This window comes from Crinia signifera, chromosome 19 (assembly GCF_055691185.1).
Source record: "Crinia signifera chromosome 19, ASM5569118v1, whole genome shotgun sequence".
Taxonomy (NCBI): Eukaryota; Metazoa; Chordata; class Amphibia; order Anura; family Myobatrachidae; genus Crinia; species Crinia signifera.
Window position 1 is genome coordinate 132818668 of NC_139226.1, and position 288358 is coordinate 133107025.

A 288358-nucleotide genomic window follows, 5' to 3' on the forward strand; every position below is an offset into this window, starting at 1 on the left:
GGTGCGTATTCCGGAATAAAAAGTGCGATTAAGTGCGATTTTTAGACATATTTTCCCGAATTTGCATCTCATTAAATATGCGAATTGTATACTTTTCAATTGGAAAAACATCTGGATGCGAGTTCCGGTGGGACTAAAAATCGCACTTTCAGAAGCTGCGATTTCGCGTCAAAATCTGCCGTTTTACCATTTTCCGCATCTCATTAAATATGCGAATTCGGGAAAAAGTGCAATTTCGGACGTTTTTGGCGAAGATATGGCAAAAGTCACATTTTCGTATTTTCGTATCTCATTAAATGTCACCCAAGGCCTCCGGTCAGGTTTATGGATACCTACCATACCAGTTAAACCATGGACATCAATAAGGGAGCTCATGTATGCTAATGCCGGCCACACATCAGACCAACTTTCCTCCAACCAGCCAACTAGTTGCTTGAATTTAATAAAAATCTGGTACTGGATGGGGGCAAAGGACAATGAGAAATGTGCTCACAAACCCAGGAAAATGGACAAAAACAATTAGTCAAATGATTTAAATCAAACAGGTTCAACTACAGTAATGTGTCTGAGCCACAGTTTTTGTCCTTTCCAGATTTTGGAAGCAAATTTCTGAAGTAAATATTACATTTGCTCCCATCCAGCACCAGATTTTTATTCCATCCAAGCAACTAGTTGGATGGTTGGAGGAAAGTTGGTCTGATGTGACAGTGTGGCCGGCATAAGTAAAGAAGAGTAACACCAGGAACAAGCGGGACATACTATAAGTATACATTTCCATAGTCCTCTAACATTATTACAGTTGATTGCATATTTTATTGTATTTTTTATTTTTATGTTTATTGTTTTTTTATTATTTTATATGTATACTTGATAGATTAAAGTCAACTATTTTATGTGATACCCAATTGATCATGTTATTATTATTTGTATACTATTAAAGCAGTAAAACTCAGCGCTCCACCACCATTTTTCTCTTTCGCCAGCTGGCCACATGTATGCCCACAAATCATAATGATTGAGTTTGTATTCCTTTTTTGGGTGTGGATTATTAGGTCGACAGTATATAGGTCGAAACATGAAAGAGATTAACATGATCTAGGTCGATATTGACAAAGGGTTGACACAAGAAAAAGGTGGACATCCATTTTAATTTTTTGGGGGTGGCTTTGTCGAAATTTGCAGACATGGGCGCTGTATAAGTGTATGGCTTCACCTCGCATGGTGAGCGCACTTCAGGCACGGTGCCTCGCACACTAATATAATCTAACTCTATGCCCACTTGGATCCTGAAGTAAGAACAAATGCCTGATTACTGTTGACCCATTGACACTGGGGTTTAAAGTGTATGAGGGTCTATGGGGAGACACTGGGGATTAAAGTATATGGGATCTACATGCCTACAGGTCAGGCAGCACCATCATGTGTGGATCGGAGGCAGGATGGTGTCATTGAATGATATTGGACAGTTTGTATGCACAATATAATTTGTCCAGGACACTGGGAAGTTCCAAGGAAACCGTTCAATATCGCTAACGGAGCATATTGTCTAGTGCAGGGGTAGCGAACTCCGGTCCTCCAGAGCTACCAACAGTTCACATATTCCAGACAACCTAGCTGCTGCACAGGCGCACTCATTACTCACTGACACATTTTAAAAGATCCACAGGTGGAGCTAATTACTTCACTTGTGAAAACATTAAGGCCGGTTTCACACGCTCCAGCTGACGCCGGGCGGCGAAACACTGCACGGGCGAAAGCCATGCCGTACACAGTAGTTGATAATGGACAGGATTGTGTCCATTCACACAGGACGGTCACGGCCCGGCTGTGGCCATCCCGACCATTGTAAAGTGTGGCCGTGCGGGGTTTCGCCGCCCGGCGTTAGCCGAAGCATGTGAAACCGCCCTAACTGTTGGTAGTGCTTGAGGACTGGAGTTGGCTACCCCAGGTCTAGTGTGTACTCCTCTTTAAGGGGCATACACAATGGCACTTATTCTGGTGCAAAGGCAAATTCCTTCTCAAATGGACAAAACCATGTGCAATGCAGGTGGGGCAGATGTAACTTGTGCGGAGAGAATTAGATTTGGGTGAGTTATTTTGTTTCAATGCAGGGTTAATACTGGCTGCTTTATTTTTACACTGCAATATAGATCTCATTTGAAGTTAAACCCCACCCAAATCTAATTCTCTCTGCACATGTTACATCTGCCCCACCTGCAGGTTTTGTCCATTTGAGTTTGCCTTTGCAAGTGAACCAGAATAAGGGCCACTATATGATAAGCATTGTATGCACTATATTGTTTGTCCAAGAGTACCGGCAGTTCAAAAGAGAAATCATTAAGAATATTGGGGGTTATTCAGACTTGATTGGTTTTCTGCCAATGTGCAGAGCGATCAGATGAGACACGAGTGAATCCCACCCAGTGCAAGGCTGAAAAAGGCGAAAATATCACAGATCGGCAAATTCATGTGCAACTCAATCACCATCGAATTATTTTCCAGTGTATGCACTCTGGGCGGGATGTACTAAGGGAAAAAACGCCGGCCAGGGTATCGCCACCTTTGGGAGGCCATACCCTATAGAAGCCTATGGTCTTCTTATCACCGCCCCCTGCAGACGCCGACCCCACTCCTCCTCCCCAGCATACACCATCGTCAAACTAGTCTCCTCCTCCCCCTAACAACACAGCCAGAGGTCCTTCCGTCTGCAGGGGGGCGGAGGAGGCGCAGGGGACAGCCGCTTCCCATACAGGGAGCTGAGGGAGAGCCCAGGGGCGTGACTGAGACCCCCTGCACACCACATCACATGTATCACGGGGGCCTCCATCACTGCATTTGCGATGCTAGTTGCATGTTAGTACATATGCGATAGCATCACTGCGGTGTCGCGGCGCGGCAATGTTTTTCAATACATCCCGCCCTTTGTATGTATCCCAGGACAGGGTCTATGTAAAAACTGGACCCGGACTAGACCCTGGACCACCGGACTGGACATCAAAATCTGCAGTCCGGAGCTTGTAGTGTCCAGTCCGGGAGGTGTCCCGTCCGGGGGGTGTCTTGTCCGGGGGGGCTGCCTTTGACACTACAAAATGCAGAGTTTGATGTCCGGTCTGGCGGTCCAGAGCTTTTGCCCTGGTCCTGTTTTTACCTATAACCCCCCCCCCAAGGACCTAGTTGTATGGTGCGACAGAAACATCACAAACTGATGCTGCTTTGAATCGTGCAGCAAAATCAACCCAAATTTTTTTTTACAAAATCAGAAGCAATTCCATCTGGCCCAATGCACAAAATCAGAAGCAATTCCATCTGGCCCAATGCACAAAATCAGAAGCAATTCCATCTAGCCCAATGCACAAAATCAGAAGCAATTCCATCTGGCCCAATGCACAAAATCAGAAGCAATTCCATCTGGCCCAATGCTCGCATGACTTCTACACATCGTCTATTTGTTAACAATCTATTGTGAATATCCAGCTATTGGAAGATGAATGTCTGATTAGCAGCATGAGTCTATGTTCCAGCTCACCCTGCTGCAGGAACAGAGCCTCTGTATACAGCTAGCACAGTGCTTCCATATAACCTGTGTGAGCCTAGTCCCACTGTATCCAGCTGTTTCAGCATGACATCACAATGCAATGCCTTGCACACAAGCAGACTGGCAGTAGGACCCCGCAGGAACCCTGCTCTCCCCAGTGTCTGAGTCCTCAGAGGGTGTGTAGAGATTGAGAATTAAACTTTTTTCTTCCCCTACTCAGCAGTGTAACACGTCCGGGCAGCAGCAGCATAAGCCACAACGTTGGATGAGTTCACAGCCTGTTACTGCAGTAAGACTCCCCTGCCACAGATGCTGTAACCTGCTCCCCAATTATTATTATTATCACCTTTTATACAAGTCTGATCCTCTCCGCACATGTTATGCTGCAGCCAGCACTGAAGAAACTTGATTACAAGCAGCAATACATATTGTACTGGCAGCCGCAGCTCCTGGGCAGGAGGTGGTGTCACTGGCACTGAGGAATCAGCCTGTAAGACCTCCAGGGATGAGAAGACCAGCAGCTGGAGACTCTGATGCCCCCTACTAATGACTATGCATGGTCAGAAGAAGTTTTGGTAGTAGAGATAAGTTCCCCACACTGCACTCTGATATGTTTGTCTTCCTAGTACTCTATCTGCACTCTCTTCCATTGCCTGCACCAGGACAGACTATACCCAAAGCAGGTAAGTGTCCTTATTCACTGGCAGCATGCTTACCCTCTGACCCATTATACAGGGTGCAATGTCTTATGACTTGTGTGATTGTCCGGGGGGATACAAGTGAATTATTTTACAAAAATGATTATTTAAGCGATACAACATATTTAAAGTTATTTGTGACAGTATACTTTAATACATGTAGTAGGAACAAGACTGCCTGTGCATTGGCAGGCATGCTGATACTAGTAGTTCCATTACTATTATAGAGCTACAGATTGCTTTTCTGTACAAGAACTTTCCAGGGATTCATAGAAAAAAGGGGTTAATAGTTTATTACTACTAATACAAAATGATGTCAAACAATACAAAGGTTATAAGTGAGGACCACAAAAACTCCCAGAGAGCTACAGATGGCCCCTGAGCGGCCGGTAGGAAAGCTTTCCTCTATACATGTTCATATTATGTTGTGGGTGGCAAGTTCAGAATCTACCTTTACTGTAGGAATGATTTGACTTTTTTAGAGAGTCATGGAAGTGGGTGCAACCACTGAGACCTAGGGGGAGATGCATACCCTCCAACTGTACCGAATTTGCCGGTACAGTACCGTTTTTAAACAGTCTGTACCGGCAAATTTAAATTGTACCGAATGTACCGCATTTCAGCGGTCAGTCACTCACAGTGCGCCTCATGTTCCTCCTGGCTCCCGGGCGCTCCATGGGGCAGATGTATTAATCCTGGCGAAGAGATAAACTGGAGATAAAGTGGAGAAAAAGTGGAAGGAGATATCGCACCAGCCAATCAGCTGTGTTTGAAATATGACAGTTGGAAGTTGATTGGCTGGTGCGTTATCTCCATCCACTATTTCTCCACTTTATCTCCAGTTTATCTCTTCGCCAGGCTTAATACATCTGCCACTAAGTGTGATGTCTGGACTGCACCGCCGGCTCCCCCCCTCACCCGTTCCCATGTGTGCAATGCGCGGGCCGGTGCCGTGCCGTGCTTCATGATGTCACGCGCCGACGCCGGCACCGCGCACCCAGTGCAGTGTGCAATCATGGGAGAAGAAATAGGACTCTTCAGACTCTGCCCTCAGTTTCCCTCTTGGCTGCGAATCTGCCTGAGTGCTCAGGGCTGCGGTGGCCAGCCAGGAGCCCCGGGGTGCGTGACACACTGACTGAACCTGGATTCGGAGGAGCCTGCCGCAGCACACAATGTAAGTGCAGCAATGTAAGGTGGCTCAGCTTGTATACTTTATATACTCTTCTTTATAAATCCATCGTGTGACGCACCTGCTGCAGCTCATGTCACATGGTGGCTTGGTGGCTGCTGTTATATTAAATAATATACTTATTTATTTTAATATTCCAGCAGCCACCAAGCCACTATGTGACATTAGCTGCATCAGGCTGAGGGGAGGGGAGGGGGGGGGGGCATATTGCCATTTGTCCCACAGGGCCACTCAGTACACATTCGGAAAGGGGAGTGACCACGCCCACTTTACCCATGACCACGCCCACTTTACCCGTGGCCACACCCCCTTCCTAAATGTGTACCGATTTTGGCCCCTCAAATGTTGGAGGGTATGGAGATGTGCACTGAGTTCCCGATGTCTTACGGACAGTGTTCTGTCAGTCGATAGGTGGACACCAAAAGTTAGACATGCATTAGTCCGACAGTGACTAAAGTTAGACATTCATTAGTTAGTTAGACATTGACCAAAAAGTTAGACATGCATTAATTAGACATTAACAAAAGGTAGACATTCGTTAGTTAGACATTGACAAGAAAGTTATACATGCATTAATTAGACATTAACAAAAGTTAGACATTCATTAGTTAGACATTGACAAAAAAGTCCGACATGCATTAGTCCGACGGTGACTAAAGTTAGACATGCATTAGTTAGTTAGACATTGACAAGAAAGTTAGACATGCATTAATTAAACATTAACAAAAGTTAGACGTTCATTAGTTAGACATGCATTAGTCCGACAGTGACTAAAGTTAGACATGCATTACTTAGACATGACAACCGACTTTTTTTTTAAAACCTACTTGATCATGTTTTACCATGCCAGTGGGCATAGAGGGAGAAGAGAATAGTGTGCCAAGCTCAGGGAGGCATCGTGATGCAGTACTGTCGGTACTGACATGGCTGTGTCTTTACTTTTGTCAATGTCTAATGCATGTCTAACTTTTGTCAATGTCTGACTAATGCATGTCTATCTTTTGTCAATGTCTGACTAATGCATGTCTAACTTTTGTCAATGTCTGACTAATGCATGTCTAACTTTTGTCAATGTCTAACTAATGCATGTCTAACTTTTGTCAATGTCTGACTAATGCATATCTAACTTGTCAATGTCTGACTAATGCATGTCTAACTTTTGTCAATGTCTGACTGATGCTGTGTACACACGGGGGCGATAGGGGCTATAATCGCTGGTAATATGGTCGCAGGCGACCATATTGCCAGTGATTGGAGTGCGCACCAGCGATAAATCGCCGGGTGCGCGCTCCCGTTTTCTGCCCCATTGTAATCGCTGCTCCTGCGACCAGCTAATTACCTCTGCGGCTCCCCCAGCAGAGGTTCCTTTTCATCAGCGACCATCTCTGGTCGCTGATGCAAAGGAGACACTGGGCAATATATTGCTCAGGAATATATTGCTAGCAATATATTCCTGAGCAATATATCTCCCCCCGTGTGTACGGGGCTTAATGCATGTCTAACTTTTGGTGTCGATCTGTTGACTGTCTGACTAAACATTGTCTGTGAGCTATACCACATCCATGTGCACCTGCCCCCTATAAAGGACATTGGGAAAAATGCACATAAAAATTTCTACACGTATGTGTAAACTCAAGATGTGTAAAACAAACCGCAGCATTTGCACCAGATGTACAAGTGTATACGATAGTGTAGAGAACTGTTTTCAATTACAAATCACACAAAAAAAATCATGTTTTCAGGATTTCTTTAATCATGTACAGGTGAGTTCACTGGTTTTGCTTAAGTCAGATATTATCCATCTCTGTTTTCACATCAGTCAACCCGTTTAATCCCCTGAACACGTTTCAAGGCAGAATGCAGGGGACAGCCTATCACAGGTCTGTAATCTGTTGTTTTTACTAAATACCGTTTCAGAGCCATTCACACTATATAAAAACGTCTTTGAATCGTGTAGGACTCTGCTTTTTAAACGTTTTGAAATACCGGTTATCTGTAACTGGTAAATGAACTCTGGCGCTTTCCCACTGCAGCCTTAAACGTTTTGAAATGGGAAAAAAACGGCAATATACCGTCTAACAAGTGCAGTGTGAAAGGGGTATTAGTGAATGCTAAAGTCTGACTATGCTACTTTTCCGCAGTATAAAAATAGTATGGGACGTGTCATGTGTAAAAGAAAGCATATTGTCGCTACTCACTGATAAATGCAAAAGGTTCCTTTCAATAAATACAATTTTCTAGCCTCAAAAATACAAATGTCTGTTATTTTCCCTTTTAATAGTCAAATGGGAAATGTCTTTCCTGCAGCAGTCCAAGTGAGAAAGTCAGATCAGCAATGCGAATACACAGTCACAACACTGATGATTTAAGTACTATCAGCTGTAGAGGTCAATAGGCATTGAGCCAATCAGACGCAGCAGTGTAGTGATGCTGGCAGTCATCATCTGTATCATTGCCCCAGCCTTATTATCAGGACCTTCTAAAAGGTGCAACTGCGCATGTATCTAAATAAGCCCCAAACCACATGGTCCTCCTACATGTCAGAACAACCCTCTCTGTTCTCAGCAAAGTGTCATAAAGACCTAACAAACCTCATATATTTTCATACACAGGGTCACAACAATTGTTATTATTTGCAGTTGTAAAGGGACGGAGTTTATCCCCTTTGCTGCTTAAAGTGAAACAACCTACATGAATTTACACAGGAAGTGGAATGTTGCATTACACTGTTGAGTAATCGGGTAACATTATAATAAATGATTTGCCAAAAACTTGTAGGACAGTAAAACTGTTTACAAAGCCAAGTGTGAAAAAACAGCTGCATGTATCTGACCTTGCAGATGGGTTTTGTGCAGACATGTGGCTGCAGTTATCGCTTGTAAAACTGGAGTGAATGCGCTCCACCGTGAGGTACAGAAAGTAGTATGTGATTATGGTGTGGCTATAGGTAGACATTGTGACAGGCAAAGTGTATAGGAAATTATCCAGAACAAGATATTTGAATCCATTGAAGAATAAAATGAGCTCTTTTTCTTAAATATTGGAGCAGCTGTATGTATTGAGCTGACCTCTGTCATTTGTCTATGGTGCCAGTGGGTATTCTACATCGCGTCTCTTCAGGGCCCGATTAAGTTCTGTGGGGGCCCTGAACAGCAAAAGCGACCGCCCCTGTAGCCCTGTGGATAATCCGCCACTGCGTCTCTTGGTAGTAGTGATTATTTACCTCATACAGTGCACTTCAGAACTTGCACCTGTCTGTATGCATACGCAGAAAGTGGACGATTTTGGACAAATTTTGCAGGTGATGAATTCTGGGGTTTTTATATGGTAGATAATCTGTGGTTGGTGTTACCATATAGAAGCCTATGGCCTTCTCATGGCATTTTCCCCTGAGAAGGACGGTGGAGGGACTCTTAATCCTAAACCAGGAAGTCTTGTGTTCGGAAAGACAGCATTTATCGGGAGAGGTGTCCTTTGCGACTGCAAATTATTTCCAGAACCACAACCTTTCTTTGCTCTCAAAAGGGGAAAATGTCCTAAAACTTCCTACAGAGTGGAGAAGTTGTGGCCTACACTTTTTCCATTCAAATTCAGTGCCACAACTATGGCCTGGTCATAAGTGAGCATTGGGGCAAGGGGGTTTACGGTATCATACCTACCTGTTGAAAGAAGAGGGCACTACTGCACAAAATCCAGTCTACGTGTTCTCCAGAGAGGCTTCATGCTGTGTTCCAAGATGGCCAACGAGATCTCAAATAAACGTGTACAAGCATACACATCTCAAAGTGTGTATGCTCCTTACGTTATGGAAACCCATCAGGTGTAGCTGTAACTGTAAAGTAAACCAGCTGATAAAATACCACACCTTGGGAATAGTTCTAGGTATTGGATGGAGCAGCTTTTCTGACCGTGAAATCCACATTTTTATGTTTATAAGCTTTCATTACATACCTAAGGTCTTATGGTTCTCTTAATCGTTCTCTATCAAAACAAAGACATAAATCATTTCCTGTTTGTGATGTGATGGGGCTGCCGGGGTTGCTGCTTATATTAGAGTGTTCTCAGCTGATCAGTTGATGGAACTTATTCGGCTTGAAGTAAACAAGCTTCAAGTGATGACAAGTCGGTTTGTGTAACATCCACAGCCTGATCTTCAGGAATGTTACTTTTATTTACCGTGACATTTATATCATGTAACAAAAAAGAACATAGAACGTATACAGTATTTCCTTGAAAAATATGGGTCATAGGGTTCATAAGAAGAAGGTCAACATGTCTGAAGGTTATCTCTAAACCCAAATTTTTCCCATTCCGCAGAAGATCTGCGTCTCTCATCCACACTCATTACTTGCTCCCACTTACACTTGCAGGATTTTTGTCGGGCAGCACCCACCTTATGGAATGCCCTTCCACACACACTAACACTCTCCTCTAACCTCCAAACTTTCAAGCGTTCCCTGAAAACTCACCTCTTCAGGCAGCTTATCATATTCCGGACCCCCACACAACCTCCAGTAGCATTTATATCTATTTGCATCCCATCAGGACTGTCCTGTAATCTGGTGGGACTGCTATGCTATGGAATCCTATCCTTATGTATCCCTCCTATTTATCCCTATAGAGTGTAAGCCTGTGAGCAGGGCCCTCCTACCTCTATAGGAGATGGTTTCTGCATCCCATCAGGACTGTCCTGTAATCTGGTGGGACTGCCATGCTATGGAATCCTATCCTTATGTATCCCTCCTATTATCCCTATAGACTGTAAACCTGTGAGCAGGGCCCTCCTACCTCTATATGAGATGGTTTCTGCATCCCATCAGGACTGTGCTGTAATCTGGTGGGACTGCCATGCTATGGAATCCTATCCTTATGTATCCCTCCTATTATCCCTATAGACTGTAAGCCTGCGAGCAGGGCCCTCCTACCTCTATATGAGATGGATTCTGTAGCCCATCAGGACTGTCCTGTAATCTGGTGAGACTGCCATGCTATGGAATTATATCCTTATGTATCCCTCCTATTATCCCTATAGATTGTAAGCCTGTGAGCAGGGCCCTCCTACCTCTATATGAGATGGTTTCTGCATCCCATCAGGACTGTCCTGTAATCTGGTGGGACTGCCATGCTATGGAATCCTATCCTTATGTATCCCTCCTATTATACCTATAGACTGTAAGCCTGTGAGCAGGGCCCTCCTACCTCTATATGAGATAGTTTCTACATCCCATCAGGACTGTCCTGTAATCTGGTGGGACTGCCATGCTATGGAATCCTATCCTTATGTATCCCTCCTATTATCCCTATAGACTGTAAGCCTGTGAGCAGGGCCCTCCTACCTCTATATGAGATAGTTTCTGCATCCCATCAGGACTGTGCTGTAATCTGGTGGGACTGCCATGCTATGGAATCCTATCCTTATGTATCCCTCCTATTATCCCTATAGACTGTAAGCCTGTGAGCAGGACCCTCCTACCTCTATATGAGATGGTTTCTGCATCCCATCAGGACTGTCCTGTAATCTGGTGGGACTGCCATGCTATGGAATTATATCCTTATGTATCCCTCCTATTATCCCTATAGACTGTAAGCCTGTGAGCAGGGCCCTCCTACGTCTATATGAGATAGTTTCTACATCCCATCAGGACTGTCCTGTAATCTGGTGGGACTGCCATGCTATGGAATCCTATCCTTATGTATCCCTCCTATTATCCCTATAGACTGTAAGCCTGTGAGCAGGGCCCTCCTGCCTCTATATGAGATGGTTTCTGCATCCCATCAGGACTGTCCTGTAATCTGGTGGGACTGCCATGCTATGGAATCCTATCCTTATGTATCCCTCCTATTATCCCTATAGACTGTAAGCCTGCGAGCAGGGCCCTCCTACCTCTATATGAGATGGTTTCTGCATCCCATCAGGACTGTCCTGTAATCTGGTGGGACTGCCATGCTATGGAATCCTATCCTTATGTATCCCTCCTATTATCCCTATAGACTGTAAACCTGTGAGCAGGGCCCTCCTACCTCTATATGAGATGGTTTCTGCATCCCATCAGGACTGTCCTGTAATCTGGTGGGACTGCCATGCTATGGAATCCTATCCTTATGTATCCCTCCTATTATCCCTATAGACTGTAAGCCTGTGAGCAGGGCCCTCCTACCTCTATATGAGATGGTTTCTGCATCCCATCAGGACTGTCCTGTAATCTGGTGGGACTGCCATGCTATGGAATCCTATCCTTATGTATCCCTCCTATTATCCCTATAGACTGTAAGCCTGCGAGCAGGGCCCTCCTACCTCTATATGAGATGGTTTCTGCATCCCATCAGGACTGTCCTGTAATCTGGTGGGACTGCCATGCTATGGAATCCTATCCTTATGTATCCCTCCTATTATCCCTATAGACTGTAAGCCTGCGAGCAGGGCCCTCCTACCTCTATATGAGATGGTTTCTGTATCCCATCAGGACTGTCCTGTAATCTGGTAGGACTGACATGCTATGGAATCCTATCCTTATGTATCCCTCCTATTATCCCTATAGACTGTAAGCCTGTACGCAGGGCCCTCCTACCTCTATATGAGATGGTTTCTGCATCCCATCAGGACTATCCTGTAATCTGGTGGGACTGCCATGCTATGGAATCCTATCCTTATGTATCCCTCCTATTATCCCTATAGACTGTAAGCCTGCGAGCAGGGCCCTCCTACCTCTATATGAGATGGTTTCTGTATCCCATCAGGACTGTGCTGTAATCTGGTGGGACTGCCATGCTATGGAATCCTATCCTTATGTATCCCTCCTATTATCCCTATAGACTGTAAGCCTGCGAGCAGGGCCCTCCTACCTCTATATGAGATGGTTTCTGTATCCCATCAGGACTGTCCTGTAATCTGGTAGGACTGACATGCTATGGAATCCTATCCTTATGTATCCCTCCTATTATCCCTATAGACTGTAAGCCTGTACGCAGGGCCCTCCTACCTCTATATGAGATGGTTTCTGCATCCCATCAGGACTATCCTGTAATCTGGTGGGACTGCCATGCTATGGAATCCTATCCTTATGTATCCCTCCTATTATCCCTATAGACTGTAAGCCTGCGAGCAGGGCCCTCCTACCTCTATATGAGATGGTTTCTGTATCCCATCAGGACTGTGCTGTAATCTGGTGGGACTGCCATGCTATGGAATCCTATCCTTATGTATCCCTCCTATTATCCCTATAGACTGTAAGCCTGTGAGCAGGGCCCTCCTACCTCTATGTCGGTTTGTATGTACCCAGTTTGTTTAATCACTGTTGTTTCCAATTGTAAAGCGCAACAGAATATGCTGCGCTATATAAGACACTGTAACTGAATCTGCTGCGCTATATAAGACGCTGTAACGGAATCTGCTGCGCTATATAAGATGCTGTAACGGAATCTGCTGCGCTATATAAGACGCTGTAACGGAATATGCTGCGCTATATAAGACACTGTAACGGAATCTGCTGCGTTATATAAGACACTGTAACGGAATCTGCTGCGCTATATAAGACGCTGTAACGGAATCTGCTGCGCTATATAAGACTCTGTAACGGAATCTGCTGCGCTATATAAGACACTGTAACGGAATCTGCTGCGCTATATAAGACACTGTAACGGAATCTGCTGCGTTATATAAGACACTGTGACGGAATCTGCTGCGTTATATAAGACGCTGTAACGGAATCTGCTGCGCTATATAAGACACTGTAACGGAATCTGCTGCGTTATATAAGACACTGTGACGGAATCTGCTGCGTTATATAAGACACTGTAACGGAATATGCTGCGCTATATAGGAAACTGTAAATAAATAAATAAGGTTGACATAGGGTTAGGTTGACAGTATCATTAGTGGGCCAGGGCTTAGCAGGATCTGAATGGGGAGGTAGGGGTGTGATCACAGGCTGTTGGGTGAATGCAGCCACTTTCATGCAGTTCACTTCTCCCCTGCCCTCCCAAAGCCCACTCAGTTCTGAGAGGGAAGCACCTCCCCCACAGAAAATGGCATAATATTTACGCAACAATTTCGGACTGCCAAATGTTTAGAGATGAAAATGTAAGAGTTTACTTAATTAGGCAAATAGCACTAACATACCTCCCACTCGTCCGAAATTTTGAGGAAGTGGCCTCAGGGTGAGGGGCGTGGTCTTCAAATCACATCACTCGTGCAAGGCCACGCCCCCATTTTGCCGCTGCTGCCCCTCTGCCTGCGGAGAATAGACATGGGACAGTTGGAAGGGTGCCACAAAGTGGGCAGTGACACGGGGCAAATTCACCCTCCTCCTTTATATGCCGATTGGCTGATTCAGAATTGCACACAAAGGCCATTTTGGGGACAATCTTGTGGCGTTTTAAGCATCTTATACAAATCTTCATTTGCAGAGGAGAGGATGGCAATAGGACTTAACCAATTAACCCTTATAGTGCCAACATTTCTGTGAACGATTTTCAAAATATCCGCTAAAAATGCCACCTCGCTCACAGCGACCTTTCTTATAGTATAAATAAATACAAATACAGCCAAGTCAATTAATTGAAGTTTAACATGCGCTCTGCCACCCTAATAATTGCTTCAGTGTCCTGTCCCCTGATGGAACTGTCTTTATTTCCCATGTACTGGTCCTAAATGGCCTTTTACTTTAACTCCTTATTTAATGATTTAATTTTTATTAACTTTTTTGCTCATTTATGTGTTGTTAGGAGCTGCAGAACCCTTGTGGCGCCATATAAATAAACCATAATAATAATGATCCTTTTTCACTGGACAGACAAGTGTCCAATGAGAAAGACAACGTGTGTCAGGTGATGTGAATAGATGTCACATCACTGACCCACTGACTTTTTGACTGTCCACCTTCCCTATGTAGACCTAATTATTGTTTCGACCTAATGACCCTGTCAACCTAACCCATGTTGATTTTCAGTCATGTCGACATTCAAGCATGTCGACCTAGTGTTGTCGACTTAATACTTGCAGACCTAGCGTCCGTATCCTATTATCTCTACCTGTTCCAGTATTGTCTGTTTGGAAGCCTGGGTATTATTACAGAAAACCGCACTTACCAGGGGCTTAATAAAATCAAGTCACAACAAAGAATCTTTGAACCCAGTACAGCACAGTGCAGTTATTAGTTCATATATTTTTGTGTTTTTTTTAATCACCCACAAGATGCAATTAGCCGTAACAATTAAGCACTCTCCATTCCATGTTTGGAGGCAGAACAGTAGTATCCTTCACTGGCTGATCCGTAGCCCAGATCAGAATGCAGACAGGCAGCGAGGAGAATGTTTCCCCTTGTCTCTTGTTGGCTAAAACACAAACGATGATTAGCTAATCTGTCGTTTGCTTGCAAGTTCATTATGAATGATATTATCACACATTAATATATTCAGTATTGTTTGATTCATGGTAATAGATCTAAGCTATAAAGTAAGTAAATATATCATCGGAACATCTTAGTATCTTGGACTCTATTAAAAATAAATATACAGTACATGTATTAATAATTCCTGCTTACAATTGTATGAAACCTAGCCTAATACAACAGCTTATATTTCTCCTGCTCGTCTTTCTCTGAATTATCAGTCACTGCTGCCAGGCATGAGATATACCTCCCATGTATGGGTTCTTGAGGTCATGCGTACATTATTAGTACAAGACTACAAAGGGGTTTTCCTGGTGGGCTGCTGGCTCAGAGACATTTTAATGTGTGTTGTTAAATGCAGATTATTTGCAGTAACTATTTGTACTTGAGTCAGGTCTGGATCGCACCATAATCATAGGCACCATCAGCAATCCCTTGTTCCTAACATAAGCATGCTTCCTGACCAGTGGCAGCTCTGGGCTCCTCACCTTTCCCAGCAGTTCATGGTGGTGTCCTGCACTGTACCTTTACTCATCTGTGTCTGTTTTGGCTGTCACAATGCACCACACATTGCTAATTTCAAAAGCTCTGCCTCTCCCCCAGGGCTGACCCTACAAATACACTACAGTGCCTGGCGCTGGGAGGCTCGGTAGGAGTGCAGTTTTCCAGTATTTTAAAACCCCTGGCCCATTTATTTTAAAGCGGCAATCAGTTACACTGAAAATCCAGGTTGATTTTGCCACGTAATTGATTGCTGCTTTAGAAAATGTAAGCTACATGCTAAACACATTACAATAAGTACTACCACTTTGTATCAATAACATTTACCGCCACATACAATTCAGAAACACATTAAGGGGGGACATGCTCAACATGTACAAATATATAAGGGGCCAATATAAGGAACTCTCAAGCACCCTTTTTACTGCAAGAAAGGAATCTAGGATGCGAGGGCACGAATTTAGATTAGAAGAAAGAAAATTTTGTTCCCTCAAAAGAAAAAAATTCTTTACGGTCAGAGCAGTCAAACTTTGGAACTCACTTCCTGGAGAGGTGGTGTCGGCAGATACAATAAATACGTTCAAAATAAGGTTGGACAAGCAGTTATTGGATAAAAACATCCACGGGTACGAATAAGAATCATATTCTGTCTTTTACAAGGGATAAGCTATTAAAACGTAGGTTGAACTCGATGGACGCAAGTCTTTATTCAGCCTTATCTACTATGTAACTATGTAACATTAAGATATACATAACACGGGCAGGAGGCATGTGATTTGGGATAGCCAATAAGATCCTGCTTTGAAATCAGAGTAAATCAGAGTAAATCAGAACCTGCACATCTCTAATAAAAAGCCTTATTTCATATAAGTTATAGATTTACGTCCAGCTGAAATATAGGATTTTTCTATACGTGTGTTGTAATAATACAAGAAATCTTACAGTACATGTTTTATTTTTGGATTTTTGGATTTTATATGGTCATTGCCTCTTAGCAACACCTGCTTCTGTTTATATGTGTTGAATTTTGTAATGTCTGAGCTGGGTTTGGCAGAATCCACGTTCCATATGGTAAATAAGTACAAAATGTGATGTAAGTGATAGGTCAGCCTAGGTTGCCAATACCTATGGGATCAGCCTGTACTGTAACTGTGTGCATGCGAGATGATGCTATTATAGAAGAATGTGCTGTACAGTATGTCTATTGAGGTTTCAATGGCATTATGCACAAACAAATGACAACCCATGTACACTACAGTATATAGCATGACTAATACATTTAGTGCCACTATAATACACTTGGGAATATTATCTGCTATAGCCTTCAATGTATAGGGTGGAAAGTGGGCGTCACACCTCTGGTTTTCATAAATAAATCAAGTCCACCAACTGTGGCACATGAATTACTCCCAACATTTCAGATCAGTCCCTCACATAAGATGTTGTACTAAACACATGTGAAATGTTGGGAGTGTGCCAAGTGCCACAGTTGGTTGACTAGATTTATTTATGAAAACCAGAAGAGTTATGCCACCCCAATACACAGCACCCCCCCCCCCTTTCCTTCCCAGTAAACATCCTGAGGTGCAGGTTACGATTATAGGATTGCGCCAGTGCATGTAGAAAAGCCTACACCACCATAGGTAATCACTTAGTGCATAGGGAAAAAATACTTGTGTTTTCTGGAAAAAGAGGTTTATTTTCAGCTAAGAAAGACTTGGTGGATACTGGTTTATCCAAATGTTGCCCAGATGCAACCAAACTCTACTCACAGATGGCCCTGCTAAATGTGCGCATACAGTACACCAAACTAATATACACACATGAGCATATACCTGACATCAGGTAAAAGGTGCCCACTATGCATCTCAGTGAGGTATGTGTGTTATACACAGGACATTCTGCAAATAACATACATGATAATGCATTTGATTCATGCAATATACGCCATAGTGTATTGGGTAAAGCCAGTGATATTGTTGGTCTATGTATTGGAAGGAGGCTTTGTAGTGGAGAGAGTGAGCGAAGTAAGGAGGCGGGGTATTGGGGACAGTGAGTGAAGTAAGGAGGCGGGGTATTGGGGACAGTGAGTGAAGTAAGGAGGCGGGGTATTGGGGACAGTGAGTGAAGTAAGGAGGCGGGGTATTGGGACAGTGAGCGAAGTAAGGAGGCGGGGTATTGGGGACAGTGAGTGAAGTAAGGAGGCGGGGTATTGGGGACAGTGAGTGAAGTAAGGAGGCGGGGTATTGGGACAGTGAGTGAAGTGAGGAGGCGGGGTATTGGGGACAGTGAGTGAACTGAGGAGATGGGGTATTGGGGAAATTGAGGGAAGTGAGTAGGCTGTGGATTGGAGAGAGCAAGGGAAGTAAGGAGGCTATGTTTTGGGGAGATTAAGTAAAGTGAGGACGCTGTGTATTGGGAGAGTGTGTGAAGTGAAGGGGCAGTGTATTGGGAGAGTGCGCGAAGTGAAGGGGCAGTGCATTGGGAAGAGTGGGTGAAGTGAAGGGACAGTGTATTGGGAAGAGTGGGTGAAGTGAAGGGGCAGTGTATTAGGAAGAGTGGGTGAAGTGAAGGGGCAGTGTATTGGAAGAGTGCGTGAAGTGAAGGGGCAGTGTATTGGGAAGAGTGGGTGAAGGGAAGGGCTAGTGTATTGGGAAGAGTGGGTGAAGTGAAGGGCTAGTGTATTGGGAAGAGTGGGTGAAGTGAAGGGGTAGTGTATTGGGAAGAGTGGATGAATTGAAGGGACAGTGTATTGGGAAGAATGGGTAAAGTGAAGGGGTAGTGTATTGGGAAGAGTGGGTGAAGTGAAGGGGTAGTGTATTGGGAAGAGTGGGTGAAGTGAAGTAGCAGTGTATTGGAAAGAATGCGTGAAGTGAAGAGGCATGGTATTGGGAAGAGTGGGTGAAGTGAAGGGACAGTGTATTGGGAAGAGTGGGTGAAGTGAAGGGGCAGTGTATTGGGAAGAGTGGGTGAAGTGAAGGGGCAGTGTATTGGGAAGAGTGGGTGAAGTGAAGGGACAGTGTATTGGTAAGAGTGCGTGAAGTGAAGGGGTAGTATATTGGGAAGAGTGGGTGAAGTGAAGGGACAGTGTATTGGGAAGAGTGGGTGAAGTGAAGGGGCAGTGTATTGGGAAGAGTGGGTGAAGTGAAGGGGCAGTGTATTGGGAAGAGTGGGTGAAGTGAAAGGGCAGTGTATTGGGAAGAGTGGGTGAAGTGAAGGGCTAGTGTATTGGGAAGAGTGGGTGAAGTGAAGGGGTAGTGTATTGGGAAGAGTGGATGAAGTGAAGGGACAGTGTATTGGGAAGAGTGGGTGAAGTGAAGGGGCAGTGTATTGGGAAGAGTGGGTGAAGTGAAGGGGCAGTGTATTGGGATGAGTGGGTGAAGTGAAGGGACAGTGTATTGGTAAGAGTGCATGAAGTGAAGGGGTAGTATATTGGGAAGAGTGGATGAAGTGAATGGACAGTGTATTGGGAAGAGTGGGTGAAGTGAGTGTATTGGGGTGAAAGGGCAGTGTATTGGGAAGAGGGGGTGAAGTGAAGGGGCAGTGTAGTGGGAAGAGTGGATGAAGTGAAAGGGCAGTGTAGCGGGAAGAGTGGGTGAAGTGAAGGGACAGTGTATTGGGAAGAGTGGGTGAAGTGAAGGGGCAGTGTATTGGGAACAGTGGGTGAAGTGAAGGGGCAGTGTATTAGTAAGAGTGGGTGAAGTGAAGGGACAGTGTATTGGTAAGAATGCATGAAGTGAAGGGGTAGTATATTGGGAAGAGTGGATGAAGTGAATGGACAGTGTATTGGGAAGAGTGGGTGAAGTGAAGGGGCAGTGTAGTGGGAAGAGTGGATGAAGTGAAAGGGCAGTGTATTGGGAAGAGGGGGTGAAGTGAAGTGGCAGTGTAGTGGGAAGAGTGGATGAAGTGAAAGGGCAGTGTAGTGGTAGTATATTGGGAAGAGTGGATGAAGTGAATGGACAGTGTATTGGGAAGAGTGGGTGAAGTGAAGGGGCAGTGTAGTGGGAAGAGTGGATGAAGTGAAGGGGCAGTGTAGTGGGAAGAGTGGGTGAAGTGAAGGGACAGTGTATTGGGAAGAGTGGGTGAAGTGAAGGGACAGTGTATTGGGAAGAGTGGGTGAAGTGAAGGGGCAGTGTATTGGGAAGAGTGGGTGAAGTGAAGGGGCAGTGTATTGGGAAGACAGGGTGAAGTGAAGGGGCAGTGTATTGGGAAGAGTGGGTGAAGTGAAGGGGCAGTGTAGTGGGAAGAGTGGATGAAGTGAAGGGGCAGTGTAGTGGGAAGAGTGGGTGAAGTGAAGGGACAGTGTATTGGGAAGAGTGGGTGAAGTGAAGGGGCAGTGTATTGGGAAGAGTGGGTGAAGTGAAGGGGCAGTGTATTGGGAAGAGTGGGTGAAGTGAAGGGGCAGTGTATTGGGAAGAGTGGGTGAAGTGAAGGGGCAGTGTATTGGTTGTGCGTGATGAGAGGAGCTGTGTACTGAAGAGAATAAGATAAGAGAGCGACTTTAGGATTGTGATAGCAACAAACAATAATACATGGAAATGCTTTATTTAAAGCATTATTTCTAAAATAAATTGTATTTTTATCCTCAAGTTTTTCTAAACGTCTTTTATAATTTTTACTTTTAACCAGAAAGACAATTTCAAACAGTCACATGTGTATCCAGACATTCCTCCCAATGATTACACATCAGACAATTGGGACAAACCGGCACCCGAATCCTTTCCATATCTACCCAGAAACTCTCCCCTAACTGCCTAAACTGTGTGTGTTGAGGGAAACTCTGCCTCTTCCAAGGAAGGGAATCAGGACAGTTAGGAGGCAATTATTACCTTGTAGTATTGTTGGGGCTGAATACTGCTTAGTACTACATTCTCTATCACTGCCATGGTCGCTAATTATACTCATTAGTGGGGTAATGGTACAATTAGCGAGGAATTATTATTTGACGTGCTGTTAAGGTTCTGTGTTTAGTAATGCAAGTATCCCTTGAATATCAGACGAGTCCCATTTTCCATAGAGAATACTTCACACCCATAACATCCACCAAATTATTATTATTTTTTTCAATCTGCAAGTTGAAAATTAATCTTGCTCATTAGTAGAACATCCTCATACTTGCTGCTCGGGAATGTCAGGGTTCCTGGCAGAAGAGGAGAGTTCTCTGCCAGTCATTGTGCCACTGGTGGGACAACGGTGCTTTGTATTCTGGGCCTGCCAGCACAAGCAATGACTGTTGGGTACTTTTCACTTGTAAAGGAAAAATGCTGCTGGCATTTGCCAGAATGCAGTGCATGTCATATAATTTCAGAGAGAAAGTCTTTAAATCCCAGATTAGGTCTTTCCGCTCTGTCGCTGAACACTCCCCGGACACACTGACTGTTCCATCATTTTTGTTATTCATCATATATTTCAACAGAGACATTTTTCAGCAAAGGTTCCATTGATATTCAGTCACTCGTAGTTTACGGTGATTATTACAGAGCCGTGTTCCTGTGGCCTTGGCTTCTTCCACAATTGAAGTGCAATCTCTTTTAACCCCAACATAATTTTATCTTTCAGCAGTTTTGAGACTCCTGTATCATTTGGAAAGTAATGGGGATAATGAGCAGAAATAATCTACTCTGTGCGGGGTTTATTGTATGAAAATCCGCAAATCATTTTGTACTCTCTAGACAGAAATGATACCTTTTATCCTCGAAAAAGCATAATCGGGTGGACTAAAGAAAAAAAATCGTATTTGTCCATATAAAGTGCATTTATACATTTGAAATGGATGTATTTTTTATTTTTTTTTGTGACTTCTGCCTTTAAAGAGTTATGGCTGCATGTTATTCTTTGGCAAATTGGAAAGTAGTCAGTAATCCAGTAATAAAGCTTGTGCCAAAAGTAATAGGGTGGAGGAATCTGACAGTTCAGAGATTTCGTCAAGATTTCAGATAAATATGGTGTCAATGGGGCAGATGTATTAACAAGAGATAAATGCAAGGATGATAAAGAGAGATAACGGTCCAGCCAATCAGCTTCTTACTGACTTTTTTCAAACACAGCCTGTAACATGGCAGCTAGGAGGTGATTGTCTGGACGTTTATCTCTCTATATCACCCTTGCATTTATCTCTTGTTAGGGCTTAATACATCTGCCCCAATATTTGGTAATACAAAACTAAATTTTCCTTACACGTGCCACTGTATATCCTGCTTATTTTAATCTCTTCTCAAAACTTTCCTATTGAAATACTAAAGGATATTCAATTACATGCCAGTCGAAAAATCTGCACTTTTCGCCATTTTTTAGGTCGACTTTGCATTAAACTTATTCAGTTAAAGTGTCAATTTTTTGCCTGTGCAAAAATCTGGCAGGGACAAAAAAAAAAAAACAGTTGAATCAGCAAATTACTGATCCAAGTCTTTTTGTCAAAACTGCATTGGTTTCAACTATTTCTTTAGTCATGTTTCGCCAATGCAGTCCAGTGAACCACTCACACCGTTACTAAATGGATGTGGGTTTAGAGAAAATTTTTAGGGGGTCCGCACTAATAATCAGGAAATAATATTATTCTCTTATGAAAATTAATCTTGAGGTCATAACTAGGGATGCCAATCCCGGGGGCATTTTTTCAATCCCGGAATTTGGGATTGAAAAATGCCCAATCCAGGGATTCCCGGGATCCCGGGATTGGCTTCCCTAATCCAAAAACATACAAATACAAAACCCCCCTGGCCACCCGCAAATTTACTTACAGGTGCGGTGCGGCTGGGTGAATGCAGCCTGGCGAGAGGATGGAGCCTGTGTGGGTGGCGTTGGGCGATGGTACGGGGGTCCGGGAAGAGGGAAATGCAGGCAGCCTGGGTGGGTGGGCGGTCTCATGGAGGCGGCAGGAGGTCAGTGCGGTGCGCACAGTAAGAGACGGCTGTTGTGTGGCCTGTGCAGAGTGACCTCTGACGTCGGCACGCTGCGCAGAGCCACACTGCCTGGGACGGGTGTAGCCGGGCAGCGTCTGAGCATTAGACTGCCTGGCGTTTTAGGTGCCAAATCCCGGGATCCCGCCGATCCTGATCCTGGGATTGGCTACCCTAGTCATAACTGACTATTATTAAAGAGGAATCCTCTATTTAACATCACCTCGCAATATTGGCCCTTAGGCCTTTAATTGTTTTTGTGATGTCTGTGGTGCACCCCCGAGTTGACACGTTTATATATCGAAAAGGACAAAGAAAAAAACTTAGATGAGGTGCGCGCTTTATCCCCAATAGAAATGATATTACATACTAAAAAATCTTTTATTATTTTCGGTACTTGTGTAGTATCACGGCTCCCACGATGGGCATCGTATAGGAAATCGCATCGCATGCCATCGCTTCGGGTTGGCTTTGATAGTGGGGGTGGTACAGTGTGAAAAAAGACATTTGGGGTGCATTTAACATGTTTGCTACTAATTTAAATGCATTTGGATGCATTTGTGATCAAAATCGCATGCCATCGCATCGCATGGCATGCGATGCGATGGCATGCGATTTTTATAACAAATGCATAAAAACCCCGGAAAAATCGCATCGCACCGCATGCCACTACATATGGCATGTGATGGCATGCGATGGCATGCGATGGGAGCCGTGAAGGTATACAAGTACCTTATTTTCTATTAAATCTGTATAAATGAAAGTAGCCAATCACGTGAGCGCACACGTGACCGGCAGAAGCCATCTCCGGTCAGCAATTGGATTTTCAGAGCGGCACCAGGAGACTCCCGGCATTGTGTACCACAGGACCGGTAAACGATCACTTCCCGGTGTAGCGGCTAGCACTACTGAAGTGCCGGCTGCAGGCGAGCGGCCCCCTCTCTTCTCTTTTATATCGCCCTGTGTCCCTCCATGTGCAGCTCTAGTGGTAGAATTTAAGGCCAATGAACTGATACAGGAGCTTATCATATATATATATATATATGGTGGTGTTAATGCTGATAATACATACTGAATGCTTTATTAATTACACTAAGAGCAAGTCATATAAATAACTTTATATTTATATATAAGATGTGTATCGCTTTGATCCCAGAACAGGAGTTGATCCCAGAACCTCACTCCTGTTTTGGGATCAAAGCGATACACATCTTATATATATACTGTAGTGGCTTGGTATAAGGCCATAGATTCTAAGCTCATTTGAGCAGATCCATTCCTTAGAAGATCTCACCTACGGTTGAATACCCCTGATAATAATCGGATTTCGGATTGTTCATGTATGATATACACCCCATTCAGCAAGTAGGGCCATATCCAAATTTTGTGGACAGGAGAAAATTTTTTTTTATCCGCCAACTGTCACTTATCTGTCATTGCGTTTATCTGTCCGAAGTTTCTGTCGGTCATTTGTTAAATAGGTGGTCCAAACCAGTGGCGTAGCTACGTTTTGCCCCCCCCCCCCCCCCGCCGTTAGGGGGGGCGCCCCCCCTCGCCGCCGCCCCACCAAGCACCCCTACCCCCCTGCCCTGCCGCCTCGCCGCCTATGCAAACCCCCCCCCCAATCCCCCACAGCCTTACCTATCGCGATGGTCCCGGCGGCTCCGTTCTTCTGCTGAGGACCACGACAAAATGGCCGCCCCCATACAGCAGACAGTTTCAGAGAACTGTGTGCTATATGGGGGCGGCCATTTTGTGGTGGTCCTCAGCAGAAGAACGGAGCCGCCGGGACCAGCGCGATAGGTAAGTCTGCAGGGGATTGGGGGGGGGGGGGTTAACTATAGCACCGCAGCCCCCGGCGCCCCCACATGCACAGCGCCCCCCCCCCCCCCGCGGTGGCGGGGTCTGCGGTGCTATAGTTACGCCGCTGGTCCAAACAAACTACCATCATTGCTCTTCCAATTACCTCCAGCATATAGGGCCTTATTCTGGTTGGTGCGGCCGGGCCGTACGCGTACGTTCCGGGTTTTTTCATGATCTGCTCATGCGTACAATCGCCAATGCGCAGGCGCGAACACTCCACAACGCTTACGGACGGGTCTCTACGTGCGAAAAAACCTGTACGCGAGAGTACGGGCATTGGGGGCGGCATAGGGGCGTGATGAGGGGAGCGGCCGAAATAATGAGGGAAAATGGGCGTAAATATGGGCGTACACGGGGGTGTGCACCAAAAATGAACGGTGCTACTACCGCACGATCGCCTAAAGCACCGTTCATTTCGGACACAAAACAGGCGTCCGCCAACCGCCAGCTCAGACCACCCCTACAGATACCGCATGCCTTCGTGCGCCTGGGTTTGCTAATTTACGCTGATTACTACTCAAACACATACACCTGAATGTAATAAGCAATGCTGCAGTCTATTAAGTCAAAACCATGATTTCACTACCTGCAAGCCACACACAGCACTCAAACACATTGGAAGCTTATCTTTCTATACTTCTCTACATTTAAAGGTTTGTTTAATTTAAGGTAAGAATCTTTTTAAGACCTGCTTATATATGCTAAGGTAGGTATTTGTTAAACAGTTATACACATTCACTACGTGCTTTCATAGACTTTACACAGTAGCACACTCAATCTACACAAGTCGACATGTGTCAACGTGTTCACTCTAATACAAACATAGGTTTTGTATTTATGATACAATAACATAAACCACATCTAACACCTACAAAGTATGTTTCAGCAATGTTTTAAGCCCATGCCCACTATTTTGCACACAATCTTCAATTGAGTTAATGGAAAACAATAATTGAATAACAATTAGAATAATTAATTAATTGTCAGAATTGTAGTTGAAAGGCAAGATTTGCAGGTCCATATATGTGAAGGGTATGCCAGCGTGCACGGACGTACGCTCACTCTCACGAGCGGTGACATAAGCTAAGTTTTCTATTGAAAACAATAGGGACCCGTCCGTGCAAGCTGGCGTACGCTCAGATAGCCGCAAGAAGTCGGTGGGAAGACGGACGAGAGACGTCCGTAAACGGTGGCGTACACTCTGTTGTACGCCAGTTGTCGGAGTGTAAGGGCTGGTCCGTCCGTGTACGTTGGCGTACGCACAATTGTACGCCACTCCCCTTCGACGTTGTTTCTGGCCGTACGTATGCGGCTGAGTTGTGGGTGGACTTAACCCCAACGGCCGCGTACGGAGAGCGTACGTTAATAGTGAACGTACGCACGTTTGGCCGCTCCGATCAGAATAACCTCCATTATTGTATTCAGTCATACCTTCATTCATGCAGAGGATTCATTACCTCTGGATTGATTCTTTGCCCCTGATGAAGTCCTGAATGGCCGAAATGCGTTGGTGCGGAGTTATACTATTAGTGGCGTTCATAAAGGACATGAAATAATATTGATGAAATTTTATCTTCTGGAAAAACTTCTAATAAATGTCAATTTGTTTTTAACTTTATATTTGATTCATTGGGCGGGATTCACTAATAACCCCCGTTGTACATCGCCGGCATTTGCATTGTTAATAATCGCATATGCATTAACATATGCGATTATTAACGCCAAGGCGAAGGCCGGCGATGTGCAGCGGGTCCCCCCTCCCTCCCTGCACCCTTACCCGCTGTGTGGGTGCTCCGTTTCTTCCTCCCTGCACCCGGAAGCTGTGCAGGGAGTAGGAGGTCACTGGTCCGGGCAGCACAGCAGGAGGCTGCCAGACACAGGTGAGGGGGTGCGGCGCTGATCGGCATGGGGCAGCGGGGGACGCGAACGGAAGCCCATAGGCTTCCATGGGGTTACGCCATCTAGAACTGGCGTAATCCCCCGCAGTGAAGCCCCGGTGATGGGGCTTTGCTGCATATGGAAATGCGGTAAAAACCCTGAAAACTGGGTTTTTACAGCATTTTGAGTTTGGTGAATCTCGTCCATTGTATGTACATAGCCACTAAGTGGTGATTCTTTTTAGCGCACCTCTATTTTGTTTCTATTTTCTTCTTCCATTTGTGCCTTTATTGACAGTGAGGTACTATAGGGGTGCTGCTCTCTCAAAGCGCATTATTAGGGCCACAATACCTTCTTCATATATATATATATATATAAACTAGATGATTCATCGCGCTCTACGGGCGCTCTTCACACCGTCGTAAGGGGCTGCGCCCCCTTAATTTGTGAATGTTTGTATTGTGAGAAATATGGTTAGAATTGTATGCTAAATTGATGCCCTGTATTGCAACTTGAGTTATAGGTGAAATGTGTTAAATAGAGAGCGTATGATTTGGAAGGGGGTGTGTATTGTTTTGTTTAATTAAAAAGCGGTTGTTTAGGTGTGTGTGTGTGTGTGTGTGTGTGCAATAGTATAGTAGGTTGTTTTTGGGTCAGCGGCTCCCCACTGGCGGAGGTCACGACACAGGAAAACAGGAGGCTGGGTAGTGATAGGGGAGTGTGGGCATAAGGGGGACTAAAGAGGAGGGTGGGGGACACTGTGCAGCTTCTGCCAGTGGGTGAGGGTCCAGCGTGGCAGCACAGGAGTACAGGACAGTGACCCTGAATCAGTGTCTCCTCCTACTGGGTGGGAGTTAGGGTGCATGAGAGCAGGAGGCTGGGCTATGAGGCATGATAGGGGTATGTGGGCAACACAGTGTCAGTGACTCCCCAGTGGGGGAAGTTACGGTTCAGGAGAGCAGGAAGCTGGGTAGTGATAGGGGTGTGTGGGCATATGAGGGACTAAAGAGGAGGGTGGGGGACACTGTGCAGCTTCTGCCAGTGGGTGAGGGTCCAGCGTGGCAGCACAGGAGTACAGGACGGTGGCCCTGAGTCAGTTTCGTGGGAGTTAGTGTGCATGAGAGCAGGAGGCTGGGCTATGAGGCATGATAGGGGTATGTAGGCAACACAGCGTCAGCGACTCCCCAGTGGTGGAAGTTACGGTTCAGGAGAGCAGGAGGCTGGGTAGTGATAGGGGTGTTTGGGCATACGGGGGACTAAAGAGGAGGGTGGGGGACACTGTGCAGCTTCTGCCAGTGGGTGAGGGTCCAGCGTGGCAGCACAGGAGTACAGGACGGTGGCCCTGAGTCAGTGTCTCCTCCTACTGGGTGGGAGTTAGGGTGCATGAGAGCAGGAGGCTGGGTGGTAAAGCTTGATAGGGGAATGTGGGCAACACAGGGTGAGCGGGTCCCTACTGGCGGAAGTTATGGGGCAGGAGAACAGGAGGCAGGGCAGTGATAGAGGTGTGTGGGCATGAGGGGTAATAAAGGTTTTTGGCTGTTGCAGAGTAGGGATGGGCATTGGTGCAGATGCCATCGATGGTTGGTATTGATGGCGATTTTGCACCCTGCTATCGATAGTAGTAACATATTACTTGGATAACCATCGATTGTTGTAGCTATCGATGGTCATCCATTATATCTGACTGAATAGGCCGTGGGTCAATCAGAACTCGGTGGCGGGACTTCCGGGTGTGGGGGGGCGGAGCTATGCTCCGTGTCCCGGCACCTTAAAAAATGTGAAACTTGATTGGTTCTCCTTTGCCATTGATGTAGGGAAACCATCTGGTCCTCCCACATCGATAGCAAAAGTATTCAACATTGGCCATAAACCATCGATGATTTGAAATCATTGATGGTCGATGGGCATCCCTAGAACTGGAGGAGGGTGGGGGACAGTATGCAGCTCCCGGCAGTGGGTGAGCGTCTCCTCCCACTGGGAGGGAGTGAGGGTGCATGAGAGCAGGAGGCTGTATAATAGTGGTATGTTGGCAAGACATTGATAAAAGTTGTGGTGCTGGTGCAGAGGACCGTGGGGACACTTCTGGCAGTGGGGGAACCTGCAGCGCGGCAGCTAGGACCGGTTTTCCCACCTTGGGGCGGCACCTGCATGTGGCGGTACAGGATCCCCCATTCTCATGGGGGTATGTGAAATGTGGGAGCGGGGTCGCGGGGGTCCGCTGGGGGGGATTGTTGGAAGGGGGTCAGGGGGGTCTGAAAATTGCGGGAGGGGGGGTGGGGTTCTGCGATTAGCGGGAGGGGGCGGGGGTCCACAAATCGCGGGAGGGGGTGCGGGGGGTCTTGAATCGCGGGAAGGGGGGTCCGCAAATTGTGGGAGGGGGGTTGTGGGGGTCAGTGAATTTCGGGAGGGGCGTGCTGTGTGTGAAGTTATCAGACTCACTGTAAATCTGTAATTATTATATTTTATTAGGTGTAGTGATTAATGTACTTTTTAGTCCGTCGGTACCCTCTTGTTCTCCATATATGTCTATATTCCCCATAGCTGCATGTATTTCCAGATCAGATCGCTCTTGCCCAAATATGGTCTGACAGGAAATAGCCAGGAAAGAACATTGCATGGATTCACCCATATATTATGTCCACAGGGGGTGATCCAATTCCCTTGCTATCAACAGGAAGGTTGTCCACAGGGGGTGACCACCACACAACGTAATCAGCTGGGTATTGTATCTTGTGTTGACACTTCTCTGCATATCTCTGGCCACTTCCAGACTTTCTGGAACCAGACCCGGCAGGGGGGCAGCAGCAGATGGCCAGCTGGATATTACCTGGGGGGATGTGTCTGACTCTTGGGTCCACCAATCCGAACCAAGTACCGGCCCCCTGGCAGTTTAAGCCCCGTGGGAAATTGGAAGTTTTTAAAATGACTTGTACACCTGCCAGCTCAGAATGTTAGTCGCAATCCTGGCTAAGAGGTCATACTCTGCCACTGGACCTTGTGAGCGCATCGTTTGCCTGGGGGGGGCATCCTACGTAAGCTCTGGTGTGGAGCATCCGGTGCTGTGTGGATTCGCACAGGTTTCTGCTGTCACTGCTGTGTGGAATAAGTGATAGTTTCGTTATTTGGACTGTGATGCTACAAGGACTTTGCTACCCGGATGTTTTTATGCTACCATTTGAATCTTTTTCCTGTCTTCATCTACTTTCGTGTGCTGTGATAAAAATAAACCATATTTTGGTTTCATCTGCTCGGTGTCTGAGTGATTGAGGAACCCCGTATCCTCACATTTGGCGGCAGCGACAGTGGGATCATTCAGACACCAACCATCGAGCACAGAAAGCACAGAGAACAGAGGATCAGACCATATGTAAGGAAACGGAAAATGCAATAAGGTGATGTTCAGCAAGTGAGCAGGTGTCAGTCCTGTGAAAGGGAAAATGTTTCCAAGGAAAAAAAATCGATGCCTCAAGACCCCTGGAGCAGAGGAGCTCAGGGATGGAGGTTCTTCAGTGTATCGGCAGGCTGGGAAGTCAGATCTGTTATTTATTGTCAGAAAAATGCAGTACAGATGGGTCTTCTCCCATCTTGGCAGGGGATGGCGCTGGCGTCGCCAGCCGCCATCCCCCGCCAGCGACATGGCGATGGTGAGATGGGGACACGCGCGCACGAGAGGCGCGCGCGTCCCCTTCCGACGGCGCTTCCATCCGTTTCCCCGGGTCCCCGCCGGCTTGCCAGCGGTAATCCGGGGTCCCCGCCGCCTGCCCGCACCCCCCCCTAACCCCCCCTAACCCTGTCCGTCTCCCTGAGGCGGAGACGGACAGGGTTTCCGTCGCGCTAGCGACAGAGACTGAGACGCGCGTGCGCGTGAGACGCACGCGCGTCTCAGTCTCCTCGCTGGCGTGGCTGCTGGCGGGTCGCCAGCGCGTACGTTCTGGCGACCCGCCAGCAAGGATGGCAGTAGTAACATACTGTATATCTGGGAGTACTGGGAAGAAGCTCAGCAGATGATCAGCGGGTGGAGAGTATCCAGCATACAGGACAAGTTGTGTTACCTGGGGGATGCATTCCTGCACTGTAAAGGTGAGGCCACCTCGTGGAATCTGCTGGGGGAGCCAGAGTTTGTAGAATTTACAGAGGAAGTGATTGCTACAGTTACCCAGATTGTCAGGAACCAGTCTGTTTTTCTGTCAGTTTCTGTTTGGCATTTTGACTCACTGGTGGCCTCCAGTGGCAGGTCTGTTGCCATTACAGCCTTGTGTTCTGGGAGCTTAATTTATCCACTAGGCTGTGAGATAATTAAGCTTATCAAGCACTAGTCTGGGAGCTCCCTGAATCTTCAGGTGCAATTAATCACCTGAGCCCTTTATAGGGCAGGCTCACCTGCAGTACTCTGCCAGTGATAGCTTTCTGTTAACCTTTGTTTAGTTCCTGCTTCCTGTGGAGAGAACTCTCTGTCAGCTCTCAGCTTCGCTACCTGGTTCCCTGTTCCGTCTGCTGTTTGGATCTCAGGATTTATCCTCTGCAGCTCATTGCTCACTGTAGCATCAGCCTGTATACCCGGACCTCGGAGCTTTTTGGTTCCTGCTGTTCACCTTTGGAAATTCCAGTGCTCTCCTGGTTTCCTGCTTCCAAGTCTGCTTGGTGTGTCATCCAGTCCTGGGCCAGAGCCTGCACCTGATCCACTTCCCTCTTCTCCCTGTGGGTCACGTAAGTGCTCCTTTGGAGCCCAGTGGCTCTATCTTTTATTATTCATTTGCCCGCCGTGGCTGTTCCCCGCTGTGGGTCCGTCGTTATTCCTTTGTGTCATTTTTCCAGCTGTTCCTCCTGTTTTGTTATTGTCTGTCACCCTAGCTTCCATCAGGCAGGGGTGTTTCCCTTTCCATCTGCAACCGGTTTTGGGGAATCACTCGCCTTGGTGTGTCCCTGTTCCGAGATTCCCTATTGTATCTCTTGTGTCTGTGACTGGGTCGCAACTCCCGTCCTTGGCCTGGTGCCGGTAGTCAGGGGTCTTTTTCCAGCTAGGTCCTTTAGCCAGATCATCCTTTTGAGCTACCCCCTGACGATTGCTCACCCCTTGTCATTACCTAACACCTGGCTGCATCGGGGTCAGAGCCGGCCTAACTGGCTCTGTCGAACGCGGCGGCTACAGGCGAAGCCTAGCACTTGCAGGGGTATTCCATCTGCCCGGGGGACTCAACAGAGTCAGTGTAGGTTTCGCTGTGGCCGTTCTAAACAGCGGTCCCAGCTGCGGGCTCACGCCTGACCTTTTTCCTCCTGCCAGCTGTCGTATCACCCAGAGCCCAGGCGAGAACCGTAACATTATCACTGGCCATACCGATATATGCATGTGTTCACAGTAGTCATAGGTATACATGCATATATAAAATTTTGCTTCAAGGTGATTTGGGTGTTTTTGATTGGTTGCGGGACTTATAGATTTGTCCATATTAAGATTTTTTTTTTCTTCCTGCATTTTGCCCGTTACAGGGTTTTGCTTTATTCAGTTTGCCCAGGTGGTCTGGTGTTTGTTTCATTGCTGTACTTAATTATGCAGGCCTTGCAAGCTTCCTTGATAGCCTTAAATACTGCCTTTACAGCTTTAAAACCTGAGCGGGTTAAGGGTCTGCAGCAGTCATTTCTGCGATTGCAAGATCTGTTAACCCAAATTTTCCTGGACCTGTCTGAGGTTGTTGGGGCTCAACCAGCTCCTAAGGAGACCCTGGCTAAGGGGGTAGTCAGTCAAACTTCAGATCAGGAGATTCAGAAGGGACATAGAAGTTTTTTACGGCCAAGGCTCACACCAGAAGAGCGGCGATGGCGTAAAGACTTTAACCTATGTCTGTATTGTGGGGAATCAGGCCACTTTCTCCAGTATTGCGAATTGCGCAGACCTGGTGGTGGTACTGGGAAGGGTTTTCCTCAATCCAAGTGGTATCAGGAGATTACATCTATGCCTGTCTCCTCTAAGCAGGAGGAGCCTGACCACACACCCCACATACGTAACACTCCGACTTACAACTGGGGTCCTAAGACTAGAGCGCCCCATATTGAGGTACGGAATCAGACGGGAATGTGGAATTCTTCCACAAAGTTTCCTGACAGAAAGACGTTGGATACTAATCTTCCAGTCAGGGAGATCAACGTTCTTTCAACATTGGAACTGTTAAGTCCCGTAGAGGAGTATCAGGTTTTTCCCTCAAAAGGGGCTTCAAGCAGCATAATCCCAGAGGGGGTCCTTGAAGCCGTCACCCCTAAGAGGGTCTTGGGGAACTTAACCCCACATGGAGTTATGGAGGTCATTGCTCCTGATGAGGCCTTGGGAGGCATAACTCCGAAAAAAGAATCCCTGACATCAGTCTCAGCCGGGATTTCTAGTGACATCTTCCCCGATCTTGGGGTTATCGGAGTTGCCTCTGAGGTTGTGGATCCAGGAGTCCCGGTCTCCTTAGGCGAGTCCGATGCCGGGGGCTCATCTAGCGGCAAGGGCGCTTGGGGCTCATTGAACGTTTGTGGTGCTCGAGGTCAGTCGAGCCAATTTGATGCCCAAGGCCCGCCGGGCATGTCTGATGATACTCCTAACACTCCATACTTCGATGGAGATTTGGCCCAGCTCCGACCAATTGCTCAGCAATTCCTCGCTAAAATGGACTTCTCACATAATATGAAGATAACTCCTACTTCTGCTATCCGTTATCTCTTATCATGCTTTAGAGGAAGAGCTTTGGAGTGGGTTAAACCTCTCATAGAGGCTGACGATCCCATCCTAAGGGATCTTCCGGCTTTCCTAAAAACCGTGCGGAAAGTGTTCAGCCCAAAGGCCGTCACCCCGAGTGGGGGCCCAAAGGCCGTCACCCCGAGTGGGGGCCCAAAGGCCGTAGCCCCGAGTGGGGGCCCAAAGGCCGTAGCCCCGAGTGGGGGCCCAAAGGCCGTAGCCCCGAGTGGGGGCCCAAAGGCCGTAGCCCCGAGTGGGGGCCCAAAAGTTTGTTTCACCCCGAGTGGGGGCCCAAAAGTTTGTTTCACCCCGGAAGGGGGTCAAGTTTGTTTCGCCCCGGAAAGGGGTCAAGTCTGTGTCGCCCCAGAAGGTGGGCAAGTCTGTCCAGTCCCAGACGGGGACTCTGTCTGTTCAGTCCCAGAAGGGGACTCTGTCTGTTCAGTCCCAGAAGGGGACTCTGTCTGTTCAGTCCCAGAAGGGGACTCTGTCTGTTCAGTCCCAGAAGGGGACTCTGTCTGTTCAGTCCCAGAAGGGGACTCTGTCTGTTCAGTCCCAAAAGGGGACTCTGTCTGTTCAGTCCCAAAAGGGGACTCTGTCTGTTCAGTCCCAAAAGGGGACTCTGTCTGTTCAGTCCCAAAAGGGGACTCTGTCTGTTCAGTCCCAGAAGGGGACTCTGTCTGTTCAGTCCCAGAAGGGGACTCTGTCAGTCTGGTCCCTGATGGGGGCTCAGTCCATCTAGCCTCAAGTGATATTATTGAAGCTGTGTCCCCGGAAAGGGTGGCCATATCCTTGTCCGAGGTCCCAAAGACCACAGCCTCAGCAAAGGACTTGAGAGCCATAAACCAAGTTGGGGTCTCGGTCATGCCAGCTTCTAGGGAGACTTCTGGAGTTTTAACTTCTAGTGGGGTCGTTCCCATAGAGAATACCAGTTCTGAGGTCCCAGAGATGGATGTCCCTACGTCCATCGTATTTGATGGAGATCTTGCCCATTTTAGTGCCCTGGTTAAACACTATACTTCCCTTTTTGAATCAGGACCATCTTCAGGGGTCACTTGGGCTAACATTGTGGACCTCATCATTTCTGCCTTTAGGGGTAGACCTCAGACATGGGCCTACGAGCGGATCAATTCTGGTGACCCTTGTATCCGAGATCTATCTTCTTTCTGTGATGCAGTTATTAAGAAGTTTAGTCCCAAAAAGGATGGGGTTCCACCAGCTCCTGGGAATGTGGTGCCCAGCATAAGCCAGGGGCTTAAGGACCTGGCTTCTGGAGACTCACAGTCTCTGTTTGTTCATTCTTCTGCCTCATCGCTTGGTCCGGAATCCAGGAGTTTAGCTATTGGTTTTGTCTCACTGACTCCTGACAAAAAAATTTTGGACACATCTGGTACCTGTAATTCTGGGTCTGGGGAATCCAATAAGAGTTCTGCCTATGGCCAATTAAGACATTCTTCTCTTTCTGAGATTCCATCTGTTAAAAAGACTCTCATGATCTCCTCAGATCGAGACTTCAACTCTGTTTCTGATTTGGTAACCCATAGCTGTGATTTGATAGAAGGTACCATCAGATCTGATAATGTGTGGGGCCTTAAACTGCTGATTCCATAAAAATCTAGGAAAAAGAAAAAGAAGAAGCATTAATCTTTTTCCGCTTTCCTGGATCATCTTTGTCTTTTTGGTTGTGCCCTGTGGTCACCCTCTAGGGGGGGCACTGAGACAAGCCGTGGTTTTAGCTTGTGTTCACCTTTCTGTTGCCTTTGCCCCGTTATCCAGAATCCAGATACATTTAATTTTTGGAGGTCTGGATTTTGGGGTCTGTTGACCCCTCCTCAAGGGGGGGGGGTACTGTCAGGAACCAGTCTGTTTTTCTGTCAATTTCTGTTTGGCATTTTGACTCACTGGTGGCCTCCAGTGGCAGGTCTGTTGCCATTACAGCTTTGTGTTCTAGGAGCTTAATTTATCCACTAGGCTGTGAGATAATTAAGCTAATCAAGCACTATCCTGGGAGCTCCCTGAATCTTCAGGTGTAATTAATCACCTGCAGTACTCTGCCAGTGATAGCTTTCTGTTAACCTTTGTTTAGTTCCTGCTTCCTGTGGAGAGAACTCTCTGTCAGCTCTCAGCTTCGCTACCTGGTTCCCTGTTCCGTCTGCTGTTTGGATCTCAGGATTTATCCTCTGCAGCTCATTGCTCACTGTAGCATCAGCCTGTATACCCGGACCCCGGAGCTTTTTGGTTCCTGCTGTTCACCTTTGGAAATTCCAGTGCTCTCCTGGTTTCCTGCTTCCAAGTCTGCTTGGTGTGTCATCCAGTCCTGGGCCAGAGCCTGCACCTGATCCACTTCCCTCTTCTCCCTGTGGGTCACGTAAGTGCTCCTTTGGAGCCCGGTGGTTCTATCTTTTATTATTCATTTGCCCGCCGTGGCTGTTCCCCGCTGTGGGTCCGTCGTTATTCCTTTGTGTCATTTTTCCAGCTGTTCCTCCTGTTTTGTTATTGTCTGTCACCCTAGCTTCCATCAGGCAGGGGTGTTTCCCTTTCCATCTGCAACCGGTTTTGGGGAATCACTCGCCTTGGTGTGCCCCTGTTCCGAGATTCCCTATTGTATCTCTTGTGTCTGTGACTGGGTCGCAACTCCCGTCCTTGGCCTGGTGCCGGTAGTCAGGGGTCTTTTTCCAGCTAGGTCCTTTAGCCAGATCATCCTTTTGAGCTACCCCCTGACGATTGCTCACCCCTTGTCATTACCTAACACCTGGCTGCATCGGGGTCAGAGCCGGCCTAACTGGCTCTGTCGAACGCGGCGGCTGCAGGCGAAGCCTAGCACTTGCAGGGGTATTCCATCTGCCCGGGGGACTCAACAGAGTCAGTGTAGGTTTCGCTGTGGCCGTTCTAAACAGCGGTCCCAGCTGCGGGCTCACGCCTGACCTTTTTCCTCCTGCCAGCTGTCGTATCACCCAGAGCCCAGGCGAGAACCGTAACACAGATGCTACAAAGAGGACAATATTCTGAGGCTGAAGGACAAGTCCAGAATAAATTGATGCCCCAGATAGAACCAGAGGAAGGGTCCAGAAGGGGGCTACTGCAATCTGGGCAGACAACCGAGGCGTCTGCCACAGAATTAATTGTTACCGCAAGAGAAGGGTCGTTGTCAGGGGGGCCCCTAACTGCCCTTGAAGAAATGAGTATGGAGGAGCTGATAGCAGAATGTCAGCTGCGAGGTATACCCATCCGATCCTGCACTCGCGGGGAAATCCTTCAGCAGATCCTTCCCGATCAGGGAGATCCTACAAATGCATTTGCTGATTATCGGGCATGGATCCTCCATTTCGGTGCACAGTTGAGTGTGTGGGAACAATTGCAGTGTCTGGAGGAGTGCTTCGTGGTGGCAGAGGAAGAGGCGATTGATCGCGGGCTCTTGGATACCCCAGCATGGCAAGATCAGTGTCGCAGGGGGCGTGATGAAAGGCACCGTTTGCAACTGCTTCTCCCCCATCCTAGGGAGGAAGCTGCTCAGATTTCTCTGCAGGGGGAGGTTATCCCCAAAGTGAAGGAAGTGGGGCCCGTTAGCCAGGCACCCCGGGAGGAGCTGCACTACAGCTTCCCTTTTGCTGAGGTGGGAGATGCAGAATTATTAACCTGCTGCCAGGGGATCTATGAGGACTGCGTCCAAGAGGAGATCACCGTGGTTAGAGGAGTATCCAACAACATCCAGGCCACAAGCATACCAGTCGCAGAAGATGTCTTGCTTCGGGCTGCCCAGCATATTCAGCTGGGGAAGGTGGTTATCCTGGAGACTGAGGACTGCGCAGAGGAAGCGGCAGGTGAGACCCAGGCTTTTGAGGGGGTAGGACTGGCCTTGGACCAGCCTGCCCTGCAGCCACCAGCGGAATTGTTCCTGATGGAGGGTCCCTTCTCAGCCCTGGGCATTGAGACCAAATGCTGTACTGAAATTTGCCATGCCCCTAGTTTGGGTTTGAGGGAGGAATGACTTGACAGAGGGGCGGAAGTGCCAGGGCCAGAGCTCCGATATTGGGCTGCCGTTTGGCAGATGTTCCTTGGGCAAGAGGGGGAGGTGGAAACTGCTCCCTGCCCCATTGTGCCAGAGGCAAAAGTATAAGCACACCCTATAGGTGTGCCCGGTGTGAAAGTTTACGATGTTGCAGAGGGGGGGTACCCAACATTTGAAGACGGGGAATTGCTAACTCACTTGTTAGTTAACATGCATAACTTATATTGTAATATTGCCCTTGCTGATTCTGCAAACCAGCCGCCTCTTCCAAGATGGGTTTGGTATGATGTCACTCTGTGGGACTCAGGTGGTACATCCAAACCTCAGATTCTCTGCTCTGCATCCCACTACAGGTTGTTATTGGTTCCTGAACAACTTGGTACCGGGACTAAAATAGTAGGGGAAGGAATGTGAAGTTATCAGACTTATCAGACTCACTGTTAGACTGTAATTATTATATTTTATTAGGTGTAGTGCTTAATGTACTTTTTAGTCCGTCGGTACCCTCTTGTTCTCCATATATGTCCATATTCCCCATAGCTGCGTGTATTTCCAGATCAGATCGCTCTTGCCCAAATATGGTCTGACAGGAAATAGCCAGGAAAGAACATTGCATGGATGCACCCATATGTTATGTCCACAGGGGGTGATCCAATTCCCCTGCTATCAACAGGAAGGTTGTCCACAGGGGGTGACCACCACACAACGTAATCAGCTGGGTATTGTATCTTGTGTTGACACTTCTCTGCATATCTCTGGCCACTTCCAGACTTTCTGGAACCAGACCCGGCAGGGGGGCAGCAGCAGATGGCCAGCTGGATATTACCTGGGGGGATGTGTCTGACTCTTGGGTCCACCAATCCGAACCAAGTACCGGCCCCCTGGCAGTTTAAGCCCCGTGGGAAATTGGAAGTTTTTAAAATGACTTGTACACCTGCCAGCTCAGAATGTTAGTCGCAATCCTGGCTAAGAGGTCATACTCTGCCACTGGACCTTGTGAGCGCATCGTTTGCCTGGGGGGGCATCCTACGTAAGCTCTGGTGTGGAGCGTCCGGTGCTGTGTGGATTCGCACAGGTTTCTGCTGTCACTGCTGTGTGGAATAAGTGATAGTTTCGTTATTTGGACTGTGATGCTACAAGGACTTTGCTACCCGGATGTTTTTATGCTACCATTTGAATCTTTTTCCTGTCTTCATCTACTTTTGTGTGCTGTGATAAAAATAAACCATATTTTGGTTTCATCTGCTCGGTGTCTGAGTGATTGAGGAACCCCGTATCCTCACACTGTGAATCAAGGGAGGGGGGGCGCAGGGGGTGTGTGCGAATGGCGGGAGGAGGGCACGGAGGGGTCATGGATCGCAGGAGGGGGGGTTGTGGGGGGCCCGAATCATGGGAGGGGGGTGCGGGTGGTGCCTTGAATCGCAGGAGGGGGGACGTGAATCATGTGAGGGGGGGTCCGCGAATCGCGGGATGGGGTCTGCAAATCGCAGAAGTGGGCGCGGGGGGTGCTGCAGGGGTTGCCGCGAATCGCGGGGGGGGGCGCAAATCGTGGGAGGGGGTCCGCGGGGGGTGCCGTGAATCGCAGAAGGGGGCTTGGGTCCACAAATCGCAGGAGGGGGGCGCGGGGGGGACGCAAGTCGCGGGAGGGGGGGGTCGCTGGGTCTGGCGGGGGGTGCTGGCAGAGAGGGGGGTGCTGGAGTAATGGTGGATGGTGGCTGTGGAGAAATGGTGGATGGTGGGCGTGTACTGTAGCCCTGGCTGGGCGGGGGGGAGGTGATGTCAAGGGGGTGGGGTGAGTAGAACACTGGTCTTTTCCTTAGGGGGGGCGGGTTTGTGTATAATGCTGGGCGGGAACGTTATATACACAGGGGATGAGTGACAGATCTGGCTAAATATATAAGAGATACTTTATTTGTTTATGGTTTCATTTGACCAATGATTATATTCTTATCACTGATTTGAGTGAAATATTGGTAACATCGATAGTGTATCGATGTTATGGAGATATGATGGTCAACATTATCAGTTTTCAATCGCAGGCTTACAGGATTACAGGACCATTATGGGCTAGGGCAGTGCTTACCAAACTGTGCGCCGTGGCACCCTGGGGTGCCTCAGGGCACTTGCAGGGGTGCCTCGGACCGGGTTGGTGGTCTAAGACCAACTCATATTATTAATGGTCAATTATTTATGGACAAAGCCAGTTCTGGTGACTACCAATCATAACATTAGTGTACAAACAGAACCCTTTACCATATGACTGAACCTAAGGATCACATATAAACACAATTCACAAAAAAATTTTCTATATTTTTTTTGGCCTTGGGGTGCCGTGAAAAAACTATTGTACTCTAGGGTGCCGTGATTCAAAAAAAATTGGGAACCCCTGGGCTAGGGGACAGAGTACAAAGCAAAGGGGGAATCACTGAGAGTGTGCTTGACTAGTGTAAAAGGGTAATGATACAGTAAATGAAAACGCCAGACCTACATGTGCTGGGAATAACGTGTCACACAGACGTACTTGGTAATGTTCACACAGTATCTCCCTGGAGATGGAATGCAGGACCCTCACAGTCACTGAGGGAAGACAATGAATGAAGCCATAACTCACCAGGTTTCCCTAACAAGCCAGGCCGGACTTTAGACCAGACACTCCCAGACCTCTCCTTACATGTCCCAACATCCCCTCATATAGGGGGTTATTCTTGTTGGGTTGCAAAAGCAAATTCCTTCTCTAATGGACAAAACCATGTGCACTGCAGGTGGGGCAGATGTAACATGTGCAGAGAGAGTTAGATTTGGGTGAGTTATTTTGTTTCTTTGCAGGGAAATTACTGGCTACTTTATTGTTACACTGTAATTAAGATTTCAGTTTAACACACCCCACCCAAATGTAACTCTCTCTGCACATGTTACATCTGCCCCACCTGCAGTGCACATGGTTTTGTCCATTAAAGAAGGAATTTGTTTTTGCAAACCAACCAGAATAACCCCCATAGATCATTACAGTGCACGCTTGTTATAAACATCAGGAGATGTCTACAGATGACGTATTTGTGTGCAGAAGAGCCTAATATCGTACTAAAGGAGCCCATAGACGCTCTGTTTCCGCCGGCTCCGCTTTGTACTATGCGATGTGCGCTCCCGCGCATCACATAGTACGGTACAATGTGCTGCACATACTTTTTGTACTAGGTACACATCGGAACTGATCGCAGTGCATGCACAAGGCATGCGATCCGATACGATGTGTGCTTTAAAAGTACAAAACCGACCGGCAAAACGGACCGTGTATGGGGGGCTTAAGACTCAGAGAGAGATAAAGTTGAAGAAGATCAAGTACTGTACCAGCCACTCGGCTCCTAACTCATGTTAAAGGCTTTGTTTGAAAAATGACAGTGATGAGCTAGTTGACTGGTATTTTTTTCTCCAACCACTTTATCTCTTTCCAAGGCTTAGAACATGGGGATGTATATGAATCTTTGAGACGTTAGGATCTGATTGGCTGGAGCAGTATCACCTTGCACATGACGTTTTATTTATGGGGATAGATACCATTTCTCCAAGCTTCATACATTTACCCCATAGACCCAGGGCCGGCGCCACCACTAGGCAGCCTTAGGCATTTGCCTAGGGCGCCGGCCACTGGAGGGCGGCCACTTGGGAGCAGCCCCCGGATGAAGGAGAAGGTGAGAAACCACGGTCTCCCTCTCTGCTCTCCCTCCCATGGAGCGACGCATCTCCTGCCGCTACCACCCCATGGAGAGCCCCACCGCTTGTGGAGCGAGACATGTCACGCTGCTCCTTCTCCCCCCGTGGAGTTACTCCACGCCCGCCGGAACTGTACATCCGCCGCATCTCCCGCCGCCTGCACCCCCTCCATCTCTCGCCGCCTGCACACCCCCACCTCTCCGTGGATGGGAAGCGGTCATCTATTAGAATGAACTTAGGTCTACAGTCATTAGGTCGACCCCACTAGGTCGACTGGCAGAAAGGTCGACCTGACTTAAGGTCAACATGGGCCAAGGTCGACATGACTTAAGGTCGAATTTGCATAAAGGTCGCCATGAGGAAGGTCGACTGGTCATAAGGTCGACATGGGTTTTTCACTGTTTTTTGAGCCGACATGTGCCGACAGGCGGTATTTCATGCCCTACCATCCACTAGGGCGTGGTGGGAGAATAAAATAGTGTGCCGAGCGCAGCGAGGCACCGTGCCCGAAGCATTGCGAGCGAAGCGAGCGATGCGAGGGTCCGATTCTCATTGCCAACTGTGTCCATGTCGACTGTGTTGACATTCGGATCAAAAAACAGTGAAAAACCCATGTCGACCTTATGACCAGTCGACCTTCCTCATGTCGACCTTTATGCAAATTCGACCTTAAGTCATGTCGACCTTGACCCATGTCGACCTTAAGTCAGGTCGACCTTCCTGCCAGTCGACCTAGTGGGGTCGACCTAATGACTGTAGACCTAAATGCAGTCTGACGAATGATCCCATTCCCCGTGGAGCAGGAGGGCGCCGGCCCTGCATAGACCCCTAAGGTACTTATGTGTGTGGCCAAATTGGTCTGTCATACTGTACCTTGCAAGATTCGCTGTGACAATAGAATGACAAAATAAGCCCTGCACCTGATGTGCCCTGGCTATACCCAAACACGCCACTTTCCACCCAATTCATTTTGTAACTTCAGCGTAAGATCTTCCCCTTTTGAGGTCCCTTGTATACGGGTAATTCACAATTCCAATTGGGATCACTTCCCCTGGCTGTACACATCGGGAAGGATGCACAGTGCATTTTGGTCACACATGCAGTGGTGGCTTTCGATTATTTACCTGTGTAAATCACAGAATATACTCTTGGGGCAAATATAATAGGGTTAGAGCAGGGCTGGGCAACACCGGCCCTCCAGATGTTGATGAACTACACATCCCAGCATGCCTTGCATCAGTTTCAGCATGGCCGCATAGCAAAACTAATGCTAAGCATCCTGGGATGTGTAGTTCATTAACATCTGGAGGGCCAGTGTTGCCCAGCCCTGGGTTAGAGTGTTGCCGGACGACAACAAGGTTTTTCCTTGTAAATGATTTCCGCTTTAAAAAAAACTTCCGAGACGCCCGGCATCCCCCACCTCTGTCAAACTCAGACCCTATTACATAGCATATGCTCTGCTTATCTGTGAACCTATTTTGCGCTAAAGGTGGAGTGTTCAGAACCAGCGGCAGCGTTGCACAGTCCCTCACGTGCTAGTAGACAAGGAAAATTTGCATATCAGCATCGCTGCTACTCCGCAAAAAAGTAAAGCAGCCATTATTGAATCAGGCCCACTGTGTGTACTGACTGTTTTATAAATGTGGGTGCTGTAATGTAGAAGAGAGAGGCAATATTTTACTATTTAACGAGATACAGTGACAATGTAAATTTTTGAGATTGTAGGCTTCAATAAATGATACAATGTAGAGTGATAAACAACCAGCCAATCAGCTCCTAACTGCCATGTTACTGACTGGGTTTGAAAAAATGACAGGTATGAGCTGATTGGCTGGTTGTTTATCACCGTCCACCTTATCACTTTTTGAGGCTTCATAAATATGGCCCATAATAGCTGTAACTCTGTACTTACTCAATAGCACCTTCCAGTGATTGGTGTGTCTGGGAACATTACTGAACAGTACATGGCATAATTAGGCTACAGATCTCTGAAAATGTCATCTTTGTGTAGTGATTAATGCAGTGGGGTTTGCAGTACTCCTGCTGGAGACATTGCTTACATTTAATTTGTTAAGCAGTCTTCTACCCCGTTCTCACTGCCGCAAAAACCCAGGTATTTGCCAGGGAAAGCGGTAATTTCCTTGTCTCAGTGTGAATGGGTGTGAGTGAAATTCCCTGGTGTAACGCCCCGATAATTTCACACGGGTTTTTGATGGGTTATTCCTGGTAAATACACTGGTGTTTTTCACACAGGACATGAAAAAGCAAGCTGATTGGGGAATGAAATCAGGTGACATGTGACATCCATTTTATGCTGCAGAGAAAAGAGCAGAGATGGTGCACTGGAGGGATGAGGGCGTTTTTGGAGCTGCTTGTTGTGAGAGGGGAGGAGGAGATCAAAAAACAAGTGACTGGCACTGTGAAGGATTCCACAGTATACTATAACATCTCGAAAATCCTGTCTGCCCGTGGCATCATTAAAACCCAGCAAAAGGTAGTTAACAAACTGAAAGCACTTTGCAAGCAGTGCAATAAACCAGGAACTTCAAGCTACTCAGTAGTACCTCCTCCAGGGGCAAACGCAGGATATTCAGAAGGGGGTTTCCAGAGGGGCGGAGCAAAGCACGGAGATGGACACTTAGGTGACCCAGTATATGCCGGGTCAGTTAAAGTATTATAGATAGACCAAATGTATATAAATAATAATAATAATAAATATATATATATACACACACACATAAAAATAACAGCAGTGAAGACCCCTGGGCATAGCAATGTATTGGGGCCCCTACCGATCCTCCAGCGGTAGGGGTGGGGTAAGCATTGATGTCCCGCGGGTGGTAGGAGGTATTATATCAACCGCTCAGCATGTAGTGCCTGGATCAATAATTTCCACTAATTACCCCTTTACTGCACAGATGGTGGGAGATGGGGTGGGAGAAGGGGGCATTGGGCTGAATGAAGGGGCCCTGATACATAACTTCCGGGGTGGTAGAGGATGTTTAATACGCAGAGGAGGGGTGTATAGTGGAGTGGGCTTATTATTTATAATTTTCTGGTGGGAGGACAGCTTGCTTGACTGCAGATATCTCCAGTTCCCAGAAATAGATTTCTTAGATTTTAATGAAATTAAAGAATCCCACCTACCAAATGGTATTGGGGACTAGGGGATCAGAGTTCAGGAGGCAGAGCAATCTGCCAATGAGTATATAAAACTACATACCAGGTGTGTGGAGCTGGAGCAGTAACCAGCTGCTGGAAGGCTGATATCTCTGGTTCTGGGAACAGTAGAGACATGCTACTAGTGTTCATCAAAGGTGGAGAATCCCAGCTTTTGGAATATACCCTCAGAAAAACTCTAAGTCAAAAAGAACCTGAAATATCTGACAGGGAAGAGCAATTAACAGGCTTGGATGGGGACCACTACTTTGAAGTCAGATATCTCCGGTTCCCAAGGGCTGATTTTTTTAAATTCTTGTACCCATGGAAAGAGGGGACCCTCAGCTTTAAGCCTAGCATCCTTAGACTCCTGTGGGGGGGGGGGGGGTTCTGGGTACTCAGAAACCCCCCTGCGTGCGCTACTGCTCCTCGGCCATGATTAAAGCAATGTGCTTTAAAGTCCCCTTTAAATTACATGATCTTAGCCGGACAATAAAAGCTGCTCTTTAGACAGCAAATCAAACCTGCTTTAAGATCCCTCACACTTGTTGGCAGGGCAGACCAGGGGAAGCAGTGTGAACAGGGAAGACACGGGAATGCTCGGGTCTAAGGTGCAGTATGAACGCAGTCTGGAGATTCCCATATGACTGTTTGGACTTCCAAGTACATGCTTGTGGTTGATGACCTGTGGTTTCCACGATTTTGGTGACCAAACACCCGATTTATTGATACCTGTGATGAATTTGTGATATTTGGTGTTTCTGACAATCATGTGGCAATGTGTTTGTCCTGCCTGGCATCGGGATGTATGAGAGATTGTTGCTGACAAACAGAGAGCGATGCAGCCAGGCTGTTCTGTAACACCGTCATGCCACATTTGAAAGTCTAGCTCAATTTACAGAAATTGGGTCATGGACTTGTAACGTTACAGCAGCTAAGAAGGCTGAAATGAAAATAACAAAAAATATGTTTATTTGGGTCAGTTTGACATTGTGGATTCCTGCTACTGACTTGTGTTACTGATTTACAAAATGTTCCTGGGTTCTGCTTGATCGGAACAAGTGGTCTTCTAAGAAGTGCATCAATACAACCCAACAGTTCATGTTTTCTGGATTCCTTTCATTGGTAACAGGTTGGATCCAAGACCATTGATATATGGGATACTTACCAAATGTTTAGCTACCATATGTGGGAGGGAGCAGCCCTGTTGGTCCATTGGTGTGTGGGTACGTGGGGACAAGATTCTATACGATATCTTCAGAAGGGCCCTTCTGAGCGATAGCTTTTAAAACAAAGTCTATTGTCTATGCTTAATTGTTAACATCCCCCTTCCCCGGCATTGGTGCATGCAGCCTAATCTGACTACATCATCAGCGACTGCATGCACAGCCGCAGTCCCACTGACGTCCTTGTACAATATCGGTAGCCGATATCGTTCAGTGTGTACAAGATATAATGATCACCCACGGCCACCGCCGTTATCTTCAACAATATTGTGGTGTCGCGGGTCATCTAGTGTATATGGGGCTTAAGAGTTATGGAGGCTGCAGGTACCTACCAGGGTGCTGGCCCCTCTATCCTTCAAGTGTTATGGGAGTTGGTGGGTAATCAGCGGGTTCGTGGCAGCTGTCAGGCTGGGGGTCCTCTTAAGTTACTAGGGAACTATATCGCTCATTTTAGCCCTTCTGAGCAATATCATTCATAATAACGGCAAATGTGCATGCTATGTCCGTCCATTAATGTGGGCTCCCTTGGTGCGTCCTCCTGCCCCATGTCGTCTGTACAGGAACAGATAACACATCGTTAACAAGGGCAACGACCTGGGGGAAGTCTCCAATTAGTTGGACTGTTGAGCTGTAATGGAGACCGTTGGAAGGTATGGCTAAATCTTTAGGAGGAGAATCCACCTTTAATTGTACTGGAGCCATAAAATAGTCCTTGCTTTTAGTATGTCGCTATCCTACATGACAGATAGAAGCCCCATTTCCTTGGAGACCAAGATACTGTGGAAGACAATTGAAAAAAACTCATGCAAACCATAGCAACGAACCAGACATTGTAATTCAGCAGGGCGGCCTCTCTGGTGATCTTACAGAGCCAAACAGAATCAGGCCCAAAGTCCAGTAGGAGGCAGGGGGGTGATACAAATGGCATCTTCACCTACTACAAACCGAACAATCACATGACTGACAATTTCCTAATGAGTTGAGCATGATCTCTGTCATCAGAAGCATGCATGTATACATTGGTGAAACTCTAAAGTAAACACTGATACCCCTTTCAGACAGAAAATAAAACCCGGTAATTTCCTGGCTCTTGCCGTGTCGACCGGGTTTTTCTTCTGTCAGAAAGGGTCAACACGGGTCTAAAGTTCCGGGACTTCGACCCAGGTATTTACCTGGGTTTTTCCTGTGTCTGACACGTGCTTGCGACTGTGTGAAAGGGTCAGACCTGTGTTTCTCTCCCGGCTATTGAAAAATTATGCTAATTGGCTGTGCAGCATGGCGCTGCGCGATTGGCTGATCTTTTCAGCTTCCCTGATTGGCTGAGCGCAGCACTAAATGGCCATGGCGCATTGGAAAGATGAGGAGATCTGTGAGCTGCTCAATGTCAGAGGGGAGGAAGAAATCAGAAAGCAGATTACTGGCAGAGTGAAGGACGCTGTAGTCTACACTAACATTGCCAAGATCCTCACTTCAAGGGGCATTGTGCGTACCCAGCAGCAAAACACACAGAGCACTCATGACCTCCAGGTTCTGCAACTTGTCAGCCATGGTTAATGCAATGCAATGAGCAGACACCTCCCACTTTTCATGACCTCATCTCTGTGTGCCTTTGAAACTGTCCTTTTCTTATGACACACAGAGTTTTGCAGGAATAATCCGGCTTCTGTGTGAAAGGGGTCGACACGGGAAATACCCAGGGTTTTGCTCCTTTGTGAAAGGGGGTCAGCACCTTTCAGCCTTGTTCTACCCGGGTTTTTGTATCCGGAAAATACCTGGGTTTTTGGGAATTTTCTGTCTGAAAGGGGTATTAGATGTACTAGTAAAACAGCCCATCCCTTTTTCTATTACCATGGATTGACATCATTTTTTCCAAATGTAATGTATGACGGCCTGTAATTATATCAGTAAAAACAGGATCTCTCCGATTCAATCAACTTTTACTTGAACAAGTTTGCCATAAATTTACATTATTTCTGTAGCGAAACCTTCCTGATTTATCAGTCCGTGTGCGATGAAAGCAACATGTTCAATAATTTGTCTGCAGGGCCTCGAGTAGTCATTATTCTACTCTATTCACTGGAAAAGCTCTTGAATAGGATACAGATCGGAATTGGATATTTAACGGAATCTGCCAATGAGTTCAGACGGAACACAATGAAAGATGTTCCCATATGTTATACAATCGGAGAACAGCAGATGGATTGATGTTCCTCTCTCATGTACTGAGAAATGACTAGAATGACAAGCTGGTATATGTGTTTAGAGACTGAAAAATTGGGGATATTATAACAGAATTCTTCTTTTGTGATCTATTTGAGACAGCGTTTTATTCAGAGAATCAGGAAAATGATTTCATTATAGCAAATAGATGTCGTGCATCCCATACATGCAAGGCTGCATTTAGCCCTAGGGGGGAACCTTTGGCACTTAAAACAGGGGGTCCTGGAGAAGGGGCGGGGTTGTATATTAGATTGTACATACTTCCTAAAATGAGGGACACAATGCTCTCTATCTAGACTTCTAAAATGCTATCTATCTGGATTAAGAGGGGAGCTCAGGCAGAGAACAGTTTGTTCCTCCTGAAGTAGGTTTATGTTGGGAAGTATTGATTGTGTAGTTTACATATAAACTAATAGTACCATAGTATAATAGATTTAAACTATTAGTTTAGTAATGCCTGGGTAATGTTTATACCTCTACCCAATTGAGAGACAACTATATTATAAACTTTTCTAGTAGTGAAACAAAGACAACATACGGCGAATGTGTAAAAAAAATTTTTTAAATATATATTGATGTGCTGCAAGCACATGAAAAAAAAAATCACATTTTCAGTTAAAAAAAAATTCACCGCAAGGAGTGAAAACAGCCCGATTCGCTGAAAACAAACAAACAGTTAATCAGGAGCATTGAATACTGGCCTAAAAGTGAGCCTTAGGGGATAAATACGATGTGTAGGCATTTAGAATGTTGATATACAGTACAGTATGTTGACTGTCGACATAATGTCAACTTGCAAGATGTCAAATAGTAACAGGTATACAGTACCATAATATTATTTACATTGTGACATATCTAACGCCTAAACCTGAACACTAACTGTAATGTTGACATTTTTACAATGTCTACATTTAATTCATCCTGACCATCAGCAACATTGCTGGACATTTGGATGTGTATTTGGCCCGTGCCCATACGCTCAAACTATTTGGACATTTTTCACCTGATTCTGACAGATCGGGACGATGAATTGGGTTAAAAGTGCCCAAACCCTAAGAGCCTAACCTCAGATTCCAATCCGATGTGCGATCCTTTCGGAATTGAGTCAGAAATCGCAAGGGTTGCACGTAAGATTTGTCTGATCCAGCAGCCCTTGCTGGAAACGCATACGATACATTGTATGCATAAGGACCACATAAAATACATACGGAACGATCCTGCTGCCCATCTGGCGGCTCCTTGGCGTGTGGTAACCGAGTTATCGCATGTATGACTGCATGTGTATGGGCACCCTTAGTGCCTACAACCCGCATTAAAATATATTTACAAGCAATTACACTGTGATCACATATATTATACATCGGGGTAGCTCTTTAGCTGCGATTACCCATTTTAGCTGAAAATGCAGCTCGACCGAGAACATGCAGGCGGGATTCAATGTCCCACGTGCCTGGGAGCGTGAAGGGGGTGTGGCCGGGAAGAGACGAGCTGCAGCCGGCAGCTCGTCACTTCCCGGCCGTTCTCGGCAGAACGAGCCCGACAGCTAGTGATGTTGGGCTCGTTCAGCCGAGATACCCTGCTCAATGCTGTCGGGGAAGACAGCATTGAATAGAGCCCGGCAACCATCTTCCCCGTGGGGAGATGGTCGCCGGTGATTGAATACCCCCCTAAGCATGTGAAAAGTTGGGGAAAATGCCTTTTTTGGGGAAAAATAATGGGACTTTGTTTAGAACCCCATGGCCACCCCCTTAATTACTAATTAGGCAGGTAGGTTTTAATTAGCAAACAATGAGAAGTCAGTTTTGGTGTGAAAAAGGTGGGGGTTACAAGTTATGGGACAGTTATATTCGAGTGATTTATGAGTGGGACAAGTGTTTTTATGCTTGCAGATTGGAGTAATCAGTTGTTTTTGCAATTTTCATGTACCCCAAGATTTGAGCGCATTTATTTTACATGAAAAAGCTCTAATATTTAGGGAGATATTTAATCCCGGGTCACGTGACCAGGGGCCTTATTCTGATCGGTGCTGCCGGATCCGAATATGCGGCCAGGACCGTGCGTGCGAAACCCCGCCTTCCATACGGATCGCCAACTCCGTCCGTACGCGGTAAGAAGCTGGCCGAACGGACCGCACATGTATTTTTCATGGAATACGCCTCCTCCATCTCAGGGAACCTCCCCCATCATTCGATGGTCGCAGACCATCGAATGCAGGACCGAGTGCTCCACCAGCTCCCGCAACCTCAGACCACACGGACATTTTTCCGTGCAAAAGCAGGGATCTGGGCGGGCAGCTGACATCCGGCGATGTCATATGTCCGCCCCCTACACGTGCGCATTACCATACGTACGCCCAGCGTTTTCATGGGAACGCCCATGAAACGCGGGGCGTATGCATATGGTAATGAGCCCAAATAGCCCTTCACGCCCCTCTCCACCCCCTGTTCGGAGTGTTCACATTTCATGCGGGACTTTGCCGTACGCCATGCTCGCACATGCGCAGAGACGCCTCTGCACATGCGCAGACACAAAACATCGGCGGCACGAATGCACGCGGATATTACCGCACCAACCAGAATAAGGGCCCATGTCCCATTGTCGGCTGCCTTGACAAAGAATCGGCAGGCGGGATTCAATGTCCCGCCTGCTGAACGATGAAAAGAGGGTGTGGGCGCGAGATACAGCCCGGGGATCGTCAAGCTGCAACCAGGACCTCGAAAATCCACGTCTGTTCGCGACTGCTACTAAAGTCAGGTCCGTTCTGCAGAGATTCCTGTTCAATGCTGCCAGGAAAGACAGCATTAAATAGGCTCCCGCCGCTATTTCCCCCGTCGGGAATATTTGAATTGGATAACCCCCTTACTTTTTTAGCAGTGACATTTTAAGTCCTCAAAATCTTTAAATTATGCCCTAGCACTGTCTGTGGAAATTAGGGAATCATGGGCCTAATTCACATTGGCTCGATAAACAGCAAAGATCGCCGCTTACTGAGCGCTGAAACGCCACCCTGCCGAACTACTGCCCCCTACCCCCCGCCACCGGATCCCTTCGCTACCTCTACGAGGACGGGGCAGGTGACTGAAGTCCTGTGATCTCAACCACCTGCCGGTGTGCCCATGGGAATTTTCATGGGGACCCCTGTAAAATGCTGGGTGTTCCCATGGTCGAGCTCTGTAACCGCCCCCGGCCCTCCCTCCCCTCAAGGAACGGCCCATTTCAGGGTCTGCACCATAGTTGCCTACCCTCCTGCATTCCGCAGGAGACTCCCCGACATAGTAGCAATATCCCTCTCTCCCTCATTAGTCTAGCAATCTCCCTCATGTCACCTAGCCCACATTACACTGTTACATCATAGTTATCTCCCCTCCTGCATTCCGCAGGAGACTCCCCGACATAGTAGCAATATCCCTCTCTCCCTCATTAGTCTAGCAATCTCCCTCATGTCACCTAGCCCACATTACACTGTTACATCATAGTTACCTCCCCTCCTGCATTCTGCAGGAGACTCCCTGACATAGTAGCAATCTCCCTCTCTCCCTCATTAGTCTAGCAATCTCCCTCATGTCACCTAGCCCACATTACACTGTTACATCATAGTTACCTCTCCTCCTGCATTCCGCAGGAGACTCCCCGACATAACAGCAATCTCCCTCTCTCCCTCATTAGTCTAGCAATCTCCCTCATGTCACCTAGCCCACATTACACTGTTACATCATAGTTACCTCCCCTCCTGCATTCTGCAGGAGACTCCCTGACATAGCAGCAATCTCCCCCTGTCCCTCATTAGTCTAGCAATCTCCCTCATGTCACCTAGCCCACATTACACTGTTACATCATAGTTACCTCCCCTCCTGCATTCCGCAGGAGACTCCCTGACATAACAGCAATCTCCCTCTCTCCCTCATTAGTCTAGCAATCTCCCTCATGTCACCTAGCCCACATTACACTGTTACATCATAGTTACCTCCCCTCCTGCATTCTGCAGGAGACTCCCTGACATAGCAGCAATCTACCTCTCTCCCTCATTAGTCTAGCAATCTCCCTCATGTCACCTAGCCCACATTACACTGTTACATCATAGTTACCTCCCCTCCTGCATTCCGCAGGAGACTCCCTGACATAGCAGCAATCTCCCTCTCTCCCTCATTAGTCTAGCAATCTCCCTCATGTCACCTAGCCCACATTACACTGTTACATCATAGTTACCTCCCCTCCTGCATTCTGCAGGAGACTCCCTGACATAGCAGAAATCTCCCTCTCTCCATCATTAGTCTAGCAATCTCCCTCATGTCACCTAGCCCACATTACACTGTTACATCATAGTTACCTCCCCTCCTGCATTCTGCAGGAGACTCCCTGACATAGCAGCAATCTCCCTCTCTCCCTCATTAGTCTAGCAATCTCCCTCACGTCACCTAGCCCACATTACACTGTTACATCATAGTTACCTCCCCTCCTGCATTCTGCAGGAGACTCCCTGACATAGCAGCAATCTCCCTCTCTTCCTCATTAGTCTAGCAATCTCCCTCACGTCACCTAGCCCACATTACACTGTTACATCATAGTTACCTACCCTCCTGCATTCTGCAGGAGACTCCCTGACATGTCAGCAATGTCCCTCTCTCCCTCATTAGTCTAGCAATCTCCCTCATGTCACCTAGCCCACATTACACTGTTACATCATAGTTACCTCCCCTCCTGCATTCTGCAGGAGACTCCCTGACATAGCAGCAATCTCCCTCTCTCCCTCATTAGTCTAGCAATCTCCCTCACGTCACCTAGCCCACATTACACTGTTACATCATAGTTACCTCCCCTCCTGCATTCTGCAGGAGACTCCCTGACATAGCAGCAATCTCCCTCTCTCCCTCATTAGTCTAGCAATCTCCCTCACGTCACCTAGCCCACATTACACTGTTACATCATAGTTACCTACCCTCCTGCATTCTGCAGGAGACTCCCTGACATGGCAGCAATGTCCCTCTCTCCCTCATTAGTCTAGCAATCTCCCTCATGTCACCTAGCCCACATTACACAGTTACATCATAGTTACCTCCCCTCCTGCATTCTGCAGGAGACTCCCTGACATAGCAGCAATCTCCCTCTCTCCCTCATTAGTCTAGCAATCTCCCTCATGTCACCTAGCCCACATTACACTGTTACATCATAGTTACCTCCCCTCCTGCATTCCGCAGGAGACTCCCTGACATAGCAGCAATCTCCCTCTCTCCCTCATTAGTCTAGCAATCTCCCTCATGTCACCTAGCCCACATTACACTGTTACATCATAGTTACCTCACCTCCTGCATTCTGCAGGAGACTCCCTGACATAGCAGCAATCTCCCTCATTAGTCTAGCAATCTCCCTCATGTCACCTAGCCCACATTACACTGTTACATTTTTTTTGGGGAAAAAGGAATGAGAGACAGATACATTTACATTGAATCATCAGCACCATTTCCCAGCACATTACCAAGTATAGTATCTCTTACTAACGGCTTTGGGGCTCATCTACATTTGGATATAAGTCATTTTAAAATATTCCCCTCAGATGTAGCAGTGCACACCCACGCTGCTAGGTGCCACGTTCACAATCTCTTTTCACAATCTCTCCATATATGGAACTAGACACGCCCTTTGGGTGGAGCATGACACACCCCCTCAATGGGGCGTTGTGCAAAATTCTACTACCAACTATAATCTCCCTGAAACTAGTTTTCAAAAGTAGGCAAGTATGGTCTGCACATGCACAAATATGTACTTGTACATGCACAGACCCCCAAATATTGGAACGGGGTCAAATTTGCCACGTTCCCAGTGAATTGGAATCATCTGCACAAAAATAAAATGTGACCTTTATACAAGGCAATATTGTGCATAAACCCCATTTCAGCAGACCAGGAAGGATGTTTGCTGGGGCCTATTCTCGCACCTGTTACATCTGCCCCCCTGCAGTGCAGCATGGTTTTGTCCATCTGAGAAGGAATTTGCCTCTAAGAGTGAACTAGAATAAGGCCCATTGTCGGGGAAAGGGACTTTCAGGTTCCTATTTCTCTAAAAGTCCCTGTAGAAAAGGTTAAATGTTTCTTCATTATTTTACATAAGTAATGACCATGAATTCGAACATGAATACACGAAAGGAAAGGGGGGAATACAGACAACTAATCTGCAAACTTCTATTATCGTGACCTTTTCTAGTGGACAAGATGAAATAAACAATGTGATATTTACAAAATGGAAAAACATTGAGAATGATAAATGTTTGTCTATTTCTCACAGAAAGACACATTGTTTTGCCTGGAAATGATGACATCACTGCTGAACCTCGCATAGGGCCTTATTCTGGTTCACTCTTTCTGGCAAATTCCTTCTCAGCTGGACAAAACCATGTGCACTGCAGGGGGGGGGGCAGATGTAACTCGTGCAGAGAGGATTAGATTTGGGTGGGGTTTTTCTTCAAAGTGAGATCTATATTGCAGTGTAAAAATAAAGCAGTCAGTATTTACCCTGCACAGAAACTAAATAACTCGCCCAAATCTAATTCTCTCTACACATGTTACATCTGCCCCCCTGCAGTGCAGCATGGTTTTGTCCATTTGAGACGAATTTCCCTTTGCGAGTGAACCAGAATAAGGGCCGTAGTGTGTATACTCAATATCGTTAACGAATGTAGCTCAATCTGACTATATCATTACTGGTTGCATTCCGATATCATTTACTGGGGGTTAATTTGGGGGCTATGTGCATGCGCTGGGTGCTAATGCAGACGGGGGGGGCAGCAGTGAGGGGACACGTCCATGGGAACGCCCATTTGGCGTTAACTGTACAATCGTTCTACATCAGGAACACCTGGGGTCACAGTGTACACCAGGACCTTCCCAGCCTTGCTCCTCAAGGCACACTGCAGTCGAGGTTGTAGTGATATCCATGCTTGAGAACAGGCGATTTAAACCTTTGAGTGCCAGCATCGATCACATTTGTTATATAAATTCAAAGAAAAAATCTTGTGTAAAAAATATTAGATTTCCCATATAAGGTAAATATTACAGTTCTTTATGAGGAATAAAAATGTTTGCTTGACAATTTTCACACCAATTTTGACAAATTAATTTGGCACTAAAATGGTTAGTAAGGACCTCAGTTATTCAGATTTTACCTGTGTAATAATATTTATGCTCATGATAAAAATCCTGGAAGTAGGTTGAAACGTTGACTTGGGGATATGACCTGATTTCGTTTCCTTTTGAAATTGTGAATCCCCGGTCTATTGTCTACTTGATATTAGAGACAGCCTGCGTGTACAGTTGTGGCGCACACAAAAGAAAAAGGTTTGGTACCGTGTTAGCCAGTTGATAAGAAAAGTTTTATTGTTCCTCAGTGAGAAAAACAAAATAGCAATCTAGCAAATATGATACCTTTTAATGGCTAACAAAAATAAATGTTGTTAAAATGCAAGCTTTCGAGACTGCTTAGGTCTCTTCCTCAGGCATGGTATAACAAGGTGTGTGAAGAAACACATATATATACACAGCAGAGTAGGAACAAGATGTGATAGATGGACATTCTTAAGATCAAAACAAAACAAAATAACAGAATGAGCTTGTAAATTGAGTCCTTAATTAGTTTGTAGATAAGTAGTGTGAAAGTTTTATTGTCTCTAAGTTGATGACAGACCAGAGTTAGAGCTCCGATGCCCTCACTCTCTCTGGGCCAGATTCCTCAGATGTTGTAGTGGGCCATAAATCCCTCGGATAGATTCAGTCCTGTGTTAAGGGTGTCAAACGTTGTCATTAATTTGTATTCCCAGACCCTCCTGTCCCTTTGTGATTTGAAATTTCCTTTTAGTATAATCACTTTCATATGATCCTGATTGTGTCCTGGGCTGCAGAAATGTTTGGCCACAGGAAAGTGTGTCTTTTTTTCCTTTATTGTGCGCCATGGGCAGTAAAATGGCACCGCAATACGCCAATCTGTTCATGGCAAAACTCGAGAGTGACTTCCTGGCATCCTGCCCAATCAAACCCTTGGCTTACTTCCGTTACATCGATGATATCCTGATCATCTGGACTGATTCTGAACAAGAACTCATACATTTCCATGAAAAATTTAACAGATTTCATCCAACAATAAACCTGACAATGAATTACTCATATACCGAGATAAACTTCCTTGACACCACTATGACAATTCAAAACAACGCAATACAGACAACCCTATACCGAAAACCCGTGGATCGGCCTTCATACCTCAGATGGGACAGCTTCCACCCGAAACACATCAAAAAATCCATTGTCTACAGCCAGGCCATCAGATATCATCGCATCTGCTCCAGCCCAGCAGATAGAGATGTCCACTTAAAACAACTTAAAGGGACTTTTTTAAATCAGGGATATCATCCCACATCAATCAACGATCAGATTATCAGAGCCATCAGGATACCCAGAAATCAACTTCTCCAATATAAAGAAAGAGAAAGAAACAACCGTGTACCTCTGGTAGTCACCTACAACCCACAGCTTGAGGTGCTAAGAAAAACTGCAAAAAAACTACATCACATCATACACAAAGATGACCGCCTGAAAACAATATTCCCAGACCCTCCACTACTATGTTACCGACAACCTGCAAACCTGAAAAATATTATAATCCGAAGTTCACTGCAATCCATTACACAAAGAGGAACCTATCCCTGCAATGTAAGGAGCTGCAAAACCTGTGCCCATATCCTCACTACAGACAGTGTACGGATCCCCAACACACAACAGGACTATAAGATCCCAGGGACATTCACATGTTCTACTACCAATGTAGTGTACCTGATTCTGTGCACCAAATGTCCTATTGGGGGTCTGTATGTTGGAGAAACAGGACAAAAACTTAAGGCAAGGATGAGGTCCCATCGCCACACAATAAAGGAAAAAAAGACACACTTTCCTGTGGCCAAACATTTCTGCAGCCCAGGACACAATCAGGATCATATGAAAGTGATTATACTAAAAGGAAATTTCAAATCACAAAGGGACAGGAGGGTCTGGGAATACAAATTAATGACAACGTTTGACACCCTTAACACAGGACTGAATCTATCCGAGGGATTTATGGCCCACTACAACATCTGAGGAATCTGGCCCAGAGAGAGTGAGGGCATCGGAGCTCTAACTCTGGTCTGTCATCAACTTAGAGACAATAAAACTTTCACACTACTTATCTACAAACTAATTAAGGACTCAATTTACAAGCTCATTCTGTTATTTTGTTTTGTTTTGATCTTAAGAATGTCCATCTATCACATCTTGTTCCTACTCTGCTGTGTATATATATATGTGTTTCTTCACACACCTTGTTATACCATGCCTGAGGAAGAGACCTAAGGAGTCTCGAAAGCTTGCATTTTAACAACATTTATTTTTGTTAGCCATTAAAAGGTATCATATTTGCTAGATTGCTATTTTGTTTTTCTCACTGAGGAACAATAAAACTTTTCTTGGCGCACACAAGAAATGATCTGAACTGCAGATGTGAGTATTAATGTCCATTCAGCCTAATATTAATTCCTGATTAAGGTTCTTCCAAACCGATGAATTGCTTGTTTCTTTTTATTCCTGAAACGATAATAAAGGTGTGTACACACACATCGATTTACATTCGACTCAATTTGCATTCGATTTGTTTTCGATTTCACATTGCACTTTTGCATTTGATATCGATTTCGATTTATATTCAAGGCGCAGTGCACACTTTCCATTTACTGGATCGACTTAGATATTTCCTTGCCTGCACGGTCTATCTTTCTTTTCGATACAGAGAAAACGGGAGCCCGTATCGAATTGAATGTGGATCAAAAGCGTCTTAAAGCCGTTCGCTTTTGAGTCGATTTTGCTTTTATAAGCAAAATCGAATCGAAAACCTGTCAAAACCGAAGCGTCTGTACACCCCTGAAGTCAGACCTATTCTTTCATGGTGGCTTGTTTTAAAGAAGTGTGTTAATTGCCTTTGGAGCAGATATACTATGGGGGAAATTTACCAAAATGGATTCGTAGAAAAAAGGTGTATTCGTAGGGAGAAATACACCTTTTTTTTACGAATTTGTATTTTCGGGATTTACAATCCCAAAAATACAACAATTCGTAGTCCTAAAGATGGAACATTCGTATTTGTAGTTACAAATACGAATGCCCTACACCATCGATAGGATACGACAGAAATCACCATTCAAAAGAATGGTGGTTTCTGATTAACTAAGCAGCCGTACTGACAATACGGCTGCTTAGTGGTGTGAAACACCCACGCAAATACGACAGGAAAATAGAACACCATTTTCCTGTTCTATTTGCGTTTTAGCCTGCACGGATCAGTCAGATCCGTGCAGGCTACAGTGTAAAAAAATAGAAAAATAAATAAATAAATAAAAAAACGGCGTGGGGTCCCCCCCACAGCCATAACCAGCACCAGGCTGAAGGAGCCGGGGCCGGTAATTAAAAATCAGGGAGCCCGACAAATAGGGGCTCCCCGATTTTTAACAACCAGCCCCAGGCTATAGGTCCGGGGCTGGTTCCCAAAATACGGGGGACAAAATGACTAGGGGTCCCCCGTATTTCAAGAACCAGCCCCAGGCACAACCAGCCGGCAGGCTAATGCCACAGCCGGGGGGAGACTTTTTATGCAAGTCCCCCCGGCCAAAGCATTAACCCTACCGACCAGTCAGCCTGGCCAGGGGCCCTGGGGGAGTGGGGACCCCCCCAATAAAGGGGTCCCCCCCCTCCAGGACTTACCTGACCAGGCTGAAGCCTGGTGCTGTCCTCGATGCCCCTGGGCGGTGGGCATCGAGCTGATAAATGGTGTAAAAAAAAAGATGAACCTATTGTTTTTTACTGTGGCACTACAAGTGCCAGCAAGCCTCCCCAGCAAGCTGGGACTTGGAGAACCACAAGTCCCAGCCTGCTGGGCATTAAAGGGCCCGCTGGCACTTGTAGTTCTACAGTTAAAAAAATAGTGCACAAAACACACTGATACACTTTTAAAATAAAACTTTATTACATACAAAGCCCACACATACTAATACTTACCTATCTTCTCTCCGTAGGTAGCCCTGATGTCCTGTGTCGGCGTCTTCTGGTCCTGTGTCGTCTTCTTCCTCCATGTCGACCGTCGCTGTCGCCGTCCGGATCCGACGAAATCCATTTGGGAAGCTGTGGAAGGAAACCATACTCACCTGTCCCAGCGCGACGTAGTCCAGGTAAGGGTCTTGGCAAAAAAACAAACCGACACCCCGAAACCAGACCGGACTGACGGAGACGCACGGTGTTTACATCGTGCGGCTCCGCCTCCCGAATGCCGCTATTGGCCGCCTTGCGGCCTAGCGGCCAATCAGGAGCCACTAGGCAGCAAGGCGGCCAATAGCGGCATTCGGGAGGCGGAGCCGCACAATGTAAACAAACACACGTGCGTCTCCGTCAGTCCGGTCTGGTTTCGGGGAATCGGTTTGTTTTTTTGCAAAGACCCTTACCTGGACTACGTCGCGCTGGGACAGGTGAGTATGGTTTCCTTCCACAGCTTCCCAAATGGATTTCGTCGGATCCGGACGGCGACAGCGACGGTCGACATGGAGGAAGAAGACGACACAGGACCAGAAGACGCCGACACAGGACATCAGGGCTACCTACGGAGAGAAGATAGGTAAGTATTAGTATGTGTGGGCTTTGTGTGTAATAAAGTTTTATTTTAAAAGTGTATCAGTGTGTTTTGTGCACTATTTTTTTAACTGTAGAACTACAAGTGCCAGCGGGCCCTTTAATGCCCAGCAGGCTGGGACTTGTGGTTCTCCAAGTCCCAGCTTGCTGGGGAGGCTTGCTGGCACTTGTAGTGCCACAGTAAAAAACAATAGGTTCATCTTTTTTTTACACCATTTATCAGCTCGATGCCCACCGCCCAGGGGCATCGAGGACAGCACCAGGCTTCAGCCTGGTCAGGTAAGTCCTGGAGGGGGGGGACCCCTTCATTGGGGGGGTCCCCACTCCCCCAGGGCCCCTGGCCAGGCTGACTGGTCGGTAGGGAGAATGTTTTGGCCGCGGGACCTTATGTTATAAGTGTCCCCCGGCTGTGACATTACCCTGCTGGCTGGTTGTGCCTGGGGCTGGTTCTTAAAATACGGTGGACCCCTACTCATTTTGTCCCCCGTATTTTGGGAACCAGCCCCGGACCTGGAGCCTGGGGCTGGTTGTTAAAAATCGGGGAACCCCTATTTGTTGGGTTCCCTGATTTTTAATTACCGGCCCCGGCTCCTTCAGCCTGGTGCTGGTTTCGGCTGTGGGGGGGACCCCACGCCGTTTTTTTATTTATTTATTTATTTTTTCTATTTTTTTTTACACCTTGCAGCCTGCACGGATCTGACTGATCCGTGCAGACTGCTAGAAATAATTCGTATTAGCGGCCGTATATACGGCCGCTAATACGAATCATTACACCATCGGAGGGTTACAAAGCAGTCGTATCTGACTGCTTTGTAACTGATCCTCCGGAACACGACTTTGCATACGACTTAAACAGTCGTATGCAGTCGTAGGGAAAATACCAATACGAAAAACTAGGTTTTTCATATTGGTAAATTTCCCCCTATGTGTTGCATAGTAAAATCCAATCAGATCCTATCTATTGCAAGCATAAGGTGAATATACACAATTTGGGCCATGGTAATACCATACTTGCCTACCCTCCCAGAATGGCAGGGAGGGTCCCGCTAATCTGGCCCCCCGGGAAGGGGGGTAAGTCTCCCGCATTTTCCTCACAACCCCTGCTCCCCCTTCCCTGCGGTATAAAACGACAAATTTTGCGGGTCCGCGGGGAGGGGGCGGGGCTAAAATGACGCTATTTGAGTCATTTTGCGTCATCTTAGCCCCTCCCCCCCATCCAAGGACCCGAAAAATAGATGAGGATGTCTGTCATGGGGGCGGGGCTTGGTGACGTCACCCTCGCCCCGCCCTCAAAACGAAGCCTCTTCCTGCCCCCCTTTCACTCCTCTCCAGGCTTCTCCCGGAGAGGATTTTGCAAGTCTGGTGAATATACACAATTTGGGCCATGGTAATACTTGAACCCAGACCTCAGTGTTTGAGGCAATATCTATACTTCCCCAACACTGGTGCTGCACAGATGCATTAATGTTGTTTATAATGGCACACATAAAACACATGAGCTATTTACTTGCAGCAGGCGTAATGTCTTTGTACAGATACATGAGGTTGACCTGTAAGTACTATAGGCACAGTGACACAGTGACGTGAGCAGCAGACAGCGGACTGTTTGAAGTCAGGGCCGCCGAGAGGCAGGGGGGGCGGGTACATTTTACCTGGGCCCGGGCCTGCCAGGGGGGCCCGACACAAAAAAGGGGGCGTGGCCACGGGTCCGCGATTAGGCCACGCCCCCGATTTTGCCTAAGCCCGGTCAGCGATGGCTCTCCTGCTCCTGCTCCAAGTTCCTGGTTCAAAAGGTAATGCCGCCCGCAATGCATGGCTATGGACAGGGGGAACAGACAAAAAGTGTGTGTGTGTGTGTAACAGGCTGTGTATGTATGTATATATGTGTGTGTAACAGGCTGTGTGTGTGTGTGTGTGTGTGTGTGTGTGTGTGTAACAGGCTATGTATGTATGTCTATATGTGTGTGTGTAAAAGGCTGTGTGTGTGTGTGTGTGTGTGTGTGTGTAACAGGCTATGTATGTATTTTATATGTGTGTGTGTGTGTGTGTAAAAGGCTATGTGTGTGTGTGTGTGTGTGTGTGTGTGTGTGTGTGTGACAGGCTTTGTATGTATGTATATGTGTGTGTGTGTGTGTGTGTGTGTGTGTGTGTAACAGGCTGTGTATGTATGTATATATATATGTGTGTGTAACAGGCTGTGTGTGTGTGTGTGTGTGTGTGTGTGTGTGTGTAACAGGCTATGTATGTATGTCTATATGTGTGTGTGTGTGTGTGTGTGTGTGTGTGTGTAACAGGCTTTGTATATATATGTGTGTGTAACAGGCTGTGTGTGTGTGTGTGTGTGTGTATGTGTGTGTGTGTGTGTGTGTAAAAGGCTATGTATGTATGTATGTATGTATGTCTATATGTGTGTGTGTGTGTGTGTGTGTGTGTGTGTAACAGGCTATGTGTGTGTGTGTGTGTAACAGGCTTTGTATATATGTGTGTGTAACAGGCTATGTGTGTGTGTGTGTGTGTGTGTGTGTAACAGGCTTTGTATGTATGTATATATGTGTGTAACAGGCTATGTATGTATATGTGTGTGTAACAGGCTATGTATGTATATGTGTGTGTGTGTGTGTAACAGGCTATGTATGTATATGTGTGTGTGACAGGCTATGTACTGTATGTGTGAAGGAACAGGCTATGTGTGTGTGTAACAGGCTATGGCCCTCATTCAGGTTGGTTCGCTCCCCCGCACGTTCACACAGGGGAGCGATGTTGTGCATGTGCAGCCACTTTGTGTGAGCGGGTGTGGCAAACCGATTATTTGCCGCCCCGATCGCATGCAGCAGTGTGGACGGAAGCGTGGGGTGGTGGATATGGGTTGCGCCGATGGGAACTCCCATGACGAGGGTGCCGGGGGAGGGCAGCTGATGTCACCGGATGTCAGCTGCCCGCCCTCTTCTCGTACAGGAGCGCCACAGATCTAAGACAGCAGAGACTGACTTAGATCTGCGAGCGCTTGAGAAATGATTTGATGGTCGGCAACCGCACTGCCCTGCACACAAGCTGCAAATCGATGATTACTGTATGTAAAACATCCGTTCGCATGCGTGAAATCTGAGGTATTTAGATAACCCGCAAAGCTGCAAATTTTGCAGCTTTGTGGTCAATCAGAATGACCTCCAATGTGTGTGAAGGGAACAGGCTACATGGGGCCCATTTATGACGGATCATATATGGAATGCGATCTGGGTGGGACCATACTGCCCAGGATTACATGAGATTAAAGAGGTTTAATGGACACAATCCCCCCTCTCCCTCCAGGTGCACATACCGCTGGCCATCACAATGTAGCTGCTCTTGGCGCCGGATCTGTAGCTTTGGGGGACACAGCAGATACCGGCAGCTCAGCTCGGCGATACTGCAAGTAGTGGCATCTGCTGCTTCTTGCCAGCAGGTTGAAAGAACTGTTGCCGCTTTCCCTGCTGCATGTGTGAGCTTGGGATCCTTATACTCCAGAGGCGGCGCTTCAAATGGGGATGATCGTGCCAGCCACAGATCTTGGAGAGAGGAGCCGTGGGCTGGCCACCCCTGCTGTATGGCATAGGGGTCTGGGCAGCGCAGGGGGGCAGAGGGTCCTTGCGGAGGATGGGAGCTATTACCTAGTTCCCATCCTCCGCAGGGACCCTGCCGCTATCTGCCCATCTGTGGCCACGACCCCTTACTCCCATGGGCGCAACCCATATCCACCACCCCACGCTTCTGTCCACACTGCTGCATACGAACGGGGCGGCAAGTAATCGATTTGAATTTTGGCTCATTCTGTGTAGCATAATGTGTAAGGGGCAAGTATAACGGGTCTACTATTGTGTTGCATAAAGTGTATATGGTGTGGTACACACCCCTATATCCTTTAATGGCCACACCTCTTTTCTGTTGCTCGCCACTCCAGGGGGGCCCCGTGACGCTGTTGTACCGGGGCCCAGGATTTCTCTTGGCAGCCCTGTTTGAAGTGATATAATGTGTCTGCCAGACTGACACTTCCACAGGTCTCTTCAGGCCATAGTGTTTGAATCTCTTGACAGGATGTGTCTGTGTTTCAGAGTTCCTGGGTGTGTCTGCTTTATAGGCACACTTTTGGCATGGAATTTGCTCTTGTTCCATTAACTCTATCAATAGGCCAAGGTGTGGTTTCATGTTTGTTTCTGAAACTCTGTCATTGTTCCCCAGTCAGGGCTCTGTAGTAGCATACTTCCAACATTTATACAGTATTTGAGAAATTGGGACGCTCTTGTGGCGTCCATGTGTGCACCTGTTTTTCACAGCACCTTTGTTCCTTTGAATAGAGGCTGTGCACATGCGCACAGCGTCTATCTCCCCCCACACACTCACAAAAATGGGACGGTCCTGCACCTGTGGTTCTTTCAGGGGCCGCCAGCCGCCATCCCTTTACAGAAAAAGTACCCGTGTACTTAATGAAATTACCGGGTGGAGCTGCTTCACCTGGGTATTTCATTTTCTGTGTGAAAGGGGTATTAGTCACCTCCTGTATGCTCAGTTATGGCTATGCTTAAAACCTGTACTGTGAGGAGTGTGGTTGGCAACCTCTCGAATAGAGATAGAAGAAGAGGACATGGGCCGGGCTACATTTCATACAATTTTGTGGATTGTACACTTTGATGCTATATATAGCTGTGGTTTAGATTCAGTTATACAGATGTAGCCATGCTTATCCAATTATTATTCCACCAGTATGTTCACAAACCTAAGCACCTGCGACCCATAGGGTGACATGGAATGTCCACTCCACAAACGATTCACAAACGGGCATTGCTAATCACAATACACATGCCAGGGCAACTTCCTGCCATTCAGCCACGTAACCAGGGCTCCAGCATGACAATATTCTCCTGTTTACCTCTGAATTAGCTAAGTTTTGCCCTTTTGCATGTACGCCAGGCGCTGGGTAATCTCATGTCAGTGCCTCAGTGGCATACCCTACAACATTACCCATTCCGTTAGGCCCTGAATTCTCTGTTTCTGGACTTCCCTTCTATGTGCTGAACTAGGTAATTGATAATAACGGTGTTGCAGCACAGGTGACTGCAATCATAAACTAAGAGGGAAGTCCAGGAGCAGAGCATTGTGTACCAGATGGAATGAGTAATGTTGGAGGGTCTGTGTTGGGCAGTGCGAGGTAGGCAAGCGTATGACACCAGGCGCTTAGGGGGGGTGACCCAGCAAATATATGTCAGGTCACTTTACTGATGGCAGCGGGGACAGGTAGTAATAGTAGTACGTTTATTTATAAGGCGCCGCAAAGTGTCCGCAGCGCCGTACATAGCAAACAAAAAAACAAATTACAAGGTAACATACAGGGTGTGTTGAAAAATACAGTATAAATAGGGGTATAGCTGGTAGAACTAAAATCAGCATCAGTTCAGAAGTAGGTGTCAAAATTGTCGAGGAGACTGAAGATGAAGTAGAGGAAGGGAAGAACAGGGCAGGAGCACAGGTGAGGTAAAGAGGTAGGGTGAGTACGTGAGGAAGGAGGGCCCTACTCATAAGACATAACATACTAAAAATAGGTGGGTGGACGAACGAAAAACAATAGGATAAGTAGGAACGGAGGCAGGATAGGAGGATCAAAAGAGGTTAGGAGGAGGGATAGGCTAGTCAAAAAAAGTGGGTTTTGAGGGAGCGCTTGAAGGAGGTAAGGGAATCAGAAAGCCTGATGGGTGGTGGGAGGTTGTTCCAGTGCAGGGGGGCAGCTCGAGAGAAGTCTTGGACACGGGAGTGGGAGGAGGTGATTAGGTGAGAGGTCAGTCAGCTGCCAGCGATGGAGCGAAGAGGACAGGAGGGAGTGTGGATAGAGAGCAGTGAAGAGAGGTATGGAGCGGGGGAGGAGGAGAGAGCCTTGTAGGTGGTGGTGAGGAGTTTAAAGAGAACTCGGAAAGGAATGGGGAGCCAGTGAAGAGATAGACAGAGGGGGGAGGCGGAGGTAGAGCAGCGGGAGAGGAAGATATGCCTAGCAGCAGCGTTAAGAATGGATTGGAGAGGTGCGAGGCACCACAGGTGACGAGGCCAGGAGGAGGAGATACAGCGTATGCATAGGTTGGGTCACTTTTCTTTAGCGTGGCAGTGAGGGGGCACTGGGGCAGTAGGAGATCCAGCATGTGCATATGCCATGGGCTACTCTGATTGGCTACTACCACAGAAAGGGAGGGGGATAACAGGGAGTAGTCAGGGAGACTGCTGTCTTCGCTGCCTTTTTACGCCATCCTGAGATGACAAATATTGTAGGAGAAGTGGAAAAGAAATCGGCGCTTTCAGTGCTTATATGACTCTTTCCTCACATACTACTGTACGGTGAAGCAATGTCTGCACCAATCAGGGGAACTGCTGCACGTTAGTAAGCTAGTCTGTCAGTAAGCTTTACTTACAAGTTTACATATAGGAAGAGTGTAAAAAGTAACTCACCTCCCGCATGTCATAGTAAAGGATTTTCTCCCCCGCCCCATGTTGCATGTGTGTAATAGTATATTGAGTTTTTGGGGTCAAAGGCCAGTTATATTGGATTAACATGTCATTTTATGATCGGTGGAATTCCTATAGGATGAGGTAAGGCATTTACCTTGAGATTTATGTCTGCAATGTCACCTGTCAGAGAAGCGCACATCACTAACCTGCGATGCTTGATATACTGACTTGATAGTATCTGTAGAACATTTGAGGAGCAGGTGTTCTCAGTTATATTCCCCAGTCTGTTTGTACTTTGCTTTCACTACAGATTCTCTTATCTGTGGTCTGACTCACTAGTGTCGGCCTTGTTTCAGAACATGAACTCAACTTTAATGCAGCGACTTGTGCACACTTCATTGACATAGTTTTTTTAGATACACTTCATATCTCTACTGATGGAAGCTTCCCTGACACCCAGTGCAGAAAGGACAGCACAACCGTGTCACATGATCCCAGCGTAACAGAAATAATAATAAAAAACAAAAATTGGCAATTTGCAGGGGATATGTGCAAGGCAGTAAACTAACATTTGGATGGTAACTAGTTATCTGCTTTGGTACTTATGTAGTATCTGGGCGCCCGATTTTAAAATTGGGTCGGAAAAATCGAATCGCATGCGATCCGATGCGATTTTATAAAGGAGTCATTGTTTACATGAATTTCCCCACTATCCAAGTGGGCATAGAGTTGATTTTATAAAGCGTGGCGAGCGGCCGCGGATTACTTAAAATGTTTTCTGCATCGCATGCGATTCGATGCGATTTTGCCGAAAATCGCGTCGAATCGCATCTGATTGTATGCCTTAAGGTAAGGCATACAATCACAAAATCGGGCGCCCAGATACTACATAAGTACGTCTGCTTTTTATCATTATACTAAAGCTGGGTACACATATATACAATTGTCGGGCCGTTCTTCCATTCTGGGTCGGACGGCCGTTCAATTGTATATGTGTGTACGCTGTCCCGTACGAGCGATAAATGGCAAAAAAACGGTCTTGTCCGTCCATACTCGGTCGGTCGAAGGTTCTTTGCTGTTTAATTTTCATCCGACAGGACGGCCCATATCGGAACAAAAGTGCAGTGTGTACGCTCGTTCAATCGATATGCTGCCGTCCTTGCGACTATACTGCCAAAGCTGGAACACCCATGTGGGCGTTCCATAGGTGCATGATCTCTCCTACAGCACATATAGACGGGTTTGCGTCTAAATTTTAAGAAGCCGGCAGGGTGACTAAACTTCTATATAGACGGGTTATGCGTCTACATTTTAGTCACCCTTTTACCCATTACGACGTTGGGTCCCCCTCCCACGGCTGTAACCAGCACCAGGCTGAAGAGCCGGGGCTGGTATTAAAAAATCAGGAAACCCGACAAATAGGGCTTCGCTGATTTTTTAAAACCAGCCCCAGGCTCCAGGTCCAGGGCTGGTTCCCAAAATACGGGGGACAAAATGACTAGGGGTCCCACGTATTTTATGAACCAGCCCCAGGCCAAACCAGCCAGCAGGGTAATGCCACAGCCGGGGGGGGGAGACTTTTTATACAAGCATTCAGCCCTCTGACCAGTCAGCCTGGCCAGGGGTCCTGGGGAAGTGGGGGCCCCCGAATAAAGGGGTCCCCCCCCAACAGGACTTACCTGGCCAGGCTGAAGCCTGGTGCTGTCCCCAGTGACCCTGTGCAGTGGTCACCGGGCTGATTGAAGTGTAAAAAAAAATAGCATAAAAACTATTTATTTATTTACAGTTTCTTATATAGCACAGCAGATTCCGTTACAGTTTCTTATATAGCGCAGCAGATTCCGTTGCGCTTTACAATAGTAAACAGTGATAAGACAAACTGTGCAACAACAGACAGACTTGGAGGTAGGAGGGCCTATTGTCTTTTACTGTGGAACTATGAGTCCCAGCAAGCCTCCCCCGCATGCTGGGACTTGGAGAACCACAAGTCCCAGCATGCGGGGCATTAAAGGGCCTGCTGGCACTTGTAGTTCCACAGTAATAAAAATAGTCAAATAAACACACTGGCACACACGAAAAATAAAACTTTAATACATCCAAAGCCCACATATACTGATACTTACCTATCTTGAGCCCGTCGGTAGGTCCCTGGGTCCGGTCCGGTGCCTTGGTTCCGGTCCCTTGGTTCCGGGGCTGGTCTGGGATCCGGGGCTCCAGGGCTGAAGAGTCCGGGGTCCTGGAGCCGAAGAAATCCATGGGGGACCTGTGGAAGGAAATCCTACTCACCCAGGTCCTCTTGCGAAGATCCCCAGAAGGTCCCCAGAAGCCCTGTACATGCGCATAACTGATTATGCGCTTGCGCAGGCCAAAACCATCACAAACGTGCAGGGGGGGGGGCGAAGGTATCAAAAATCAGACACATAGATTGTTCTGAGTGTGTGTTTCTGTTGTATATATTTGTCCACATTTTTTTTGAAAATGTGAAAAATCATGTCAACCTATTCTCGAGTCAAACTTTTTCATAGTGACCTTTTGACCATGTTGATCATTTGACCATGTTGACCTTTTTGTGTCTGCCTAGAGTAGACTCTGTAGATCTATTAACTGGAACCAGAATACAACACAGAGACAAAGAATACAATTTACAAAGGAATATAAATTTTCATATTACTGGTATTAAAAAACATTTGTCAGGTTGACAGAGAGCTGCTATAAAATAAACACTAAACGTTAGCAACGAGTTTTCTTAAGAGTTTGACATAATATTATATTGTCATGTTTTCTGAAAAACAATTGTAAAAAAATATTTTTTTTTCTTCATTTCATCAGATCATTCCAGCGTTGTCCCAGATTCTGAAGGAGACCTTCTCTTTCTACTGGACAGTTCGGGAAGTATCACGTATGATGAGTTTTCCAAAGTCAAAGAGTTTATTGGTGACCTCCTTCAACCATTCAAAATTGGTCCACACGACGTTCAAGCTAGTGTTGTGCAGATCAGCACCAACCCTACTTTGGAATTTCCCCTCAACCAATATAGTTCCGGTAAAGATGTTCAAAAGGCCATCCAGAACGTAAGGCAGCACATGGGGGATACAAACACAGGCAAAGCACTTGAGTATGTGCGAAAGAATCTCAATACAGAAAAGTTTGGTTCTAGGGCTGATGTCCCAAAAGTCTTGGTGTGGATGACCGATGGATTATCGACTGATGACATAGCTGGGCCGATGCAGCTTCTCAAGGACATGGGTGTTACAGTTTTTATTGTTTGTACCACTGGACGAGGAAACTACCAGGTTCTTTCGTCAGCTGCCAGTCAACCAGAAGAGAAATACCTAAAGTTTGTAGACAAGGATGACCTTGGCCTCATTACGAAGGATCTACAAGACTCTATAATTGGTATGTGTATTCATCATCTTATATATATTATCAAACACAATAACCGTATTTCAAAGAAATTGTGGTCTGCGGTCCAATCTGGACCCTGACCCTACATTAGGATCTACCACATTATTGTCATGCTACCATAGGGGACATAATCTCCGGGATCTGTTGGTCAAGACCAATATTGTGGTGGACCCATCTATTAAAAACTTAGGTCGCCTTGGATGCAGTTGCTGTACCTGTGTCACCTGTAGGTATTTGATAGACAGGAGACACATTTTACCACCCACACTCCTGCAAACCAATATACATCAGACATGACCTCACGTGCAATTCTAAGTACCCTGTCTATGAGATCATCTGCCCATGTGGTTTAGTCTACATGGGCAAAACCAAACACCCCTTTAAAGAAAGGCTGACTGCCTATCGTTCTGCCATAAAGTGTGCCCTGGCCACAGGTAAGAGTGAACACCCCATTGCAAGGCACTTTTTCCAGACATCAAACGGTGTTGCTATTTTAAAATTTTGAATGATTGACCACATTCCACCCTCGATTCAAGGTGGCAATCATGGGATTAGACTTCTACAGTGTGAGGCGCGGTGGATTGCCCGTTTGGGTACGTTGGCCTTAATGAATACTCTGGTATTGTATCATTAATTTAGTGCAGTGGTTCTCAAACTGTGGGTCCTGACCCCAAAGTGGATCCCCACCTTCTCATCATGGGGTCGCGACTCCATGTTGCTGACCATCAGGCTGATGACTTTTCTAATCTCAGTCAGTGATACAAGGAGTCTGAAAAAATCTGTTTAATTGTCTGTTATTTTGGACTCCTCCCATCACTCTGTGCCTCCACAATGCTGCCATTTATGTGTTGTCTGCTGCCTACACGTGTGATGTGATGGGTTATGGTATATTAGACTCCTCCCATCACTCTGTGCCCCCACAATGCTGCCGTGTATGTGCTGTCTGCTGACTACACGTGATGGGTTATGGTATATAAGACTCCTCCCATCACTCTGTGCCTCCACAATGCTGCCATGTATGTGCTGTCTGCTGACTACACGTGTGATGTGATGGGTTATGGTATATTAGACTCCTCCCATCACTCTGTGCCTCCACAATGCTGCCATGTATGTGCTGTCTGCTGACTACACCTGTGATGTGATGGGTTATGGTATATTAGACTCCTCCCATCACTCTGTGCCCCCACAATGCTGCCATGTATGTGCTATCTGCTGACCACACAGAATCACAAGTGAGCTAATTATCTCCACCTGTGGATCTTTTAAAATGTGTCAGTGATTAATGAGTGCAGCTGTGCAGCAGCTAGGTTGTCTGGAAAATGTGAACTGTTGGTAGCTCTCGAGGGCTAGGGTTGGCTACCACTGGGTTATGGTATATCAGACTCCACCCATCATTTTGTGCCTCCACAATGCTCCCATGTATGTGCTGTCTGCTGATCACACAAGATGACCATCTGCAGTAACTTGCTGGGGTCCTGTCATTATTTTTATTGTTTGAGGGGTCCCAGAGCCAAATAGTTTGAGGACGTCTGATTTAGTGTATAATTTTCTCTATTGCTCTATTGACTTGCATCAATCTGCCCCTATACTTTTTGATAGTATTTTATATTCAGTTGTTTGGGATATTGCTATGCGGTTTGCTATTAGGTCTTTGCATATATGTTACTAATTTAGATAAATAATTCTAATATATTGCTAACATTTGTACATATCTTATGTATATATTATATATTATTTTTTTCTTGTTGTTTTGATTTTGGCTTTGTTTTTTGTTTTTTGTTTTTTTTTGTTCCTATGGTAACACAACGCTGTGTTGTGCCATTTTGGGGGGCAGGGATGGGTTTGCTGAGCTACAGCGTGCATTGATGTCGTGGGTATGCTCGCGCAGGAAGTGCGGCATGGCTGCCATGTATCCCAGGCGGCCGACCCCTCTCCTAACAGGGACTTACTGTGGCCAGGTGATATCACAACAAATAAAAAGTGTCTTACCCACTCCTGCCTCCTCCCTCAGCATGGTGGTGGCAACGCTGTAAAAAAAAAAACAGTGTAACTATGGCAACCAATCGACATAAAAAGTAAAACCTGAATACACAACATTTTCAATGGATATACAATGCAATATTTATAATCAATGGACTAAATTCTCCATCCCTTTTATTAGTTTGGTTGCCCTTCTCTGGAATTTTTCCATTTCTATGATTTTTATATTGTGGAGCCCAGAATTGCACTCCAAATTCTAGATGAGGTCGAACAAGTGCCCTGTACACTGGTAAGATTACATTGACGTCCCTAGATTTCATGCCCCTTTTTATACAGGCTAGCATCTTATTTGCTTTATTTGCTGCTACCTGACAGTGAGCACTGCTCCCCAGTTTATTGTCAATTTGGACTCCTAGGTCGATTTCCTAATCTGATTTACCCAATTTTACACCATTTATGTTATACGTAGCACATTGGTTATATCTCCCTAGATGCATAACCTTACATTTGTCGACATTGGATCCGCATTTTTCATTATTTTGCCCACTCATCTAGTTTATTTACAGATGGGGCTGGGCTCTTCTTTGCTGGCGAATCGCCAGAACGTCACCGCTGGCGATCCGCCTGCAGCCCGGCTCGCCATCTGAATGAGACGCGCGTAAGTCTCACGCGCACGCGCGTCTCAGTCGCCGGGGCGACGGGAACCCTGTCCGTCTCCGCTTCAGGGATACGGACAGGGTTGGGGGTGGGGGGTGCAGGCAGGCGGCGGGGACGCCGGGTGACCGCCGACAAGCCGACGGTGACCCGGGGGAAGCACTGGAAGCGGGACGCGCATGCCTTTCGTGCGCACGCGTCCCCTTCTCGCTATACAGATGGCGGCTGGTGGGGGATGGCGGCTGGCATCGCCATCGCCATCCCCTGCAAAGATGAACCATGCCCCATCTGTAGATCCCTTTGTAACGTGGAGACATCCTTATCCGTACGAATCACCTGACACATCTGCAAAGATTGATAACTTGCTGAGTATTCCCTCTATATCATTAATGAATAATCTAAATAGAAGAGACCCAAGCACCGATTCCTGTGTTACCCCACTTAGTACTGGTATCCAACTGGAAAAAAATTATCCATTACCCACCACTCTCTGATCCCTATCCTGCAGCCAGCTGCTCACCCAGCTGCAGATTTGTACCCCTAGTTCCACCTCCTCCATTTTATTAATCAAGCTCTTGTTGTCACGAAATGGGTGTGTGGAATCAGTCGTGACTGGAGTGGTCAGATGGTGGATTGATGGAGTGGTGCGGATCTCAGGAAGAGAGGCGTGACCAGCCGGAGATGGGTTAACACAAACAGGTTTATTGAAGGAACTCATATAACAGATAATGTAACCAGGATCAATACTTCTTGATTGGACAAATAATAACTAGATGCAAGTCTCTGATAAATAACAAGTAACAAAAGATAGCAGTCCTTGGCAAAAATAAACAAGATGGCAGTCCGTTCAAAATAAACAAGATATGTGCCGGTAGTTCTGGGAGGATAAGGCAATGTACAGGATTTGAGTTTAGAGAAAAGGATACCTGAAGATTGGACAATTGGCTGACTGAAGATTGGATGACTGAAGATGGGACGATTGGATGACTGAAGATTGGACGACTGAAGATTGGACGATTGGATGACTGAAGATTGGACGATTGGATGGCTGAAGATTGGACGATTGGATGACTGAAGATTGGACGGCTGGATGACTGAAGATTGGATGGTTGAATGATTGAAGATTGGATGGCTGGGATCAGGATACAGCTGAATGACAGGATTACTGGAAGCTTACAGCAGAGACGTAGCACACAATAGCTGGATGCAGCTTGTAGCAGGCAGGTCAGGAAACGTATCAGGACAGGGTAGCGACTTGGCGTTGACACAGGAACAGGTGACGGAGATAACAGAACTGAAATGGCTGACTTGGCATATAACAAATAACTGAAGAAAAACGAGTATAAACACAGGAACTAGATGAGCAGGAACTGGAGCAGGAATTGGACCATTTGTGGACCAGACCGTGAGCGCTGGACCAGCCGGACAAGCAGAGCCTCTGGGAGCTGAACACTGAAGACTCACGCAGGAATTCCAGGAAGCAGGCTTGAACTGCACAGAACATCCAGCACATGCAGCAGGAAGACAAGTTGCTGAAGTCAGTTCTGCCTCTGTGAGCAAGATATTTATCCCCCCTGCCTTGTATTGATTGGAGGAAATAACAGAGGGCAATCTGCAATCTGAGGCAGGAATCCAGAATACTTCAGTCTGAACTAAACAGGTGAGCCACATGGAACAGGAGAGCAAAGGGTTACAGGTGATTCAAGCTTCTGCCTGGATTTCAATCAGGTGCAATCAATCAATGAACCAGCAATGCACAGACTGTCTGGCAGCATGAATGGAGACAGGACTGAGTCAGACTGAGACACAGAGCAGAATCACCAAACAGGTAAGCTTGACTAAGCAGATCTGTGACATTACCCCCTCCTTCAGGGTGGACTCCGGACACCTTTGCCAGAACCTTCTTTGGAAGGGAGCTCAAGGTTAACGACGATGCTTCTTCTTTTTCTTAGATGAATGCTTTGATTTTTTTGAGGAAGGTGAAGCTTTAGGTTCTGCAAAACAGGCACCAGAGAGCACAGGACATCCCAGGAAGGGAGTGGCATCATAATCAGAATCATACTCTGAATTTGAGTCTTGGTCTAAGGTCAGGATTGAAGACCTCTCAGTTGAATTGAAACTCCCTGAAGGACCACTGAGGTAGCATGAAGCGGAAGATCCAATACATATGGTGGGTATTGACGGGGCAGATTGCTTTTCAGAAGATGATCCTGGAAAATTGGACAGTCCAGAGGAACCAACACATTGGGTGGACATGGATGTGTACCCAATTCTAACGCCCATAGATTTGGGCATCAATAGACAATTTTTTGAAACCTTGGAGGTTCTAAGGCATTGTTGAGATGGCGCACAATCTTGGATGGATGGCAAAGAATGGTTGGTTTTGGCCACCGGATGACTTTTAACTGTAGTGGTGGAGGAATTCTTACAGGGAGTCTTTGAACCGAACCTTTCCACTACGGCCTTGGAGAAGGATGTCAGATCTCGAAGTCTGGAGTCGTTAGATTCATAAAGCGGACAAGCCCACTCCAAAGCTTCTCCTTTAAATGCCAAAAACAGGTAACTGACGATGTTGGCTAGCGTGAGACCAGATGAAGGTTTCCAATATAGACAAATATTGGTTCACCAGGGCTTCATAATGGACAAGATCCCCATCAAAATAGATGGGCGAATATTCTCTGCTTGAATCTTGAAATGGTTTTGATGGAATTGGGGCTTTGGAAGGCTTCAGCTGACCAAGAATCTTGGACTTTTTAGGAAAAACTGGAACCACGGAAGCCTCAGACACGGCGGGCACATTGAGTGTTTTGTGCATGGCAGACCCCTCGGATGCCTTGGGCAAGGCAGTCTGCACTGGAATAACTGGAACAACCTCAGGCCCAGAGGCCAGGGCAGGTGTGTCCTCAGGCCCGGAGGCCAGGGCAGGTGTGTCCTCAGGCCCGGAGGCCAGGGCAGGTGTGTCCTCAGGCCCGGAGGCCAGGGCAGAAGTGTCCTCAGGCCCGGAGGCCAGGGCAGAAGTGTCCTCAGGCCCGGAGGCCAGGGCAGAAGTGTCCTCAGGCCCGGAGGCCAGGGCAGAAGTGTCCTCAGGCCCGGAGGCCAGGGCAGAAGTGTCCGACTCTCCTCCAGGGTCTCTGGTATACAGGACCCCCTCCTGGGACTCGACACTTGGAATTTCCCCCTCTTGGAGCTTGACACCTGGAATATCCCCCTTCTGGGACTGGACACCTGGATTCACCCCTACTTGGGACTGGACACTTGAAATCCCATTTTGGGGCTGGACACAGAAAGCCCTCTTCTGGGACTGGAGACAGTGAACCCCCTCTTGGGGCAGGAGACTTTGAACCCCCTCTTGGGGCAGGAGACTTTGAACCCCCTCTTGGGGCAGGAGACTTTGAACCCCCTCTTGGGGCAGGAGACTTTGAACCCCCTCTTGGGGCAGGAGACTGTGAGCCCCCTCTTGGGACAGGAGACTGTGAGCCCCCTCTTGGGGCAGGAGACTGTGAGCCCCCTCTTGGGGCAGGAGACTGTGAGCCCCCTCTTGGGGCAGGAGACTGAGAGCCCCCTCTTGGGGCAGGAGACTGAGAGCCCCCTCTTGGGGCAGGAGACTGAGAGCCCCCTCTTGGGGCAGGAGACTGAGAGCCCCCTCCTGGGGCTGAAGATTCTGGACCCCCTTCTGGGGCTGGATACAGCAGACCCCTTCTTGAGACTGGAGAGGCTGAACTCCCCTCTGGGGCTGGAGACGGGATACTCGTTCTGAATCTTTAGCACAAGATACCTCTGCTGGGGCTGCGGTATTGGACAACCCTCCTGAGGTTGATGAGACGGACACATGCTTTTGGGCAGAAAATCCTGAGACTCCACCTCCAGTAATGGATACAGGAACCTTCCCAGGAGCTCTGTGGAAAGCAGTAAAACCGTGTTTGGCCAAGATGATCTTTGTTCTAGGGCCCCAAGTATTAACTCGGGTTTCTTTCTGAGCTGTAACGGGAGGAATCTCCCCATTTCTGGGCAGACGGAGAGAACAATCTTCTATGAAATGGTCTGAACCACCACAATAGAAGCACAGGTCTAGCTGCCTGCGCCGCTGACGTTCCTCCTCAGACAGCTGGGCTCGTGGTCTGCTTTGTGGTATGTCCTTACAAGGCTTATGAGAGGACTTCTCAGGAGTACTTGGAAGTGTAGTGGAAGTTCCTTTGCGCACAGTTCCACTGGAAAGGGGTACCAAAGAACTGTCCAATATGGCGGAGACTACAGAAAAAATTTTAGATGGTAATTCCTGTAGTTGATTCAGTAACTGGTGTAAAACCTTTAATGTCTCTGATTCTGGCTCTTTAAAGGTCCAAGCAGAACCAGATTCCAGATGGCAAAGTAACGGACTTATGACAGACCCACTGTCTGCAGAAGCCTCATCGTCCTCCTTTGGAGTAGCCAGGTAGTCAGGGGGTAGAGGTGAAGAGGCCAAATGACATGCGGCTGCAGATGTGACACGTGAGGATTCATTAGCCGGCAAGGATTGCTGCAGCTTGCAAGAACAACCAGATAAGTCTTGCCAGAACTTTGTGAGTAAGAACTGAAGATCAATCTGTCTCTCCATGCTGGTACTGTGATCTAGACAACCCACACTTCTCACACTCGGATCACTGACCAAGTCCATGGGACTTCAGCAAACTGTCACGAAATGGGTGTGTGGAATCAGTCGTGACTGGAGTGGTCAGATGGTGGATTGATGGAGTGGTGCGGATCTCAGGAAGAGAGGCGTGACCAGCCGGAGATGGGTTAACACAAACAGGTTTATTGAAGGAACTCATATAACAGATAATGTAACCAGGATCAATACTTCTTGATTGGACAAATAATAACTAGATGCAAGTCTCTGATAAATAACAAGTAACAAAAGATAGCAGTCCTTGGCAAAAATAAACAAGATGGCAGTCCGTTCAAAATAAACAAGATATGTGCCGGTAGTTCTGGGAGGATAAGGCAATGTACAGGATTTGAGTTTAGAGAAAAGGATACCTGAAGATTGGACAATTGGCTGACTGAAGATTGGACGATTGGATGACTGAAGATGGGACGATTGGATGACTGAAGATTGGACGACTGAAGATTGGACGATTGGATGACTGAAGATTGGAAGATTGGATGGCTGAAGATTGGACGATTGGATGACTGAAGATTGGACGGCTGGATGACTGAAGATTGGATGGTTGAATGATTGAAGATTGGATGGCTGGGATCAGGATACAGCTGAATGACAGGATTACTGGAAGCTTACAGCAGAGACGTAGCACACAATAGCTGGATGCAGCTTGTAGCAGGCAGGTCAGGAAACTGGTATCAGGACAGGGTAGCGACTTGGCGTTGACACAGGAACAGGTGACGGAGATAACAGAACTGAAATGGCTGACTTGGCATATAACAAATAACTGAAGAAAACCGAGTATAAACACAGGAACTAGATGAGCAGGAACTGGAGCAGGAATTGGACCATTTGTGGACCAGACCGTGAGCGCTGGACCAGCCGGACAAGCAGAGCCTCTGGGAGCTGAACACTGAAGACTCACGCAGGAATTCCAGGAAGCAGGCTTGAACTGCACAGAACATCCAGCACATGCAGCAGGAAGACAAGTTGCTGAAGTCAGTTCTGCCTCTGTGAGCAAGATATTTATCCCCCCTGCCTTGTATTGATTGGAGGAAATAACAGAGGGCAATCTGCAATCTGAGGCAGGAATCCAGAATACTTCAGTCTGAACTAAACAGGTGAGCCACATGGAACAGGAGAGCAAAGGGTTACAGGTGATTCAAGCTTCTGCCTGGATTTCAATCAGGTTCAATCAATCAATGAACCAGCAATGCACAGACTGTCTGGCAGCATGAATGGAGACAGGACTGAGTCAGACTGAGACACAGAGCAGAATCACCAAACAGGTAAGCTTGACTAAGCAGATCTGTGACACTTGTGTGGTACGGTATTAAAGGCATTTGCAAAATCCAGGTAGACTATGTCTAATGCATTCCCAATATCTAATTTCTTGCTGACCTCCTCATAAAAGCTTATTAGGTTGGTTTGGCACGATTGATTTTTAACAAACCCATGCTGGTTTCCACTTATTATGCTATGCCTCTCCAAAAAGTCCTGGATCTTATCTCTTAAAATTCCCTCAAATAATTTCCCCATGATTGATGTTAATCTTACTGGTCTAAAGTTTGCTGGGTAATCTTTTTTCCCTTTTTGAATATTGGTACTACTTCTGGGAATCTCCAGTCCCTTGGCACCATACTAGACAAAATTGATTTGGCATAAATGTAACGTAGTGGATTTACTATCTCCTTCCTTAGTTCCATTAAAACCCTAGGATGAATCCCATCTGAGCCTGGAGATTTATTATTTTTGATATAAGCTTCTTGTGTCTACAGTATTTCCTCTATAGTGAATTCTATGTTTGGTTCTATTGATCTCAACCCATATCTTGAGCCTGGAGATTCCACTCTCTACTTCTCCCTAGTAAATACACAGGAGAAGAATACATTTAACAGTTCAGCTTTATCTTCATCACTAGTAATGCTATTTCTGTTGCTGTTGTTTAGGAGGCCCATGTTTTCTTTAATTAGTCTTTTGTTATTTATGTATTTAAATAGTTTGTTTTCCTTTCCATGGCTACATGTTCCTCATTTCCAATTTAGCTACTTGTATTACTCTTTTACAAACCTTATTTAACTCCTTGTACTTAGTGAACTCCTACTTGTCCCCGCTTTCCTTATATATACTGAATGCTCACCGTTATTGGTTATTCCTTCTCTCAATTTTTAATTTAACCGTGAAGGGGCTTTCCTTGTGATATTACTCGTATTTCCCTTTGGAATAAATTTAGTTGTTTGTGTGTCCAGCAACTTTTTAAAAAGTTGCCCACATTTCCTCAGTGTTTTCCCCTCAAATAAACCATCCCAAACTACATTTTGACTAAATTCCCTAAACTGTTTAAGTTTACTTACCTAAAGTTTAGTATTGTAGATGGCCCCTTAAATTGTTAATTACCTAAGAGGATTACCTGTGAAACCGTGATTGCATCATTTTAGCCACGCCCCCGCAATGCAATGCCGGTATTTCAGGCATTGCACTGCGGGGGGCGGGGTTAAAATGACGCAATCTCGTCATTTCACCCTCGGACCCCCCTGCCGAGGGACGGATCACGGGGGTTTATGCGGGAGGGTTGCCCCCTGATATATTGTTTACCGGGCTGGCCCATTTTCATTATACAGTATTATCTGTGTTTATAGAGCACTATTTTATATATAAGGATAACATTGAGTGAATATATTTTTGTTTAATAGCACATTTATGAACGGAGGTGTTATAGCTATACTACACTTTTTATTCATATGCACTTGATTTTCTTTTATTAGACATAAGTTTTTATTATTATATTTATTTGACGATTTCCGCAACACTGCTGCCTTCGGGGAACAGTGTCCAGGAGAGGTGCTGTCCATTGTCTTTAACTTTAGAGTAAATGTGCACTAAGCCACTGTGTGTTGTGTATCAAAGAGTTGGAATGCTGCTGACTAGTAAAACCTGTATGTATGTATGTATGTATGTATGTATGTATGTATGTATGATAGCCAGGCCCAGAAAGAGGACCAGTGTTTCTAACAGACACAGCAAAAGATTGATGCTTTGCTATTATAAGTAGTATAAGGAGACACAGTTTGAGGTTTGTATCTTTCTCTAGTTCTGTCTTGTTGTTTTATAACATATGAATTAGATCAGGGTTGGGGAACCTCAGGCCTGGGGGCCGTATGCGGCCCCTGTAGCCGATCTGAGTGGCCCTCCCACCCGCCTGGTGGCTTTGCCGGGAGTCAAGTACAGGAGAATTCTCGTGAGAGGTCGGTAGTTCTTGGGAGAATTCCTCTTAATCAACACCAGCCGGAGACTGTCAGTCCTATTCATACTACTTTCAGACCGCAAATGCCGTGTCGCACACGGGATTAGGACACGGGTCCCATCCCCAGAGCAACACGGCAATGCGGTCTGAAAGTTCCGACACGGCATATTGCCGAGTCGGTGACGTCACATGGGGCGGTGCTGGGCGGCGGCGCGTCATCGGGGGCTCGGGAGGAGGCAGTACTTGGAGCTGACAGTGCTGCCTCCTCCATACTGTGAACGGGACACGGGTCGCTCGACCCAGGCACCCGTTTACACTGCACTTGACACGGGTCATAGCCGTGTTCAACCCTGGTCATTACCAGGGTTGAACACTCGTGTTGCTCGACCCGTGGTGGCCTTTTCAGACCGCACCGTGACCCGTGTTTAGGCCACGCGAACACGGCAATAAGCCGTGTTCGGAGTGCGGTCTGAAAGCGGTATCAGCAGCAGCCGCCAGAGCGTGGGACGGCTGCAGCAGGACAATTTGTAAGAGAAATTTTTACATATTGCCCCCCAAAGGATTTTTTTACATACATACATACATACATACATACATGCTTAGATACATACATACATACACACATACTACATGCATGCATACATACATACATACATACTACATACATACTTCATACATACATACATACAAACATGCATGCTTACATATATACATACTACATACATACATACATACATACATACTGCATACACACATATATACATACATACATGCATACATACATACATACATACATACATACATACATACATACTACATGCATACATACATACATGCATGCATACTACATACATACTACATGCATACATACTACACACATACATGCTTACATACATACATACATGCATACTGCATGCATACATACATACATACATACATACATACATACACACACACATACTACATACATACATACATACTACATGCATACATACTACACACATACATGCTTACATACATGCATACTGCATACATACATACATACATACTACATACATGCACACATACATACATACTTACATACTACATGCATGCATACATACATACATACATACTACATGCATGCATACATACATACATACATACATACAACATGCATACATACATACTACATACATACATACATACTGCATACATACTACATACATACATACATACGTACCTACATACATACTACATACATACATACATACATACATACATACATACATACATACATACATACATACATACATACTATATACATAAACAGAGTAACCTCTTTATCATTTATTGGCTTCTAATTGTTCTGTAGTAACATATATTAATTCTTATGGTCAGCATAATGATGGCAAATTGAAAGCTGACTGAACCTGAAAAGATTAGGTGCCAGCAAGAATTATTCCAGCAGCAAATATTCAGGGCCGTGGGAACCTGGGATTTGTCTAGATTTTATCACACTAGAAGTATCCAACACATTTCAGAGAGAGACCGCACACAGCAAGGTTTTAGTCTTTGTGTTTACTAGCTGGGACCCGCTTTGTAAGGAGATAGTGTACTCACATTTATTACTACGGACCATGGGAAAAAATGACTAAGAACGGCCATATACTGTACGGGTGATCCCCAGACGAACGGAGAATATGGCACATTTACAAAACTGCTGTATTCTCCTCATTTGTATTTTATTGTATTGTATTTTCTCAGTTTTTGTTTTTTCCCATGTCGTAGCCGTTATTATTTGGGTGTCGAAAATACAGCAGCCAAATACATTGTAATGATCTGTCAGACCCGTGCAATACTGTGCAGTGTAAAAAAACAAAAGAAGAGAATAAATTATTTAAAAAACTCCCCCGCCCAGCTATAACCAGCCCCGGGCTCACTAAACCGGTCCTTGTTTTAGAAATTCACGGGGACAAAAAAGTGGGGACCCCGTATTTCTGTAACCAGCACCAGGCTCATGAGCCAGGCATGACAACTAGCACCGGGCTCAAACAGTCAGCAGGCTAATGCTACAACCAAGGAAAACTTTTTATACAAGTTCCCCCGGCTAAAGCCTTAACCCCTGACTGGTCAGCCCGGTCCGGGAATCTGGGGAAGTGGGGAGCCTCCTCATGGCTACTACCTGCCCGGGCTGAAGCCCAGGGCTGTCCGCGGTGCCCCTGGGCTTGGGGGAGAGCCGGGGGGCCCGGAGGGTGAATAGCCAGTATCTGCCCCACTTCCCCTCCGACACCGGCCAGCTGAGGGACAGAGGCATCTGCCGCTCGGAGGTGGCCCTGCCCTGCTACTCCAGTCTGCCCGAAAGGAACAAGAGGTACTTGGGGGCGGGTAGGGAGATGCCCAGAAGTACCACTTTCACTGTATTGCTTTCACAACGCAAACCTGCTTTAGACCAGGTATTTACATGCGGTGTGAAAGGGGTTGAACTTGCTCTGACCCGTTTTAAAAAACGTTTTTAAATACCTGGTCTAAGCAGGTTTTGCGGTGTGAAAGCAGCATAATTGTCTATCTATTACTAAATTTACCTTCTTCAGGTAACATAGATGGATGGCACCTGCGAACCTTGATTAAGACAGAATTGCATCTTCTCCTATGTCATTTATTTATTAACAGTTTCTTATACAGCGCATATATATACATTATACAGTTCCTCTGTGTTTTACAATTGGAAATATGGATAAAACAAACTGGATAGTTACAAAAGTGCCATTTAATTGTGTCTAGGCCAGCCATGTCCAAGTTATGAAACTACATGTCCCAGCATGCCTTGCCACAGTTGTGCTATTAGGGAATGCTAAAACTGTGGCAAGGCATGCTGGGATGTGTAGTTTCACAACAGCTGAAGGGCCACAGTTTGGACATGCCTGATCTAGGCTATTCCAGTTTCCTACACACCATAATGTCTCCCTTTGTGAATAGAGGCAAAAAGAAAACATATTTAAAAGATCTATTTTCCTTTACTTGTTTTTTAAATATTTTTGATTTATTTTTACTTTCTGACATGTAGATCATTAAGATCACATGGAAAATGAATGTCCTCAGGGCAAAGTTCCATAACCAGTTAAGCTTTATTCACAGAAGTAAATGAAGACATCTAGAAAAACTGGACTGTGGGTTGTAGTGATAATGTTCTCTTTCCTTAGGGAAGAACAATCTAACTTGCAAATGATTCTCTTGACTAATACATAATCCACATACCGCACAAACAAGTGACAAACCATAATTTGCAAATGTGTTCTATTTAATGGTTTTAGGGCCCTTGCCAGAGGTGTAACTAGAACTTTGTGGGCCCCATAGCAAAATCTTGGAAAGGGCCCCCCCCACACACACACACACACACACAGAGAGCAAAGCAGAGATATTAGGTATCACGAGGGAGATTAAGGGGGGATTCATTGACATCCGCAGCCCCAGTCCGCCGCACATCGCCGATTACCGCATAGATCATTTTTGCATATGCACTAAAATATGCGATAATTATTGCAAAAGACAGCACTGTGCTGCCCGGACTCAGGTGAGGGGGGTGGCGTGCATCGTTGCGGTGCAGCGTTGGTCAGTGCAGGGCAGCGGGGGTTGCAATAAGAAGCCCATAGGCTTCTATGGGGTATCGCCTGGTTTTGTACCTCACTAAGTCCCCCCTCCCCCACTGTGTGCCTCACTAAGTCCCCTCTCCCCCACTATGTACCTCACTAAGCCCCCCTCCCCCACCGTGTACCTGGATAACCTCTCCACCACTGTGTACCTCAGTAAGCCTCAGGCTCAGCAGGCTCTCATCATTGGTGGCGCTGTGCCCTGGCAGGTGCTCGGGCAGCTCCTGGTCTGCGGCGCCGAGCTCTCCTCAGAGGATGCACTCGGTTTAGAAGGTTCTCCTTGTCTACGGCACTGTGCTCTCTGATGGACTCTGCCCTGGCAGTCTCTCCTCATCGGCGGCCGCTTAGCCCTGGCAGTCTCTCCTTGTAGACTGCGCTGTTAGGATGGGCTGTACCCCGGCAGACTCAGTCTCTTCATCAGCGCTGGTTCTCCTGGTCTTACATGCTGGCGACAGGTGATGTGGGAAGCATAGGGGAGGAATCGGGGGCCAGATCCGCTGATGGGGAGGGGGGGGGGGGCGTGTCGCAATTACTTGTGAAGCAGATCAATGTTTAAAAAAAAAAGTAATGGAAAAAACTTCTGGAGGCTGCAGGGGATAGCTGCTGAATCTTCGGGCCCCCCAAGCCGCCGGGCCCCATAGCAGCTACATCCCCTTCACCCTCTATAGTTATGCAACTGGCTCTTGTTGTGATTATGGCCTCAACTCCGAATCATGTCTATGAAATAAAAGTCAGTCTAAACGGAGCTGGCGCTGATTTCATGTGGTCAGCTGCCCACCCCTGGCAGTCATCAGGCCGCCTGCGTTTATGTCGGCACCCATAAACCGCTGGGCAGTCCCCTGCTCTGGCCCTTGCCCTCCCCTACCTGTGGGAATGCTTTGACGACTAGCTGAAGGTGTTCACACAGCCCTGCACATGCCCATAACCGCCCATCTGCATGCGCAGAGGTTCACTATCGGTCCTCACAGCGAATACGCCGGGAACCAATCCAATGTGAATTTGCCCTTTGCCTTCAAAACAGCATAAATTCTTCTAGGTACACTTGCACACAATCAGGGATTTTGTAGGATTATAATCATGTGTATGATTAACCAATTAAAGCGCGACGGAATCTGCTGCGCTATAAAAGAAACTGTAAATAAATAAAGTTATACCAGACAGATGACAATGATCAGCATTTTCATATGTTGATTAAAACACAGCCATAAACTGAAACAAAAACAGCTGTGTAGGCAGGGCCACCGAGACGTATGCCGGGCCCCGGTAAAGTCGAGGGGGGTGTTCAGCAGCAGCACACACCTACAGTTGTCCGTGAGACGCCCATGCGGAGCCTGCCGTCAGCACACACATGCTCTGAGGCAAAGATTTCAAAACAAACTGTGTTTTGTGCTGTTAAGCTTTTGAAGAACAGCAAAGAAACAGGCAATGTTAATGCAGTGGTCGGGCAAGTAAACTTGTGCATCGGATGAAGGACATGTAATGCTTACTTCCCTTCTAAATTGAAAGTTGCCCAGCAGTGCCATCCTCTTAGAACTGGCAGAAACCAGTGGGACCCAGGTACCCCCATCTACTGTTTGGCGACATCTGGTTATAAAACCATAGGATCTGGGGTGCAGAAAAAATGGTGACAGGTGCTCTAGTCAAAATTTTGAAATATGTGATTGTAACAGAAGGCAGCTTGGTAACTGAACCAGCGGTGGAACTACCATTGGTGCAGCAGGTGCGGTGCATCAGGGCCCCTGAGGACTAAAGGGCCCGCTACCGGTCATCCACTGTATTTCCCTAACAGTCTCTGCACCCCCCCCCCCCCGTGTCTCCCATTCACCCTCTGCCTTTACCTCTCACTCACTGCCATGTTGCATCCCTCTTACCAACTGCCACCTGGGTTTGGGTGGAGGAGGGGGCCTACAATCACAAGTTCTGCTATTGCACCGAAGGGTTGGGGATTGGTACAGTAATAAGCGTCTCCAGGCTCTACATTTGTTCGAATCAATGTGCAAATGGTTGTGTATGGCTAGAAATGTATTTCCAGCTGAGCAAATCTGTCCAAAACCCATTGTAACAGCCTCACCATCAACTTACTCAGAGGTGCAATGGAAAAAGGCAATGTCTGGCCTGGAGCTGACGTCACACACCCTCCCCTAAGATGCTCAGGCACACCTAGCATTTTCCCGGACACTCCCAGCATTTTCCCGGACACTCCCAGCGTTTTCCCAGACACATCTGTGTATTTCTTAGCATTCCCACTAAATGGCAGGTATTCAATGCCCTAATTTGTCCTGTGCAGCGAATGCTGTTTTGGATTCGCTGCACAATAGCCGGGTTCCGGAGGGCTGGTATATTCGGGGGACGGTGGCAGGCTGGGAGGTGGAAGCCTCCCTGCCTGCACCCGGACACTGTGGGGGTGAAGGAGGGCTGGCAGGGAACTGGGATAGTAGCCGCTGCACTCACTGGTCCCAATCCTGCATATGTAATGGGACCAGAGTGCAGTGAATATATGAATATTAATGAGCGGCTCCCGGCCCCCTGCTGGCGAATGTGTAAAAAAAATAGTTTAAATTTTTTTTATATATATATTCATGTGTAAAAAAATGAGAAAAAAAATCTGATTTTTTGACACCCTAAAAAAAACAAAACGTTATTTTAAAAGATCACATTCCAGTTCACCTAAAAAAAGATGGACGAATGCAAAACAGTGAAACATGGCGAAGATCACTGGAGAAATCAGTTCTCCATTTGAGCATTGAATACACTCTCATCGAATTTGACTAAAAACCCCATTGAAAACCACCGTCGAATTGCGGCGAATCGCACACGGCGAATCTACAGATATTCACTGTTCATTTTCAGCGAATTGTCTCCATTGAATAGGGCGAATTGTTTTTTAAGAGAGAAGCTTTGCCGTTACCCCGACGAATTGCCAGATTCGCTGTAAAATACGGCGAATCTGAGGCATTTAATACTGGCCAATGTCTGCTTTCCACCCCCAGATGCCAACTTCCTTTTAATCACCTTATAAAGGGCTTGGCAATAAAAAAAAGTAGCAGGATTTCATCACAGGACGGCCTCATGTATCAACAACTGCCCGTCCTGCGATTATACCAAAACTTTTTCACAGTAGTGTATATTACATTTATATAGTATGACATCATGAATAGATTAAACCTGAAGATGGAGTTGAAAATCATTTGTAGTTTTAGTGAACTGCTTTGTGGTATATAGACACATCATTTCAAATGTCAAACAATACAATTTTATAATATAAAAATAAACCTAATGAAAAGCTTGAGGCATTGCAATAATACCCTGACACAATGCAATTTCCCTTTGCAGATTCTGTTGGTTTTTTGGGTGCTTGTTTTGTTTGAGCTTTTTGTATTATATATATATTTTTAGACCAAATCTAATAGTACAAATCTAATTGACTCAATATCATGGAGAAAAGGTTTGTGCTTTATTTGTAAAGAGCTGATTTATCAGCCCCCAAGTAATTGGTAAATCTTAACAAAATATTTAGACGTTGATGTGAAACTAAAATCAATACTGCCATCTTGTGTCCAGTATAAGGTAATGCAGAGCTTTTCAACATAAAATAATTTCAAGGAGCACTACTGCTGAGCCAGTGCATGCTTACAAACATCACAGTCTCTGGGAACCTTGTAGTGCTACAGTCTCATCATTGTATGTTTACTGAATATGGTGATATTATTTTGGAGAACACCAGGTTTATGTGTGCCTTATTTGTGTGATTTGAGCACAGAAAAACTTGAGAAGAATGAATGGATTGCAGTAGGGCCCTTCCGTGCTTTTCTTTCCTTATTGTAGAGTCTTGAGAATTTGTCCTATAGTGATGTGATAAGCAAGGTGTAGTAGGAGTCCCGGCAAGTGGACGGTGTGGCTCTTTTTTGCTGAGTACTAAAGGACTTGTACTGCACCTTCTCTAGTGGAGACCGGAGCCCCAACTCCAACCACATTGCATGAGAGTGAGCCCCCGAATCATAAAACAGAAGGTAATCACACTTACCTCTTCTTCAAGGTCCTTTTACTCCAGTCCAAGGCAAAATTGGAATGGACATATTGGGGCATATTCCTGCATCGGGAATAGGCGGATCAAGTTCCTACAGTTCGTACTTTTCCGTCAGCTCGACATGCAGCTTGTCTTCTGCCAGGTTGTCTCTCTGCTTATTCAGCATAAATCCTGGGTGGAACACTAATGGCATGTTCATTCCGCCTCCCGCTTCGACAGTGACACTCCTCACGGTGCACTTACACCGTGGGGACCTGGCCTGCAGTGAATATTAATGAGCAGGTCACCAAGCCCTTGTACGCAATATACACTTTATTTAAATACAGGCTTTGAATTATTTATCAAGTCTCCGAGTGCCACTGTATCTATGCAATTATGTATGTATATATATATATATATATATATATATATATAAAACAGGTGAAGGTGCGGCACTCCGGAGCAATACTCCAATAAAGTCAGACGACAAAGGACTGTTAGGACAACGTTTCAGTTGTATTTAACCAACTTTTTTCAAGTCATACATATAAAACATACAGCGAGTACATACCTTAAATACTACTAGCAATCACCCGTGCAAAGTGAAGCTGCGGCAGAGAGGGCGGGACAATCCCCCGGCCTCGTCGCCGTGCAGTGACGTCATCACGTGGCAGACGCGATGCAATGACAAATGAACCATCACCATGACAACAGACAAGCATCTGGAGGAGGAAAACAGAAGTACTGATTACCAGCAAATACAAACATGAATGCGAACATGCGCTAACAGTACCACAATGCAAGTGTAATGTACAATGTATCGCATGTATCATAAGTATCATAAACACAATGAATTGCTTCGGAGTGCCGCACCTTCACCTGTTTTATTTCGCTTCTTCGTGAGGGCACCGGACCCAGTTACCCACTGGTTATTGGGAGTGCCGGACCTTGGACTATTATATATATATATATATATATATATATATATATACATATATATATATATATATATGTGGGGCGATTTGCTGGCACACTTCCAATCTGTTTCAGCTGCCTTGGTGCCGGCTCAGAGTGAGATAATATAGGAATGCTTTGAGTGGCCGCACCCATGGGACTCCGCTCACTGGACAAAATAACACGCAGGAGCCATGTCTTACAGCAACGTTTCCGGAAGATTTATTATCCCGTCCTCAGGCTTCAACAAAGTATAACATACCGTATGTTATACTTTGTTGAAGCCTGAGGATGGGATAATAAATCTTCCCGAAACGTTGCTGTAAGACACGGCTCCTGCGTGTTATTTTGTCCAGTGAGCGGAGTCCCATGGGTGCGGCCACTCAAAGCATTTATATATATATATATATATATATATATATATATATATATATATATAGAAATTTGATTGATGCGGCACTCCACTGACACAATAACCGTAGACAAACCGGTGCCCGCCGACAGGTGTATCCGAGGATACTTGTAGATAGCGTGTGGTGCGCAGCGGCACTCGAATAAATGAAACAGACTGCAGGGATTATCCCAAGATATATATATACAGTATAGAGAGAGAGAGAGAGAGAGAGAAATTCAAATAAAATTGTAATGCTTTGTACACTAGTCCCGACCGAAAAAAAAAACATGTCTACTTCACATTGTTTAGAACCTGACTTAAAACCGTAGAATCCATTTAGACAGTCTGACACTGAATAGGCTAAATCAGATTAACATTACAAAGTTTAGACAATTAGACAATTAGACAAAAAAGTCTAAATATTCGACTTTGACAGATGAGGCAAACGAAATGGGTTGACAGTCGGAATGCTTTAGACTGGCGAGAAAAAATGACCTTGAATAGGCTAAATCAATTTGACTTTTTTTTTAACCGCAAAATATGCTGTTTCCACCAAAACAGACCTAGCGACCAACAATGTATACCCCTCCATTGACTAATGGGTTAATACTTATTAAGCAAATTAATATTGAAATTGCACCTACTATTAGTATATTCTTAAGTCAATGCATGTATTATTTTTTTCTGTAATTTTAATAAAATTATGAAGTCAATCCAATCGATTTATTTTATATTATTTCTATTTGATCAGTGCTGCTTCTATTTCATCTGTTTTGGTTTCCCATGCAGCTGGTGTTGGTGCACCTCAATCTGAACCCTCTGTAGGGAACAGTATTCCTTACCTAGTTTTACATGTGCAAGTCTGCTCACAGTCAGGAATTTAATGCGGAATGATTGACAGGGGTGTGGCCCTGCAGAAAAAGACTATATCACACCCCAAAGGACAACATGGGGAGGGGGGTGGGGACATTTCTCACTACCGTCATTCAACCCAAATACTGTAATGCGTTTAAAAGATTTGCACAATGAACCATTGATTTAATAAGATTCTGAAATGAACAGACAGCCTGTGTTCTCTGACAAGCTGCTCATCACGCGAGTGGGCAGAAGCGATGGACACACACCACAACTTCTCCTTTCAGGGACAGGGTTCAGCACAGCATTGGCAACCTGCAGAGTCTGGGCATGGAAATCAGGGCAGACAACCTTGGGTGCGACCCCCAGCCCCTCAGGAGAAAGTGCGGTGAGACTGGAGTCAGCGCATGTCCACAATCCCATTGAAGATCTACAAATGTGACTACAGATGCCCCCAGCCCTGATATCTGGACAGTGTGCCATGCAGCACCACATGCCGCCACAGGGCACCACCCTGGTCAGGTGATCCTAGATGACGGTTACTATCGCAATCACACTCCACTTCATGATAATCCCAGACTAATAATGTGATGGCCAAACATGGAGCCATGGCCAGCGCGAATATGGGCAGGTGGCAAGGAGGTCGCGGGTCATGGACTCACTGGCAGCCAGGCGGCAATAAGCAGTGCCAGACCAGTCATCGGATGAGCCAAGCAGGCGTAGCATCCAGTGCTGTAGAAAAGCACTGGGGTCATGTATATGCTCTCAGCTGTAGTCATGTACACAGAGAAACATGGCACTAACATCGCTAATGCCACATTCAGTCTGCGTGACCATAGAGGTGTATATACACGTGCTGGAAACAATGGCCATAGACCTATGTACTCAAGCATTTGTTGTTCCTTATTTTTTGCATTAAGGATGCAAATATGTACACAATTGCGAATGAGTTGCGATAGCTCCAATTGGTGTTGAATTTCGGTGTCTGGTCTGGGTTGCAGCTTTATTTGCTAACATTAGCTCTGTATCTTTAAAATCCGCATTTGCATTAGCGTACAACTCTAAATCCGTCCCCATACCTGGAGGTGCAATTATGTAATGATACTGATAATTATTGTCTATCTGGATTATCAGCAACCAATCAGAGATTTGATTTCACTGCCTCACCTGCACAGTAGACAAAGAAAAATGTAGGTGCACTGCTGGATGCTAGGATTGTATTGAAGAATTGATGCTTACAGACTCTTTATTCTTTGTATTTTAAAAATACTTGTGAATTAGAAAATGAAGTCATTATTTGGGATGTACCGAGCATTTCCCCACACATTCCAATGATATTTATTGCATCTGTACTAAGATATGCAATTAGCAATGCAAGGACAGCTCTCCTGATAAGAGATGCCCTTTGCGATGGCCCCTGGACTTTTGGTTTTGTGACCCAGGAGTCCATGTGAGTCCCCCAAATCGTAAAGTATTTAGCGTATACTATAATTGCCATTTTTTTGTCTTTGCAGAGTTGATCAAAGCAAAACGACTGCAGGCACTGGATATAACACGTACAAGCGTTCGGCTGATCTGGCCAAGGTTGCTATCCAGAGATACGGGACATTACGTTTTGGAATACGCACCTCTATCCAATCCAAGGATGAAGATGCAGCACACCTTGCTGGGAGATGAAACCAGTATTGTCCTCAGGGACTTGACTTCAAATACCACCTATCAGGTTACACTAATTCCTGAATCTAATATTGACTATGTCCATCCTCAGACCATCAACGTCTCTACCCTTCAAGGTAAATACATCTTGTAACATATTTAATTGTATTCAAAATGGTTTATTGTGTTACCAGGATTTTCAGGGCAATGGTGTTTTTGATAGATTATAAGAAAGTTATGATAAGAGTTTTTTTTTTTTTTTTATTAATAGTCGTTTAGAGAAATGATCCAATGAGAGAGATGTAAATTGCCCAATGCAAATAATCCGCTTAAAACTGTCATTTCAAAGAACTGATTATTTCCTTTGGGCAAAAGGCAGCTGAACCACTTTGTCTCTCTCCAAGGTTGAGATGTACTAAGCTTTGATAAGTGATACAATGGAGAGTGATAAACCACGAACCAATCAGCTCCTTCCTGTCATTTTTCAAACACAGCCTGTAACATGACAGGTAGGAGCTGATTGGCTGGCTGTTTATCACTCTCCATTTTATCACTTTTAAAGCTTTGTACATCTGGCCCCAAGACTTGATACACTTCCCCTATAATCAGTGGCAGTTTTTACTTATGGGTTGCAGGACTGCAGCCCCCCCAGGTAATATCCGCCAATGTGTTAGGCCAAAGTGAAGCCAACTGCAGTATGTGAGACTTGTACTGGCTTCACTGTGACTGCGGTGACTTCCTATTGGACCTGCCAGTCACCTGCAGTAAGGCAAACTAATGGGGAGGTGTTCCCTCCCTCTGGGACTGCCATTCCGAGCTGCTATAGGCAGAGAGCTGGCTTCTTATAGGAAGCCATTCCCTGCCTTGCTGTGCAGCCCAATTTGGCTTCGATGGGCTGCAGCCGATGCAGCCCATCGAAGCCGTGGGTATGCGCATTCGCAGTACCGTTGTCCCTGATACTGCGTATTCGCGAGTCCAGGCACCTGTCATCTGCACTGTACAGGTGTCAGGATCATGACAGGGAGCAGTGGTGGGCGGCAGCGGGGTTGTCGGCAGCAAGGTCAGCGTCAGCCCCTTTCATTCAATGAGGTAGGAACCACCGCTGCCTATAAGGGTTAGATAGAAGCAATAATCTTATGGGGTGAAGATTAATTCACTTTAAAAATAAAGAAAAAGATTTTCTGCCATGTGCTCCAATGTAGTAGTACAGGATGGAGCTTGTAATAAGGGCCTGATTCAGTTTGGCTCTCTAAGCAGCAAAAAATCGCTGATTACCGAGCGCTGAAACACCACATCATGACCATCGAATGATTTCTCCTGCCATCAGAAAAAATAGTCACTCTGACATCAGCTGCCGGCCGCTGGCATCGGCACGCCTGCGTTCCCATGGGAATGCCCAGCCCCCACCATCTGTCAGAAGGGGCGCGCGCGCACCCAGTTCCGACGGAGCACCCTGCCTGTCCCCGCCTAGCGCCCCCCCTCCACCCACCCCCAACACTGCCCATGTCCCTGATGCGAAGACTGGCAGGGTCCCACCGCCCAGCCACCGACTGACTGGGACACACGTGCATCCCAGTCTAATAGGGTCCCTCTCCGCCAGCGCTCTCCAGCTGGGACGTTCCGGTGAGCGCAGGCAATGAAAGAGAGGGGCTCCGTCTCCATCCCCCGACATAGGTCGGTATGGACACCATCCATGTGTACCGCACCCCCTGGCATGGCTCGCTACACTCACCATACTTCTGGCACGGTGCCTCGCTGCGCTGGGCACACTATTATATTCTCCCACCACGGATAGTAGGGTATGGAATACCACCTGTCGAAATATGTTGGCTCAAAGTAAAATAAACAAAAACCTAATTTCGAGCTAATGACTGTCAACACACACACACAGACCTCTGTCACTTAACACACACACATACACACCTCTGTCACTTAACACACACACATACACACCTCTGTCACTTAACACACACACATACACACCTCTGTCACTTAACACACACATACACACCTCTGTCACTTAACACACACACATACACACCTCTGTCACTTACACACACACACACACACACCTCTGTCACTTACACACACACACATACACACCTCTGTCACTTAACACACACACATACACACCTCTGTCACTTAACACACACATACAGACCTCTGTCACTTACACACACACATACACACCTCTGTCACTTACACACACACACCTCTGTCACTTACACACACACATACACACCTCTGTCACTTACACACACACACCTCTGTCACTTACACACACACACCTCTGTCACTTAACACACACATACACACCTCTGTCACTTACACACACACCTCTGTCACTTACACACACACACACATACACACCTCTGTCACTTACACACACACACACACACACACACACACACACACACACACACACACACACTTCTGTCACTTAACACACACACACACACACACACATACAGACCTCTGTCACTTACACACACACACCTCTGTCACTTAACACACACATACACACCTCTGTCACTTACACACACACCTCTGTCACTTACACACACACGCATACAGACCTCTGTCACTTAACACACACATACACACCTCTGTCACTTAACACACACATACACACCTCTGTCACTTAACACACACATACACACCTCTGTCTCTTACACACACACACACACACACACCTCTGTCAACATAAAAAAACACACATTTCTGTCACTAAGCACACACACACACACGCACACACACATACATACTGTATACAGCTCTGTCACTTAAAAAATAAACACACACCTTTTGTTACTTAAAACATCCATTTACATAAACACAGGATGCTGTCAATATGTATTAAAATGCTTCTCGTCACCCCTCACCCTAGACCAGCACAGCACAGTTTAGCGCAGCCTCTCCCTAGACCAGCACAGCACAGTTTAGCGCAGCCTGACCCTAGCCCAGCACAGCACAGTTTAGCGCAGCCTCACCCTAGACCAGCACAGCACAGTATAGCACAGCCTGACCCTAGACCAGCACAGCACAGTTTAGCGCAGCCTCACCCTAGACCAGCACAGCACAGTTTAGCGCAGCCTCACCCTAGACCAGCACAGTTTAGCGCAGCCTCACCCTAGACCATCACAGCACAGTTTAGCGCAGCCTGACCCTAGACCAGCACAGCACAGTTTGGCGCAGCCTCACCCTAGACCAGCACAGCACAATTTAGCGCAGCCTCTCCCTAGACCAGCACAGTTTAGCGCAGCCTGATCCTAGACCAGCACAGCACAGTTTAGCGTAGGCACTGGTTACCGGTGGATATTGGCGAGGAGGGGAATGCTTCATCTGGCCGGCTTTTTTAAAAATCTTGGGAAATGCCTAGAACCTGCCGCCCAGGCCGGCTCTGTGAATTGACCCCTCTGTTAAGGTTGCGGATGGCGGACCAGTCACTAGAGCCCCGCAGTGTTGGAGCAATAGTGGATGCTGTTGAAGCTCTACTCACCCCTTCGGGACAGGAGCCCATCGGTGTTGACCTAATGACCCTGTTGACCTAAACCCATGTCAACCTTCAGTGGTCAACCCAATACATGACGACCGTCGGTTTGTTGACCTAACAATTGTACACCAATCAATAACTCCCCTCCCTGCACTCACTCCCCCCCTCCCGTCACTGAAGAGATGCTGTGTGCATCACCGTGCGCATCTGCAGAGCAGAGTAGCGATGATCAAAATTTTACATGAGTTTTCACTTTTTTTGTTGTCTATGTCGAAATAAGTCATCAGGGACATTGTCTTTGTGTACCACGTCCCCTCGCTAAGGTAAAGTATGAACAAAAAAATATGAAAAACTCATGTCAGCCTTCTGTCAACCATAAGTGGTGGACCCAGTGACTGTTGACCTAATGAGATTGGATACCAACTTTTCCCACCCATGGGACGCTGCAGGACACGGGTGGGGACAGCAGAAGGCAAGCTGTTCCAATGGGGCACCACTATAAAGAAGGATGTATTGTGTCCATTGTCCATCAGGCAGGAGGTGACCAGCCTCTTAGTCCAAATGGTTATGCAAGACTCACTTTCCATTTCCAGATCTAAAGGAAGAAAGAAGTCTGGAGGCTTTGGATATAACAACGACAGGTTTTCAGCTGACTTGGTCGAGGCTGTCTGGAGATACAGGGAATTATGTTTTGGAGTACGCACCGGTATCTGATCCAACAGGAAAGTTACTGAAGACGTTGTCTGGAGATAAAACAAGTGTGGTACTCGGTGCTTTAACTCCGAACACCACCTACCAGGTCATACTTCTCTCTGACTCCAATGATCCATATGTCACACCTCAAACCATTCAGGTTTCCACCCTCCCAGGTAAGATCCGTTGTTACATAGTTACACAGTAGTTAAGGCTGAATAAAGATGTGCGTCCATCAAGTTCAACCTTTTGGTTAGAGTGTATGATCTATTTGTTATATCCCTATATATAAATTGAGTATTCTGATTTCATTTTGGACAAAATATGATTTTTGTTTGTACCCCTGGATGTTTTGTACCCAATCGATGTGTGTCCAATCTTATTTTAAATTAATTTATTGTCTCAGCCGACACCACCTCTCCTGGAAGAGAGTTCCACAATTTAAATGCCCTGACAGTACAACATTAATTCTAAGGGTACAAAATCTTCTCACCTGTAGTCTGAACGCATGCCCACGTGTCCTAGCTTCCTTCCTCAAAACAAAAAGGTTGCTTGAAAGATCTTTAAATTGGCCCCTGATATATGTGCACACCTTAAACATGTTTCCCCAATAATGTTGTTTAATGTTTCATTACTGTGTGTTTTTTGTGTGTGAGTGGGGGTTGAAATTGTTTTTTTTTTTTTTGCAATAAGTGTTTATTAGAATTTTTCATAATAAAATATAATAATAATATAGCCAGGCATTAGAGAGGGACTCAAAAACAGTTATTAGACTTGTACAAATCAGACAAAATTGTTTTAGTTTTTATTTACTGTTTACAGTATCAAATTAAAGTTTGTATAAAAGAAGGTGTTTAAGTGGGATTGGAGCATAAATCATAACCCCAGATAACGGGGTTTTTACCGCATTTTTAGTTTAGAAAATCTCCCCCGTAGTGTGTAATCTAGTTCAATAATTTGTAAACACTTAATTTAGTGGTCCCAACTGCTGAGCCATAGTAACATATAAACATATTTTTTACCAAACTTTCCAGTTTAAGCTTAATATCCTCTATCACTATCTCACAGATCTATTCCAAGCAAGAAATCTGCAGGTTTTGAATATTACGGCAACAAGTTTTAATGTAACCTGGTTAAAGGTAACAGGAGATACCGGGCGCTACTTCCTGGATTACGCTCCAGTATCAGATCCAAGGAGAAAGCTAAGGAAGACTTTTTATGGCGATCAGAGTAATGGGATTAGCGGTTTGGCACCAAATACCGAATATCAGGTCACATTTACCCCGGAATCCAATTTGCAATCTATACAGTCACAGACCATACAGGTCTCCACTCTACCAGGTAAACTGCATATCCTTTACTTGTACTTGATACAATACTATCATGCCCCTTTCAGACCGCACTTTTTACCCATTATTTTGACGGTTTTTTTACCGTTTTAACACGGTAATTTGTGCAGTCTGAAAGGTGCAGAGTGAATTTACTGGTTCTATTGAACTGGTATTTCTAAACGGTAATAAAGCAGGGTCCTACCCGTTTCAGACCCGTTTTTTTTTCATCCACTGTTTTCTATGGGTTAAAACGGGTTCGGTGTTGTGAAGGAACAAAAACTGCACTGAAATACCGTTTAACGACATGCAGTGTGAAAGGGGTTTTAGCTGGCAGGCCCGTTTTTAGAAATATTTTAAAATACCTGGTCAAAGCCAGTTTTGCGGTCTGAAAGCAGCATCAGTAACTTATTTTTTCCATAGGGATTTAACCCTGCAGGACATAACAAAACTCCCAAATTAATATTTGTGAATAAAATTCAACACAGTTTGTTAAATTATGACCCACGTCCTATACAAGTCTGGTTTATACAGGGCGTCTGTAATTGCCAGAGTACACTGCTACTGTTGGCACATTGGAAGACCTCCATAACAGTCATGAAACTAGCAAATGGTGGACAAGGTGCAATATATATATCCTCCGACTTAGAGGCGTCACCAGGTGTTGTGACACCCAGTGTGCATTCAGTATTAAGACAACCGGTTGAAAAGGGCATGGTCTAATTGAAAGGGGGTGGCAGGGGCATGTGTAGTGTAATGCCCAGGTACTCAGTTGTGTTTGCTCCTTGTGGCCATCAAATTCTTCTTATGATTCAGGGACGGCACACCGTGACAGAGAGACAAGTGTAAGGGAATCTCCCCTTGCAGACAAAGAACCGCACCATAAACATCCAACTCAATTTATGAAATAAAATCTTTCTCTGCAGCCAACAATGGGGCCAATTAGGATCACTCATTTCTGTGCGTGTGCAAACCCCAACAGCGAGCAATGCCTCAGAGGCTATAAGCATGTTCGGCAGTCATTGGTAACTGCGTTTGTGGTAATCCTCCTTGAATAAATCATAACTGGACCGGAAAGAAGAAAGTCCCACAGACCACAGGAAGTCCATATATGGTGTTGTATGTTTATTTTTGTATATCGCTCAACATCGCAAAATCGCACCGGTGACAATGAGCTGAATGACCGCCTTCATTGCTACAGTAAAGAACATTGTCAGAAATTCATATTTTTTTTTGCTTTTCTTCAGATGTGATCCAAACAAGAAATCTTCAAGTTGTGAATATTACAGCCACAAGTTTTGATTTAACCTGGTTAAAGGTAACCGGAGATACCGGGCGCTACTTCCTGTCTTACGCTTCAGTATCTGATCCAAGGACAGAGTTCAGAAAGACGCTATATGGAGATCAGACCAATGTGGGGATTAGCAGTCTGAGACCAAATACCACCTATCTCGTCACATTTAACCCAGAAACCAGTTTGCAGACTACACAGTCACAGACTATCCGGGTGTCTACCCTACCAGGTAATCTGCATATTTTCTGCAGTTCTTATGTTTTGTATATTACCATAATCTACCACTTTAATGAGCGGCAGTGTTTTGTTTTTTTTTAGGGCCAAATGTAATAATATATGTGAATCAGAAAGTGAGAGATGTTAGGAGAGTTTCCCCATTTCTTTTAAAAGCGGCAATCATTTACACTGAAAAACGAGGTTGATTTTGACACGTAACTTAATAGTAATGTCCTGGCAGCTGTATGTTCCGGAAAATAAAATTGACCTGCTCCGCCGGCATGCAGAACACTTGAATCAACAAACCCCCCCCCCCCATCGAAAATTTAACTGGTCTTTATGTTTAACAGATTTGATCCAAGCAAGAAATCTGCAGGTTCTGAATGTTACGGCAACAAGTTTTAATGTAACCTGGTTAAAGGAAACAGGAGATACCGGGCGCTACTTCCTGGATTACGCTCCAGTATCAGATCCACGGAAAAAGCTAAGGAAGACTTTTTATGGAGATCAGAGTATTGGGATCAGCGGTTTGGCACCAAATACCGAATATCAGGTCACATTCACCCCGGAATCCAATTTGCAATCTATACAGTCACAGACCATACAGGTCTCCACTCTACCAGGTAAACCGTACAGTACTGTATATCAGTGTACTACCATCAGTCAGACACTGCTCTGTTCCACTTCGTCATTCCATTAGGTACTTACCTCTGACATACACAACACATTCTCAAGAAATTATATTGGTGAGTAAGTTACAGCACACAAGGCAAGACGGCAAATTATGGGCACCTCCACAATGGTGATAAAGCCAGGGAATAGGAGGGCAGGTGTAAAAAAAAAAAAAAAAACCCTAAAGCCACATTGCCATACATACATACATACATACATACATGATAATTCAAAAATAATGCTTGAGCTCCGTGTTGCTCTGTTGTGCTGGGCATCTGTTTTTGTGAAAATTGTCTTATTTGCAGAATGCACAAGCGGCTTCTGCTGATTAAAATGTTTCTGGTTAAAATATGGTACTTGTTTCTTATCACGGCCACAATCGCGGGCATCGTGTGCCTTAACTTTAAGGCACACGATGCCCGCGATTTACTTTGAAAAAAACAGTACTCGGGTACATCGCGTCGGTCATGTGCCTTAAGAAGGCACACGACGCGACCGAAGCGATGCCCACGATTTCCCCATAGGCTTCAATGTTAAAATATGTTAACATTGAAGCCTATGCGCGCCCGACGCGATGCCCCCGATTTCTCCATAGGCTTCAATGTTAAAATATTTAACATTGAAGCCTATGCGAAGGACCCGATTTGTCCATAGGCTTCAATGTTAAATTATTTTAACATTGAAACTGAGTCCATTTAACATAGTAAAAAATGGGAAAAGGCTGAATAAGGGCCATTTCTCATTGGCTATGGCCCCGTCATGTGTGTAAAAAATAATGGCCCCCCATTGTGGCCGCCACCCCCACAATTAACGCGAACCCGAAGCGAGGGGCGGCGGTGCGCGTCCTCCGACCTTTTCATTCCCCTACTATTCACGTCGGCGTGGAGTTGAGAATAGATTAGTGTGGCGAGCACAGCGAGCCACCGAGCCCGAAGCGTGGCGAGCCCTGCGAGGGGACGCTGATACCTGTGAAGCCCGAGAGGGGACGCAGGGATCTGTGAAGGTATCAGCGTCCCCTCGCGGGGCTCGCTGCGCTCGCCACGCTTCGGGCTCGGTGGCTCGCTGCGCTCGCCACACTAATCTATTCTCAACTCCACGCCGACGTGGATAGTAGGGGAATGAAAAGGTCGGAGGACGCGCACCGCCGCCCCTCGCGGGCTCGCTGCGCTCGCCACGCTTCGGGTTCGCGTCAATCGTGGGGGTGGCGGCCACAATGGGGGGCCATTATTTTTTACACGCATGACGGGGCCATACCCAATGAGAAATGGCCCATATTGGCCCTTTTACCATTTTTTACTATGTTTAATGGACTCAGTTTGAATGTTAAAAAAATTTAACATTGAATCCTATGGACACGATGGACCCGATTTCTCCATAGGCTTCAATGTTAAAATAATTTAACATTGAAGCCTATGGACACGATGGACATGATGGACTCGATTTCTCCATAGGCTTCAATGTTAAATTATTTTAACATTGAAGCCTATGAAGAAATCGGGTACATCGCGTCAGTCGCGTCGTGTGCGTTTTGGTATGCACCCGACGCGACCGAACGATTTTTTCCGACACGACCGCCACGATAGAAATCGTGGTGGCCGTGCTAGGAAACAAGTACCAAATATATATATGTGGTTCATCTGTATGCAGTCTGTGACTGTCCCTGTATCTGCGTTGAAAGGGAACGTTACAGTGTTTCTCTAGTGAACGCATATCGTTATAATCAGCAGAAGCTGCGTGTGTTTCCTTTTCACTCCATTATACAAAAAAGAAGCTGCAATATTTAATGGAGAAAGTTGCAAAAAAAGACGCCCAGAGCTGCCGAGTCGTTGTCATAGTAAGGCATGACTATAACGGCTGAACTAGATGTACAGTATGTGGGCACATCTGTTAGTATACACTAACTATACTAACTATATCTTTCTACGGCTGGGTTCCCATCAGAGCTACAGTACTGTATGTGTTCCTGGCCAATATTCTGGCCAACACCTTGTAGGGCAACCTCATTAGACATTGTAAGCAATAGACTGTTCTACGGTAGCGTCGGGTTATTAAAAAACATCCGAATAATTTTTGAATAACATTTACTTGGACAAACACAGTTGATTGACAACAGAAATTCTTTCCAAATTTGTGGACAGCCAAGTTAGACCGACCATCCCAAATCACATTGGTGAATTCTAACTACAGTAGTTCACTATTTTTAATAGTGTCAGGCAGCAGCTGGGATCACAATCGTAGTGTATGTAAGTGTGTAGGGAAAAGATCCCGGCTCAGAGATGTTACTGCTGCAATACATTACGTGTGGGTTGGGATCGTTTGGTCGACAAGCATTAGGTCAACACCGTTAGGTCGAAATGGTTCTAGGTCAACATGGGTTTAGGTCAACATGGGTTTAGGTCGACAGTCAAAAGGTCGACATGGGGTTTTTCACTGTTTTTTTACCCGAATGTTGACACAGTCGACATGGATACAGTTGACTCGCTTTGCTTGCGATGCTTCGGGCACTATTTTATTCTCCCACCACGCCCTAGTGGATGGTAGGGCATGAAATACTGAATGACGGCACGTCGGCTCAAAGAACTGTGAAAAATCTCATGTCGACTTTATGACTGTCAGCCTAGACCCTGTCAACCTAATGCTTGTGTCGACCTAATGGCCTGTCGACCTAAACCCATGTCGACCTAGAACCATTTCTACCTATTCCCATGTCGACCTAATGGTGTTGACCCAATGCTTGTCGACAAACATGCTGTAGACCCGATGCCCGTATCCCTTTTGGGTACAGAATATTCCTTTTCTTTTTGCAGATCTGATCCTAACAAGAAATCTTCAAGTTGTGAATATTACAGCCACAAGTTTTGATGTAACCTGGTTAAAGGTAACCGGAGATACCGGGCGCTACTTCCTGGCTTACGCTTCAGTATCTGATCCAAGGACAGAGTTCAGAAAGACGCTGTATGGAGATCAGACCAATGTGGGGATTAGCAGCCTGAGACCAAATACCACCTATCTCGTCACACTTAACCCAGAATCCAGTTTGCAGACTACACAGTCACAGACTATCCGGGTGTCTACCCTACCAGGTAATCTGCATATTTCCTATAGTTCCTATAAGCCGTCTATACATTTATTTGGCTTGAACCTTAGCATACACTTTAAGCTAGCTTAACTAAAGAATAACTGACGCTGACACAATAAAGACACGGACACCATAACAATTAGATTTAAAGGTCATATAGTATTTATTATGTGGTATGACCCTTCTTCGTAAAGGGCTGGCAATAAGGCGTCACGGATGCCCAGCTCTAGTCACATCAAAAATGGCGGCGACTTAAACGCCCCAACTGACTGATATTAACATGGGGACGACTGAGACGGCCCCATCCAACTAAGGCACAACCTAGCGCTGGGAAGTCTCACCGCCCCCTCTCTGGCCGGTGTGGACACTCCGCTGACGAAGTGCCCACAGCGCCCCCCCGCAAAGGCAGGACACCCCGCCTTCTTTCCAGGGGGTAGTGCCTCCCAGCGCCCTCTCATGCCACAAGTGACCGCTGGACCGTGACGCCCTACCGCCCCAGTTCTGAAAATGGTAAATGTACCAAAGAATGGACTATAAATTGAGATGCCGAAGGCAAGGGAGGGTGGGTGGGGCTGAAATACTTCTCAAGAGGAAGTACTTCCTGAAAGGACCTGCCTATATACCCCTCTCCTAAGCTCACGCCCCTAAGCTCTCCCATAGGCTGACCACAAAACTGAAACTAACTTTAGCCCAACTAGCAGTCATTAACTCTTTCCTGCCAACCCAAAAAATGTAAGCCTCTTAAGTACGCTCTGGCTTAGGCAGCCCTTGCTTAATCTAAGCCGTCTATACATTTATTTGGCTTGAACCTTAACATACACTTTAAGCTAGCTTAACTAAAGAATAACTGACGCTGACACAATAAAGACACGGACACCATAACAATTAGATTTAAAGGTCATATAGTATTTATTATGTGGTATGACCCTTCTTCGTAAAGGGCTGGCAATAAGGCGCCACGGATGACCAGCTCTAGTCACATCAAAAATGGCGGCGACTTAAACGCCCCAACTGACTGATATTAACATGGGGACGACTGAGACGGCCCCATCCAACTAAGGCACAACCTAGCGCTGGGAAGTCTCACCGCCCCCTCTCTGGCCGGTGTGGACACTCCGCTGACGAAGTGCCCACAGCGCCCCCCCGCAAAGGCAGGACACCCCGCCTTCTTTCCAGGGGGTAGTGCCTCCCAGCGCCCTCTCATGCCACAAGTGACCGCTGGACCGTGACGCCCTACCGCCACCGCCAGGCTCTAAGAGCCGCTAGATAGGCTCCAAGAGCCGCCGCATGCCACCCACGAAGAACCGCCTAAGTGTCCGCCTCCCTAAACTAACCAGAAAACTACCCTCAACAATAACCTCAAACCCCTAAAGGTGAATCTGAAAGAAAAGGTTCCTAACCGTCAGTAATTATACATTGCATTGATTAGTACGGCAAGGTAAGTTAGTACAATGGACCCAAGTGAAGTCGAAAACTTGATAAAAAACCTCTCGTGTGTCCCGGAAGGGGGAGGTGGGCCGAATTGAAATTAATAAGGACCCACGGAGGTAAAAATGCAAGAAAGTCCTTCACACCCCTGATTCCGGAACACTACTTGTTCCGAAACCAGCAGGTAAACAACGTTTTTGGGTCAGCGCAACAGGCGCACTACAACTAAACCTTATCTAACCTTATATAATTCCTACATGCAGCGGACTTCCATCGCCCCCATTGCTTGAATGGAAGAGTCAGGAAGCCCGCTGGCCGCTGCGCACCAAACAGGCAATTTCAGCACTAGATCACGCCGCAGCCACAAAGCCTGAAGCGGTGACCCAAAGGGGGTCAGCCCCCAAAACCAGGATTATATCCGGGCGAAAGCGCCATAGCAAAGTCCCTAATAGGGGAGGGGGCCCTACGTAGAGCCGGCAGAGGTCCCGGCGTTTAAATCCGGGTCCGCCCCAGCCCTACATTCCTTGGCGGAGTGATCCGCATCACACACTCGGCAGGCATGTCGGAACCGACAACTAGTGCCCCTCGTGCATTCAGACTCGTTGTACGCGAAGCACTTTCCTTGAGCTGAAGGGGGCGTGACCCCCTCCTTTCCTGAAAAGGGCTTCCGAACCAGTGTATCTACTGTGGAGATCTGTCTGGTGACTTCCAGCCAAATCTCCACGTCCTTAAAACCTAGCGGCAAGGTGGCATTACCTTCCTGATTACGACGAAACTTATCGTCGTAATCCCGCCATACATACCCCCCGTACTTCAAAAACATCTCATTCACCATGAAGATGTACTTGACGACATTGGGGTGTTCCTCTGGCTTCCCGTCCAGGTAACAGGACGAGAAAACCATGAAACCCTTGAGCCAATGGTGGAAGCTGCGATACGCATGTTCGCCAATTCCACCAGGCTTTTTTGCATCATCGAACCCTGACTTCAATTCCTCGGTGATCGAAAAGACATCTACAAATTTACCGGCCTTGATCTTGTCCCTGACCTTCTTGCGCAACCCCCTAGTTACAGCGGTATTGGAGCAGTGCACCATCTCCGCATGCAATGGCGGTTCTTTGGTCACCGGTGCCTTCTTAGGTGCTGTGGCCTTCCCTAATTTCTTTGCAACCGCCCGCGCAATTAGCTTTCTGATCTTACGCGGACGCCTGGACGAGACCGACTCGTCGCTGCTGGCAGAGCTGTCTGTAGAGGATGACCCAGAGGTGGATGCATGCGCAGGAGGAAGCTCACCTGATCCTGACGGGAGGCCCTCATCTGCCGGCCTGCTGGATGACCCAGCTAGGGACGTGTCGGCAGCCCCCGGCACCACAGGAGAAGGAATGACTGTGGGAGGCCCAGACGTCGGAACCAGGACAGACGGAGTGTCTGATACAACCGCCCCCGCCGAAGGCAAAGGTAAGGGAACCGGGCGGGACTCTGGGACGACCGGGGGGATTGTCGGAGAAGCTGCCTCACCGGCAACCATGCTGGACGGGAAGGAGAAATCTGCGGACGACCCGGAAAAACCTTCGGGAGAAACAAAAGATGTCACGTTAACAGATGCACCAACCGCGCCGCCGGGGTACCCCGTCGGCGGACCCGCAGTGACCTGGGATGTTGGGGGGGTGGCCAGGGACGCCGCCAAAGGGGCATGGGGTGGCGCCCAATGTGGGGCCCACCCCGTGCCCGGGGGGTAAGCACCGAACGGCTGCTGGATGAAACGGTAAGGCTGCTGTAACGCGTTATGCTGCAGCCACGGCCCTGTAGGGACCCCGAAGGGGTAACCGGGCGATGCCAGGGATGGGGGCCCCCCGGGTGGCGCGTTGAAGGACCAAGTGGTCTGGGGGCCGCAATATGGGGGGAAGCGGGCGCCAAGGGAAGGGGCAAACGCTGGGGTCGTGGACGCCGGAAGCGCGTGTTGCTGGGAGGAATAAGCCTGCCAGGATGAACCGGTGGTGTGGTACCAGTCGCCCTGGCGGTAGCCATGGGTCGATGCCGGTGATGGCCGCAGTGGTATGGCGAATGTGGCCGATACCGCCGACTGGGTAGAGACAAATTGGGCCTGGGGCGCAATCGCCCTGAGCTCCCGCTCGGGCCCCGCGGCAGTTGTCGTCCCAGCTGCCTGGTAGTGCGGGGCAAAAGAGCCGCCTAAGGCCCGTATGGGGCCTGGGATGCCCAGGGAGGCAGGGGGGAGTCCCCCCACCGCCCCCCGCCCATGGACCGACGCAGCCGCGACAGTTATGGGCCCCTCCGGCAAGACCACTGCGGGCGTGGGTCCAGAAGTGGTGGTTGAGCCCCCTGGGGGAGGAGCCGGGTAAAGGTACCCGGTCCCCGGTCCAGGAGGGGCCGGTGATGGGGCGGGCTCCACTGGGGGAAGAGGGGGTTGCCGCAAGGCCGGCACTGGGGTCCGGAGCCCGGCCCCCTGCCATGGCAGGGGGATCCTATTTATTTGAGATGCAGGAGGGATTGGTGTATATGGAGGCGGGGGCCCTGGGGCATCCGCGGGTGACCGTGCACCCGGGCGCCGGGACCCGCCATCCCCTCCTGCGGCAGTGTCCTCGGCGCCCCCCTGCTCCGGGACTGAGGTAGGAGCTTGGGTAACCAGCGGGGAGGAGTGGTGAGGCGGGGGAGCGGTGCCCGGCACGGAGCTGCGGTGAGCGGGCGGGCATGGGAGGGCGGAAGTGACGGCGGCGTCATAGGCCTGCGCCGTCTGAAGACTAATGGCGCAGGCTTCACTCGGGGGATGAGAGGCTGGTCCGGCCGGAGGAGGGGGCTGGAGGAAGGCACCGGAAGGTGCGAGGGCACCTCCGGGGGACTGTGGAAGGGGGTGACTGGAGGGAACGCCCGGGAACCGTCCAGGTGAGTTCGGGGCGGGCGCCGGGCGCGGTGGGGAGGAGGAGGCATGGAGCTGGGGTGAGATAGCCGGCTGGCTGGGAACACCCAGTGCGGGCAGGGGGGCAGAGGGAGGTTCCGTAAGGTGTACTGGGGAAAGTGCAGGAGCTTGGGGGACACTGGTGAACTGGAGGGGAAGGTAATCCTCCAGTAAACGGCGGGGAGGGGGAGCGGAGCTGCGGGGACGGGACATGGTGAAAGGACCAAAGGGGTTTTAATTATGATTGTTATACAGGCAGGTACTTAGCTTCGCTGGAGTTATTGGCTGTATGCTGCAGGGCTGAAATACTTCTCAAGAGGAAGTACTTCCTGAAAGGACCTGCCTATATACCCCTCTCCTAAGCTCACGCCCCTAAGCTCTCCCATAGGCTGACCACAAAACTGAAACTAACTTTAGCCCAACTAGCAGTCATTAACTCTTTCCTGCCAACCCAAAAAATGTAAGCCTCTTAAGTACGCTCTGGCTTAGGCAGCCCTTGCTTAATCTAATTAACATCCTACCGCTTAAAATCCCGAATGGGTCATAATACCGACAAGGTGAAAATCCCGACATTTAAAATCCCCACAAGTACAAAATCCCAACATTTAAAATCCTGACAAGGTCAAAATCCCTACATATAGAATGTACAGGTGAAACTGTCAACATGACTTTTGGTCGACATGGGTTTTTTCACTGTTTTTTTAACCGAATGTCGACACAGTTGGAAGTGAACCGCAGCCACTCACTTCGCTCGCAATGCTTCGGGCACGGTACCTCTCTGCGCTCTGCACACTATTTTATTCTCCCACCACGCCCTAGTGGATGGTAGGGCATGAAATACCGCCTGTCGGCACATGTCTGGTCAAAAAACAGTGAAAAACCACATGTTGACCTCGCGACCTGTCGACCCAAAGTCATGTTGACAGTTTCACCTGTACATGCTAAATGTCTGTATTTTGACCTTGTCGGGATTGTAAATGTCGGGATTTTGTCCTTGTCGGGATTTTAAATGTCGGGATTTTGACCTTGTCTGGATTTTGTCCTTGTCGGTATTATGACCCATTCGGGATTTTGTCCATCGGTATATTGACTGCATCCCCCGTGAATGTGTATTTTAGTAAATTTGGGTGAAACTTCATTTCTTATTGCCATGTATAACGGTGAGAAATTCCAATTATCATGCGTGAAGCTGGGTTATTGATACGCCCCTATATATATATATATATATATATATATATATATATATATAGTCATCCAAGCCTGCCGGCACTTGCTCCACACAACTAGATCAGCTGGCCCCGGTGCCTGAACACAATCCAATATATCCAGTACAACAAACGGCACTCCAGAGGCAACGTGTTAAAGCCAATAAACGGTGTATTAAAGCATATGACAAGCTTTCGGGGTATTAGCCCCTTCTTCAGGTCAACACCTACAGCAATAAAATACAAAACAGTGCATACCTTTATACCTCCTAGCAGGTCCCCCACTCGCGCCACAGAGCACGCCAGACGCCGCCGGCCGGACACTGAGTGTGACGCACTTCCGGATAGACGCTACCAGCGGCTACCTAGCAACCGTGTACAGCGTCTCACCCCGGGAGGCGCAACTCCCCAGCACCAGCCAGACGTGTCCACAGCAAGCGCTCAGCGGCTGCTGTGGGGTTCCCTGCATAGGACCAGTGTCACTCACCACAATGATCGTCTGCCCCTCATGCCGGCCAGAGTAGATCACCGTCCCTGCAGACCGGACCGACGCAGGTTCCCGTTGCTAAGCAACGTCAGCTTCCGCATTTCCTCAGGCTGCAGACGGACAATCCTTCCCTCTGTCAGCAGATGGCTCCCAATCACTAAGGGGAAGACAATGGTACAATACATGTTAACGTGCATGTGAAAAGACATACAAAAACAAAAAAATAAAAAAAATATGAAAAAACATTGAATAAAAATGAAGAACAAAAAATACAAAAAGTATAAAAATGAAAATAAGAATAATAATGTTAGTAATAAAAATCCTAACTATATCAAAGGGAACAGAATTCAAGTGAGGCTATTCCAGTTCAATTTCTCATTCAACCCTTTGCGGATGGATAGTATCCAACCTGAGGATCCATCTCGCCTCCATTTTAAGTAACATTTTAATCCTATCACCTCCCCGCATGGACTCTTTGACCTGATCTATAATAAAGTATTTTAGAGCTGATAAAGGATGTCCCTTTTCCTTAAAATGGCGGGCGACCGGTTGGTCACTTTCCCTGCCATTCAAGGTAAGGCTGATAGATGACCTATGGAGGCCCATCCGTTCACGAAAAGATCGCGACGTCTGGCCTACATAGTACAGCCCACAGGGGCATACAATCACATACACAATGTATGTAGATCTGCAGGTTAATACAGATCTAATCTGAAAAGTCTTCTGTACATGAGGATGCTGAAAAGTTTTGCATTTGAGCATATAACTGCATGTTACACAGTTAAAACAGCTATAACAGCCTGGTGGTTTATAATAGGTATTGGGTGCTCTTGGTAGGCCCATACCGGTAATATCGGTATGGACCAGGCGATCCCTCAAATTACGCCCTCTTCTAAAAGCAGCAATCGGGCGTACATCCTTGAGGCCTGGCAAATCAGCATCTGTTTTAACAATAGGCCATAATGCCCGAGTAGCTTGGCCAATCACTGGGCTGGCTACAGAGTACAAACTAGACCATGGCAATGACTCTTTTTTAATTTTAGGTTTTTGGTCCAGCAGGAGGAACTACTGTTTTTCAATGATCCTCTGATTAATCAGTACCTGTATGCATACACCAGATACATAGATGATGTATTCATCTTATGGACAGGAGGCATTGATAGACTCACGGCTTTGATTTCTTCAATCAATAGCCGTGAATCTACAATTAAATTTACCATGACTTGGAGCGCCACGGAGACACATTTTCTAGACGTGGCTGTATTGATTCGAGATGGTAAAATTATGACGGATGCTTACTTTAAGGATGTAGATCGTAATACCTTCTTAATGGCTTCAAGCCATCATCCGCCAGCATTAAAAAATAGTCTGCCCCTGTCACAGATGATGAGGATCGCGAGACTCATGAGTGACAACACTGGTCTCCCTGATCGCCTTGATGCCCTCATTGCCAAGTTTATGGCTAGAGGTTATGATCGAGGGACCTTGGAGGACCAGAAACGTAAAGTTCTGCAAATGCCTAGAACCCGCTTGTTGTCTCAAAAACCTAAAATTAAAAAAGAGTCATTGCCATGGTCTAGTTTGTACTCTGTAGCCAGCCCAGTGATTGGCCAAGCTACTCGGGCATTATGGCCTATTGTTAAAACAGATGCTGATTTGCCAGGCCTCAAGGATGTACGCCCGATTGCTGCTTTTAGAAGAGGGCGTAATTTGAGGGATCGCCTGGTCCATACCGATATTACCGGTATGGGCCTACCAAGAGCACCCAATACCTATTATAAACCACCAGGCTGTTATAGCTGTTTTAACTGTGTAACATGCAGTTATATGCTCAAATGCAAAACTTTTCAGCATCCTCATGTACAGAAGACTTTTCAGATTAGATCTGTATTAACCTGCAGATCTACATACATTGTGTATGTGATTGTATGCCCCTGTGGGCTGTACTATGTAGGCCAGACGTCGCGATCTTTTCGTGAACGGATGGGCCTCCATAGGTCATCTATCAGCCTTACCTTGAATGGCAGGGAAAGTGACCAACCGGTCGCCCGCCATTTTAAGGAAAAGGGACATCCTTTATCAGCTCTAAAATACTTTATTATAGATCAGGTCAAAGAGTCCATGCGGGGAGGTGATAGGATTAAAATGTTACTTAAAATGGAGGCGAGATGGATCCTCAGGTTGGATACTATCCATCCGCGAGGGTTGAATGAGAAATTGAACTGGAATAGCCTCACTTGAATTCTGTTCCCTTTGATATAGTTAGGATTTTTATTACTAACATTATTATTCTTATTTTCATTTTTATACTTTTTGTATTTTTTGTTCTTCATTTTTATTCAATGTTTTTTCATATTTTTTTATTTTTTTGTTTTTGTATGTCTTTTCACATGCACGTTAACATGTATTGTACCATTGTCTTCCCCTTAGTGATTGGGAGCCATCTGCTGACAGAGGGAAGGATTGTCCGTCTGCAGCCTGAGGAAATGCGGAAGCTGACGTTGCTTAGCAACGGGAACCTGCGTCGGTCCGGTCTGCAGGGACGGTGATCTACTCTGGCCGGCATGAGGGGCAGACGATCATTGTGGTGAGTGACACTGGTCCTATGCAGGGAACCCCACAGCAGCCGCTGAGCGCTTGCTGTGGACACGTCTGGCTGGTGCTGGGGAGTTGCGCCTCCCGGGGTGAGACGCTGTACACGGTTGCTAGGTAGCCGCTGGTAGCGTCTATCCGGAAGTGCGTCACACTCAGTGTCCGGCCGGCGGCGTCTGGCGTGCTCTGTGGCGCGAGTGGGGGACCTGCTAGGAGGTATAAAGGTATGCACTGTTTTGTATTTTATTGCTGTAGGTGTTGACCTGAAGAAGGGGCTAATACCCCGAAAGCTTGTCATATGCTTTAATACACCGTTTATTGGCTTTAACACGTTGCCTCTGGAGTGCCGTTTGTTGTACTGGATATATATATATATATATATATATATATATATATGATCTGTTCTTGCATGTAGATGAAAAGAAACTATTATTTCCCTCTTTATTATGTAGTAGTATATTCTGTTTAACAGACCTGATCCGAGAGAGAAATCTGCAGGTGTTGAATATAACGACAAGGAGTTTCCGCATAGCCTGGTCACCATTATCAGGCGATACGGGACATTATACTGTGAATTGTGTATTTTCTGATAAACCAGGGGTAATATCACAGATGTCATTGTACGGTGAGACCAGTGCAGTGATTGGATACTTAACGCCAAATACCACCTACCAGATCACATTTACACCTTAATCCAATCTGCTGCCCACCCAATCACAGACCACCCGGGTCTCTACCCTCCCAGGTGGCAGGATCTATGGTGTGCTGGACCTGTATATTCTCTCTGAGCCTATACAATGTTTGTGGATTGTGGATTAATTGCCCACAAACACTTTACGATCACTTTTTTAGATTTTTCTTTTTCACTATTGCTCATTGTTTTACCTGCAAATATTTATTATCCGGCAGAGGTAGCAGGTATCTCCTGTGGCCCTCCATTCCTATTTCTGTGGGGGGCTGCATAGCTGGCGGATTTATCAAGCTCCAGAATGCTTCGATGAGAGAACGCCGCAGGTGGCATTACCATAGGCGACTAATATGCAATTTTTTTGGAGAGAGAGTCTCCCCAGTGACGAATGCGCTGGTTAATGTATGTTCATTGGCTGGGGCAGATCTGTACCCAGATGAAGTGTGATAATGTTACTCCTGGCAAAATGCTATTTTGCCATGAGGGAGCCCCTTTCCTGGCGAGAGTCAACTTGCATGAAACTGTTCATTTCAACTTTGCGAATTTATACAAAAACATTTACCGCATGCACATTCAAAATACTGATTGTTATAATTATGACTCTTGAGGTGAACGTGCATCAAATCCGCCTTGAGCCACCCGGGACCTTCCCAGGCAGCAGGATCGCATGCCATGTATAACATGCTATTATATTGGCACAGGCTTTTTATTGCGCATCCCAGTATTCTTACCACAAGGGTATTTTTGCCTGTACAAATTTGCTTATCTGTATCAAGGATAATGAGGTGTCCTATGCGGAATATAGAGGAACATGCTGATATCTCATATTTTATTCAAAACCATTTTTGTAGTAAGAAAAAGGTTTGTCAGCCCCCCTCTTAGTGAGGAATGTCACCATCGTCACCTCTTGGATCTTATTTTTTCATAATTTTTTTTGCAAGTGATTGAATATCAGAGGAAATGTTCCTCTTCCAGTCCTTAAGATGCCCATACACTCACCGATTTTGTGTGCTGTGCTTTTTGTACTTCAAGTTACCATGCGATTTTGTCACTTGAAGTGGATGCGATGTACTGTACTTTGCGCGTGCGATGCGGTGAGATGCGATTTTAGCCACTTTTTTTTTTTAAAGTTAATAGTTACTAATGGACATCACATCGCATCGCATGTACTCCTGTACTGATGCGATGCAATGAAGCACAAAAAGTACTGCCTGCAGATACTTTTTGTGCTTTACGATATTGTACTCTACTTTGATTTTAGCATCTAGCTGGGTACACACTAAACAATATTCGTAACAATTTAGCAGATTCCAATCTCAAAATATCGTCCAGTGTGTTCACACGATAATGGCTCTGCGTACACACGTTGCGGCTGGCTTCGGCAAGTTGGTAACGATATCACTGTGTACACGCATCGTTTAGTGTACACACACACACACTCTTAGGCCCTTTTGCATTGTGTTTGTTCTGCCCTTTACGTCTCACCACCTTATACTGTTCTCCTGTTGATCTCATTTTCTCATAGAATCCCTCCAAAGAAGAAATTTGCAGGCTCAGGATATAACAAGTACAAGTTTTCTGCTCTCCTGGTCAAGGTTGCCTACAGACGAGGGGCTTTATGTTTTGGAATATGTGCCCATTTTTGATCCAAGGGCACAACAGAAGACTTTGTATAGAGAGGAAACCAATTTGGTTATAAGCGATTTAAGATCAAATACCACGTATCGGGTTACACTGTTTCCCCAATACAGTACGCAGAATATTCAACCTGATGTCCTCCATGTCTCCACTCAGCCGGGTAGGTTTAAAGTTTTCTAACTGGGACAGATAGGCAGTATTGCTAATACATCGATGTATGCATTAATTATTTCACATATCCACAGCTAAACATCTATATTCCTATGGCTCTACAGTAGCACTACAGCAAACACGTCAGGAATCAGGGGATTGGTCATCAACTGATAGACTCATATATATATATCTCTGCAGGGCCGCCAATAGGGGGGTGTTGTGGGTACAGCTGTTCATGGCACCGGCCTCTGGAAGGGCCCAGGCAGCTAATTTTGCCCACCACAACCCCCTGGACTGCCTCTGCAGCACTGCGCTCAGTGCGCTGAACAAAGCCGGTCTAGGAGTGCAGGCTTATTCAAACCAGGACCCCGACGGCCAATAAAAATGCTGCACTGGCTTTTGAGCCAATCAGAGCTCAGGTACCGGCAGCCAATCAGAGCGGCTGCCGATATGCAAGCTTTGATTGGCTCACCAGTCAGTTCTGCATTTTATTTGCCATCCTGAGTTGAAGAAGACTGTGCTCCGGGATCTCCAGGCTGCAGCTCAGTGGAAGAGAAGATGAGGGAGCAGGAGTCGGGTTACGGTAAGTCAAGTGAGGAGGGGGGAGGCAGGCCCAGACTGGAAATGAGTCCCGGTCCCCAAAATTCCTGAGGGCAGCCCTGTATACCTGTTGCAAGAAGCTGTGTGTGTAAATAATAGTTCTGTTTAATCAAATTGCTAATGTACCATAAAGAAGATGCACAGGCAGTGGACACAAAATATGCAAAAACTTGTGTTACTTAGGTAAGACCCTGTCCCATTCTCGGCCGGCTCAGCACTGATTTGGCAGGTGGGATTCAATATCCCGTCTGCCAAGCGCCGAGAAAAGGCCGTGGCCTGCGAGAAGCGGACGTAAATCGCCGATCTGCGGCCGGGAGCTTAACAATTCCCAGCCGTTCTCGGCAGAACGTGACCTACTGCTCGTAATGTCGGGCGCGTTCTGCCGAGATCCCCGTTCAATGCTGTTGGGGGAAGATAGCATTGGATAGGGCCCCACCGCTGTTTTTCCCGTTAGGAATAGCGGCGGGAGATTGAATACCCCCCTTAATGATTTATATGGTATAATACCATAGTGGTAAACCCACGACAGGTTACAATTATTTTTAAAATACATGATTGGAAAGCATAATAGGAAACTAATGAGCTACTAGTTAAACCACATGACAATTACATCACATATATATCTTATCATATCATGGAGAGAGATCACATGAAAAGATCGCCCAAAGCAACCAATCAGCTTCCAGATGTCATTTACAATGTTTCGTGTAGTCTGTGAAATTTGGTTAATTTGGGCAACTTCTCTTCTGTATCTCTTTATCTCTAGGTGAGTAGTTTTAACCCTTATTGCACAGGCATCTTGCTGAGGTGTATATAGGGGGTTATTCTGGTTCACTCCTTCTGACAAATTCCTTCTTAGATGGACAAAACCATGTTCACTGCAGGTGGGGCAGATGTAACTTGTGCAGAGAGAATTAGATTTGGGTGGGGTTTTACTTCAAAGTAAGATCTATATTGCAGTGTAAAAATAAAGCAGTCAGTATTTTCCCTGCACAGAAACAAAATAACTCACCCAAATCTAAATCTCTCTGCACGTGTTACATCTGCCTCACCTGCAGTGCACATGGTTTTGTCCATCTAAGAAGGAATTTGTCAGAAGGAGTGAACCAGAATAAGACCCATAGTATGTAGACTATATTCTGTTTCTTTTATCCTTCCGCTTCTTTCCAAGGGTGTCTTCTTCATTCCATTTCAAAGTAAGGCACTGTGATTCCGATCTTTTTAACCTTCTCACAGTAATGAGCTTGAAGCCATCTGATATACCTTGGGGATGTTTACAAAAATACATATTAAGCACAGAACAATTTGGAAAGTTACAGAGACAATTTATCCTGCACAAAACTTATAAAGAGGACAACTAGAAGCTGCTAGAACCTTCATTCCTTAGCAACGGCTACTCCTGTGACCTTGTTGGAATGATTTTCAACAGATGAAACAGCTCAAATGTGGTATTTCCAGATGCACTATTTCCATTGCCTTGAAGATTTGACGTTTCTCCAAGGGATGGCAGCCAATGGTTTTGCAACGGAGGGTCCTCTGGTGGTATAGGAGCCAGAGGTGATGGAAGTGTGGCTCACTAGCGATCTACTATCGGCTAAATCCAAAGGCCTCTTCTCTATCGTCATCCAGCTTGATCTGTCGGCTGCCTTTGGCACTGTTGACCACCCTCTCCTGCTCAACACCCTCCGCTCCTTCGGCATCACTGGCACGGTCTTCTCCTGGTTCACCTCATACCTCTCTGATCGCTCCTTCTCCGTCTCCACTCTGTGCTCCTCCTCTCCTACTACCCCGCAGCCAGTCGGTGTTCCCCAAGGGTCAGTCCTTGGCCCTCTCCTCTTCTCCCTCTACACCACCTCTCTGGGCACCCTCATCAGCTCATATGGTTTCCATTTCCACCTCTATGCTAATGATTCCCTAATCTATCTCTCCTCCCCCGACCTATCCCCATCACTCCTGTCCAAGGTCTCCGAATGCCTCATGGCCACTCAGCCTGGATGACCCAACGCTTCCTGAAACTAAACATGGCTAAAACTGAACTTCTAATCTTCCATCCCCCCGAACATCCCCTCTTCTCCCACTATCTCCATCAGCATTGGTGAAACTGAGATCACCTCCACCGACCAAATGCGCTGCCTCGGTGTCATCATTGACTCCTCCCTCTCTTTCACCCCCCACATTCGTGCTCTCTCAGTCTTGCCGCTTTAACCTATGCAACATTTCACGCATCAGACCATTCCTTTCCACTGACGGGACCAAAATTCTCATTCACTCTCTTGTCATCTCCCGCCTTGACTACTGCAACATCCTTCTCTCTGGGCTTCCTCTCACCCGCCTCGCACCTCTCCAATCCATTCTTAACGCTGCTGCTAGGCTCATCTTCCTCTACCGCCGCTCTACCTCCGCCTCCCCCCTCTGTCTATCTCTTCACTTGCTCCCCATTCCTTTCCGAGTTCTCTATAAACTCCTCACCACCACCTACAAGGCTCTCTCCTCCTCCACCGCTCCATACCTCTCTTCACTGATCTCTATCCACACTCCCTCCCGTCCTCTTCGCTCCATCGCTGACCGCTGCTTGACCTCTCACCTAATCACCTCTTCCCACTCCCGTGTCCAAGACTTCTCTCGCGCTGCCCCCCTGCACTGGAACAACCTCCCGCCACCCATCAGGCTTTCTGATTCCCTTACCTCCTTCAAGCGCTCCCTCAAAACCCACTTCTTCCGACTAGCCTATCCTTCCTCCTCCTCCTAACCTCTTTCGCTCCTCCTATCCTGCCTACCCTACCCCTCCATCCATTCCTACTTATCCTATTGTTTTTCGTTCATCCACCCACCTCCTTTTTAGTCTGATAACTCTTATGAGTAGGGCCCTCCTTCCTCGCGTACTCACCCTACCTCTTTACCTCACCTGTGCTCCTGTCCTGTTCTTCCCTTCCTCTACTTCATCTTCAGCCTTCTCGACAATTTCCACACCTACTTCAGAACTGATGCTGATTTTAGTTCTACCAGCTCTACCCCTATTTATGCTGTATTTTATCATCACACCCTGTGCGTTACCTTGTCATTTGTTTTTTGTTTGCTATGTATGGCGCTGCGGACACTTTTTGGCGCCTTATAAATAAACATACTACTACTACTACTACTCCTCAAGGTGGTCACTCCACAGGCTGCATAGGTATGATTCAAGGGCTGGTTTGGTCACTGAAGATGTAAAGGCAGAATGGTCTAGATCAGGCTTGTCCAAACCAAGGCCCTCCAGCTGTTGTGAAACTACAAGTCCCATCATGCCTTGCCACAGTTTTGCTATTAGGGAATGCTAAAACTGTGGCAAGGCATGCTGGGATGTGTAGTTTTCCAACAGCTGGAGGGCCACAGGTTGGACATGCATCGTCTAGGTGATGATGGGCTGTATAGCGTCACCTTCATGGACACCAATGCATTTTGCTTTTTCAAACCAGCTGTACACTTGGGGGGTTATTCTGTTTCATTCACAAGACTGCACCAGACGCCACCCTGCCGCCCACCGATCCATAATTGGCCACTATGCAAATTCACACAGCCGCAATTTGGTCTGAATTACCCCGTTTATGTGATTCTAGGAAGTATTTTATGTGGATCTGACTCTTTTGGAGTATTTTATGTTAATCTCCCTTATTTCAGTGTATTTTATGTGACGACGATTCCCGAAAATGGGGCATGGCCTTGTACCAGCTAGACCACGCCCCCTTTTTGGCTCTTTGCCTCAGACTGGTTGCCTCAAATTGTTTTAGTTTTATAGATCTTTAAATATGTTGTACCTTAATCTCTGTTTGTTTTTACAGAACAACAGCAAACAAGAAGCTTACATGTTCGGGACAGAACCGATACCAGTTTCCAGTTGACCTGGGCCAGGCTGCCGGGAGATAAAGGGCCTTATATTTTAGAGTTTGCACTAGCATCGGATCCAAAACGGAAGCATCGAAAGATTTTACCTGTGGATCAGACTGGTATAATGTTTAGCAATTTAAGCCCTAATACCCAATACCAAGCCACTTTATTTTCTGACTCCAGTGTCCAACATGTTCCACCACAAACCATCCAGATCTCAACACTTCCAGGTAAATCCTATGGTGACAAATATTGCCCTACAGAGACCTACCCCCATCGGGGCAAAGCCTATTTAATGAAACCAGTAGTTTAGGAAATTGACTCCGCCCTTCTGATACAGTGGTCAGTCAGTCTCTACGCTATATACTGACAGATCGCAACGGCACTCTACTTAGTTTGCAGTGTAGTATGTCAACGTTTCAGGACGTTAAGGGACTTGCATAGCCACTGTGGCGCTAACACAGGGGAGGCGGGATCGTTGCGGGCAGGGGGCATTTGCATGCGAACCCCCTTCGTTTCCTGGGCATGCCCACAAAAACGGTGGGTGTGCCCAGGAAAACGCTGGACATCCCCTTGAGAATGCAGTTGGGCATCTGCCTTCTAGGGGCAGGTGGCTGATGTCACAGTACATAAGCCCCCACCCCCCTGTTCTCCGACCCGAAAGCCACCAGTGTAGGTCAGTCCAGACTGACTTCGATTTGTGCTCAAGGTAAAAATCATTCGATGGTCAGAGACCATCGAATGATTTTGGCCCTGTATGCCACCCTGCCAATGGATGTATATGCAAAGCATCCATTCGCAAACCAGCGGAGATGTGCGGACCATGGCAAGGGGCGAGTATTCGTGCGTGTGGTGGCCGGTGTTAGATAGCTCGCAAAGCAGTGAATTTTTTCTGCTTGTGAGTCAATCAGAATCACCCCCTTATCTGCACATAAAGATGTATTATTAATATTATTACTACTGTATGTTGACTTTTCTCCTTTTCTCCTCTTTGTATACACTTTGGGCCTTATTCTGGTCTGTGCGGACGGAGCCGAATATGCGGCCAGGACCGTGCGTCCTAAACCACGCCTTTCGTACGGATCGCTCACTCCGTCCGAATGCGGTAAGAAGCTGTCCGAACGGACCGCAAGTGTATTTCTCATGAATACACCTCCTCCATCTCAGGGAACCTCCCCCATCATTCGATGGTCGCAGACCATCGAATGCAGGACCGAGTGGTCCGCCAGCTCCCGTAACCTCAGACCACATGGGCATTTCTCCGTGCAAAAGCAGGGATCTGGGCGGGCAGCTGACATCCGGCAATGTCATATGTCCGCCCCCTACACGTGCGTCACGGCCGCATTACCATACGTACGCCCAGCGTTTTCATGGGAACGCCCATGAAATGCGGGGTGTAAACATATGGTAATGAGCCCAAACAGCCCTTCACACCCCTCTCCACCCCCTGTTCGTAGTGTACACATTTCATGCGGAATTTGGACGTGCGTCCCGTTCGCACATGCGCAGAGACGCCTCTGCACATGCGCAGACACAAAACATCGGCGGACCGACCGCACGCGGACATTACCGCACCAACCAGAATAAGGGCCTTTGTGATGTCATAGTAACTGCTTGTCACCCTCACCATTAGCTGCGACAACCATAGTTTGAATTTCATTCTCCCTTAACCCTTGGGGAAGAGTTGGTTGGAAAATGGACATATTTCATAAAAAAGAAAACTTTACATTGCATTCTTATATTACCTTTATCTTTTGTTTTGTAGAACAATTTTGGCCAGCTCAGATTTTAATATCTGACCCAAGTTCGCACAGTTTCCGGGTGTCATGGGGTCCCAACCTGGACAGTATTGCTGGTTATGAAATTCAGTATGGACCACTCCCCAGCAATGCAATACAGACCATACAAGTGGATGGCAGAGTGAATAGCACCATTGTGGATCATCTGACATCCAATACAACATACTTGGTTACCGTGGCTGCCATATTTAAATCTGGCGGAGAAAAAGCATTGTCCGCTATAGCATGCACAGGAAATAGTAAGTATCAAGCGCAGAACAGATTATTTATACATGACTGAATTCAGGCTCTTTCCATGATTCTTTCATTAGTCTAGAACAGGAATTCCCAACCTCGGTCTTTATTTACTGAGATGGAGGTCCATTGGAAGATGGAATGTTGCTATTGGCAACCAATCAGATTCTACCTATTATTTTATAGAAAGTGCTAAATAAATAAGTAGATTTTGATTGGCTGCCAATAGCAACATCCCATCTTATTAAAGTCACCCCTAACAGTCCAGGTTTTAGCGATATCTGCAGGTGACTTAGGTGCTGGCATCTGGACATGACTAAAACCTGGACATTGGGATTACTGATGTATAACTGAATACATCAGTTTCAACAAGACAAGGCATCCCCCCCCCCCCCCTGGTCCTACCAATTGCTAGTTTCACTAATGAACCTGCTGTTTTTTTCTTGTGCTATGTTTTTCATCTGTGCATGTGTCAGAGTTGTGCCACGCATGCATCCCCGTAGTGATTACACAAATTCACATTCCTGCACCAAGAAGTGTATTACAAATGTGTTTATTTGCATCCTAGGTGATTGCAGGGGGATGGCTAATGAGATGCAGATGTAGCTTAATATGTTGCTGAAAGGGGTTGCATATAGAGATGCTGAAAAGACTCTGGGTGAATTTTAATAGGATGAGCGATTCAGAAAGTGAAAGATTTGGTAAGAAATCTTCAGGTTGTTTAAAGCGGCAATCATTTAAAAATCAAACTGGTTCTGCAGTGTAAACGATTGGCGCTTTAAAAAAACTGAAAGTGGACGTTTTTGCATATTTGTCTGCAATCCAAATATATGTCATTGCATATTTGGATTGAATCTTTGCATAATGCATTGTTATCGCATTAACATAAAGCATACCTCCTCACCTTTATCCTGGCCGACTCGGGACACTTGTATGCGTGTTGGAAATTTTGGGGGGATGTGGCCTAACGGAAGGGGGCGTGGCCTATACCTGCGGCTCTCCTGCGAGGCCACTTCCCCCATTTCGTCACTGTGGGGCATGCCCACCAACAAATCGGGACGTTCCCACGACAAGCGGGACAGTAGGGAAGTATGCATAAAGTCACAGATGCAACTGCAGCAAAAGACACAAAGGAGGCTGCAACTGTGTCCAGCTAAGAATCATACACCATCAACAGACCCCACCTCCTCAACAGACTCCCCCCATTAAGACTGCTTCCATATATATATCCCAGGCTAGTTTTCCATCCCAATCTACCCCTGGTTAGAGATCACGGGTGAGATTTAATAGGATGAGAGATTCAGAAAGTGAGAGATTTGGTAAGAAATTTCCAGTTTTTTTAAAGCGGCAATCATTTGCGCTTCAAAATCAGATTGGTTTTGCAGTGTAAATGATTGCCGCTTTAAAAAAACTGGAGATTTCTTCCCAAATCTCTCACTTTCTGAATCTCTCATCCTATTAAATCTCACCCCACATGTATTTGGAGAGTGAGCTAATGTATGAGGTTTGCTGTTGGGCAAAAACAAAGCAAAAATGTGTTTTGTGAGTGCATCGGTAGCATAGGGGGTTATTCAGACCTGATCGCGAGGCTGCCTAATTGCAGAGCCCTCCGATCAGGTAATTTGTGTGCAAGGCTTGCTAATGGCTTGGGAGAACTACACTGATTGGCGATTAGCGGTAACTCCATACGCGTAGCCCAGGACTTACTAGGCGGATGTGATTGAAGCAGGCTTATCGAAGCCGGAGCTGATGTCACATGACTTCCCTTCATGGGCACTCCTTCATTTTCCCTGGTTTACCAACCCCAAACACCAGCTTCCTGTCAATCAACTAGCGAATGGCGAGCGATAAACAGGTGTCCCCAACATTCTGCCTGCATTCCTATCACACAACTTCAGTGCCCATGATGTATTGAATTAGTTAAATAACCTTTAAGTATCTCCCCTAGCAGCAAGTGTAGCTCATGTATAAAGGAGAAGGTGTTAGGTGCAGAGATTAAGGCATGGGCACCATGTGTTCTGGAGGGGAGCATCGGGCAGCTGATATCCAATGACCTTAGCTGCCCGCCCCCATTTTCATGGGAACGCCTATGAAACGCTGGGTGTTCCCATGGGCGCGACTACCCGCCGCCCCCCCACGCCCCCTGCCCTCACTGGTGGGGGCCAAATGCGCAGAGGAAAAACATCAGTCCTCCGTGCATGCGGCAGTGCATGCGGAGGATCGAATCCACCTGAATAAGGTCCAAGCTGTATGTTTATCAGGTTGGTATTGCAGCTTTAACACTTCATACATGCACTAACTCTCTGAGCCTGTGCCTAAAACTGGACAGAGATTACATTAGGCCCATGGTGTTTATTCACACTGCAGCCTCTAGGACTTCGGCCCCCAATCCCTTCATATAATACACTAGTAAGCCCGCTCTAAGCAAATGCTTCGAAAGCTAGTCTGCTACCTTGGGATTAAACAAACAGAAAGTTTGTGTAGAGCGCCAAGGTGTAGTTAAAACACTAAATAATAAGTAAATTTGATCAATTGGGTATCACAAAGTAAAAATACATTTAATTATCACAACAAATTAAAAAACACATTCAATACAATGCACGTTAGTTTTACACCTAAAAGACTGATAATTGTGCTTGGGTAAAATAAGGCATACAGTAAACCACTTGTCAATAAGTGAGAAATTGATGTTGGATACTTAAGTGAGTCCCGCTTGTTCCAAGATACTGCTACTTGTTGGTTTGGTTTTTTTTGAGGTCCCAAAATGGAATGGGGCAAGGTGGGGTGGGGGAAGGTGGAAGTCCAGATTGACTTGTACTTGTGGGGATCCAGTTGGTCAAACCAACAAGTAGCAGTATATTGGAACAAGCGGGACTCACTTAAGTATCCAACATCAATTTCTTACTTATTGACAAGTGGTTTACTGTATGCCTTATTTTACCCAAGCACAATTATCAGTCTTTTAGGTGTAAAACTAACGTGCATTGTATTGAATGTGTTTTTTAATTTGTTGTGATAATTAAATGTATTTTTACTTTGTGATACCCAATTGATCAAATTTACTTATTATTTAGTGTTTTAACTACACCTTGGCGCTCTACACAAACTTCCTGTTTGTTTTTTCCAGTATCCACCTCAGGTGATTGAACCCCCCTACGTGTGAGCTGCCTAATAACAAACCACCCCATCTCCCCAGCGCCTTTATCACCTGGTGGAGATTCACACTTTTTTTCTGCTACCTTGGGATTGCCTCTGTGTTTCGTGCATGTGGGAGAGAGAAAGAGATATGAAGGGGGAAATTTTTTAATAGGATGAGAAATTCAGAAAGTGAGCGATTTGGTAAGAAATTTCCAGTTTTTTAAAAGCGGCAATCATTTACACTGCAAAACCGTGGCAAAGCTATCCAGAGTGGAACGAGCTATATCCGCATACCACAATTACCGGAAAAATGGACCCAAACTTCCGTTCATGGGAAAGGGACGTGCGAGAGATGGGAGAAGACGTAGCTCGCCTCAACTGCCCGCTGATTCCAGGAAGAAGATCGGATGGGAGGTAAGATTAGGGACAGTTAGCCAGTGCCCACATCCGCCTGGGAATTCCATCTTCAGCGGCAGCGGACCCGCGATCCCCAGCACCGGTCCCAGTGTGCCGCCAGCCATCAATCAACCCCGCCAAATGGAGAAATACACACTATGCTCCAAAAGGATCTGTAAACATTACTTTCAAGGGGAATTTATTCCTTTATATTTATACTAATAAAGTTTAATCTTATTGTTTTATGGCATGCACATTTTAAATATATATTTAATATATTCAAATTTTTCAAGTGCTTGGTATATATCTATAAACACTGCAAAACCAGTTTGATTGACGCTTTAAAAGACCTAGAGATTTCTTACCAAATCTCTCACTTTCTGAATCTCTCATCCTATTACATTTCACCCGTAGTTTCACTCGCTGCCAGCAGATGGCAGTGTTTCAGAGACACAAACAGACACCCTTTATTCTACTGCTCCTGGAGAAATGAAAGTAATTGCACTCAGCACAGTTATATCCTTCTTTTGGTAGATGACACAACAGTGAAGTACCTCGGATTTGAAGATCTAGGTGGGAACAGCCTGAAGGCCACATGGGGCTCTGCAGATGGAGAAGTACAGGGCTACAGAGTAAGGTGCCGAAGACAAGCAGGCCGTTCCTCGGTAATCAGCGTGGCTCCACAAACCCATAGTGTACGTCTGATGGATATACAAGAAGGGGCCACGAACAAGATCTGTGTTATGCCAATTTATCAGGATGGCACTGGGAAAAGTCTATGCAGAAAAGTACAGAAACAACCAGGTATGTACAGTACTGACCGCCTTAGTACAAAAGGTTGCTGAGTCTAAAATCTTACAGACACTAGTCAGCCAGAACTGTAATGGGCTCTGTAAAGTGTAGTATACAGAGGTGTAACTCTGGGAGGCAATGGAGTCACCTGTCACCGGGCTCCTGCTCCTAAGGGGGCACCTCTCCTCCCCTGCGTGCTTTAATCAATTGACTGAAAGCCATTGATATCTCTTCTGTAGCTGACTCCCACTCCAGACATGACCATAAACGGTACTCTCTTTATTTTAAACATAATATAGATAACATACATACCAGCATACATATATTTATATAAGGTACTGTGTGTGTGTGTGTGTGTGTGTGTGTGTGTGTGTGTGTGTGTGTGTGTGTGAGGGGGGGGGGGGGGGGGGCGCAACAAAATGTAACTTGCCTCCGGGTTCAGCTAGATTTCTCTTGTACCACAGTTTCCGCATCCTGTTATCCAGTTTGAGCTATCCCTAGGAATATACAGTATGATTTCCTTTGCTTAGCAGAGGTCATGTCTGCCTGTGTAAACTTATATATCCCAATGGTCGGCGCTTGGTTAGGATTAGGCTGCGGGGGCAGGAGTGGTTAGGGTTAGGCACTAAGGTGGAAGGGTTATAATATAATAATTACCAAGCAGGTGTCCGGATTCTGCGCATCAAGATACCACCGTCGGACTTCTACCATCCCAACCCAACCTTCCCACGTTCCGTGGGTCAGTCCCTACTTCAGAGGTCTGTCCCACTGTCATGAACAGGGCTGAACTATCTCAATCACCAGTATGTTGGGGAGGTGTGACCGGTGGCTGGTACTAGCCACAATGACTGCTTTGTATATTCAAGTCTTATTAACTGAGAACATGAGGTATAGAGAGGGGAAATCGTGTGGTGTTAAGATTATTGTAAAGAGCCCTAGAGTATGACTATATTTTATGAATTATGCTGAAGCCTGTGGTTGTATGTTTGTGGTTGTGTGTGTGTGTGTGTGTGGTTGTGTGAGTGTGTGTTCGCTTTATTATTATTATTATTATTATCGTTTATTTATATGGCGCCACAAGGGTTCTGTAGTGCCTAAGAATACATGGTACTTGTTTCCTAGCACGGCGACCATCGTATGCCATCGCATACCACTAATTAAGGGATGCGATGGGACCCGAAGAGCCGCACTGTACAATTTTAATATCGCGTCGCATCGCATGCCATTACAATGGCATGCGATGCGATCAGACCCGATTTTTAATTGTACAGGCACCGATGGGTGATTATATTATGTTAAATGCACCCCCATTGTTAACGCCACCCCACTATCAATGCCAACCCGAAGCATGGCGAGCGCAGCGAGCCCGCGAGGGGCGGCGGTACGCGTCCTCCGAACTTTTCATTTCCCCACCATCCACGTTGGCGTGGAGTTGATATTATATAGTGTCGCGAGCGCAGCGAGCTCCGCGAGGGGACACGGAATACATGTGAAGTAATCCGCTGCACTCACCACGCTTCGGGCTCAATGGCTCGCTGCGCTCGCCACACTATATAAAATCAACTCCACGCCGACATGGATAGTGGGGGTATGAAAAGGTCGGAGGACGCGTACCGCTCGCTGCGCTCGCCACGCTTCGGGCTCGGTGGCTCGCTGCGCTCGCCACACTATATAAAATCAACTCCACGCCGACATGGATAGTGGGGGTATGAAAAGGTCGGAGGACGCGTACCGCTCGCTGCGCTCGCCACGCTTCGGGCTCGGTGGCTCGCTGCGCTCGCCACACTCTATAAAATCAACTCCACGCCGACGTGGATACTGGGGGTATGAAAAGGTCAGAGGACACGTACCGCGGCCCCTCGCGGGCTCGCCACGCTTCGGGTTGGCGTTCATAGTGGGGGTGGCGTTAACAATGGGGGTGCATTTAACATAGTAATCACCCATCAGGGTGCCTGTACAATTAAAAATCTGGTCTAATCGCATCGCATGCGATCGGGTCGCATGCGATCGATACGATGGCATAAGATTAAAATCGTGGGCTAGGAAACAAGTACTGAATACATATGTCTATAAAACACTGTAGACACCCCCATATATGTTGTCTATATCAAGACAATGGGGGTTATTCTGGTTTACACCCAAAAGGAAAATTCCTTCTCAAATGGACAAAACCATGTGCGCTGCAGCAGGTGGGGCAGATGTAACATGTGCAGAGAGAGTTAGATTTGGGTGGGGTTTTACTTCAAAGTCAGATCTATATTGCAGTGTAAAAATAAAGCAGCCAGTATTTACCCTGCACAGAAACAAAATGACTCACCCAAATCTAATTCTCTCTGCACAAGTTACATCTGCCCCCCTGCAGTGCACATGGTTTTGTCCATTTGAGAAGGAATTTGCCTTTGCGAGTGAACCAGAATAAGGGCCAATATACGTGTCTTTCTTCCTAACCACTAAACTGTTAAAAATGAGAATTGTTATCAGTGAAGGAGCCTGGTTTTATTCCGGCCCATGTAAGAAGCCAATCACAATAAGAATGACTGAACTCAGCTTAGAAGGTGAGCGGATTCTCAAGCCGCTTTCGCTATGAAATTATTCATTGTCCTTGGAGATGGAATACAGAATGAATGCAGTGAGCAATTACACTCAGTGTTCAATATGATTAGGGATCAAGCAATATCCTTGACAAATGCCGAAGGTCCATGCTATGAAATTGTATCTTAGCATTTAGCTAAATAGAATCTTCCAGCTTTGTACAAAGAAGAGGATTTAACTCTAAATTTAGCAGACGTTCTAACCTGATCATATATGGTTCTTCACAGTTCCATCTGCTGATTATAAATGAGTCTTCAGTTCTATCAAATGCATAATAAATCAAACAATTAGACAGAAGCTTGTGTGTAAAGAAATATTTCTTCTCTGCGGACCGGTATTACGGGTCGGTAGGGGGTACGATTGCTATGGGGCCCAGCGGCTGAGGGGACCCAGCACAGCCGGTCACCCCCTGCACCAGCAGAGGTTTTTTTTTGCATAATTTTACCTGTATTAAAACTGTCAGCTGGTCGATTGTGGGGCCTAGTTGATGTGTGGGGTGGGTTGGATTGTTCGGATAGGGGAGGATGGAAGAGTGGTAGTGCATCCGGAAAGTATTCATATCGCTTCACTTTTCCCGCATTTTATATTTTACAGCCTTATTCCAAAATAGAAGAAATTATTTTTTTTCCCCTCAAAATTCCACACACAATACCCCATAATGACAATGGGCGGTATTCAATGTGGATTTTGGCGATGTGCAGCGAATCCTGTTTAGGATTCGCTGCACATTCGCCACTGGTCGCCGCGTTCCGGAGCCTCGCCGGCTCCAGTATTCAACTGGGGGCTCGCTGCCCCTGACCGACGAATTTGAGCTCCTGCGGTGAACGCCGCAGGGAGCCTGAGGACAGTGGCAGGCAGGGAGATGGAAGTCTCCCTGCCTGCCCCAGAGCGTATGTGGGGGGGAGGTGGGCTCCCCGGGTGCCAGGCAGCACAGGCTGCCCCCCGGGGGTGCCAACAGGGGACCGCGTATATTCACTACACCCGATCATGAATATGTAATGATCGGGTGAAGTGAATATATAAATATCTAATGAGCGTCTCGGCTCCGGCCCACTGCTGGCTGGTCAGTGTAAAAAAAAAAAAAATTTTTTTTAATTAAATATATATTCATATGCTTACAGCACATGAATAAAAATAGCATGCCCCTCCTCAGAATAAAATTCCAGATTTTTTGACACCAATTGTAATAAACAAAACACTTTATTTTAAAAGTTCACATTCCACTTCACCATAAAAAGATAGCGATTGCTACTCGGTGAATAATGGCGAAAAAAACCTTTAAATGTATTCGCCATCTGGTCATTGAATAGGGTGATTCACCGTTTTAGTCAGAAATTCGCCTTACAGCACAAAATCGCCATAAAAACCTGGCGAATCAGCCTCATTGAATACCGCCCAATGTGTAGATTTTTGCAGATTTATAAAAAATAAAAAAACTAAGAAATCACATGTACATAAGAGTCAAAAAGTCAACCACTATTGGTCAACAGGCAATGGTCGACACATTAAAATTGTTGACGTGCATTAGGTAGATATGGTCCACGTGGAAAAGGTTGACATGGAAAAAGGTTGATATGAGTTTTTTCATGATTTTTTTCTTTTAAACCGACTTGTTCATACTTTACCATCCCAGCGGAGAATATAAGTGTTCTGACTGTGCCCGAAGCATGGTGAGCCATTCGAGGGGACGCGGCACATTGACACGGTGTACATGTCGACCTATGTGGCACCCAAAAAAAATGATAAACTCACGTTGGCCTTTTCCCTCATCGAACTTATCAAGTTCGTCCTTTTGCTTGTGTGGCCTTTTGATTATGTTGGACCAAATGCATGTCATCCTTTTTGAGGTGTCGACCTTTTGCCTGTCGACCAATAGTGGTTGACGTATTGACTGACGACCTAGACACTGTCCACCAAACGATCCACACCCACGGCAGACATTTTCTGTCCAGCCCTGTACGCAATTTTGTTGAGTCATGAACTGAAAACATGGTTTGTTTGTTTTGCTTCCCAGGAACTTCTGCAATCCACTATTTGACAGTGCGGGCCCCGTGAAGACGCTTCCTAGGAACACAGCGATGCCCATCATGGCTGGAGTTCACAGAGGAGCAAATGCAAATGTCTACAGACTGAGAGAAGCTGCTGTGAGACTTGTCTATGGCTGTGGGACTTGTCTATGGCTGTGAGACTTGTCTATGGCTGTGAGACAGCAGGCATTGAGCGTTGAGGCTCCAGAAAATGAGCGGATGATCTGGGAGCACACTAACCTGATATGTACATGGCATTACTGACAAATATTCCTGCTGACTGCACCCAGCCTGTGTATATGATTTCTAACCACTATGCTCCCAACATGACCGTGTCGTCTTCACTCCGGAAACTGACTCGTATCAGAGCCACTGCTACAAGGACCTGTGATGCGGGCTAAGAAAATGTTACTTTGCTGTCCTAGAGAGAGCGATGAAATATATGTTGTATATCTGAGTTATGTATATCAGGAACCGATCTGTTACAATAAAAAGATCTCTCCTGTGCCAAACGGAAGGTTCCACAGGAGAGAAATAGTGGAGTGAACCCAGAATGCGCAATGTATGGAAAGACGCCATAAAGAGGATATTGTATATTCCCACATTTCTTTTTGTCATATCTGCAGACTTAAAGGGAACTTCATAGATGTGTAATAGCCAAAATAAATAAAAAAACTTTATATAATTTAATAAAAAGCTCTACATGGAAATCCACCCTGGCCCACTGCTGAGCGTTCTGCCAGTCTGTCTTCACAAAAACCGCTTGGAAAAGGGGCGGAGTCTCCCGTTTTCCCCGCGTATCTGACATTCCATGTCCTATCTTCTGGCAGAGCTTTGATTCACGTGCAGCTACATTAAGGGGGTTATTCTGGTTGGTTCGCAAGGCTGCGAATTCGCAGCCTTGGGAGTCCACCAAACCCCACCCGGTGAATGTCTGGTCGCCCGCCTCAACATCGCAGCGCAGGTTCTCCCGCACAGGCTGCGAATGGCTGTTTAGCATAAACATCCATTCACATGCTGTGGGGAACACCCACATATTTTGATGGCCGCTGCACGCACCCGTGATGTCAGCTGCACGCACCCGTGTCACAGCCTCATTACCATGGGAATACCCATGAAACACTGGGCATTCCCATATGGTTATAGGGCTGTGATGCGGGGGGGGGGGGGCAGGCAGCTGACATCACCAGACCCCCGCCCTTCCCTGCCCCCTGCATGCCTAGTAGGGTGCGTGGGAACCAAAACTTTGCCATGGGTGCACGCACCCTATGTCTGCACATGCACACAAATGCGCCTGGGCAGACGCACAACATTGGTCCTCCGGAGGACCGAAGGAACATGAATAACCCCCTGAGTATTCTCTTTCACATGCGTGTCAAATGTGTGTTTTCCTTTAGTGTTCTATTAATAATGACACGTATGTTCTCAGAACAGAAGAGAACTATAATATAAAAACACGTGTATATATATTAATAATATACAGTATACAGGTGGTTGAGTGGCACTCATAGGTTTTTGAAGACATAAAGACACTCGTCCATTTCATTCAATTCAGCACTTGGACGAGTGTCTTTGTCTACAAAAACCGATGAGTGCCGCTCAACCACATATATGTACACATCTTCTGGAAGAGGCACCGGGCAAAGCAAAGATATCTACAAGATACGAGAGTGCCAGACAAATATATATATATATATATATATATATATATATATATATATATATATATATATATATATATAGGCCAGGAGGCATTTGACAAATATGTCACGGTCGAGAGAGTCGATCGGGTTCCTATGAGAGGACCTTCTCCAGGGGCCCCGGCACGTACGTTTATTGTTAAACTACACTATGCAGACCGGGACACAATTTTGAAGCTAGCCCGATGTAAAGAGCCATTAGTATGGGATAACACGTGGATCTCTATCTTCCCAGATTACGCAGGAGGACTGCAGAGGGATAGTGCACAGTTTTATCCTATCATCAAACGCCTGAGAGAACTGGAACTGCAATATGGAATTCTATTCCCATCCAAACTCTGTGTTATACATGATGGAAACACGAAATTCTTCCTCACCCCAAAAGAGGCATCGGCATGGTTAGACGGTAGCTTTTCCTCCGGTCACACGGTGAACTCTAGCTAGGAAAGATGGTCAAGGAGATGTCATTATTTCTGGAGCTATAAAAAACCGAATCCATAGGAGGTGAAGTTTGGATGATGTTTGTAGTATTGATATTGTTGTGTCGCCCCCCCCCCCCCCCCCCCCTTTTTATTTTATTTTTTTCTTGCTTGAGGTCACAAATATTAAAATATTAATATATATGGGAGTCCGGTATGTCATGTTGAACCTTGGGCATAGGGTTGGGAGAGCACCTCCACACTGGTAGCCATTATATCAATTGCCCCATTGTATTCTACTTACTGGCCGATATGTCATTTGGGTTTTGTAGGGTTTGAGTTAAGGGGGGAGGGTGACGGAGGGAGAGGTAGTAAAGCATGTCAAATGCAATGGGGGACATGCAGGGAGGGGGAAGAGGTGGGGGGGGGGGGAGGTTTGTTAGGTTAACAAAGATCCACCAGTTTATTGTTTATCAGAGAGCCTCTCGACTTATGGAGAGAGTTCGGTTACTGTGGGAGCGGAAAGCATGGTCTGTAAGATATAGCCTTCTCCCATGGAATGTGAGAGGGATGAACAATAAAATTAAGATCATGAGCAGACATAATATTCCTTCAAGAATTGTTGGTATGGGGGGGGGGGGTATATACCATTTACTGCTGATACAATTCAAACTGATAAATGTGGAAGGTATGTTTTCATTAAATGCAGGTTGGGATCCTTGGTTTGTCTAATAATGGCGGCATTCATGAAGTAATGTGTAATTATTATAAAATATAAATTGTCTCACAGCAAAGTGGAAATGAGCAACAATAAACATGAACTAGATCATATAAATGGAATACAAACCAAGTAAGCTAGAATAGTGAAATACAGACAGTCTCACAGTGGAGTGAATGAAGAACACCATACACAAGAACCAGCACATACAGTATGAATGGCGTAAACAACAAGATAAACTCATATAGAGCCAAGAGAAAAGTGTAACAAAAGGATCTGTATCCAATTGTTCTCCTAAAGCAGCGGTTCCCAACCTCTTTCTCATGTACCCCTTGATTAGGCTTTTAATTTTTGAGTACATGAGGATATTAGGGAGTAACGGAAGAGTAGTGTGCGGTCAGTAATTGAGTCCCTCTTTATAGCCGCTGGCTGTGTATGGTCCCCGGGGTTCCCGCTAACATCTGTAGGATTAATGCCGCTGCTTCCTCCACCCGTGTCAGCACGGGGCAGATGATCATTTATGTCTGAGGGCAGCGTGGGTAGCGCCCAGTGGATTGCTGATAGGGCAAAAGCAAGAGAAGTCGCTGATGATGCTGTAGATGGAACCAGAAGTGACACAACGTGGTTCATCTCCGTGGCAATGGGAGACCTCTTCTGCCATCGGAAGACTTCTTCTTTTTCCACCACTGCCAATATTATTCACAAGTTCTCCCAACTGGTCTGCAGAGCACCCCCAGGGGTACAAGTTCCCCAGGTTAGGAACCATATTCAATTCAAAGCAGCGTTTTTCAACCACTGTGCCGTGGCGCACTAGTGTGCCTTGAGCTGTTCTCAAGGGTGTCCCAGATCTAGAGATGCCCAAACCAGTTTACAGCCACCACCAGTTCAACTGTTATTTACTGGCCGTCCGGCTCGTGACACCAATGCTGCCTATAGTCCCGACGATGTCTGACGGTGTCTCACTGAATTCCAGCAAGAGCAGGCCATCAGCACGCCCCCCCCCCCCCCCCCACACACAATTTTGCAGCAATGTCAGCAGCAATTACCAGGAGGGGACCATAGGTTCCAGGCTAGGGACCTATGGGAAAAAGGGATCCCTAAAAGATCACCTTTCCCCCCCCCCCCCCCCCACCAGAGTAACACTGCGCTGACCCCCCTGTTGAGACACAGACCCAGCCAGCCAATTGGGTCTGAAACTGACATTGATATATGCAATTACCATTATTTTTACTTTAATCCATTAGCTTAAATAAATATATTTGCAATCACTACAAATCCAATCTCTCTTCGGTCCTCTTTATAAGTACACCACACACATATGTTCTATTGCCAATCCAGATAGTGCGCTGATCACAACCCAGTATGGAGCAAAGGCTGTGAATACTGATGTACATGTGAGTTCTTGGTAATAGTTTATATAACATGGTGGTATTTCACAGAAGAAGTCCAAGATATGATGAAAACGTTTTTGCAGTATATCGGGATCCAAATCAAAGAATGGGTGAAGAAAGAAGGAGGAGCAACCAACAAAGTCCAAAATAATTTGGTATAATGGGGCAGATATATTAAGCCTTAACAAGAGATAAATGCAAGGGTGATAAAGAGAGATTATCGTCCAGCCAATCACCTGCCAACTGCCATGTTACAGGCTGTGTTTGAAAAAAAGTCAGTAAGGAGCTGATTGGCTGGACGTTTATCTCTCCTTACCACCCTTGCATTTATCTCTTGTTAAGGCTTAATACATCTGCCCCAATGTCTTGAAAAAGTCTGATATCCATATTTTTTATTTAATGAAAACAAGAAAAAAAAAAAAAACCCAACAGCATCATGCTGTATACTGCTCAATAAACAAAGGTGAAATCAACTACAATTGTTTGGTGTATTATTATTTCTTAAATTATAGAGAATAGTGTGGCGTGAGATAATACTGTGGAAGGAGGGAGATCATAACAAGAAAGGGATAGGAAAATAGATATATAGAAAAGTGAAGAAATTAATTAATTAAAGGTGAGAAAAGTCGGGCTGATGATACTAAGGGACACATCCCCACCAATCATTTAGACCACAGAATGTTTCTCAACTTCGATTTTCCAAATCATCTAATTTGGCCGCTATTTCTTCTAAAGTTTTGGACGTGGAGTCAAATTTGTTTTGTATAGTTTACGTGCGAATGGGGGGACCTTCGTGAGATGAGTCGGATGCTGGCGATGAGGGCCCAGCATGTGCTTGTGGGTCTTCTTGTGAGGACATGGTGCGAGCCATAGGATTTTTGTATTGTTGTTGTTTGTGGCCACTCTTGTTTTGTTTGACCATGTTTTAATTTTGTGGTAATGGTTTATGTAAAAATTTATCCATACCACAAAAAGGGCATGGAGAAATATAAAATGGTATACCAAAAAGAGTAAAGGTGTACAGTAGCGCACGCAGGGGGGGGGTTTCTGAGTACCCAGAAACCCCCCCAGGTATCTGAGGGCCCTATTCTGAAAGCTGAGGGTTCCCTCTTTCCATGGGTATAAGAATTTTAAAAATCGGCCCTGGGGAACCGGAGATATCTGACTTCAAAGCAGTGGTCCCCATTCAAGCCTGTTGATTGCTCTTCCCAGTCAGATATTTCAGTTTCTGTCTGAATTAGAGTTTTTCTGAGGATATATTCCAAAAGATGGGACTCTCCCCCTTTGATGGACACTAGCAGCTTGTCTCTACTGTGCCCAGAACCAGAGATATCAGCCTTCCAGCAGCTGGTTACTGCTCCAGCTCCACACACCTGGTATGTAGTATTATATACTCGTTGGCAGATTGCTCTGCTTCCTGAACTCTGATCCCCTAGTCCCCAGTACCATTTGGTAGGTGGAATTCTATAGTTTTTAATTCCATTAAAAGCTAAGAAATCTATTTCCAGGAACTGGAGATATCTACAGTCAAGCAAGCTGTCCTCCCACCAGAAAATTATGAATAATAAGCCCACACCACTATACACCCCTCCACTGCGTATTAAACATCCTCTACCACCCTGTAAGTTACGTATTGGGACCCCTTCATTTAGCCCAATTCCCCCTTCTCCCACCTCATCTCCCACCATCTGTGCAGTAAAGGGGTAATTAGTGGAAATTACTGATCCAGGTCCTACATGCTGAGCGGTTGATATAATACCCCCTACCACCCACGGGACATCAAAGGTTCCACTGATAGCACCCCCCCACCCCTACCGCTGGAGGATAGGTAGGGGCCCCAATACATTGCTGTGCCCAGGGGTCTACACTGCTGTTATGTATATATATATTATATAAATATATATATATATATATATTTATTATCATTATTATTTATATACATTTGGTCTATCTATAATACTTTAACTGACCCGGCATATACTGTGTCACCTAAGTGTCCATCTCCGTGCTTTGCTCTGCCCCTCTGGAAACCCCCTTCTGAAAATCCTGCGTTTGCCCCTGGTGTAGTGGCTTTTGAAAAATGTAATCCAATACACACCTGAGGTTTGAGAATGCCTCATCTAGATTAGCACCCCTCCCCCCACCACCCTCTATGTTTTTAAGCAAGGAACCAGCATGGACTGCACTGAGTGTCAGAAAATTTGGGGTTGGCATCCGGGCGTGGGGCCCCCGGGCTGCTCTGGCTGGACTGTCTCAGGGCATCACAACTTAAATACACAGTCACTTTTTACATCATGTTTGTTTATTATTTATGTATGCACTCTTTATTTCACATACTCTCTACCTCCAAACATATAGTAGGGACCTCCATACTTATAATGTCACCACTTTACTATCACTATTCTTTATTGTGATGCCCTGGGGGGGTCCTTAGCTGGATTGTGTTTCGGGGTTCCCTGCGTCCCAGGTGGTGACTCCATAGTGTTAGGGACCTGCTAGACAAGAGGTGACCTGGACGATTGGTGGGCAGGCCAATATCACTGGCCAATGACATACCAACAACCTCTTATTATATTATAATGTAATGATGGCATAGTGCATTTGCACCCTCTCTCTCTGGGCCTTATTCTAGTTCACTCTTTCTGACAAAATCCTTCTTAGATGGACAAAACCATGTGCACTGCAGGTGGGGCAGATGTTACTTGTGCAGAGAGAATAAGATTTGGGTGGGGTTTTACTTCAAAGTGAGATCTATACTGCAGTGTAAAAATAAAGCAGCCAGTATTTTCCCTGCACAGAAACAAAATAACTCACCCAAATCTAATTCTCTCTGCACATATTGCATCTGCCCCCCTGCAGTGCACATGGTTTTGTCCATCTAAGAAGGATTTTGTCAGAAAGAGTAAACTAGAATAAGGCCCACTATGTAATCCATTTTATTCTCAGCAGATAGCACCTTTCATTACTGAGGGTGTGCAATTAAGAGCCACTGTTCGGAAAAAGTTAATCCACAATGGGATGAGTACTTATTAGTATTACATTATAATATATGGGGTGAGATTTAATAGAGTGCGATTTTTAGACTTTTGGGAATTTTTTTTGCCAAAAAAGTCAGAATTCATACGTTTTCCAAAAATTGCACATTTAATAAGATGTGAATTGCGGTAAAAAAATCGCACTTTTAACTCTCGATTTTTTTTTTTTCCTCACACTTCACTTCGCATCTAGATGTTTTCCCATTATAAAGTATACAACTCGCAAATTTAATAGAGTGAGATTTTTGGTAAACATTATAAAAAATTGTTCTCTCTTAAAAAATGTGTAAAAGTTAAAAAAAATGGCGTGTGGTCCCATCTCCTGAGCATAACCAGCCCCGGGCTCATTGGGCCGGACTTGGTTCCAAAAATTACGGGGGACAAAAAGCGTCCCCAGACTCTTGGACTGGTCCTGGTTCCAAAAATACAGGGGACAAAAAACTGGGGGTCCCCCGTATTTTGGAACTAGCACCAGGCTCCAACAGCCTGTGGTGCTATGCCACAGCTGGGGGACACTTTTTACGTAAGATGCCTCGGCCGCATGCTGGGACTTGGTGAACCACAAGTCCCAGCATGCGGGGCATTAATGGGCCAGCCACCGTGTGTGGTTCAGCAGTGGGTACCAGTGGCAATCTCCACAACTCCACTCCCACGTCGGGTCAAGCACTGCGTGTAGCGCGGAGGGAACCCAGCGGGAGCGAGTGACAGGGCACAGCCAGGCGTATGAAAGAGTTAAACAAATAAAAAATATCCCAAAAAAGTTTGTGTTGACTTTTTTCATGTGTGGACCATAGCCATGTTGACAATTTGTTTGTGATGACTTTTCTACCATGTCGACCGTATGGTGTCGGCCTATTGACCTAGACATTGTGTGTCAGTCTTCTGCGGCTTCTCCAGGGTGGGGCTTGTTGTCATTAAGCCCCGCTCCCTTTCCTGTAAATGCCATAATTCCTGGCTCTTCAGGGGTGGTACTTAATTATGTGATTTGCCTCAATTTAGTCCCTCCCCTAACAGACGTGAATGCCGGTATTTGACCTGCAGAGTGTGCGGGGGCTGAAGCAGGGGCCTCGCTAAATGCAGGAGGGTTGTCCGCCCTTCCAGGGGGTCGGGAGGGGGACACGATTTTCGTAACCCTCCTGGACACATTCTGGGAGGGTAGGTAAGTATGCTTTGTGATCAAGTCTTTATTAGGTGGGATTATATACGTAGGAGGGATTAAACGTCCCAGAATTCTCAGTATAGTTGGTCGCACATTCACATTTATTTCCCTGTGTGGAATCATCCTCATTCCCGTCCCCTTTTTTTTTAAACAGACAAACAGCCTATGATGTCTGAAGCCAATATTTTATTACATTGATAAATTATAAGACACACAAATCAGTCATGGATACAAGTATACTGACACAGACAAAATGAATTCATGACATTCAGGGACCAGTATTTTGTCATTTGAACACACACAATCTGCTTTCCCTACAAAGCGGTTATTATCCCCAATTATTAAAATCCATTGCTTCCGAATACTTGTCAGGACATAGTCAGTTGAGAATGCACATTAGCTACCGGCCTGTTCCCACACTACAGGGGTTCTAAAGACATCAATTTTGTTTTCTATTCTCTTAAAGTTTACAAGTATGGGGCAAATGTGTGTACATCTGTCTTTAAACATTTTATTTTTACATTCACAGACTTCTGCTACATACAGTATACCGTGGCCAATAGCACTATTTCTGGCCTCCTACTTCTCCGGCATTGGCATAGGACTACAATTCTTCCTAGGGATAGTTACTGTATCTCATTGCTTAATGTACTGCAGTGCTGTAGACTTAACTTTAGACAGTAACTTTTTGTATTCAATTATTTAAAGGACATGACCACACTGCATGTAAAAACAAAGAATAAAAACAGCTGATATTCCTTTTTAGCTATAAACTAATAATGCAAATAGTTGTCCCTTACTCTGATTGTTTCGCTTGGCCCCGTGCACGGAGCCGACGCAAATGTTCCAAACCCAGCCATTTAGCGAATGGATCGCCGGCGCCGCCCATTCGCATGCCGAATTCGGACGGTCGGCATGCGAACCAATATTTTTTGTGAACATCCATTCGTATGCCTGTGGGAACCTCCCACATCCTTCGATGGTCAGTGACCATCGAATGATGTGGAAAGTGCTCGCCCATACACGAGTGGTCTAGACCACTTGGGGATATGGGTGGGTCAGCTGTCCACAACCACATTTCCATACACACGCCCTGAGTTTTCATGGGAAAGCAGGGCGTGCGCTTATGGTAATGACCCTGATCAGGCCACAATGCCCCTCTCCACCCCCTGTTCGGAAGGCCAGGAGCAAGCACTCTGCGACTAGACTTGCCGAGTGCGCTCACTCAATGCGTACCGAACCATTTCTGCGCATGTGTATACGCACAACATCGGTACACTGGCCAAATTCAGGTTGGAGTGAAGGGATCAGAATAAGGGGCCATTATCCAGAGTTACAAGAAATCTGAACAGCCGGGGTCGCTAAGCAATGCTCAGCTTACTGGTGTCATTGGCAGGCAGCAGCAAGCACTTCATTACCACATTGGTGGCCAGTGGGGGTACCCGGTCAGCATGGCCGGACATTGGCCCACAGCACATGGCGCCCTGTCTCTTGCCTTCAGATGCAGATTCTGTACAAATTTTTAAAAACAAAATAGAAACAAAATATATTTGAATGAACATTAAACAAGAAAAAACATGTTCGGTACTTATTTCCTAGCACAGCGCCCACGATCTAGATTGTATGTGTCGGGACGATATCGCAAGCATTGCAAGCATCTTATGTGTTTGTGCATGGACGAGATCGACGAGATATACAATCTATACAATTGAAAAGATTTTTAATTGTATGTACATTATCGCATCTTATGGATCTCATCTTATGGATCTCATGGATCTTATGCATCCATAAGATGCATAAGATCCATGAGATCCATAAGATAAAAGATCCATCAACACCGGCGGGATGCATCCTCCGACCTTTTTATACCCCCACTATCCACGTCGGCGTGGAGTTGATTCTATATAGTGTGGCGAGCGCAGCGAGGGGACGCGCATTACTTCACAAGTATTACGCGTCTGCTCGCCACGCTTCGGGCTCGCCGCGCTCGCCACACTATATAAAATCAACTCCACGCCGGCGTGGATAGTGGGGGTATAAAAAAGGTCAGAGGACGTGTACCGCCGCCGCTCGCGGGCTCGCTGCGCTCGCCACGCTTTGGGTTGGTGTTGATGGATCATTTATCTTATGGATCTCATGGATCTTTTCAATTGTATAGATTGTATGCCTTAATTAAGGCATACAATCTTATGCGATGGGCGCCGTGCTAGGAAATAAGTACCAAATGTTCTTTGTGAATATTAAATATTTTTTGTTCATTAATAGCACAGGACAGCCAGCAGCAGCACAGCAGCCACTACCATTGCATCCTGCACCACTCGATAAATACAGATAACCCTTAAATCAGGAGAAGCCAGCTAGTTTATCCCTTTGGTAAATGTGCAGGAGACATTTTGGTACATTATAGAATTTCATGAGGGCATTATACTAGAACAATGAGTAGCGACAGTCATTCAGACAATGGTCCCTGGGAAAACAGACCTGAAATAAGGAGAAATAATGACATACTATCTCCTAACAGCCAAAGGGTAGGGCTCTGTGTCACCGGCTGCTGATCGTACTGTGACAGAACATCAAGGGTAGGGCTCTGTGTCACCGGCTGCTGATCGTACTGTGACAGAACATCAAGGGTAGGGCTCTGTGTCACCGGCTGCTGATCGTACTGTGACAGAACATTAAGGGTAGGGCTTGGTGTCACATGCTGCTGATCGTACTGTGACAGAACATTAAGGGTAGGGCTTGGTGTCACATGCTGCTGATCGTACTGTGACAGAACATTAAGGGTAGGGCTCTGTGTCACCGGCTGCTGATCGTACTGTGACAGAACATCAAGGGTAGGGCTCTGTGTCACCGGCTGCTGATCGTACTGTGACAGAACATCAAGGGTAGGGCTCTGTGTCACCGGCTGCTGATCGTACTGTGACAGAACATTAAGGGTAGGGCTCTGTGTCACACTGCTGATCATACTGTGACAGAACATCAAGGGTAGGGCTCTGTGTCACACTGCTGATCATACTGTGACAGAACATCAAGGGTAGGGCTCTGTGTCACCGGCTGCTGATCGTACTGTGACAGAACATTAAGGGTAGGGCTCGGTGTCACACTGCTGATCATACTGTGACAGAACATTGAGGGGCTGATGCTGAGCTGAAAGCAAATCATGTGAACATTGTTCAAAAGAAGCGCGCACAGAATACGCATTATAGCCAATGCGCAGAGCTGTGGGCGTTTCATTGTGTCCGCGTCTCTGCGTCATCAGCATATGCACCTGGTTTGCTGCAAGTCCTCATCATTAGGTGGAAAATGCCAATCTCAAAGCTGCAATTGTGTGCGCAAGCCCTACCTGGTCTTTGCATACATGCCAAGGTCCCTGCCCACCCCATTCCGCCAATATCATAAGTGCATATACAAGCAAAGCCCTTATCACTTTGCATTGCCTGTTCTTGCTTGTGCCCATATTTGGAACAGGCATAATTGCAAATTCAGGTAAGCTATGCTCCACGGGTGCCGGATGACTGTCCGACAGTCAGGATTCTGACGGTTAGTACTCCAACATCGGAATCCCGACTGATTAAATGCCCAACAGTCGGGATCCCGACTGACAGGAGCTTTTCTCACTTTTGGGGGTCCACGACCCCTATAGTGGGAGAATAGAACCTGTGGCAAGCGCAGCGTGCCCGCAAGGAGCTTCTTTGCGCTCGCCCTTATGTCGGAGCACCGGCAGTCCGGAATCCGATGTCGGAAAACAGACCATCGGCATCCCGATTGTCGGACCGCCATATCACACCCATGCACAAGGGAGTGTAGATTCACGCAAGGGAGTGTAGACTCAGCTCTGCATCAGCCCCTGAGTCTTTCAGAAAAAGGTTGAGTTTCATTCAGTGCAGGAAGAACCTACCCATTCAGCTGCTCTTGGGCCCAGAGGTTAGAAGGGCCGGCACTGCTGGTCCAATTGCTACAAGGACCACACTCTGCTCTCCTGAGCATGCGTTGGCAGTAGCATAGTTGGCCCAGTCATGCTATGGCACCCGGTGATTATGTAACTCACCCCGAGGGTTATAAAGCTAGGCCAATGAGATGGAGTACAGACCCAAATGCTTACAGAAGGGGTGTGGCCACTGGTAGGAACAAGGCTAAACCCTTTATTATGTATATATAGTATCTATGGTGGAACAGCATCATGGGAGTTTGGTCACAGCATCACAGGGCTGTGGTTATGCTTCCATACACTCCACAGGGTAATCCATATCCACCCCCACAGCACCCCAGCCAATCACTGCAATCACACAATCCAGAGAACATCTCCCACATACACCTATCTCTACTCTATCTGAGACAGTATGTCGCACACATCAGATGGAGCACTGTATGTGTTTAGTCTTACTTTTATATCTAGCACACCAATCCATGTTTAAATATTTGTGTCATTCCCATTTTACCATCCACCAACATTCCACACAGTGACAGAAACCAACAGGCCGAGTGTCCTTAATTTACACTGGTTCCAAATGTGTGATCTTTAGGTGCTCCTGAAAATCCTTGGATGCGTTCGACAGATCATGGCGGTAATTGTAGATAGATTGATAATCCTTAGAACTCTTCAGCAACTCGTTATTCTTACGGGCTTCATAATGGAACTGTGAACTCTTCATCTCATACCTGCACAATAAATATAATATGGTTATTCTTAGGGCGAGTACACACAATACCGATGGATCTGCAGACATAGCGTCTGATCTGGTAAGCATACACACTTACCAATCAATATATCGTACAACCAGGGGTGCATTTAAATATGCCTGCCCAGTTGTGACTATAGTGCCTGAAACCAATGGCGTGTGCCTAGCCAGATTAAGGTTGGACGCAGGGCATACTATATCACAGCCCCCCCACCCCCTGCTGTAGCACACAGACCTCACTTGCACTCCCTCTTATGCAGCAGCAGAACCAGGCAGTAATAATGCGAGCAGGACAATATGGAGTGCATTCAAAGACACCAGAGTATGAGGCTTCATTCTCCAGAACAAGTGACTTTATTATTGCGAGACTTCATATTGTTGTTTGTTAGCGCCATTCTATCACTTTTTTAATATATACTGATCAAATTCTATCCATATGGCACTAATAGTCTATATATTTGACCAATAATCTATATACAAGAAGTAAAGACAAGGGACGACAAGCGTTAGAAGCAAAGAGCATGGGGCAGAGAACTTCTACGATACTTAGGCCCGTTTAGCATTTTTATATAAATAATATCCTGATGTGTTTTTGCTTACGCCAGAGGATTAACTGTTTACTCCCCTGTATTATAGTATGCTTTACCTTTACTTCTTATTATGGGCAGTATTCAATGAGAAAAATTCTCCGTGTTTTATGGCGAGTTTGTGCTTTTCTCGCGTTGGACGGAGACTTTTGCTCTCAAAAAGTGAACCACCCTATTCAATGTGCACTTCTCGCCGTCTTTCTGAGTGATTTTCGCCGTGTCTCCGTGTAGCAATTCTCCATCTTTTCATGGAGAAGTGGAATGTGAACTTTTTAAATAAAAGTTTTTTTGTTTTAATTTTGGTATAAAAAAATCAGGAATTTTATTCTGTGAAGGGCATGCTATTTTTATTCATGTGCTTATAGCACATGAATATATATTTTATATTCACTGCACCCGATATATTCACTGCACCCGATCATTACATATGCATGATCGGGAGCAGTGAATACACCCGGTCCCCTGCTGGCTCTGGGGGGGGGCGCTTGTGCTGCCTGGGTCCCGGGGAGCCCACCTCCCCCCCACATACCTTCTGGGGCAGGCAGGGAGACTTCAATCTCCCTGCCTGCCACCGTCCCACGGCTTCCTGCCGCGGACGCTCATCCGCTGCAGGGGTTAAGATTCACCGCGAGGGGCAACTCGCCCCTCCAACATTGAATACAGGGAGAGCGAGTGGCAGCCAGCCCTCCGGAACACAGCGAGTGTGCAGCGAATCCTAAACAGGATTCGCTGCACACGGCGATATTTTATATTGAATACTGCCCTATATGTTCTTCAACAATAACTTACTATTAAAATGCTTTCACAATCTATGTATATAATATGAGTATTAGGTCGACTTGGTCAAAAGGTTGACATAGAAAAGTTCAACATGGGTTTATCACGGTTATTTGGTGTCTATGTCAACATAAGTCGACATGGACACCGTATAGGTGTATCTGGTCCCCTCGCATGGCTCTCAGTACACTATTTCATTTTCCCTCTATGCCCCTCAGAGTGGGTCCTCAGGGCTGCTAGAGGGGAAGCGTGAGCTGCTCCCAGCACTGTGGGTGGGGAGGGGGGCGGACAAGTAACCCGGGTTTGTGAATGCCTGGGTAAAGAAGAATGAAAGTAAAAATGGTACCCCCCAACTATACTCTAGTGACAAGAAAAACCAGAGTCTTTATCTATAAACACAGCTCACAATTTCTATGATACATCAATCTCACCACTTCGGCTTTGGTCCTCTTGTCCGTTCCAACTCTTGCCGCCTTTTAATTTCCAGCAGTAATTCCTCCTCCACGCGAAGACGCTCTAGTCGTAACCGGGTCAGCTCCTGTTGGTAGGGAGATGCTTCCACTACAGATCTCCCCACATCTCTCCCTGCCAACGTCTGTAAGAATCTACCAAAACAAAATTAATATTCACTAGATCAAAACAATATTTATTAAGCAGACAGATATGGACTGTCCGGTGGCAACAGGACTAGAAGCAGCAAACACAGTGGCTAAGTTTTTCTGGTCGATGCTTGTAAAAAATGTATTTAAACAAGTACCTTTCACTGATCTCTTCTGCAGAGGGTGCTGAAATAGAGGATGACGGTATGCTGTAAGGTGTCCAGGAATAACCAAGATTGCTTTTGTTCTTCCTTGGGGAAGTGAAAGATCTGGTAATCAAAGCTCCAGGTCTGTATAACCGTGATCGTGATTGACGATTGGAAGATGACGTCTTGCCACTAGACTTGGGTCTTGGCAGAGGCTGGCCACAGGCATTGGCTTTTGCAGAATTTGGCCTCCAGATAGGTTTTGGTGATTGAGAGCGTGATCTAGGCCATCTTGCTTTCTTAGCAGCAGGGGAGAATGAGTGTGAGCGGTCAAGGGACTGGGATCTTCCTCGAACTACAGAAATCCTAGTTCTCTTTGGAGAACACGAACGTACAGGAATCTTGGGAGGTAATAAGGATCTCACGCCAACAATATGAGGTGCACCATACTTCACTGGTATGGATTCTCCATAAGCAATGCTTGACGAAGTCAAAGGTGAGGATATAGATGCCATCTCTGAAAATGCACCTTCCATGGCACCAACGGGACTACTAAAAGAAGATTTTGAGAATGACGGTAATCCTGAACTCTGTAGTGCAGAAATGTTTTCATGAGGTTTGATTAAATGATTTGACTTTGAAAACCATTCGGAGTTTGGCGATGAGTCCATACCACGTTCACTAGGGCCTCCATACGATGAGTCGTTCACGCGTTTTGCCCATTTTGGCATGTATGTATCTGTATAGTCAGAAGTGCTGCTTTCCAAATTAAGACTGGAGGCCAAACTATCCACCTGGACTTTGAGTTTCCTCAAATTCTCCTCCAGGTCGTCAATGCTAGGGTGCTCTTTGGTATATGGTGCAAATGCGTTACCTGGGGTAAATACAAAAGTCTGTCTGTTTAGAAGGATATAATTTTATACAGTAGACACCAAAACATAAATACATGAAGCCACACTTTCTCCAATTATTAATAATACAAGATTGACACTACTACGGGGGCATAAAATTGGTACAACCATGAAGAAAGGGTGCTCTAACAAAGCAGGCAATTTTTTACATTTTCTAAACGGAAAAACTTTAAAAACATACAAATGTGATTGGTCAGAAAGGTCAGAAGCTTGTCAACACATTTACATGTCATAAAGCATCCATAGATGCCCATTATATGCTTCGAAGGATTACGCTTTTTAGGGATTAAGTTCAACATGCATAGGTCGACAGGGCCAAAATGTCAACTGTGTCGAGAGCAAATGGATCTTTGACCTGCAGACCCTCCATTCACTAGGTCTTAACATAGACCCATGACTAACCCAGCAGCTGACTTTAAAACACAATCACCAACTACCGTTGAGTGACCTTATTCACCAACTCTGAGAGCCTCCTGCCGGACTCATTAAACACAAAACAACTGGAGTCAGAACTTGGACTGCTATAGACAATACTCATATGTTCTATTTATTCCACATTGACTAATATTCGTCCGAAGACTATCCTAATACAAATATTCTTCTACTTATGTTTATCATTTGTGTTCATTGTTGCTAATCTCTAGTCCACCTATGCATAGATCTAACCCATCCTATTATCACTGCATTTAAAGTATTGCATTCCCTTATTCTATACACACCCACTGTGCTCCCCCATACCCCCTCTTTTGACCCATTTTCAGGTGACATTCTCCCAATTCCTAACCACACAACACCCCCCGTATCACCTCCCACCCGACATCAGTCATGCCATTACCCCTAGGGATGCCAAGCATCCCCCGTATCAACAAAATCCCATAATCCGCCTACCACCAACTATCAATCCTCTCTCCATCCTCACAGGACCATCATACGCCCACCGATGGGTCGCAAGCATCAACCAGTTTCTTACAGCACGCCATCCCATCATACTTATTTATCCCAAACATACTGGTTTATTGCCTCTATCCCTCATGCCATTAACCCACCAGCTCACCCACTGATCTTTCACCACCCTTCATCTACCCCCAGTCACCACATCGCTGCCACTCTTCTGCCAGCTAATTTGACAGGCAGCGCCAGAAACCTATCATTACCCTCCCCGGCACGAGCCCCCCTTTTCCCTCCAATAGGACTATAGCCGAGACACTCCAGTTGGGATACGTACACACGCAGCCGCTGTACGTGATCCCACCAATCACCACATCCTCCCCGCCCTACGTCACACTCCTTGGAGTCCACTCATAGACGAGGTACGGCACATGCGCCGTCCTCATCCGACAGTAACCTCATAAAACCCCACATCGGCTCTAGCGCCGGTCATCTGCGCATGCGCAGTAGACATTAACAGAGAAACGCAGAGTCGGCGCCATTTTCAAAGATATTTAAACCGGGCCTGGGACCACATACTTTCTACCATTGAAAAAGTCCCTCTGAGGGAAGAAACGCGTTGGTACCTGCACCCACTTATACCACCCTAACCAATTTTCGCTTGTATATCGTTTTAACAAATAATAAATTTGTGCTTGCATTTAAGCACTAGTCTGTAGCCATCTTCATTTATCCGCCCCTCCTGCCATTTTGACTGCTACATTAGGGAGCTATCCAGGCAAGGAGTGCATGCTGATTCAACAGAACTTAAGGGTAAGTCACTACAGCAGCACCAGCATTGCAAATTGATTTATTCGGACACATTCCCTTGCATCTGAGGTATCAACACCCCAGCCCAGAAGCAAGTAAACCACATTTTCAGAACTCCCAGCCACAAGTCCCCCTGATTTAAACATCTCTCTTCGTGGGACAGGTTATTAAAGGTCAACAGTTTATACCGGTCTCCCTATCGCTTTTCACAACACCCAGCCTACAGTTATTGCCCACTGCCAAAGATCACACCATCATTGACTACCAACACCACCTACCCTTCACGGCAACCCCAGAGCGCTAGCACCACCCAAAAACTTGTACCTAAATACAAAAGTCTGTCTGTTTAGAAGGATTACATTTTATACAGAAGGCACCAAAACATAAATACATGAAGCCACATTTTCTCCAATTACTAATAATACAAGATTGACACTACGGGGGCATAAAATTGGTACAACCATGAAGAAAGGGTGCTCTAACAAAGCAGGCAAATTTTTTAAATTTTCTAAACGGAAAAACTTTAAAAACTTACAATGTGATTGGTCAGAAAGGTCAGAAGCTTTTCAACACATTTACATGTCATAAAGCATCCATAGATGCCCATTATATGCTTCGAAGGATTACGCTTTTTAGGGATTAAGTTCAACATGCATAGGTCGATAGGGCCAAAATGTCGACATGGTAAGAATGTCGATATGAAAAAGGTCAACAGGGTCAAAATGTCGACCGGGACAAAAAGTAGACATGAAAAAGGTAGACACATGACAATGTCGACATGAGTTTTTTATGATTTATTTCTTTTAAACTGACTTATTCTTACGCCACCATCCATGTCGGCACAGAGGGAGTATAATATAGTGTATGCCGAGTGCAGCGAGGCTCCGAGCCGCAAGTATGTTAGGAAAAGTGAGCCATGCAAGGGGCCGGAGCCCCCGGTGAAATAGCAGGGCTGCAGCTACCCTGTGTGACAACAGCTGGGGGTCAGGGTCACACTCACAAGATTCAGTTGTCTGTAGCATGCAGAATCCGCACTCACTGGTGTGTCCCATCTCACGGCCCAGCAGCAGCACTGGGTGCACCATCACTTGGTCCAGCACAGACTGAGCGGTACCAGGCAGGAGCCGTCCTGTCTCATATTACAGGTGTTAAAGAGGCTCCTGGGACAGAGCCAACTAACTCTGCAGCAGCGGGTTCATCTCAGCCGTCACTGTTGTATAACACTGGGAACCAAACAGGTGCTGCGGTGCATGCAGGTGCCCCCGTCCCCACCCCCCCCCCCCCCCCCCCCCAATGTCTGTTACACCCCTGACTGCAGACACCCATCAGCAGCTCTAATCTGTACAGAACAGAGGCAAAGGTTGCTCAACAGAACATCCAACAAGGCCACAGGACCCACTACACCTAAACACAAGTTCTGGCTCCACAAAAAATCTGTGTCACTTTATTCCAGAGCTAATACATTCCTTCTCTTGGCTTATACCATAATATCTTATTTCCTATGACTGGTAAAATCAGAAAGAGGGCTGTATGTTTCTTAGTAAGGTTCCATCTTGTTTACTCATTCCCTCCCGTGGCACACTAGTGTGCCTTGAGCTGTTGTCAGGTGTGCCCCCAGATCTAGAGATGCCCAAACCAGGTTACAGCCACCACCAGTTCATCTTTTATTTACTGGTCTCTTCTTTTCATGTAAAGGGCCAATGTATTTTATATTTGTTACCTGTGGGGACCAGTGTGATTGTTTTTCTTATATGGGGGCCAATAGGTTTGGTTTTCTTTCCTATGGGGGCCAATGTGTTTTACCCTGTGGGGATATCATGGTGTGTCTTGGCAATTTTAAACCCTTATTTAGTGCGCCGCAAGGTAAAAAGGTTGAAAATCACTGCTATCCAGGAATAGGAACTAACCAGTGCTACAGATGGGAGTGTGTAGTAAAGAGGAGCCCTCTGCCCAAATTAACCCTTTCCAGGTGCAAATGAAGGCTGTTAAAGGTCTGGTTACTATTTCAGAAGAACCTTCTGATTACAAAGTGTCTGATAACTAATTAACACATATTTAGTGCGCTGTATCAGGATCTTATGGTCATACATATACTTGCTAAATAGTTTGGTGAGGTTACCTCATCCCCACATGATGGGGGCTTTAGAAGCCCAGTTAGTCCTATGTGACAGGCCCATCACAGAGGATACTGTATGTTATTGATAGCTGCATTTATGTGTTTAACGTTTCCCAGCGGGAACTCCTTCTAATCTGACATGTAAATGTATATAACATGATATGTGAATGGAGGATACAGACACAAACTCATACCCCTTTTACACCGCCGCAAAAACCCAGGTCAGCGGCAGGTCAGACCCAGGTCAGCAGAGGTGTAATTGGGTCATGCCATGTCCCTTTACACAGGACTTCTACCCAGATCCTGACCAGGGTAGATCACGGCTAGGACCTGGGTAGATGGCAGTGTAAACGTGTACGCCAGGTCATCCGACCCGGCTCTCGTTTACATCAATGGGGGAAGCCCAACCTCTGGACCACATCGTCCGCATATACGTTTGTATGTTATAAGACAATCGTCAGTCAGTAGTAGAACAGTGTAATGCTTACCATTTGATTCGCTGAGAAAGGTGTGTCCTCCATCATGGCCACCCTGCAATCGGCGGTTATTGGCAGACCCTTGAAAGCTAAGATTGTGGCTGCTCGTGGTCTTCTGTGTATTGCTCAGAAATTCATATGGCTTCTCTCTAAATACAGAGCAGATAATGGACAGAACAGCATGAGGATAACGGACAAGATCGCTAGGAAGACGGCAGTGTCTCCTCTATAGTACACGAGCATTACAGGAAATATAACAAAGATGAGTTACTAGTGTTCATTTCAGCACAAGGCATCTTCCAAAATCCGTGCAGTAGCTCTTCCCTGCCTGGGGTGTCGCTCTCTGCTGTGGTGCTTCTAGCACAGTGTGGTCTGTATTTCCGTAGTGATAATGCAGACCAGGCCTATGCTAGAAACACCCCAGGCAGGGAAGAGCAACTGCACGGACTTTAGATGATACAAGGTGCTAGAATGAACATTAAGATAGGATATATAACTATAGAAAGTACAATGTTTCTAACCCAATCTTCAAAAGGCTCCATACTGTGTATATAAAGGATCTAATATGGATAGGGATGCCACAGACATGTAGAACAGAAAGAATGCAAAAAAATAAATTGTATTGTTGAGATGCTTGCAGATGTAGGGGGTTATTCTCGTTCATTCTTTCTGACAAATTCCTTCTTAGATGGACAGAACCATGTGCACTGCAGGGGGGTAGATGTAACATGTGCAGAGAGAATTAGAGTTTGGTGAGTTATTTTGTTTCTGTGCAGGGTAAATACTGGCTGCTTTATTTTTACACTGCAATATAGATCTCACTTTGAAGTAAAACCCCACCCAAATCTAATTCTCTCTACACATGTTACATCTGCCCCACCTGCAGTGCACATGGTTTTGTCCATCTAAGAAGGATTTTGTCAGAAAGAGTGAACTAGAATAAGGCCCGTAATTCGTTAGTATCTGTGCCAGACATGGCATGTCAAGCAAACGGGTGAGGTATAACACCCCGACAGTCGGGATTCCGACAGTCATTAGCCCGACATCGGAATCCCGAATGCCCAGGCTCAGACAGCGGGGGGAGCGCGACGAAGGGTCGTGGACCCCACGAGGGAGAATACCCGCTGCCCCTGTGTCAGGCTTTTAGCAGTCGGGATTCCGGCGTTGGGGTAATGACTGTCAGAATTCCGACTGCTGGTGAGTCCTCCGGCACCAAGCAAAGAAGCCTGCATACAATGGCCCACAATACTAGAGAGAGGGACCTTTCTAGTGGTATTAATAAACTCTAAAGTCGCATTATAATAATAAACAGAATAATAATAATAATAATAATAATAATAATAATAATACCAGTAATAACAGTAAAGTGTCACCTTCACAAGAGAGACTAAAGGCCTATACAGACTTAGCCATTTTGGGTATGGATCATTGCATAGCAACTAGGTCGACAAGCATTAGGTCCACACCACTAGGTCGACATGCATAACGGTCAACATGACTGAAGGTTGACATTAATGAAGGTTGACATGAGGTTAGGTTGACAGGGTCATTATGTCGACACAAGTATTAGGTCGACATGGGGAATGTCAACATGGGGGTTTTCTTTTACACATAGCACCGCGTCCCCTCACATGGCTCGCTACTCCCCATCATACTTGCCTACCCTCCTGGAATGGCCGGGAATCTCCTGAAAATCGGGTCCCCCCTCCCGGTCCCCCCGGGAAGGTGGGCATTTCCCCCAGTGCTGGACTATAAGGACTATCATTCATGTCATACTCTGAAGGTGGATCGAGGTATCGTTCATTTTCTATATAGCCCTGCGACTAAACATGGCAGAGATCGCTTCACAAGAGAAATATATACATATATATATATATATATATATATATATATATATATACAGTATATATATATATATATATATATATATATATATATATATATATAAAGGTATCTGTACAAGAACTGGCCCAGGTGCCCTCCACGGGGTACAGAGTTCCCCAATACAAATGGCAAAGAAGAGCTGGCACTCTGGGACTTAAAGCAGTTAAAGAATCGTGATATAATCGATGTTACTTTTGGGAATCTCCACCATCATCAGGAGACACTGATATCTGTCTGTATATAAATATATAAAAGGCTAAAAAATAAAACATACACACTAGGTGAAGATCAGTCCACAGGTCCTGATTATAGGGGGGTCGGGGGTCAGATGGAAGCGTCTCCACTGGTGTATCTATAATGGGTGCAAGGTGTGTGGTGCACACGGGCCCAGACACCACGCACCTATTTAATTATACTGACATCTCAGTCGGTCCGGCGCCAGCAGGACAGCAGCAAAAATCGCTGAAAAAATGGTGACCGTGATTTGCGAATGTGCAACACAGGTGTCCTTGAAAAAGCAGTGTAGGCGCCATGTTCCCAACAGTCGGGATTCCGATGGTCAATAGACAGACGTCGGAATACCAACTGTTAAATGCCCAACAGTCGGCATCCCGACTTACATGGACTTTTCTCCCTCATGGGGGTCCTAGACCACCATAGAGGGAGAATAAAACCTGTGGTGAGCGAAGAAGCCGCAGCATGGTGTGCCCAGCGAGGGGCTACTTTGCGCTCACCCCGCTGTCAGAGTAGGAGCAGTCAGGATCTCTGGGTATGTTTCCATCCCGTTAATAAGAAAGCACTATTAAAGCAGTGATGAAGGGCACATTCACAGGTGGCACATTCACAGGTGGCAGGGCAGTGTTCATAAGTTAAAACAACCCTTAGGTGGGCCAACCTCTGTATAAATCACATTGGATTTTATTCTGGTCCACACGCAACGCTGCTAATTTCGCAGTGTTGCGTGTGGATTAAGCGCCCTGCCGCTCGCACAGCCGGCCTTGGTCGCCAAATCCCCCGCATGCTGCAAATGGATGTTTTGCGACCATCGAATGATTTGGAAGGTGCCCGCAGATGTTAAGGTGCATACACACTGTACAATTTTTTTGACCAACTTTTTTGACCAATTTCGTTCATCTCGACCATTCTGAACGAACTTGGTCAAAAATATGTTTCAGTGCGTTCGCGACGAACGACGAATGATGATGCGCGTACCCGCCAGTTGTTCATCAAGGTTGTTCGTCAACTGTGCATGCGGCTCAATTTGGATATCTTTCAAAAAGAGCCTATACACTGTAGCTAGATCTTTCGTCTTTCGTCAATATCTTTCGTTAACATCTTCAAGGGAAATGTCTTGCAACGAAATTGGTCAAAAAAATTGTACAGTGTGTATGCACCTTAAGACACCTCCATTTGCCTGCTACCTGTACAGGAAGCAGGCAGGCAGCTGAAATCCGCTGCCCACCCCCCGCACCCGCGTCAATGCCCATAAAAACTGGGTATTCCCATGGGCTCGTCCCCTCGCCTCCGCCCCACGCCCCCCCCCCCCCCCCCACACCCGCACTGGTAGGTTTGAACAGGATGTGAACTAGCCGTTCGCACCAAGCGTATGCACACGCACAGAAATGCGCATTACGAAAACATCAGTCCCCCGTGCGAACGCGCGGGGGACCGAGGGAACTAGAATAACCCCCATAGTGTATATTTTACACAGGATTATACTAACAAAACTGAAAAGGATAATAGTGTACATAATAATTAAGCTAATTAATAACTGAATTAGCTAAGGAAGTGCAAAAGCAGAATTTGTTATAGTTTCATAGTGCATTTAAATCCTTCATCATATGATATAATATTTAATAATGTATTCCAAAGGCTGGACCAAATACATTCAGGTATAATCATCATCTGAAACTGTGGGGAAAAAAATGGTTTATCTAATAAGTCACATTACATAATCTCCTCTTCCGTGCGGTGCTACAAGGATGTGTGGGCCTAAGGCAGAGGTTTCCATGACAGCGAGCACAGTGAAATCCCATCTCGCATATACTGTCAGTGTAATCATGGATATAGCTCTGGGAACTGGGGAAGGATAAGAGGATGGTTCCCGAACACAGCGCTCAGAACTCTCCCGTATCACATCATATTTATTCAGTAGATGCTTTTTCCATTCTTTGTCGGTAGCAATGGGCACGTCTGGATTTGTGTGTCCTTCTGGAAGCACATATGTTATTACAGGTTATGGGAATCTTTGTCCAGCTAGTTTACCTTTTTTTTTTTTATTATTATTTATTTATTTTTATTATTATTATTTTTTAAATACTTAAGTTACAGTATTCAGAGGATGTGCCAGCAGGTGGGCATCACATACCGACTGGCAGATGTCCTAGCCTACTGCTACAAGTGAATGGTTTATTGTTGGTAGAACCAGACCCAGTAGATACTCCTTATATGGGATCCAATAGGAATCTTTGTCTCAAGAGCTGATAATTAAGGTGCATAGCTAAATTGTAGTGGGCTAAAGGACCTTCCATGCCCTGGGGGAGGAGCAAGGCTGGTTGCCTTTAGTAACTACCGTGCCCAAAGCATGGCGAGCGAAGCGAGCCCGTGAGGGTCCGTTTGGGCCCTTCTTCCGACCTTTCTCCTCCTCTCCACCCCTGTAACGTCAGGAGGTCCTTTAGCCCACTACAATTTAGACCTAACCATAGGGGGGATGGGTGTACTTCCTATGGAGATAGATAGATAGATAGATAGATAGATAGATAGATAGATAGATAGATAGATAGATAGATAGATACCGATCTCAGGGATCTGTGCCTCTCTCTCTCTCTCTCTCTCTCTCTCTCTCTCTCTCTCTCTCTATAGGGCAATCTGCTGAAATGTTGCATCTTGTAGGTCTAAATTAATGAAACCTTCTAGAAATTAAGAGGTGAGGTTACCCATAGCAACCAGATTATTTCTAGGATGCAATACTGAAATTAATGCTGATTGGTTGCTATGGGCAACATCGCCACTTTTCAATATTAGAAGCTTCAGTACATTTACCCGGTAGAATCGCTTTATTCATTCCCTTTTCAGAGATGAATGCTCGGCCTAGGTGGCGGCCTGTCCTTGTCAGCGTCCCCCAGCCCCTGCCCCTGCCCCCCCGGCCGTACCTGAGGGCTGCTTTCCTCCCGTGCAGGACGAACGCTCCCTCCGCTGTCTGAGCCATAGCTTCTTCGCTTCTTCCAACTGTTGCTAGGGGAGGGGCCAAACAAGACGTCGCTAAGCGGAAATTTCGCAGCCGATTCTTCGCGTTTCCCAGTCTCTTCAGCATTTTGAGCCTGCGGGGCTTCCGTCTACAAGATGCCGGAATGCCGGCAAGGGATTAGCCAATCACAGACTGGTATGTGCGTGGCGTCACCTCCGAGCCGGCTGTACGGAAAGTGACCTTGCGGAGGGAGGTGATTGCGCATGCGCGGCAGGGTGCTGGGCGCCCCACGTGTGTCAGTGAGAGGTGATTGTCAGTGTGAGCCGCTTCTTCCGTCATGTCCTGGTTATTCGGCTACAACAAGGGGCCACCGGGCCCCCCAGATGTACCTGGTCTGCCGGTGCCCCCTGCACCCCCTGGGGGCGATGGGGACGGAGGAGATAAGAACAAACCCAAGGACAAATGGAGCAACTTTGACCCCACCGGCCTGGAGAGAGCAGCTAAAGCGGCCCGAGAGCTCGACGGGTCACGTAAGTGTCCAGAGGAGACCGGGGCTGTGGTGGGACTATATGTGCCAGCATGCCCTGCCCGGCAGAGGCTGGGATTGTCGCTCCACAAACCACCTGTGGTACTACAAGGCTCAGGATGCTCGGAAATGCAGATCTTGCCTAGCAGGCTGGGATCTGCTGGTAGCTGGCACCGGCAAGTGACAGTGACTGACCCCTAGAGCTGCAGTACATGGGGGACCATATACCAGGGGTTGGACATGGGGTGGGTGTTCCTGACCAAGGTTGTCTGCTATGTGGGCACTATCAAGCTGCATATACTGGTGCCATCCCATCATCTTTATTGTGGGTTTTGTAATGTCCTTGCATTGCAATGTGATGTTATATTATGGCTGAGTGCCCCCCTCCTGGCTCTTTGTGATCTGTCACTGTTTGCCCATAGTTGCATCATTCATTTCTGTCTGATCTCTTGCTTTGCACTAAAGCTCACATGATGTGAAGGACGTCTGATGTATTTACCCCCACACTGTATATTGGGATTTAGTATACATTATATTATAGGACAGACCTGTATTTTACATGTAGATAATGCACTTATTCCCTTTATTGTCTATGAAGTTCTTTATTTAGCACACACATTATGCATGCACTGGTGTGAATGGCAGAGTAATATCTGTAAAGTGATGTGGATTATGTATGTGGTACATGAAAATATGCTGATAATCAATCCCTGCCCTGGCCAAGCTCATCTATAATTCTTAAAGATGCCCATACACATGTGCAATTTTGTCCTGTTTTGATCTGATTCTGATGGATTGGGCTGCTATATCGGATGAAAACTGGGCCAATCAGACGCTATCAGCACCCCAGATGTATTGCATCCGACTTTTTTTGAACTCTTTTGAGTCCTTTTTTCATGCAATAAATTGCAAATAATAATGGCACATCAAGTTCAAAATCAAATGGAAGTCTTCCGGTTGGTGGTGGGGGAGAGGGGATTTGGACACGGGTCTGTGCCAGGAGCGACACAGCATTTGCGAGGTGAATCTCCCCTCTGCAACCTGGCATAAGGGGGCGGGGCAGAATGGTGGCGCATCATTGGGGGGTTAGTGTTCACTAATTTGGGTGGCCAAGGCGCCGGGGGGGCTGTCCTGGGCCCGCCGCCATCACTAAAGGGGGTGGGCCCGGCCCCGCCGCCGTCACTAAAGGGGGTGGGCCCGGCCCCGCTGAAGGTGCCGTGATGCCGGGGAAGCGCCCGGCATCGCCGTTTAAGGCGTAGCTGGGCTTCCTCGTACAAGCAATTGGGGCAGGCACCAGGCTGTTTTAGCAGGGTGTTGCTAGTGGGGCAGGGTGCATTTTGCCCTATATAAGTCGGGCAGGGCCCCGCTAAAACAGCCTAGCGGGAACACTAGGGGCGAGATGTATCAAATGGAAAATGCGGTAAAACCCCGGTTTTACCGCATTTTCCAATGTATCAAAAATGATACCGCTTTTTCCAATGTATCAAAAATGATACCGCAGTGTAGGGTATCGCCACCTTCGGGTGGCGATACCCTATAGAAGCCTATGGGCTTCTTTTCGCCGCCCGCCGACGCAAACCCGCCGCCTCGCGGACCCCCCCTCCCCCCTCTCGCTTACCTTCCTGAAGGGTCCTCCTGGACCCTGGAAGGTAAACCCCTCCTCCCCCTAGTGACGCAGGGGGAGGAGGAGGCGCCGGGGACAGCTTGCTTAGCTGTCCCCGGCGTGAGGGATGCAGGAGCCGGCTGGGAGGTGACGGAGACCCCCGCACACCACATTCCAGGTATCACGGGGGGCCTCCGTCACCGCATCGCGATGCCAGCCGCATATGTTAGTACATATGCGGCGAAGGGCGGCGATTTATTTTAATACATTCCGCACTTGGAGCTGACGCTGCCTCCTCTCTATAGTGACAATCCAGGGCTTGACAAAAATATGGGTTGGGATCATTAGGTCGAGATGTTTATTGGTCGACAAGTCATTAGTTCGACAGGTCATTATTTCGATAATGTCTAGGTCGATACTGAAAAGGTCGACATGGGGTTTTTCACAGGTTTTTTTTTTTACCTGAATGTCAACACAGTTGACATGGACACAGTTTAAAAAACACGTTGTTGCGATGCGTCGGGCACGGTGCCTCGCTGCGCTCGGCACACACTATTTTATTCTCCCGCTCATGTCACTCATGGTTAGTGGTTGGGTGAAGCCATTTATTGTCACACATCTGTGTTTACTCTTTTTAAATCATAATGACAGAAACTACCCAAATGACCATGATTAAAAGTTGACATACCCCAGTTCTTAATACCGTGTATTGTCCCCTTTAACAACAATGACGGCTTGAAGTATTTTGTGGTAATTGTGGATGAGGCTCTTTATTTTCTCAGATGGTAAAGCCGCCCATTCTTCTTGCATGAACTGCACGTTCCCCAGAATGGCTCAATGATATTGAGGTCAGGAGACTGAGATGGCCACTCCAGAACCTTCACTTTATTCTGCTGTAGCCAATGACAGGTCGACGTGTTTTGGATCATTGTCATGTTGAAATGTCCACGTACGTCCCATGTGCAGCTTCCGGGCTGATGAGTGCACATTTTCTTCAGTATTTTCTGAGAACATGCTGCATTCATCTTGCCATCAATTCTGACCAAGTTTTCAGTGCCTTTGTAGTTCACGCATCCCCAAAACAGCAGCGATCCACCTCCGTGTTTCACAGTAGGAATGGTGTACCTTTCATCATAGGCCTTGTTGACTCCTCTCCAAATGTAACATTTATGATTGTGGCCAAAAAGTTAAATTTTGGTCTCATCACTCCAAATGACTTTGTTCCAGAAGTTTTGAGGCTTGTGTCTGTGCTGTTTGGAGTATTGTAAGTGGGATGCTTTGCGGCATTTATGGCTTTCTTCTGGCGACTGGACCATGCAGCCATTTTTCTTCAAATGCCTCCTTATTGTGCATCTTGAAACAACCACACCACTTTTTTTTTTTTTTTTTTTTCAGAGAGTCCTGTATTTCAGCTGAAGTTATTTGTGGATTTTTCTTTGCATCCCAAACTATTTTCCTGGCAGTTGTGGTTGAAATTTTTGTTGGTCTACCTGACCGTGATTTGGTTTCTACAGAATCCCTCATTTTCCACTTAGAGTATGATCACTGCTGATTCTCAATTGCTTGGATATCTTTTTATATCCCTTTCCTGTTTTATACAGTTCAATTACCTTTTCCCTCAGATCCTTTGACAATTCTTTTGCTTTTCCCATGACTCAGAATCCAGACACGTTACTGCAGCACTGGATGAAAGATGCAAGGGTCTTTAAGGAGACCAGAAACTCACTGACCTTTTACTTACACACACACACACACACACACACACACACACACACACACACACACACACACACACACACACATTACAAGCCAAAAGATCACAGGTGAGTAGTGTTCATTCTAGCACCCACTATCTTTGAGAACCCATGCAGTTCCTGTTCCCTGCCTGGGGTGTCGCTGTCTGCTGTGGTGTTTCTAGCACAGGTCTGGTTTGCATATCAGTGCTGATATACAGACCACACTGTGCTGAAAGCACTACAGCAGACAGCGACACCCCAGTCAGGGAAGAGGAACTGCATGGGTTCTCAAAGATAGTGGGTGCTAGAATGAACACTAGGTGAGGATGGTCACCTTTAGTAGCATTCAAACTCGTTTGTGTCAACTTGTGTGCATGTTATCAGGTCAAAATCTCCAGGGTATGTGATCTTTTGATCAGGGTCATTTGGGCAGTTTCTGTCATTAGGATTTAAAAAGAGTAAACACAGATGTTTGACAATAAATGGCTTCACTTAACCACTAACCATGAGAAAAAGAAAAGTTTGTGAGTTATCATTCATATTCTCTGACAAATGGGCAGAAAATCACATTCTGCCAGGGTATGTAAACTTATGAGCACAACTGTACATACGCCATAATGGCCATTACATATACCACACAATGTAATGCTCATTACATATAAAACCACATGCCATAATTACATATTATGCCACATAAGTTCCGCTTACCTGCATGCTCGTTGTTATGGGTTTCATGCTTGATGCCAGGGATTAACGTGCTCATTACCAAATGGGTTAACATGCCTGCCAGGGGTAAATGCTTGTTGCTATGTGGTTACCATGGTCTGCCAGGAGTTAACCTGCTCATTGCCAACGAGTTAACCTGCTCTGCCAGGGGCTAACTTGCTCATTGCCAAGGGGTAGATGGCAGCTTTCACCTCCACCCTGCCATTACCATCCATGGCAACAGCCGGGCAGAGCGGTTATCCAGAGTGACTCCCCCCTGTCCTACTCCTCCCTGTATAAGAGCAGTTCCGACGCTTTTTCAAAACTCGAGTCATTTGGAGCTCAGTCTGACAACCAATCAGGAGCTGAGCTACCACTGCTGCTCCTGATTGGCTCCCGAACCGCAAACTGCTATTGGCTTGTGATGCTGGCTGGAGTTTTGTTATAGCCGTGCTACAATGGACCTGCTCTTTCCTCGCTCTGGCTACTATACAGTCAGGGGGATGGGAGGAGTTTTGATGACTGCACCGCCTCCCGGCCAAGACCAGATTCTGCTTCCCCCCCCCCCCCCCTTCCAAATCTAGTCGCTAGGACGCAGAATCTGGTCGCCGTGGCGACCTGGTGCCTGGGGTTTGTCGAACGCTGGTGTAAACGGAACCTGGGTCGATCGCCCCCGGGTTGCTCGTTGACCTTGCCCAGCAATCCGGGTCCGACCCAAGTAAAACTTCTTCTTTTAACCCAGATCAGAATACCGGGTTGCTGGACCTGTGTTTTTTCCTGTTGGTGCTTTTACATCACTCAGTGACCCGGCAACAACCTGGGTTAGACCCGGGTTATTTGTGCGGTGTGAAAGGTGTATTAGAGCAGTGGATTCCAAACATTTTTGAATCACAGCAATTTTATTTTTCAGTCGTCCCCTTGGCCAAACGTTTCTTATTGAAATATTTATATAAGAATTCTGAAAATGTCCAGTAATGTGATAAGGGTCCCTTGTGTTTGTCCACATATTTTATGACTGGCAGCTGCAGGCACTGTTTATTACGTTACCCATAAATCCTTTGAATTGGTTCTGGAATACCAACCTCCGGGCACCCCTGCAAGTGTCCCAATGTAACCCAGGGTGCCACTGACTAAAGCTAGGTACACACCTAAAGATTTATCCATCCAATCTGTCTTGTGGGAACAGAAATCTGGAAATGTATAGGAGTCCACAATTATTTCCCAAACATTGGAAAAGAGACAATGGTCATTCAGACAAATTGGTTGAAGCCATTTGAGTTAACAAAAGTATCCAAACAATCGTTTTTATTAGTTTTCCAGCATTTGGAACAAATGGTCGAATGTCATTTGCTACAGTACATTGCCAGAGTTTTGTTCCCACCAGACATTTTACAGATACATCTTTGTGTGTAGCCTACTTTAAAGAAATCTCTCCAAGCACAAGGGGAACAGATAAAGAAAATGGGGCTTACGGTATAGATGATAGATAATGTCTAGGTCGACCACTAATGACTAAGACTAAAGACTAATATGATAAAAGGTCGACATACCTAATGTTGACACAAACTTATGGTCGACATAGGCAAGGCCAACAGTCAAAGGCTGGTGTGAGAGTTTCATGATTACATGATACAGAACGTCTCAAAACAAGTCATTTGATGGTTGCGAGGTGGTAGGAACCCTTAAAGGTGGAAAACTATAGACTAGTGCAGGCATGTCCAAACTGTGGCCCTCCAGCTGTTTTGAAACTACACATCCCAAGCCTTGCCATAGTTTTTAGCATTCCCTAATAGCAAAACTATGGCAAGGCATGCTGGGATGTGTAGTTTCACAACATCTGGAGGGCCATCGTTTAAACATGCCAGGACTAGGGCATACATCCTTAAGGCCCCCATACATTAGTCCGACTCGTCCTAGGGACAAATCAGATATGATTTCCCCTGCAGCTCCCCGGGAGGGGGACACACGATTAGGCACTTGATGTGCCAAGTTTTGAATATGATAAATCTCATGGATTTATCATATGCAGTCCCCGGGGAGCTGCAGGGGCAGAGCCGGGTGGGGGACGCTGGGGAGCTGCAGGGTAAGCTGACAAATAGTCAGCAGGCGGGGGACACTGTGATCCGGGCATGGGGAGAGGCTGGCAGGGGCAGCTTACACATAGGCAGCGGGCGGGGGGACGGCGGTGAACCGGCGAGGGGAACAGCGCTGGGCAGGAGAACCAGGGCGGCAGCCTCAACTGCAAGGAAGAAAAACCCAATACAAGAATGGGGAGGCAGTGATTGGCTGAGAGCTCTCTCAGCCAATTGCTGAGAGAGCTCTCAGCCAATCACTGCCTCCCCATTCGTTTGTATTGAAGCTGCGGCTGCCTGGTCCTCCTGCCCAGCACGTGAGCTGTTACCCTCGCCGGTTCACCTTCACTGGCATCCCCCCGCCCGCTGTCTGTGTCAGCTGCCCCTGCCAGCCTCTCCCCATGCCCGGCGTCCCCTGCCCGGAGACTGCACATAAGATTTAGGAAATCTGCGGTGCGACTGCCCAACTCCGATCCGATGCGCACGGGACCGCGCATCGGGTCGGATAGGGTGTCAAAACATGCGATTTGGGACGATTTCACGGCCCGATTCATCCGAATCGGGTGAAATCGGGCCCAAATCGCATAATGTATGGGGGCCTTAACTGTCCCACAACAATCTGACTGTCCCGCCTCTCACCCGGGGCAGACAGTGTCCTGCGGTGGGGGAGGGGGGCTAGTAGGAAGTTCTCTGCCTAGAAGAGCAGCAGTGAATGGCCATTGTGCGCATGCACACAGCATCTATTCCCGGGGGCGTGGACAGCAACTCACGTTGGCCCAGCGATGAAACTGGGGTGGATTGTGGGCATGGTACAGGAGTCCAGAGCCCCGCTGCCCAAAAGTTGGGAGGAATGGACTAGGGTAGAGCTGTATTGTAAACTGCAATCAGTTCATTTAATGAATGGATAATTGGAAGTCAGGTCCGTATCTGATCTTTATTGTATTTTTGTCTATCCCACATGACCTGTTGAAGGTTACACAGGTGGCACATGCAAACCTTCTGTAATGGACATTGTAGTTTAATCTTTACATAAACACAGTAAAAATATTTTTTAATAATCACCAGTTCAATCCTTGTTTGTTTAGGCCATGCCAAAGAAGCCCTTAACCTTGCCAAGATGCAGGAGGAGACACTTCATCTGGAGCAGCAAGCAAAAGTCAAGGTACTGTGATAGAGATGTGCTTGGTTCTTTAACCCTTTGAGTGCCAGCATCTGAGAGAGATGTTCAAAATATCTGCTAAAAGTGCCAGCGTCGCTCACGGTGGCCATACACCTACAGATTTATTGTTAGATCTGGCTGGTTGTTACAAAAATCTGGTCATTTCTGATTGACAGTTTGTCAGTTTTCCAGCATTTCCGAACAAATGGTCAATGGTCAACTGCCATTTGCTCTCGTCCGTAACCAGGTTTTTGTTCCAACCAGCCAGATCTGGCATTACATCTGTAGGTGTATGGCCACCTTCATATTTGATATATAAATTAAAATAAAATGTGTTAAAAAAAAAAAAAAAAAAAAAAAGATAACATTTCCTATACAAGGTAAACATTACAGGTCATTAGGATGAATAAAAATGTTTGCTAGGCAAATTGGTACTTGTTTCCTAGCACAGCATCCCCATTTTCTATGTACGCTAACATAGTGAAATCGCAGGGCATTGGCCATTTTAGTGCCCTGCCATGCAATGCGATTTTAAATGTACACTGCTCTGTGTGCCCCAGGGGATCATAACGCACCTCCCGCAAAATCAAATGCGATCGCATGTGATTTTATAGGGTGTGCGGTGCCTTTACATTAGCTATAGAATAATATCATTGTATGACATACAATGATATTTTACGCACCCCCCCCCCCCCAATATCCACGCCACCCCAAGCGTGGCGAGCGCAGCGGAACGCATCCTCCGACGTTTCCATACCCCCACTATCCACGTTGGCGTGGAGTTGATTTTATATGGTCTGGCGAGCCACCGAGCCCGAAGTGTGGTGAGCGGACGCGGATTACTTTACATGTATTACGCATCCCCTTGCGGGGCTCGCTGCACTCGCCACACTATATAAAATCAACTCCACGCCGACGTGGATAGTGGGGGTATGAAAACGTCGGAGGCCGCGTTCCGCCACCCCTCGCGGGCTCGCTGTGCTCGCCACGCTTTGGGGTGGGAGGGGGTGCCTAAAACCTCTTGGTATGTCATACAATCCTATTATTGTAGAGCAATGAATAAATGACATAAAAAAATCAAATCGCATCGCACGGCACTAAAATGGCCCATGCGATGCAATGTGATTTTCCTACGCAGAATAGCCCACTGAGCAATTAGCTTAGTGGGCCCCGTGCTAGGAAACAAGTACCGGCAAATTTCACATCTATTTGACAAATTCCCTTGGCACTCATAGGGTTAGGACCAGGATAACTAAACGTCCTCTCTAGCTGTCAAAATAAGTGAGACCAGTCCTCGTTATCTTGATGCGCCGAAGGTTCATGATTATGGGCCAGATGTATCAAGCTTCACAAAGTGATAAACAGCCAGCCAATCAGCACCTATCTGTCATACCACAGGCTAAGTTTGAAAAATGACAGGTAGGAGCTGATTGGCTAGGTGTTTATCACTCTCCATTTTATCACTTTGTCAAGCTTGATACATCTGGCCCAAATCATTTACTACCAGTCTTATATGCAAAATATTTGTATGAACGGATTTACCATACGTCTGATAAGGTGATGGTCTGGGGGGTAGTGTTCATGTACACATTTGGGGCGAGTGAGAAAATGGAGAATGATAAACAGCCAGACAATCAGCACCTCCCTTCATTTTTTAAACAGCCTGTGACATGGCAGGTAGGATCTGATTGTCTGGTTGTTTATCGCTCTCCATTTTATCACTTTTCAAGCTTAGTGCATCTGGCCCAGTGTCCTGTTATAGATCATAGGGCCCCATTTACCAGCTGTTCTTATGACCAGCCCCTTGCTTAGTTGAGTATTGCAGTGATACAATTATACCACTGGTTTGTAACATAACTTACCCTTCTCGGTGGCTCTCTATCACTCTCCACTGTTGCTGGCAGTTTATTGTTGCCAACGACGGGCTGCTGTCACGTGTCACCCGACAGGGAATTGTCATAGCCTGGAGCGGCTGCTGCCGGGAACTGTATCATAGGGCCAGGTGCACTAAGCTACAAATAGTGATAAAATGGAGAGTGATAATCAGCCAGCCAATCAGCTCCTACCTGCCATGTCACAGGCTGTGTTTGAAAAATGTCAGGCAGGATCTGATTGGCTGGTTGTTTATCACTCTCCATTTTGTCACTTTTGAAGCTTAGTGCATCTGACACATAAACTGCTCCATCAGACAGAGAAAAGCTGAACTTACTACTGCTTGTTAAAGTAGGACATAGCGCTTGTCTCATTGGTAAGTGGGGCCCATGGTTTCCAGTCCGCTAAATACACAGGAGTCGGGCGGGATTATTTGCCTTAGCTGTAGATTATCCATTAGCTGGGACGAGTCCTAGGCGTGGTCCCAGTAGCGTGGTTCCAGTACTGGAAACCAGGTGGTCTATATCCCAGGTCCTGAATTATTTGAGGTTAACTGTAGAACTTTGGCTTTCAGTCTGCAGGAAGCCCAGATTCCACCCTCTACATTATAAACAGTAACAGAGGGACACAATCTGTGGATGGGCCCCTAATTCTCGTCTCCTATCCTTTCTAACATCCGCAATACTTTCTATTTGGCCTTTGAATGAACTATAACACAGGCACTACGAAGCACAAATGCAAAATGGCTGCCAACCAGTGAGATAGTAGCATTTCCTCCTAAAACTCCAGAATCCTGCTTATAGCAGGATGCCCCCATTGCCTGGCCCCCATTTCTGTACACTGGTATATGCCCCCTACTAAATCCACATTATACATTACTAATGAAAGTCTCTATATATGTGGCCTGATTTATAGAACAGTCTCAGTTGGTTTCTTCTTTTGAATGAATGTTCATTATGTTTTCTAGGAATATGAAGCCGCCATAGAACAGCTGAAGAATGAGCAGATTCGAGTGCAAGGAGACGAGCGCAGGAAAACGCTAAACGAGGAGACAAAGCAGAACCAAGCGGTCAGTCCAGAGCTGCAGTCTGTACAGGAGAGGGCTTTGTTAGAGTGTATTAGTACATCGTACTGTATATACTTGAGTACAAGCTGAGTTTTTCAGCACATTTTTTTTGCTGAAAAAGCACCCCTCGGTTACATTGGACGGGAGACAGGAGGATTGAGCTGCCAGATGGAGGATGGACCTGGCTTCTGCACAAGCTGACACTGCTGCCGGAGGAACAGACGACTCACTCACACTGACAAGTCCTCCAGCGACTCTGTCTCCCGGGCACCAAGTACACACACTGTAGTGACTGTCAGCAGCAGGCAGCGCTGCCAGTGTGCAGACATCAGAGCGCAGCTGCTGACTGCTGTCAGTCAGTGGGCTGTGTCATACTGTCTCTTATGGTGGGTCCTGCTGTGCTGCTAGTCCTCCTACTCCAGCACGGCTAGTCGACTGTTACCGGTGCTGCTATCTGTTTTGCTGTTACTACTACTGGCTCTGGCTCCTTTACCACTTTCCTCCACTCCACCTAATCCTCTCCCCCTCTCCTCTGGCTCCTTTACCACTTTCCTCCGCTCCACCTGATCCTCTCCCCCGGCTCCTTTACCACTTTCCTCCACTCCACCTAATCCTCTCCCCCTCTCCTCTGGCTCCTTTACCACTTTCCTCCGCTCCACCTGATCCTCTCCCCCGGCTCCTTTACCACTTTCCCCCGCTCCACCTAATCCTCTCCCCCTCTCCTCTGGCTCCTTTACCACTTTCCTCCGCTCCACCTAATCGTCTCCCCATCAATCCTCTGGCTCCTTTACCACTTTCCTCCACTCCACCTAATCCTCTCCTCTGGCTCCTTTACCACTTTCCTCCGCGCCACCTCATCCTCTCCCCATCAATCCTCTGGCTCCTAGGTTTATACTCAAGTCAATAAGTTTTCCCATTTTTTTCTGGGTAAAATGATATTCCTCGGCTTATATTCGGGTCGGCTTATTCTCTAGTATATACGGTACCTTAAGTAATTTGCTGCTGCTGTGCAGGAACTCTGTATATAACCGTGTCATTTCCTTACTGTGGATATATATGGTTTACTGTTTAGTCATTTCACTAGAATTATAGAGCCTGCAGACTTCATTAAAGAGATTAAAGGAATGCGGTTTAGATGAAGTAGGTGGGGCCAAGACACCAAGTAGCCAATTGGAGCCCAGATCCAATAAATCTTGTGTCTCCAAGGATGAAGGACATGCTTGGGCAATTTGTAACCATGTTAAGCATCTAAACCTTAAAAGCAGCAAATGGTATGAATGTGAGCCACCAGTAATACAATTATGGGAATCTCCCATGTATGTTGGTGAATGGTCTCCACGGCTGCTCTCCCATGTATGTTGGTGAATGGTCTCCACGGCTGCTCTCCCATGTATGTTGGTGAATGGTCTCCACGGCTGCTCTTCCATGTATGTAGGTGAATGGTCTCCACGGCTGCTCTCCCATGTATGTAGGTGAATGGTCTCCACGGCTGCTCTCCCATGTATGTTGGTGAATGGTCTCCACGGCTGCTCTCCCATGTATGTTGGTGAATGGTCTCCACGGCTGCTCTTCCATGTATGTAGGTGAATGGTCTCCACGGCTGCTCTCCCATGTATGTTGGTGAATGGTCTCCGCGGTTGCTCTCCCATGTATGATGGTGAATGTTCTCTGCGGCTGCTCTCCCATGTATGATGGTGAATGTTCTCTGCGGCTGCTCTCGCATGTATGATGGTGAATGGTCTCCGCGGCTGCTCTCCCATGTATGTTGGTGAATGGTCTCCACGGCTGCTCTCCCATGTATGTTGGTGAATGGTCTCCACGGCTGCTCTCCCATGTATGTTGGTGAATGGTTTCCACGGCTGCTCTCCCATGTATGTTGGTGAATGGTTTCCACGGCTGCTCTCCCATGTATGATGGTGAATGGTCTCCACGGCTGCTCTCCCATGTATGATGGTGAATGGTCTCCACGGCTGCTCTCGCATGTATGTTGGTGAATGGTCTCCACGGCTGCTCTCCCATGTATGTTGGTGAATGTTCTCCACGGCTGCTCTCGCATGTATGTTGGTGAATGTTCTCCACGGCTGCTCTCCCATGTATGTTGGTGAATGTTCTCCACGGCTGCTCTCCCATGTATGTTGGTGAATGGTCTCCACGGCTGCTCTCCCATGTATGTTGGTGAATGGTCTCCACGGCTGCTCTCCCATGTATGTTGGTGAATGGTCTCCACGGCTGCTCTCCCATGTATGTTGGTGAATGGTCTCCACGGCTGCTCTCCCATGTATGTTGGTGAATGGTCTCCACGGCTGCTCTCCCATGTATGTTGGCGAATGGTCTCCACGGCTGCTCTCCCATGTATGTTGGCGAATGGTCTCCACGGCTGCTCTCCCATGTATGTCGGCGAATGGTCTCCACGGCTGCTCTCCCATGTATGTTGGCGAATGGTCTCCGCGGCTGCTCTCGCATGTATGTTGGCGAATGGTCTCCACAGGTGCTCTCCCATGTATGTTGGTGAATGTTCTCCACGACTGCTCTCCCCTGTATGTTGGTGAATGGTCTCCACGGCTGCTCTCCCGTGTATGTTGGTGAATGGTCTCCACGGCTGCTCTCCCGTGTATGTTGGTGAATGGTCTCCACGGCTGCTCTCCCGTGTATGTTGGTGAATGGTCTCCACGGCTGCTCTCCCGTGTATGTTGGTGAATGGTCTCCACGGCTGCTCTCCCGTGTATGTTGGTGAATGGTCTCCACGGCTGCTCTCCCGTGTATGTTGGTGAATGTTCTCCACAGCTCATATATAGAAGACTAGAAGTAGGCTTGTTCATATTTCAGCTTTGTTGTGCAATCTACAACTTGGTTGAGTTCATGTTTTTCCTTTACATGTGTTTGAATACATAATGATCTGAGACCTCCTATGTACTAAACGTTGTCTATTGTATTATTTAGAGAGCCCAGTACCAAGACAAACTGGCGAGGCAGCGTTACGAGGACCAGCTGCGACAGCAGGTAAGCCTGGTTCATGGAAAGCTTTTGTAGGCACTGGCAAACACCGCGTATTTGTTTCTTGGTATCTGGACTTCATGGTTTACCCCGTATACATTTCTCTTTCTGTACTGAAGGTATTTTGTCATATATGACGCTGTTTTCTGCACGCACCACATCTCCTCTTACTGACTTGACTTTTTTCCATGCAAGTACTCTGTCATGCAGGTGTCAGAGAGAAATGAATGGGTATGGTATGACTGTAGGGATTCCATCTGTCCTTTCTCTGACATCAAAATCCTGACTGTCAGGAGCCCAACAGGGGTGTGAGCGCATTCCAGCCCCTTGCGGGCTTGGACCCCCATGAGGGAAAATACCCCTGTTAGTCTGGGCTCTGACTGTTGGGTTCCTTGCAGTCCAGATTTCAATGTCTAAGAAAGTACTTTAGTACTCCTGACTGTCGGTGAGTCCTCCAACACCCGAAATGAATACCCGTCACACAGTTATAATTCAGACATGTATTCTGCATTAACTGACTGTAAGGAGGATGATGCAGGTCGCTCAGCGGTCTGCAAGCTCATAGGAAATGTAAGTGGCCTCTTTCACTTGTTAGATACTCTGACTTATGTCACAGTGTAAGTGACAGCCATTTGCTCACCTCATATACCACATCCTTTCCAAAGCTTTCAGAAGCTCAGTAGCGATGGCTTGTTCTGCTACTGGCTGATGCACACTCAGCATAAGGTAATGTATTGCTCACTTGATAAATAGGGATGTACATCCTGCTCTAGTTCTTTATCTTCCCATTCTCTACACCAAAAATGCTGTACAGTTTCTGTCCACTGGGGGACAGTATCCTCCCACCCAGGTCCGCAAGTCACACATTGAGGATTTCATAAAAAACATATTGCACACACAATTTAATACAAGCTCGGACATAACCTATTTCGGCAGACAGATTGTATAAATTGGGCTTTTTTTTTTTATATATAATCACATGGGCCAAAGGATGTTGTATAAGTGTGTGTGTGTGCCACAGTCCTGTAGGTGTTCCGCATGCCTTTCCACACCAGCTGCATAAAACTATTTTCTAAATGATCTTGTTTTCTTTACTTCTTCCTTAGTTATTTCTAATCTGTAGGGTTTTATTTACAGCAATCAATGAATGAAGACAATTTGCGAAAACAAGAGGAGTCTGTAAAAAAGCAAGAGGCAATGCGCCGAGGTAATAAGTCTATATATGTCATGATTCTCACTGTTCCCTATTCTACATTGTTCTCCTATATTAAGTAATATTCAAGTCAATAGCATCTTATGTATGGGTGTCATTCCCCATAAGGAGCATCAGCAAATAAATACATAAAATTACCAGCACTGTTGCCAAAAAGAGTTGGCTGGTTTAAACCAAATTTTTTTTGGGGTACTGCTTTTTCCTAGCACGGCGCTCCCATCGCATTAATCGTGTACATTTTTATAAGGCATACAATCTGTGCGATCCGTGAGATTTCGGTTTTTAAATCTTATGTATCGTATGAAAAACAGTAGTATAGTAAGGTACGATGCGTGCGATGCCATGACTGCGGTATATGCGTTTAAATCGATTGCCGTTGATAGTTTGGGGAGGCGTTAACAATGGAAGTGGAGTTGACATTATAAGCACCCAATTCGATGCATCAACACTTAAAAATCACATATCATCTCATTATAAACCACTAAATACAGTGTCATTTTAAATGCACCCCATTCTTAACACCACCCCACTATGAACGCCAACCCGAAGAGTGGCGGCGGTACGCGTCCTCCGACCTTTTCATACCCCCACTATCCACGACGGCGTGGAGTTGATTTTATAAAGAGTGGCGAGCCACGAGCCCCACGAGGGGACGCGGATACCAGTGAAGCCCGCAAGGGGACGCGGATACCTTCACAGGGGCTCGCCACGATTCGGGCTCGTTGCGCTCGCCACACTTTATAAAATCAACTCCACGCCACACTTTATAAAATCAACTCCACGCCGACATGGATAGTGGGGGTATGAAAAGGTGGGAGGACGCGTACCGCCGCCCCTCGCGGGGCTCGCCACGCTTCGGGTTGGCGGTCATAGTGGGGGTGGTGTTAAGAATTGCTTCACCTACAACCGAAAGGAAACACATTTTATTCTTTATCGTATAAGCACCACCACCATAGTAAAATAACATGAAAATCATATCACAATGCATGCCATGACATACCACTACTTATGATATGTGAAGGCATGTGATACGATTTACAATGCCCAAGATAAAAAAATACTTTAATCGCATCAATCGTATGCATCGCATGCATCTTATGACATTAAAACAGTTCGACCGATGCGATACATGTGATAAAAATGGATACGATGAAAAATCACTGTAGTCGCATACATCGCCAGCATCTTATGGTGCAGAAACACATAAAGATGCATGCAATGCTTGCAATTAAGGACCGATACATGCGATGCTTATCGTGGGCGCCGTGCTAGGAAAGCAGTCCCGTTTTTTGTTATGTTTTTTTTAAACACTGTTTTAGTATGTTGTGTCTACAGGCACAACACTGTGATATCTTAAAAAAAATCCTATTTTAAGAAAGTCCCTGGTGTTATTCCACATTATTGATGCTTGTGGCCTTTATCCAATTAAGGTGAACCGATGCAGTAAATCACACACAACAGATATAGGGCAGTGATTGAGATAAGAGAGGTGCCAAGTCTACCTAGCATCAAGCTTCCCCCACTGGTGAATCATCTTCAGCTAGTGTACAAAGATTTTTTGGTACTTGTGTAGTTTCACGGCGGCAGTTACGTAGTTTATGTAGTGGTGTATTGAGAATATCAATACACCACTATGCTGACTAGGTAACTTAGGTAACTTGGGCGGGAGCTGTGATAATACACAATGGTTCATATCCCCACTAACAACGTCATACCCCCAGTATCCACGTGGGCGTGGAGTTAATTTTATAAAGCGCCGGGCTATATAATCTAGTCATCTCCCGTGTTCTTCTAGTGGAGTACATGGGCAGTGTTGGATCGCTTGGCACAGCTCGCTGGTACAGCGCTGCGTTCTGAGCAATGCTAGATCGCTCAACACAAAGCTCCCATCACTCCTTAAAGTTCTGTATTTAGCATTGGAATATTACCATATATAAGTGGAAACTGTTCTTCGTAGTCCCTTATGCCAGATGGTGGGTTGTAGAGTTATCCAATAAGTGCAGCTGTCTGACTATAATGGAGAAAGTCCTTGAAAGATTGATATCCATCCGGATATCAATCTCTCGGTGACCTAAGGTCCCATAGTGAAGCTTGACTCAGTTCTCTGGCTAATGATCACCCAGTTTTCTTGCCTCAATGTTAAGTGTAAGACCCGTCACCCTAAATATTATGTACTTCAGGCATGACTCGGCCATTGTACTCTATTTGCATCGCTTTGTGGGTAAGAAGTCGCTGACCGTGGAATACCTCCCACGTGTTTTGAAACTACCTCCATCCCCACCTCCATATGTCCTACCGCCTATAAATACGGCAGTGCCTTTCTTGGCACCAGGACTGGAGTTGATCTGGCTCATGCACACCCCATCCACCATCGGAGTTGTACACAAAACCATTGGGTTTGCATAAAATGCTGATTGAGGTCCTTGGTCCCTGTTTATAGATGTACGCTTGTACTGTTTTAGCCTAATCTGTGTACTGAATAGTAGCATTGTGTGACTGGAGCAAAGGGGGCTGACTTTTATTTTTTGGAGTGTTGTGAATGAACTAAATATAAATCTATCTGGCAAGTACATATATTGGGGGAGATATGGCGATACCCCCATAGAAGCCCATGGGCTTCTTAACGTGACCCACGCCGCCCGCACCAACCACCGCCAACTCGCGCCGACCCCCCCCCCCTTCACCTGTGTCTGGGAAGCACAGCGCTTTGCTGCCCGAACCTGTGACCTCCTCCTCCCTTCACTGAGAATCATCTTCCTGGTGCAGGGAGGAGGAGAGCCCCCCCCCAAATTATCCGGGTAAGGGAGGCAGCCGCCGGGACCCGCCGCGCATTGCCGGCTCACCGCAAAAGACAGCTCTTAACGCTAGAGCTGTCTCTTGCCATAATTATTGCATATTTTAGAGCATATGCGATAATTATGTTAGTGGTAGCCGGTGATGTGCGCGGTAAGGGGACGCAGATGTTGGAGCATCCCCCCCAATTATTTGCTATTAGCTGGTTCCCCCTAATGCTCTTCCCTAGTGATTTACATTCCATAAACCACTGTATTGGTTATTTTCCATTTTATCTTCTTGTTCAGCCACGGTCGAGCACGAGATGGAGCTGCGGCATAAGAATGAAATGCTGCGGATAGAGGCCGAGGCTCGGGCCCGTGCCAAGGTAGAACGTGAAAACGCCGACATTATCAGGGAACAGATTCGTCTGAAAGCGGCAGAACATCGGCAAACTGTTCTAGAATCCATTAAGTATGTGAACGGGAGTTCAGTTGGATGTGGGTCATGTCATTGGTCATTGCCCAATGGTCTTTCTCAGAACGATTCGTCTCTGTAACAGACTTTACCTCTGCTTCCTATAGGACCGCCGGCACTGTGTTTGGGGAAGGTTTCCGTGCTTTTATCACAGACTGGGACAAAGTAACAGCGACTGTAAGTGCTTCTCTACCTATTAAACCACAGTACAATTGAGAGCGGATGATTGACCTATGAAACGGATGTAGGTTATTTTTTATTATGTCTTAAATCGACTTGATCTAGGAGTTTTCTCCCACCTCCTGTGAATCTCCTGTTTTGAGTTTTAGGGCAATATTCAATTACCCTAATCGCGATGTGCAGCGAATCCTGTTTAGCGGCACAGTCGCCGTGTTCCGGAGGGCTGGAGCCCTCGCTGCCAGCCCTCGCTTACACACTATTCAATGAGGCAGGGGCTCGCTGCCCCTGACGGTGGCAGGCAGGGAGATGGAAGTCTCCCTGCCTGCCCCAGAATGTATGTGGAGGGTAGGAGAGCTCCCCGGGACCCAGGCAGCACAAGCTGCCCCCCCGAGAGAGCCAGCAGGGGACCGGGTATGCACTGCTCCCGATCGTGCATATGTAATGATCGGGAGCAGTGAATATATGAATATGTAATGAGCGGCTCCCGACCACCTGCTATCTGTTATGTGTAAAAAAATATATATATATATATATTTTTTTTTTATTAAATATACATGTGCTGTAAGCACATGAATAAAAATAGCATGCCCCTTCACAGAATAAAATTCCATATATATATATATATAATATATATATATATTTATTATTTTTATTATTATTTATTTTTTATTTTTTTATTTTTTTTTACACCAAATTTAAAAAAAATAACCAACATTGTTTTAAAAGTTCACATTCCACTTCACCATAAAAACATGGCGATCGCTACACGGTGACACACGGCGAAAATCACTTAGAAAGCAATTCTCCATCTTCTCATTGAATACACTCACGGCGAATCACATTAAAAAACCACAGCGAGTTGCGGAGACTATTAGACGGTGAATTGTCCGTCATTCACTGTTCACCGTCGGCGAAAAGTGCACGTTAAATAGGGTGATTCACTTTCTGACACAAAAAAAATCACCTTCCAAGGTGAAAATAGCACAAATTCACTATGAAACATGGCGAATTGGCCTCATTGAATACTGCCCATAGAATCCTTTCACTGCCCGTGGATTTCTCACCCTTGTGCTGAACCCATTGTTCCATGTTTCTGTTGCTCACATTCCAGTATCCATTATTGGTCAACGAAAAGAAAATCGACTAACACAATATTTTTGTTTTGATCAGATCTAAACAATTTTTTTTGTTGCAACAATATTGCAGTTCTTGGCAAAATCCATTTGCTGCAGATACTGGATAATGCAGATTTAGTTCAAGGTTTCGACCACTAGATGGTGCAACTGAGTTGCATTAATGCCGTTTGCTGATAGGGGCTCTCCGCATTTAGATGATATCGGTGGACATTGTGGATTTCTGTGCTACCAGGCAGATTCCATCTCTAGCGCAGCGATGAGATGTCAGCTGGTAAACATTATACCTGCACAGATTCCTAGAGCGTTCTGTGCTATCGATGAACACAGCAGAGCGGAGTAGGACGTGTTCTACAGATATGAAACGTTTGTGCAATGGAAGCACTGGTGTTTTTTTTTTCTTTCCCAACCATCAGACTTCAGGTTCTAGATGCTTCTGTGACTGAGGTGCATGCAGCAAATATAGACTTATCTATATATTATATACGTGTACAATTACAGGAAAGCAGATCCGTGGACAGGTCCTGTGATATTCCATGAGCGATGTAATATAAAGCATTTTATTCGGATAGCACAGCAGGAGATCTGTTAGGGGGAAGACCTCGATCCCTAATAGCAGTGGTGGCTAACCTTGACACTCCAGCTGTTGCTGAACTGCACATCCCAGCATGCCCTGCTACAGTTTTAGCATGGCCAAATAGTAAAACTGTAGCAGGGCATGCTGGGATGTCTGGTTCAACAACAGCTGGAGTGTCAAGGTTAGCCGGGTTGGGGTCATTTGGTCTACAACATGATGGCCGACAGTCATTAGGTCGACATGGGTCTATGACGACACGGGGAAAGGTCGACATGGTTCTAGGTCGAACGGTCATTAGTTCGAAAAGTCTATGTTGACAGTCAAAAAGTCGACATGGGGTTTTTCACTGTTTTTGACCTGAATGTCAACACAGTCGACATGAACACAGTTTCAAGTGCACCGCATCGCTTGCTATGAGTCGGGCACACTATTTTATTCTCCCACCACACCCTAGTGGATGGTAGGGCATGAAATACCGCCTGTCGGCACATGTTGGCTCAAAACTGTGAAAAACCCCATATCAACCTATTGACTGTTGACGTAGACATTGTCGACTTAATGACTGTCGACCATCATGCTGTAGACCAACTGACCGTATCCCGGCTAGCCATCACTGCCTTACAGTGTACAGATCATGGCTCTGTTCTTACTATAGGGTACTCGCGGCATTATCAATATTTCACGTTATTTTTAGTATCAACTGAACGCGCTAAAGGGTTTTTGGGACGGTTTATGTGGAAACTGCTCCAAACCCTTTAATTTACATCCTTTAAGTAACCATATCACGTTTCTAATACTGCAGTTAGCCCTGTGATAATAACGCCAGCCTCAGCTGCTGGCAGATTACAGGATTTCTTACCCTTGCCCAAATGTGCCCCTAGGCGCAGAGAGCAGTGTGGGGGACAGGCCAGTGTGATCGACTGTGTGTGTGTGTCTGTCCAATGGACACAAGCTGATCCCTGGTGCTCGGTGCTCCAGTGAGGGCTGCCGGTTGTAGGGCTTCCCTGACCCCGGAACAGTAATTGATGCCACAAAGCAGCAGGGAACCCACCAGATAACCAGCACCCCTCCAGGAGCTCCAATCACCCATCCCTAGGTGCTGGTAAGTATGATCAGGTTGGGGTTAAAGACCTCAATGGCGGGGTATTTCTGGCCCAATTTGGCTGTGGACTGGAACGGCTTTCTCACATGGAATTTAGCAGTGAGGGAAGGAGGTGATGTTCACGCTGGGTGTGGTATAGGGTTCCGACAGTCAGGATTCCCCGACAGGCCGGACTCAGAAAGCATGGCGAGCGCAACAAAGCCCCTTGCGGGCTCGCCAAGCTGCGGGCACGGTGGCTTGCTACGCTCGCCACCTATTCTATTCTCCCTCTAAGGGTGTCATGGACCCCCACGAGGGAGAATAGCCGGTGGCCGTCGGGAACCCGTCTGTGTTTTAACAGTCGGGATTCCGACTGTTGGGACCCTGTCCGGCACCTGTTCACAGTAAAAGTTTTTTGTTTTTTCCTACTACTAAAGTACAGATAAACTACCTTCTTTCGTACAGTGCATGTGGCTCATTGGGATGCAGCTGCGATCAGTCTGAGTGGCCAGCAGGCCCTCTTCGCTACCATCTGTATTTTTACAAGTAGAAAAAGATGGACCGGAAGCAGCTGATAACAGATGAATACAACATAGGAGATTTGGCTAAATCAGTGGTTCAGTCCATCGCGTATGTCTCTCCTCTTTCAACCGAACAATATAGATGTCTGTCCGTAATAAATCTGCACTGGGAGTATTTGGCTTTGGAAAGTGAGGGTAATTCCTGGCTCATTCTGTTACTGGAGAACTTTCCAAAGCTAAGAGGAGGTGAACTTGGAATTGATGAGCACATAATTGTCTGATTCCTAAGGCGCGCACAGATGCCAGATGTAGAACAGCCCCATTGCCTCCTCTGCTCCGTCCCCGCATGAGATTAAACAAGAAATAACTGCAGAAGTGAAATGTAATTTTCTTGCCAGTGATCGAAGTGGAAACGTCTTTTGACTTAAGTAAATGCAAATAATTACTCGTCCTGTTGCCAGCTCACAAGTGTCCTTTTTGTAGGTTTTGTACTCGTCTTCAGGACTTTCAGATCATGTTCTCCCGTCCGCTGGATTCCAAAGCCTTTATTTTAAACCTAGTGTGTGACCTGCAGTGAGCTGCCGATTAACCCGACCACATAATATACTTGTTTTGTGCTGCATTTATATGGCGTGTGATCCTCTGCCTGTGAGCGGACTGTGTATTGTACCCCAGACACTGTCGGTTATAGACAGAACCGCAGGGGCCACTGAGCCATGGCTAATAAGCAGAATTACTTTACCTGTGGTCTTTCATCACGCCACTAATGATTCTCTAACAAGGTCTGAAAAGTCATTTAGGTTTGAGAAAGGAACAGAAGGGGCTTCATTTAACCTCCATGGTTCCAGAAGACGCAGCATTCGTTAGCGGCAGCTTCTGAGGCCTACTGAAGTTGGACTCCGGGGGAGTGATTTATTGCAGGGTGGTGGGGTGCAGTGTTAAACATTTGGCCGAAATGCAACATTTCATTTTGGCTTATTTTGACTGATGTCAGATATGAATAGTTTTGAGTTATTTATACAGCAGTTTTAGCTATGCTACTAAGTTTTCCATTTGCTCATTGATCCATGTTGTAGAAATGTCTGTGGAACGTAGCAGTACAGGTTTCCCCGTCCTTACACAATGACCGGTGACCTAAAAGTGCAAAGAATGAACAATAAATATACCAAATGAGACAAGTTGGAAATCTACATGTTGGAAAGCACTTACTATAATTAGTAGAAAGTAAATGCCATTATTGGGAACCACGGACGGTGTAATGGTTAGTATTGCTGCCTCACAGCGCTGAGGTCATGGGTTCTATCCCCACCATGTGTTATATATACGGGGCAGTACGGATGGTGTAATGGTTAGTATTACTGCCTCACAGCGCTGAGATCATGGGTTCTATCCCCACCATGTGTTATATATACGGGGCAGTACAGATGGTGTAATGGTTATAGCATTACTGCCTCACAGCACTGAGGTCATGGGCACTATCCCCACCATGTGTTATATATATATACGGGCAGTACGGATGGTGTAGTGGTTAGCATTACTGCCTCACAGCACTGAGGTCATGGGTTCTATCCCCACCATGTGGTATATATACAGGGCAGTACGGATGGTATAATGGTTACATTACTGCCTCACAGCACTGAGGTCATGGGTTCTATCCCCACCATGTGTTATATATACGGGGCAGTACAGATGGTGTAATGGTTATAGCATTACTGCCTCACAGCACTGAGGTCATGGGTTCTATCCCCACCATGTGTTATATATACTGGGCAGTACGGATGGTGTAATGGTTAGCATTACTGCCTCACAGCACTGAGGTCATGGGTTCTATCCCCACCATGTGTTATATATACGGGGCAGTACGGACGGTGTAATGGTTAGCATTACTGCCTCACAGCACTGAGGTCATGGGTTCCATTCCCACCATGTGTTATATATACGGGGCAGTACGGACGGTGTAATGTTTAGCATTACTGCCTTACAGCGCTGAGGTCATGGGTTCTATCCCCACCATGTGTTATATATACGGGGCAGTACGGATGGTGTAATGATTACATTACTGCCTCACAGCGCTGAGGTCATGGGTTCTATCCTCACCATGTGTTATATATACGGGGCAGTACGGATGGTGTAATGGTTATATTACTGCCTCACAGCGCTGAGGTCATGGGTTCTATCCCCACCATGTGTTATATATACAGGGCAGTACGGATGGTGTAATGGTTAGCATTACTGCCTCACAGCGCTGAGGTCATGGGTTCTATCCCCACCATGTGTTATATATACAGGGCAGTACGGATGGTGTAATGGTTAGCATTACTGCCTCACAGCACTGAGGTCATGGGTTCTATTCCCACCATGTGTTATATATATATACGGGGCAGTACGGATGGTGTAATGGTTATATTACTGCCTTACAGCGCTGAGGTCATGGGTTCTATCCCCACCATGTGTTATATATACAGGGCAGTACGGATGGTGTAATGGTTAGTATTTCTGCCTCACAGCACTGAGGTCATGGGTTCTATCCCCACCATGTGTTATATATACGGGGCAGTACGGATGGTGTAATGGTTACATTACTGCCTCACAGCGCTGAGGTCATGGGTTCTATCCCCACCATGTGTTATATATACGGGGCAGTACGGATGGTGTAATGGTTAGTATTACTGCCTTACAGCGCTGAGGTCATGGGTTCTATCCCCACCATGTGTTATATATACGGGGCAGTACGGATGGTGTAATGGTTACATTACTGCCTCACAGCACTGAGGTCATGGGTTTTATCCCCACCATGTGTTATATATACAGGGCAGTACGGACGTTGTAATGGTTAGCATTACTGACTCACAGCACTGAGGTCATGGGTTCTATTCCCACCATGTGTTATATATACTGGGCAGTACGGATGGTGTAATGGTTATATTACTACCTCACAGCACTGAGGTCATGGGTTCTATTCCCACCATGTGTTATATATACGGGGCAGTACGGACGGTGTAATGGTTAGCATTACCGCATCACAGCACTGAGGTCATGGGTTCTATTCCCACCATGTGTTATATATACGGGCCAGTAAAGATGGTGTAATGGTTAGCATTACTGCCTCACAGTGCTGAGGTCATGGGTTCTATCCCCACCATGTTTTATATATACGGGGCAGTACGGACGGTGTAGTGGTTACATTACTGCCTCACAGCGCTGAGGTCATGGGTTCTATCCCCACCATGTGTTATATATATATACGGGGCAGTACGGATGGTGTGATGGTTAGCATTACCGCCTCACAGCACTGAGGTCATGGGTTCTATTCCCACCATGTGTTATATATACGGGCCAGTAAAGATGGTGTAATGGTTAGCATTACTGCCTCACAGTGCTGAGGTCATGGGTTCTATCCCCACCATGTGTTATATATACGGGGCAGTACGGACGGTGTAATGGTTAGCATTACTGCCTCACAGCACTGAGGTCATGGGTTCTATCCCCACCATGTGTTATATATACGGGGCAGTACGGACGGTATAATGGTTAGCATTACTGCCTCACAGCACTGAGGTCATGGGTTCTATTCCCACCATGTGTTATATATACGGGGCAGTACGGACGGTGTAATGGTTACATTACTGCCTCACAGTGCTGAGGTCATGGGTTCTATCCCCACCATGTGTTATATATACGGGGCAGTACGGATGGTGTAATGGTTAGCATTACTGCCTCACAGCACTGAGGTCATGGGTTCTATCCCCACCATGTGTTATATATACGGGCAGTACGGATGGTGTAATGATTACATTACTGCCTCACAGCGCTGAGGTCATGGGTTCTAGCCCCACCATGTGTTATATATACGGGGCAGTACGGATGGTGTAATGATTACATTACTGCCTCACAGCGCTGAGGTCATGGGTTCTAGCCCCACCATGTGTTATATATACGGGGCAGTACGGATGGTGTAATGATTACATTACTGCCTCACAGCGCTGAGGTCATGGGTTCTAGCCCCACCATGTGTTATATATACGGGGCAGTACGGATGGTGTAATGGTTAGTATTACTGCCTCACAGCGCTGAGGTCATGGGTTCTATTCCCACCATGTGTTATATATACGGGGCAGTACGGATGGTGTAATGGTTAGCATTACTGCCTCACAGCGCTGAGGTCATGGGTTCTATTCCCACCATGTGTTATATATACAGGGCAGTACGGATGGTGTAATGGTTAGCATTACTGCCTCACAGCGCTGAGGTCATGGGTTCAATACCCACCATGTGTTATATATACGGGGCAGTACGGATGGTGTAATGGTTAGCATTACTGCCTCACAGTGCTGAGGTCATGGGTTCAATCCCCACCATGTGTTACATATACGGGGCAGTACGGATGGTGTAGTGGTTAGTATTACTGCCTCACAGCACTGAGGTCATGGGTTCTATCCCCACCATGTGTTATATATACGGGGCAGTACGGATGGTGTAGTGGTTAGTATTACTGCCTCACAGCACTGAGGTCATGGGTTCTATCCCCACCATGTGTTCTATATACGGGCAGTACGGATGGTGTAATGGTTACATTACTGCCCACCATGTGTTATATATACTGGGCAGTACGGACGGTGTAATGGTTAGCATTACTGCCTCACAGCACTGAAGTCATGGGTTCTATCCCCACCATGTGTTCTATATACGGGCAGTACGGATGGTGTAATGGTTACATTACTGCCTCACAGCGCTGAGGTCATGGGTTCTATCCCCACCATGGCCCTAACTGTTCAGAGTTTGTATGTTGTCCCCATGCTTGCGTGGATTTTTTCCAGGTACCACATACCTAACCGCTGGAATTATGTATGTCCCCATGCATAACATGAGGAAACAATAGAACCAGATTATTTAAAGGACCAGAGGCAATAAGCTTCAAAAGTGATAAAATGGAGAGTGATAAACAGCCAGCCAATCAGCTCCTAACTTCCATGTCACAGCTAATTGGTTGGTTGTTTATCACTCTCCATTTTATCACTTTTTGAAGCTTGGTGCATCTGGCCCCACAGTTTTAGAATTCACAATCTTCACAAGTCATTATACAATCACAAGACATTATACAAATATTTTCAAGGCTTTACTTTAAGTTATAAATATATTAACATTAAACATTTTTATCAATTACACTTTCTTGCATACACTTGTTACATAACCAGCTCTGCCCCTCTACCTTCCCTGCCCCGAATCCGCTGTATGAAAAACATGGGAGATTTTACCCGCTAATAAGACTAGCCGCACTGGTACGTTACTTCCAGCCTGCTGTGCAGTCTCTGCCCTTACCACCCCCACGTCTCGTGACCGCTAAAACAGAGCCCACTCCGCTACTTAGCCTTTCTGCAGCTCAGCTTCACTGCAGGACGTGCGCACGTGGCTCCAGTCGGAGTCCGGCCTCTGACACAGTGTCTTGTCCAGCAGCAGAGCATCGGAGCTCCGTGCACCTCAGTACAAGCTGGACAACGGGCCGCCCGTGCCACATTCCTGCTTGCAAAGCCGCGGCTGGGGACTAAGAGTTGGGGCATACAAATGCAGCGCAAAGAAAGTCTGCCTACCTTCAATACACAGGCCCTCCCTGATACGTCATTCCCTGTCTCTGCAGGAAGGGCTCCTCCTGAGGGGGTGTGGTATGGGGTTCCGACAGTCGGGATCCCGACAGTCATTAGCCCGACGTCGGGATCCCGACTGCCCGGACTCAGACAGCATGGCGAGCACAAAAAAGCCCCTTACGGGCTCGTTACGCTCGCCGCGGGCGTAGCGAGCCACCTATTCTATTCTCCCTCTATGGGGGTCGTGGACCCCCACGAGAGAAAATAGCGGGTGGCCGTCGGGAAACCCGGCTGTCGGCGTTTTGACAGTCGGGATCCTGACATCGGGTAAGTGACTGTCGGGACTGCGTCTGGCACCCCTCCTGAGGTACGTCTAAAACTTTAATAAAACCTAGGTGGCTCGTGCAAACAATGATTATCCCTTTATTTCTCCTTTATTCCTAACCAAAATCCATAAATAAGGTACCATTTTGCACATCCAGCGTAAAAATGTTACTTTTGGCCCTAGAGTTCTTTCCCTGGATGCGTCTATATGGGTCACTTTTGCTCGGCTACTCGAAAATGGCTCCAAATGAACCGGTGGTTCTTTCACCCTACCAACCTCGCTATTCAATTCATCGTTGTTTATTTGCATGGGGAATTTTCGCACAGGTCCCCTAGTTATATTCAGAAATTTCTGTACTTCTATCATAGTGAATAAAATCCGTACAGACAGATGGTCCATATACTGTAAGCATAGGTGAGCAGTCTTGTTTCTGATTTAGCATCGCAGTGCTTTCAGCTTCGAAGGTTGGTAAAGGACCAGCTTGAAAATCAATCTGTTCTATCTGTCCCGGCTTCCCTTTCTAAGGCAAGAGTCCCTAATGTTGTATATTGCGCTGTAAAACCAATTTTACTTCCTGGGAATCTCCAGCGGCCCTTCCATAGGTCAATTGAACAGATCTCCCAGGTATGTCTTCTGACCTCACACGATGGTGCCGGCCGATGATTTACTCTGGTCCCTGGGGTATAATGTAGTTTTTATCTGCCAAGTTATATATCCGTTGGCTGCAGTGTCACTTGGCTAAGTGCAGCTGTCAGTCGCCCCTTCCTCCCCTCATTCCTGAGTGCAGGGGGGTTGTAGCTCGTCAGGCCGAGTCAACGGACTTCTCTTATAGGGGATGTGATCTCACCTTTCCGTCTTTGCAACAAAATCCACCAAATATGACGAAGATAAACCTCCTGTGTAGTGCATTCCCTATGGTGATAGAACTGTGCGTTCATCCTGCAGACACACTTTTATCCCCTGTTTTCATGCTGCTTTGCAACCTGCTTCCTGCAGCCCAGCATGTCACGTCCTTGTCTACTTGACATCATCCTGGCTGGAACATTTTATATATGTATAGATATAGTTAGACAGAGCCAAGTTACACACACACACACACACACACACACACACACACACACACACACACACACACACAGAGGTCCTCCGTGCGCCCAGAGTTTAGGCTTCTGAAGTGAGTGAGTGGCCTCATTTTTCTTTTTTTCTGTAACACAAAAAACATTCTAAAAATATATCTACTGTTTCCTGCATTTTTCTTCATAAATTGTGTTCAGTAAAATATCATCTCGGCATTTTTGCTTTCTAGTAAGAAGTGTATTGGCATAACACCAAACTGTATGTCTTTTCTGGCACCATCAGAATGCCGGCCATAGACTGGTTTTCTCACACCATTTAGATTATTTCTTGTTATTTATAAAGCTCCTCGCGTGTATGTGAGGTTTTAAATTGCAGAGTCTGTTTCCCAAAAAGTATACACCTGGATTATCACCAATATCTCTTCAGATCGAGAAAGAGATCTAATGTGTTTAATTAGGAAACAGGATGGGTGCCCCACAGTGCATGACGGTTATATGAAAAAGCATCACACGTGTACACAATATTATTTATTTACAGTGTCTTATATAGCGCAGCAGATTCCGTTACATTGTCTTATATAGCGCAGCAGATTCCGTTAGTGTCTTATATAGCGCAGCGGATTCCGTTACATCGTCTTATATAGCGCAGCAGATTCCGTTACAGTGTCTTATATAGCGCAGCAGATTCCGTTACAGTGTCTTATATAGCGCAGCAGATTCCGTTACAGCGTCTTATATAGCGCAGCAGATTCCGTTACAGTGTCTTATATAGCGCAGCAGATTCCGTTAGTGTCTTATATAGCGCAGCATATTCCGTTAGTGTCTTATATAGCGCAGCATATTCCGTTACAGTGTCTTATATAGCGCTGCAGATTCTGTTACAGTGTCTTATATAGTGCTGCAGATTCCGTTACAGTGTCCTATATAGCGCAGCAGATTCCGTTACAGCGTCTTATATAGGGCAGCAGATTCCGTTACAGCGTCTTATATAGCGCAGCAGATTCCGTTACAGTGTCTTATATAGCGCAGCAGATTCCGTTACAGTGTCTTATATAGCGCAGCAGATTCCGTTACAGTGTCTTATATAGCGCAGCAGATTCCGTTACAGTGTCTTATATAGCGCAGCAGATTCCGTTACAGTGTCTTATATAGCGCAGCAGATTCCGTTACAGTGTCTTATATAGCGCAGCAGATTCCGTTACAGTGTCTTATATAACGCAGCACATTCCGTTACAGTGTCTTATATAGTGCAGCAGATTCCGTTACAGTGTCTTATATAGCGCAGCAGATTCCGTTACAGTGTTTTATATAGTGCAGCAGATTCCGTTACAGCGTCTTATATAGCGCAGCAGATTCCGTTGCGCTTTACAATAGTAGACAGTGATACAACAAACTGGGTAACAGACAGACTGGGCGGTTAGTGGGCCCTGCTGCAAGCTTACAATCTATAGGGACATAGGAGGGAAACACAAGGACAGGCACCAGTAATAGCATAGCAGTCCCACCAAGTTACAAGTCCAGAAGGGAAGCTATATAATACATAGGGTTATGTATGAGGGTTATTCAGAGGGTTATGTGTGTGCGGTGTATAAATATGATAGGCTTACCTGAAGAGGTGAGTTTTCAGGGAACGCTTGACATTTTGGAGGCTAGTGGAGAGTCTTATTGTGCGTGGAAGGACATTCCATAGGATGGGAGCAGCCCGATGAAAGTCCTGTAATAGTGAATGGGAGCTGGTGATCCGTGCAGAAGAGAGACGCAGATCTTGTGCAGAGCGGAGTGGTCGAGATGGGAGATATTTTGTGATAAGTAGAGAGATATATGTTGGTGCATTATGGTTAATAGCTTTATATGCGAGTAGAAGTGTTTTATACAAATACGGTAAGATACAGGCAACCAATGGAGGGACTGGCAGAGCGGATCAGCAGACGATGAGCGTCTTGCAAGGAAGATCAGCCTAGCAGCCGCATTTAACATGGATTATTGCTTGTACCAAGAGGTTAAATACACCAAGCTGGTTTCCACAAGTTACACAATGGTGTTACCCGGCACCCTCCTACAACCATCCGGGGCACTGTCTGGAATCAAAAACTATTTTGTGTGTGTGTACAGAGTATAGTAAAACTCCTTCTGCAAGACTTAAGCCTCCCATACACAGATCGATGTTTGGGTGTGGTGCAATATTGGCTCCTGCGCACAGCACATTGTGCGGCACAGACTTTTTGTAGTAGATCACATCTAGTACAAAGAGTGCGCTGCTGTAGGCCATCGCTTGCTTTCTGTACTAGATGCGGTCTAGTACAAGAAGTACGGCGCACATCACTCCGTGTACGGGCACCTTAATAGTTCCTCATATAGGAGTGCCAGTCATTGGCCGGCAAAAACTAAAGTCATTCATATTTCTCGGCTACGGCCCTGGCATTTTTTAGCCGATTTTTTATTTTGAACATCTTCACAGCAACGTCAGCGGTCAAAGGGTTAAAGTAAAGTAGCACCGCCTTAACCCTTTGCGTGCCAACATCTGAGAAATTTGCTAAAATGCCGGCGTCGCTCACATTTGTTATATACATTCAAATAAAAAAAAATGTGTTTAAAAAAGGATTGTATTTCCTATATAAGGTAAACCTTAAAGATTTATTGGGATGAATAATGTTGGCTTGGTCAATTTCGCACCAATTTTGACAAATTCGCTTGGCACTCAAAGGGTTAATAGAGCATCTCCCGAAATTGATGTATTAAAACCGCGCATTCATTGAACATAAGTCAAAATCCCGTAATCTGTTTATAATTTCGAGTACGTATTTTTATTTTTTTTTGGTTGGTTTGTCCTCCGTAAGGTAATTTATACGTTCCAGAATACTGTTATCCGGAGCCGTAGAGTTGGCAGCGATATTACTTTGCTCGCAGTCTCCGGGATTGGAAAGCCGTATTGACATTCTCATTTATATTCCGGAGCTGCTGTCACTGGGGCACGATAGGTCAGTCCTCCTGGTCGGGGTCAGGCATCCTAACACAGGAGGCCTAATTAAATTCACCGGACTTCATTTACCTGACTGCTGGCCAAGCAAGGGAAATTCTTTGCTTTATCTTCTGCTGCCGTGGGCTGCGCCAGGGCACCTTCAAAATACCCAATATGTTTACACCTATTGCAGCGTGATGTATAACGGCGCAAGCACTAACAGATTACTATGAGATGTTGCCTTTGCTGTGCACTCCTGCAACTTTTGCCTAATTTGCCTTTCTAGCAATGTATTTATGAAATTAAATGTGACACGCAGCTGGTGCTTGGAGGGATTCAGTATTGAATCCCGGCGGTCGGGATCCCGGCGTTCAGAATCCCGACGCCGGAATCCCGACAGCCGAAATGCCGACAAGGGGGGATGTGGATTCTGAACGCCGGAATCCCGACCGCCGGGATTTTAACTGCATCCCGCTTGGAGAGAGTGGTCTCCAGTGTATGGAGTGCAATAGCTATTGGGAATATAACAACTCGGATATAAAAGCTGCAGGAGGGTGTGCTGTCTTCCCCGACAGCATTAAACAGGGATCTCGGCAGAACAGGCAATATTTTACAAGCAGTCTGCCAAGAATGGGCAGGAATTGGCGAGCTCCTGGCCGCATTTCGACGATTTACGGCCACTTCTCGTGGCCACGCCCCCTTCTCATCGCCTGGCAGGCGGGTCATTAAATCCTGCCCGCCAAATTAGTGTCGAGCCGGCTGAGAACGGGACAGGGTCACGGCTGTCAGGCCAGCACGACAGTCGTGTCCCTGCATTGAATACCCCCCTCAATCTGAGGTTTTGTGACGGAAGGAACGGATAACAACACCGCACTTTATCTGTTTTATAAAACCACCTGTGTATTGTTTATTGCATTACCTTTAATGCTACTTGCCTAAAATGGTGATCTAAATATAATAATCAATGTGCTAATTCTCCTTTTTCATATGCTGTAATATGAATACAATGTAGTGATTTTTGTATTTGATCAGGCCGTATACTGTAGGTTTTCTGTTATATAAATAGTTCCTTTATCTTCAACCTGCCTGAGCTGTGTAATGCTTATACCCCCAGGCAGCGGGTCTGACCATACTTGCGGTAGGAGTTTACACCGCCAAGAATGCCACTGGTGTAGCCGGTCGTTATATCGAAGCCAGACTCGGTAAGCCTTCATTGGTCAGAGACACGTCCCGTATAACAGTGTTGGAGGCCGCCAAGCATCCCATTAAGGTAAGAATAGCAAGTGCTCTCCCTGTCTATATAACCTGCTCACGTGTTGTTCTATTTACTAACAAGGACCATAAAGTAGGGCACCGTTACTACATCTAACTGCATTATGGCTCTTGTAGTGCGTAGATCAGGGGTTCCCAAACTTTTTTGAGTCACGGCACCCTAGTGTATCAGAATGTTCTTTTGCAGCACACCTAGGCCTAAAGCTTCTTATTGAGAAATGTTATAAATAAATCTTATATTAAGTAGATTGTGTTTGTCATCCTTGGTGTAATAATGGGGTGAAGAACAGTAATTGCTTTTGTTTGTATTTTATCCCTGTTGTACCGATGACATTGACCAAGTGTCTCATGGACACGGCGCACAGTTTGGGAACCACTGGCGTAGATGCTTATCGGGAGCAGAACCGTTCTTTCTTGCTTTGTTACGTATTTCGCCTTTGTATAAACTTGTTGAAGTAGCGGTGCCTCTGTCTGCTGCAATGAAATATAGGACGATGTCAGCGTTTTTTTCCTGATTCATTACCTGCAATTTTCAGTATTGAAATATGTCAGAGATTCTTATGGGGTCCGCTGACGGTACACATTGAAGAGGCATGAATTTCAATGAACGCTTTCTGAGTAACGGGAGAGGGGAGGAATGTAATGTAGCAAATTGTATTTTCTTTAAAAAAAAATGATGGTTTGTTTGTTTTTTATTTTAATGTCTTCTTCCTAATGAATAGGTCAGCAAGCGCTTGTTCAGCAAAATCCAGGATGCCTTAGAAGGAGTTGTTCTCAATGTGAGTATGTCATATGTATTCAGCAGTCAGTAGCACGTTTCTTACACCATGGCCTAACCCTAATCACCGTCTCACTTACTCATCACCTCCAGCTTCACTCTTCCAATGCCATCCTCTGCTTCCCTCTTCCTCACTGTGAGCGCCTGCCATCCTCTGCTTCCCTCTTCCTCACTGTGAGCACCTGCCGTCCTCTGCTTCCCTCTTCCTCACGGTGAGCGCCTGCCATCTTCTGGTTGCCTCTTCCTCACTGTGAGCGCCTGCCGTCCTCTGCTTCCCTCTTCCTCACTGTGAGCGCCTGCCATCCTCTGCTTCCCTCTTCCTCACTGTGAGCGCCTGCCATCCTCTGCTTCCCTCTTCCTCACTGTGAGCGCCTGCCGTCCTCTGCTTCCCTCTTCCTCACTGTGAGCGCCTGCCGTCCTCTGCTTCCCTCTTCCTCACTGTGAGCGCCTGCCGTCCTCTGCTTCTCTCTTCCTCACTGTGAGCGCCTGCCGTCCTCTGCTTCCCTCTTCCTCACTGTGAGCGCCTGCCGTCCTCTGCTTCTCTCTTCCTCACTGTGAGCGCCTGCCATCCTCTGCTTCCCTCTTCCTCACTGTGAGCGCCTGCCGTCCTCTGCTTCCCTCTTCCTCACTGTGAGCGCCTGCCGTCCTCTGCTTCCCTCTTCCTCACTGTGAGCGCCTGCCGTCCTCTGCTTCCCTCGTCCTCACTGTGAGCGCCTGCCGTCCTCTGCTTCCCTCGTCCTCGCTGTGAGCGCCTGCCGTCCTCTGCTTCCCTCGTCCTCACTGTGAGCGCCTGCCGCCCTCTGCTTCCCTCTTCCTCACTGTGAGCGCCTGCCGTCCTCTGCTTCCCTCGTCCTCACTGTGAGCGCCTGCCGTCCTCTGCTTCCCTCGTCCTCGCTGTGAGCGCCTGCCGTCCTCTGCTTCCCTCGTCCTCGCTGTGAGCGCCTGCCGTCCTCTGCTTCCCTCTTCCTCGCTGTGAGCGCCTGCCGTCCTCTGCTTCCCTCTTCCTCGCTGTGAGCGCCTGCCGTCCTCTGCTTCCCTCTTCCTCGCTGTGAGCGCCTGCCGTCCTCTGCTTCCCTCTTCCTCGCTGTGAGCGCCTGCCGTCCTCTGCTTCCCTCTTCCTCGCTGTGAGCGCCTGCCGTCCTCTGCTTCCCTCTTCCTCGCTGTGAGCGCCTGCCGTCCTCTGCTTCCCTCTTCCTCGCTGTGAGCGCCTGCCGTCCTCTGCTTCCCTCTTCCTCGCTGTGAGCGCCTGCCGTCCTCTGCTTCCCTCGTCCTCGCTGTGAGCGCCTGCCGTCCTCTGCTTCCCTCGTCCTCGCTGTGAGCGCCTGCCGTCCTCTGCTTCCCTCGTCCTCGCTGTGAGCGCCTGCCGTCCTCTGCTTCCCTCGTCCTCGCTGTGAGCGCCTGCCGTCCTCTGCTTCCCTCGTCCTCGCTGTGAGCGCCTGCCGTCCTCTGCTTCCCTCGTCCTCGCTGTGAGCGCCTGCCGTCCTCTGCTTCCCTCGTCCTCGCTGTGAGCGCCTGCCGTCCTCTGCTTCCCTCGTCCTCGCTGTGAGCGCCTGCCGTCCTCTGCTTCCCTCGTCCTCGCTGTGAGCGCCTGCCGTCCTCTGCTTCCCTCGTCCTCGCTGTGAGCGCCTGCCGTCCTCTGCTTCCCTCGTCCTCGCTGTGAGCGCCTGCCGTCCTCTGCTTCCCTCGTCCTCGCTGTGAGCGCCTGCCGTCCTCTGCTTCCCTCGTCCTCGCTGTGAGCGCCTGCCGTCCTCTGCTTCCCTCGTCCTCGCTGTGAGCGCCTGCCGTCCTCTGCTTCCCTCGTCCTCGCTGTGAGCGCCTGCCGTCCTCTGCTTCCCTCGTCCTCGCTGTGAGCGCCTGCCGTCCTCTGCTTCCCTCGTCCTCGCTGTGAGCGCCTGCCGTCCTCTGCTTCTGTCCTCCTTCAAATTAGTTTCTGCCATGTAGTAGAGTTGTTTCTTCTATTTAGCAAAGCCATTGTATAGGAATCCTGAGGTGAGACAGACTGGTACCTCTTCCTAAAGTGGTCTATGACTACTATCAATTGATTCAGAAATAAAGGCGCTCCTTCTTGCTGTGTCATTTTGGGGAGTTCCGATGGGCAGTCTTGAAATGGGGATAATCTGTTTCTCTGTCTTTCAGCCAAAACTGGAGGAGCGAGTAAGAGATATTGCAATTGCTACAAGAAACACTAAGCAAAACAAAGGTCTCTACAGGAATATTTTAATGTACGGTCCTCCAGGTACTGGAAAGACGCTCTTCGCCAAGGTAAAACATTAAAGCCAAGTAAAGCATGATCCTCTACAGTAACTGTACTGCAACCATGTTCAACTGAAGGGTTTGTGTTCTGGAGTAGTTTGTGATGTCCATGACTATTAAATAGGATTATTCCTGGTGCCAATAATGGGTAATTAGATTGGTTAGAAGCTTTCAATAATTAATGAATTACGTGAAAGCAGGCATTGCTGTGGCCTGGGGATATCCTGGCTGTAACTGATAGTGTGCATCCTAAATGAGATTACATCTCTTGCTTACAATAAACAATCCTTTTGCAGTCAGATTGTGTGTTCTCTGTCTGTATTCGGAAGCCCGCAATTTGCTTAGTATGTGTCTGGTTATTGTTCTCCATTAAGCCAGCAAAGCCTAAGCTACGGTAACAATCCTTCCCATGCAAATAATCTGCTCGTATATTGATCACATGAACCATTGGCAAACATTGCCTCCGAATTTGTAGGGACTAGGGTGGCCAATCCCGGGATAGGGATCGGCGTGGTCCCAGGATTTCGGCCTAAAATAGTCAGGATTTGAATCCCAGGATTGAAGCTTCCGATCCCGGGATTTGGGGATTATTACCCCCCCATGCCTAAATTAACTTTTTGTTTAAAGCCGGGCAGCGCTGAGCACTTTAGAATATGGCTCAGACGCTGCCGGCTGACTGCTACATACCCACAGTGCCGCTGTTACGGAGTCGGGAGAGTGGGCTGTACTGACAAGACCCTTTCACACTGAGCTAAATCCCGGGTTGATGCACGTTCACGTGAGTGTGAAAGGGGTATAAAGGAGTACTTGTGTGTGTTGTAACATTTTGTGCAGACCTAATATTGTAGTAGTACTGAAAAATAATAAAAATAAAAAATATATATTTATTTGACTATGAAACATGTTTATAGCCCCAAAAGTCTTTTTAGCAGCCAGACATAGGTTTGATTATTGAGAGCATCATAGAAGAGGGCGGATATAATATAATGGAACGTATGTGGATAAGCAGTGACCAGCGGATGTGTTCCGGCTGATGCTCTATGCGGTGGTCCCTTCACTGTACAGTGTGTAATGCAGACCATGCTGCTATTGATTATTGGGCTAGGAATGCTGAGCTGTGCTTATACCCATTGTGGTCATCTCCCTAATTGAAGAATGTGTATATTTATTTGACACGCGCACACATCACATTGCTTGGTGGGATTGATAGCCCCCCATCCTGAAAGAAAAAATATATGGGATTGCTCCCCTGTGGGCAATAGATCACGTTTAACAAGATCATTGATAGAAGCCACAATACGGGAGGAATGTCTTTCATAATCAAAAACCTATCCTTTAACTCGCATCAGTCTCTGGAATATATGGAGCGTTATAAACTGTATGTGGTTTTCAATATGTCCCCATTACATCATTGTAGTGTATTGGTGGTGACTTGTTCATTTAATCTTTGTTTGTTTGTTTTTTCCCTGCTTAATCTACAGAAATTAGCCATGCATTCTGGCATGGATTACGCCATCATGACTGGTGGTGATGTTGCCCCCATGGGGCGTGAAGGAGTTACTGCAATGCATAAAGTATTTGACTGGGCTAACACCAGCAAGCGAGGGTAAGTTATGGGGATCATTGTAAAACAATCAGGTTTTTAATTATTTTGAAATCCTATTATCTGTAAAGTTCATTTAAACAATTTGCCATCTTTTGCAGTGCTTGCCAGCGCTGGAGAGGGGGGGAGAGATAAGAACTAGCAGGTAGAGTGGAAGAGAGAGAGAGTGGGCAGTTGTAGGGGGGAGAGAGATGAGGACTGATAGGGGAAAGACAAGCAAAAGAGAAGGACTATGGGACAAATGAGGAGGATGCCGAAGTTGGCGGATGGCAGTGACGTAGCCTGCGCAGTGTGACCTCTGACCTTCACGTTGCGTAGATCCGCAGGCCGGGTATCTGGAACAGCCGGCAGTGCCTGCGCATGTCTAATCCCTAAATCCCGCCGATAACGGGATTGGCTACCTTACTCCTTTGTCATCTACAAACACACTGCACAGTGGTCTGTTGGAATTATCTTTTGCAATGATGTTTTATCTAAATTTTATTTAAAAAAGCTAACACAGAATTTATTAAATTCTCTCCAAATTTAGGTGACCTAGTTTTAGTGATTGTCCCAGTATAAGTAGAAAGACGGACTCATTACCTGTAAATGCAGATTTTAGTCATTTCGAACATTTGATTGTGCTCTTTTTTTTTTTTTTTTTCTTGGTACTTTCTCATCTTTGTGGCCACCGCTACGCCAGTTACGTTAGCCGCTACTTCCCTCTCTGAAAATCCTTATGTAGCGGTGAACGGTTACAAATCTTAGCAGCACCATTGTCCCCTCGCGGGCTCACTTAACACACCATGCTTCGTTCTCGGTGGCTCTCTTCGCTCGCCACAAACTTTACTAAGGGTAATGCATGGTACAGTACGTAAGTTCCGTATCATAAGCGGCATATTATTTTATTAATGGTTTTCTAATGGTGCTGAACACAAATGAAAAGGTTTGCTGGTTAGTCTGATTCCTGTCTCTTTACACAGCCTCTTGTTGTTTGTGGATGAAGCAGACGCCTTCCTAAGGAAGAGATCCACAGTATGTATTCACTTTGCCGTCTATGCTTGTCGTACAAGATTTTGTGTCTGAGCTCCCCAATATTCCCAGCAGCGTTCCCCCCCCCCCCCCCCCCCTGTTATGTTTTCTGACCCCATAAAAAATTCCCCCTGCACAATACTAAGGCAGTACAGTGAGCCTTTAGCTTTGTGGATAGCCCAGTTAGATATAGTACAGCCATGTGGGCAGGTAGTTTTTGGTTGAATTAAATACATAATTAGAAAAAAAGTAACGATCCGCATTCCACCGCGTCCAGGTAACCTCTATCGGACAAGTCCCTAACACTACTCTGAGACCGGTCCAAGGCGCTGGCCAGCCCAACCACCTCATGGCATCACATTGGTGTGAAATTAAAGGGATATAAGGGAAATTATATGTGATAGGACTTACCTAAGTAAGAGGTAATAATAAATGTGGAGGGTGCTACATATATATTAAACAAACTAAAGGGGTGATTGAAAGTGTACGATATGATGCCATGGAGCAGCCCAGCAACAGCAGCCCAAAGAGCCCTGCGCCCCAAACAGTCCCACAGACTAACACTCAGCATATATTTATAGTAGGACTTACCCTCATAGTGCCAAGCTGAGGTGTGCAGTCTTGAATGTTGGGACTCCAACCTGATTAAAAACAATCAGGGACAGGTGGGTGGGGTGCTAGTTAAGGAGGAAGGCGTCTCTAGTTCCTTCCAGTGTGTATGAATACACAATATATAGTACATAGGGGGAGGGGCCCTAAACTGCACACCCTGGACATATGAGGTGCTACCTGCTGAGACCTGTAGTGCAGCAAGCAGGAGGAGGAGTTTGCAGGTGCACACTAAATATAAGTGCTAAACCTATTAATATCATTGCTATATTCCATTTCTGCATCAAATTGTATATGTTTTTAAGATTTTTAAATTATTTAACGTAATTATTCAGGATTTAATATACCCAAAGACAGGTAATGGGAATAAGAACCGAAAAAATATATTTTTAAGATAAATTACCGGTTTTTAGGTGCTGTTAACCAGTTTATAATATCGGTCAGGGAACTTATCCTGAATTCTCTGTGTTAATGCCCAAAAGCATATACTTATACATATACCAGGCAATAAAAAATGGTCTGTGAGGCTACCACCCTTATACACACCCCCATAATGGTAACATGAAGAGCAGCTAACCGGATACACACTGCATTAATAATACCGTGTATTGCTCAGTCTGGCAATGAATGTACCATATGGGGTGCACTGCCCAGGTTACAGTGAGCAGGATGAACCGTTTGCAGAAGTATAATACACTGTACAGTGCGGAATTACAGTGAACGTCTGCCAGTGATCTAAAGATTAAAACCTGTTTATGCTCAGTGTTTTATATATAAATACACAAGCACAGATGCTGAAAACCGTGATTTAATTGGTTGGGACAAGTAAGGGCTTTGAGAGTTGAGTTGTGTTTCCAGGATATCTCGCCCTATTTGACACAAGCGTATTCCATTTCAAAATCTTGTGAAAGTCCAGTGTTAGCTTACTTGTGCTCTCAGTGCGCTTACATCTAAATGCCATTTTTAGGCATCGTTTCCATTCACTACTGCTGTACATCCCAGGTACAATAAAGTGGTTGGTAATCTGCTAGGAGCGACTCCCGGGGTTTTTTGTTTTGTTTTTTTTATATATAGTCATCGTACAAGACTTTATTGCAGGATTCATAAAAACATGTGACTGGACCGCGGCCTCCTTTTTGTTCTATTTTTCAGGAGAAAATCAGTGAAGATCTGAGGGCAACGCTAAATGCTTTTCTCTACCGCACCGGAGAGCAGAGTAACAAGTGAGTCCTGTGTTGGTTCTATACAATCTTTTTATTTCTTTTGTATCTGTAACCAGCTTTGCAGGATGTTGAGAAGGCCATATACACCAGATGGTATCCTGATGGTGTTGGCAGTCACCCAATGGTAGACATGAGTTTTTGGGGGGATTTTTTTCATGCTTTATGATCCCCATGGACTTTGATTGGCAGCGGTAATGTGTGCCTTGCGGAGGGATGCATCAGCCTGAGAGTAAACTCTACAAGTGCTCAAGTGTCAACATTGACACCCAACAATATGTGGAAAGCTGTCGGCCATTTTGTTTTTCGAACTACAGCAGATCGACCTTTCCTCAATGTTGACGTAGTGCAATGAGTTTCTGGAGGACAGTTTGGGATTCAAAACCTCTTAAAGGGACCTTGGGGTACAGTGAGCAAACGTCTTAATGTAAAGATAGTGCCCAAGGATATACTCTAAATATATATGTAGAAGCTGGTGGTAACGTCTCCACTCTTTAGAAGATTTTAGAAACCCCCCCCCCCCCCCACCGATATATGTTTTACCCTATGTCAAAACGTGCCTACTGCTGTGGTCATTTCCCCCGCCCTAACTTTTGGGCCCGTCAGATAAGATTTTGCAGATGGGTTATTGAAGTTCCTACATTATTAGGAGAACTCTGGTAATGTGACGCCTCCATATTCGCACTGATATATGATCTTACACTTGAGCAGAGACCGATCCTCTCTCACTTTTTTTTTTTTTCCTTTTCACTGAAAGCGAAGTGGTGCAGGGATGAAAGACGTCTCGCCCACTCTTGATTTTAATAAAATAACCTGTGTTAATAGACTATCCCATGGTCTCTTGAGAGTCTTCAGCCGCAAGTGTTGAATAAACCTTTTTGAAAACGACTGTATTACTTTATCCGTGTGAGGGATACATCTGTGCGAATTAGGATTTGTGGTGTCCCTACGATGCGTACTTATGGGGGTTTGCTGGGCACCCCTTCACGTGTGGTTATTTGGGTACTCTCGAGATATGACCAAGAATCCTTTTCCGCAATGATGACACTGGTTTATGTCTCACGCTGATCTTTTAGGCCAAACCCGCAAGATGATCTACTGTATGTCTAGATCTCTAGATCGTTGTACATTTTATCTTTTATTTACATACGCCAACTACAAAGGGGAGATAACCACTAGGGTTGGAGCCCAATAATAGAACAGGACTGATGACTATGAACTGTACTGTGCTCTAACCTGCATAGCTAATAATACAGGAGTTGTATGCAACGCACATTTGCACCTTGGAGTAACCAGATCTCAAATGTGCAGAGATTTATAGTTGGGACGGGTGCGTCCTTGGGTCCTGAATAGTGATTTTACAGAAAGCAAATTGTATGTTCGTTTTTTTTTTTTATTGTTTTCAGCGTTAATGCATTTTACTGTTTACTATAGAACTTTTTATCTTGAGTAATGAGAAATGCCAGTTGTGGTTTTTGTACTTAAACGGTTAATTGAGATCTTCCCCATAGTCCTGTCTGTGCCTGTGGAGTAGATTAATGTCTTATCATTAAGTCTTTTTGTTCCATAATGAGCAATGTTAATGGTCCAGCTTGTTAAAATGACACGCAGTCTGTGCATAAATAGTGTGGGGTTTAACATACACAGGGCACAATAAAATAAAATAAAGCTCCACTGTCTAATTCTGCTGCTTACATTGTCTAGTAAACCGTACTTTTTATTATGTAGTGTAATACATATATAAATTACATTTATTTCAAGCAGATCTTAAAGCAAACAATTTTCACTAGTGACCTCACTGATTCGTTAAAATAAGAAATGTAGGCCGTTATCTTGTGTGTATTGAATTGTTAGAAAAGATTTGTTTTGCTTTACAAACCAACAGATATTTGAAGTAAAAAGGCTACATTGTTAAACATGGATGTTTAAAATGGAGGTTCTCTGCAGTCATTATATTATATAAGAAACTCTTAATAAATTAAAGGTTTCAGGGCAATAGAAACCTTTTCATCAGCTAGACTGATCCTTAAGAAAGTACTTTCCTAAACCCCAGATGTCCAGCAGATGAATAGAGCCGGATAGTGAACCTTATTGTACTGGATCACTGTAATGTAGCAATACTTTTTTTAAATTCAATATTTTTAATTGATAGTTTTTGCAGAATACAATAACACCCCATAAATATAGATATACAGTCCAGTAGAGGGGCTAGTGTATCACTTGCAAATGACATAGTATCTCCATATATTAGTTGTACCTAATACCCGAAGGCACCATTCGGGTATAATTGTTTATAGACCGTGTAGGATATATAGTAAAAATTGAGCTTATATGCTAAAATGAAGAATACCCTTCCATAGAGTAGGACATACTTATTTTGTAATACGAGGCTACCTGCAGTGACCAATTGGAACTAAAATATATAAATAAAACTAGCTACCACAGACAAAAATTAAAAAAGAATAGACCCCAAAGCAAACCTACCCTAAAACCCCCCACTCTGTATGACCTGTCCCCAATTTAGGCATACTTGGTTCCCTTAACAAACTATCCCACTAACTACACTAACTAAAATTCTATAACCTACCCCTCCCTCCCTCCCATACCAAAAAAGAAAAAAGAAAGGCAAAATACTAATGGCTTTAAGCTAGGCCGCATCCAGCCCTCCCACAAGAACCGGATATAGGAAACCTTATTAGGATTAGGAAACATCCCAGCATGAAAAAAAAAAAAAATCTTATTCGACAAGTCTTGGGACAGTAAGGACAAATAGGATACTTAAGTATACACGTAGTGTAACAGAATATATATTTTAAAAGCTGGAATCGCCAACAGAGACAAGATAGGACACCATCCAAGAAAGATCAAGATGAGGTATCAGTCTGGCAGAAGTTCGTTGAAGAGACGAGCACCCCCATATTCCCCCCACTCCCCCCTTCCCCTGAGGCAATTGATACCATTTAATAGTCTCATTGACATGGTGAAATGTGAAAGAATCTATAAGACCAGGGTACAGTCCTTGTATCAAGTAGCAATAAGCTGTGTTCTTGAGGTGAATCAGTAATATAGCCAAGTCCATAATGCAGGGCATCACAAGATGATACATGGGGGGGGGGGGGGGTCCCAGCAGTAAAACAGGATTTTTGTATGTAATCCAGAATGCAAGTATCCACAGGATGAAGCATGAGGGAATCTGTAGCATCTAGAGCATCTAGATAAAAACCCTCCATAGGATGGCATATAGTCCCACATTTCTGGGTATACATTGATGTTGCCAGATCCAAAGGGCAAGCAGACCCAGAGTATAATGTGGTAGCAGCTGGAGCATCGGGAGTGGAACCTTGCATGGACCCCAAAGCTACTCTGTCATAGGGGGTTATTGAAACATTCTTATCCATATTGCAAGCAAGCATAGGAACCTTAGGAGATGTATGAGGAGATATGGTAACAGTCTGCAAGTCGAACCTGTCCAGCATTCTTTGTGTAGATGCAGAGATAGCCTGCAGGATCTTTTGTAGTGAATTAACCATAGTTGCGGTGTTCATCGTGTAAGGGACAATCAGCAGAGTCCAAATCCCACACTAAAAGTAAGGGGCAGCCCGCAGCAAAGTGGTGGCGGCTAGCACACCGCCAAACCTTCACTGCGTAGGAGCTCTGAGGCCGAAACTTTCTAAAATGGCCGCCGGCACTCAAAGGTCACAGAGGCTTTTACCTTCCCCTGACACCGCAGGCACCCGGAGGAGATGAAGCAGCACCCTGGGGGCGCAAGCATGCGCCCGTGTAGATAGCGATGGAGCACCGGACACCGGAGGGAGACAGTGGAAGGGGACAGGCAGCAACAATCAGCCCTCTATAGATGTGCCGCGGCGATGGGTCCCGCCGCAAAAGCTGCAGGTGAGGGGGACTGACCGCCAACGGAGTTCTGCGGGTGTTGTAGGGGACACAATCCCTGTGTTGTAGCTGTCCTGTGGGAAACTGGAGGCCTTAAAAAGGATATTTTGCAGGATTAATCATAATGTAGCAATACTTGTCATTATTTATTAAGTTAAGAGCACATACATTCACTTTATTTTTGTTGAGCGCCAATTAACCTACGTGTGTGTGTGTCTATATATATTTATAGCGCTATCTATTTTTATTTTTTATATATATTTGGATTGTGGGAGGAAATGGGAGTACCCAGAGGACACCCACACAAGCAGAGAGAGAATATACAAACTCTGCACAATTAGGGCCATGGTGGGAATCAAATGTCAGCGCGTCAGTGCTGTGAGGCAGTAATGCTTACCAGTACACCGCCCGTGCTGCCTGTCCTCCATTATGTCACTTCACTTTTCTAGTGCCGATGAGGGAGATACAGTTCTCAGTGATGGCTGCCAAGTGCCTCACAGAACAGTCAGACGAAGCACTTTGCGATCAGTAACGTTGTGAATTTACCCGCAAACGCCACAGATGCTTAGTGATGTTTGCCTACTGTACTATTCAGCGGTCTGTGTAGCTGAATCTCCCCTATGATGGAATATACACCTAGGTTGGGGGACACACCAGATTCTAAATTATGTTATATAAAGGGCATCTAGAAGAATTTGCTGTGAAATTGCACAGTTAAGGTGGCCATACACACGCAGATTTATCTTCAGATCTGGCTGGTTGGAACAGAATCCTGGTTATGGATGAGAGCAAATGACAGTTGACCATTTGCTTGGAAATGCTGGAAAACTGACAAACTGTCACTCATCCATAACCATGTTTTTGTTCCAACCAGCCAGATCTGCAGATAAATCTTACTAGTGTATGGGCACCTTAACCTTTTCAGATTTACTGAGTAACAATGAAGTAACTTATTCAGTATTACCCCTCCTCCCATGCACCTGAATGGTATTACTAAACTAATTGAGCACCTGCCATTAGCTATGTGTCTTTTCAGATTTACCCACGTTTATGGTCTCTAGGTAATTACTGCCTTCATAATACACCATTCGGTACCAAAAAGTATTCTGTGTGAGTTTCTCTCAAATATTGGGTGATTTTCTTTTTTTTTAAATGGTTGTTTGAGAATGTGTGCTAAATTCTCAGGGGCCATGACTCTAGATGGCCTCCCATCTGATTAGAGAGTAGTATTTCCATTGAATTAAACTTTTCTCATGCAGATATAAAACTGTCTTTCTATTTGTATTCCTCTGCTGCCAATGACGTCCCACATTCTAATGAAGGGGCTGGAATTGCTTATTCATTCACAGGATTGGTCTTTACTATGCAGTGTTTTAAATCCACACTGTAAAGCTTATACTTGCCACATGGTTCACCTGTATAAAATCCTTACATGCACCAAGCCTTATGTTGGTTACATTTTTGCTGCACTTTATAACGGTCAAACTTTGCTCCATGGGAAATAAACAGATGATTTTTCAGAACTGTGCTAGGTCGTTCTGTCTCATTGCTCGGCTCTGTCTGCAGCTTATCATCTTCTACTTTGAAGTTGATGACGAAAAGCATCAGGCGAGGCCTTGTGATGCCACCTACACCTGCTTGGAATCGCCTGCAGTTTGGATGGTCCTGGTTTCTGCACGGCGCGGCTGTCACAAGGACTGCCAGTGTGACTTGTGCCCGAGGACGGTGCAGCGGAGGTTGACATTCTGACCATTGTTGCATGCCTTCATTGTCATACTGACACTGGCATGTTATCCTTTATAAATAAAACGTGTTCAAATAGGAAGCCAATTCTTAAATGTGGTAAAACAAGATGCAGTCATTATGTTGACAGTGTCTAGGTCGACAGTGAAAAGATCGACACAAGTTTTCATATAATTTTTTTTTTTTTACCATGTCCACCTTTTTGCTTTTCGACCAATAGTGGTGGACCTTTTGACTATCCACCTAGACACTGCTGACCTACACCTGTACCCGGTAGAACATTGAAGGCACATTATGCATAAACAATGCTGCACACGATTGGTTTGGAGCGGATCCTGGGACCCATGCAGCTTGTCTTCTGTACTCCGGGAAAGTGCTTTCGGTCATGTAACAATCAGCTTTGCGTTTTTCCCTTCAGATTTATGTTGGTGTTGGCCAGTAACCAGCCGGAACAGTTTGACTGGGCCATCAATGATCGAATAGATGAGATTGTTAACTTCGCCCTTCCTGGGCTGGAAGAGAGAGAGCGCCTCGTCAGGCTTTATTTTGATAAATTTGTCTTGAAACCTGCAAGCGAAGGCAAGCAGTAAGTATTCCCAGCACTCCTAAGCTGATCCTGAATAAATAAATTGGGGATTATTCCTTTAAGATCAGTTTTGAACAATGCATTTTTATACTTTTGTCATGCTGAAGTCTTTCCATATACAAGGTGTGTTTATTAAATTCCAGGACTGGGGCTAATACAACGGAATGAATACTAAAAAACAAACATACATTTAATAGTCCTCAAAATAATCACCTCCGGCACTCACTTTTGTGCACGGCGGTACAAATTCTGGAAACACGCTTCGTAGTCCTCTGAAGATATGCTTCGAAGTTGAGCGGTTACGTTTTTCTTTGTCCTCTACGTCCTGAAATCGATGCCCTTTCAGAGCAGTCTTAAGTTTTGGGAACAAGTAAAAGTCAGGAGGTGACAAATCAGGAGAATACGGAGGATGATTAATGTCTACAATGCCATGTTTTGCGAAAAAGCGCTTCACATTGAGAGCACAGTGGGGCCTCGCGTTGTCGTGCAGTAGGAGCCAGCTGCCTTTATCCATATTCGATCGCACACAAAAATTTTCAGTAACTCAGAGGTTTCACTCTGCGTTTTCCCAATTTTGAAACAAAACTTGATATTCACTCTTTGCTCGATCACCCACCGTGACACGCGCTCTAATGAACCACCTGCGTTTACCTTCTCCAAACCGGAAATGCTGACGCAATCACCCATTTGTTCCACCTTCGCGCCTCATTGGTTACGCTATCACATCCACAAGATAATGCGTTCCTACACATTTTCATTCATTAACTACATGTACAGTCCTGGAATTGAATAGACGGACCTTGTAATATGACATAATACAAGATGCGGAGAGATTAGCCAGGGATCTGGCCAGTCCATGTAGATGTGTGCTATGCCTGTTTTCCATTAGCTCCGTGTCGTCTCTAAACTGTGACCTGTTATTTCTATAGGCGTTTGAAAGTTGCCCAATTTGACTATGGGAAGAAGTGTTCGGAACTGGCAGAACTTACCAAAGGCATGTCTGGCCGAGAGATCTCTAAACTAGGTGTTGCCTGGCAGGTAAGTTTCTCCGCAGAGAACCTACTGTTTGAGTGCACAGAGGAACCAAAATATAGTCCACCTCTTCTAATATGGGGGCAGATGTACGACCGGGCGTTATGGGGGCGAAGGGGTATCAGCGCACATTAAGTGGACTGATACCGCTTCTCCCCCATGTATGAAGGAGCCGCTGTCCATATCAGCGCTGCTATCTAAATAATAGCAGGCCAATGTATGAACAGTCAGCATCGCTGTCCCTGCGGCTGGCTCTGGGCTGCGCCGGAGATCTCGCGTGAGTAGCGAGATCCTGCCGGCCAGGGGGAAGGAGGCGGCGCATCAGTGTAAACTAATACGCTATCTACAGGAGGGGACATCGCCGGAGGGGGGAGTTTGCGCTCCCCTGCTTCGGCAGACAAAATGTTAATACATCTGGTCAGTCTCCCCTCCTACTTCACCTCGGTAATGAGGCGAATCAGGAAGTATTATAGCGGCGCGATAAGCACCACTATAATATATCTGGCCCATGGTTTGTTTAGCGCTTTTTTGTGTTTTGAGATGGACTGCTGGTATGTGCTCTTAAGTTGTCCCACACTTTTTTGTTTTGTTCTGAACTGTACACATCATCTGCCTGGGAGACTTAAATCCATCAGGTCCAACCTTTTTGTTCTGTGGATGGCTTCCAGCTATCTTGACATACATGTTTTTGTTTTTTTAGAGTGATTTGTTATCCTTTGTATGTACACATTACTGCTCATGGTTTAAGACCCAGTTTTGCCATAAATAATGTAAAATGATTCACTTAATAAGTGAAGGTGAATACTTAAGACAATCCAAACCCACCTTATTTATTTTTTCTTATGGTAGCAGAAAAACTTGCATAACTTTACATCTCTCGTCAGTACTGGGGGACATTGGACCAATGACTTACTGTTGGGTGAGCAGGAGTTGGCACTTTCCTAATGTAACTTAAAAAAAATCAGCTCCTCCCCCTGCAAATCCCACTAGGCCAGTATCTGTTTAGTGCTACCCAACCAAGCAGCCCTCCCGCTTTGTTGCATCATGAGATGCAGCCCTCCTGATCAGTATGCTTGACTGGTGTGGTTTCATTTTTGTTCCAGTGGTCTCTACGGTGTTCATTCTGGGCCTCAAATATTGGCTTGTGGAATTCCTAAGCAGAACCACTTTTTGACCGGTGGAGTGGTTGCTCCGTTTGGAGGACTTTAAGAAGTTGGTTTGGAAGTTGGGCTTTCAGGAGGTGGACCTCATGGCCTCTTGTGTTAACTTCAAGGTTCCCCAGTTTTGGAGCAAGAACCAGATATACCATGGTTCTCTGGATGCCATGTTTCTGTGGACATTCCTTCTAGCGTGTCTCTTTCCACATTTCCCATGTTACCTAGGGTAGTGAAGTGGGTCAAAGATCAACCAGTACCAGTGATCATAATGGCTCCAGACTGGCCGGGCTGGTCCTGGAAGGACAACATTCTCAAACAGTCAGTAAGGTATCAGGTGGAGTCGACCACTAGACCTTACTCGGTTGTCTTTAATGACCTGACTTTTGAGACTGCGCTACTATGTTTGTCTGTACTATGTTTTTTTTTTTATAAATTCTTTATTTTGGTTTTTTTCTGGTAAATAGTGGTACAAACATTTGTGGTAACAGCACAAAAAATAGGTTAACTGTGTCAATATTTGAACATAGATTATTATAAACTATAGATATCTATAATATATGGTTCATTTGGTAAAGCGAAGTGTGTACCAATGTACAGTAAACAATTCCAATTCTATCATATTGATTGGTCTTTGTCTTCTTTTTTCCCTTACTTATAACCCTTATCATCTCAATCAAATCACAGTGCGCAACTGGGGGGGGTGGGGGATGGGGAGACGAGACAAGGAAGAAGATGGGGGGGGGAAACTATAAGGGAGAGGGGAGGATAGGGGAGTCTGTCCATTGTCAGTCCCGTCAAGTGGGACAGTATTAATGGGTCTGTTGGGTCAAGCTATGTTGGTCTCTCTTTCTGGGTATTTCTAGGGCTGTGTCGAAGATTGCTGTGGGGCGGCCGGAGCCTGGTCCTTATATGTTGCTGTTGATTTAAATTCTAGCCAAGGTAACCATGTGGTGGTGTAGTCAGATTGTTTATCTAGGGCAGAGTAGTAGATATCTTCCATAGCACAGTAAAAGTCTATTCTTTGAAACCATTCCCAAGTAGTGGGGGGATCTGTGGATCTCCAGTGAACTGGGACCACCGCTCTTGCAGCGTTGTTTAAGTGTTTTAGTAATGACCGCTTATACTTTGCCATGGATATTTTGGTGTGGGAGAGTAACCAGAAGTCAGGATTGTCAGGGGCTTGGAATCCCAGGATAGCTGAGGATATCTGGATTATTGTGTCCCAAAAAGGGGTGATTTTAGGACAGTCCCACCATATATGGATCAGGGTGCCCCTTTGAGAGTTACAGCGCCAGCATAGGGGGGAGACCGACGGGTAAAATTTGTGGATTAGGGGGGGGCATCTATACCATCTAGTCAGTAGTTTATACTGTGTCTCCACCACCTCAAGACTTGTGGAGCACTGTGCCATGTTGCTGCAGTGCTTCTCCCAGTTTATAGTTATACCTTTTGGCGATAGGTCCTGATCCCACGCCTTGCAAAAGGGGGGGAGGTCAGGGAAGTGGTTGTGTAAAACAACTTTGTAGATCGTGGAAATCACATGGGTGGGGTCTGAGGTGTGGGAGCACAGTACTTCGAACGGGGTGGGGTCTTTTTTGAGGGCGAGGGCGGTTCTTTTTGAGTGTATATAGTGGCGCAGTTGGAAGTAGAACCAGGAGTCTGTGTGGGGCAATTCCCTTTCTGACATCAGATCCGAGAAAGACTTGATACTTCCCCCAGACATTAAATGAATCACCCTGGTCAGGCCTTTTTGCTGCCAGGTAGATGCTAGTCTCCCAGAAACCCCCGGCGGGAAATCCGGGTTGTTGATAAAAGGGAGAAGAAGAGAATCAGGGGAGGAAAGACCAAGTCTGTATCGAATATTTTTCCAGAGTGTCAGAGTGGGTTCCACTGTGGGGTGCCTGGTGCGGGGCATGGTTTGGAGCCACGGGACTACTTTGAGGCACAGGGCCGAGGAGTGCGTTTCCAGGTCGACCCATTGTTTAAAGCATGTGTCGGCTCTTGACCAGTCCACAACTCTATGCAGTACTGAGGCCTGGTAGTACGTCAGCAGCATAGGGAGCTGTTGGCCTCCTTTGTTTTTCCTATAATACAGATAGTTATGCTTAAATCTAGGTCTTTTGCCACCCCACACAAATCGGCTAATTGCCCTTTGGGCGTCTCCTATGTATTGAGCTGGCAGCTTTAATGGGATGGTTTGAAATAGATAGAGGAACCTAGGCAGGACATTCATCTTTATGATGTTCATCCTCCCCAACCATGAGAATCTTTGGGTTGCCCATTGTGCCATTTCTCTACGGATGGACCTTAGTAGGGGAGTACAATTCAGGGATACTGTTGATTTTAGGGAGGCCGGGATGGAGATGCCCAGGTATTTGATGTGAGTAGGGTTCCAAGGAAAGGGGAATTGGGAGCTCAGAGCTTCCTTGGTGTCATTTGGCAGTGAAATATTTAGTGCAGTGGATTTCGTATAGTTTATTTTAAAGTTGGACAATTTCCCATAGCGAGAAAACTCCTCCATGAGGTTCGGGAGAGTGATTACTGGGTTTGTTACAATTGCCAAAAGGTCATCCGCAAACAAAGCTAGTCTATGGTTGATTTTTCCAACCACTAAACCGCTAATATTTGGATTTCGTCTGATCGCCCTAGCCAAAGCCTCCATGCAGATGACATATATCAGTGGGGACAGCGGGCATCCTTGTCTCGTCCCATTAGAAATGGTGACTGGTTTGGACAGGAGTCCGTTGATTCTAATTTGGGCCATGGGGGACCTGTAAAGGGCGAGGATTTTTTGTAGAAACCGGCCTTCCAGTCCCATGTGTCGCAGAGCCATCTCCATAAATTTCCAGTCCACTCTGTCGAAGGCTTTTTCGGCGTCGGTGGAAAGGAGCATGGTGGGAGTGTTCGAGGATTGGGCATGAGCAATCAAATCAAAGACTCGAATGGAGTTGTCTCTCGCCTCTCTCCCACGCACAAATCCCACCTGGTCTTGGTGTACAACCAATGGGACTAAAGAGGCCAAGCGGTTCGCCAGTAATTTTGCGAACAGCTTCACGTCTACATTTAGTAGAGAGATAGGGCGGTAACTGGAAGGGAGTGCTGGGTCTTTGTTATCTTTTGGTATGACTGTGATGTGTGCGCTGAGCGAATGCTCAGAGAGGGGTGTTTCTTGGGACACTGCATTACATGCTCGCAGGAGGAGGGGTAACAATTTGTCTTGGAATGCTTTGTAATATGTGACTGTAAAGCCGTCTGGGCCAGGGCTCTTGCCTGATGGGGTGGTCTTCAGGGCTGTTGCAAGTTCCGTGTCTGTGAACGGGTCATTAAGGGCTGATGTTAATTCTGGTGGGAGAGTAGGGAACTGAATTTCCCTCAAATACTTTTTAATGTCCTGCTCGTGTGCTAATGCGTCTCTGGTGTGGGTTTCTGAGGAGAGGTTGTAGAGGGTGGAGTAGTATTCGTGAAATATGTCAGCTATCTGTGTGTTTTTAGTGCACATTCCACCTGAGGAGTCCTTCATTTCTTTGACGTATGTTAAAGCTCTCTGTGCCCTTAGTGCCCTTGCTAATTGTTTACCTGGTTTGTTTCCCCATCTGTGAAATTTGTGTCTGCATCTACGGAAGGCCTTACGTGTGTTCTCGTTTAAGAGGCTATTTAGGGACATCCGTGCTTCCTGGAGCTCTAAGAAAACTTCTGGGGTTAGGGAGGATTTGTGTCGTGTTTCAAGGTCTTTTATTTTACTGAGAAGTGCCTCTCTGCATTCTGCTTTTTTCTTTTTAAGGTAAGAGCCCATTTGAATGCATTTACCTCGTAGCACACATTTGTGCGCCTCCCACACAACTACTGGTGATACGTCGTCTGTTACGTTAATGGTTATGTAGTCATCAATGGCTTTTGATATCTTATTTCTGCATTCATCATCTCTAAGAAACTGCTCATTAAAGCGCCAGTTCCAGTGGCGTGTCAGGGGGTTTAGCAGTGTCAGGGTAAGTGTGACAGGTGCATGATCCGATCCCACGATCTGGCCAATTGTGGCGTCTACTAATAGGTCTAATGACCTATGGCTTAAGCAAAGGTAGTCTATTCGTGTGTATGAATTGTGTGGATATGAGTAAAATGTGTAATCTCTGTCCCTTGGGTGTAGTAGTCTCCATGAATCAATTAATTGAAAGTCATGCAGTATGGATCGAAAGCGTCGTAGGTCTCTGTTGGAGGAACTGGAGTGTGAGTTTGTTGTGTCGATGGTAGGTTCAATTGCCCAATTGAAGTCTCCCCCCGTCACTAGTACCCCTTCTGTCATATTCTCAACTAGCTCCAATGCTTCTCTTAGGAAGCGTATCTGACCCTTGTTCGGGAGATATAGGTTAATAAAGGTAAAAATTTGGTTAGCAATGGTAGCTTTTACTAGTATCCCTCTACCGTCTCCTATGTGGGTTTCGGATACCTTTGATAGTTGGATGTTTTTAGAGAATAGTATTGCCACTCCCTTAGATTTGGACTCAGAGAAGTTATTGAAGTAGCCTGTCGGGTAGTGACGGGAGGACAGCCTCGGGGCAGAACCTGTTTTAAAGTGGGTCTCTTGAAAGAACACCACGTCTGCTTTTTCCGTGTACATTGAGTGGAGAAGTTTAGATCTTTTTTCGGGAACATTTAGCCCTTTAGCATTTAGGGATACAATTTTCAGACTAGCCATTGTTTCTGTATCTGTGGAGTTTCGGAAGTGGTGGACCAAGCCTCTTGGGACAGGAGGAGGGGGGGATGAGGGCAGTGAAAGGGACAAAGGAGACACATAGGGGAGTAGAGGAGTTGGGTGAACATGTTATAGTATATAGGTAGTAAACATATTGTAGTTTAAGAACAAAACTCTGCATTTCTAGACATGGGAGGCCTCTGGCGTCCCATGCTCTACAAGTGTACAGCAGAGCAGGGGGGGGTTCTGGGGGGATCTAGGCGAACCACACAGATTTAATTTAAAACAGTAAACATCAAAATATACGAGCATATGATGCTGGAACATGAACCAAACTATTTAAACAATTTAAAGTCTAGACCTTTGACTATGGGCATTGGGGGGAGGCCCCTTTTGGTCTCTCCAATATATATCAGTATATAGGTAGTAGTTGGAGATGTTTCTAAACTTTTTCTTACAGTAAGTGGACGGCGAGGCGTCCTCCTATTCCACTAATAAAACTTTTGGGAGAGGCAATTATCTCCTGCACTTTCTTTAGTACTAAACGGGGGCAATTGTCTCCCGTATCTATCCTAATACCAGGAAATTTTACACTAAACATTTAACTGTAATGGGTATTTGCGTATATGAGTACTAAAGTCATTCAAGTGGGAGAGGCATATTCACGTGTCGTCGGCGGAAGCGGCCGAGGTCTTTGTTGGTGGCCTCGAGGGCTCTTCTCCTCCTTTCGCCTGGTCGACTGCTTGTTTTTTCGTCGGGGGTTTTCTCTTATCTTTCTGTACCGTCTGCCAGCTGCTTCTCCTTGGTCTGGGTAAGGCAGAGAGTTCAGCAGGGTCAAGCCAATTGGGCAGAAGGGGAACGGATAGTCCCAGGGTCTTGCAGAATTCTTCTAGCCCCTCAGGGTCTTGGAGGACGACGGACGATCCTTTGTGGGTGACTTGTATGCTTATTGGAAATCCCCATCGGAATCTGATGTTATGTTTTTTGAGGTCGTCTGTGATGGGGCGTAGCATACGCCTCTGTTGGAGAGTCGACCAGGAAAGATCTTGATATATTTGAATGCTGTGGCCGTTAAAGGTGATATCTGGAGATCGCCGTGCAGCTCTTAGGATTTCCTCTTTCTCTTGATAGTAGTGTAGTCTGCAGATGATATCCCGCGGCTTCTCCGAGGTGGTACCCCTAGGTCGCAGTGCTCGGTGTGCTCTATCAAAGATTATCTGATATTCTGGGTCAGAATCTAAGAGTTCATTAAATATTTTTGTCAGTGCTGATTCAATATTTGAAGTCACAACCTCTTCCGGTACCCCACGTATCCTCAAATTATTTCTTCTCCCTCTATTGTCCATGTCGTCCAATCTGCGGCCCATCTCTATCAGCGTCTTAGATTGGCGTGAGACCAGGTCATGCAGATCGGAGAGCTGGGAATCTGCATCTTCGCATTGTTCTTCCAGGAGGACCACTCTATTCGCCACATGTTTGATGTCTGATTTAATTGTTGTAATGTGGACCTGCATGGATTCTTGGATCCTTTGTTCTGTGGAGAGTAAGTCCTGTTGCATTTCTTGGCGGGTTGGAATCGCCTGCAGTTTAGCGAGGATTGCATTGAGATCAGGTTTCTCCATTATTGGTTCTAGGTCAGAGGATGGGGGAGAGATCGTTAGAGGTTCGCTGAGTCGCTCCTTAGTAGCGTGTTGGGGGGTCGCCGATGGAAGTGGGTCGGGGTCCGGTATTGGCGTGCCAAATAAGGAGCAGAAAGCTTGAGCTTGTGTCGGTCTCACTGGGGTCTTCACCGTTGGTTTATTACGGCGTCGCTTTGTCATGTGGAAAAGGTCTGTACTTTCATGTGTGGCCCCTTGTCCAGCCAATGCTACATCAATTGGTGGTTCTGCGCATGGTCCCCCCTACGTGGCCTGGGCATGCATTACATCTTCAAGCACCCGTCACGGTCATGTTGGGCAGCAACCTGCGGGTGAGTGTTCTACTTTACTGCCTCAGGGCACCTCCATGCATCAGGTGTGTTTTGATAGCAATTATATTGTGTTATTTGTTAAATAGTCCTCTACTAGATTCTGTATGGCAGAGGTGTAGGTGTTTTGGAGGATGGCAGAGGGGCTTTCACTAGTGCGCCTCCCGATGTGGATGGGTGGCAGGTATATTTTGCCTTTTATTAGAGGCCTTCAATTGTGATTTTTACTTTTTTGAATCTCTTATACCGCCCCAGGGAAGGCACATCTCGGTGGGGAGCCACAAATTACACTTTCCCCTGTTCTGTGGGGTATTATAATGGTCCCACAAGCAAGTCCCGTTCGCTATAAGAGGCCTGGAGGAGTATGAGGCCTTATTAGGAGGTCAGTGGGGAGAGTGGTCCCAGGAGGGTTTAATAGAGCTTATGCTGCTCCTTGTGCGCCCAGAGGTTCAAGTCATTGGGAGGGGGAGTGCCAATCCCAAGATGGCGGTGGTGGTATAATGGCGCAGCCTCCCGTCCCGTTACCTCTGCGGGATTAGCAGGCTGTGGGGTCCCCCGGCGGGTACTCACTTCAGTGTGCTGCGCAGTGTCCTGTGTCCCCACCGTCCTCCTGCGTCTGGTGCGTGTGTTGATCGCGTGGTCTGCCTCCGTCTGTCGCGCTCCGGCGCCGTTCGGGGCTCAGGTACTCGGTAGCTGCCGCTACAGCTCTCTCAGCGCTGCAGCAGGAGATGATGCCGGCGGGGTGAAGCGTCTGGCCGGGGCACGTTCGGAGTGGCAGCCGCCGTCTTCAGCACCTCTGGTGCTCGATGCTTCTCATCCACTAATTGAGGTCCCGGCTCCGACCTCGCGACCAGGCCGCAACCTGCGGGAGCACTAAAAAGTGCTCCCCGGCTCCGCGATCAGGGTCAGCGACGGTCAGGGCACAGGAGAGCAGGGATGGGGTAAGAACCGGAGGTTGAGAGTGGGGATTAGAAGTGGGAAAAGGCTAATTATAAAGGCTGATTAGGGAGCTCCAACGGACAGCGTCTTGTCAGGGTGCTCGCCAGGCCACGCCCCGTCTGTACTATGTTTGAGCCTAGAATCTGGTGTCTGTGCACAATTACCACAGGGTTTGGCTGATCTAGAGCTTGTGGTTTGAGAAGCGCAAGGTTCATTCTTCCTGGTTTTCTTCTCAAGGAGGATGAATACAGTATTTTGTGCGAACATTAAAGGTCCATACACACTGGGCGATTATTCCCAGCGTGTATGGACAGCGATGATTGCTATAATAGCTGGGGGGGGGAGCAGCTCAGTGCATACACAGAGCGGCTTTCCCCCTGCCCGGCGCCGTCAGTGGGGAGAGGACGGCTTTACATAGCGCAGCTCTATGCAAAGCCGTCCTCAAAGCCGCTCATCTACTGGTATCACCAGCAGATGAACGGCTTTCCCGGCGATGTTGCGGGAGCGCGCAGCAGCGGTCACCACTCATTGCCAGGCCATACACACTGGGCGGCTTTGAGCTGAAAGCCGCATAAACCTGCTGTTTTCTACCTTACAGTGTGTATGGGCCTTTAAGTCCTCCATACTGCTCTTGCTTGACCCGGGTTACCCGTTCCTTGACCTGAATCAGAGCCATGTTCAACCCTGGTCATGACCCTGGTTGAGAGTGCAGTCTGAAAGGGGTGTTTTTATAAAATAACTCCTGTCAATGAATCTTTAGGGTTTTGATCAGTATAGATCACACAGTAGCAATATTTCACTGTTTTTACAGTGCTTCAATGGGGGGTCAGGATTTACACAACAGTGTTTTAACCTTCATGGTTCATTTCTGAACATTTCAATTTTTGGCTTGTACTTATGGTTTACGTATCCCGACTCCAGTGTTTAGAGAAACGCTTGCAGATTCCATAAAGGGGCCTGCGGATGTCACCCTAATTAGAATGGATTTTCTGCTACCCTCCAGCCTTTCTTCTGCTCATGTTTTCATGTTCCTTGTAGAAAAATGCAGAACAAAATAATGGTATTAAAAGGAAGAAGGCGCACAAAATGCTGCCGCGTCGGCCGATTGAGCTCCGGCAGCTCCGCTTCTGTGACAAATTGCCGAAAATGACTGCAGAGCAGTGTTTCAAGACCATTATCTCCGCTGGGTGGATAACCATTTGCATTAGCGAGGGCCGGAGAGCACGAGGCCTTGTTGCTTCCTCATTGAACGAAAGCATTTACATTGACTGTCTCCCCGCAGGTTGCTTTGCTGTTTTGCAGGCTTTCCTTTGTGAAAGACAGTTTACGACTATTTTTTCTTTTTTTTTTAAATCCTCGTCGTCTGCTACAGATGTGCCGAGTCCTATCCGGTAGTTCAGCAGCGTCATTAAGAAGCTTTTTTAATTGGGATTCTGCTGAGAGAAAATACGGACACGAACTGTTGCTATGGGCAGTAAGAAATGATGGGATAGATTTTTAGGCCAATTTATGAAGTAAAATGTGAAGATTATGGTAGGTAATGAGGCACAAGCTGATGGGGAATTTAGTTGGTTATACCCGTCGGATGGCTAGCTCTCCTGAATGTTAGAGTCTTTGTTTACCTTGTTCCTTTTTGTAAGCAAATGTCCAACTTGGGCCCTGATGTGTCAGTATGGTTCATGGTCATTTGATACATTTACTAGCTCTGTTGGCGGCTTCTTAAAATTTCATGAGGTCACTCTACCACTCGTCTTTGTGCTCCCACAAGGTCCAGCCTTGTATCTTTTTATCTTGTAACCAGGTTTCCTGAAAATTGCCAAATCTGAGCTACTTAGAAGAGTTTCTGTGGCGGTACTAGCCATCCCTAGCTTCTGTAACATAATTTTCTAGGCAAGGCTGTCAATCCCATTTGAAGTACTTCTACCGGCGGTGATGCGCGCTTCCACATCATCACCGGGAAAGCCATTCATCTGCTTGTATTACCAGAAGATGAGCGGCTTTGTAGAAGGCAATGCACAGGGCTGTGCTATGCAAAGCCGCCCGTCCCCTGCTGTCAGCGCCGGGCATGGGGGTAGCCGCACTGAGCGTCTTTCCCCCCAGCGATGACAGCCCCGTGTGTATGGACCTTAATCTACAAAGTCTTCAGTACAACTGCACCAACTGATATCATCCATGGTCTCAAAGGTCTCTCAACCCTGTTACAGATCAGGGCCTCACAACCACACTCATTACATGTTCCCTCTCCCTAAAAACAGGTCTGGGCCTGCCCCCACTCTGTGGAATGTCCTCCCTAGTATCTCCATGCCTTCAGGGATTCCCTGGAATCTCACCTCTTCTGGCAAACCGATCAACTTCCTGATATTATTACCACCTCTCTACACACTTAATACTAATATTTAGGGTACTTGTGTAGTTTCACGGCGCCCGATATATCGGATGCGATATTGGCCGATATATCGGATGTGATCTGTGGCGATTTGTTACCTGTTCATAACCCCACTATCCACTTCACATGGAGTTGATTTTAAAGTACCCCCCCCCCCCTCCCCTGTTGTATGTAAGGTCCCGTTACCACTGTGGGGGATATCCGATTAACAGCTGCTAATGTATTCACCCCGGACTATCCTATTATCCCTGATGGATCGGGGATAATGCTAAGACTGCATCAGGCACCCACTAAGCCGCCGTCAGTGCGTCCAGAACACATGGGTCCAGGAAGTCCTCTCAGATCCCATGCCTGAAAATGGGTGCTATCTCTGCCGAAACCAAGGGCTCTAATCGGATAGCCCGATGGTCACTGTCAGGCTACATAGGGCTAATAGGATAATGCCCAATCTCTGATCAGTATTGTTTTATTACTATGAGTTCCAAACTGTAATACTTAACTTTATATTGACATAAGAAGAATGGTCAACCAAATCGGGGGAACGTCAGCTGCACCAACTGTTCCTGACCAAGGTAGAGGCTCCCAATTATCCACAAAGGGAGTGAGTTGCCGATGCAATGGCACTTGGGATCACCAGTTATGGCCCCCTTCTAGTTCTGGATAAAGCTGAACGTCTTATTCTCACGTCCACTAAGTCTTTGCATGTAATTAGATTCAACCCTATTTGTGCAGGCATAAACCTTGGTAATACTCCTTTCAGACAGAAAACAAAATTACTGGGTGAAGCAGTTCTACCCAATAATTTCGGGAATAACACGGGTACTTTTTCTGTGTGAAAGGGCACACCCGTGTCGTAAATCCCATTTCTCCGACCCTGGAATTGACCAGGGTCGAGGACACAGAATTTATGACCCGGGTTGACCCTTTCGCACAGAAGAAATACCCGTGTTATTCAGCAAATTTCCGGGTAGAAATTTTCAACCCGGTAATTTGTTCTTCTGTGTGAAGGGGGGGGGGGGGGTCAGGCTGCTCCCAGCAAACTGACACGCCATTTAAAATGCCGTGTATTGTGATTGTGAACTCTGATTGTGAACTGAAACAGATCCCGGCCATTCTCATCTCATAAGGGTTAATTTGGCTTTATTGCCTAATCACAGAGATAGGTTCTAATATTGGCTAATCCCAAAAAATTAAATGTAAAGGGTGAGAGTTTGCTCATAAACCAGCAGTAAATTGGTGATCTTACAGTATTTATTTCACACAATTGTGGCAGAAAGGGAATCTCCCCATTATAGAGCGGACAGCTGTCCTTGGACTAAATGCTGCATTATTTAGGCAAGCTTCATGATCTAAGGTGTACATGGTTACCTCTGCATCAAGCCAAGAGAGAGATCTTGTCCTAATACAGTGAATACGTGAACTTTGTCAGCGTGATCTTGCCTCTTCCTCACCCGCTCTCCCATATGAGAAGATAACCTTGTTAAAGGGTATCGTGCCTTCCAGCTTGGCTGAAGAGTTGCATCGTCAGCCAAGTCTGCGGAAATGGGTTAACGTGTCCGCAGGGGGAGATAAAAAAAAAAATAACAATGAATATGAATGAGGTAGGACGCTGGTTTTTAGTACGGCAGGAACGGACGCATTTTCTCTCTCCTCCTCCTCTCGAACTCTCTCTCTTCGTCATCCTTTCTCATCCCCCTTCCTGCTCTCCACCACCTCCCCTGGCAGGCAGGGAACCCGCAGCTAAGCTATTTTTAGAAAGTCATTCAGAAAGGCAGCCAAGCGCTAAGGATCGCAGTATTAGCGGCTAGATGCAGGGTTTTGGTGGTGATTTGTGAGGGATAAACACTTTATTGGGATTAAACTCGGGTGGCAATACTGGCAGACACTGCAGCTCTTAAAAGAAATACATTATTGTAAGTGTTAACTCATTTGCTGCTGGCAGGGGGGCAGCATTATCCCATCTGCCTTGTTTTCACTCGTTTTACTACACTTCACCCTGTCTTTGCCAACATTCAAGGACACAGCGCTATGTCAAGTACATTACAATAACATTGCCAGGCACCTAAATGGAATATACTTGGCTTGACCAAAAGAGACAAAGGAGGAAAGCATTCAAGTGTTTATAATGGTTGCTATAGCCTGTAAACCAGGGATGGGGAACTTTTGGCCCTCCCAGATGTTGTTGAACTACACATCCAAGCATGCCCTGAAAGAGTTGCAATTTGGCCATGCTAAAACTGCTGCAAAGCATGCTGGGATGTTTAGTTCAGCAACAGCTGGAGGGCCGGAGGTTCCCCATCCAGGGCCGGCGCCACCACTAGGCAGGTCTAGGCATTTGCCTAGGGCGCCGGCCACTGGAGGGCGGCAGTTCGCCCCACGAGCAAAGGGGTACCTGCTGTGCCGTCTGGGGAGTGGGCAGGGGGGTCCATGCCGGCTTCTGACAGGAGCCTGCAGTGGTGTCCTTGCCGCGCGGGTACCTGCGGCGATGTGTATAAAGCTGGCGGCGGTGGGGGGTCCCTGCAGTGAATAAGAAATAACTAGCGCTATGCGGCGTTGTGGGAAGCGTTGCTGGGTTTTAAAACAATGGCCGAACGCTGATTGGCTGAGATTCAGCCAATCAGCGTGCGGCCAGTGTTTTAAAAACAGAAGCGCTTCCCGCACCGCCGCATAGCACTAGTTATTTCTTATTCACTGCACCAGCTTTATACACAGTGCCGCAGGTACCCGTGCGGCAAGGACACCACTGCAGGCTCCTGTCAGAAGCCGGCATGGACCCCGCTACCCGCCGGCACCGGGGTGCCCCCACCCCGACTCGCCTGGGGCGCTCCGGTGCCTTGCACCGGCCCTGTCCCCATCCCTGCTGTAAACCTATGAACAACTACAGATCATATTTATTTGCATGTACCCTTTTCAATATGCAGAACTTTGGATTATAGTGTAATATATGATCCAATAAGCCCCAATAATGTCCCCCTTTATTTCCTATATTTAGTTGTCTCGGATTGTAGAACTAGTTGTAGATGGCTATATTGTATTGAGTGCCGTTCTGAAGTTCATGTATAAAGTTTTTTCGGGGGGAGGGGGGGGGGGGGGGGGTCAGGGGTCCGATGTCGGCATTAAAGCATACTACTGAACAGTTTGGCTAAATACGGTTCACATTTATAAAGAATGGATGATTGCAGGCTTCTGAAAGGGAATATCTGGTGACAGTGTGTAGCAGCACATGTGCTATTTAAATCATGCTATTTTATAAGCCTTTTAATGACATTCATATCCGTGTTTTTGATTTTCTCCCATCTTTAAGCTCCGCAGCTGTCCGGTTACTCATTAGGCATTGTTTTGTGAATATGCATCAAAATAACGAAAGCCATTTTAATGGCCTCCAGCTGCATTGCAAAACCCGGTTACATTTTAAATAAAAACATGCAATTAAATCTATATAATGGATGCCTACAGCTTTTCGTGTTGCCATTTGTAAATGTTTAATGGCAATTAATTTTTAATTGTGCTATTAATAATTGAGCTTCAAAACCATGTATGTTGTGCGTTGTATCGTTTTGGTGACTTTTTTCCGCACAAAATGTATAGGTTTTTGGGGGGTGGTGGTGGGGGGGTGATTTTAAAACCTCTGCAGATACCCAATGTTCCTCAAGTTTGTGTTCTGCCAGTCATTTTCTTGGCAGTATTTATGTAAGCCATTTACAGAATCCACATTCGGGTCTCGCATATGTTCAAAAAGCTCCAACACCGGAAACACATTCCTGATTTTGACCTGCTTTCTATTGACTTGGCTTTTCCCCAGGACTTTCATCCAGGATAGACAACCCAGCTTAAGCCTGAATAGTGCAACCTGGGAATTTATTTACTGGCCACACCTAGAAGACGCTGGTGTTTGAGGAGCGGGGAGGAGGCGGGGCTCCATGGAGGGGAGGGGCTTATTACTGCAGTGTCTAGTAGAAGTCCTGCATGCATGCCATGGCAAGTGCTTACCAAAACCATTATTGGGTGTGTCCATTCATCTAACAGCTGCTGGTCCTATGCAGGGGGGGGGGTGCGGTCACATGGTATATGGGTATAAAGGAGACAAACAAATGCAAGTGCCATCGGGACTGAGTAAGGGGCTTCTATGTCCTTTGCACGCGTCTCCTTGTTCTTATGACCTTCAGCTGCGATGAGATGAGGGAGAACTCTCCCTTTCCATTTAATCTATATTACACAGCCGCTGCACTGGAAAATCCCTCAAGGATGCAGTTTTGGAGGGAGGATGGGCCTTTCACCTGCCAGCTGGGGGAGTCAAACTGCTTACACCAAATTGCTGCCGCACATAAATACTCCAACTTCCTCGGCATTCATGAATAGAAATGGGGCTTCATTACCATTAGCACGTGTTCACTTTTACTGCCTGCACGATGTCTGCTTCAGCAATTAACCCTTTCACAACTACAGGCCAAGACGCAAATCTCCTAATCTAGATAATGCTGGTCAGGGGCGCGCTCCTGCCTGGCTTAACAGACAGTGACCCCATTGATGGAAGGGCAGGGTGTTTTGTGCTGTGAAACTTTTATGGCTCAGTTTGGTTGTGTTGATTGGCTTTGTGATCTCTTCTATTCCTTTATGCTGCCCATACACTTGTGAGAGATTGTATACAATCATTCGATTTCTACCAATTCTGGCCGATCAAATGATTGTATGCATTTTTAAGGGATTCTTCGACGCGATGTGCGGGCACGCAATCGAATGTCGCTTCGATAGATGTTATGATATTATGTGCGGCACAGAATATCTATCGAATTGTAGGAGCAGGTGGGTTATAACCTCATGCGATCGCTCGAATACAATCCGGGGGTGGGGGGCGAAGGGGACGCATTCAGCGGTTTGGGGAGAGGGGGCCATAGGGACCGCTGGCGGCGTACCTGCGTCTCGTATCAGGGGGCGGCGGAGTAGTGTAGCACTTGCGGGAGTCGGTGGTGGCGGAAAAATTGTTTAAAATACTGGGCTGCCCTTTGATTGGTTGAGAGAGCTCAGCCAATCACAGGGCAGCCCAGTGTTTTAAACAAATCTTCCGCCACCACTGACTCCCGCCACCCGCAATCGCTACTGCTAGCATACACTACTCCGCCACCCCCAGCCTGCCCTCTTCCAGGACCCGATGTGCCATCGTAAGATGGCATGCGACATCGGGTGCTGACTTTTGCACCCAAAAATGTGATCGGATTCGATGGACATCGTACTTCGATGTTGCATCGAATCCCATTGCATAAGTGTATAAGCACCATCACTGCGGTTCCCTTCAGTGTCCGTCGACATTCGGGACAAAATATAATATCTGGTTTTTAAGTACCCCCAACAGACCATGTTTTTATCCGCTGCATCGATAATGGATTGCTGTGGTTTGTGTAACATTTGTACTCTCCACAATGTTATTAAAGAAGCAGATTTTTCTTTCAGACCAGGGCTTTTCTTTTGCTGCAGTGTTAAAGGTTTGGGGACGGAGGTTACAGTCCTGTAGATTGACACACCTCGCACTGCTGTGCGACACTAGATATGAACGCTTATTTTCTGCCTGGAAAGGTCCGTCACTTCATTTCTATATCAACTCTGCCCCTAAGCCAAACGCACACAGACAGAGCTTGTACCCCCTGCACAGATTACCGTAAGGTAGTGGAGGTAAAGCGTCGGGGGACATGTGACGAGATGCAGGTTGTGATGAAAGTGTCAGCCAACATGGACCTTTCAGTTTGATGTGACATTTATAATTATGAAGTAACTGTTTTTTCTCGCACCTTTTGCAAATGGTAGAAGTTGCTTTATGCTTTTACGTGACCTGTTTTAGACCTAAAATGGATATAAATGTACTGTAACAGTAATAAGCACCACGTATAACACAGTTAGTAGTACTTGTTGGCCTCTTTCACCATCGTTGGTGTATGACTGGTCTAGACCTTGCTTTTAGCGATGTTAAACCTAGAACATTTTGTTACACTACCACAGGTCTCTTGGCAAAGTCATGTGACAGCAGTGTGCAAGGGGAAGTGAGGTGCAATTTGTACAAGTGATTCTCCTGATTCTTCTGATTTGGTTTTTAGCAAGTGTTGTACTGTCAGGTACTGATAACATGGAAATGTGCAGTATCTTTGTTAGATTTTAATGGGTGACCTTTTGCAGTTATTATAGATAAGCTTCTCTGCTGTGTCAAGTGAAGAAGCTACACATACTGTTGATCTTTATAATAAACGGTCAGAGGGCATGTGTCCTTATTTAGGTTTTGTGGTCCAGTCTCTGTAAAAGAGTATGCATTTGATAGACAGAGTTCCCCTCTGCTTGGCTATTGGTATGACACAGGACAGGTTATACAGATAATATTTTATATGAGCCTCTTTGAAACGTTCGGGGGATTTGTTGGATGGATATTTGAAGATAAGTCATGTTAACTCCTTTTTGGATGGGGATTGCAGGGGGGGGGGGTGGGTTTGCGTCTATTAACTCTTTCTGTTCTAAGTGTGAATCTAAGGCAGGTGTGGATTTTTTGCATTCTGAGTGTAGAGGGATCTGGAATTCATTAACTCCTTGTAGCCTGGAGCTCGGAAATGTGATCCTAATGCATGTTCTAAACTGTGGGCAGGGTCTTTGCCAGTCTGGGGTTTTATAGGGTTTCCAAGTGCAGTAATAGATGGGCGCTCTCCGTGGGTATTACCTGCTATTACAACTTTCGCCTCCAGCTTTGGCTACTTTTTGTACCCACATCACTAGTCCAGCTGAGCATGATTGACATGTAGTCCCGGCGTTGTAGTGTGTACATGTACATAGTAGATTATCCAATCCCCATGCCACCTCCCTTGACATGATGGCGCAATACAGCGGAGCAGCGGGCCAAGGACGGGACTGAGCTCTCCCTGTGAACAAGCCCGATGACCATAATGGTTCACTGTGCATGTGCCCGAAGCGATCACTACTACCCCATAATTCAGGGGTGGCCAAACCGGTCCTTGAGATCTACCAACGGTCCACGCTTTCCACATCACCTAGCTGGTGCACAGCTGTAGTCATTACTAACTGTCACATTCCCCAGATCACCTAGCTGCCGCACAGCTGTAGTCATTACTAACTGTCACATTCCCCAGATCACCTAGCTGCTGCACAGCTGAAGTCATTACTAACTGTCACATTCCCCAGATCACCTAGCTGCTGCACAGCTGTAGTCATTACTAACTGTCACATGTCCCAGATCACCTAGCTGCCGCACAGCTGTAGTCATTACTAACTGTCACATTCCCCAGATCACCTAGCTGCTGCACAGCTGTAGCCATTACTAACTGTCACATTCCCCAGATCACCTAGCTGGTGCACAGCTGTAGTCATTACTAACTGTCACATTCCCCAGATCACCTAGCTGCTGCACAGCTGTAGCCATTACTAACTGTCACATTCCCCAGATCACCTAGCTGGTGCACAGCTGTAGTCATTACTAACTGTCACATTCCCCAGATCACCTAGCTGCTGCACAGCTGTAGTCATTACTAACGGTCACATTCCCCAGATCACCTAGCTGGTGCACAGCTGTAGTCATTACTAACTGTCACATTCCCCAGATCACCTAGCTGCTGCACAGCTGTAGCCATTACTAACTGTCACATTCCCCAGATCACCTAGCTGGTGCACAGCTGTAGTCATTACTAACTGTCACATTCCCCAGATCACCTAGCTGCTGCACAGCTGTAGTCATTACTAACGGTCACATTCCCCAGATCACCTAGCTGGTGCACAGCTGTAGTCATTACTAACTGTCACATTCCCCAGATCACCTAGCTGCTGCACAGCTGTAGTCATTACTAACGGTCACATTCCCCAGATCACCTAGCTGGTGCACAGCTGTAGTCATTACTAACTGTCACATTCCCCAGATCACCTAGCTGATGCACAGCTGTAGTCATTACTAACTGTCACATTCCCCAGATCACCTAGCTGCTGCACAGCTGTAGTCATTACTAACTGTCACATTCCCCAGATCACCTAGCTGGTGCACAGCTGTAGTCATGACTAACTCACATTCCCCAGATCACCTAGCTGGTGCACAGCTGTAGTCATTACTAACTGTCACATTTCCCAGATCACCTAGCTGCTGCACAGCTGTAGTCATTACTAACTGTCACATTTTAAAACCTGCTGCATTCATTCCTACTATAGATCCACAGGTTGCCTGGAAAACCTGCACCGTTGGTAGATCTTGAGGACAGGTTTGGCCACCCCTGCCATAATTGATTAGCACCCCTTCCCTAATACAGGGGTGTAGTTGGTCTTGCGGGCCAGTCTGCGTGCCGTCAGCCTAATAGACATGGAAATACTGTAAAGTACTAAATATTCATCAATCGGTGTCTGACAAGAATGGAAGTTCCTTTCTCTCCACACAATAGTACCGGGGATCTCCCTAGAAACGTGTTGCTAATATCTCTGATGTATTTGTTGATTTGAAATGAATTGAAAGCTTTTAGTGTTATGGTTTGTGCTTCTGTTTTTAACAACTTGTATCCTTTCAGGCCGCAGCGTATGCATCGGAAGATGGCATTTTGACGGAAGCCATGATCGACGCACGGGTGGCTGATGCCGTTCGGCAACACCAACAGAAAATGGAATGGCTGAAGACAGAGGGCAAGGAAGAGGGCAAAGAGCCAGGCAAGAATCCTCTACAACATCTTCTGGAGGGAACCCCTGTATGAAAGAGACATAAACATAATCTAGGTGACCACAATTTGACTCTGTTTTGCGTCAAGAAATGAGATTAGCTGACGGCTGCGGGGGATGTAGCGAGCTGTTCACCTGTTCCTGCCTGGAGACTATAAACGGCGCAGTGGCAGCCTCCCACCTGCAGGTGGTGGTATGAAAGGCATCTCTAGCACTCAGGAGCCTTTTCACCAGTCATTCCCTATTAACTTAGTATTTTTTTATATTTGTTTTAGGGCACCCTTGATTATTAATATATTCTAAAAATGTGATGCATTGTTTTAAACCTGCTGTAATTAAAAGAGGTCTTGGTTGATTGTATGGAATAACCTGATTGTTAAAGAACAGCCATCCAAATTCATCTATAAAGAAGATTAATGTAATGGTGAAGTGCTTCTCTTTATTGATATGGAATGTCATGTATGAAGTGCTGGTTAACAGGACTGTGCATTAAAGCACACTGGGGTAGATGTATTGATCCTGGCGAAGAGATGAACTAGAGATAAATTGGAAAGAGAGAACGCACCAACCAATCAGCCATGTTTGAAATATGACAGTTGGGAGTTGATTGACTGGTGCATTATCTCCTTCCACTTTATCTCCAGTTTATCTCTTCCCCAGGCTTAATACATCTGCCACACTGTACCCTAAACATGCAAGTCATCTTGACACCAGTCACCACGTGTGTCATCTGAAAGTATATGTCCAAACATACAGTATAGCGGCCAGTGAGTTGTAGTTAGGGATGGCCATCGATGATTCAAAATCAACGATGGTTCATGGCCGATGTCGAATACAATGTTTTTCTTTTTTTTTTTTTTTAAGTGCCGGGACACGGAGCATAGCTCCACCCCCGACACACGCAAAGCCCTGTAAAGTGCCGGGACACTGAGCATAGCACCGCCCCCCAGCTCACGCGAAGCCCTGCCAATCAATCAAACACAATGGATGACCATCGATATGTAAAAATATCTATGGTCATCCATTGCATAGTTTAGCGCTATCGATGGCCAGTTGCAGAATTGCCATCCATGGCCATGGCAACGATGGCCATCCCTAGTTGTAGTCATTCAGACCAAGGACCAAAGAGTCAGTCTAGTTCTAAAGTTTGGAGGTTACACCCAGAAACTGTAATGGCCCAGATAGAGATAACCTAAGTTCCTCTGCTTATTATTTTTGTTATTGTTGGATGTGTATCATTTTTCAAAAGGGTTTGGTTGTCCCTTATTGTACTATGTGGATTTGACGAGCTTTGAGTCTCTAATAAAGGTGCTTTCAGGACAACCTAAAGTAATAATTACCCTGTGCTTACTGCAAGTAGGATTAACACCAAGGAACATAATTCATGTAATACAATGCAAGACTTTGAGCCAGGTATCCTCAATCAATACTCAAGTAGCACTGAAGCTGGATGCACACTATGGGTCCAGTGTATGAGATCATGGGCCGTGCATGATGCTGGCTGAACGCTGAGGTTTTTTTGCCTTGTAAATGGTTATCCTTTCAAAAATATCAGTGTTCAGCCGGCATTCCGCACGGCCATAGATTACGGGGGCTAGTACATTTGGCCCTGTAAGATAAACTGGCCAATCTTTCTGGTTTCAGTGAGGATCTGGTAATGTATTTGGAGCGAAGGACGATCAACCGCGAGGATTCCATGTCATGCATAGAACACTAGACTCTAGAGCCTGACAGTTGCTGCTTTTTTATGCTGGCAAAAAGACTTTGTACATCCTGGTATATATCTGCAGTTTCCATATTATTTGGTAGTAAAACTTCTGAGCTATTACCAGAGGTATAACTCTGATAATATCAATGGAGTCATCTGCTTCCAGGCTTTTGCTCTCCTCCCCTCCAAGTTTGAATCAGTTAATTGAAAGAAGTCGATATTGCGTCTGTGGCTGACTTTGATATATGTGACACTCTTTATTCTAAACCTAATTTTTGCAAGTACATTTATATAAGCTGGTGGGTGTTACACCAATATTTATATTTCCTCTGGGCAACTGGGACAAACTTACACCGTTGGATATTACTGGGCTACGTTATTGTACTAGTCTTAAGGCCCATCCAACAGACAGATAAAAGTGTATGCTTACCCTTCCCAACCACAGCAGGGCAAAGTGCAGGTCTCCAACTATCCACCTTCCCAACCACAGCAGGGCAAAGTGCAGGTCTCCAACTATCCACCTTCCCAACCACAGCAGGGCAAAGTGCAGGTCTCCAACTATCCACCTTCCCAACCACAGCAGGGCAAAGTGCAGGTCTCCAACTATCCACCTTCCCAACCATAACAGGGCAAAGTGCAGGTCTCCAACTATCCACCTTCCTAACCACAGCAGGGCAAAGTGCAGGTCTCCAACTATCTACCTTCCCAACCACAGCAGGGCAAAGGCTGCTCCAGCAGCCAGAGCAGGTCTCCAACTATCCATCTACCCTACCTTACCAAACCACAGCAGAGCAGAAGGTGCTGCAGCAGGCCCAGCAAATCTCCAACTATCCACCTTCCCAACCACAGGAGGGCAGGAGCTGCAGCAGCCAGAGCCGGATTCCAACTATCCACCTTCCCTTGCCAACCACAGCAGGGCAGAGCTGCCGCACCAGGCACAGACAATCCCACAATGAATAAGCAAACAATCAAGAGAAAAAATAACTGACTGAGGATCGATCTCTCATGGATTTCACACCGATATCTACAGTGTTCGATTCACAGACCACTCTGCCGGTGAGTCGCTTACTAATTTCAGTTTGTCAAAAGTTTTGTATTATGAATGTTTTTCATTTAATGGACCTTGTAGGCCTTGGGTAGCCAACTCCAGTCCTCGAGAGCTACCAACAGTTAACGTTTTGCAGGTCTCCTCACAGAAGTCAAGTAAAATGTGTCAGTCAGTAATGAGTGCACCTGTGCAGCAGTTAGGTTGTCTGGAAAATGTGAACTGTTGGTAGCTCTCGAGGACTGGAGTTCGCTACCACTGTTGTAGGCCTTTGTATGGTCCACATAAGGGAGTCTGGTTATTGTGTTATATTAAGAAAGTCATAAGCTTTCCATCGACTTATCACAGTGCATTTAAACAACAGAAACAGCATGGACCCTTATGACAGCACACTTAAGGGGTCGTCCGATTAAACCCATCTTGGATTGTCCCTTAATATGATAATGTAGTGTACAAAGTTTGAAGACTATTAGTTAAAGCGTTCGAACGTTATCATGGAACACACACACACACACACACACACACACACATTGTTCAATTATACTTATGTAGATTTATTATGTGTTAATGTGTATTACTGCTGATGTGAGTCCAGGTTATATTTTGTTGCTGGGTATATGACTTGTCATGCAAATCCCACTCTTTGTACTTTATATGTTCTGTACTTACCCACAGTATCAGGTCTGTATTGTATTACAATTATTTTAAAAGGTGACGTTTTTGAAGGCACACAGTTACATTCTCTGCTTAGAAAGCCGAAAGGCCAAGATCACCTGATTTACACCAGATACACGGACATCAATCTTATTGATTATTGATCCATGGGTATACTCACATCTGTTATTCCCATGGGTACAGTGTGAACTCTAGGTCAGACCTAAACGACAGAAGAGAGCATATGGAGGATTCCCCATAGATTGGCTAACATGACTGTCTGATAAAACCTTAGTATGTAGTCTAATCAGCCAAATTAAGGGTAATACAGATTTATGTTGTGTTCATTTCTAGGGTTACTGGGTTACTGGCTTCACATGCTATCTTGTAATACCAGCCCACATGGTAGGTACCGTGAACTTTGCTTAGTGCCTATCCACTAAAACCACTCTGACATTTATTTAAGGGTATATATATATATATATTCCAATTTTTTTATGTAAATGAATAGTAGAATTATGGTTTAAATCTGTTCTTTGGGAAACTGCAGCTATAAATGTGCTTTTCTGCAAACGAGCATGTGGTACATATAAACTGTGACCCAATCTCCACCAACTCAAAAGAACTTGTGATACCGGTTACTAAGATTCTGTCCCTCCTCGCAGAACATGTGTTTCACCCCTTTCTCTGCCACCACACACAATATATTGTGCAGAATGTAACATTCCTGAGGACGCAGAAGGGGCTGATTCAGAGGTAGGAGCACATAAAATAAAAAAAGGGGGCAGATGTATTTATTTGCATGCATGAAAATGATGGGCTGAGTTTTTAATTTAACTATCAAACCCTGGGCAGCGTTGTTAAAGATTTAGAATGATCTATCACAAACCTCATCACACCTATACAGTGCAGCAATGGTTTTACTAAGGTGAGAATTACTCCTGTTATTGATTTGCTACTATCCCCTGAATCAGACCCTCTGACGTCTCTGCTTTGTTTGAGCAGGACCCATCTGCTCCTGAATTGTACCCCACCTTACCTACCCTACGCCATGCACTCGCTGAAAAAAGGATATTCCAGTCAGTTTAAGGTCTTCAAACCATTAATCATTAGTTTGCGGTCAACTGCATTTAATATTCTTGTTACTGGCTTTTCACCTTCTCTAAGATAGGACGTCCTTTATTAATATAATGGAAGGCCAAACACATGGAAGACTGGTGTGCTGTTCGTTTCCGGTTGCACAAAAAGTATTCTATTTACATCTATTTAGAGTGCATGCACTCAAACCACTCTGTAAACTAGCTGGACCAATCTGAAGCCGGTTGTAATGAACAAAATGAATCCCACACATTTTTGCCCTTTGACTTGAAGAAATCGCAGGCGCCGGGTCTCAACTGTTTGGTGAATAACAACACTACTGGATACATTCACGGGCCAGAAAATCCACCACTTTTGGGTAGGTACATGATGGAGTAAGGCACATGGCTTCCAGCGCTTGTGGCAGGCATTGTTTGGCGTAGGTGTACCAGTGATGGTGTCTTGGCCATGTAGAGCTCATCGGAAATACTGTGACGGTGCATCTCCAACTAGGGTCCACTGGGCATTTGGTCTCGGGGTCAAAACTGCAGATCCAGGATTCAGAGCTTGTGCCACCACTATCAAACATGGGCAGAAAAATATTGCTCACGACTTGTATACGTATTCACATTAAGGGTTAAGAAATATATTACATGATAAGACTCTAATGCGTGCGGTTGCTTCGAGAGTGACAATTTCCTGTGCAGTTTTTATTCCTATAACCAGTACATGTTTATAAGGATTTTGAGTATTTTCTGCATATAGATGCGAATGTCAAACCTATAAATGTAACCCCACCATCCCTGATAAACACACACACTGCCCAAATACTCATCCGGATTCAGACAGCGCTGCCAAATGAAGACAAATCTCTTTATTAACACTGGTATCAGCCCTAGCTCCTGGCCTTCAAGACACATTGCTCATCTAACCCCTGCACAAGTCTTTCTGGCATCTTATTTCATGCCCCAGTGGCTAGTGAGCGGCAGATCGAGTTGGCCAGGGTGACAACTAAATGAGTCCGGCTCTTATTTTTCTGGAAAATGCTTGCCAAGGATTTCTCTTTTGTAGTAACGCTGTGACAGATTGCTGTAAGGGGACGGCTTAACTCTCTTCCTGTCCAAAATCTGTGCAATGCATGTATGCGGACACGTTACAGTTTTTGGAATAACTGGGGAGGGCTATGAAGTTGAGTCTGCAAATGACTGTATTTTGTGCTGCATTTATTCATCCGCCTAGACGTGAAATGTAACTGGGACATCACTAGATTGTGTTTGCACTAGCAATGTACGTTTCCTATGTCCACGCAATGCACGGCTGTAGGAAAAGTGTGCAGATACACGTGACACCAAGACTGTATTGAAGTTAGTTACTTAATATCTGGGAGCAGTGGCATAACTGAAGGTTCTATGGCTTAATCCCTTCCCAACTAAACATAAAAACAGATTCACCCATGTTCATTGTAATTTAGCCCAGGGTTGCCGACCCTCCCGGAATTACCGGGAGTCTCCCGAAAATCGGGTCCCCCTCCCGGCCCCCCGGAAGGGTCGGCAACCCTCCTGGAATCAGGGGGAGCCCCCCGATCGCGGCATTTAAATGCCGCAATCCGCGGGTCTCAGAGGAGGGGTTGGAGCTAAAATGACACACTCGTGTCATTTTAGCCCCGCCCCCTCAATGGAGATCAGTGATTTCGACTATTTCCCTAATGGGGGCGGGGCTTAATGATGTCACCGTCAAGCTCCGCCCCCCGAACGGGTAATGAAAGTCTCCTCTCCCGGGCTTCTCCCGGAGAAGAGCATTTGAAAGTCGGCAACCCTGATTTAGCCTTGTATGAGTTTACTGTTCATCCCTTCTTATTCATAGCTATCTATCCTCCTGCATTCCGCAGGAGACTCCCTGACATAGCAGAAATCTCCCTCTCTCCCTCATTAGTCTAGCAATCTCCCTCATGTCACCTAGCGCACATTACACTGTTACACCATAGTTACCTCTCCTCCTGCATTCCGCAGGAGACCCCCTGACATAGCAGAAATCTCCCTCTCTCCCTCATTAGTCTAGCAAACTCCCTCATGTCACCTAGCGCACATTACACTGTTACATCATAGTTACCTCCCCTCCTGCATTCTGCAGGAGACTCCCTGACATAGCAGCAATCTACCTCTCTCCCTCATTAGTCTAGCAATCTCCCTCATGTCACCTAGCCCACATTACGCTGTTACATCATAGTTACCTCCCCTGCTGCATTCCGCAGGAGACTCCCTGACATAGCAGAAATCTCCCTCTCTCCCTCATTAGTCTAGCAAACTCCCTCATGTCACCTAGCGCACATTACACTGTTACATCATAGTCACCTCCCCTCCTGCATTCTGCAGGAGACTCCCTGACATAGCAGCAATCTCCCTCTCTCCCTCATTAGTCTAGCAATCTACCTCATGTCACCTAGCCCACATTACGCTGTTACATCATAGTTACCTCCCCTGCTGCATTCCGCAGGAGACTCCCTGACATAGCAGCAATCTCCCTCTCAACATCATTAGTCTAGCAAACTCCCTCATGTCACCTAGCGCACATTACACTGTTACATCATAGTTACCTCCCCTCCTGCATTCCGCAGGAGACTCCCTGACATAGCAGCAATCTCCCTCTCTCCCTCATTAGTCAAGCAATCTCCCTCATGTCACCTAGCGCACATTACACTGTTACATCATAGTTACCTCCCCTCCTGCATTCTGCAGGAGACTCCCTGACATAGCAGCAATCTCCCTCTCTCCCTCATTAGTCTAGCAATCTCCCTCATGTCACCTAGCGCACATTACACTGTTACATCATAGTTACCTCCCCTCCTGCATTCTGCAGGAGACTCCCTGACATAGCAGCAATCTCACTCTCTCCCTCATTAGTCTAGCAATCTCCCTCATGTCACCTAGCGCACATTACACTGTTACATCATAGTTACCTCCCCTCCTGCATTCCGCAGGAGACTCCCTGATATAGCAGCAATCTCCCTCATTAGTCTAGCAATCTCCCTCATGTCACCTAGCCCACATTACACTGTTACATCATAGTTACCTCCCCTCCTGCATTCTGCAGGAGACTCTCTGACATAGCAGCAATCTCCCTCTCTCCCTCATTAGTCTAGCAATCTCCCTCATGTCACCTAGCGCACATTACACTGTTACACCATAGTTACCTCCCCTGCTGCATTCTGCAGGAGACTCTCTGACATAGCAGCAATCTCCCTCTCTCCCTCATTAGTCTAGCAATCTCCCTCATGTCACCTAGCCTACATTACACTGTTACATCATAGTTACCTCCCCTCCTGCATTCTGCAGGAGACTCCCTGACATAGCAGCAATCTCCCTCTCTCCCTCATTAGTCTAGCAATCTCCCTCATGTCACCTAGCGCACATTACACTGTTACATTTTTGGGGAAAATAGGAATGAGAGACAGATACATTTACATTGAAGCATCAGCAGCATTTCCCAGCACTTTACCAAGTATAGTGGGAAACGGTCATCTGTCAGAACAGACTTAGGTCTACAGTCATTAGGTCGACCCCGGAAGGTCGACTTGCCCCAAGGTCGACAGGGTTAAAGGTTGACATGGGTCAAGGTCGACATGACTTAAGGTCGACATGCGCCACGGTCGACATGGGTTTAGGTCGACAGTCATTAGGTCGACATGAGTTTTTCACTGTTTTTTTAGACGACATGTGCCAACAGGCGGTATTTCATGCCCTACCATCCACTAGGGCGTGGTGGGAGAATAAAATAGTGTGCCCGAAGCATTGCGAGCGGTGCGAGGGGCTGCGGTTCAACTTCAACCGTGTCCATGTCGACTGTGTCGACATCCGGGTAAAAAACTGTGAAAAACTCATGTCGACCTAATGACTGTCGACCTAAACCCATGTCAACCGTGGCGCATGTCGACCTTAAGTCATGTCGACCTTTAACTCTGTCGACCTTGGGGTCAGTCGACCTTCCGGGGTCGATCTAATGACTGTAGACCTAAGTCTGTTCTGACAGATGTACCGCTTCCAGTATAGTATCTCTTACTAACTGCTTTGGGGCTCATCTACATTTGGATATAAGTCATTTAAAAAGATTCCTCTAGAAATTACTACTACAGCTTATGAAGCTGCAAAATTCACAGCTTTGCGTGTCTTATAAGCGCCGCCTGCACGAACGGCCGTGCCCCCGCCGCACAGAAATTTCCCTGCAAGCTTGCGAATGGATGTCACCGGCCCATTTATATTGTAACGCCCATGAAACGCTGGGCTTTCCCCTGGATGCAGCACGTCGCCGCCGCCCCCCGCCCACACTGCTAGGTGCAAATGGGATGGAGAACATGCAGTTCGCCAGGCCCGCTAGCACCAAGTGGTTGCACATGTGCAGTCGTTTTACCATCGCTCCTCTACGCGAACATGCAGGGGAGCGCACAAATCAGAATAGGGTCCTAATGCATGGGCAAAAGGAATACTTTGTCATAGACCTAGAAGTCCGCACACCACTAAGGACAGCTTATAGGAAGAGCATAAATCGTCATGTATATAAATGCTGTTACATTATGCCGGCAATCAATGGCGGAATGCTATGCTTGGTGCGTCCTGCGCGTTGTATTTGTGTGTGAAACCATATAAATAAACGATAATAATAATAATAATAATAGTGGTGGTATGTCCAGTGTTAACACACCCAGTGTTTTTCTTTACAAAATTCTAGTGGTTGTTCAGCGCACTGTGACACTTTCCAACCTCCAATCAGGACACGTTATCGTGGAGCCGTGGGACAGTCCTCCAAAACAGAAACTATCCCACCACAAGCGGGGCGGCTGGACGGTGTGCTTCGTTAGTTATAGAAAGTGATAGCGGACCTTAATCAGGTCCGTTCGCATGGCTGCTAGCACGTGGACAATGTTTGCGCTTTGCTCCGGGTGCGTGGGTGCACGGACCCATCTTTGTGGGCGGAGGGCATGGGGTTGCCGGACTGGCCCATTAGCATCTGGGAACGCCAAGCATTTCATGAGCGTTTCCATGAGAACGCTGGGTATTCTCACGCTAATCCAAAAACATCCAAAGAGCAAAAACCTCTATTTATTCCAGTCACGTTATCTCATGGTTGTCAACAACAGTTTGTTTCAGACAAATTCTTACAGTATTTAACTTACACATTTCTTCCTGTGCATCCCATGTATGCTGCCAGCAGTACCTATTAATTATGTTAAAAAGGGATAATAAATATCAATGTGGGAAAAATATAACATTAACATTTTTGCACGTTAATTGTTGGAAATTACCAGTCTAGTTTCACTGTCTAGTCTCTAAACTGATCCTAAGATTTCGACCAATAGAAATGCATGACACAGTAGTTTTGCACTTTTGTTTGTTTATTAAAATATCCATAACAACCTATCATTAAATCGCTTGCACTAGCCAATGTGCAAAGCACAACTGTTGCGGTACATAAATTTCTGTTTTCGCCATGTCTAGTTAAAGTGTATCATGCCAGAGCATAGAGCCAGTACTCTTTTGTGCTGAATGTATATTGACAAGAATGAGGCCTAATAAATCACTCTCAACTCTCGGTCACTGGGTGTCGCCCTTTGTGATGTCCCTGGTCTCCTGGGACATCACAGAGGGCGACACTCCTGATGGAGTCCATTCTTTTGAATACTGGTTCTGTCTTAAACATGGCTGCCACAGGTCTGTATAGATCAGTAAAGCAGAAACAAGAATCAGTCCTTCAAAAATGGTGCTAAATCAATTAGCGTCTGAGTTCAGTGGCTGTGTGGGTTGACGGCCAAACTCTGAACTCTGACTTTTTTTTTTTTAAAGTCAAACATGTTCAACGCTTAGTTTTGCCTTGTAAATGAATGCACCTTTCAAAAAAAGTCCAATTTTGGCAGCTGAACTTAGACCAGGGCTGGGCAATTGCGGCCCTCCAGATGTTGATGAACTACACATCCCAGGATGCTTTGCATTAGTTTTGCTATGTGGCCATGCTGAAACTGATGCAAGGCATGCTGGGATGTGTAGTTCATCAACATCTGGAGGGCCGCAATTGCCCAGCCCTGACTTAGACGCTATCACCTCCGGACCCTTGTATAGTATCCCCATATATTGCATAATATACTTACAGGAATGAGTAGTCCAGCAACCAAAAAAACGATTAGTATAAGTATTGTATTCTTAAAATGTTTAAAGCTGCCCATAGACGCTCCGTTCCCAGACCGTCCGTTCTGTACTATGAGATGCGCGCTCCCGCGCATCTCATCGTACGGTACAAAAAGTATGTGCTGCACATACTTTTTGTACTAGCTGGTTATCGCATCGCATCGCATGCACAATGCATGCACAAGGCATGCAATGCGATGCGATGTGTACTATATAAGTCCCAAACGGATCCTTTAAACGGACCGTGTATGGGCAGCTTAATATCTGATTAAAACCTTTTTATTATAAAGGAGGCTTAAATGGTGTAAATATATTTCAAACCACATTGCATGTTTTGAGTTAGTAGTAAGGAATTGCAGAAAGTACAACTGAACAAACCCAAGAATGTTCCAAAATGTGGACCTGAAACATAAGCCCAGAGAATTCATTATTCCAGGACATCCGTAGTTAGACCCACAATTCTGACTGAAAACCAAGGCTGTGTGATGCTTTGGGGAATGGAATAACCAATAAAATTCTGCAATAACAGTGACTTGTGACAGTGACACCCCATGTCCCATCTTTTGCAGGCATTTTAAAGTGGTCAAAATGTACACCATTTTAGCCTTAAATTTAGATGGTGGTGCAACTTCAAGAACACAGGGTTTTGTGGGTTTCTTATGTCAAGATCATTTTAAGACAAAATAAACATCAGGTATAACTCCAAAATCATTGTTCAGAAAATGTTGAAACTACAGTATTAGGAGAATTTGTCTGCGCTGTGATTGGCCAGGGTGATTGCACTGTGGTTGGCCGCAGTGCATCAAAGGCGGCTACCATTGGCTGCAGTGTTGTCAGTGTAAAAGCCTAGTTCTGAACTGCATCCAGCCCCTCAAGCCAGCCCCTCTTCTCCCGGCGGCGCCTTCTGTGACACCACCGCTCGGATATTTACATCCATGCTGCCTCAACTGTGACAGCTGAGGGGGAACAGCCAAAAAACCAGTACACTCGGTACACTTTGATTTAGCCAGTACAACGGCACTGTACCGGCTAAATCGGTACAGTTGGAGGGTATGGACTTCACCGGTCCACATCGGAGAGAGCATGCCAATTCAGTGCTTGCTGTAGTCTGAAAAGGGCAATGTGGGCACACATGGTCAGCAGAAGCCTCTACATTGCTACATTAAGCTGGGGACAGGAATCGTGAGGGGCTGACACTACATTGTGTCATGTGCTCCTCTTATCTGCCGAAGCCACTGTCTCCTCTTATTTACCAAGTCCACTTAACATGCCTTATTCAGTCCCTATCCCCAAACCTCTGACACAAGCTTTGTGCAGGGCACAGCTGCCATTACTCCCCCACTCCGCCAGTTTAGCCCTTCTGTGCCTTATACCGATATATGACCTACTACCAAAACCGAGTATTGTCCCCTACGTGGTGCTTTAAGATTGGGCCTATGTTTTGCATTTAATATGAATCTTAGTAAAAGGCACAAAGTCCAAACTCCCCCCAAATCCTCTATTTTATTAGAATGTTAAAAATTAGAACTAAGGTATATATTGATATGTATCAGAGGGGAGAGTTGAATTATCAATTAGGGCCAGATGTACTAAGCTTGAACAGTGATCAAATGGAAAGCGATAAACCACCAGCCAATCAGCTCCTAACTGCCTTGTCACAGACTGTGTTTGAAAAATGACAGGTAGGAGCTGATTGGTTGGTGGTTTATCACTCTCCATTTATCACTTTTCAAGGCTTAGTACGCCTCACCCTTAGTGTGTGTCTCAGTGGCGTAACTAGCTTTTGGGCGCCCCCCGCCGTTAAAGGGAGGGCGCCCACCCACGCACCCCCCCGCACCAACCCCCGCCCGCCCTGCCGCACCAACCGCCGCCCGCCCCGCCGCACCAACCCCCGCCTCGCCGTCCATGCAAACCCCCCATCCCCCGCAGTCTTACCTACGCTCAGGACGCGCTGGTCCCGGCTCCCTTCTTCTGCTATGAGGACCACCACAAAATGTCCGCCCCCATGCAGCAGACAGTTTCACAGAACAGTCTGCTAAATGGGGGCGGACATTTTGTTGTGGTCCTCATAGCAGAAGAAGGGAGCCGGGACGAGCGCGTACTGAAGACACTGACAGGTAAAGACTACGGGGGATGGCGGCGGGGTGTAACTATAGCACTGCAGCCCCCGGCGCCCGCACATGCACAGCGCCCCCCCCCCCAGCGGTCGCGGGGGCTGCGGTGCTATAGTTACGCCCCTGGTGTATCTACTTATAGAGTAATGAAGATGTCAGCACATTTCTACCACTACACTTTGTCACAGTGAAATGAGTTAAAGGCTGGGGTTATACAGTACACTTTATCTCACTATATTAACATGACAATAAAATGTGCAATTAAATTCAAATACAGATTTATAGTAGTAATTTTATGACACTAAGATCCTGTGAAAACCCCAAACATTGCACACAGCATCCCCAGAGGCAGCGCATTCACCAGCATCTGCCAGCATCGAGCTACTGTGTTTCAGCACTATGGAGAATAATACCAGTTATGTTTCTAGCTGTGGAGACATCTGTGTGACATCACCCTGATCCCTGGTGTAGCACATTCACATAACTCGTTACAAAGCAAGGGATCTGAGATTAGCCACATTGCATTGGGGGTTATTCTGATTCACTCGGAAAGGCACAATCACTCTCTAATGGACACAACCATGTGCACTGCAGGTGGGGCAGATGTAACATGTGCAGAGAGAGTTAGGTTTGGGTGGAGGGTGTACTTAAAACTGATATCTATATTGCAGTGTAAAAATAAAGCAGCCAGTATTTACCCTGCACAGAAACAAAATAACTCACCCAAATCTAATTATCTGCACATGTTACATCTGCCTCACCTGCAGTGTACATGGCTTTGTCCATTAGAGAGTGATTGTGCCTTTCTGAGTAAATCAGAATAATCCCTCTTAGTAAGAGCTACTGTACTTGGTAAAGTGCTGGGAAATGGCGCTGATGATTTAATGTAAATGTATCTGTCTCTAATGAGGGAGAGAGGGAGATTGCTGCTATGTCAGGGAGTCTCCTGCAGAATGAAGGAGGGGAGGTAACTATGATGTAACAGTGTAATGTGGGCTAGGTGACATGAGGGAGATTGCTGCTATGTCAGGGAATCTCCTGCAGAATGCAGGAGGGGAGGTAACTATGATGTAACAGTGTAATGTGCGCTAGGTGACATGAGGGAGATTGCTGCTATGTCAGGGAATCTCCTGCAGAATGCAGGAGGGGAGGTAACTATGATGTAACAGTGTAATGTGGGCTAGGTGACATGAGGGAGATTGCTAGACTAATGAGGGACAGAGAGAGATTGCTGCTATGTCAGGGAATCTCCTGCAGAATGCAGGAGGGGAGGTAACTATGATGTAACAGTGTAATGTGGGCTAGGTGACATGAGGGAGATTGCTAGACTAATGAGGGAGAGAGGGAGATTGCCGCTATGTCAGGGAGTCTCCCGCAGAATGCAGGAGGGGAGGTAACTATGATGTAACAGTGTAATGTGGGCTAGGTGACATGAGGGAGATTGCTAGACTAATGAGGGACAGAGGGAGATTGCTGCTATGTCAGGGAGTCTCCTTCAAAATGCAGGAGGGGAGGTAACTATGATGTAACAGTGTAATGTGGGCTAGGTGACATGAGGGAGATTGCTAGACTAATGAGGGATAGAGGGAGATTGCTGCTATGTCAGGGAGTCTCCTGCAGAATGCAGGAGGGGAGGTAACTATGATGTAACAGTGTAATGTGGGCTAGGTGACATGAGGGAGATTGCTAGACTAATGAGGGACAGAGGGAGATTGCTGCTATGTCAGGGAGTTTCCTGCAGAATGCAGCAGGGGAGGTAACTATGATGTAACAGTGTAATGTGGGCTAGGTGACATGAGGGAGATTGCTAGACTAATGAGGGAGAGAGGGAGATTGCTGCTATGTCAGGGAGTCTCCTGCAGAATGCAGCAGGGGAGGTAACTATGGCATTAGGTTGACACCACTAGGCTGACACGACTGAAGATCGACATGACCGAATGTCGTCATGGGTCTAGGTGGACAGGGTCATTTGGTCAACAAGCATTAAGTCGACATGGGGAAGGTCAACAGTTAAAAGGTTGACATGGGGGTTTTTCACTTTTGTTTTTGGAGCCGACATGTGTCGACAGGTGGTATTTCATACCCTTCCATCCACTAGGGCGTGGTGGGAAAATAAAATAGTGTGCCAAGCGCCTTGTCCGAAGCGTGGTGAGAGCACGCGATGCTACGTTCCATGTCCACTGTGTCAACATTTGGGACAAAAAATTGAAAAACCACATGTCGACCTTTTGACTATCGACCTTCCCCATGTCTACTTAATGGTTGTTGATTTAAAGACCCTGTCAACCTAACCTATGTTGTCCTTCAATCAGGTTGACCTTCCTGCATGTCGTCCTTCAGGCATGTCAACCTATACCCCATTCACACCAGAAATGCAGGGACAAACCCGGGAATTCAGTTCCCGTTACAAGCAGGGACATTCCCGGGTTTGGACCCATTCACACCAGAAATGTCCCTGCATTTTCTGGTGTGAGAAGGGGGCGGGAAGGAGGCCGTCTGGAGGTGGGTAGGAGGCGGGCAGTCGGCGGGCAGGCGGCGGAGATGGCGAGAATACTCACCCCGGTTGCTGGTCCTCCGTGCAGGCCAGAGATCCACACAGGCGGCGGCGCAAATGACGGGACAGGCTGCGGATGAAGATGACGCAGCTCTCCGGTGCCCTCACTGCCGCCGGAGAACTGCGTCATCATCATCCACCGGCTGTCCCGTCATTTGCGCCCGCCGCCTGCGTGGATTCCCGTCCAGACAGCACACCGAGGACACGGCAACCCGGGTAAGTATAATCTGTACCTTTCACACCAGCCAGGTCCCCGGGTTGAACCCGGGAACAACCCTGATACCTAGCCGGGTTGAAATTTGCCCGGGATTTTGTCCCGGGAACCTTTCACATCAGCGCTAGTACCGGGTTGTTCCTGGACTCAACCCGGGAATTTAGGCTGGTGTGAATGGGGTACTAGTGGTGTTGACATAATGCTTATCGACCTAGTTGCTGTCTATACAATGATACATACCCATTCAGTGGATTAGCCACTACGTGAAGTCATTCAGACACACTGGGTATGTTTCATATTTTAAATAGTTAGTCAACTTTTCATTTACATATTACTATTATACTGTTCTCAATTTCACATTTTTATATATATTACAACATATTCTCGAACCGTGAACCACAGGGCAGAATACAGACTGTGATGTGATGAGAAGCAAAATAACAACGTAATACTTTTTGGGGGTAGCAAGGACATTCCCGGATTTTACAACGCCCCTGTTAAACTACATTTTCTGTTTGTTAGGACATCAGGATGATGATCCAGCCAGAATTACATTTCACCTAATCCATTTGGTGGAAAAGAAAAATAATTAGCCACCCAATTCTACTAATTAGTGAGTAATTATCTGACTGAATGCCAGCTGCACTACCCCGTGGCACTTGTGCCGGGAGCCAAACAGGGTTATAGCAAGTGGAGCACAATTAGGTAATGTTTCTATCCTAAATTGACACAAGGTAAATCAGATTAAATGAATCTTGGGATACGGTCATAATCTGAGTTTCTTCTAACTACTGGGAGAGTCATAGGAATAATGAAGAATGATTACCCATGAGAACATAGAAGAATAACAGAGATTCCTATACAGCAGCGTATTAACCACTTATAGTACCTGTTAAATACAACTGACGCTCCTCATAGGCTACCATCATCTATCGGGCGTGCCTGTGCTAACCTTGAGTGCTAGGGGTGCACAGGCACGCCCAATAGGTGATGGTAGACACGCCTGATTGGTGGTGTTAGACACGCCTAATAAGTGGTGCTAGACACACCCCTTTGATGGTGCACCTCCTAATAAAATGTGCTGCGCACATCTATGGTGCTCATCCTGGGGCCTTTACCTCCCAGAACAAAGGGGGTAAATTTAATAGGATGAGAGGTTCAGAAAGTGAGAGATTTTGTAATAAACCTCCAGTTTTTTTTAAAGCGGCAATCATTTACACTGCAAAACCAGTTTGATTTTACAGTGTAAATGTAAATGATTGCCGCTTTAAAAAAAAACCCTGGATATTTCTTACCGAATCTCTCACTTTCTGAATCTCTCATCCTATTACATGTCACCCAACATGTATCACTGCACACTCAATGCACGGTTATGCCAATGATAAACACCCAAACATCAATAGCAGCATTCATTTGTTCTGGCAAATTAACACAGAGCAATAACTCTTAAGGCCCCATACACTACAACGCTTTCGCACAATTTCATTCGATTTTGATCTTTCGGGCCGATATATCGATTGTAAAGTGTCGGTTTGGAACCCCTAGATTGCTAGTGCTGAACTATTGATTTGATGATGGAATCGGTTGAAAAATGGAATACTTTTTGTGCATGCAATATATCGCATATATAAGTTTGACTGGCATTTGTGAGTGCATCTGGAACTGGTATTTTCAGTGATACAGGTTAAGTATCCATTATCCGGATATGTTATCCAGATTATTCCGAAAACCATAGTTAAGTGCACTACAGGGGACATATTCAGGCTTGCCTACCCTCCCGGCCAGGAGCCTCCCGAAAATCAGATCCGTCTCCCGGGAAGGTGAACAAGTCTCACACCCCCTGCTCCCCCCCATGCCCGCTGGAATAATTAGCGCAAAATGTGGGTCCGTGGTGAGGGGGTGGGGCTTAAATGACGCAATCACGTCATTTCGCGTAATTTAAGCCCCGCCCCCTCGCCGTGGTCCGCGACTCACTGAGTTTTTTTTACATGGGGGCGGGGAAGAGTGATGTCAGCCTCTCTCCCGGAGAGGTGAAAGTAAAAGTAGGCAAGTATGCCTTAATTGCAGGGTTTTAAATGACTCTTCTTTGAAATACATGTTTTTGGAAATGCCCCTCTTTTGTTTTCATTTCATTAAATAAGGTAGTTAAATTCCTATTTTTCTGCATGTTAGATGCAGTTTTTAACATCTGATCGTATTGGTTAATTTTCAATTAATAATAAGTGTCCACTTGTCTGTGGGCATCCTTTGACTTAGATTTGGAGAAGGCCAAGACTGCATGGAACATTTATATCCAAATACAGGGGGTTATTCTGGTTGGATCGGTTCTGTCCGCTTTTTTTTCTTCTGCGCATGCGTACCGCCTTCAATGTGCATGTGCGACGACAGCACACCGCTCACGGACGCAACTCTCTGATCAAAAAGTCCTGTCCGATCAGAGACGGACAAAGTGGGCATAATGTGGGCATGTTTAGGGGAGAGGCCAGAAAATAGGGAAAAACTGGGCGTATCCCTGGGCATACACGGGAATGTGTACTCAAACTGCACGGAGGTGCATCCGCCTCGCTCGGAGAGTGGTCGGGACGCTTATACCCCAAAACCATCGGACCACCAAAGAGTGCTCCATAGCGCTCTTAGGGGGTTATTCTAGTCCATTCTTTCTGACAAAATCCTTCTTAGATGGACAAAACCATGTGCACTGCGGGTGGGGCAGATGTAACTTGTGCAGAGAGAATTAGATTTGGTGGGGTTTTTCTTCAAAGTGAGATCTATATTGAAGTGTAAAATCATGCAGTCAGTATTTTCCCTGCACAGAAACAAAATAACTCACCCAAATCTAATTCTCTCTGCACAATTTACATCTGCCCCCCTGCAGTGCACATGGTTTTGTCCATCTAAGAAGGATTTTGTCAGAAAGAATGAACTAGAATAAACCCCTTAGACCATCCGCCTGAGTCCGTCCGCAATCGGTCGGCTAATTAACGCGCAAGGTAGCGAGACATGTAAATAAATAGGAACATAATAATTATGGCCATTATTTACAGCATGCACACAAACACCCACATCAATGTAATATAAACAAAAACCAATGGGGGTACACATAGATAGTGAGAAAAGTGGCACATTAGAACAGAAGAAATATACATGTAATGAGGGTTCAATTGTAGATTTATTAAGGTAGACAAATGAGGTAATAGAAAACAATTACAAAATCACACTTAGGAAACTTGGTTAATTATCAGAAGGTAACTTCAAAGGGAATAATTGCAGGACCATATATGTGAAGCGTACGCCACCGTGCTCGGACGTACGCTTCCTCTCACAATCGGGAAAACAAGCTCACTCTCCGTGCGAAAAGGCTGAGAACCGTCCAAGCATGGTAGCGTACACTCATATGCACGCCACTCCACATTGCCGGCTTATCTCACTGTCCGTGTACGCATGTTCTGTGGGTGGACTCATGCTAATCGGAAGAGTGCGTGATCCATTCGGTCTGTCCGTACGCACACGCGTCTGCCCGATCCAACCAGAATAGGGGCCACAGTACTTGAGGACCGCTAATAGTTTACATTTTCTAGGTTACCTGTGGATTTGTAATGTAACAGTTGGTGATACACAGTGCATCTGCTGGGTGAACTGGAAAACATAAAGGTACTCCTAAAGGTACTTGAGGAACGATTTTGGGAACCGCTGGCCTAGAAGAACTAGTCAGCCAAATCAATACTGCAATATGGTCCCACACACAAATCTCTCACTCCAGATGATATGGGGACAGGGCAGGCAACACGGGGGGTCAAGCAGGGACAAGTGTGACGGGCCCCAGAGATATGAAGGGCCCCAGAGCTTCCATGCCTGGGTACGGCCACTGCCTGTACTAGCTGGCCTGTCAGTGACCTTTGGGGCTCGTTGTCTACTGTGCACCATCTGTGTGTGGCTGAGTATGACTGACTTACTGTGTGCCACTGCCATCTACTGTGTGTGCTCCCTGACACTTGGCGCTCAGAGCAGGGGCGGATTGGCCATTATAATTACCGGGAACTTTCCCGGGAGGCCGATGCTCCTGAGGCCGAATTTAAAGTTGCAGGCAGCAGGGGCAGCACTGAGCAGTTCCCTGAGGCTGGCCCCGCCCACCACACTGTGTGCTGCGTGCATCCAGCCCTGCTCTTCCTGGTCCTGCAGCAGCTCCTCTACGTGCTCTATGCTGCCTCCCCTACCAGAAGCATGCACAGACACTACAAAACAGATCATTGGGTTAGTGCACAGTGCATATTGGGTGTAATATTGATGCAGGGGCTGTGTGTAATGTACTGGGTGTAATTTGGTTGGGGGGGGGGGGAGGCTGTGTATAATGTCCTGTGTGTAATTTGGTTTAGAGGGGCCTGTGTATAATGTTCTGTGTGTAACTTGGGGGAGGGGGGCTGTGTATAATGTCCTGTGTGTAACTTGGGGGAGGGGGGCTGTGTATAATGTCCTGTGTGTAACTTAGGGAGGGGGGCCTGTGTATAATGTCCTGTGTGTAATTTTGTTTAGGGGGGCCTGTGTATAATGTCCTGTGTGTAATTTTGTTGAGGGGGGCTGTGTATAATGTCCTGTGTGTAATTTGGTTGAGGGGGGCCTGTGTATAATGCCCTGTGTGTAATTTGGTTGAGGGTGGCCTGTGTATAATGTCCTGTGTGTACTTTGGTTAAGGGGGGCTGTGTATAATGTCCTGTGTGTAATTTGGTTAAGGGGGGGCTGTGTATAATGTCCTGTGTGTAATTTGGTTTAGGGGGGCCTGTGTATAATGTCCTGTGTGTACTTTGGTTAAGGGGGGCTGTGTAAAATGTCCTGTGTGTAATTTGGTTGAGGGGGGCAGGGTGTGTGCATGAGAGCGGCAGGGTGTATGTATGTATGTATGAGAGCGGCAGGGTATATGTATGAGAGCGGCAGGGTGTATGTATGTATGTACAGTTGGGGCCACTCCCATCTTGGCAGGGGATGGCGATGGCGACGCAAGCCGCCATACCCCACCAGCGCCATCTGCATAGCGAGAAGGGGACGCGCGCGCACGAGAGGCGCCCCTTCCGAGGGCGCTTCCAGCCGCTCCCCGCCGCCTGCCCGCACCCCCCCCCCCCTAACCCTGTCCCGTCGCCCCGCCGACGGAGATTGAGACGCGCGTCTCAGTCAGATGGTGAGGCAGGCCGCTGGCGGATTCGCCAGCAAGGAAGAGGCCTGCCCCATCTGTATGTATGTATGTATGTATGTATGTATGAGAGCGGCAGGGTGTATGTATGTATGTATGAGAGCGGCAGGGTGTATCTATGTATGTATGAGAGCGGCAGTGTGTGTGTATGTATGAGAGTGGCAGGGTGTATGTATGTATGAGAGTGGCAGGGTGTATGTACAGTAGGAGCAAGTTTCATCTTTGCTCCTTTGTCCATGGCTAGCCATGGCTATTCTATTGTTCTCAGCTGCAATACAATACGTATTGCAGCTGAGAACAATAGAATAGCCATGGCTAGCCATGGACAAAGGAGCAAAGATGAAACTTGCTCCTACTGTATGTATGTATGAGAGTGGCAGGGTGTGTGTATGTATGTATGAGAGCGGCAGGGACAGGATGTATGTATGAGAGTGGCATGGTGTATGTATGAATTTATTACAGTGAAGGTGTATGTATGAGAGCGGCAGGGTGTATGTATGTATGAGAGCGGCAGGGTGTATGTATGTATGAGAGCGGCAGGGTGTATGTATGTATGAGAGCGGCAGGGTGTATGTATGTATGAGAGCGGCAGGGTATGTGTATGTATGAGAGCGGCAGGGTGTATGTATGTATGAGAGCGGCAGGGTGTATGTATGTATGTATGAGAGCGGCAGGGTGTATGTATGTATGAGAGCGGCAGGGTGTATGTATGTATGTATGTATGTATGAGAGCGGCAGGGTGTATGTATGTATGTATGAGAGCGGCAGGGTGTATGTATGTGTGTATGTATGTGTGTATGAGAGCGGCAGGGTGTATTTATGTATGTATGAGAGTGGCAGGGTGTATGTATGTATGTATGAGAGTGGCAGGGTGTATGTATGTATGTATGTATGTATGAGAGTGGCAGGGTGTATGTATGTATGTATGTATGAGAGCGGCAGGGTGTATGTATGTATGTATGAGAGTGGCAGGGTGTATGTATGTATGAGAGTGGCAGGGTGTATGTATGTATGAGAGCGGCAGGGTGTATGTATGTATGAGAGCGGCATGGACCAGGTGTATGTATGTATGTATGAGAGTGGCAGGGTGTATGTATGTATGAGAGCGGCAGGGTGTATGTATGTATGTATGAGAGCGGCAGGGTGTATGTATGTATGTATGTATGAGAGTGGCAGGGTGTATGTATGTATGAGAGCGGCAGGGTGTATGTATGTATGAGAGCGGCAGGGTGTATGTATGTATGTATATATGAGAGTGGCAGGGTGTATGTATGTATGAGAGCGGCAGGGTGTATGTATGTATGTATGTATGAGAGTGGCAGGGTGTATGTATGTATGTATGAGAGCGGCAGGGTGTATGTATGTATGTATGAGAGCGGCAGGGTGTATGTTTGTATGTATGAATGAGAGCGGCAGGGTGTATGTATGTATGTATGAGAGCGGCAGGGTGTATGTATGTATGAGAGCGGCAGGGTGTATGTATGTATGAATGAGAGCGGCAGGGTGTATGTATGTATGAGAGTGGCAGGGTGTATGTATGTATGAGAGTGGCAGGGTGTATGTATGTATGAGAGCGGCAGGGTGTATGTATGTATGAGAGCGGCAGGGTGTATGTATGTATGTATATATGAGAGTGGCAGGGTGTATGTATGTATGAGAGCGGCAGGGTGTATGTATGTATGTATGAGAGCGGCAGGGTGTATGTATGTATGAGAGCGGCAGGGTGTATGTATGTATGTATGTATGAGAGCGGCAGGGTGTATGTATGTATGAGAGCGGCAGGGTGTATGTATGTATGTATATATGAGAGTGGCAGGGTGTATGTATGTATGAGAGCGGCAGGGTGTATGTATGTATGTATGAGAGCGGCAGGGTGTATGTATGTATGAGAGCGGCAGGGTGTATGTATGTATGTATGTATGAGAGCGGCAGGGTGTATGTATGTATGAGAGCGGCAGGGTGTATGTATGTATGTATATATGAGAGTGGCAGGGTGTATGTATGTATGAGAGCGGCAGGGTGTATGTATGTATGTATGAGAGCGGCAGGGTGTATGTATGTATGAGAGTGGCAGGGTGTATGTATGTATGTATGAGAGCGGCAGGGTGTATGTATGTATGTATGTATGAGAGTGGCAGGGTGTATGTATGTATGAGAGTGGCAGGGTGTATGTATGTATGTATGTATGAGAGTGGCAGGGTGTATGTATGTATGTATGAGAGCGGCAGGGTGTATGTATGTATGTATGAGAGTGGCAGGGTGTATGTATGTATGAGAGCGGCAGGGTGTATGTATGTATGTATGAGAGTGGCATGGTGTATGTATGTATGTATGTATGTATGTATGTATGAGAGTGGCAGGGTGTATGTATGTATGAGAGTGGCAGGGTGTATGTATGTATGTATGAGAGTGGCATGGTGTATGTATGTATGTATGTATGTATGTATGTATGAGAGTGGCAGGGTGTATGTATGTATGAGAGCGGCAGGGTGTATGTATGTATGTATGAGAGCGGCAGGGTGTATGTATGTATGAGAGTGGCAGGGTGTATGTATGTATGTATGAGAGCGGCAGGGTGTATGTATGTATGTATGTATGAGAGTGGCAGGGTGTATGTATGTATGAGAGTGGCAGGGTGTATGTATGTATGTATGTATGAGAGTGGCAGGGTGTATGTATGTATGTATGAGAGCGGCAGGGTGTATGTATGTATGTATGAGAGTGGCAGGGTGTATGTATGTATGAGAGCGGCAGGGTGTATGTATGTATGTATGAGAGTGGCATGGTGTATGTATGTATGTATGTATGTATGTATGTATGAGAGTGGCAGGGTGTATGTATGTATGAGAGTGGCAGGGTGTATGTATGTATGTATGTATGAGAGTGGCAGGGTGTATGTATGTATGTATGAGAGCGGCAGGGTGTATGTATGTATGTATGAAAGCGGCAGGGTGTATGTATGTATGTATGTATGAGAGTGGCAGGGACCTAGGGTTACCACCCGTCCGGGATTACTCCGGACAGTCCGGTAATTCAGGCTGGTTACTTCCCATGCACTGGAGGGACCCCGCCGGCGACTTCCCATACCCTGTAGGGACCCACTGTGTGCCTGGGCTGCCGGACCCCAGGGTGATGCGACCGAGCCAGCCCAGACCGTACCTGTCTCTCCCGCGGCCCGCACTAACCACCGGTGCCGCCTCTTATCCGCAGACTCTCCTCCCATCACCCGGACAGACCTGCCCCCTGACTTACTTTTCACCCACTATGACCCATTGACCACTATCTGTTTTTCACCCTCTCCATCACCCTCTATGCTCTCTACGGCAGAAATGTGGTAAAATACCCATTTTCAGGGATTTTACCCTATTTTTAAATGTAATAAAGCCCTACTAGCAGTAGCCTAATGTAGCGGTAATACCAGCTATACATGGCATTACCCTGTAGAGGCACATCGGCTTCTTTCCGCAACACTGGGAGCATTGGTAAAGGGACTCCCGGATCACAAACCCGGAAGTCCAGGCACCAGAGTGCATCACAAAGGGCATCTTTTTGGGAGAGCTGTCCTTTGCATTACAAATCACATATGTTAGTGTCTATGCGAAAAGTATTGGCACAATGGATGGCGGGATGTACCGCAAGTGGTTGGTACATCCTGCTCCCTGTCTACCTCTGCCTTCTGTCACACTTTTACCTGTCCTTAGGTCTCCTCTATTGTATCACCTCACCAGTTTATCTCTCCAGTGACTCCTGCTGCCTGTATGCCGACAAGTGTGTGTCCAGACTGCCGCTTGATGTTATGGGCGTGGAGAAGAAGCAGTGAGGTACCTGTAACATTACCACCAGCTGTACAACACTCAGGGACACTGGTCATCACAGGAGCAGGTGAGCAGAACATAGTGACTGGGGAATATGTCCCCCTCTCTCTCCCATATATCTCCCTCACTCACTGACCCTGGTAAGAAAATGTATGAATGTTTCTGGATGCACCCACCTCATAGCAGTTACCCACTGCCTCCTTTGTCACCCTCTGATTCCTCTTTCCACCAATATCTCCCGGTCACCTCTGTCTGCCCGGACACCCACTAGTGACCTGGGAACATGCCCCCCTTTCTCTCCGCATGTCTGCCTCACTCTCTGCCCCTGGTCTCGACTCTCTCTCTATTTATCTCTGTGTCCCTGGTCTCTCTCTCTTTCTCTGCCTCTCTGCCCCTGGTCTCTTTCTCTGCCTCTCTGCCCCTGGTCTCTCTCTCTTTCTCTGCCTCTCTGCCCCTGGTCTCTCTCTCTCTCTTTCTCTGCCTCTCTGCCCCTGGTCTCTCTCTCTCTCTCTGCCCCTGGTCTCTCTCTCTGCCTCTCTGCCCCTGGTCTCTCTCTCTCTCTCTGCCCCTGGTCTCTCTCTCTGCCTCTCTGCCCCTGGTCTCTCTCTCTCTGCCCCTGGTCTCTTTCTCTCTCTCTCTGCCCCTGGTCTCTCTCTCTCTGCCCCTGGTCTCTTTCTCTCTCTCTCTGCCCCTGGTCTCTCTCTCTCTGCCACTGGTCTCTCTCTCTCTCTCTCTCTCTCTCTGCCCCTGGTCTCTTTCTCTCTCTTTCTCTGCCCCTGGTCTCTCTCTCTCTGCCACTGGTCTCTCTCATTCTCTGCCTCTCTGCCCCTGGTCTCTTTCTCTCTCTCTCTGCCCCTGGTCTCTCTCTCTCTGCCACTGGTCTCTCTCTCTCTCTCTCTCTCTCTCTCTCTCTCTCTCTCTCTCTCTCTCTCTCTCTCTGCCCCTGGTCTCTCTCTCTCTCTCTCTCTGCCCCTGGTCTCTTTCTCTCTCTCTCTGCCCCTGGTCTCTCTCTCTGCCTCTCTGCCCCTGGTCTCTCTCTCTCTGCCCCTGGTCTCTTTCTCTCTCTCTCTGCCACTGGTCTCTCTCTCTCTCTCTCTCTGCCCCTGGTCTCTTTCTCTCTCTTTCTCTGCCCCTGGTCTCTCTCATTCTCTGCCTCTCTGCCCCTGGTCTCTCTCTCTTTCTCTCTCTCTCTGCCCCTGGTCTCTCTCTCTCTGCCACTGGTCTCTCTCTCTCTCTCTCTCTCTCTCTCTCTCTCTCTCTCTCTCTCTCTGCCCCTGGTCTCTCTCTCTCTCTCTGCCCCTGGTCTCTTTCTCTCTCTCTCTGCCCCTGGTCTCTCTCTCTCTCTGCCCCTGGTCTCTCTCTCTCTCTCTGCCCCTGGTCTCTCTCTCTCTCTCTGCCCCTGGTCTCTCTCTCTCTCTCTGCCCTCTTTCTCTCTGCTCCTGGTCTCTCTCTTTCTCTGCCTCTCTGCCCCTGGTCTCTCTCTCTTTCTCTGCCTCTCTGCCCCTGGTTTCTCTCTGTCCCTGGTCTCTTTCTCTGCCTCTCTGCCCCTGGTCTCTTTCTCTGCCTCTCTGCCCCTGGTCTCTCTCTGCCCCTGGTCTCTTTCTCTGCCTCTCTGCCCCTGGTCTCTTTCTCTGCCTCTCTGCCCCTGGTCTCTCTTTCTCTGCCTCTCTGCCCCTGGTATATATATAGTATAAAGCACGTTCCCAGCAGCAGGCCCAGAAGTGTCCCAAATTTATAGTTTGCAGGGAGGCGCAAAAACACCCTAGCCGCGGCCCTGCTCGGGGTGATGCTGCAGGGGGAGGTGATGATGATGATTTGCAGGTTGGGTGATGATGGTGCAGAGGGGGTCATATACATATATATATACAAATATACCTGCTATCTCCCTGTCACCCCAGCTTCCCCTGTTCCCCGCTATCTCCCTGTCACCATAGCCTCTCCAGTCACCCCAGCTTCCCCAGGCAGTCATCTGCTATCTAAATCACCCCAGCTTCCCCAGTCACCCGCTATCTGCGTCACCCCAGCTTCCCCAGTCACCCGCTATCTGCGTCACCCCAGCTTCCCCAGTGACCCACTATCTGCGTCACCCCAGCTTCCCCAGTCACCTGCTATTTCCGTCACCCCAGCTTCCCCAGTGACCCACTATCTGCGTCTTCCTCAGTCACCCTCTATATCCTGGTCATTATTTAATTACTGCTCACGGCATATGGTATACTATGTAATGGGTGTGTGACGTGTAATCGGCATTACATTGAATTTTTTTAGCACGCGCCTTCGGCGCGCACTGTCCTTGTTGACCCTCCTTTAGAAAAAAAATGGAGTCCTGGCATCATAACGAGTAATGGTCACTGTGGTGTATGGTGTAACATGTAATGGGCATCACGGTGTGTGGCTTACAGTGTGTCATGTAACTGGCATTACAGTGTGCAACATCAAGAATGGAATTGAAGCAAAGGTAAAAAAAATGATAGGGCGGGTCAAGGGGAGGGGTTTGGGCAGGTCAAGGGGAGGGGCTGGGTGGGCCTAGGGGCGTGTCCGGGAATCTCTCAACACTACAGGAACCAGGTGTATGTATGCATGAGAGCGGCCATTATTGATTTGTTGCCGCCCACATGAGGCCACTTCCAGAATTTTTCCAGGGCCACTTTTAGTCCCCAATCCGCCCCTGGCTCAGAGCCATCTACTCTTTGCGTGTGCACAGCCTGGGGCCGCAAGTGCACAGCCGTACCCACCACTGGTGCTGTGGCCTCAGTCTCTGGCTCCTGTACTTTTACTGCGCATGCGCGGGTTGCCTGTTCCACACTCTGTGAAAGACCTGCCCTGCCTGCTCGTAGTGCTCAGCATTCTTTTGTAAAAGTGACAGGCCAGCAGCAGCCGGGAGCCAGCAGGAAGAAGCAGCCAGGAGCCAGGCCAGCAGGACTGAGAACGAGAGAAGTCCGCACCTGAAAACAGGATCTGGAGCATCTGAGGCTCATGATCTGGAGCATCTGAGGCTCATGCAGAAGAGCGTTGTGTGGATTTGGGATTAGGCGGGGGGCCCCAGAAATATCATTGTACAGGGCCCCAAGATTTATATTGCCATCCCTGTATGGGGAATAAGATGAATTGCTTCTATACAGTTTAAGATCTAAATGTGGAACCATAAATGGTACTAGGGGCCAGATGTACTAAGCTTGAAAAGTGATAACATGGAGAGTGATAAACCACCAGCCAATCAGCTCCTATCTGCCATGTCACAGGCTGGATTTGTAAAAAAACAGGTAGGAGCTGATTGGCTGGTGGTTTATCTCTCTCCATTTTATCACTTTTCAAGGCTTAGTACATATCGCCCTATATCATAAGGACAAACTTGTTTTAATCCCTCACTGACACATGTTGATCACTTAATTTAATGTATTATTCCTGATAGTGCAACAATAAATAAATTAATTCTAGCACCATAAGCAGCGAAAAATAATAATTCTACTATAATATATACATATATAATCCCAATATGGCGATAACATTTACCTACTCTAAATAGGAACGACTAATGTTGGTGAATTCTTATGCTGATGGGGGCTACAAGGAGGGAGATCTATTTGGGATGTCTGAAGGGCGAAATGACGTAAAGATTCACATCAGTGCAGCTCCACATTCCTGCAACTTGCGCAGTTGAGCTGATGGGTGTCGGCAGGACGTAGTAAATCGTGTCAACCGGCCTCCTTGCTGCCCACTGGACTGGTGAGGCTGGTAAACGCACACTTATGAAGACTGCATTAAGAATAGTGTAAATCAGCGTATCACAGGTCAAGATAACATGTTGATTTGAAAGACCGGTACTTGTTTCCATAGGCGAATCTAGAATTATGGTAATGGGTGGTCCCAGATCTAGATATAAAAGCAGGGGGAACTTTGCGCGGCTTAGCTGCGCGCCAAAAAGAGGGCGTGGCCTCACGGGAAGGAGGCGTGGCATCACAAAAGGGGTGTGGTATTACACTTTAGACCATACACAGTAATGCCCATTACACATTTTAGCAACCTCCGTAATACCCATTACACATAAAGCCACACCGTAATGCCAATTACACATAAGGCCACACACCATAATGCCCATTACACATTGTGCCACACATCATGATGCCCATTACATACTATATAACAAAATGTAATGCCCATTACATATTTGCCACATAAGTGCAGCTTACCTACGTGCTCATTGCTAGGGGGTTCTTGCTTGATGGCACCATAGTACCCATTACACATGATGCCGAACACCATAGTACCCATTACACATGATGCTGCACACATAATGTCCCTTACACATGATGCTGCACACATAATGTCCCTTACACATGATGCTGCACACATAATGCTCCTTACACATGATGCTGCACACATAATGCCCCTTACACATGATGCTGCACACCGTAATGCCCCTTACATATTAAGCCACACATTATGCATAATGCCCCCACATACCGCCACTTGTAGCGTCCCTTAAGCAATGCCCCCCCCCCAAAGTGCCACTTACTGTAAATTTTTATATGAGCCTTCGCTGCTGCTGCAGGGAGAGATGGAGAGCGGTGCAGCTGCTTCTATGGGGAGAGGAGCAGAGCGCAGCGCAGAGCACGCTCCCACTCCCCTCCTGGTGTCTCCTCTAGCCGAGTGGACATTTGAAATATTGTGCACGCTATTGTTGTTCGTGACGTCGGGGGAGCACGCCGGGTGCCGGCACCACATGATTAAAGGGGGGGCGGGCTGAGGTGAGAGCGGGGAGAAGAATTGGAGCAGAAGCTGCAGGGGTGACAGTCATTGACAGCTGGGCAGGGGGTCACGGCTATTTGAAATAATACCCCTTTCACAAAAGAAAATGCAGGGATTTACCCGGGAATATGGTCCCAGGATCATGCAGGGACATTCCCAGGCTGACCCCTTATATACCAACCTGCATTTTCTGGTGTGAGGGGGAGAGAAAACCACTCCCCTCTCCCTACCCCCCTTTAACCAACCAGCTATATCTTTGGAACCAACTGACCCATTTACATGACACCAGTATCATATTGAAGAACTTTTGAGTTGGTCCCGTGAAACTGGGCTGTTTGGTTCCAGAGAAATCTGCCCTTTAAAGAACATAAACAGTCATGAAATTACATTTAAGAAATTAACAAAAAATGGTTTAACCTCAATATCCCTGGAACCAATTAACCAATATGGATCCAGCCTGGTATCAGATTGAAGGCCCAGCGATTTGGGTTTGACTGAGATCAACCTCGAGCTTCAGTGATGCCGAAGGGGGAACTGGCAGCCGTTGGAACTGGGTGGTGGTCGGAATTAGCAGGTCCCATGTTATCCTATAGGGAAAACGTTCCAGCTTTGCCTGGCAGTATCTCCGGTTCCCAGGGGGCTAGAGACACGGGGCTGGGCTCGTTGGAAAGCCCCAGCCCTCAGCTATAAAATGGGCTAATGGGTGGTCCTGTGCACCCCCGGACCACCCCCTAGATTCGCCTATGCTTGTTTCCTAGCACGTCGCCCCTCGTAGGTGATCGCATACCTTAAGTTAAGGTATGCGATGGACGCGACCGACGCAATTTCATGGCTATTTTTAGCCTTTTCCCCGACAATTAAAAAATCGCGTCCATAGCATGCCTTATGTTAAGGCATGCGATGCGACCGATGCGATGGACGCGATTTTACATAGGGAACAATGTTAAATGGGCCAATGGACCCGATTTTTCACTGTATACCCACCCTTATGGGTATTTTACATGAGAAATGCCCACCCCATTATTAACGCCACCCCACGATGAACGTCAACCCGAAGTGTGGCGAGCACAGCGAGCCCGCGAGGGGCGGCGATACGCGTCCTCCGACCTTTTCATACCCCCACTATCCACGTCGGCATGGAGTTGATTTTATATAGTGTGGCGAGCGGACGCGTAATACCTGTGAAGTAATGCACGTCCCCTCACGGGGCTCGCTGCGCTCGCCACGCTTCGGCATTGCTGGCTCACTGCGCTCGCCACACTAAATACTATATATATATATATAGACGATAGTGGGGGTATGAAAAGGTCGGAGGACGCGTACTGCTGAAGTCGCCACGCTTCGGGTTGGCGTTGATCGTGGGGTGGCGTTAACAATGGGGGGAGGGGGCATTTCACCCATCAGGGTTGGGAAACAATTAAAATTGGGGTCTGGGGGCCATTTAATATTGGGGCCAATGTAAAATCGGGTCTCAGGGACCATTTTACATTGATTCCAATGTAAAAATCACGTCGATCGCATCGCATGCGATTTTGTTGCATGCGATGCAATCAACGCGATTTCGGGGGGTCCTGATCGACACAATTTTTCAATTTTTATCGCTAATTAGGCCAATTCTTGTGACTCCCCCCCTTTTATTGTTGTGTGGAAGAGGGATCTATTTTAACCATTAAATTAATTCTTGGATCAATGGTGTCTCAGAAATCCTTAAAGGAAATTATGTGGTTCTGACGCAAAGAAACCATGATGCACTTGTATAGAGCCTGACTGTGTGAGCAATGGTACGATATACCAGATATTGAATAACAGTAGAAATTCGTACAACTTGAATAAGAGGATTGTAGCAGAAAATAAACCATTATATGTGGTGACCGATTAACATTTTCTGTGAGTGGGGTATGCTACCCAGTTTTATCTTTGCTCATTTAAAAAGGTACCTTTATATGTTTCATATTCCCCACATTGAAGTGAGCGATGAACGATAGAAGGGATATGAAATCTACACCTGATTTAAAGAAACCTTTACATGTGTTTCTGAATCCCCATTCAATGTGAGAGGGCTACGTTATCGCAAACCTTTGACCATAATATACCATTATGCATTCTCCTGTCCCTCATATAGAGGTGAGCGAAACACATGTAGGATCAAACCATCATCCTGAACCGTTCAGAAATTACTGTTCTTCATTATAAATTTTGTGCACTGAACGATTTTACACGTTTGCTTTCATTTGTATTTTTCTACATATTTGCCAAACAACACTTACAGCTACAACGTCATGATCACCAGCTGAACACTTGGGACATTACAGGATTCCATCTTCTTTTCTTCATCAGGATCAGAAGGATTCATATTCGCTCCTAAAATAACTTTACACCACCCAATTTGAGGTAAGTAACACATTTTTAATACTTTCTTTTAATTTTTTGATGTTTTATGATTCACATATGGGATTATTTATGTTGACTGCATCTGCCATCCAGTGTCCCCCGGGATTATCGTCAAATGATGGGGATTAGCAATCTCTGAGTTCTCAGTGCTATTTTGTATATGTGTGAGATGGTATGACGTGGTTTGTTTATTGTAATGTAAATGACATCTCTTTAATAAAGAAGAAAGGTACTAAGGTGTCTTCTGCGGCAATATATATGGAGATGTCCTTGTGAAAACAATGTGTTCTGTTCCAAATTGAAGATCATTTACAATCACGTATACACAAATTCCAAATAAAGTAAACCCATAATGTGAAATACAAAGGGTATAAAAAAAAATGACCTGCATAAATACTTAAGTATGTGTATTGTCATTAATCTTTTAATGGGCTTTAATATTTTCATTAAGTTGCAGTAGGGAGTATACCATACCCTCCAACATATTGGGCTTAAAAATCGGTACGGGGGTGTGGCCATAGGTGGAGGGGCGTGGCCACGTGTAAAGGGGGCGTGGCCACGACCCTTTTACTTTGCACTTCCAAAAATCCCCAAATTATAGCATCCCATTTAAAAAAAAAGAGACAGCTGTGCTGGCTGTCCCTACCTCAGTCCCCATCGGCTGTGCGGGGTCTGGCTGGAAGATGACTGAAACATTCTTTTATCCCAGCGCCGGCTTGCGCTCTAGTGGCTGGGTGCAGTCACTCTGGCACGGCTGAAGGGCCGCACACAGCATGCTGGGACTTGTAGTCTCCCCGCAGCCATGCCATCCTCCAACCACAGGCTATCCCCTAGCAGGGAGAGGCAGGCCCGCTGCGTCCCCCCCCCCCCCCCCCCGTGCACCCTGGGAGATATAGTTTTAGCAGGCAGCTCCCCCACGCTCTCTGGAGAGCAGTCGTCAGTGTTTTGAACTACAACTCCCAGAGTCCCTCAATCACCCTGAGCTTCTGTGATAAAAGCGGTACATTCGGTACAGCTTATTTTAGCCGGTACAGACCGTTAAAAAACGGTACTGTACCGGGAAAAGCGGTACAGTTGGAGGGTATGGTATACTATATTATTCCCTAAATATCGTCACTATTCAAAATGGAATTGCCAGACCTGTCTGTCATGTATTAATCAGCAATATAGCGCGTCAGGAAAGAAATGGTCTAATGTGATTTGTGAGGTTATGGGAGATACAGTAATGCTGTGTACACACGGTCCGATTTCCTTTCCGATGTTGACGATATAGTCAACATCGGATCGGCATCGGATCTGAATCGGATGCAGATCGCAAGGGTTTTAACCCTTGCGATCCCGATCAGATCCCGATGCGCGTTCACGTATCAGAAGCCAGAAAGTCTTGGCTGCCTTGTCTATATAGTGCAGATCTGCACTATATAGTCAAGATAGGATGCAAATCGGATGTGCCTTAAAATCCTATCCATGATCCTATCTGATCAGATCTAACGTGTGTACACACCATATGAGGCAGATTGGTCCAGAGGTCAACATAAACACTTACAATCTTGTGACGCCAATCTCACTATCTAGCATGATTATGTCCATATGTTATATTTGTTTGATGAAATTCTTATATTATGTATTTAAAATAATTCTTATAATATTAATATTAATAAATCTCTGCACTGTGTAACCAAGCCGCAAACAAGAGAGGATAGTTTCAATGAAAATGCGGATAAAAGTGGATAACAACATCAAATACACTAAAGCTGGTTACACACTGAGCGATATATCAGCCACCAGCTGGTGTGTACATCCGATATGCCTGTGAACGACGTCTACAGATATAACGGCCCATCTGGCTGAGTGTATGGGTGGTATGCCGATCGCTCCGTACAATTGCTGCATGGACTACCAGTGACTGACATCTCACCTGGGTGGGCACATTTAAATGCTTGCCCAGATGTGATATTGAACACAATACATCAGGCACATGACTGATAAGTGTGTATGCACGTCAGCCAGGTGTGTACTGAGCTTTATAGTGTAAATGTCCCCTCTATGCAGGGGAGGCAGCAGTTTTGTACTAGACAAGTGATTGCTGGGATACTAGATCATACAGAACCAATGAAACCATGGCTAAATCATGCTCACTCTCCTGGAATGTGCCGGTGACTCCCGGATATCAGATAGTTCTCTCACACTCAGATTCAGTAGATCACCATACTGAGTGCTTCACAATGTGTTTTGTGGGGAACGGCATCATTGTGGCTATTGCACAGCAGGGAGGCAGAGCTGCAATGGCGTGATTCACTGTGTACTGATAGATTTCTACAAAATGGCTGCCTCATCTGTGCAGGGGACTGGTGCCCTGGCTTCAGGTATTTTTCTGTGCAGTATAATCTAAGTTACCAATAATAAATAAAATGAATACTGTATAGTCCAGTAGTGGCTAACCGTGACACTCCAGATGTTGTTGAACTACACATCCCAGCATGCCCTGCTACAGTTGTGCTATTTGGCCATGCTGAAACTGATGCAGGGCATGCTGGGATGTGTAGTTCAACCACAGCTGGAGTGTCAAGGTCTTCACTGGTATAGTCATTTTGACATATCTTGATGTTCTGCACTACTGTAAAGGGCTGTAGTTCTGCCAGTAGTGGGATTAGTACTTTTAATGATGTTATGCAGTATAAAGTCATTTTATGTAAAAGGACATTTTTGGTCTAGTTTTTGGAACATGGGGACACCATTGAGGATTAAAAATAAATCCTGGCAGCATTAGGGAAAAAATTGGTTTGAATGTGTCGGTAGAATTGGGTGGTAAAACCTACTGAAGCAGAAAAGTAATCCTGTTATCTGGCCTTTTAGAGACCAATTACACTTCCATAAGAATGCAGCAGTAAATTCCCTCTCAGTATCAGTATGCTTATGCGTGCAGCACCTTACACTGCACACAAGACGCGCCTACTGATTGGTGGAGACTGTTGTCATGGTAACACAAGACCTGCTTCCTCTGCAGCTTGTCAACATATACGGCATCTCCTCAGATTAGCTCCTTTGACCTGTTCATGGTCATATGCACCATGTCACGATCATCCTTTTCTTTTCTACGCATTCTGCCACAGTAGCATTATTGTTTTTTTTTGGTATTTTTTTTTTTTTGTTTACATTTTTTTTTTTTTTTTAAATGATTAGACTGGGATTCGTGCTCCTTTGCAATGGTGACAAGGTTTATTGTATACAGAAATATTGCAAACTTGAATTATGATGTTCTGTACTAAAGTAAAAATATTACCAGCCCCGTTGTCACTGGCATTGATGACAGGTACAGTCTGTACAGCTGGGGCACCGTTCTTTTGTTACCATCTTGCTTATTACAGACAGACATTTGCATATTTTTATGGAAATATTTATTGCACTACATGATCTAGACTGGAGAGAGGACATGGAAAATAAGTTAGTCAGAAAGCTGGAACCACTGCTAGTCCTGAGGTAACACATGGTGACACCCATCAGTAGAATGAAACCTAATATATGATAACACAAAATTACATAAGAGGCCATCCTGAAGATCATAAAACTACTATAGATGTCATTCACTCATCACTGGACACCACTGAGCTCCTGTAACGGGATAGGTACGAAATCCCGGCGCTCAAAATCCCTTGTGGACACCCATAGAGGGAGAAAGTGTTGGGATTTCGGCGGTTGGGATTCCGGCCGCCGGGATTCTAACTGCATTCCCCTGTAACCATCCACCAACATTGAAGCAGCCTGACTGAGTGATGGATTTGTCTCCACTATGTTTTGTTCAATGATTTGGGGATTATTTACTGACTAATTAATGTCACCGTTTACCGATTTTCCCTTATTTATTATTTTTCCCTCGGCAGACACTTAACCCCACACAGTGGGCAGCTTTTGTTTCAGCTTAATTAAAATTATAGAGGTCTGTCTACTAAACCTTGGACCCAGATGCACTAAAGGTGGCCATACACTGCTGCAATGTCTGGCTGGCCCTTAGAGAGATATAAAGTGGAGAAAGATAAAAAGCATCTAACTGCCATATTATAGTCTGAGGGCCCGATGCACTAAGTTTCAAAAGTGATAAAATGGAGAGTGATAAACAACCAACCAATCAGCTCTTAACTTCCATGGCACAGGTTGTGTTTGAAAAATGTCCGGCAGGAGCTGATTGGTTAATGGTTTATCACTCTCCATTTTATCACTTTTGAAGCTTAGTGCATCTGGCCTTGTGTTTGAAAAATGTCAGGAGTGTTTTGCTTGGTATTTTATTTTGCTTCACTTTATCTTTCCCTAAGTTTACTTGTATGGTGGCACCAAAGGTCTCATTTTCCACTAATATTCCAAGAAGCCAAAGCCTATTTTCCCTGGAAAACAGGAAGTTCTTGTATGTCACATCGCTGAGATTAGTCTTGGATTGTTCCTGCCTGCAAGCATATTCAGATATAGAATAACCTGAATCTAATGCGGCAGGTATGTCAGCTGCAGTAATACCGCTTTTCCTGATTAATTTTGATTGATTTTCCAAAATATTGGATTTTCCCGATCACTCCAACTCAGGAATGGACAGAACGGGACATTGCTAATGCCTGTCTGATCTATGGGTCCCTTACATTAGATAATTACTTGCACATATTTGGTATTCTATTGTTTGAAGAATATAGAAGTCAATTAACTTACGTAATAGATTTCCATGGTTGCGCTAATTGGGTTAAAGTCGCTGCAATAACAAGCATGGTAAATACACATTTCTTTCTGAAGTTTAAAAATATTTCACAGCTCCCGAGACAGCATCATTATGAAATACCCCCCGGCCTGGAGATCATGCATAGGCAGAGGCAGAACTCTGGGAGGCAATGGAGTCATCTGCCGCCGGGCTCCTGCTCCCAAGGGGGCACCTCTCCTTCCCTTCAAGTTTGAATTGGTCAAATGTAACCAGTTGATATTGCTAATGAGGCTGACTCCCCCTCCTAATATCATTTTTGCAAGTGTCCCGTGACCCTACTGGAGACAGACACCTTACTCAGGGGTAGATTTATTAAGCTCGGTGAAGTGATAAACTGTCTGTTTTTTATCACCGTCCAATCAGCTCCTACCTTTCCTGTTTCAAACCAAGCCGGTAACTTCACAGGTAGGAGCTGATTGGCCGGTAATAAAACCAGACAGTTTATCACTTCACCGAGCTTAATAAATCTACCCCTGAATGAGCTATTTGGGGGGGCACCAATACTTATCGGTACTTATGTATTATCTGGGCTCCCGTGTTAAATGCACCCCATTTTTTCATACCCCTACTATCCAACTACACATGGAGTTGATTTTATATAGTGTGGCGAGCGCAGCGAGCCACCGTGCCCGAAGCCTGGCGAGCGCAGCGAGCCCCGCGAGGGGATGCGGGCTCATAAGAAAAACGGGAGCCCAGATATTACATAAGTACCTACTTATCTTGCCTCCGGGCAACTGGGATGAACTTACGCCACTGTGCATAGGACAAAATTGTCATGAAAATACTTTCAAACGAATCACAATTTTTCATTTTAATTTCAGCTAGGAGATACATACCGGGATGGTATCTAAAATTCTGAGGTAAAACATGTTTCAAAATAAATTTTTCAAAATAATCCTGTTTGTCTACAAATAACATTTTGAAAACTGAAACCTTGTTAATGGAGGCTATAAACACTTGGACGGTGGAGTGCAAATAAATGCAAAAACCTGCTCTTTTGTCTTGACAGACCAAGGTAGTCTTTTTGCAAAGGGGTTGTTGCATTCTCTGAATGATGGGTGGATTGAGGCCTTCCATAAGACTAACACTTTTACCACGGCCTTAGCATTACAACCACACAAATGAAATGAGGTAAATGTTTTGGAGGTAGGACAAAAACAAAGGGGTCCCCTACTTTGTACAGCGTAAAACTGTTTTTTACTTTCAGTGGAGAGCATGGATGAACATCCTATACTCACAATATGAACTAGGCACACGATTCGGCACAAATATTTGCATTTTTAATGCATCGTCCAGTCATAAATTACCTCAGATTTGTTTCATATTTAATGAAAATGATGGTATTTTGTAGCTATCCATTATCTGGCCTCTCAGTAGCGCAATGGATGAAAGTAATATAAGAGGTTTAATGTTGTGTTTAAAATAAAGTGCTTTCAATGAAAAATAGCGTAAACTTGTACCTTGGCTTGGACTAAGATGCAATAATGTAAAAATCCTAAATTAGCATATCTAAATATGGCTTCAGCTTTCACCCACAAAAAATATATATTTCTTCAGGACAATTATAAGCAAACAATTATTAAACCTGTTGAAGTGCACTAAAGCTATGCATATGCAATGGAAGCTATACAAATAAATATACATGTACGTACAGACATACACAGCACGCTCGTTAGATGCAACCACAAGTCGACCTTCAAAACATCTGAGCGCAATTATATACCCAGCTACGTGACACCAACAAAACATGAAATCATGAGGAATATTCAAAACAAAGACAAAAATTGTAAAATAATGTTTAGAATGGCAGAGAACGTTCATGCAATTCCTATGGAGTTCTGCCACATTCCCATGCAGTTCCACCACCACTTTCCATTATAATTATCATCATCATCATCATCATCATCATCATCACCCTCATGTCATGTCCAAATAGGAAACAAATGCAAGAAACAGACGTAGGGAATTAACACAACACAAAACATCTGTCAAAATCTGTGAGAATTGAGATAGAATAATCACTGAACGGCTCTAGGTTTTCCTCGAAGCTTTCTGCTAGAGAAGTCTTCAAGGTTCGGTAACAGATGCAGAAGCCAGATCACTATCCATTGTTTTAGCCATGAAAAACTTTGGTGGCAGCCATACCAATGTAGGTTTTTAAAGATGCAGTCCCACACCTCAAATTATGTAGTAACGTGAACACTCTTAGGGGGGTATTCAATGTTGGGTCTCTGTCTCGACTGAGAATTTGCAGGCCGGATTCAATGTCCCGCCTGCCGGGAAGGGGATGTGGCCGCGAGCTGCGGCCAGGAAGAGGGTCAATTCCCAGCCGTTCTCGGCAGAACAAGCCCGACTGCTTGTGAAGTCGGGCTCGTTCTGCCGAGATCCCCTGTTCAATGCTGTCGGGGAAGACAGCATTGAATAGGACGCCCGCAGCCATCTCCCCTGTCGGGAGATGGCTGCGGGAGATTGAATATCCCGCTTAGAAACTACCAAATTTACAAAAGTGTCATTTGTTAAAAAACAGTAAAGGAAAGTTTAGCACAAAAAGAAAAACTCAGTGATGTGTGACATATCAGAAATAAAACAGGATCCTAAAAAATTACTTATCATGCGGTTTGGTAATTTTATGCAAACCTGGCGCTGCTTGGATGTTTTTTCCTGTCAGATATACAGACCAGATTGGCGGTGTTTCATGATGCCATTGCACCAGACTTTTTGTCTTTGAGGTGGCATGCATACATTTATAAAGTTATTAGGGTGCACGATGCCAGACACCAGGTAAGTAATCTTTAAAGGACAAGTTTTACCTATGATATTCCAAAAAAATAAATAAATAAATTCAGATTTTGATGGAATTATCTTGTAAATCAAAAGTTTCTTGTGAGTAATTTTTTTGTATTCTCATTAATACATAGATATTTGACAAGAGTTTTCCCACTGTTTGTAAAAAATTGATGAAATTTTGTTTAAAAAAAATTCTCTCCCATAAATTGTAAATCACCTGTAATGGAGGTTCTAAATATATGCCTATGACAAATTCCCAAAGATTCCACAAGAAAGAAACTTAAAAGAAAAATTGCCATCTTAAAAAAATTTCCGTAATTTGTCTCCACCATGTTCAAAGTTAAGACCGGTGTATTTGTTTAAATAATATTGCCAATTTTGTGAATTTGAACTAAAGTTTCATTTCATGTTATTTTACCACTGAAGAATATTATTTTTTTTTTAACTATTATATTTTCATTCCGAAATTTGGGGACTGAAATTCACCCTCATACTAACAAAGACCACAGATAACAAGCTGTCAGACATTTTAACATTATTCACAAATGAATGATTTTTGCTAGTTGTTTTTATGGGTTTTTTTTTAACATTAATATTTCTTCAACATAGAAAACTAGTTGATCATTACACAACAAAGTATGTGTTCAGGGAGAAAATAGGTGTGTTCTGTAAAAAATACTACTTTTATTTATTTTTTTAATATAAGTGGATCTGCACTTTTAAAAAGCTGCATTTGGCACTGCTCCGGAGCAAAGAGTAGGACAAGGTCTAATGGAAGGCTCAATGAAGACCATAGCATTTGTTGCAACAACGGCTGTGCTATGTTCCAGATTGGATGCTCCTAAATTTGGCACAAGAAGAGACATTCTGTTACCTACAGACCCATTAGCGACTGAAAGGACAATTTATGATTTTTCCAGAGTAGTGCCCATTACAAATCTTACAATAAATGACACTTAGCAATATATGACACTCAAATCCTCAACTCCGCCGACGGTACAGACACACACAAAAGGTAGGGTAAGTCTTGAGGTTTCCACACCTTGCACTTTTGAAAGTATTAATGACACGTTTTTTAGAATTTTAGTTGTTTTTACATATTTACAGATGTTCAATGCTAAAATCTGGTGCCCGATCCATGTACCAAGGTCCGTTTTTCCTGCCACTCTATGTTGAGTCCTCCATCTACCAGATTAGGGCAGAAGCAAAAGGTGCGAAGGAAATAAAACTGATTTCCTACTGTCTTCCCATTTCGGAAAATGAATTGACTGATTTTTCTTTTTCCCCAATAGGAAAGAGTTCTATATGCTCTGTATGCAGAGGATACTGTCTGTAGATGTCCCCTCAGAGATGCCGCGGACTTGGGTGTCCATTATGGTAGAGCTTCTGCTTAATGTGAACCATGTTTCCGCTGGTATCATCATACTGCCGCGAATGACGTTTTCGAAAATCCCTTAAATTGCAAAATTTAGGAATCCAAGACCAAGAGTTGTCTGTGGAGAGAAATGAAAATATGAATCATTGAATTTTAATTTTTATAACAATGCTGCTGGGAAGAAAAGACTACTTATGAAGAACACACATCAATCCACTTTATGACGTATATACAGTATATTAGTATAGGTACACTAGTATAAATACCGCATTTGAAATGTATGCTATTTTCATACATAGCATACAGGGGCGTAGCGCCAATTTTTGCGCCCCCCCCCGCCGGATAATATCGGCGCTCCATAAATATAGCGCTGTTCTTACCCTGCCTCCCCCCCGCGTCTATATTCAGCCGGGAGTTGGGACTGCATCTCCCGGCGCCTGGCTCCTTGAGTAAAATGTCCATTACAAAATGGCCGCCTCCTTACAGCAGACCGTTTGTAAGGATGCTAGAGGAGGCCGCCGCTGCCTCCTCTAGCATCTTAAAAAACGGTCTGCTCTAAGGAGGCGGCCATTTTGTTATGTACATTTGACTCTAAGGAGCCAGGCACCGGAACGCATATTAGTAGATATGCGGTCCCAACTCCCGGCGATACAGACACGGCGGGTGAGGCAGGGGCACAGTAAGTAGATGGTCGGAGGGCAGTGGCTGGTGCCAGCACCCGGCGCCCACGCAGCCCCCGCTCCCCCAAGCAGCAGCGGGGGCTGCCTTACGATAGCTACGCCCCTGATAGCATACATGTTGTTGGAAGATTCCATCTTCTACTCTTGCTAAGTCTGTGATAGTTTTAATTATCTCTTCTTTCTATTTGATATAGGATGCCCACAGTGCCATTATAGTAACTTCTTAATCCCTTCAATTCACCATCATCTATTTATTATCGGTTTAACATAGCACCATTGAGCTGACAGCCCCTGCTGTTACCCGCACTTCCTGTAGCTGAAATCCTCAGGAAACAAGGTGAGAGGACAGAACACAAGCAATAATCAGCTGGATCTCTATACAAAATGAATCATTAAAGCACTTTTTTTTCTAGCTCTATGTCAAAGCAATTAGAATTGTGCCTGTCATACAGAAACATATTGGTATAGCGTAGTATTCAGTGCTGAGTGACTTATGACTTGCTCAGCTCAAACTCTGGGGAGGAATACAAGTCTGTTATCAGTGCTGCAGCCTTGCACGGACAGAACTTATGTAGGCATGCATCTATACTGTACATTTCAGACGGCAGTCAAAAGAGTGGCACCTGCAGACCAACCCAAACAATTGTAAACAAAAAAAATCTATACAGTATCTTCCGAAAAATAGTGTTAATGACTTCCGAGTAGGGAATTAAAGTGGAGATAGTAGTCTTGTTTCTCTCATGGAGATTTCCGGTACTTCTTTACTTTCACGGCGCCAGCATGGCGCCGCGCTACTTCCGGGTTACGCTCGCCACAAACTAAGTAAAATAAACAAAGTTAACGCCATGCCAACATGGATAGTTCATACCTCCACTATCCATGTTGGCATGGAGTTGACTTTAATTAGCGTGGCGAGCGTAGCGAGCCACCGAGCCCGCAGCGTGGGCGAGCGAAGCGAGCCCCGCAAGGGGACTCTGACGCGCGGCGCCATGCTGGCGCCGTGAAAGTAAAGAAGTACCAGATTTCCCTGAAAAATGCGCATAACTCAACAAACCCTTTAACGAACAAATGCCATCACCATGGCACCAACAAAATTGTGTAGTTTATATCAGGAACACTTAAAAGAGTAATCCAGCTTTGGACAAACCCCATCAGTTTTACCTTCCAACAATAGTTGCCTACCCTCCTGCATTCTGCAGGAGACTCCCTGAAATAGCAGCAATCTCCCTGATATGTCTAGCAATCTCCCTCATGTCACCTAGCCCACATTACATTGTTACATCATAGTTACCTCCCCTCCTGCATTCTGCAGGAGACTCCCTGACATAGCAGCAATCTCCCTCTCTCTCTCATTAGTCAAACTCCCTCCTGTCATCTAGCCCACATTACATTGTTACATCATAGTTACCTCCCTTCCTGCATTCTGCAGGAGACTCCCTGACATAGCAGCAATCTCCCTCTCTCCCTCATTAGTCTAGCAATCTCCCTCTTGTAACCTAGTCCACATTACACTGTTACATCATAGTTGCCTCCCCTCCTGCATTCTGCAGGAGACTCCCTGACATAGCAGCAATCTCCCTCTCTCCCTTATTAGTCTAACAATCTCCCTGATGTCACCTAGCCCACATTACACTGTTACATCATAGTTACCTCCCCTCCTGCATTCTGCAGGAGACTCCCTGAAATAGCGGCAATCTCCCCAGGGCCGATGCTAGGGTGTCCGGCGCCCTCCTGCAAACCATACATTTTGCGGCCTTTCACATTGCCATTGCAACAAGCTGCAGCCCGATTGTGGGAATGTATGCAACATGCAATCCTATGGAGGATCTCGGGTGCATGTACATGTATGCATACACCATCTCAGTGCTGTGTCTGCAAAATGTTGCAGGCACTTAAGGTGCCCATACCTGCTGTGAGAATCTCATACGTTATGGGCTAGATTACGTTGCATGGCATGCATGCAATGTGTGCGCGATGCGATCCAAAAGCAGTACAAAAAGAATGTGCAGCACTCGTGACTGAGGGGGAAAGGAGGGGAGAGAAGGAGGAGATGGAAGAAGAGGGGAGGAGTTAGAGGGGGCAGAGTGTTGAGGACTGGCAGCGCCACTGGCACAGCACACTGAGAAGAGGGAAGGAAGGGGAGGCGGCACTGCTGCCTGTTCGTCATTTGATTGACAGCTGACATGCTCAGGGAGCAATGGGTAGGGTGGCGGATCTGGACATGACATGTCATCCAGGCATTCACAGACAGCACTACATGCCTCAGCGCAAGTGTCCGTGAAGAAGAGGGGGCAGGTCGCAGGAGGGGGACAGTGTGCGCGTGGTGCAGGGAGCTGCTCAGCCTCTCCATACAGCCGCCCGCTGTCAGACAGGCGCTGCAGGCGGCATGCAGGAGGCAGTGACAGTGAGGGCAGAGGCAGCTTTAGCAGAGCAGGGAGGGAGACAGCGCCTTTTCAGCATGGCGCTTCCCTGCTTTGCAGGAGCTGCTGAGTGGGTAGCGCCGGCCCTGAATCTCCCTCTCTCCCTCATTACTCCAGCAATCTCCCTCATTTCACCTAGCCCACATTACACAGTTTCTTTGAGCAAAGCAGAGACATCGGTGCCACTTGTATCTCATACTTCCCAGGGGTGTGGATGGAAAAGTCTACAGTGTCTTTGTCAAAAGTCAATAGGTCAACACCAAAATGGTTGAATTTGACAAAGCACCTGCTAATCTTATTGGGTTACTCTGGCCTGAATTGGACTTCCCACTTTGGAGACCTATCTTGCCATTTGCTACAACTTGGGCCACCAGCTGAAACAACTCTTTGGGATACCACCACCTGCATATTGAGGATTAGAATTTCGCACAATTGTTGAGGATTCCCCTAATCCAACTGGGGTTTACATCCATCCTCCAGCGCAAATACAATCCGGCAAGGTTTATGGACCCCTAATTCATTCAGCTGTAGGACAGACTCACCAAAGGAAAAAGGAAAACGTGCAAGTGTTTTCCAATAAAGGACTACAAATGGGACTTCAGACCAATAAGTATCTAACCCACTACTTTTTAATGAATTGTTTTTATTTATTTCCTGTATTATATTGAATTGCAATTAATTCCCCCCTATATATATATGTTTTTTTATACCATTAAGTGTTTATCTGATTGTATAATACCCATTAATAAATAAAACGTATTGTTTTTTTTTACCAATTTAACCAATTGATCCATTTTTCAGCGCTCCACCTTGCTTTTTGTTAATTGTATATGGTTTGACACCCCCTAGTAGGAGCAGCTTGACCAACCACCCTATTAGCCGCCTGCGAACTTCTAGCCGCAAGGCTACCAGTTAATTGTTTTTGAATTTGACAGAGTGTCCATACATGCGACTTGAGTTTATAAAGTTTTTTTCTGTCCGTAACGACAACTGTCAACATGGACCCCCCCCCCCCCAATTAGGTTTTTTCCAAAGATGGGAGTTCTATTGAATCTAACCCTAGATAGAATCTGATTGGTTTCCCATAGCAACATCTCATCTTCAATAAAACTCCCATCTTAGTAAATAAAGCCCTTAGCACGTGCCAGTGGAGTAAGTTCTTTTCAGATGCCCGGAGGCAAGATATATATTGGTGCCCCCCCCACACACACACACATACAACCCTATATAACCTTAAATAAAATATATGTTCTGTTCAGAAATATAGATAGATAGAGCACATACAGTATATATTTCAGAACTCAGCCACAGAAGCAATGTCCTTGGCTTTTAAAAAACTGATTTAAGCTTCCAGGGGGAGAAGAGGTTCCCATCTTGGGAGCAGGAGCCCGGCGGCAGATGACTCCAATGCCTCCCAGAGTTCTGCCTCTGGCACGTGCCCATGCGCACTCCGCTACTGCTGCGCTTAGCACACTTTAGCATTCCCAGTGGGTGTCCATGTTGTTATTCAAGTGTGAAAAAGTGGAAAAAATGTTTTTGAAAAACCTTTTTCATGTCAACCTTGTGTTGATCTTAAGTCAAAGCAACATTTTACATGTTGACATCTTATCAATGTTGACCTTTTGCATGATGACATATTAACTGTCGACCTAGGCACTGCAGATCTATCAACTGGGTACCCTTTCCAGGCCCAATGATACTGTAGATAAATGGTCTTCTCCTTCTTATCAGAATACAAACCCCAGGATCACTGGCTAAGCGGTGTCATTCCTACATCAGGACTGCAGGACGGATCTGCATTTTGTGTCTTGCAGACTTTTATTCTGTCTTATATGATGCTTCCAGCCTGTCTCTTTGGAGTTTCAAAGATATCTCTTTAACGATCTGAATGTTTCAGACCAACAATTTACTTCCATAGTAATAAGAATAAATGTCTTTCTCCTAAAGTTTAAAGTGTTTTTAAAGCAATTATCCTTATCTCACACCTAAGGGGAGAGAGAATAATGGAGATCCCTTCTTGGAAATTTCAGAGGTTAATGACCTTGACATACAAACTGCTGCTTCTTCACCTCAATACCTTTGCTAAGAGAAAAACTGGAGCTAAATTAAAGTAGCTTAGCACTTTATCTTCCGCATAGGCATAGCGGCATGTCAGATAACACACATAGCGGCATGTCAGATAACACACATAGCAGCATGTCAGATATCACACATAGCGGCATGTCAGATAACACACATAGCGGCATGTCAGATAACACACATGGCGGCATGTCAGATATCACACATAGCGGCATGTCAGATATCACACATAGCGGCATGTCAGATAACACACATAGCGGCATGTCAGATATCACACATAGCAGCATGTCAGATATCACACATAGCGGCATGTCAGATAACACACATAGCGGCATGTCAGATAACACACATAGCGGCATGTCAGATAACACACATAGCGGCATGTCAGATAACACACATAGCGGAATGTCAGATAACACACATAGCGGCATGTCATATAACACACATGGCGGCATGTCAGATATCACACATAGCGGCATGTCAGATAACACACATGGCGGCATGTCAGATATCACACATAGCGGCATGTCAGATATCACACATAGCGGCATGTCAGATAACACACATAGCGGCATGTCAGATATCACACATAGCGGCATGTCAGATATCACACATAGCGGCATGTCAGATAACACACACAGCAGCATGTCAGATATCACACATAGCGGCATGTCAGATAACACACATAGCGGCATGTCAGATAACACACATAGCGGCATGTCAGATAACACACATAGCGGCATGTCAGATAACACACATAGCGGAATGTCAGATAACACACATAGCGGCATGTCATATAACACACATGGCGGCATGTCAGATATCACACATAGCGGCATGTCAGATAACACACATGGCGGCATGTCAGATATCACACATAGCGGCATGTCAGATAACACACATGGCGGCATGTCAGATAACACACATAGCGGCATGTCAGATAACACACATAGCGGCATGTCAGATAACACACACAGCCGCATGTCAGATAACACACACAGCAGCATGTCAGATAACACACATAGCGGCATGTCAGATATCACACATAGCGGCATGTCAGATAACACACATAGCGGCATGTCAGATATCACACATAGCGGCATGTCAGATAACACACATAGCGGCATGTCAGATAACACACATAGCGGAATGTCAGATAACACACATAGCGGCATGTCAGATAACACACATAGAGGCATGTCAAATAACACACATGGCGGCATGTCAGATAACACACATAGCGGCATGTCAGATAACACACATAGCGGGAGGTCAGATAACACACATAGCGGCATGTCACATAACACACATAGAGGCATGTCACATAACACACATAGAGGCATGTCACATAACACACATAGCGGCATGTCAGATATCACACATAGCGGCATGTCATATAACACACATGGCGGCATGTCAGATATCACACATAGCGGCATGTCACATAACACACAGCGGCATGTCAGATATCACACATAGCGGCATGTCATATAACACACATAGCGGCTTGTCAGATAACACACATAGCGGCATGTTAGATAACACACATAGCGGCATGTCAGATAACACACATAGCGGAATGTCAGATAACACACATAGCGGCATGTCATATAACACACATGGCGGCATGTCAGATATCACACATAGCGGCATGTCAGATAACACACATGGCGGAATGTCAGATATCACACATAGCGGCATGTCAGATAACACACATGGCGGCATGTCAGATAACACACATAGCGGCATGTCAGATAACACACATAGCGGCATGTCAGATAACACACACAGCGGCATGTCAGATAACACACACAGCAGCATGTCAGATAACACACATAGCGGTATGTCAGATATCACACATAGCGGCATGTCAGATAACACACATGGCGGCATGTCAGATATCACACATAGCGGCATGTCAGATAACACACATAGCGGAATGTCAGATAACACACATAGCGGCATGTCAGATAACACACATAGAGGCATGTCAAATAACACACATGGCGGCATGTCAGATAACACACATAGCGGCATGTCAGATAACACATAGCGGGAGGTCAGATAACACACATAGCGGCATGTCACATAACACACATAGAGGCATGTCACATAACACACATAGCGGCATGTCAGATATCACACATAGCGGCATGTCATATAACACACATGGCGGCATGTCAGATATCACACATAGCGGCATGTCACATAACACACAGCGGCATGTCAGATATCACACATAGCGGCATGTCATATAACACACATAGCGGCTTGTCAGATAACACACATAGCGGCATGTCAGATATCACACACACAGCGGCATGTCAGATAACACACATAGCGGCATGTCATATAACACACATAGTGGCATGTCAGATAACACACACAGCGGCGGATTCAGTATTGAATCCCAACGGTCGGGATCCCGGCGTTCAGAATCCCGACGCCGGAATCCCGACAGCCGAAATGCCGACAAGGGGGGGACGTGGATCGCCCCCCCCTTGCGGGCTCGCTGCGCTCGCCACGCAGCGGGCCCGGTGCCTCGCTACGCTCGGCACACTAATTTATTCTCCCTCCAGGGGTGTCGTGGAACCCACGGAGGGAGAATGTGTCGGCATTTCGGCGGTCGGGATTCCGGCGTCGGGATTCTGAACGCCGGGATCCCGACCACCGGGATTTTAACTGCATCCCCACAGCGGCATGTCAGATAACACACATTATTTACTCTTTTCCTCAGCCTGGGCCTGTGGCGGAGAGATACAGAACATTGCTTCTCTCTCCAGCCCAGCACACATGCTTTTGGGTTCTGCGCTGGGAAGAGAGGCAGCTTTCGATGTAGCAAGCTCTCTCGCTGCATAGTATGTGGGGGGAGGGTCAGCGATTGCACACGCCACTCCTTTCCCTAAAGCCATCTCAATGCCTGCTGCTCCTTATCTAACACCCCCATACCCATGCAGCACAAGGTCCAGTTTGTGGGCCACACAGAACCTTAATCAATATTTAGTAAAAAGGGGGGATGGCCACACCACCATGCATCAACCATGGCCCCATTGAAGAGCTAGGATTGTCACGGCTGCTGTGCCGCTGGGCAAAGGGTGCGAATTGCTGATGCTATGGCCTATAAATGCCAACAATGGAAGCCAATCTTGCGCCTTTCACTTGGCCAATTCGCTCAATAGTGCTAACTGCTCTATAGTGTAGCAAACATATAGTACTGTACTTCATACGTGCTGTCACGGACCCACCGGTCGCCTGCTCCGATGCGTCAATCTGAGCAACTCCGGCCGTGACTGGGGTTCACTTTGGACACTCGGGTCCTTTCTTTGAGGTACACTGCCACCAGCCAAAACCTGATTTTAGCGCTTGAAACTGCGCAAGGGGCAGCTTGGCTCGCACCTGACCACACAATGCAGTATAAAAATGGTAACGTTGTAGCGTTTCTCTTCTGAGGCTAATAAGTCCTAAGAACACAGAATCAGAAACTGGAAATATGTATTATTTATTCCTAGAAATACTACAGAGCTTTAGTGAAAAAATGGTTACAAGATATTACAATGATTTTAAAAGCACACACAAGATAAATGCAATTTCAGAAATAAAAGGGTATAAAAGAAATGACAGAACCGTTTCTTACACGTAAATACAAATTCTGGCGTGGGGGGGTCTCCACAAGAAACAAGCGGTCGTTTCCAGCTTGATGCTGCGCCCCAAGAAGTACAACTGTCTATAGGGAGAAGTGTCTTAGTTATACTTGCAGACTCCCTCATCCCTCCCACCCTTGAGATTTAACCTGTTCCTTGCTGGAACTAGGGAATGTCCATAGATACTGTATGGGACCTTTCACATGAAGAATTTGTCTGCTGTTCCAAAGGGATTGATAACTGGCAGGCCTCACTGATAAGAGGTCTAAACTATATATGGGGGGGGGGAGACAAGCTCTGTTCTCCATGGTTTATGAGGGATCTCAGATCTTTATCTGACATCCTACCTTCAAAGTATTACTACAGATGGTCACTCTGAGGGAATGTTCACAGTGCTTACACTCTGCAGGGGTCCCATTAAGTTTACACACATACTACATGACATGCCCTGATCTCCCACATAATAATAATAATAATAATGGGAGGCATACTTTAATTTGATCGCTCAAATGATCTGATCGTTACACTTGCCTTCTTTTGAAAACTAGTTTCAGGGAGATTATAGTTGGTAGTAGAATTTTGCACAGCGCCCCATTGAGGTGGCGTGCCATGCTCCACCCAAAGGGCGTGTCTAGTTCCATATATGGAGAGATTGTGAAAAGAGATTGTGAACGTGGCACCTAGAAGCGTGGGTGTGTACCTGCTACATCTGAGAGGAATCTTGTAAAATGTAGATGATCCCCAAAGCAGTTAGTAAGAGATACTATACTTGGTAAAGTGCTGGGAAATGGTGCTGATGATTCAATGTAACTGTATCTGTCTCTCATTCCTTTTTTCAACCAAAATGTAACAGTGTAATGTGGGCTAGGGGAAATGAGGGAGATTTCTAGACTAATGAGGGAGAGAGGGAGATTGCTGTTATGTCAGGGAGTCTCCTGCAGAATGCAGGAGGGGAGGTAACTATGATGTAACAGTGTAATGTGGGCTAGGTGACATGAGGGAGATTGCTAGACTAATGAGGGAGAGAGGGAGATTGCTGTTATGTCAGGGAGTCTCCTGCAGAATGCAGGAGGGGAGGTAACTATGATGTAACAGTGTAATGTGGGGTAGGTGACATGAGGGAGATTGCTAGACTAATGAGGGAGAGAGGGAGATTGCTGTTATGTCAGGGAGTCTCCTGCAGAATGCAGTAGGGAAGGTAACTATGATGTAACAGTGTAGTGTGGGCTAGGGGAAATGAGGGAGATTTCTAGACTAATGAGGGAGAGAGGGAGATTGCTGTTATGTGAGGGAGTCTCCTGCAGAATGCAGGGGGGTAGGCAACTATGCTGTACTTGTGTATTCAGAGAATAGGTGCATTTGTGCTACAAGAAGCTCTTTGCAGTTATACACTTCCTATCTTCCAGGCAATGCTGCTTCTATATGAGATAGTCTCCACATTATTATCCTGATTATAGGAAACAATGTCATTTCTTCACTGAGAGCAATGGGAACAGATAGATGTCACATAGATAGATGTGAGATGGGTGAATGGATGTCATCTAGATGAATGCTCATCACTTCATTTAGTGGAACATTAAAGGAATACTGTCGTTATGTTTTCCAATCTCCCATGCTATGAAATGTAGGGTTATCTCCTGTAACCAACACAGCAAAAATAAAATGTGATGTTTTATCATTGATCAGCCAGGTGTGTAATCAGTGTGGATCCAATAAGAATGTGCATGTCTTATACACTGGGAAGACCCTACCCTGTATATATACTGTATACTGTATATACACAAGTATGAGGGGCTGCAATAGGTTATTCACCTTTGTTTAGAATACTCAAACCTCAACTGAGCGTGAGCGACTAAAATGTGTCCAATGCCCCTGATACTATGCCGCGGCACACAGTAATGCCCCTGCACAATATGCTGCACACAGTAATGCCCGACACATTATGCCACACACCGCAATTCCTCTGACACATTATGCCGCACACCACAATTCCTCTGACACATGATGCCACACACCACAATGCCTATGACACTAGGCTGCACACTGTAATGCCCCTGACACATTATGCCACACACCGCAATTCCTCTGACACATGATGCCGCACACCACAATGCCTATGACACTAGGCTGCACACTGTAATGCCCCTGACACATTATGCCACACGCCGCAATTCCTCTGACACATGATGCCACACACCACAATGCCTATGACACTAGGCTGCACACTGTAATGCCCCTGACACATTATGCCACACGCCGCAATTCCTCTGACACATTATGCCGCACACCACAATTCCTCTGACACATGATGCCACACACCACAATGCCTATGACACTAGGCTGCACACTGTAATGCCCCTGACACATTATGCCACACACCGCAATTCCTCTGACACATGATGCCGGACACTACAATGCCTATGACACTAGGCTGCACACTGTAATGCCCCTGACACATTATGCCACACACCGCAATTCCTCTGACACATTATGCCACACACCGCAATTCCTCTGACACATAATGCCGTACACCAAAATGCCTATGACACTAGGCTGCACACTGTAATGCCCCTGACACCTTATGCCACACATTGCAATGTCCCTCACACCTAATACATACCTCCCAACTTTACCTGCGGACAAAGGAATCGATGCGCGTGGTACCGGCATGCGCCAAAATTTTGGGGCACTGTTTTTGTCACTGTGAGGGCATGGCCAGTGCTATATGAACTGCTGGCCATGCCCACAGCCCCTCTGCCTGCCTGATTAGACACATGAACAGTGTCTAATCCCCACAGGACCGTCCCCCAAAAATGGAATGTCCCGCAAAAATCGATACAGTGGGGAGGAATGCATTATGCCACACACCACAATGCCTGACACACTATGCCTGACACACTATGCCACAATGCCCCTGACACAAGATGCTGCACACGATGTCCCACAGTAAGGCTTCCAATAAATTGTAAATTACCTGCTTATTACCAGGGGTCAATACTCTTTGCCAAGGGGTCAATACACGTTGACAAGGGGTTTATGGCCATTGCCAGGGCTTAATGCCCATTGCCAGGGGTTAATGCTCGTTGCCAGGGGTAATGTTTGTGACTAGGGGTTAATGTCCATTGCCAGGGGTTAATGCCTGTTGTCAGGGTTAATGTCCATTGCCAGGGGTTAAGGCTCGTTGCCAAGGGGTCACTGCCTGCCCACCTCTGTCAACTTCCCCCACACCCCTCCGCCTCGACAGACTCTAGAAGTCATATTTGACTTCTAGCATCTGACAGGGAGCACAGCGCTGCAGCGTTACCAGGAAGTGCCAGGAGCGCTTAGCGATGTGTTTCCTGTCAGACTCTAGAGGTCAATTATGACTTCTAGCATCTGTCTCCTCCGAAGCGAGGAGTGCATGCCTGTCAGGGGCAAAAGAGGGTGCGGGGGAAGGCGGCAGCAGCAGCGGGCGGACGTTCAGGCGGATAACAGTGGTCAAGCCACCCGGATTGCTTGGTTAAGCTACCTGTAGCTCGCAAGCGATAGGTTGGCGACCACTGATGTAGAGTGATAAGGTAGCAGCCAATCAGCTCTTTCCTGCCATGCCACAAGCTGTGTTTGAAAAATGACACATAGGAGCTGATTGGCTGGTGGGTTATCACTGTCCATTTTATCACTTTTCAAGGCTTAGTACATCTCTCCCTAAGTGTGGGTTTATGGGGGAGGGGGGGGGGGGGGTTGGGAGCTGTGGTACTGTGGTCCCCATACTGTATAGGGTCTTCTAAGGGCACACTGACATACATACACACACACACACACACACACACACACACATATATTGTACAGGGTCTTCTAGGGGCACACTGACACACACACATACTGTACAGGGTCTTCTAGGGGCACACTGACATACATACACACACATATACTGTATAGGGTCTTCTAGGGGCACACTGACATACATACACACACACACACACACACACATATATTGTACAGGGTCTTCTAGGGGCACACTGACACACACATATACTGTATAGGGTCTTCTAGGGGCACACTGACATACATACACACACACACACACACACACACACACATACTGTACAGGGTCTTCTAGGGGCACACTGACATACATACACACACATATACTGTATAGGGTCTTCTAGGGGCACACTGACATACATACACACACACACACACACACACACACACACACATACTGTACAGGGTCTTCTAGGGGCACACTGACATACATACACACACATATACTGTATAGGGTCTTCTAGGGGCACACTGACATACATACACACACATATACTGTATAGGGTCTTCTAGGGGCACACTGACATACATACACACACATATACTGTATAGGGTCTTCTAGGGGCACACTGACATACATACACACACACACACACACACACACACATACTGTACAGGGTCTTCTAGGGGCACACTGACATACATACACACACACACACACATATATTGTACAGGGTCTTCTAGGGGCACACTGACATACATACACACACATATACTGTATAGGGTCTTCTAGGGGCACACTGACATACATACACACACACACACACACACACACACACACACACACATACTGTACAGGGTCTTCTAGGGGCACACTGACATACATACACACACACACACACATATATTGTACAGGGTCTTCTAGGGGCACACTGACATACATACACACACATATACTGTATAGGGTCTTCTAGGGGCACACTGACATACATACACACACATATACTGTATAGGGTCTTCTAGGGGCACACTGACATACATACACACACACACACACACACACACACACACACACATATATTGTACAGGGTCTTCTAGGGGCACACTGACACACACACATACTGTACAGGGTCTTCTAGGGGCACACTGACATACATACACACACACACACACACACACACACACACACACACACACACATATATTGTACAGGGTCTTCTAGGGGCACACTGACATACATACACACACATATAATGTATAGGGTCTTCTAGGGGGATGCAGTTAAGATCCCGGCGGTCGGGATCCCGGCGTTCAGAATCCCGACGCCGGAATCCCGACCGCCGAAATACCGACATATTCTCCCTCCGTGGGTGTCCACGACACCCCTGGAGGAAGAATAAATTAGTGTGCCGAGCGTAGCGAGGCACCGGGCCCGCTGCGTGGCGAGCGCAGCGAGCCCGCAAGGGGGGGCGATCAACGTCCCCCCTTGTCGGCATTTCGGCTGTCGGGATTCCGGCGTCGGGATTCTGAACGCCGGAATACTGAATCCCTTCTAGGGGCACACTGACATACGTACACACACACATATATTGTACAGGGTCTTCTAGGGGCACACTGACATACACACACACATATACTGTACAGGGTCTAGGGGCACACTGACACACACACACACACACACATATATATTGTACAGGGTCTTCTAGGGGCACACTGACATACATACACACACATATACTGTATAGGGTCTTCTAGGGGCACACTGACATACATACACACACACACATACTGTACAGGGTCTTCTAGGGGCACACTGACATACACACACACATATACTGTATAGGGTCTTCTAGGGGCACACTGACATACACACAAACACACACACACATATATATTGTACAGTTTCTTCTAGGAGCACACTGACATACACACACACACATATACTGTACAGGGTCTCTAGGGGCACACTGACACTCACACACACACACATATACTGTACAGCAGGGGTGGCCAAACCAGTCTACCAACAGTCCACATTTTCCACATCACCTAGCTGCTGCACAGCTGTAGTCATTACTAACTGTCACATTTCCCAGACTCCCTAGCTGCTGCACAGTTGCAGTCAATGCTAACCGTCACATTTTCCACATCACCTAGCTGCTGCACAGCTGCAGTCATTACTAACTGTCAAATTCCCCAGATCACCTAGCTGATGCACAGCTGTAGTCATTACATACCTCCCAACTTTTGACCTAAAGAAATAGGGACACTCGCCGCGCGAGCGCCCGAAAAGGGGGCGGGGCGTATGCAAATGAGGGTGAGGCTTATGCTAATTAGCCGCGGCCTCATTTTCATACGAGAATAGACGCTGTGCGCATGCGCACAGCGTCTATTCTACTAGTTTGGGGGGTCTCCCAACTGCCACCCCCCGCAGCGGGACAATGCCTGCCGCGGGTGGGACAGCGGGACAGGACCTGAAAATCGGGACTGTCCCTCTAAAATCGTGACAGTTGGGAGGTATGGTCATTACTAACTGTCACATGACCCAGATCACCTAGCTGGTGCACAGCTGTAGTCATTACTAACTGTCACATTCCCCAGATCACCTAGCTGCTGCACAGCTGTAGTCATTACTATCTGTCACATGACCCAGATCAGCTAGCTGCTGCACAGCTGTAGTCATTACTAACTGTCACATTTTCAAACCTGCTGCATTCATTCCTACTATAGATCCACAGGTTGCCTGGAAAACATACACCGTTGGTAGATCTTGAGGACAGGTTTGGCCACCCCTGGTATACAGGGTCTTCTAGGGGCACACTGATATATACACACACACACACACATACATATATACTGTACAGGGTCTTCTAGGGGCACACTGATATACACACACACACACACATATATATACTGTACATGGTCTTCTAGGGGCACACTGACACACACACATATACAGTAAACTGTACAGGGTCTTCTAGGGGCACACTGACACACACACACACGCACACATATACTGTACAGGGTCTTCTAGGGGCACACTGACATACACACACACATATACTGTAAATGGTCTTCTAGGGGCACACTGACATCTGGAGCACACTGACAGCTGGAGGGCCGCTTATTGCCAGGCCCGGGTCTAGGGGCACACTGACACACACACACACATATACTGTACAGGGTCTAGGGGCACACTGACACCATACTTGCCTACCTGACCCTCTCCTTCATGGAGAAAATGCTCTGCTCCTGGACTTCCCTGGTAATGTATGATTGCCAGCACCTGTGGGGAGCTAGGTAAATGATAAGAAAGGTGTCACCACAGGTGCTGGCAATCATACATTACCAGGGAAACCCAGGAACATAGCATTGTGTCCTCCTGGAGAGGGACACACACACACACACTGTACAGGGGTACACTGACACACACACAGGGACTAGAGACTTTTAAAATGGACTCATTTTGGGGCAGATTAGCCATATAGTTCCGGCGGAGACTTGCACAATGGAGGTCATTGTAGTTGATTCGCTCCCCCCCCGTGAATAACCATTTATAAAAAATAAAGAAAATAACCATAAGAACCAATGACCTTCCGCTGTCTATTCACACTACGCAGATATGGAAATTGCTGTTTGGTTTTGATGGAATTCGAGCACCTTTCAGCAATGTTTGGAACTGACCCTCATATTCATTACATATAATCCAGTTCATCTGTAAATAGAGCCTACAACTGCTTATCCAGCGTGTTCTACAATAATGTACGTACACCCAACCAGCCTGTGTATTTCATATAAGTCTCACTTCTAATGTCTGTACAGTTACTCCTAACCTTTTTCATACACATCTTTGTTGGTCTGCAACCTTCTGCGATGTTGTGAATACTGGCTAGATCATCCCCCTAATCAGGCTAATTATTCCGTGAAGTCCCATTGGCAAATTTGAAATATATTTCAATAATAAATGAGATGTGACATAGCAGCAGAAAACCCAGGGGCTGCTCGTCTTCTCTGGTGATTGTGCTCGGTTTCATTGGCTGGCATAAGTCTATCAGCTGCGACATTGCTACAGCCTTCAACTTAGAGGAAACTGCAACAAAAGATCATGTCATTAATTTTGGACTAAGGCAATTAATTACAGCCATCTGGCTGATCACATGCAGCTTGTAGCCTATTGGCAGATTATTTCATCTACAATAACTGGAATTAGTATACTGATTTCAAAGTGAACTAAAGCCTAGGAGACCTCATGGTTTTCCGGTTGGGTATTGTGTATATTGCCTGAAGTCAGTAGAAATGATTTAGTTAACGACAGCATGGGGTAATTAGAATGGTATCCTAACTGTGCCGTACTGTGCAGTTCTGTAATGAGCTGGGCGGGGCCTAATTGTGGTAGGTGTGGCCAACCTCTTAGGGAAAAAATGGGAAAATAGAATTTGAGTGCTGGGCTGGTAAGAGGAGTGGAAAGGGGAGTGGAAATGGCAGACCTGGGTCATACCACTGGGTGCTGGACAGTTTCCCGACAGTCGGGATCCCGACAGTCATTACCCCGACATCGGGATCCCGACAGTCAAAACCCCAACACTCGGGGTCCCGACGGCTACCGGCTATTCTCCCTCGTGGGGGTCCACGACCCATATAGAGGGAGAATAGAATAGATAGGTGTATATCAGATTTTACAAACCTCCCAATGTGACCCATTTTAGGAGGGTCAAAATGCTCTCTGTCCCTCTGGTTTGGAGTCCCCCTGACAGAAAAGGACCCGTTGTACAGTAAGCCCTGTGCCCACCATCTTAATCTGGCCATTTCAGCCACACCCATTGCTGACCGGTGCATAAAATCTTATATACATCAATGCAATCTCCATAGCGAAACATTAGTAATACAGTTGACTGTACTGATTCTAAACCGTTCAGTGGCTTTCAGCATGACACTGCTTGTGGATGCCATCTTTCAAACAAGTTCGTTTATTAACTCTCTGCCCTGCTTGATTTTCCCCAGCAAATGGGAACTGCTGTTTTTGTGAAGTGGAAGCTAAGCGTGAAGTTGAAGGTCACACAAGCCCAAAGAAAAAGGACCAGTTCGAAACTACTTTTGGAAACAAGGTACAGACTCTGTTCATTGGAAATTTCACAGTGAGAATAAACCCACTTGGCAACGAGCATGTAATACCTCATAGTAACAAGCATGAGACCCTCTTGGCAACCAGCATGCAATCCCCCGTGAAAACAAGAATGGAACCCGCTTGGCATCGGGCATGAAGCCCCTGATAAATAAGCATGAAGTCACTGGCATTGTGAAATAAACTCCTAGCAATGAGCATGTGGGTAAGTGGCACTTACGTGGCATATTATGTAATGGGCATCACGGTGTGTGCCGTAATGTATAATGGGCATTAAGGTGTGTGGCATCATGTGTAAATGGTAATGGGCATTACGGTGTGTAATGGGCATTACGGGGTGTTTCATCATGTGTAATGGGCATTACGGTGTGTGGTATAATATGTAATGGGCATTACGGTGTGTTGCGTCATGTGTTATGGGCATTCCATTGTGTGGTATAATGTGTAATGGGAATTATGGTGTGTTGCGTCATGTGTAATGGGCATTACAGTGTGTGGTATAATATGTAATGGGTATTACGGTGTGTTGCATCATGTGTAGTGGGCATTCCGTTGTGTGGTATAATGTGTAATGGGCATTACAGTGTGCTGGGTCATGTCTAATGGGCATTATGGTGTGTGGTGTCATGTGTAATGGGCATTACAGGGTGTGGCATCATGTACATCGGGTATTATGGTATGTGGCGTTCGTGGTCACACCCCTATTTTGATGAAGCCACTCCTCTAGCTTTGTGTGTCCACACCCCCTTTTACATGACCACGCCCCCTGTTCTGGAGCGCGCTGAACAACATTCTTAGCTTTTCCATAACCCCACTTCAAAATTTCCTCTTCGACCACTATATATATAAAAACTTAGATGTAGCGGCACTCCATATGCTTGGCAAGTAAAAAATAGAAACGGTAGGTGCCCCACGCTGTACTGTCCGGGATGTGCCTGGGGTATGTAATGTCTGGGTGGTGGCGCACTCAACGAAATAAGTACACCAGAAGACTGGATAGTAGCCCAACGTTTCAAAGCTGGTGCGGCTTCTTTATCAAGGTGCAGAAGACGTTGAGCTACTATCCAGTCTTCTGGTGTACTTATTTCGTTGAGTGCCGCCGCCACCCAGACATTATATATATATATATATATATATATATATATATATATATATATATAGTTCAGAACACAACTCTAGGGCTTGGGTGCAAGTGTCCACCTGTATATGTGCAGAGTAATACTAAAATAATTTTAGGTGACTTTTAGGGTGACATTCTATGGGGTGAGATAAATAGACTTTTGCGAGTTTTTTCGCAAAAACGGCCGAAATCGCATTTTTTTCCATTTTCGCATATTTAATGAGCTCCGAAAATGTAAAAAAAATGCGATTTTTGCCAACAAGTTGGACACACTGGAAATGCGATGGCTGTTTTTCGCAGCACATCGCATCCAGATGTTTTCACATGGAAAAGTATACAAATCGCATATTTAATGGTATGCGATTTGTATAAAGTGTGACTATAATTCGCCCAAAAATCAGACCAGGTTCTGATGGGCGAATTAGCCAGAACCCTGCACAGATCGCAATGTTCTGTGCAGGTTTCTGGTGTAAAAAAAAAAAAAAAACAGTTAAAAAAAAAAACGAGCGCGGGGTCCCCTGCCCAAGCATAACCAGCCCCGGGCTCATTGAGCCGGTGCTGGTGACATAAAATCAGGGTCCCCGACAAATAGGGGTCCCCTTGATTTAATGAAACCAGCACCAGGCTCAAGGTCCGGCGCTGGTTCCCAAAATACGGGGGACAAAATGACTAGGGGTCCCCCGTATTTTAAGAACCAGCACCGGACCCAACCAGCCAGCAGGGTAATGTCACAGCCGGGGGACACTTATTATATAAGGTCCCGCGGCCAAAGCATTATCCCCGTGGCTGGTCAGCATGGGCAGGGGTCCTGGGGAAGTGGGGACCCCCCCAATGAAGGGGTCCCCCCCCCCTCCAGGACTTACCAGCCCATGCTGAAAGTCCGGGGCTGTCCCCGATGCCCCTGGGCGGTGGGCATCGGGCTGATGGATTGTGTAAAAAAAAAAGAAGATAAAGTATTGTTTTCTACTGGCGAACTATGAGTCCCAGCAAGCCCACCCCGCATGCTGGGACTTGGAGAACCACAAGTCCCAGCATGCGGGGCATTAAAGGGCCCGCTGGCACTTGTAGTTCTACAGTACAAAAAATAGTTAAATAAAACACACTGACACCCTGAAAAATAAAAGTTTAATACACACATAACACACACACACACTGATACTTGCCTACCTTGAGCCCGTAGGTCGGTCCCTGGATCCTGGGTCCGGGCTCCGGGGCTCCAGGGCTGAAGAGTCCGGTTCCGGGGCTTTGGTCCTGGTTCCGGGGCTGGTCCTGGGGTTCCGGGGCTCCAGGGCTGAAGAGTCCGGTTCCGGGGCCTTGGTCCTGGTTCCGGGGCTGGTCCTGGGGTTCCGGGGCTGGTCCGGGGTCCAGTATCCGATGAAGTCCACAGGGGTACCTGAGGAAGGAAATCCTACTCACCTGGTCCCCAGCGACGACTTCGGCATCCTCTCCGGCAGACGCGCTGCTCCCGGCTGCTGTGGTACCCGCTCTCGGACTAAAGAGGCGCAGAGATGTTTCATCTTCCGCGCCTCTTCTCAGAATGATTCCATTGGCCGCCTAGCGGCCAATCAGGAGCCGAGAAAGTCAGCTCCTGATTGGCCGCTAGGCGGCCAATAGAATCATCCGGAGGAAAGGCGCGGAAGATGAAAATCTCTGCGCCTCTCCAGTCCGAGAGCGGGTACCACAGCAGCCGGGAGCAGCGCGTCTGCCGGAGAGGATGCCGGTGTCGTCGCCGGGGACCAGGTGAGTAGGATTTCCTTCCTCAGGTACCCCTGTGGACTTCATCGGATCCTGGACCCCTGACCAGCCCCGGAACCCCAGGACCAGCCCCGGAACCAGGACCAAGGCCCCGGAACCGGACTCTTCTGCCCTGGAGCCCCGGAGCCCGGACCCAGGATCCAGGGACCGACCTACGGGCTCAAGGTAGGTAAGTATCAGTGTGTGTGTGTGTTATGTGTGTATTAAACTTTTATTTTTCAGGGTGTCAGTGTGTTTTATTTCACTATTTTTTGTACTGTAGAACTACAAGTGCCAGCGGGCCCTTTAATGCCCCGCATGCTGGGACTTGTGGTTCTCCAAGTCCCAGCATGCGGGGTAGGCTTGCTGGGACTCATAGTTCGCCAGTAGAAAACAATAGTTTATCTTCTTTTTTTTACACTATCCATCAGCCCGATGCCCACCGCCCAGGGGCATCGGGGACAGCCCCGGACTTTCAGCATGGGCTGGTAAGTCCTGGAGGGGGGGGACCCCTTCATTGGGGGGGTCCCCACTTCCCCAGGACCCCTGCCCATGCTGACCAGCCACGGGGATAATGCTTTGGCCGCGGGACCTTATATAATAAGTGTCCCCCGGCTGTGGCATTACCCTGCTGGCTGGTTGGGTCCGGTGCTGGTTCTTAAAATACGGGGGACCCCTAGTCATTTTGTCCCCCGTATTTTGGGAACCAGCGCCGGACCTTGAGCCTGGTGCTGGTTTCATTAAATCAAGGGGACCCCTATTTGTCGGGGACCCTGATTTTATGTCACCAGCACCGGCTCAATGAGCCCGGGGCTGGTTACGCTCTGGCGGGGGACCCCGCGCTCGTTTTTTTTTTTCTTTGCGCTTTCCTGCAAACGTGCGATTTTTAGACATGAAAATCGCACATTTTCAGGACTAAAGACATTGCACCACCTCGCACCTATTCGCACTATTTGGCCCATTTTTCGCATCTCATTAAATATGTGAAAAACGGGCCAATCTTGCGATTTGAAAAAGTGCGAAGTGGTGCGATAAAAAAAACGCGCATTTATCTCATCCCATAGAATGTCACCCTTAGTCTTTTGTGGCCCATATCTAGCTTACCGGGTAAATGGGACCTCTATGGTTTGTTTTAAGAGTGTCTATGGAATGGCAGCCTTATTCTCTAGAAATCGACTGGGTCAATCGGTTTTAGATTTTTTTAGGTGTGAAGGGTAAGAAGAGAAAACAGGCGCTCAGTGAATATGATGCACTAAATAGTCATCATAAATATGAATAGTAGTTTATTTATCTGAGATACAATTTAAAAAATCAATTATAGGTAAAAACAATTGTATATAAAACAAACAAAGCAAAAAAAAATAAAAAATAACATGTCTATTACTAAGGGGATGTTACTTGACCTCCAAAAAACAATTTTAAACATGCAAATCGGGATGCTATTTATTTTATTTTAAAAAAGGAGTATTCTCTACACCTTCATTTAACCCTTCTAGAAAATGTATATGAATGTGGGTTACTAATATGCATGATGCGCTAGTAATGTTCTGCCCTCATATTTTAGAAATAATTACATCTCTGACTACTGGTCTCCACCATACTTGCCTGACTTTATTTTTCTCCTCCCTGGGAGAAGCCCGGAGAGGAGACCCGACAGCAGCATGTCAGGGGGCGGGACAGGCAGACGCAATCAAGCCCCGCCCCCATAAGTCAAACAATGCAATTCGCGGGTCCGCAAATTGGGGGAGGGGCTAATGCCGCAAAATTAAGTGATTCGTGTCAGTTTAGCCCCGACCCTCGCTGCGGACCCGTGAAAATGGTAATTTTGTGCTGCAGGTAAGGGGGGGTGAACATTGAGTTAAAAATATCTTTAAAGAAGATCCAATAAATTGAAATGCTTCCCTGAGCTGTCGCTTAACTCAGGCAGATGGATTTTAAAGAGCCAAAAGTGTCACAGGCCAACAACTATCAGTGTTGGAAGTGTCCTCTGGAAACCTTTCTGTGTTTCTGATGTATTCTACCTATGAAATTGTCCACTGATAAAGACACCTACTGAATATTGATACCTAAATTTTATCCTTTATCACATCAACAGTGCCATTTATTCTTCCAACTGGAATGCTTAGCCGTGGCATATAAATCTTTTCACTATATATTATGTTGTCTTTACGTTACTGAGAAAAATGTATTCGGTTGCTTCCATAGGGAAAAAAACGGGTTTTATTTTGTAGCCTTCTATGAAATATTGCAACATTTAAATCTGACCATATCTTTATGTCTATCACAGCACTGAGATTTCATAGTCAACCACTTACTGTTGACAGGTAGTTAAATAGTTACACACTACCAGCTCTCTTAAGTGTTAAAGTGCATGACTTATCAAGCACAATAACATCACATGTCTGTTTTATTGTTCCTGACACTAACCACAATAACTTCACATTTCTGACTCACCAGACTTTAAAAGTCAGGCTGATTAGATTATAGGTGCATGTTGTTTACTTGTCTCTATAAAAGGATCTGCAAGTGCCTAAAAACCCCCATACACTATGCGATATGGGAACGATTTCACCCGATTCGGATGAATCGGGCAGTGAAATCGGCCCAAATCGCACTTGTAGACATCCCCTCCGATCGGGGTCGGGAGGTCGGACGGGCTGCACATAAGATTTGCCAAATCTTATGTGCAGCCCAGCTAGGGAGCCGTGCAGGGGGACAGCAGCGGGCGGGGGATGCCGGCTATAGAGAGCCAAGCAGGGGGAGGCTGCATATGGCGCCGGGCTGGAGGAAGCTGTGTTGCGGTGGGGTAACAGCGGGAGGCGAGCAGGGAGAACTTGATGACATGACGCTGGCTGCAGGGCAGCGCCGCAGCGGCGGGAGCCGGGAGAAACAGATAACTTAAAAAAAAAAAAAAAAACACCCAAAGAGATGACTAGCAAGCCATTGATTGGCTGAGAGCTCTCTCAGCCAATCAGCGACTGTCTGAGAGAGCTCTCAGCCAATCAATGGCTTGCTAGTCATCTCTATGGGCGTTTTTTTTCCCAAGTTATCTGTTCCTCCCGGCTCCCGCCGCTGCGGCGCTGCCCGGCAGCCAGCGTCATGTCATCAAGTTCTCAACTTCTCCCTGCTCGCCTCCCGCTGTCACCCCACCGCAACACAGCTTCCTCCTGCTGGGTCCCTATGTAGCCTCTCCCTGCTTGGCTCTCAATTAGCCGGCATCCTGCTGCCGTCCCTTGCACGGCTCCCTCCTCCTGCAGCTCCCCGGGGACTGCATATGATAAATCCATGCGATTTATCATATGCAAGCCTTGGCACATCAAGTGCCTAATCGTGTGTCCCCCTCCCGGGGAGCTGCAGGGGAAATCAGGTCCGACTTGTCCCTAGGACAAGTCAGACTAATGTATGGGGGCCTTAAGCCTGACACTGTATTACTGAAGCATCACAGTGAGGTATGGCTGTACTTACTGTAGCCATGGAGTGTTCAATACCTAATCATATTTTACGCTGTTTATCTTCTGACCCTGGTATCCTGCTATCTTCAATAAAATCTACTCTGATTTGGATATCAACATGTGGACTAACCCCCTTGCTCACATCCGCTACGCACCTAATAACTTGTACGCAACTGCCAATACTAGCAAATCTAGAAAATAAAGAACTGAGTTCAGTTTGCTGGAGATGAACCTACACCTATAACAGGTGCAGACTCACTATAAATGAGATGAGCGGGTTCGATTTTACTCATATTTACTGGCGGCTCAAAATGGGATCTTAGCTATCCAAAACACGTGACAGCCATTGGCTGGCGTGTTATCTCCTTCCACTTTATCTCCAGTTTATTTCTACTCCATGCTTAATACATCTGCCCCTTTGTACCTAATGGAATGGGTCATGTTAAAGGGTATGTGGCATCATGGCCAGTGCCAGATTAAGCCTTCGGGGGGCCCGGGGCACGTTAGACAGGGGGGCCCCCTTGCACTTGTCATTACTGCCCGCAAACTGCATGGAAGAATATTACACTATCAAAACACAGAGTAAAGGCAGTATCAACTTGGTCAATGGGTAACTGCAGGGGATATATACAGTAGATACATATATATATATATATCAGTGGCGTAACTATAGCTCCGCAGCCCCCGCAGTGGTGGGGGGGGCGCAGAGAAATTGAGGGCGCCGCCGGGGGGCTGCGGGGCTATAGTTACCCGCGGTCTGCGTCTCGCCCGGCTCTCTGCCGGGACCTGCCTGACCGTCACGGTCCCGGCCGGCTCCTGCTGCAATGAAAACTGACAATGACAGTTTTCTGTCTGCAGTATGGGGGCAGCCATTTTCTAAGAGCCAGTTTTCATTGTAACAGCAGGAGCCGGCCAGGACCGTGACGGTCAGTCAGGTCCCGGCAGAGAGCCGGGCGAGACGCAGACCGCGGGTGCAGGTACGGGTAAGAAGGGGGGGTGGCAGGTTAGGTGTGTGCGGGGGCGCCGAAAAAACGTGCGGCAGGGGGGCGCAAAATAGTTAGTTACGCCCCTGATATATATATATATATATATATATATATATATGTGTAGAAGCGGGGTCGGCACTCTGGAAGATGCGATCACTGCCTAGGTGCCCTCCAACAGTTTTATATAATACCAATCTGTGGTTAGCTGGTGTGCTCCCTGCGGACATAGAGGTGGCACTCAAAGGACTTCAAATAGGTGTTTTATCATTTGATATACGGATTGGTATTTTATAAAATATATATACACACACACACACACATATACTCATAAATACATACCACATGAAAAGCCTGTGCAGTCCCAGTGCTGCCTCTGATTAAAAACCTCCCATGACTAGGCTGCCGCTGCTGTTCTCCATGGGCCTGAGAAGCATGTAATGAGCTCAACCAGTCAGAGCTCAGCACAAACGTCTCAGCCTCTGCCCTCTGGTGCAAAGTGTCATGGGACTTAGTCAACTCCCAGTAATGCACTGCACACTTGTGCAGTCAGTGTGCCTTGGCACCTCATGCTCAGCACCATTAATCATTGTCACATTGGCAGATAGGTGAAGCTGCAGCACTACCCCACTCCCATGCACAAAACCTTTAGCTAAAGAAAAATATATATACCATATATACTCGAGTATAAGCCTACTTTTTCAGAACATTTTTTATGCTGAAAAAGCCCCCCTCGGCTTATACTCGAAAGAGGAGTCAATAGGTTTTACCAGTTTTTTTTTGTGTAAAATTAGGTGCCTCGGCTTATATTCAGGTTGACTTATACTCGAGTATATATGGGTATATATATATTTTTTAAATACATGCCAACCACAGGGGGCCCCTAGCTAAAAGGGGGCCCAGGGGTACTGACCCCTTGTGCCCCCATTATAATCCAGCCCTGATCATGGCCATATAGTTGCAGCTCAAAGTGTTTTAAATGTTTTCCAGCACAATACTGATTTTGTACAACACAATACTGATTTTGTCATGCAATCTGCAACAAAATATTTATTTACTGCATCTGGTGTAGTGAATCTCTAACACAGAGAACATATGACGGGGCACAATGACTGCACCAATTACAGGAAAATGAGTAATTGACCAACAGCTTCCCATATCCCTGCGTCTCATAACAATATCTAGCTGATCCGCATGAAAACGTAAGTGCGGCCTGCAGCTGTGCAGGCAGCTCCTCCTATCAGCTGGATCTGTGCACTACATTTACAATAGGGAAAATCTGTAGCACTTTCCTAACAGCAAGAGGCTATTTTCAAGAGACGGGAGATTTGGTTCCAGTCCTTCTGATCACAGCCACCTGTCTGCGCTGAAATCTCTAGGGCAGCCTCTCGGAAAGGCTAATGAGAAACTAATAGAATTTTAATGGAATTTAAAAAAAAAGGAAAAGAGGTAACAAGAGGTAACAAGTGTCCTATAATTGCAACTATTGTCAGTTTGCATGTCAAGATTCTCATTAAAACCATCACTCCACAACTGACTGTCTATTAATTTACACTAAGTGTCATTTATTTTTAGCCTCTCGTATTGCTAAAATTAGAATATTTTTTTTATGTATCATGGTATATTATCCAGATATACTCATCCTTCCATATGTAAAAAAAATAGTGCAATAAATAATCATATTCATTTATTACCCACACAAAGGGACTGATTCAGGTTGGTTCGATAAGATGAGAACATTGCAGCTTACCGAGCGCTTGAGACGCCGCCTGTCCGAATGCCCCCCCCTGCCACTGCTGATTCCCCATGGTAACATGCGAGAGGATGTGTATTGAGAACATATTTACTCGCATCCCTCCAGTAGCAGAAGAAATCATTGGACGTTCGTTGACCAGCCAATGATTTAGAAGTCAGTGACTCTTATTTGCGAGCGCTATGACAAAGATGGGGTGGGTACTGACGCCCTGTGAGGTTTACAGGAGATCAGATGATACACATACAGCCC

The 288358-nt window shown here is 46.3% G+C and overlaps 4 protein-coding genes and 1 long non-coding RNA gene across 6 annotated transcripts in view; 3 read left to right on the top strand and 2 right to left on the bottom strand.

Annotated features, from left to right (window-relative positions):
- Window positions 1-3675: 3675 nt before the first annotated feature.
- VWA1 (von Willebrand factor A domain containing 1) lies at window positions 3676-128478 on the top strand. Its single transcript, XM_083163389.1, has 13 exons — window positions 3676-4218; window positions 67971-68537; window positions 90416-90694; window positions 94644-94919; window positions 95812-96084; window positions 97319-97594; window positions 97932-98204; window positions 101061-101336; window positions 112172-112444; window positions 116856-117131; window positions 118667-118939; window positions 123003-123272; window positions 127867-128478. Exons 1-13 carry the CDS (start codon window positions 4092-4094, stop codon window positions 127905-127907), a joined length of 3480 nt encoding a protein of 1159 aa, XP_083019515.1. The 5' UTR covers window positions 3676-4091; the 3' UTR covers window positions 127908-128478.
- Window positions 128479-136467: 7989 nt separating this feature from the next.
- On the bottom strand, window positions 136468-153535 carry LOC146043026 (uncharacterized). The gene is made up of 5 exons (XM_083163391.1): window positions 153327-153535; window positions 148303-148439; window positions 143102-143963; window positions 142776-142949; window positions 136468-140960 (listed from the first exon to the last, which is right to left on the bottom strand). The coding sequence occupies exons 1-5, from the start codon at window positions 153485-153487 to the stop codon at window positions 140795-140797; spliced, it is 1500 nt and encodes a 499-aa protein (XP_083019517.1). The 5' UTR covers window positions 153488-153535; the 3' UTR covers window positions 136468-140794.
- Window positions 153536-153537: 2 nt separating this feature from the next.
- On the top strand, window positions 153538-221227 carry LOC146043025 (ATPase family AAA domain-containing protein 3-B). The gene is made up of 16 exons (XM_083163390.1): window positions 153538-153891; window positions 161089-161165; window positions 164002-164103; window positions 167041-167100; window positions 168232-168301; window positions 171388-171553; window positions 171664-171733; window positions 186105-186260; window positions 186985-187041; window positions 189177-189302; window positions 190775-190899; window positions 191859-191910; window positions 193669-193739; window positions 199789-199956; window positions 200886-200994; window positions 220661-221227. The coding sequence occupies exons 1-16, from the start codon at window positions 153699-153701 to the stop codon at window positions 220838-220840; spliced, it is 1782 nt and encodes a 593-aa protein (XP_083019516.1). The 5' UTR covers window positions 153538-153698; the 3' UTR covers window positions 220841-221227.
- Window positions 221228-240370: 19143 nt separating this feature from the next.
- LOC146042165 (uncharacterized) lies at window positions 240371-252588 on the top strand. The gene is made up of 3 exons (XR_014463772.1): window positions 240371-240595; window positions 245268-245408; window positions 252357-252588. It is a non-coding gene; the product is annotated as an uncharacterized LOC146042165 (long non-coding RNA).
- A 3087-nt stretch (window positions 252589-255675) lies between these two features.
- The window catches only part of TMEM240 (transmembrane protein 240), a 97065-nt gene continuing 64382 nt past the window's right edge, over window positions 255676-288358 (bottom strand). For both annotated transcript variants that reach the window (XM_083163392.1, XM_083163393.1), the window contains exon 4: window positions 255676-261496. In XM_083163392.1, the coding sequence (XP_083019518.1) occupies window positions 261348-261496 (149 nt within the window). In that variant the 3' untranslated portion in view covers window positions 255676-261347. The remainder of the gene's footprint in view (window positions 261497-288358) is intronic.

Excerpts from the sequence above, each read along its gene's own strand:
- VWA1 (XM_083163389.1), top strand. The coding sequence starts at position 4,092 with ATGGTCAGAAGAAGTTTTGGTAGTAGAGATAAGTTCCCCACACTGCAC. Across the intron at positions 94,920-95,811 it reads TCAGGTTTCCACCCTCCCAG|ATCTATTCCAAGCAAGAAAT; the intron begins GTAAGATCCGTT and ends ACTATCTCACAG. Across the intron at positions 98,205-101,060 it reads ACAGGTCTCCACTCTACCAG|ATCTGATCCTAACAAGAAAT; the intron begins GTAAACCGTACA and ends TTCTTTTTGCAG.
- LOC146043026 (XM_083163391.1), bottom strand. The coding sequence starts at position 153,487 with ATGCTGAAGAGACTGGGAAACGCGAAGAATCGGCTGCGAAATTTCCGC. Across the intron at positions 148,440-153,326 it reads GGGAGGAAAGCAGCCCTCAG|AGAGAAGCCATATGAATTTC; the intron begins GTACGGCCGGGG and ends CTCTGTATTTAG. Across the intron at positions 143,964-148,302 it reads CTTTCTCAGCGAATCAAATG|GTAACGCATTTGCACCATAT; the intron begins GTAAGCATTACA and ends TATTTACCCCAG.
- LOC146043025 (XM_083163390.1), top strand. The coding sequence starts at position 153,699 with ATGTCCTGGTTATTCGGCTACAACAAGGGGCCACCGGGCCCCCCAGAT. Across the intron at positions 168,302-171,387 it reads GCAAGAGGCAATGCGCCGAG|CCACGGTCGAGCACGAGATG; the intron begins GTAATAAGTCTA and ends CTTCTTGTTCAG. Across the intron at positions 191,911-193,668 it reads TCCTAAGGAAGAGATCCACA|GAGAAAATCAGTGAAGATCT; the intron begins GTATGTATTCAC and ends TCTATTTTTCAG.